At 45.0% G+C, this 288,358-nt stretch overlaps 2 protein-coding genes, 1 long non-coding RNA gene and 1 other non-coding gene across 6 annotated transcripts; 1 reads left to right on the top strand and 3 right to left on the bottom strand.

Annotated features, from left to right (window-relative positions):
• Positions 1 to 41,092: 41,092 nt before the first annotated feature.
• Positions 41,093 to 74,107, bottom strand: SLC29A3 (solute carrier family 29 member 3). Of its 2 annotated transcripts, none has more exons than XM_028729546.2 (6): positions 73,783 to 74,107; positions 71,612 to 71,910; positions 56,142 to 56,224; positions 51,330 to 51,556; positions 49,615 to 49,777; positions 41,093 to 47,798 (listed from the first exon to the last, which is right to left on the bottom strand). In XM_028729546.2, exons 1-6 carry the CDS (start codon positions 74,054 to 74,056, stop codon positions 47,123 to 47,125), a joined length of 1,722 nt encoding a protein of 573 aa, XP_028585379.2. In that variant the 5' UTR covers positions 74,057 to 74,107; the 3' UTR covers positions 41,093 to 47,122. The 2 variants fall into 2 exon arrangements, with proteins under 2 accessions (XP_028585379.2, XP_077786643.1); XM_077930517.1 differs by lacking the exon at positions 73,783 to 74,107 and adding an exon at positions 72,496 to 73,396.
• Positions 74,108 to 80,698: 6,591 nt separating this feature from the next.
• On the bottom strand, positions 80,699 to 243,114 carry UNC5B (unc-5 netrin receptor B). Of its 2 annotated transcripts, XM_028729547.2 has the most exons (17): positions 242,507 to 243,114; positions 131,747 to 131,968; positions 121,756 to 121,899; positions 119,144 to 119,247; positions 113,324 to 113,504; positions 112,289 to 112,456; positions 110,771 to 110,935; positions 106,285 to 106,317; positions 101,693 to 101,887; positions 100,755 to 101,144; positions 99,471 to 99,558; positions 97,989 to 98,157; positions 96,439 to 96,672; positions 92,701 to 92,850; positions 91,564 to 91,728; positions 89,716 to 89,894; positions 80,699 to 87,634 (listed from the first exon to the last, which is right to left on the bottom strand). In XM_028729547.2, exons 1-17 carry the CDS (start codon positions 242,601 to 242,603, stop codon positions 87,469 to 87,471), a joined length of 2,850 nt encoding a protein of 949 aa, XP_028585380.2. In that variant the 5' UTR covers positions 242,604 to 243,114; the 3' UTR covers positions 80,699 to 87,468. The 2 variants fall into 2 exon arrangements, with proteins under 2 accessions (XP_028585380.2, XP_028585381.2); XM_028729548.2 differs by lacking the exon at positions 106,285 to 106,317.
• TRNAT-CGU (transfer RNA threonine (anticodon CGU)) lies at positions 102,516 to 102,588 on the bottom strand. Its single transcript has one exon. It is a non-coding gene; the product is annotated as a tRNA-Thr (tRNA).
• On the top strand, positions 241,910 to 252,271 carry LOC114597228 (uncharacterized). Its single transcript, XR_003706759.2, has 4 exons — positions 241,910 to 242,081; positions 242,235 to 242,323; positions 250,026 to 250,219; positions 251,301 to 252,271. It is a non-coding gene; the product is annotated as an uncharacterized LOC114597228 (long non-coding RNA).
• The last annotated feature ends 36,087 nt before the right edge of the window (positions 252,272 to 288,358 follow it).

The raw sequence follows: 288,358 nt of genomic DNA, 5'->3' as shown, positions 1-288,358 counted from the left end.
CTCTTTCTTTTTCTTTCTTTCTTTCTCCTTTTCTTTCTTCTTGCCTTGGGGAAGATCCACATGACAGGATCTACCTAATGCAACTATCTGCAAAAGCAAAAGTTGAAATCCCTGGTTCTCAGGCTCTCGCGCTCAATAGCCTCCAGCTCAGCAAATGTGAAAGGAGAAGGATTGTTGCCACATTCAGTAATGCTTAGAATCATTGAGCTCACTGGAGGTTGCAGGTGATGAGCCTGTGGATCTGTAACCAGGCCTGTAAGCTTTTGTGATCCTTTGGTTGAGCCAATGACCACAAGGCAGATTTAGGCAGCTGCAATCCAGGGCACTAAACACAATTCCAGTCCCTGGTGACATCATCTGCTTGGACCTATGCCCTGCACCTGGCTAGAAATGAAGAGCCAATTACTTTCCATGTATCTCTCTGCTACTTATGGAATTTTATAATAGCACAATGTACCACAACAGGTACTGCATGGTCAGAAGCAACTCAACTTTTGAGACCATGGTTGTTGTGACCCCATGATAGGAACTTTCCCACATTTCCTGGATATGGGGGCCTCTACAATGCTATTTTCACATATACTGCCAACCTAGCAGTTCAAAAGCATGCTAGTGCAGGTAGATAAATAGGTACCACTGTGGCAGGAAGGTAAACGGTGTTTCCGTGCACTCTGGCTTCTGTCACGGTGTTCCATTGCACCAGAAGCGGTTAAGTCATGCTGGCCACATGACCCAGAAAACTGTCTGTGAACAAATGCTGGCTCCCTTGGCCTGAAAGCGAGATGAGCGCTGCAACCCCATAGTCACCTTTGACTGGACTTAACTGTCCAAGGGTCCTTTACTTCCTTTATCTTTTTACCTATTTTCACATATAATGTGAAACTAGGTTTTGAACATTTTAGTAATTAGAACCCACGTGATGAATTAATGAAAACAGGGAAGGTATTCTGTTACACATGCAGAGATGTGTTGAATAGCGACAGATGTACTTTTCAGCAGAAGAATGCCACAGTCTGTCTAGGGGCTATGATGAATCCTTCACACAGAAACCTGAAAAAACTTACCCAACCTATTCACTAGCAGAAGTTTACACCATAAAGCAGACACCAAGCTATATGTGCCATGAATAGCAGTGCAGCACCTACACTTCTGGAAGAGCCTCACAATTCAAGTGAGTCAAACACATTAGCCAGAGGCTAATGTACCACTGCACTGTAATGTTTACAATCTCATGCTGAATAGATAGATCTGTCCCCATTGCAAATAAACCACTGTGTTCCATAATATGGGGAGATAAGTATACATAGCACAGTTAGCACTCCTAACCTGTATGGCACATGTGTAAGACTAGCCATTTGTGCTATTTTTAGCCACCAGGCCCGTTTTACTCTGAGTAGGCCCATTGAAATAAATCAGGGTTTCCCAAACTTGGGTCTCCAGGTGTTTTTTGGACTACAATACCCATCATCCCTGACCACGGGTCCTGTTAGCTAGGGATAATGGGAGTTGTAGTCCAAAGACAGCTGGAAACCCTGAAATAAATGAGCATGACTAAGTTAGGCCCATTAATTTCAGAGGGTCTACTCTGAGTAAAACTTAGTTGACTACCACCCCATTTTTAAGAGCAATTATGTGGGCTTTCGTGCTTCATATCATACCAAAGTCAGAAATCACTTTCTTTAAAATGTTAATTATAATAATAATGCTATAGCCATTTTTGTCATGTTAACATTGCCATAGCAATAATGATAGGGAAGAAGAAGAAAATGCCACACATTCTTTGTATACACTTTTGCAATATTGTCTTGAACATATTCAAGACCAGACCTTTGAACTTTACTAGAACTCCCTTACCGACCTCTCCAAATGAAATCTGAAATGGTGTCCCTTCCTTAAGTGTAGTGGGGTCAGAAGCACTAAAGATGATCGCCAAATCTCTTCAGTTTTTGGCATTTTAACATGATCTAAATGTACATCTTAACTCTACCTTTTGTGGGCTTTTTGGAATTATTCTACCAATAGAATTTTTTTAAAGGAAGGTGTTTGCTAGCTGTGTCATGCATTGCAGCATCTGCTACCTATGCCTCTCATTGCAGGAGTTTACCTAAGAGGCTTGCTAGAAAACTAGGCATGAGAGAGAGAATGAGAATGCAGGCTATTACACATTCACTGCCCACAAGTCTCTGTTAAGCTTGGATTCTAGTTATCTAGGCCAACCCGGCTGCTGCTTTGCAATGCTATGTAGTTATAGGCAATTTGGCCAACTGGCATACAGGCTCCCCCCTTGTGACAACAGAAACGTCCAAAAAAAAAATACCCAGCTGTCTATATTATATGCAGGTGTGTGCCATTGCTTGAAGGGATGGCTAAGCAAAGGACTTATCACACTTGAACCTTTGGGGATTAAGTAGCAAAATATACTGCATTTGAGTGAAATGTGACCAAAAGAGAGCCTATTGCCCATTCAATTGGATTTGAATGTGCCACTGTCCAAAAACTATGTTCACTGCTTATGCGCATTACCTTGCATGCTACAGATTTTCCAAACTGCTCCCTGGTATCCCTGCTGTCTACAAGTCATAAACCTGTGCGATGCGGGTACATCTTGTCGCAAAATCCTAATACAACTGTCATGCTGGAGTGATTTTACAAAACAACTCACATTCAAAGAAGGAAAGGATAAGATTGCTGTCTAATCATCTCCTTGAGCTAATCTTTACTTCATTTTTCTCTCCAGGAAGATCTCATAGAATGAGCTTATGACACTCAGTGAGAGATCCTGAGAGCCAGGGGAGCATGCTAGGCATGACCAGACCTCATCTTGTTCCACTGAGTCAACATTCCAAGTACCTTTGAGGGGAGAAAAATGGCCTCATGCAATAGTAATAGCAGATTGATTATTCCATTACTGTCAGTGCCTAGGGGAAGAATTCCTCTACATTTTCTACTCTGCACCAGGAAGACTTGAAACATTCAGAGGAAGGGTTTCCTCATAAGGTCTTGGCAATCTCAGAACAGGCAAGGGGGGGACCCTTAAATTGCCTTCTTCCTGAAGGGAGAGAGGGGTGTGTGTGTTTTATGTCAAAACCAGCCTTGAAAATATGTATGCAAGAGTTACTAGTCCACAAGAATTTACATTATTCTCGAAGCTACAAACATGAGTCTGACCAAACTGCGGGAGGCAGTGGAAGACAGAAGTGCCTGGCGTGCTCTGGTCCATGGGGTCACGAAGAGTTGGACACGACTAAATGACTAAACAACAACAACAACAATCTATACATTTGTATGTTAGTAATTTGTGCCACACTGAAAACATTAAAGAAAGAAAAATAGTACACTTCCATTTGCATAGAAAATTCCTTGCCTGGTTACCTAGAGGAAACCCCCTCCAAAGCCACTCCATATTCACTTGATGAAACCAAGCTATTTGTCTGATCAGCTATGTGCACCAGCATAGCTTATCACAAGTCTGGGGCGCTGGGATCTGACATGGTGTTTCAATGTGCACAGCTGGTCCCCACTTAGAAGTCCCTTAGAAGTCTCACCCACCCAGTTCAAAGCCACAAGGTGGTTCTCAGTTCCTTATTCAAATCAGTGGTTCCAATGCATCTCGAACAAGGAATTAAACAGAAAACAGGATTTCAGTCTGGACATCAGCATTTATCAATTGACAAGGTAGCATGGGCAAATGATCTAGGGTGGTCTAAAAATTATGTTAGAATGCAGAGATGTTCTAATCCAAATTCCTAATTCATGCTCCATTCAAGTATCTGAACTGAATGAGAAACTGAAACCAGTAAACCAACTCTAGGATTTGAAATTATATGAAGAAATGATAACCATATACCTGTCTTCTCCCTCTTATCTAGATATGCTGTACCTTCCTAGTGACAGATGTAGCATCCATATTCATGACTGAATTTTTGCACTATCACGCAGACTTTAATCAGGGCCTTTCCCCAACTTTGATGGTCTTAATCCATTGGACTGGCCCTGTGTAAGAGACAGACCCATGTATTGCCTTGTGCAATAGTGCAACCAGGTAATTTTACACCTAGGACTATGGAAACACCATATGATTTTTTTAAAAAGCAGCTCAGGTTTGCAACTATTTGCAGAATCAAGACCCACGGAAGAAGATGCATGCTGCTTTGGGAATGTTTATGCGCTAAGAACCATGAAAATTAGACAAAGATACAACCAAACAGCAAGTATAGCATATAATAAATTCAGACAGGTAAATTAGAAAAGCCAAGCAAAATGGAATTCCAATTCCATATAATAATTTGTACTACTGAGTGAGGGTCAAAGTGCACTGCTTTGCAGAAATTTTACAAAAGTTACACACAGTAACCAATAACACATCACACATTAAGGGGGGGGGGATGTTTTCCTACACCATTCAGGGGATACATCAGAAATCTATGTATCCAGAAAGCTTGCTATTTTCAGCAAAAAGTATCACCCAAGCCATTATGGAACCCATGCCTCTTAACATCAAAATGCACTAACAGCCTCATACTCAACATGTTCATTCAGAAGTACACCCTAATCTTATTTGGACTTGCTTCTTGGAAAGTATGTTTAGGATTACAATCTCAAGAAAGCAACAACATTATTGTTTAAGTGCCTGCTGTGAGACTGGAAGGGTCAAAGCAGATTTGCAGGCAAGCAAAAACATCACCATTAGCATTATACCTTGCCAGGTAACAACCACAGCCCAACCTGGTTGCATATCAAGCTCTTAACTAAAGAAGGTTAAACACAACAGCAAGCAGAGAGATCCAGAACTCCCTCAAAGAAGAGGCTCTCTCTCTTGCCTTGCCCCCTCACCAATCCAACTGATCTTAAGATATCATGCAGCAGAACGGTTCCAAAAATTTTTCATGAGCACCACTTCAGGTCCACTTTCCACCTCTATTTTCTCACCCCCTCCCCCAAAACATAATGAGAACGTGAGAGGGAAACCCTCTTTATCACCCATTCCCAAAGACTATATAACACCCAGGAAAGGTGGCAGGCAAGAAAACATCCTTCCACTTTGTGAAAATCAGGACTTTGTTATCTATGCCAACAAAGCCCATTCCTACCTGCTTAAGAACTTGTTAAAATGTTAAAAGGCTAGTTCACTTCCAGTTCAAACCACCACTTTGCCTGCCATTTGTGGCATCTCTTCAACCATGCAAAGTAAGGCCGCTGGTAGATGTTCTCCTTGAGGGAGATTAAGCTGAAAATCGAGCCTTCAGAGAGATCAAAGCAATGTTTACCTGCTTCTAACCCAAGTCCTCCTTCCCTTCACTGAACCCACTGCAGTTTTCAAGTGAGCAGGTGGAAGAAGAGGCTGGGTAGATACTGTAACTGGGAATGCTCTTTAAACAGGTTTTCCCTGCCCCCTCCACCAGTGTGAAGCTGATTCCTAGTTCTATATTTGCAGTTCCTGGGACCCTATTTGATTCAAAGGTGCAGATGCTGAATGAATAAGTACTTCAGATCTGAATACCACATTCACCAGCCCTTTCATATCCTCCAAGCTTCCTTCATCACAAAGGATATAAGAGGGAGCACTTTGGGGAGCAGAGAGCATCAGCTGGTTGTGGCATGGCCTCCTTTGCTGGGCAGGTTCGTTTGCCTCTTATGCACAACTGAATACTAGCAAAGGCCAGTAAGTCAAAGCTGGTCCTTCTGCATTTTTTTCCTTTGTAAAGAAAAGAAAGCATAGGAGATTTCTTCTGAGGAGAAAGTGTGCCAGTGCCCCCATTTGGCTAACCTATACAACCAAATCCCAGTTGTTCTTTGGGGCTATGTATGCAGCTCAGGATCAAATAAGGATCTAGTAAGGAGCAACATAAGGCTCATGTGGGTAAAACTCTCTCTATGAGCTGGGAAAATGGAGCATGCACACAGGTAGGCATCCTTCTGCCACCTGTCAAGAAGATGCCCTTTTCTTTGCGTTTTATCTCTTTGCTTTGATAACTGCTTGGCTCAATCACTTAGGTTTCAATAAGTAGATGAAGGTGGGCGGGCAAAAGGATGTTGCTGGACATTGTTGGCATCAGTGTGCAAAGCTACTAGCCGTCAGAGATACAATGGTTTTTAATCTAGAAGTATGTTGTGGAATATATAATGTATACTAATTCTGAGTCTAGGTCACCACTCCTGGCTGTGATCCTCTGAAGACAGATTAAAACACCTACCACAGTTGTTCTCCATGCCTAACTTATTTTTATTTCTCTCTAACTATTTTTGGTTCTCTTTATATTCTCTCTAACTCCACCCCCCCCCAATTTCATCCTTGCCTGAATAAAGTCTGTCTTTGGACACCACTAAAACAATAGCATGTGATCAAGAAAGAAGTATATTTGCCCTTCACCTAATCTATTAACATTTAAATCAGATTCTGCAAAAGTGGGCATCTTTAAGTGGGGTATGAGCCATAACTCACATGAACAAGTTACTAAGTTCGTAGTTATGGCTGGTAAAGAAAGCAGAAGGGCAACATAAATTAGTAATTTGTTCCTGCAGACAGTGCTTTTCTTTATAGAATATTAAGATAAGACAATTCTTGAACTATGCCCATCTACAACTCATCCACCTCATTGTGAAAAATACTCAAGCACTGAATACTTGCTGGCTCTCTCTTCTTCTTCCCATCCCTTGGCCAAGATGCCAATAGGTAGCCGGTCAGCTAAAAATAGTACAGGTTGCCTCCAGATCCCATCCCTCCCTGCTTTTAACACCTTTAACCCTGAATATGTGCAGTTAAAGATGCCAAGAGGGGGAAAGGGAGAAGCTATGAATAATAAAAAAAAGTACTTCATGTAGAGTGGAAAGAGAAACAGGAAAGAATAGGAGATCCCTGGAACAATTGCAGCAGGATACATTAAAACTAAAACACAGGGCAACAGTTTTGTGGTGGTGCATTGTTGCTTTTTTGGGTAGGGGTGGGAGCAGATCCACCCAGGGGATTCCCCAGGCTACATTTGAAAATAGACAGTGCCAGAGGGAGAAGGGTCGGAAGGAAACCCCTCCAGGCATAGGATGCCAATACATACTGCGGTTTGTGCCACTTCCCTGCCCACCCTCTCAATTGCTGGACCCCTGTAGTTACTTGAAGGAAAGGCACTTTCCACACACAGATTATAAGTGAATCAAATTGCAAATGAAATTAAGGCTGCAATCCTTGTGTACTCAAAGTTCCATTGGAGTCAATAGGACTTGCTTGGGAGAAAACACATTTAGAATGTGATCATTCATACAAAGCACTGTATAGCATCATTTCTCTTTCATGTAATTTTATCTAACATATGGGGGAAAGCATGTTACTCCCCAGCCCCAGCCCCCCCCCCCCATGAACTATGCTCTTCTTTGGTCATCACACCTGCAGAAAGAGGGTTTTTTTTCCTGGTGCACCTCAGACAAGATTACAGTACTTCACAAAATTACACTGAAGCAATGGGAGATGTGCTTCCAGTAAACTGGGACTCATTCAGAACACAGGGTTTTTAGATGAGACCCATTCAACCAACCCCACCACAGAGGGAGAGCTTGCTCAATCATCTGCCCACCCTTGAGGACACTTGCTGAGTCTTACTCAGACCCTTCAAAAGGCAACACACTGGGTTTTAAGTACAGGGTATCCAAGTGATCCCCGTTGCTTGCAAAGTAACCCTAAGAACAGCTGCATAGGACAACTCTGGAGGGATGGGGCTTTATAGGTGAAGGAATTTGATACGCCAGGAAGTGCTTGCTGGAAGAAAGTTAACATTTAGCTTCGCATTCAAGGGATGGAGGTCCCTGCTTAGTCTTGTCACACAGCTTAGGGTAGCCTGAATGTGCTGCTTTCTAGGACTAGGCTCAACAGCCTCCTTTGTGTTAAGGTTTTCATGCCTTAGCACACTTATCTGGGGCTTTGGGGTATGGCAAGAAAGTGGTTAGAAGAGCTGACTAACACTACTGTACAAAAGCTGCCTTGAACTATATGATGAAAGGCAGGGTATAGATATTCTAAACAGAGAAGTATTTCAGGTGTTGCAGCCCCCATCCCACTCTGATGCATCTGCCGAGTCAAGTCCCATGCTTTTAAAGTAGCTCTACATGTATGTAACAGTCACTGAAATTAAAAGAACTTAATGCCAAATAGGAGCAGTGCAATGTTAGATGCTTACAAGCCCCTGTTTGGGGAGTACGACTGCCATACAGACAAGCACTTTAAAAAGGACTGCAGGCGACCTGATCACATTTAGTAAGGAATAAATCCCGCAGAATTCAATCTGAGTAGTTTCCAAAAATGGGATTGCACTGCCCAGATGCAGTCGTATGGGCAGCCCCCAGACAGTGATTACTGGGTAAAACAACTTGTCAGCAAAATTGCATTCCCATCCAACAAGTGCCTCCAAAGTAGCGATCAGTGCATGTTTGTGTGTCTTCATTACCATGCAACCTGGTCATTCCAAAGGACTAAGAAAGCTTTGCTGGTTTGGAATATCTATATGATTAGGCAGCAGACACCGAGAGCTGCCCCACCTTCCTGCTTGGTGCCCTAGGTGGGCGTCAGGTATCAGACTTCTATTTATTTGCCAAAGAAGCTCTGGGGGCTGCCAGCTCTTAATTGTCCTCCTGCCTGGTGTATTTAACAGCTTAAACTTTTCCCAGCACTGAGCTGGAGTGGTAGGGAAAGCTTTGTTTTTATGTACTTATTTAGCCTTTTGCAAGGTACACACAATTACAGAAGCTCTGCAATAAAGGGAGGGGAGAGAACAGAAGTTGCCAGCCCTATACGCTCTCTATTATACACTTGGAGTCTAACTGATCTTCAAATTTCATCCTCCTTTTCACCGTATTTCCAAGCTCTCAGTGCAATTATACACACACTTACTGGGAGAAAGTCCTGTTTAATTCTAAGTAAATATATGCACAAGGTAATGCTGTCAGTTGCCTTCATTGCAGAAACTACATCAGAACAGGTGGTCAAAGAGAGAAAAGCAACTGCGTCTGGGGAACCCAATCCTATAGATGTTTACTCAGAAGTAAGTCCTGGTGAGTTTAGTGGGGCTTTCTCCTAAGCAAGTATGCATAGGGTTGCAGCACTATCTATCTATCTATCTATCTATCATCTATCTATCATCTATCATCATCATCTATCTATCATCCATAGCTTCTCAGATTGTCATTATTTTATGTTATGGCTTCTTTCACTGTTCATTTTTGCATTATTGGATTCAACACTCTTAGAGGCTGCATTTAAAAAGACACTTGAACCTGCTCCTAGTATTAAAATTACTCTTTAAAAAAAAAAAAGCAAAACCCTATTTTACTTTATTAAGGCTGCTCCTATATTCCAATTTGTTTTAATACACTGCACAGTTGTCATAGGGTTTCCTACTGCATTTTGCCTGGCTGGGGTGGTTAGAAAAGTCAACTCAGAAGTATCATCAATAAAGAAGACCCTGGCAACACAATCCCATGCATGTTGACTCAGAAACAAGTCCCACTGTTTTCAATGGTGCTTATTCCCTTGCAAGAGTGCTCAAGATGAAAACCCAAAGAGGAGGATGCTTCTCTCCCCCCCCCCCATTTTCTATCTGTCATCTGGTGGATAAAAGCGTAGCTAGCAAACCCACTGAAGCCCAGCCAGATCCTATGCATGTTAACTCAGAAGTAAGTCCTCGTGTTCTATGGGGCTTATGCGCAACTGCAAGAATCTTAGCACCATTACAGACTCTCAGTGGTTCTGCACCCTCCCACTCAAGTCAGAAGAAAGACCCATTCATCCAGCTTGCTTCCCAGGTCCGTGGATATAGAATTGCAGCCTCAGAATATTTAAGGCTGAAATCCTAAGCACTCGTATCTTGAGGTGAGAACTTTCTGACAAGAAACACGCAGCGGTAGCAGCGCACCTTCTCCGTCCCCCTTCCGCCTTATCGACACACAAACCCAGAGCGCGTGCGGGAACTGCATTTTACAAAAGGATTTTTCTCCTTCACAAAAAACAAAACAAAACCCTGCTTAGAACTGCAACCTCTCTCTGTTCACCTGAGTTACCGGCTTCTCTCGCTCAGCTGCCACCCGCCGTAAACCTCTGGAACCAGGCAGGCTATATATATATATATATATATAAAAGCCCCGACTAAAACCATCAGGGCGCTCCGAGTTCCGACGTGGCCAAGTTAACTGAAAGCGGGAGCTGGGGCGGCGAAGGACTTTGCCAGCTCGGTCTTCGCTGCTACTCGAGGCGCGCGGAGCGTCCAAGAATCCAAGAAAGGAGAAGAAGCGCCCCTCAAAGTTCCGGCGGAGAGAAAACGCGGGAAAGGGGCGGAGGGGGGGGGGGGCTCGAAACTTCGCCTTACCTGTGGGCGGCGAAGGGGAGCGAGCGGCGCGCTTGCCCAGGCTGGCGTCGGCGAGGGGTGCTGGGCTCTTGGCCAAGGAAGAGCCTGCGAAGGAATTCCTTTGGCCAGCCCAAGCTCGCGGAGGGGAAGAGGTGGAGAGCGCCAAGTCCCGCGAAGCCAAGTCACCTCCTGCCGTCCCTTGCTGGCCGACCTTCCCAGCCCAGCGCCGGCTCTGCCATGGCCCGCCGACCGTAATCCAGTCGCTTTCCTCGGCCGGGAGCCTCCTCCTGTGCCGCAGAGCGCCGCCTTCCCAACCTCGCGCTCCTCGCAGGAGTCCAGCGAAGGAGCGCGGGCGCCGCCTCTTTCTCCGGCTGCTGCTGCTCCTGCTGCTGTCGCTGCCCGGCGGCGCTTCGCTCGCCTGAGGAGCCGAGCAACTTTGGGCGCCTCCCCCTCCTGAGGGATGCGCGTGGTAGTTGGGGGGGGGGGAAGGGGCGCGGCCGCAGCTCCCTCGAGGTTGGTGGCGGCGGGAGAGAAGAGGAGGAGATCTATATCCCAGCGCAAGCAAGCGCGCTTTCTCTTTCTCTCCTCCGCCCGCGGAAGCAGCCCGGAGTCGTCGGAGAAGCAGCAGCAGCAGCGCAGCTGGCGCGCGCGCGCGGACGGAGGAAGGAGCAGCAGCACGAGCAGCAGCGGGCGGGCGGTGAATATTTCAGCTGATGTCACGGGACCCGCTGCTTTGGCGACTCCGACAATCCTCCCCCCCCCCTCCAGGGAGAAGCCGGAGCGCACGAAAGGCACCGCGCGCTCCTCTGTGGCTGCGAAACGTCGCCGAGCACAGCTCAGCACAGTCGGCTCGCTTTCGCGCTTCTGCTTTCAGTTGGGAGACCGGAGAAATTGGAAGGCATCCGCGTGCTTGAACTTCTTTGTAGGCGCGGGCTTTAAGCGCCCCCTTCCTGCTTTGGGGATCAGGGGCGGGACAGAAATCCCCACAAAGGTGGAACCAAGGAATCCATTGCGACCTTGCGAAATCGGCCTCCCTCTTTTTTTCCTGACAAAGGTTGTGCGCTAGAGTTGCCGACTTTTCTTTATACTGGCCCTGCTGAGCCTTCCTTAGCAAAATCACGCCCTGCAGAAATTCACCAGGTGAAGCTCTCTCCGGCATGGAAAGAAAGTGATATGGTGGGGAGGCTCTATGTTCAGTCGGGTCCATGTTAAAAGCATGAGAACAGGGCCAGTAAGAGAGACAGACTGAATGCATCCAAACGGACAGCTTTCCCTACTGCTGCTTTCTTGGCATGGGAATGCAGCACTTGTTGAATTTCAGCCTGCCAAGCACCCCTGATTAAGAAGTGCAGAGCCTCCATCACAAAAAAATATAGCATGTACTCAAAAAACATAGTATGCACTCAAGCCTTCACGTTAGGCAGGTCTTGGACCAAGGATGTGTGAGGTAAAGGAGATAGGATCTCTGACCATGTGCAGAGTCCTTCTTTGCTACCAGGGAGTAACCACAGCTTCAATACACACATCTGGAATGAGGGGGACAAGGCCTGCAAACAAATTTGCACATCTCATTTTATAAATTAAACACAGCTTGATTCTTTTCCTGTGATAATGACTACACTGTGACTACTTGGTTTCTGTTCTTTCCTAATGTAAGAGTCCATTGACCTTTGAAAAACTATTTCTATTTTACCCCCTTTGCCTAAATTGCGCTGCGGAAAGAATCTCGGGTTATCTCCTCTGCTCTCCATTTGAATCTGTTTGAAAAGGATGCTCTGCTTAACTATTTGTCACTTGGGAGAACAGCCATAGCTGTTCAGAATCATGGAACTTTCCCATACCATTACTTAAACAGGCTTTCCCCCTGGGATGCTCAGAAGATGAACTTATTTATTTTGTATGCGGTCTTGAAAAAGCTTACAAAATGTAAAGATTTAACAGCCATCAACAGCACTTTGAAAATTCATTAAATTGCAACCATTAAAACTATAGTAAACAATACAAGTCCGAAGAGCAGAAAATAAAACCTGTTTCACCTTCTGAATGTCCTGGGGGGGGGGGGGGGGGAGATGGGTCCAAATTTCCAAAAAGCAAGGACAGAGCTAATCTGGTGGGCTTCTCTAGGACAAGAAGAGAGGGTGCTTCAGTTGAGAAAGACTTGCTCATGGCCAGCATCCTGAATTCAGTTAAGAAGAAACAGAATAAGGCAGCTTCTTAGTAGCTTTTTGACCTCCTTTAGTGGGTTCTGTGCGTGTTAGTGCTTGTTTTGACCTATAAAGCCTTTGACTTATTGGCTCAGGACCGCAATATGTCAAGGACCGCCCTCTCTCTGAGCCAGACCCTGACCCAGACCCTGCAATCATCATCTGAGACCCTTCTTCATGTGGCTCCTCTGTGAGAGTTTCAGAGGGTGCCAACACAGGAACAGGCCTTTTTGCGGTGGCTCCCCATTTGCGGAATGCTCTCCACAGGGAGGTTTGCCTGTTGCCTTCATTTTGTATCTTAAGGCGCCAGGGGAAACATTCCTCTTCTCCCAGGCACTTCAGCTTATTAAACAATCTATGGCCTTTTAAACTTGGTGTGTGTGTTGTTTTTAATTGTTACAATGGTATATGTGTTTTTATTTTGTAAACTGTCCTGTTATCCTTTCTAGTTTTAATTTTGTTTTGGTTTTTGTATTTACATTGTAAGTTGCTCTGAGTTTACTTTTCATTTGTTTTAAAAAAGTGACCAATGAGTGCAATAAATAATAACATATGGGGATCCTGATAAGGAAACAAAGACCTTCCTTTAAGTTATGTTTTTGCAAGGACTGGAGGCTGGTCCATTAGGCTGGTCCTCAGCCAGACCCTACCTGTCTGTCCTCCCATTTACAACTAGCCCAGGGGATGGTCCTGGCTGTCAGGTTCCTTAGTCTCTCAGCATTGCCCTTGTAGGACTCAACAGGAAGTAGGGTGGAGACAAAACAATAATTCATTGGCTCTGCCTATCATTGGCTCTGGCTATTGTTGTCTCACTAAGTTCCACCCTACCGGTCCTAATGGATAACAGCCACCACTGGCTTCAAGGATATGAAAGGCTAGACTTGGTTTTTAACACCAGTGCCTTATGCTCTTTTCTGAAAATTAGATGGGTGGTGGCTACATGATGAACCAACTGAAGGTTCAGGACAACCTTCAAAGGTAACTCCACTGAATAGCCCAGCCTGAAGGTTACCAAACCATGAAACTCAGTGGCATGCAGCAACACAGTCACTTTAAATGGCTGTAGATGGAGAACCAACCTGCTTGAAGCCACTGCTGGCCACAGCTGCTGTCTGGGAATTCAAGAGCAATACTAAGTCCCACAGCAACTCCAGACTACATACCTGCCTTCAGGCATGATCTAAGGGTAGCCAATGTGGTACCTTTCAGATATAGTTGAATTACAATTCCCATTATCCCTGGCATGTGGTCATGCTGATTAGCGTTGATGGGAACTGCAGTACTTTTGGAGAGTACTGCATTGGCTGCCCCTGGTTTAACACCACCCAAAACAGGGAGACCAGTGACTCCTTGATGGACACACCAGTCAGGCAGTGAGGCAAGAATGTTATTGTCTCTTTCAGAGAACAAGACAGCCACCTAGGTACAACCAAGCCTGGTGCCGTGTCATAACTACACAATCCACACCTGTTTTGTATGTATTGAGCTTCAGCTTATTCACCTTCACCTAGTCCAGCGGTTCTCAACCTGTGGGTCCCCAGATGTTATTGGACTACAACTCCCATCATCCCTGCTCAGCTGGGTTCCGAGACCTCCCTGGAGCAAGGTATCAGCTCAGAGCTGTCCAAGGTGCTGCAACCCCAGCTTGACCTATTACAGACTATATTTAGGTCAGCTCTGGCCTTGCTAGCTAGGGATGATGGGAGTTGTAGTCAACAACATCTGGGGACCCACAGGTTGAGAACCTCTGGCCTAGTCCATCACTGCCTCCTGTCAAGGTTCAGAATTCCTACCACTTCACCTGCTTCTTCATTGACAAGGGTGGAAGGTGGGGGAGTATCAATCAACACACCAACAACGCTTCACCACAAATCTCTAGCCATCATCTACCAGGGTGCTGGTGTTGAAGAAGCAGAGGGGGACAAGATAGAATCTTGCAAAACTTCATAAGACAAGTCCTAACAGGCAGAGCAGCATCTCCAGCGCTATCTTCTGGGACCTACCTTGCAAGTAGGTGTAGAACTGCTGAGCTGCAGTGCCTCCTTTACTCAAACTAGCAAGGTGTCCCAGGAGGATACCCTGGCTGATAGTAATGTAAGCCACCAAGAGGTCCATGAGAACCAAGAAGATACGACTTCATGAGAGCGACCAAGTTTCCATTCGAAAGCCCAGCAGGAGCAGCACTGGTGCCTCCTGGGACGATGCAGGGGCAAGGCAGGGCAGTGTCGAGACTGGGGTGGCATGAAGATGTTGCTGCCAAGAGATCTCAGTTGGATTGTTACAAGCATATTATATGTATACACAAGTTTCAGCAATGCACTTCTGTTGACAGACAGTCTCTCAGTGGTTCTTTTCTTTGCAACACACACATTTGCAGAAGTTCTACAGCCTTTTTGTTTTGTTTTGTTTTGTTTTGTTTTAAAAATGGAGTTATTCACATGTCAAAATATAGTCAAAACCCATCTCCCATTCTCCTGACTCCCCCCTTCCTCGGTTGTGTCTGTCTCCATAAAATTAGCATGTATGTTTAAAAGCTGGTTTTCTCTCTGGTGGAACCTGGCATCCAAAATATTCTTTTAAAACTAATCAGGGCTGCTCGTTCTTTGGCTGATAGCTCCACACATAAAAGCCTTTAGAAAAGAAACAAATTTTCTTATTTTGGCAGCAGCATCAGCTGCTGTGGAAAACAATTGCCTGTTAGCGGAGAATTACCCCCACAATACTTAAACTACCAATTGTGCCTGGGCATAAAGTTCTCTTGGTTTTTATAGCACCGTCCTTTTATAGAACCACTATGATATTAAAAACAAATGAAAATGTTGGCTGAGCAATGTGGACTACATGAATCATACATGAATGTGGAATGGCTGCAACCGGCCAAGGCAGGCAGAGCGCTTGGCCCACCAGCTATGCTGTTAGAGGCACATGATGCGGCGGCACGGGTGCCATCCACTTCTTCCTTGCTCCCATTTGGGCACCTAGTGGCGCAGTTTCCATGGACAACGATTCCCCCCTCCCCTGAAACAGGCCTTTGTTTTGTCCTGCTTATTGCTAGCTGTTAAGAACTTGGCACCTGGCTTCCACTAAGGAAGACAACTATTAAATGTTAGCTGCACCTGTTTTGCTCCATGAATGCCACACACAGTAAAAGTTATTTCCTTCCAGGGGCATGAAAACAGTCGCTTCAGCTGATGCAGGGATCCAAATTTTCCTGTTCCTCATTTAGTGGCCAGTTTGCATCTTGCCGTAACTCAGAACGGCATCCTCTAAATTTTAGGTGTCTAAAACAAAGGCTTATAGGCTTTGGACGTAACCATTTATTGATGGGTATCTTATTACCTGTGCTTCCAGACAGACATGCATGTTAGTTGCACCTTTCAAGACAAGTGTGGCTTGACTGCCATTATGCAGAAGAATAAGAAGAAGAGTTTGGATTTGATATCCCGCTTTATCACTACCCTAAGGAGTCTCAAAGTGGCTAACATTCTCCTTTTCCTTCCTCCCCCACAACAAACACTCTGTGAGGTGAGTGGGGCTGAGAGACTTCAGAGAAGTGTGACTAGCCTAAGGTCACCCAGCAGCTGCATGTGGAGGAGCAGAGATGAGAACCTGGTTCACCAGATTACAAGACTATTGCTCTTAACCACTACACCACACTGGCTCTCCAGTTTAGACTCCTTTGTACCCTTGGTAAGGAGCTGTATTGCCCCTGCCTAGAGTACCCAGAGGAGCCTTGCCTGGTCGCCTAGAGTAATGGAGGAGCAGCCCGGGGAGCAGGCGGGCAGACAGGTTCCTAGCCACTCTGTGGTATAGGTTTTTTGGCATACGCTTCAGGTTACATACGCTTCAGGTTACAGACTCTGCTAACCCAGAAATAGTGCTTCAGGTTAAGAACTTTGCTTCAGGATGAGAACAGAAATCATGCTCCGGTGGCGCAGTGGTGGCAGGAGGCCCCATTAGCTAAAGTGGTGCTTCAGGTTAAGAACAGTTTTCAGGTTAAGAACGGATCTCTGGAATGAATTAAGTACTTAACCTGAGGTACCACTGTACTAGGCTTCTGAGACTCCATTAAATGGTGATAGACCGATCCCCTCCCTGTACGCTAAGTTCTCTGTATAACATGGAGGAAGGGCAGGGTCTGTCACTCCTACCCAGGATAAAGTAAGAGTCCCTTGTCAACTCTGAGTTCTCTGCCAAGCACAGAGAACTTGGGGGAAGCAGGTGAGGTCCTTCAGGTTGTGCCAGGCAATCCAGGAGAGGTGATTGCCATAAAGAGACTGGTGGCAACCTGACAGCTTCTGTGGATTCCCACTTACTCACCCATGTTGATACGATGCAAGCGAGAGCTGCTGTTGTCAGCAAGCCTCAGCTTGCCAGCATTTAAACTGCTAAATACAATTGCTGGGAAATAGCAGTTTCTGCCCCATCAAAAGTGCAGCTACCCATCACATCTTTGTGTATCAGGACCAGTGCACTCACTGAATGGGGTCTGTGGTGTCACAGCCAGGCACATCATAAGATTCTTCCACACTTAGCCATGCCAGTTTACTATTGCACACTCTCCCCCTCTTTCCCATCTACTTATTACCAGAATCTGTGCGACACAGACTCCAGTTCTAGAGTGCACATGCCCAGCTATTACTAGCTGTTCCTCCTTCCAGGCTTGCCCAACAAATTGCGTGAAGCTGTGGATATTGCTTTTGGTTGAGTCTGGTGAGAATAAGGCACCGAGGGAGATAAATGCTTCACACAGTCTGGAAAGGTATATATGCATGCATGCTCTTTGCACGTAAACCAGACATACAAAATGACAGAAAGGTCTGTAGTCCTATTCTTATGTTCATGTGCTGAGCCACGACAAGTCTCCCGAAGCCTGTCATCAGCACACGGGAAGTTGGCCATATTGAGTAAACTACTATATAAAATAAAAAAATTTAAAATGTACAATTTTCCCCATTTGTAGTTGTGGGCACATATGAACAGCAGCTTTGTAAGTTCTGTTCAGTTGGGTATTGGAGTACCCAAGCAGAGGAATGCAGAGATGCCCCAGGGAGAGGCAGGCAGGCACTTTTCTCCTGGCAGCATGGCCATACAGGAAGCCAGCATGTGGACTGCACTGCGTTGCTAGTCCTTGGCAGCCACATGGACGAGGAAGGGGTCAGACTTTGCCAAAGCACGAACGACATAGTTCGAAAGCAGTCAAGGATTGCAGGAGGCCATGTAACAGGGGCAGAGTATCTGCTTTCATGCAGAATGTCCCAGGCATCTCCATAGGGGGCTGGGAGAGACTCCTGCCTGAAATCCTTGGAGAGCCGCTGCCTGTTTGGTGTAGACAATACAGAGCTAGACAGATCAATAATGGTCTGACTCTCTATAATGTAACTTCCTATGTCCCTGCAAGGAGGAGTGCAAGAAACATATACAACCTCCATAGGTAGTGAGTGGGAGCAACAAGGAAGTCGGTTAATAACTTCCTACCTCTAAGTCCTATAAAGTTATACACTTGTATTTTATGCATGCCACTGACAGAGGGGCACACACTTCCCATGTGAACTATAACATTCAGAGCACTCTGGGTACCCCTGAAGTCTGTTTTTACCTGCTAGAAATCTTAGCTAACTTTCCATCTAATTTCAGATTCTGATTGTCTCTTGTCAAAATTTGAACCAGGAAGAAAAAGAAAACAAACCTGCTTCCTCCATTTTGACACAAATCCCAGGGATTTAGAGTAGCCACCAGCTCTGATAAAAGCCATTAATAAGGATGATACTGCCCATTAACAAGTACAGAAAAGTGAGAGAGTCTACATAATGAAGGAACATGCTACCAAAACCTTTGTCAGGGATGCAGTCAGTAGTTGCCTGCTACTTGTTGCAGGGAAAAAAATGGAAGGTGATAAGGTTTGCATGCATCATTGGTATTAAGCAGAGGTGCAAAATCCACCCTCCTTCCTAGGCTCTCAGTAGCAGGAGAACCTTATCACTGGTGCAATTAATGCTGCCTTTGGCTCATTTCTCTCCCTTGATAAAGTTGCTAGGTCCTTCTACACATTTATATTTAAAACAGGCATTGCTGGCTGACAGATCCTCAATTCCCACCCATTAAACTTGAGTGAATTTCAATATTTATGCAATGAGAGTCTAATATGCCCAGCCTAAGGCAAATATAATGAGGGTAGGAAGTGGCCAAGTTCCCTGGTGTGGTCTTAGCAATGTACTTCCATACTAATCCACTATAGCTCTGCTATTTAAGAGACATGTCCCTTTCCATAACTCCGGGCATTTTCTCATGTATGGCTTAAATTGCTTCTGAGCCTCTCTTGCACTATTTATGGGAACATGTGATTGGTAATGCAAAGCGGAATTGAGAAGGGAGGGAGGGGCCATAATAGAGCACATGCTTTGGATACCAAATCTCCAAAGTTCAAATCAATCCCTGGCCTCTCTGGCAAGCAGCCATAGACCCGGGAAATGCCCTAGCCCAAGATGTTGCATAGCTGCCATCAGTCAGCATGGGCAACACTCGGCCAGATACCTCAATGGCAGGGCTGGTCTACCCTTGAGGCAAGTTGAAGTGACTGCCTCAGGCAGCAGACTCCAAAGGGGCAGCAGATCCTGATGTTGATCTTCCTCCTCTCCTTGTCCCTGATGCAAATCTCCCCTCACCACATCTTCCCTGGTGGGGGGGGGGCACAATTTTGGGGTCTGCCTCGGTTGTCAAAATGTCTTTGGCCAGCCTTGATCTATGGTATAAATCAGTATTAAATTATTCACTTTATAAAACACTCCCCCCACAAAAAAGAGCCCAAATGTTCATTTGTTGAGGTATATTCTTGCTTAGAGGAGATTTTATATCAACCATGCAAAGTGCTTTATTCCTTTGTTGTTATTTTTAAATGTTACCCTTCCTCCTTTTTTATGCTACCCTTCTTCCAAAGAATTCAGGGTGGTTTGCAGTTTACCCCTTCCATTTTATCATCACAACAACCCTGCTAGGTAGGAGTGATGGAGGGAGAGAAATAGATAATAGCCAAAGGTTACTCATGGATGGATAAGGATTACAACACGAGTGGGGATCCTGAACTGCATGCTGCCCTTGGTCTAGTTTCATGAAAGGGGGGAGGACCCAAAGGGGGAGAAAGAAGGGAAATACTGGCACGGGGGGGGGGGGAGGCAAAGTGATGGATAGGGTTGCCAAACGTCTGGAATTTCCCAGACATAGCTGGAATACGGCAGTCGGAAGCAGTGTCCAAGTGGAAATCGCTGAAATGTCCGGACATATGTCAGCCCATGTTGGAATTCTAGATTTTGTTGAATTTCCTTAAAAATAGCTCAACAATTTTTTGCCCAGATTTTATGGCAACCCTAGTAATGGAAGGAAGGGGGTGGGAACCCTCTGCAAGTGGGCAGAAATGAAGGAGGGAGAGGGAGAGAGATGTTCCTCACCTGTGGGTTACAAGTTTCACATGTGAAATGCCTTCTGTGTCACACGTGCTATTCCATGCCTGAGTGCCCACGTGGCTTATCTGGAACAATTCAAGGCTCTACAGGACATGATGCTAAATGCACAAAAGATGGCAAGTGCATGTTTAGGTCCCCTACTCCCATAACATCTCCCAGAACATAACCACGTTAATGTCACTATATTCCCTCCCTCTTCCCCCACCACACACAATGGACTGACACTAGTGGAATGAGAGGCAGGAAAACACAGAATATTGTTATATGTTGGGACACCGGTTCTGTTGCTTGAGGAAAGGAATGAAATGCATGGTTGCTATTTTCAGTAACAGTGGCATATTTAGTATAACTCGTTCCCACCAGCCCCAGGCAGCATGGCTAATTGTTGAGAATGATGGGCATGGCAGTACAACAGCTATGGGTTACTCATCTGTGCAGCATAAAGTCTTGTTTGGCCTGTACTTAAGCCATGGGTGCCAATGGTCAGTGTGACACATAAATGAACTGAAATTATTGCACGTTACCACTATGCAAATGCTGACACTATACCAATCTTCTAAAACCAGAGTTTTGATGCTATGATTGACTTCAGATAGGGATTTGTTGCTGCAATTCCACCCCTCCGCTTTCCAGACACTATAATCTAGATTACAAAGTCACCTGCATTTTTAACATGGCAGGTTAAAATCTCTCCAGTAAATGCAGTGAACAAAACAGAGCTGAAAGAATCGATACATCAATTTATCAATTCATCAAGGAATTAATTTATGAGCCAAGATCGATTAGTTACAGTAGCCCATTTATCTCAATAGACGATAACGGAATCCATTGATCTCAAACTGTGCATAAGATGAACTAATTAGAAGCACCTCTGCCTAATCAGGATGCTTCAAGATAGAGGGCTTCCCAAGAGTCAGGTGTGCCAATTCAGTTTGCCCGACACCCACAAGTCACACACTGACAATACCAAATACTCCAAATGAAGAGGTTGCTTTAGTTACACTCTCTCTCTCTCTCTCTCTCTCTCTCTCTCTCTCTCTCTCTGTGTGTGTGTGTGTGTCAAATTGACAAAATAAAATATAAACAGATAAAATCAATTCAAAGCAAATTTAAAACCATATAAAACACAAAATTCCTAAAACGCTCAACCAACAGTACAATAGGACAGACAAGTGCTATCCCACTCCATGGTAGAGCATAACTTCTTAAATCTTGGGTAGATAAAAATGCCTTAGCCTGGTGCTTAAAATCCAACAGTGATGGAGACAGGCATTTCACAGATGAGGACCCATCACTGAAAAAAAGCCTGTTCTTATGCAGTCACTCTCTGCACTTCCCTTCAGTGAGTCACACGGAAAATGGTTTCTGATGAAGACCACAGCATTTGGACTACTAGTAGGATCAGAGCAGGTCGTGACGCTGTCCAGAAGGAGTGACTTGCACAAAAGCTCTGTTCTGCTTAGTGCCTCTTTCTTGAAGCTCCATCCAATGATGAATTGCTGTTAATGCGTTTCCACAAGGAAGGCAGTGTCTGCAAACACAGCTGCCCTCCAGGTGAGCTGCACCCTCCAGATCCCCTGTTTTCACTTGTTTTTTTAAGTACCTTTAGCACTCAAGATATGAAGCACATTTGTTTTGTGAAAAAACGAGCCTGTTCCCGCCTCTCGGTGATTTTAGCCAATGAAAGAAGTCATAGCAATGGCAAGCATTAAGAAAGCAGAGCTAGCCAATTCAACAAAAAGGTGCCTAGAGTGAAAAATCTCTCTACACAAGGAATTGCTTGGTTCGTTTTAAGCCTCCCTACCACCCCCGGTCTACCTTAGCAGATAAGTGACTGCTGCCCTGTAGTGTAGCTGTGGATTTTAGCATAGCTGTGATTGGGAAGCAATGTACCAGCTCAAAAGCAAAAGGTAGCAATGAAGACAGGAGTTTGTGATAGCTCTAACTCAGGTCTTATTTCACATAAGAAAATAAAACAAAAGTTCCCTGAATTACTCTACTAATGAAAGTAGAGCCCACCAGTATTATGCCCATATTGTAGGAGGCAGGTCTCAGAATGAGCAAGACTAGGTTTATACCATTCCTGTAAAGTAACACAGGGTATCTATACTGTTCACACTTTACTGGAGAGAGTGGGGAGTTGGAGTAATGTATGGCATCTCTTTTTTTTTAAAAATACTTTTTATTGAGTTTCTTTTCTTAGAGTCATAAACACAGAATAGAAAGAAGAAGAAAAAAAAGAAAACAGGCAAAGAAAGATAATAAAAAGATTATTACAATCCAACTTTCCATAGTTTTTCCAATATTCCAAATGGACTTCCCCACATCCTCCAGACTCTGCGTTCTTTGCAATAAAAGTCTCAGCAATTTGTTACCTTGTTTCTTAACTTACTGTGTCTTTCAGTTGTTATGTTTCTAAATTCACAGTATTGTATCCCAGTTTTGTACATTTAAAATAAACATAATAAAATTGTTTCATGTTACCACCTCTTTTTTCTTGTCACTTAGTTTTCAATTTACCTAATCAAGTTGCTAAAGCAAAAATTTCCTAGTCGTGCGTATTCTTAACATTCGTACAACTTATAATGTTTTTGCAAATAGTCCTTAAATTTTTTCCAGTCCTCTTCCATTGTTTCCTCGCCCAAATCTCAGATTCTGCCAGTCATTTCAGCCAGTTCCATATAGTCCATCAACTGCGTCTGCCACTCCTCCAGCGTGGGTAAATCTTGAGTCTTCCAGTGCTTTGCAATGAGAATTCTTGCTGCTGTGGTAGCATACATAAACAAAGTTCTGTCCTTCTTTAACACCTTCTGGTCCACCATGCCCAATAGGAAGGCCTCTGGTTTCTTGGGAATGGTATACCTAAATACCTTTTTTAACTCGTTATAAATCATTTCCCAGAAGGCCTTCACTTTTGGGCAGGTCCACCAAAGATGGAAGAATGTCCCTTCTGCCTCCTTACATTTCCAGCATTTATTATCAGACAGGTGATATATCTTGGCTAACTTGACTGGGGTCATGTACCACCGGTATATCATTTTCATAATGTTTTCTTTCAAGGCATTACATGCCGTAAACTTCATTCCGGTGTTCCATAACCTTTCCCAGTCTTCAAACATAATGTTGTGTCCAATATCCTGTGCCCATTTTATCATGGCAGATTTGACTGTCTCATCCTGTGTATTCCATTTAAGCAGCAAGTTATACATTTTCGAAAGTGTCTTAGTTTTTGATTCTAACAATTCCGTCTCTAATTTCGATTTTTCCACCTGGAAACCAGTCCTCTTCCAGTCCTCTTCCATTGTTTCCTCGCCCAAATCTCAGATTCTGCCAGTCATTTCAGCCAGTTCCATATAGTCCATCAACTGCGTCTGCCACTCCTCCAGCGTGGGTAAATCTTGAGTCTTCCAGTGCTTTGCAATGAGAATTCTTGCTGCTGTGGTAGCATACATAAACAAAGTTCTGTCCTTCTTTAACACCTTCTGGTCCACCATGCCCAATAGGAAGGCCTCTGGTTTCTTGGGAATGGTATACCTAAATACCTTTTTTAACTCGTTATAAATCATTTCCCAGAAGGCCTTCACTTTTGGGCAGGTCCACCAAAGATGGAAGAATGTCCCTTCTGCCTCCTTACATTTCCAGCATTTATTATCAGACAGGTGATATATCTTGGCTAACTTGACTGGGGTCATGTACCACCGGTATATCATTTTCATAATGTTTTCTTTCAAGGCATTACATGCCGTAAACTTCATTCCGGTGTTCCATAACCTTTCCCAGTCTTCAAACATAATGTTGTGTCCAATATCCTGTGCCCATTTTATCATGGCAGATTTGACTGTCTCATCCTGTGTATTCCATTTAAGCAGCAAGTTATACATTTTCGAAAGTGTCTTAGTTTTTGATTCTAACAATTCCGTCTCTAATTTCGATTTTTCCACCTGGAAACCAACTTTTTTGTCCATTTTAAAAACCTCTTGGATTTGAGCATAATGTAACCAATCCCGCACCTTATTTTTTAGTTTGTCTTGGCTCTGCAACCTCCAATTGTCTCCAATTTTTTCAATTATTTCCCAATATTTTGGCCAGTAGGCCTCCATGTTGGGTCTTTTCCTAGCCTTGGCCTCCACCGGTGATAGCCACCTCGGGGTCTTGCCCTCCAATAAGTCTTTATATTTCGACCAGACCGCAAAAATTGCTCTTCTGACAATATGGTTTTTAAATAGTTTATGAACTTTGACCTTGTCATACCACAGGTAAGCATGCCAACCAAAAGCATTATCAAACCCTTCCAGAAATGTATGGCATCTCTGAGGTGCAGTCCAATGCTATTATCCTGGCATGTTGTTCTTTTTAGGGGAAAGCCGAGTGGGGGGTGGGGAAGCTGACTGTGAAGCTGATTATAGCAGTGGTGCAAGCAATTATGGGCTGCAGAGGATGACAGGAGCGAAGGAAAGAATCGAAGATTTCAGCAGCAAGTGGGAAGATGTCAGGATGCCAGGCCTACTCACAAGTGAACAGCAGGTCTACCCGCTGAGAACAACTGAGGGGCAGACCCAGAATACAAGTTTCTCAGAGGCAAAGCTCAGTCACCAGACCTACTAGAAATCTACCTGTCCTCTGATGCTGTTTATATATTTGGAGAGTCTCCCCTGCCCCAGAAAAATTCCACAAAGAATGAAGTTCCTATCACTAAAAGCCCTTAAATTTCAAAGAAACGTTTGCTTGTTTCATGACCGCTGGACAGGTTGGGTTGACTTGCTGGCACTATCAGTGGTTTGCAGCACCACATGGACTTGGTGATAGTAAATGTCCCACTTGCCATGCAATGCTCATTCTACTAAAGAAAAATAGTGCAGACTTGCCACTGATCACAGTTCCAGAGCCAATGGATAGCAAGTGATAATTTTACTTACACAGCTGTGCTGTGCCAGGGCAGGGCAGAACAATTGTCACTACAACAGCAGCAGAGACACCCCACTGGTGTCTAACCCCCCCCCCCCCAAATCTGGTGTGGTACATCAGGTCATTGGTACAGCCAGTGTACATGGAAGGTCTTAGTTTCAGTCCCTTATATCTTCAAGGATCCTCTGCAGAGCCATTGCCAGACAGGGCATACAATACTGAGCTAGAAAGACAATACCTCTCTCTAAGCAGCTCCCTGTGGTCCCCATCAGCTCTGAAGATTCAGACCCCAATTTCCTGGTTTCACTAAGAAGGGAGACACTTTAGCGGTGGAAGTTCATGAATTAGGCAAGGATATAGCCGATTGCACAAATCAAGCAAAGTACCGCTGGTCTCATGAACTGGGCAGGAAATAGACTTTGCAAATTACTTAGGCAGCAGTATCTGCAATTTCATGAACCAAGCCATGTTTTAATGAATGAAGCAGTTTCACAAGTTTGTTAACATGCACACAGTTCAAAACACAACCCTCTGACAGATCTGAAGGAGTAAGTTGTGTTTGTGGTCGGTTTCCAATTTCTCAGTGCCAAATGATAGTTATTGTAGGGATGCAGTTAAGTGCATTTTTACTATTATTATTGGTCAAGTAGCCAAGGGGAAGCCTGAGCAACCTCTGAACAATGAGGGTGGGGTAATATTTGTCTACCAGAAGCAGATGAGGAATTTCTCTCTCTTCTCACTTTTTATTTCCACCTACCTGAGTTGTTGAAAGGTATCAGAGCCCCACCTCTTCCTCTGTGTAGTGTTGAACAAGACATGTTACCAAGTGCCAGAACTCTGCAGTGTGTCCAATACCCAGTATTTTTTTTCAGTAAAAAAAAAGTGCTGCATTCATATTGATAAAAGTGCCAGGGGAGCAAGCAGAAAATGACCACTACACCTGAGGATATCAGGCTAGCATAGAAGGCAGAGTATAGGCCGCATGACCCACCCACCTCCGTCCTCCAACACCTTGCCACTGCTCTCCGACTCCCTACAACATCTGCTGCCTGAGGCACTGGCCTTGCTTTGTCTAATGGTAGGGCTGGTCCTGTGTACAGGCTAATATATCAGGATAAATGTGTCAGGTTGGAGTCAAGCAGTTTGACAAGTATCATGCTAGCTATGTTTGCCTGTGAGTAAACTGATTCCAGCGGGACTTAGTTCCAAATAGGTACGCTTAGGAGAATTATAGCTTCTATCAATTGACAGTTCTACAATTTTTCTTTTTAGGGTGAAAAACCACTTTTGAAAATGTAGGCCTATTTATTTATTTTTGATTGCTGTGGAATTCCTCCTGGTGGGTTTTTGAAAACTATTTACTCTCCTTCCTCCTTTAAATGAAAAAGAATAGGATCGCTTTGCACTGAGTATTGAAATGAGAGGTCTGGAGCTATGACTAATTATAGTAGGGTTCTCATAAACAGCACCAGTCAGCTCCAACTGTATTATCAAACTGTGATATCCCTATTGATTTCCACGAGCCAAATATTTGCCATGGCTCATTCCGAGAGGAGATTTGGGTGTGAAGTAAATGGCTAGAACACAGGTTCATTCCTTAAACAAGGGACTATTACTACCTCGCCCATAAGAATGGCCACATATGAACCCATAACCTAGGTCAGATACTTTAACCCTCCACATTGCCCTTGATTCAAGAAAGAAGATCTAACCTAGCATTACCAAAATGCTTTCCAGTGATGACGCCTCATGTGAGCACAGCATCCATCCATTTATCCCATCTGATCTATCTCAAACTGACCAGTTTGCATGCAAATCATTTCCTGAAAGATGTAGATGCTCAGAGGAGAGCATCAACACCCAAACAAACCAGATGGATGTGCAAGATGTATGGGTGTATTTAATGCATCTGATTTTTATTTTTGGTTTTCCTCTTGCTGTGTCTGTGTCTGTGTGAAAAGGTCAAGGGGCCTCAGCAAAGAGGCCTAACACTTCTCTCTGCACCATGATCCTTTCAAAAAAATTTCCTCCCTCCCAAGCTGCTGTTTGCTGGGGGTGGAGGAGTTGCCACTGGCACCACACCCTTCATTCTTACTCTTGCATTCAAGCCCAGATCTGGAATGTTAAGCCCATGCAGGGCGAAATGAAGACACAAAGCATCCTTGCCTGCTGGGTGATGATTAGTGGAAGGTGCCATTTTGTTAGCAATGGAAGCATAAGCAATAAAGACAGGCTCCAATGAAGGAGTGGTACCTAGACAATTAGATGTGATGTGGATGTTGCCTCTATTGGCTTTAAAGGTTTTGCTGGCTTTATCTGTGTTTTAATTACATATTTATAATTTTTGTGGGCTTCAGCTGTTTTATCACGCACACCACTTAGAGAGAGTTCTTTGATTAAGCAGTTTAAATATGCAGGAGTCTGTGTGATTGTGGTTTTAGGTTAAGGGTATCTATCCTGGATTTGAGATGTCTATTTTTGTGTATCCTATCATAAAATATTAACAAGAATATAACATTTTTTAGTGTTCAAAGCACTTTCCATACATTATCTCAGTACGCCTTATGGCAAGTCTGCTGTTCAGTATTCTCATATTCTGTGTGTATGTGTGAGTGAGAGGGAGGGAGGGAGGGAGGGAGATTATTTCTAGTATATTCATAGCTGAAATGTGAACCAGTGACTTCACGGCTCACACACTTACTCAGAACATTATACCAGCTCCAAGATGTAACTACTTTAATAATCTTTAAATATAAAGACAATGTTTTTTTAAAGAGAGTTGGAGGTGATTAGGACAGAGACATCATCCCGTGTGTGGTGCACATTCATTTGGTTGAGTCTTCCTAGCACCACCTCTGGCCCAACAGGCTGTGCAGTTTTTCAAAAATCTGACCAGAGATTGTAGTGGGGCGAATGTTTATATAACCCAGGCAACAGTGCTTCTGTCACAGCATCTTAAACTTGCTAAACTTGTCTCCAGTCTACATGAGTAATCCTCACAAGTAACAGACAAAAACATGAACTTGTCTCTCTATGAGAGAGACAAAAACACAAACTTTCACAGAGTTTTCTGTTAAAGGTTTAGACACCAGGTTTGTGTGCCTGTGTGTGTGTTTGGCAGGGGGAGGGCAACTTTCAGTACTGAAGAGGCGGTTTCACTTTTTTGTCAAGTCCTCTCCCCAATTGTCTCTTTGAGCTGTATTACCTGTACACACTTACCTGGCGAAAAGATCCAACAGAAACCACGGGAGCTGCTTCTAAGGAAACAGGCATGGGATAGGAAATATTATAATAGCCAAAGCCTTCATTCCTCACCCCCTGTAGAATAAAAACACCCCAAACCACCTACTTTATAAACACCACTTTGGCTGTAGAAGAATGAAAATGATGGTGATATGTTTGCACGTGGTTTACTTTTGGGTACCAAGCCTTTTGCTTTGTTCGGTGCTCCAGAGCTAATTCTAGTCGCCCTTCCTATAAGTCTTGCCTAAGCTTCTCCGTTACAAGGCTTATTAGACCTTGAATTATGGAAGTGATGCCATAAAGCATCCCCTCAAGAGCAGCTGTCTGCAACAAGAGAGCTCTTCATTACACACAAGAGAAAGAATGATAAGGTTTGAAATTACTCTCTGGCTCATTCAGCCCACCCCTCACCCACCTCTGACTCTTTCCTTCCATTAATCCTGATGAAGCCATTTGGTGCGTGTGTGTGTGTTTAGCGGTCTCCTTTAAGGAGATGAAAAGCAAGGATGGGGAACAGAAATCTGGCATGGAAGCATCCCTTGAAAACACTGACGAGAACCATTGGCTCACCAAACTTCTCCAGATTCATCAAATGGGATGCCAAAGTTAAACTATGCTAAGTTAATACCAGACTTCAATATTTCACCAACACTAGTTTCAGTTTTACTTGGAAGGGCATGGGAAGCTATATATCCCCAGGCTTTTCAGTGGAGGAAATAGACACAAACTAGATCAGCTCAAATTGTCCTTTGCTGTCAGTTGCCTGTGATGCTGACAGACTCAGTAGCAAAGGGGAAGAGGTTACCCCACCTGCTTCATTCCTAGCAAAAAATAATGCCGGCAAGAGGAAGAGCATTCAGCCACAACTGAAAAGGCCCTGAAAGTAATTAATTTGGAGCAGGATTTTGGGGGAAATTAACTGTGGGCAAATGAATAGAAAAGGAACTGATTTGAGGGGTCTTCCGAGGTGGGGTGCAAAAGCAGTTGAAGAATGTATCTGGGGGTTTGGTTAGGAAATTTGTTGGCTTGCCTTCTAGGTCATTTAAAATCTATTTTTTCCCATCTATACATATAAATTAGGAATTGCAGTTTTAATGTAAAGTTGTGCCCATTGGCCTGTTCCCTGTACTCTGCAACACCCTCAGGTCATAACGTTTAAGTATATACGTAAACAACTGTCCAGCTGACAGTAATGGCACTTTATAAGTAATTAGCTGGGATTGGGAGCTATCAAAAAAGCATGCAGCAAACATTCTAAACTGGTCTAGATTCCATGGTTTGGGGCAAAACATGGCTGGTATGCATTCTGTTTACACTAAGTGGGAATATAAATGTTCCGTTTTATAGATGTTCGCTTTTGGCGATGTAAAAACTGAAGGGGAATATCATTCTCTGTATGCACAGTGAGACTTTATTCTTGCTCTCAGCCTTCTGACAACCTCAGAATTCCAGTAATTGCCAGAGCTAACATCATTCTTCATGCAGTAGAGCTCCAGAGGAGATGTCTAATGTTTCAACCATGAACGTCCTTCTCCTGCCCCAATTCCAGTTTCTCACACCTGGGATAACAGCACCTTTTGCTATCACTGAGGCCAATTTCGATAAATTAATTTGCACTGGACTGGATTGATTGGCTCATGCATGCAAAAATATCCGAATGTTATGGTTGACAGTGATCCTTTCACCCAATGTGAAATTAATTTTTAGGTCTATTACACACAACATTTGGGAGACCAATACTGGGTTTGTGCTCTGTATATGGGAAATTAGAACTGGCTGTGACCAAGACTGAGACATTCCACTTCAGTCATGGAGGGGCATGCTTTTCCTCAATAGTTATGCTATTTGCCTGTGCTGGAGAGCAGTGTGCTTATTTGCTAGTAACAGTGTTAAAAAGCAATAACACTAAATCAACTATTATGGAACGGCAACGGCCTTTTCTATTTTTCCGCCCGAGATTAAGATATAGCATGCAGAGTGTCAAAATGCATTTGGTATCTTGCTATTCCAATCGCTGGGTATATTAACCAATTATCATGTCATACAGTACTGTGACTTAAGACACTTGCACCAAGTCACCTTCAATTCCTTCGCTTTGCAAGAGACGCCTACATGTATTGGCTGCTCAGCATCAGCAGTTGTTAAAAAATTACTAGGACTGAAAATTGCATGGAAGTCTTTCCCCTAAGCAGGAAGCTCTCTTATACCAGGGCATACTATTTGGTCATCTAGCTCAATATTGCCTATGTCTGGCAGCCGATCTTCACAGTCTCAGGCAGAGAGGTCGTTCCCATTGTCTAGAACCTGATCTTTTTACCTGCAGATGCTAGGAATAGAATCTGGGGTGCCAAGCAGATGTTCTGCCCCTGTATCACAGGCACTGGCTATAGTTCTGCACTGATGAATGGTTCTCTTCTTTGAGGAGAGTCATTCAGAAATCCAAACATGAAGATCTGGAAAAGGACCAGCCTTTCTACAAATCAAGGTGCAGCAGATTGCAAAAGGCCACCATGTCCCAGTCTCCAGTTTCTCTTGCAGGAATCTCAGCTAAAGCATCCATGAAAGATGGCCATCCAACCTCTGCTTAAAAATCTCCATGGAAGGAGAGTCCATCACCCTCCATGGGAGTCTGTTCCACTGTCGAACCGCTCTTCCTGTCAGAAAGTTCTTCCTGATTCCATGAACCCATCCCTGTACTTCTTTGCAACATACGCAGTTCAGCAGCTCAGAAGCTTTGGGAGAACTAGGACTAAATCAAGAAGACTGGAGACTGCACTCTCAGTTTCTAAAGAGGCATTTGTCTTATCTGCATGGCAGGGCGTTTTGATTTTTGAGAAATGGAGAAACAGCCTGCTCACCTGGAAATAACCCTCAGCCCAGAATATCTTTTCTCACCCTAGCAGTGAAAAACCCAGCAGGCTTGCTGGGTTCACGCACACCTTTTCAACCACTAAATAGCAAACATGGCAAAAGCAGGTAGAATTGTGGGAAACACTTTCATGCCCTTTAGTTCTTGCACCGTATCTTGTAGTCCTGTTGTTTAGCGTATCTTGGGAAGGTTTGCATCAAGGCAAGCAATTGCTGCAAAGATGATTTCCATTTGGCAACAGCAGTTTGATAGCTAGTGACTCTTCTCATTATACATTTTGTGTGTGTGTGTGTGTGTGTGTGTGTGTGTGTGTGTGTGTGTGTGTTGTGTAAGGAGAATTGTTTGTGCACTTGCCTAAAACAATTCCTAGTGTGGAGAAGAATCTGAATGGAGGTAGGTTGTCTTTTTAGCAACTTTGCAGACACAAATTATGATATGAAAGTGGTTTCCTCCCAACAGGTGCTAGACCAGTCATGTATGCACAAACTTACATGTATAGTTTATAGTCTTTTTGAATTATGGTATACAGCCTTGAGACTGACGCTGGAGGATGCATAGAAACATTTTAATAAATGACACATGAGGACACTTTACCAAATTTTTTTAATTTACCTTGCTTATCTGGACAGAATGGACTGTAAATATTTCTGTTTTTTGCCATCTAGTTTTTGTTGTTGTTGTGAAATATGCACAGAAACAATTCATCTACCTATGCAACCAGAATAGTGATTATGAAGACACTTGCATAATCCTATTCATGCTTACTCAGAAGTAATTCCCATGGCATTCAATGGAGTTTATTCCCAGGCAAATGGCACCTAGGCTTGCTCTTGATGCATTACACCCAAAGGCCACAACCTGCATAGAGTTAGGAACCCTTAAGGTATCTGATTTCAGCAGGCTTAAACATGCTACACTCTGCTTTGGACCATGATCCAGCACAAAACTGCCTCCACCAGCTCCTCTAGAGTAAATGCAACCTGGAAGTGTGTTGGGAAATTATGTGGTCCCTTATTTTTCAGGATCAGTTAGTTCAGCCTCGGGAAAACATGCACACATCCATCTACTGAGCGAACTATAACAGCTATAATGTTCCATGTGAATGTACTCTTGGTCTGTGTCGTTAGCTCTCCCTAATGCAAAACATAAAAATAAAAATAAAATAAAATTTCGCTTTCAGCCACTGTGTTAAGAGCATGAGGAAGAAAAGATGGAAGAGGCTCAGTAAAAAGCGCCACCTGGAGGCTTAATTCAAATTCCACACCTGACAAAGTGGAGTTATGAAAACTTGTTCCATAATTGGTGTGTGGGTCTTTTAAGATGCCATAGGACTCACTGTCATTGTCCTCCCCCCACCCCCAACCACAGAACCTTTAGCACCCCAAAAACAGCACAGTTCAATTGCGTTCAGACCTTTGTAATCTCGTTGCTGCCCTGTTGATTTACACAGGAATGCTGGGCTAAGTCCACAACAAAACATCACAGTATTCATTATAGGAAGTGATATCTATCACACATTATCCATACAATAATAATTACTTTTCAGCGGATCACTAAGAAATTTTACTTTTCTTTTCACAAAACAAATTGTATGGAGACAATCTCTCTTATAGCATACAGTGGTACCTCGGGTTAAGAACTTAATTTGTTCTGGAGGTCTGTTCTTATCCTGAAACTGTTCTTAACCTGAAGCACCACTTTAGCTAATGGGGCCTCCTGCTGCCGCTGCTGCGCGATTTCTGTTCTTATCCTGAAGCAAAGTTCTTAACCTGAGGTACTATTTCTGGGTTAGTGGAGTCTGTAACCTGAAGCGTCTGTAACCTGAAGCGTCTGTAACCTGAGGTACCACTGTATTATGTTTTCTGAAAGATTTCCCCCTCGATGAAGAGCCACAGTTAGAATCATACAATTGTAGAGTTGGAAGAGGCCCCAACGGTAATCTAGTCCAACCCTCTGCAAAGGAGGGATCTCAACTGAAGCCTCCGTGACAGATGGCCATCCAATCTCTGATTAAAATCCTCCAGTGGAGGAGAGTCCACCCCCTGTCAAACAACTCTTGAGTTGTAATCTCCTTTCTTGTAACTTGAAGCCAATTGGTTTGGGTCCTGCCCTCTGTGACAGCCCTAAGATATCTGAAGATGGCTGTCATATCTCTTCTCAGCCTCCTCTTCTCCAGACCAAACATACCCAAATCCCTCAGCTGTTCCAGACCCAGAACCCTTGATCATCTTGGTTGTACTTTGGGCACTCCAAGTGTGGTCTGACCAAGGCAGAATATCGTGCCACTATTACTTCTTTTCATCAGGACACTAGACTTCTATTGATGCAGCCTAGAATTACATTAGCTTTTTGTATTGCTGCTGCATCACACTGTTGACAAGTTAAGCCTGTGGGGTCTGCTAAGACCCCTAGATCCTTTTCACATGTAATACTGGCAACCCATTGTATATTTTTGTAGCTGGTTATTCTTGCCTAAGTGTAGAACCTGGCATTTGTCCCTATTGAAATTCATGTTACTAGTTTTGGCCCAGTTCTCCAGTCTGTTAAGCTTATCTTGAGTCCTGATTCTGCCTTCTCCCAGTTTGGTGTCATCTGCAGATTGGATGAGCATTCCCTCAACTCCTCCTCCGAGGTTCATGCGACACCCACACCCACACACCCACAGATGTCCAAAAAGCGCATGAGGCTTTAAGGCTAAGCCTGGCCTCTGAAGGACATGTGCACCTTCACCAGCAACTTCCTTTGCTAACCTCAACTTACCAAGTTCCACAGATTTCATACATGAATAACCACCAGTTTCCTTGCATGCATCACATTCCCACACATACCTTGTCCAAATCCCATTCACACACAAAGAGCATATGCCAGCTAACATCATCACAACCGCCTCAAGGCCTTGTAATTGTGGGTTCACCTCAGCAGTAATTTGTGTGCTTGTTTAGTGATAAAAGCACTTACAGAGCACCCCTCATGGGTACCAATACCAGGGAGGAGCACACGATAGCACTGCTTTCGGGGGCCACATTCCCTTGTAGAGGTTCCTCCAGGAGCTGCTTACCAGTGGTGGACAGGGGTCAAGAGGCACAGGCTCTGCTGAGTTTCTCCTTTGCACTCATTGTTTTTGTCTATGGCTGCCAAATTCAATCAGTTTGTCTCAGAGGAGCCATCTTCTCAAGATGACTGAGGGGGCCTGACCCGACATCCTGACGTTGCAAGATGTTTTGATGTCACATGTGCAATGTTGGGAGGAGCCGGGGGCAGAGCCAAATGCCCTCTGAACATTGAGGGGGCCTGGCTGAAAGTGCTTTGGCCCCTAGGAGCTGGTGCCTATGGTTTGTTTTTTGATAGGTAGCAAAAAACCCAACTTATATGGGTTGGGTGTTAGCCATCTTGGGGAGCTTTTTTTTTTAAAAAAAATAAAAATAAAAAAGACTGGATGCAAAATCTGAAAATGCATTAGGAAATAAAGAGTTTGCACCCGTCTTGGGAGCATTAGCAAATATGCTTGCCCACCTGCAGACTGAGATGGTACAGTCCCCAGGGGAAAGTGCCACACACAGAGAGAAACCTCTCCTTGAGTTAATTAATTGGTTTAGATTTTTATCCCACTCTCTCCCAGAGGCACAGGGTGTCTTTCAATTTGAAAGCCAATTCTAGAGCGGGAGATAGAAAGAAACAAGCACAATGTTTTCAATTCTTAAAACTTTTTCCGCCCTTAGGAAAAATAAATACAAAACCTAACCACAGAAACAACCCATTGAGAACGTTGAAAAGAGACTGCTGGATCAGGCCAATGGCCCTTTCATTGTCCAGCACCCTGTTCAGAGACCAGCAAGCAGGGCCTGAGAGCCACAGCACTCTCCTCCTATGCAGTTCCCAGAAACTGACACTCAGCAGCATGCTACCTCCAGCAGAGGAAGGAGCACATCCCCACCACAAACAGCAGCCATTGGTTGCCTGATTCTGCAGGCATCAACCTAATCCTCTTTCAAAGCCATCCGAGTTGGAGGCACCACTGCATCTGGCGAGAATGGCCCACATCGTTGTGACTATGTGCTGCATGAAGGAGTACTTTATTTGGTCTGTCCTGAATATCCCGACATCCAGCTTCATCGAATGCCTATGGGTTCTAGCACTGGGGGGGGGGGGGGAGGAAACCTTTCTCTAGCCACTTTCTCCATGTTGCGCATATTATGTACATCTCTATCATTCCCCCTCTTGCTCGTCTTTACTCTAAAGTTCCCAATAGCTCAGTTGGTTAGAGCGCAGTGCTGATAATGCTAAGGTTGCAGGTTGGAACCCCATATGGGGCAGCTGCATATCTTGCATTGCAGGGGGTTGGACTAGACAATCCTCAGGGCCCCTTTGAATGCTACGGTTTTATGAAATGTTGTAAGCTCTCCTCAAAGGAGAGCTGCTCCGGCTGCTTGGTCATTTTGGTTGCCTTTTCCCAAAACTTTTCCAGCTCTGCAGCACCCTTAGTACACCCTTTCTGCTCACTCCCATTCCTTTGCCAACAGCTTTCGGTCCCTCTCTCCAATCATCTGCTTCAACCTGCTCAGGGAAGGAAATCGACACCTCCACATCTCTGTCCCTTCCGCAAGAGTGACACGTGTCCCTTCCCTCCGAGCTCAAGAACTTGATTGACGAGAGCAGCACAGGAGCAGGTGAGAGCACAACAATTAAGCCATCAATCAGCCTGTGACAAGCAGGGAAGGCAACGGCTGCAAACAGTCTGAACACCAGTGTTTTTATTCTATGTCGCCTCGGGCACGTACGCACCGCAGATAGATAGATCATCATTTGTAAGGACAACATCTGGGGTGCCTCCCAGACTGCCAGTGTTTTGCAGGAGGGATTCAAACGCAGGTTGCAGCTTAATGGTTTGAGTATTTCTAAGTGGATTAAAGCACTCTGTCGCCTTCGTGCAGCAAATTCGCTTTTAAAAACCTGCTTTTTGAAAACTGGACTTTTTGCGGTTTGGAAAGTGGTGGAGGAATGCATTGACGGGCAGATGTGTGGCCACTCTTCACGTCAGACAGGCTCGGTGTTCATTATTATGTAGCCTCTCTATAAACAAATCAGAATAAACGGTCGGTGAAGACTAGCCGTAGTCTCACAGTAAAGGTAAAGGGTAAAGGGACCCCTGACCGTTAGGTCCAGTCATGGCCGACTCTGGGGTTGCGGCGCTCATCTCGCTTTACTGACCGAGGGAGCCGGCGTACAGCTTTTGGGTCATGTGGCCAGCATGACTAAGCCGCTTCTGGCGAACCAGGGCAGCGCACGGAAATGCCGTTTACCTTCCCGCCAGAGTGGTACCTATTTATCTACTTGTACTTTGATGTGCTTTTGAACTGCTAGGTTGGCAGGAGCAGGAACCGAGCAATGGGAGCTCACCCCGTTGTGGGGATGTGAACTGCTGACCTTCTGATCAGCAAGTCTTAGGCTCTGTGGTTTAACCCACAGCGCCACCCGCGTCCCAAGTAGTCTCACGGTACCACTGCAAAAGCTTAGTGTAAGCAAATCAAGAGGGATGCCGAACGATCTGGTCCCCCGCAAGAATCCTTGGCCTTTGCACCATTAAAAGGGAGACATTAATGTTTGTCAGTTGCTTAAGCATTATGCAGATTAGTTAACACGCCCTGGCATGCCGGCTTGGCCCACTCTGGCAAAAACACAGTTATATCCTTCTTCGCATAACTGTGTGATAAATTAGGCAACTTCCGAAGAGCTTTGTTCCTTCTTCCAATGTAGTCCAGCAGAGCAAAAGCTTGCCTAATCGGGTGCTACACTCCTTCACCATCTGTTTGGGAGCTAATTACGGATGCAAAAAAGAAACGTGCTTTACAATTGCACCCGTAAAAAAGCTGTAAATGATTTAGGCGCATGCATATGCTCCCTGCAGAATTCAGCATGCATCTGCGGCTCCTTCTCCTCACGTTACAGACACAAATCAAGTGGAAAGTACCCAATGCTGACTAGCAGAATGTCCCTTGGATAGCGATTCCCTCCCCCCCCCCCCCGCAAATCCGCTCCGACTTTCGTCTTCTTGGGAATGGTAAACAGGGCTGCCTTGAAAGGATCCATTTGACTGCATTTTCTTCGCTTTTGCTTTTCAAAACCGTTCACCAGCATCGTGTAAACATTGCCCAAATCATTCCATGGAGCAGACAAAAGGAAACCAGAACCTGGAAGGCTGAAGGTGACTCTGCAGCTGGGCCAGCGAGATTTCAAAGCAGTTCCCTTCACACATCCTTATTCCCAAGGCTGGAGAAGATAAGCAACAACATACCAAGTGCCTGATGCCCAGGGACACCCCCCCCACCTGCCTCTTCATGCTCATGGAAGCAGTTGCAGTATCTGTTTTCTGCTAAAACAGGTGGGAATAACTCACCCTACAGTTACCAGGACAGATCGTGAAGCTGAGGCTCCAATACTTTGGCCACCTCATGAGAAGAGAAGACTCCCTGGAAAAGACCCTGATGTTGGGAAAGATGGAGGGCACAGGGAGAAGGGGTGACAGAGGACGAGATGGTTGGACAGTGTTCTCGAAGCTACAAACATGAGTCTGACCAAACTGCGGGAGGCAGTGGAAGACAGGAGTGCCTGGCGTGCTCTGGTCCATGGGGTCACGAAGAGTCGGACACGACTAAACGACTAAACAACAACAGTTACCAGAGTTAATATCTATAAGGCTTATTGTTTCGGTTGGTCTTGCAAAGCTTCTGAATACCCAGCTGAAGGGAACCCATCAGAAACAGACAATGACCACTAAGAGCTCAAAATCTTTGGTTCTCCCTGGTTGTCTGGGGTTGCTAAGAGAGGACACACCACCAACCACTGTCCCTACCATACTACAGGACAGGACGGTTTAGGCTTGGCTTGGTGGATCTCAAGATGCATCTTTGTGCACCACGTATACACAATGCGATTCCCATCTCCTGGCTAAAGTGTGAGCATCTTTAGCCACAGAAGGACCCTTCATTGCATCTCCTGCAAATGAGTGGATTTGATAATGGTCGAATAGTACACAAATGCTGGCAGGCTCTGCCAAGTAATCGTGCAACTGAGGATGCTCCTGGATGATGTTGCGGGACTCCAACTCCCAACAGACCCAGCCAGCATGGCTAATCATCAGAGACAATGGGAACTGTAGTCCAGCCTTGCCCAAGATGGGAGGGGCTTCCCCTTCCTGTTTATTGTCAGGCATGTTCATTAAGCCAGCACAACAGCAACATCATGCCAATCCTAGGCCACAAACATTTAGAAACCGGAAGGCAGGTGGAGAAAGGCTTCCCCTTCCTGTTTATTGTCAGGCATGTTCATTAAGCCAGCACAACAGCAACATCATGCCAATCCTAGGCCACAAACGTTTAGAAACCGGAAGGCAGGTGGAGAAAGAAAGATAGAGTTAAGCATGATACTCTAGACAAATGTTAAGCACTTCTAAATTCCATTGGTTTCAGTGAGGCTGTTAAACACATGCTTAAAACTCCTTCCATGGAGATTGGTGGGAACTGAAGAGCACGAGACTCTCAATATCAGGGTCATGGGAGGAAAAGTTGGTCAAAAGATTCCTGCATTGCGGGAGGCTGGGCTCAATGACCCTTGTGGTCCCTTCAAACTTTATGGTTCTATGACATTCTGAGATATCCAAAGTGCTTTGAAATGTTGTGATTTTGAGGTCAGGGTCACCAGCTATTATCTACTGGTTTGAAAGTGGCCACCAATAGTCTTCCTTCCACCTTCAAACTGCAGATAGACCTTGGAAGGGTATACAAGCCTGTCGGTCTCACTAACAACCAGCTTGTTGTGAGCGATATCAATAGTAGGTAAAGTTTAGTTCAAAGTCACTATTCTTAAACAGAATAATGTGAGTTAGATGCTGCATCATTAAGCAGCATGAAAAAGAAGGAAGAGGGAGCACTGACAAGGAAATTTATGCTGCCGTTTCAGGATTCTAGCATCACGGATGTGGTCTGAAAGACTCATGTGAAAATAAAATCAGAATATTTAATTTTCTCTCACATCTCAGTGCAGGAAGGAATAAGACTTGAATGTTTTCCTTAAAAAGGTTAGCAGGCTTGAAGCCATCTTGAACTTTTTACCTTGCTCTTCTGAAGGCTAGAAATAAGTACATATTTCAAGTAAATCAAATGTTTGTGTTCATTGCCACTCAGTAATTCATTTCCTCTAACAGCCTGTGGAGCCTCAGAGGCAAGTGTTAACTTCTCCACCCAGCCACCCCGTCTCAGACATTTAGCCTTAAGACCTTTTCACTCTTACACAACACTTTTTCTAAGATGCTCAGTTGGGAAAGGATGGCAGAGCTCCGATACTTTCGACAGAGAGGCATAAGAGTTTTGGCAGCTGCTGTTTTGACCTGCAGAGATGGGAAAAGCTGTGTCAAGATGACTTCCTCATCTCTGCAAAAAGATGCAGGAGCCTTGCCTGTCTTTGCATCAGGTTGCCTCAGCTTGCTTTGTTTCTCTTTCCATTATCTGCCACTTGCATTTTGTATGCAGAAGAATATTTCTGTGGACACTAACATCAACCTCCAATTTTCTAATTACTTGATCTTATTTACAAGATAAGATTCTACCCCAAAAAGTCCACTAAACACTCAAGTCTACCTCTCAATTTCATATTAAGAGCAGTTTCCTATGAGTGAGATTAGACCAGCTGCTAAGGTTAGTTTGGGAAGCGAATTCAATGCCTTGCTGCAAGCACTTTCTACAAAAGTACCTTATTACTGTAAGACCTTCATCTAAGGGGAGATGACCTATCTGACCTTTTGGGGAATCAGGCTTGCTGCAAAAGACCTCTTTCTATCACATATAGTTGCAAAAACTGAATTTGTGACCCAGAAATAGTGACAGGCTGGAAGTGCTCAAAAACAATCCAGAAGTTTGCTGCTGTGTTGGCTCTGGCGCCGACTTATAAAAAATATTGGGGAGGCCCATACCGGGGAGGGTGGAGCCAACTAGGCTGGCGGGGGGCGGGCGCGGCCGGTGCAGAGAAAGCCGGAGCGGCGGCTGCGCTTTGAACCCGCTGTCAGTCAGCCGGGGCTGAAAGGCAGACTTTCTCCCTCGGCTCGTCGTTTGCCCGGCCGCCCGTGCAGGATCCCACCGGGGAGGCGGAGTGCTGAATGCCGTTACAGCTTTATTTTGGGCGCCTCCGGTCTCCTCCTCCTGCTTTTCCCGTGCTCCATCCCCTCGGCGACTTCGCGCTTCCAGCAGAGAAGCTGCGCGCAGCTCCGGGCGGCGGATGGGAAGACCCCCTCGCGGGTTTTTCACGCCTGGAGAGCGCCGGTTCGGAGCAGGTCGCAGTCTCCGCTGTTGCCGGCCGAGCAGGAGCGCTGAAGAACCAAGAGTGGGCGGGGACGAAGGGAGACGAAGCCGGGAAGTGACGGAGGCGACAGAAGGTAGCGGCGCGCGTCACCTTCTATCCGAGGCGCGTGGAAGCGGAATGAAGCGGCTGGCAGAGAATCGCCGGAGGGGGGCGTAATGAGGCCGAACTAATAATTTTCTTAAATTATTGGGGGGGCGGAGCCCCCCAAACGAATTTTTGAGGGGGCTCGGGCCCCCTCAGGCCCCATGGAGTCGGCGCCTATGTGTGTTGGGAACCCCAACATCTAGAAAGCCACAGGTTCATCGCCCCTGGGCAAAGCCTCTTGACAGAATTAGGCCAATGGACCTTCTTTAAAAAGGAGTTTCATGGTTAAGTCTCTACTACAGAAAAGGCCCTGTTCTTAGTAGAGACTGCAGGCAGTGGGGTATAGAAATGGCCCTTGTGGTGGGATGGAGTTGCCCTCCCAACACTTGTATTGACACAGATGACCTTGCTAGTGTGGCAGCAGATTGGAGGCAAGGGTTGGGCTTCCTAGGTACATCAGTGGGAGTGCCAGATAAGAGCTGCACAGCAAACCAATCTCACTGCTGCCCTGCCCTGGTATGCTGCAGGGAGGCTGGCTCGACCTCACCACTTGGGCTGCCCCTGGGGATTCCCCTTGGGTGATGCCACCTGAGTATTCTCACCATCTAAGTTTAACTTTAATGCAGACCAGACACCAGAATACACCACCACTTAAAAAAATAATAATTCTCTTTTATTAGTATTACTAAAACGACAAGGTTGTGTTTCGAAAAAATGCTGTTCATTTAGGTTTGACTAGTTCACAAAGAGTGGCTTGCAGTAGAACCCAAAAGACATGATTTACAAGCATAAAGAAAACCTGGGTGTTTCAAGACAGGAAGTGCAAGAGGAAGAGCTAGTGGATTTGGCCTGTGTTGGAACGGGAGTGCCCATCACCTGCCAGGGATTGGGGGCAGGAGCTAAAAAACCCACCAAACACTTTCAAACACACAGAGACATGTATTGGGCTATCTGTTCCAATTAAACATTGCAAAATGTTTCCAAGGTTGTGCAGATGCCAACGCAATCAGCGTTGGACATAGCTGCCTTCTGTGGCAAACTCACAGGACCAGTTTGTTAAATCCAGGAGAGAAAACGATACACGGTCGACACATTTCCAGGGTAAGCCAACAGCTTAAATGATGGTTAGTTTGCACGTAGTCAAACAGAACTGTAGGTCAACCAACCATTTATCTAGTCTTCACCATCTGGAAAGGAAATATTTCTAGTGTTTTAATTTCCTGAAAGTAGTGCAGTCAAGAAGGAGAGTCAAAGCAGCTCTATTTTCAAGGAGACCGGGCAACCACAAATGCTTGTTGCTGGCACTGTCCTCATACACAGGTCTCAATGCAACAGGTTGTAGAGGCAAGTGGTTTTGGCCACTGCTGCGGGCTCAAGAAGAACATTAAACAGGTTTGCAGGCAGTCACATACTTGACAGCCAGTGATAAACTAAACTGTCTCCAAACAGTTAAGGTTGGTGGCTTTTTTGCCTCTTCCAGACCACAAATAACTAGCAGAGTTACACATGGACTGGTGGACTACTAAGAAGAATAAAAGGCTTATGAGCTTGTGACTTGTAAAACTCTGTAAATATTTGCTAGGCTGACGTTAAGAGTAACATCCTTACTGACGGTTGATGTTAAGAGTAAGTACTAGAGACAGTATCTGCTACCTTATGCCACTGCTGCAGGGATCAGGTGATTCACTGAGCATTCATCCTCATCTGTTTGCAGGGAGATCAGACTGACACTGGCTATTTGATGTGCATTCACCCTAGTTTGTTTGCAGGGAGGTTACACAGCATCATGTCATATCCCAAAATTTCCATTGCTTTTTCCTGTCACTTTCCCTACTGCAAAGGGAAGTGGGTCTGTAGGCAAGACCTCCCAATCAACAACAAATATTGCAACCTCGGCTTGCTGGTATGTTACCGAACCCTACCTGAAAACAGTGACAGTGTGGAAGTGCTCATAAGTTCTTTAGCACAGGCTGAATCTGTCAAGGTGCCACATTCAATGGTCCAATTAGATCTGAGCTATGCTCTCCAGGAATGAATGGATGGTCTAGCATTCTACTGTAGCCACACCAGAAATTTGGGGGAGCTGGGAAGGGCAGAGAGAAACTAATGGAGAAAACACAGCTTTGGTCTTGTTTATATATTTCTCCACACACACAAACACACAGCTCATTCCAAAACGGATGAACGTAAGGGTGCCTCCGAACCTTTTATCTGTGCTATTTTCCAAGTGGAAAAGCCAACGGGAAGTGTGAGACTAATCAAAGCCAGTCAGCCTGTGTCATAAATAGATGCAGCAAAGACCCAAGGATTTCCTAATGGAACAAGTATTCACTTACGATTTCCAGAGTTTACACAATGGCATATCACAAACCATAAAAGCTGCAGCCCCTCCATCACATGCCTAGTAAATTTTCTGCTCACATCTGGTTTCATATTTATTTCTAAATCACCTATAAAGCTATACTCTGCGTGCATTACTAGTGATCCCAAGCTAAACACCGAATGCACACTTAGGGTGCTCCATCCTCAGTTACTGCTGTCCATCATGTCAGTTTACTATCTACGGGCTCTCTTCTTTCTTAGATCCAGTAATAAAAACCATCAGGAGGGTGTTTTTTTTTTTTTTTTTGATTTTTTTGTTTTAAAGAACAGCTATCAGATCTCTTAAAACAACAAGAACAACAACTTTCCTGCTCATAACAGATGCCATCAAGCCCACATTCCCACACATGATGTGCGATATGGTCTTTGGTGACGAGGTCAGATTATTTTCCAATTAGCATTCTGTCAAGTGTTAAATAACGGAGCCACAGAGAGCTGCGCTTTTAAGTCCTTCTCTAATTCATCTCCCAGACAGACCTAGCATTTGACAAATCTGCCACATCTTAAGCTGTGCCAGTGGTTCAGTTAGTTGTACAAACCTTGGAATCACACCCCCCTGGGAATCTCTCCGGCGTGACTGACACCCTGTTGTTCTTGTGCAAGCTGAAAGTAATTCTATGGACCTTGCACAGGGGAGGGTCTCGGGCGTGGGGGTGGGACTCACAGTGCTTTAACTACACATACCCACCAGAAAGAGGATGCTGACTTCATTACCAATGTCCTAACATTTAAAAGTTATGCCTGGCACCCTCCTCAGCCCTCTATTTGCTTCCCAGCTCCCTATAAGGAAATCGCTTGAAGGCATCACAACATCTTTTGAGCAGACACATCTTTGCCCCACCCCCATTGCACGTGCAATGAAACAGATGTGTGTGGATTCCTCACGAGGACCAGTACACACACACACACACACAGGGTTGGGGGGGCATGTAAATGTCATGCATGCAAGAAATTCTAAGATGTGAAGAAGCGCGAGACAGTGAAACCCAAAGCAAGTATTTCCCCTGCTTAATGCTTTCATCGGGTGCTTACGAGTTGCATCTTTGCCTGAAAAAATAACCCTCTACAACGGCACACTGCCTGAGTTCAAATGAGTACATACTTTATGATGTTGAGATATTAGACACAATTTTGAAGCCTACTGAATTGTGCAAAATCTCCTTCTAGTCTTCCCTTTTGGCTTACACATAGATTGGTAACTGTAGTTTTGCTTTCTCCCTCTCACAGCTCAATCCTATACATGTCTACTCAAAAGTAAATCCAGATATTTTCAGCAGAGCTTACTCCCAGCAGGCCTGTGCATTCTAGAGGACCACAGCCTGAAGCTAAACCAACCTATGATGACTGTGATTAAGATAAACTTCAAGACATTGAGCCACGTCTGTTCTATTCTATAATGCCTCCCCCCCCCCAAACATTTCCACAAATTTCAGAAGCCTTATTCTTCAAAAGCATCCAGTCCTCTTAGCTAAAGAAACCACGTTCACCAGCATGGGAACATTATTGTGGTATTTAACCACTGGCACCCTGTTGTGCGCTTTGAAGAAAACTTAATAACCATTTGCATTACTACTTTATACAAGTAAAAGTTAGCACTGAATTCAGTTCCAAAAGGTGTAGATCAGGCTTCCTCAAACTCTGCCCTCCAGATGTTTTTGGCCTATAACTCCCATGATCCCTAGCTAGCAGGAGCAGTGGTCAGGGATGATGGGAATTGTAGTATCAGAACATCTGGAGGGCCAAGTTTGAGGAAACCTGGTGTAGATCAAAGATGGGAAAACCTCCTGATGTTGGACTACAACTCCCATCATCCCTCACCACTGGACATGCTAGCTGTGGCTGATGGTATTTGGAGTCCAATGACATTTGGATGGCTACAGGTTCCCTCCCCATCCCTGGTTTACATGGAGCAGGATTAACCTATCAGTCACTGAGAGATCCTACAGAATTACTCAGAGTTCAATGGGACTTACTCCCAGGTAAGAGGGTACAGGATTGCTCTCTCAAGTCAAAGTAAAGGGATGCTGTCACAGCATAAATGACACAGCCAAGACCTTGCTTCTTCACCAGTTGAAATAAAAGCATGGGCTGTAGCGGCACATCACTTTTGTCAGCTGCCATGCCATCCCTCTGTCAAATTTTGTTTGGAGCAATAAACCTGGCAAGCTGCATCTCAAAGGAAAAGGTGCAATGCAAGTGCTAGGATGCCTTTTCTTGTTGAAAGCATTTACTTGGAAACCCTAGTTAGGCTTTTCTTCCTTATTAACCATATGCCACAAACACCTTTCTGCGAGCCAGCGTTTGCCGAGATAATGTAAAGGAAGAATTGGAGAGTGGGAAAGAGGCTGCAACAATCTCCTGCTTGCTAAATACTTCCTCTACAAATGCCTACAGAGGCCATTCGCCTATTCCCTTCCGAGCTTTCTTCCAGTTTCAAAACCTTTCACATGGGGAAAACGGGTTAAACATGGCAGTGGGTTTTGCTAGGTGGGGACATTAGGAGTTGTCATCCTAAACACCTGTAGGCCACCAGGAATTTTTTTTTTTTTTTTTTTTTTTACAAAAGCCAACCAGCCTGGGTAACAAAGGATTATTATTATTATTATTTTCCATAAGCCAACCAGTCTGGGTGGGTAGAACTGTTAAACACCTCTCCCCTACCAGTTTCCTGCCCTTGCATTTACTTTGCAAAATAAGCCTCTTCCATTTCCATTAAAACGGCTGGTTCTGCCCTCAACAAACAAAGCTCGATGATGCAATGTCATCCCCCATCCTCCTCATGACACAAGGAACAATGGCATCCTGGACTAATTCTGCATACTTCAAAGCTTTTGCTAGTGCTCAGAATGTAAGAAGAGCCTGCTGGATCAGGGCAATAGCCCATCTAGTCTAGCACCCTGTTCTCACTGTGGATAAACAGAAAAACCTATGGCACGCCCACAAACAGGAGCCAAGCACAAGAGCAGCACTCTCCCTTCTCGCAGCTTCCAACAACGGTTGTTCAGAAGCCTACTGCCTTCAGCAATGCAGCTAGAATAGAACATAACCATCGTGGCTATTAGTTGCTGGTGGCCTTAACCCATGAATTTTAAGCTTGATTTCCCTGCTTTAAATGGGGATTTCAATAGCAGCCATGATTTGGGTGCATTTTGAGAAGCTGGGATTGAGAGTGCATAATGGCTCTAAGGCCCCAGGCAATTAATAACCACACCTCTACAAATACACTCCGTGACATGAGCAATTCTTACCCTCATTTTGGCTCTCCTGTGCTTTTTAAAGTTCTGGTCCCAGGATGAGGAGTCCTTGCACTCTCGGTTTCTGGATAATCAAGGTTCCTTGGCATTTGCCCTTCACTCTAGGGAGTTGGCTAGAAGCACATGTTGAATGTTGCTTAATGACACCCTCTTTTCACCTGGCATCATTCCATGATTTCCCCTTATTAAAAGCAGCTGCTGAGAATTCTTCCCACCTGGTATGTATATTTGCTACTTGCTCCCATAGCATGAATACAACAGAACCTGCTCAAAAGGCATATTCCCGCCCCCCCCCCCCCCCAAAGAGGGTTTGCATAAGATGCCTCTCAAGAAACATGCAGCAAGTTAACTGCTCCTTCGGAGAGTTTTTCCATAACAATTGCTATTATTATTATTTTAAAAAAATTGTAGATTTCCTGCAATAAAAAAAGTCAAGAGTCCAGCATTTAATTTCCCAGTATCCTTGGCAAAATGTAAGTGGTTCCTTTTCCCATTGATCCTGTAAGGCAAAATATGTACAAATACCAAAAACATTATGAACAAACACACTGTTAAACACGACACAGGAAATGGGGAAAGTCTCAGCGACGCATCGCAAGTGTGTGAATTTGGCCCCTGTATTTTGTGATATGTTGCTAAGCATCTTCCCTGCTGCTACAGTCAAGAGAGTTCGGATCACCTCCTGAAAAACAATGAAATAGTTGCTTTCTGAACATGATTGAAAAAAAATAAAAATAAAATCCTAGTACAGTTGTACCTTGGAAGTCGAACAGAATCGATTCCGGAAGTCTGTTCGACTTCCAAAATGTTCAAAAATCAAAGAGCGGCTTCTGATTGGCTGCAGGAAGCTTCTGCAGCCAATTGGAAGCCGTGAAAGCCCAATCGGACATTCAGCTTCCAAAAATCATTTGAAAACCGGAACACTCACTTCTGGGTTTGCGGCATTCGGGAGCCAACATGTTCGAGAACTAAGCTGTTTGAAAACCAAGGTACAACTGCACCCCAAAGCTCAGGGGATGGACTTGAATCTTTCCCTTGCTTCCTTCTACATGAGGTGGACAGCAAGAACCGAGAAGACGGATCCCAAAGCCAGCCCCAACTGCAAGAACATCATCATCAATACTCCGGCTGCCTCTGACAGCTCTTTTGGTGTGACTTTGGGGCCATACATCATGGCTAATGTATTCAGGTAGCCGTTGCTGAATCCGAGCAACACCGTGAAGACCACCGGATAGGCATCCTGGGTGAAGAAGACCTTCGCGATGTGTTTCCGAGGTTGGAAGTTGCACAGCATGAAGACTGGCACGAAGAAAGTTCTCAGCAGAACCAGAGCCGGCAGCAACTTGCTCTTTGGTCCAGGAGCCTGGATCCAGACGGTGATCTGCCGTCCGCACCAGTCGGCAAAATTGTACAGAAGGAAACTAGTGAGGGGCGTGAAGTACTTGTCCGTCCACAAGCTCCCTGGGACCTTGTCGACAGACTCTATGCTGGATGAGATTGCAGGGAAGATGATGATAGAGATGAAGAAGACGTAGAAGACGCAGAAGCCCAGCACACCCATCTCCTTTAGGATGGATCCCAAGGGAGGGATTCTTCCTCTCTGGTTTCTGTCTGGGGGAAGCAGGCTGGTGTTGCCTGTGGCTGTATCAACATCCTCCAAATAGTCACTAGGCAAGACACATGGTGGCTGCGTGCTGCCCTGTCGCCTTTCCATATAGTACCTGAAATAAGAGAGGCACAGAAAAAAGGCTAGTGTCAGGAAGCCCAACAAAGATGGCAAAACTAGGGACTGAAACGGAAAGGAGATAATCATCAAAGAGGACAACAGTGCCAGAAGCCACGGTTTGTATATGGTTCGATTCTTTGGCAGCAGCTGAAGGATCTCAGGTGGCACAACAAATCTCTGGCTTGCCACTGCTAGTCAGAGAAGACTAATACTTTGTTTGTGTTGTGAGTCATTTATTCAAGGTCCTGTAGCTTGGGGAGTGTATGAATGAGTCAGGAGTGTCTGAGCAGACGCGACAAGAGAGGAGGAGGCTGGTGGACCGTATTCCAATGATCCCTGTTATGGAGCAGCATGGAGTGCTGAGACGGGAGGGCTGGACGTATGGGAGATCTAGACAGCCACAAACCATCTCTTCTACATCAACCCCTTGCCAGCATGGTCAACGGTAAGGGATGATGGGACCCATAGCAGAGCAACATCTGGAGAGCACAACTTTGGCTGCCCCTGCTTTAAAGGCACATCTGCATTCCTATCCCTATCTTGCAGATTTGCGGTGAAGACTCAAGAGATAGTGGCCTGCCAAGCAAGACTAGAGATCTGACAACTTGTCCTCTTAGCCACTACAACACCAGCTGACAGTGAGTCTCTGGGTGGCAACAGCACTACCTCCCTAGCTGTCAGGCGGCTGCCAGCAATTCCCATGACTGGTTGCCCAGGAACATACAAAGGCAAGGAAATGATTACCATCCACTTTTTATTCAGTATTCACAGAGAGGCTTTGGAACCCAGCCTCTTGGATAATGGTGCTGTCCCGAGTGAATCTCCACCCTGCCCCCATCTCTCCCACTTCCTCATTTGTCATCCCTAGGGGTGCTGACAAGTGCCCTCTACCTTTGAGCTCTTTGCTCTTCTACATTCAAGGCTTGCCGGGTTCGGGAAAGGGGGGTCTGGAATGCTTTCTAAAGACAGTGTGTCTGTCATCTGTCGCCCCCCAGTGTTTCCTCTATCTCTTCCCCCTCTCCCATTATTTCCCAACTTTCCCCCTCATCTGCCTGAGCTGTGACCTCCCATAAACCCCTCTTCCTCTTCTCTGGAAGAGTCAGGCTGGGGAGGCAGTCTCCACCATTCCTTCTCTGCCCAGTCCCTGATAAAAGCAGAGGAAGGGAGGCGATATAGACAGGAGCAATTCTGCACAGGTCAGATAAGAATCCACATAAAGCTCCTCACCAAGTATCTTGCATCATAGGAGACTACCTCTAAGGCAACAGCGGCCTTAATTGGTACCAGGAAATTAGCAGGCAATGGCTCACAAGCTTGTTATTTTCAACCTACAGCTAGAAAACACATTGGGACTGGCCTGCGTCACTTAAGCGAGAGCTACGAACCATAGTGATTTCAAGAAGTCTCGTAGCAACAGCGTGAATGCTAGATTCAGAAGCAGGCTGATACAGCTTGCTGGCCCCCGGGGTTTTAGGGTTAGAAGCCACAGTCACCAGGACTATCTAAGTGGTTCATAGCTTCTCAAGCAACCATGTTTGTGTGTGTGTGTGCGTGTGTGTGTGTGTGCGTGTGTGTGTGTGTGTGTCTGAGTGCACAGTGGTAAATCCCACAGTTCCTGTCTGGTTTTCTCTTTAATCAAATCAGGAAGTTCAGCTGGAGAGAGCAAACAGGGGAAAAGAGTCAGCACATTTTCCACTTAGGGCAGAAGGGGACCTCCACAAAAAGGCAGGAAGCATCGAGAGGAAGCTGTTTTGGAACTCAGCCATTAAGGCACACGCTGCGTGGCAACCTGATGGTCCAAGGGGATTTACCTGGAATACTCCAGCTTGGGAAGGATCAAGTACATCCCAATACAAAGAATAACGAAGAGGTCTGCTGTCAGGAAGTAGGCCAAAGCACTGTCTGTAACATCAGGTGCTGCTGCCAGATCCACCACCAATGCCACGGCGCTCACTGTTCCTCCCATGGCCTGACCTACATGGCGAGGAAAGAGGGCGAGGAAGGAGAACAAAAGTCAACGAACTGTGAAATAAGCCCTGGCCTATCCTGGGTCTGCTAGAGCCAGACACTTGCAGTAGGGAGTGGCTCTGAATCAGACAAGCTGGAAGTGGGGAAAGCGACAAAAGCAGTAATTAGGGAAGTTCGCAGTTCAGCTGCATTTGCTCTGCAGTGTTATCTAGCCAGAGATCCTGCGATTTTGGTTTGTTCTGCTCACAACGGATTCACCTTTGGCCACTTGTGTCCTTGCTCTTGTGGGGTTTTTTTTCTTCATCCCAAGACCCTCTTCTCACATGCATGCCTTGGATTAACAATGGTAACATCCCATTGTGAGGTTTGGGAAGAGTTAGCTTTTGTTTCGCAGCAAAACCACACAGAGAGACACACAAGTGTTGAAGGATTTCTGCATTTGAGCAATGACACTCTTGCAAGAATCGTCAGATTCCCTTCCCCCCACCAAAAAAACCCCCCATTTATGTCAAGATGGCTTCACGTAATTGTTTTTTTCACACACAAAAAAGCAAGTAAACCAACAGGGAAATGTCACCAAGAGACTCTCATCTGGCATGCTTAAAAACTACCCCAGTTTCCAAAAGGGCTAAGCTTAAATTGTTTTGACTGAGACTGGATGAAAAATGTACGGGCACAATTCCACCCCGACTTGCAATTCTGCGAAATAGCGTTTCTGTGGTCTGGTGGGTAAAGCCTTTTGGCCTCCTGGTTTTGTTGCCAAATTGTTTCTTTTATGCAGGCATAGTGTGGCTTTCTTGATCTGCACTAAAAATAAAGATATGCTCCAGTACTCTGCAAATACTGGGAGGTTTCCAACAGGGGGTCTGGTGAAAGTCTGCACAGTGGGTCAACCCCCCTAATAACATTCTTTGCTACGGCCTAGAAAAAAAAAGAAAACCTGAAACCTCTGTATTGATTTTAGCATCTCTCTTCCCACCTCGTCTCTCTCAAAGCACATTTCCAGTGTTATCAACGTCTGCTAAACCTCGAGGGGCCTCATCATTCATAGCTGCAAACTTGGAACTCATCAGTTATGGAAATGAATGCTAATGCTGAATATGAAATGAGACAATGCAAAGTTTCATATTTTTTTCCCTGAGATATAAACAAACACAGAGCTGAATGCAGATGTTTTCTTTTCGTACGAAAAGTTAACTCCGTTTTCCCAAACTGAAATACTGCAAGGCTGGACCTCTGAGGAAGAAATAAAAACCAAGGAAAGCGGGCGGAGGGGTGAAAATCCACATAAACCAGAGAGTCAGCTTGCTTAATCTGCTGAGCTTCCTTCGGAACTTCCGTCCGACAACACTGTGCGGTTCTCTATTTTCGAAAAGTCATCTTCTGTTAACTTCGTTCAGAGTGAATGCATCGTCATGGGACTAGGCGCTGCCAAAACCTCAAGCCTAAAAGACAAGCACATGCATCCTGCCCACAAAGAAAATTAAAAGCAAATGGAGAAGCCCTGTCTCATGAACTACAGTTTGCAGCCAGGGGCATCACAGGGAGGAGACTTAACCTGAAATCAGCGCTTGGGAATTCCGCATGGGAAAGCTTCCCGTCAGGCCGAAGACGCTGCTGCTGAAGATGGTGGCAGCACTGCTGGAGACAACCACGCAGACGATGGTGATGACAAAGAAACCCGAAGTCCAGGTGGAGGTGTCCACTTTCACCAGCACCGTGATCACCACCAAGGCAGCCAGCATGGTGACCAGGGAGGAGAGAATGCGCACGCTGACGGAGACCCTGGAGGAGAAAGGCAAGCGGGGTTATAGCATGCGGCTTCTGTGCAAGAAGAGCCCCCTGCTCTTTTCCTTCTCTCCTCCTGACTGGGTGTTGCACAGCAGCACCAAACAGAAGGACACACGAGGTACAGGAGATGTCCCAAGAAATGAGGAGGTGGGGAAAGGCAGAGGGAAGGGGAGGCACGTTGCACAAATCGAGACAGAATACCAGTGGCAGAGGCAGGAACCGAGGAGCCCCGTTCTGGCTTCTCACAGCTGGGTGTGCAATGGCGCCGTCTCCCCTAAGAGCCAAGTGCTCAGCCTAAACGCATCAATTTGTGCAGAAACCTACATTAAGAGGCAAATATGCCAGTTAGCATTGAGATGTTACAATGAAAGGGCACGTTGAGCAGGTTCACCAAGGGAAAACAGGGCTTTTGAGATCTTTCCTACATCCAAAATCAAAACGAGGCCAAGGTCATACCTGAATAAGACTGCTAATCTGTCCCCCCACATCTATCTGCTATAAACAAATGGGCCCTGTGTTTAACACTAAGCCTTCCAGCTCTTTTCCGGCTGAAAGTGCCACAAGAGGTGACTTGCCTTTGCACCCAAGCCAAGAGAAGCAGCAGGCATGACGCTACCCTTCTCACATCACTGTTGCTGCTGGTGGTGGATGGGGGCAGTGACAGCAGAAGCACAGGACTGGCTCCTCTGTGCCCCAACCTCACCCTGCCCCATTGCCACACCATCCAGGTATGCAGCAAGAACTCTGGTGCTGGGGCCCTCTCCTTAAAAGGGCCATTTTATAGTTCACACAGAGAAAAGCCCAGGTTTGCTAGTAATTGCACACTCATTGGGGGGCTTCAGCCAACCACAATTCCATGGGGAGCATACCTAGACAATGCGCATGTTCACATTTCAAAGAGTACTCTTCAGCATCACCCTTAAAAAGATAATGTGTGATATGCTTCACTCCACCTGTTGCCTATCAGTTTGCATTTTCCCCATGTGAATCTGAAGAGGCTTCTTCGTAGAATTGAGATTCTTCATAGAATTCTTTATAGAACTGTAGAGTTGGAAGGGACCCCATGGATCATCTAGTCAAACCCCCTGCAATGTAGGAGCTTGCAGCTGTCCCATACAGGGATTGAACCGGCAACCCTGGCGTTATCAGCACCACACTCTAACCAAGGTGTGGTGTAAAGTTAGAGTGTAAAGTATTTTTTTAAAAAAAACAGGCAGGGCCTGCCTCTTAAACAGGGCTGCAGCACAGGGTGAAATGGACCAGTAGCTTTGTTTCTGGGATAGACTTTGGCTTTTATTTACCTTAATTATGGAGCATCTTATTATTACAGCGCCTGAATGCAGTCTTTTTGTGCAGGAAATTCAACATTCTGTCTCACGACAAATGGAAACTTCCTTATTTTCCACACTGCTTTGTCGAGTTGAAAAGAGTTGCCTGTATTTCTCTCTGGCTGACTCCAAATCTGATACTCTCTTTAATCGGCGTTTAGTTGCAAAAGGGGGAAAACATGGCATTTCCTCCAAACCTCCCACAATGCTTTGCTACAAGCACTGTCCACCAGCCGCCTAGTTATGCCTCCTGTTCGTAAGGAAGGCTCCTGATACGAGAGCCCTGGGGAATTCTCCAATGACTTTAAGGAAGCCAGGTAACTAGAGAGATGAACCAGAGTATGTGCTGCTGCTCTCAACTAAAGTTGCAGAGATGGCTGAACCACTTACAAAGAACTTAAGGCAAAAATGGGTGGGTGAGGAGGGGCTTGGAACAATAAGCATCCACCCCCCCCCCACCATTTATACCAAAGTTACAGATTCTACTTTTCTCGCATCAGTCTTTTCTTGATCTACTGTCTCTATAAACCCTGCCAAGTTGGAAATGCCCAACAGAAATCACAACAGCAACAGGCAGCAATAACAGGAATGAAGCCTGCCTGGGGAATACTGCAGCCTGGGGAATAGCAATCGCATGCTTATCACTACAAGATAATTAGCTGCCTGAACAGGGAGGTTACTTATTATAGACACTGAAGACTTGACTGGCTCCCTTTCAGCAGAGAGGGCAGGGAAGGAGAAGAAAAAAAAGGCAGAAAATGACCATGATTCTAGCAGCGGATGGGCATTCTATTTCTCTTTTAGGGATAAGAGACTGCAGTTCAAACATCCTCTTGTGATAGACATCCTCCTTTTAAGAGGCTCCAGATGGGATACGCTTCATGCCACGTCACTGAACAAGTTAGAGATGTTGTCTGCCTGGCTCAGGGACTCCCTGAGAAATGCAACCTGTTTGCATGCAACAGTTCCAGAAAGACACAATAAGGAAGCAGAATAGATTGGGCAAACAGAAGCACCACTTCTTGCACACTGAACATGCTAGTTTCTTCCTCGCTCTCTTCTCCCCCCCCCAAAAAAAAATGTCACCTTCACCCACACAGTCAGGAAATCCATTTCAAAAGCATCATCATATTTTAGCCACGAGAGCAGATGCCCTTAACAAGGGTGGAGCACAGAGTAGTCATAAGTTACTCTCTGGAGGCAACTGAACTCCAGGGAACCGATTTGCTCAGGAGTTTCCATAAATGCAAGCCAGCCTCATGTGTATTTATGATGCCGAAAACTTAGCATAATAAAACACTTATTGATTATGGATGTGCCACTCAGCAGAATCAACAATGTGCCAAAGATAAATGAATGCTACATTTAAAATGTAATGCATTAAGCACATAATGGCTTTTGCGAAATGGTTTTCCAACCTGGAGAATATTTAAGAAGAGGAGGAGGAGCAGGCGTTCCTATCTCTGGGTGCCCTTCCTTTTTTGCCTTCTGCTTCTTTCCACTTCCAAGGCATAATTTGGAAAACAACTACCGTCGCCACCCGTGTTTTCTCTATTCTGCAATAAAACAGCAGTAGCAATGCAGAACATTTGGGCATTAACATTCAGAGAGCTCCATTTAAGCAAACGAGGGCTTTCTCCACTGGAAGATTCTGGAGAACAAGTCTCAGACGTACAGCAGGTGCATTGCGCGGCCACCCCTGGGATTTTCAGGTGGCTTTCCACAGTTTCATTGCTGGAGTGCGCAAAGAATAAGGAAGATGAAAAAGCATCGGCATCCCTAGAACATCACAGGCACAGAAACTACAGCTCCTGCTCGGCAGGGAGCTGAGGAGCTCCAGCACTGGAGTCCTAGTGCAAAGATTTTGACCCAGGAGGTGGGGAGAACTACACAGTGTTGTTTCTCCAGTTCTCTTGGCAGGGGGTGGTGGATATGAAAGAGGAATATCCCTCTGTGCCAGACCAAACCCTGGCCTCTGTTTACTAGACACAAGAAAGTCCACATGCAAGAGAAATAGGCCTGATGTAGAAAAAAGGAATCACAGGAAGTGGTCCCTCGAGGGAATGCAATGAGCGAGATGCAAGCTTCTAGGCTATGTGAGAATTTGAGGTTTTAAGTTTGAATAGAAGGGCAAAAGCCTTGAAACTTTATGTGCAAACCTCTGTCTGTCTGTGTGTCTGTCGCTCTAGCTCTCTTCCACACCCACACCTGTGAACAGATGCTGAATAGACTGTACTGCATTGGTGTCCAAACATTTTTCAAAGAGGGCCAGATGTGATGAAGCGAAGGGCTGTGAGGGCAGACCAAGGGGCCGACCAAGGTTGTTAACCTTTTCTTAGGACTGAAGTTGTTGAGCTTTTTTTAGGATTTTACCCCAGGAAAAAAGCTGCCACAGGGGCCAAATGGATGTTGGACATGCCTGCTGTACTGCGATTGTCTCATCCTGGGATAGCTTGGCTGTCTGCAATATCCTGATTTAGTGGCAGGGGGAGCTTTTAATTACTGTATTTTTTGCTCTATAAGACTCACTTTTTCCCTCCTACAAAGTAAGGGGAAATGTGTGTGCGTCTTATGGAGCGAATGCAGGCTGCGCAGCTATCCCAGAAGCCAGAACAGCAAGAGGGATTGCTGCTTTCACTGTGCAGCGATCCCTCTTGCCTTTCTGGCTTCTGAGATTCAGAATATTTTTTTTCTTGTTTTCCTCCTCCAAAAACTAGGTGCGTCTTGTGGTCTGGTGCATCTTATAGAGCGAAAAATACGGTGCCTATCAGTGTGTAGTTAAAGTGTAATACGTGGCAATGGTCAGCTGTACGAGCTCATTGCTTGGATGCTGATCTGCCCATTGAATACAATCTCAAGCTGCTAAACGTTTATCTTCCCTTCCCCTTGAATGCCGCTACCCTGGCTCTTCTTCTCTTCCTACATTAGGCTACAGGCACATCTGTTCAGGATGAAGTGGCAGACTTGGAAGTCTGCTAGCCTCCCGCAACTGGCATCGCCTGAACAATTTCGGATACTGCCTGCCATCGTCATGGGACTAAATTACAAGATGTGACCGCTCTGAGAAGCTTCTCTACTTCTCAGGGTTTTCTGCCTAAACCGATTTGCCCATCAAGCATTTCTTAGCTTGACTTGTAGCCCACTGCTGTGCTAACGCTGCAGCCTCGGGGGTGGGGGGTGGAGGGAGAGGTGGTGTGGCCAGGATTGCACAGAGGGGAGGAAATGGCCATGCCTAATGCAGTTGCACTTACTTGTTGACTAGCAGGAAGTTCCCAATCAAGCACAGCACAGAAGGCACAGTGGAAGCCATGGAAATGTAGCTTTCAAAGAAGTCCTAAGGAAGGGAGGAAAAGTGTGTCAAAGAGGGTTGCAAAAACTATGCTTCAGAAAGAACAAAAAGACATGACACGGCTTGTCCCTGAGTCTCCCTGTCACAAGTCGCAGGCACAGCAGCCCAAGGTCACGGCTTCGCAGCGCCCTGAAGCTTGCAGGGCTGCAGACTTTGCAAAGCGATTAACCCCACACCACTCCATTTGTTTAGCCAAGGAGCATGTCTGCTATTGGGAACCTCAAGACACCCCTTGCTGCATTACTGGCCACTCCACAGTGTGAATCACATTGTGACCTTTTTCTTAGTTCTCATTAAGGAAGGTTAAAAACACAAGAGGAGGGGAGGGGCTCCTCCTCCTTTTTCTTCTATGAATTGTGCCAGCAGTCAAGATACACAATGTGAACCCTTTAATCTCCACATGGGGGAAAATTCTCCGCCACAGAAGGCCTGTAATTTAAGACGAAGCCTTTTGCCTGCAATAAGAAATGGCTGTCCCATGTGAGGGCAAATGTGGCATTTTTTACGCAAGAGATTTCATGGGAGAACAAGAAATGAAATGAGGCAGTGGGGACAGGAGTCAATGTTACTTGGAATCTCTGTGTTCATTCAGAAGATGCAAAGTTTTAGCACTTAGGAAGGTAGGTTGTAAACCATGTGGGCAAATGCCTACAGAAATCCCATAGTATCTTGCCTGCCTGCCCTGCATCCACACTTGTGCCTCTGTTAGTAATTTGTGGCATGCTAAATTGCTGTTTAGGGGATGCGGGTGGCGCTGTGGGTTAAACCACAGAGCCTAGGGCTTGCCGATCAGAAGGTCGGCGGTTCGAATCCCCGCGACGGGGTGAGCTCCCGTTGTTCGGTCCCAGCTCCTGCCAACCTAGCAGTTCGAAATCACATCAAAGTGCAAGTAGATAAATAGGTACCACTCCAGTGGGAAGGTAAACGGCGTTTCCATGCGCTGCTCTGGTTCGCCAGATGTGGCTTAGTCATGCTGGCCACATGACCCGGAAGCTGTACGCTGGCTCCCTTGGCCAATAAAGCGAGATGAGCACCGCAACCCCAGAGTCAGTCACGACTGGACCTAACGGTCAGGGGTCCCTTTACCTTTGAATTGCTGTTTACAAAGACTACCCTGTCTACTCATTTGGAAGTGACCAGGCAAGGAAGCTTTTACAGCCTGGGAAAAAGTTACCTCTCCTCACTTTCTCAGTCTTCCAGTGTCCCACAAATTACTAATGTGGGAATGTGTGGATACAGGCAGGTTGGCAAACACTTTTATAGGCTAGTAACTTGTGTGGACTTATTTATAGGAAGTGATTCAGCTGCCCTGCAAATCAAGACGGTCTTCTATTTTACTGCTGCTTAATTCTCCCAAACTTCTCTTCTCGCATACGAGAGACCAGAGAATCCCGACCAGAGCTCATCACCTCGATGTGAGCTTGTGTGCACAGAATAGGCTCTGGAAAATTCCAGACAAGCTGGGTGCATTGATCTCAATTGCATTTTCAAGATGTATTTTCTTTGATCTCCTGTATCAGCCCAATAAGCCTTCAGTGACCAGTGGTCTAAATCAATGAAAACTGAGGTTCATAATGAGATGGTGGGTGGAGAGAGAATGGCCCAGTATTAGCCACAGCTTCTCCAGCACAATGCAATAATTTCAGGCAAAAATACTGGATACTGAAATATATACGTATTTGTCTTTTTTCTAAAGGGGGAAAAATTGCCCAGTGGTGTTAGCAAAAAGTCTGCCCCGTGCTGCCAAGATGCTTTTGCAAAGTGGCTTTTTATTCAGCTTAAACTCGGCAGCAGAAGCAGCTGGGTTCCTGCTGGGCTAAAAAAGCAGTTCAAGCCCTGGGTGACGGAGCAAGGCACTAGAGCGTTACCTGGATCACAGGGCATGAAATTAGCAGCAGCCAGCAGGTTGGAGCCAAGAATAGCTTGCAGTTGTGAGCTCATCTTCAGATAGCCGAGACCTGCTTCTAACGAGTCTGTGCGGGGCCAACGAACTCTCCCCCCGCTTTGCTGCTCACTCATCACACCCCAACACCGAACGTCCGGACAGAAGCTGACTCCCAAAGCAAGCTGCTCTGCTGGAAATTTCAATAGCTGTGAAAGGGCAACCGCGCCCATCAGTTGCCCAGATTCACAGTTCTGTCGGCTGGATTTTGAATGATGGAACATCCCTATTTTGTTTCATTAGCGCTTTTTAGGAGGTGATTATAGTCAAAGAGGCAGAGCTATGCATGCCAAGGTTTGTTATTGGCTACAGATTGTGGTTAGCAAGGAAAGAGCTAAACCATGAGTCTGGGTTCAGGCAGCACGTGAAGTCAAACCTTGGCTTAGCTCAATCTGGCATGGGAGTAGAAAAGGCCGGGGAGGAGCAAAAGGTATGCGAGCTTCTCTCCAGGAGACTACCCACTCATATGGTCCTGGTTTAAGTCACAGTTTGGCTTACTGTGTCTTGAGACCCTGCTCTCTGGCTGCCAGTTTGTTTCCAGGCAGAATTCAAACAGCAGGTCTGGGTCTCTGGAGCACTGAATGACCTGGGATCAGAGTAACCAAAGGTCTGTCTGCTTCCATACTATGAACCTCCCTAACTGATGAGATCTCCATTCTTCTGTGTGGACCTTGTATAAAAGGTGGGGTATAAAATATTTGTGTTATTAAAAAGTGGGAATCTTATTCTCCAAGGCTTCCAATATTTTATACGTGCACCACCCACATATTTCCTAGCTTATCTTTGCATCCTTGAAAACAAAAGAGCTTAAGATATAGTCAAGACTCCCAGACGGGTGATTTCTGCACACCATGTTCCATATATTTCTGTTCTGGCATGGAATCGGGAAAGACACACAGCCCTGATCACAAGGCAGGCTTAGATAAAGCAGGCCCTTGTGCAGGAGAAGGTTCATGGCTCAGTGAAAAGGACACATGCACTGAATGCAGATGGCCCCAGCTTCAAAACACAGTAACTCCAAGGCTGGAAACGTCCCCTATCGGAAACCCTAAAAAGCCACTAGCAGACAGTGCAGGCAATACTGATGGGCCACTGACCTGATTTAGCAAAACAGCATCTTCCTATGAGACCCCGCTCCTATCAGATGCACCATGCTATACAGATACCCACAGAACATCCAGCTTGCTATGTGCACCTGCCAGCATCACCTTTGCATTTCCTGATTCCAAGGTGTATCCAGCATTAGCCTAAGATGCACCTGTTAAGCACCTGCAGTGTGCAACCACTGGCAGTGAGAAGAAGGGAGGGTAAAAAGAACTGACTCCATCACCCATGGTGACCAATTTAGCTTACTGTACCGGCTGAAGGAAGTTAAGGAAACACTATGCAAGGATGCCATATAGCACTCCAACACCCAAGTCATGGCACTCTCTGCAAAAGGCCAATGGTGATGTGATCTAAAGCTCACCTTGTCTGACACCAGGTTAGGTTGGATGTCCCACCTTGTTTCCTGATCAAACCTTTAATCTCCCTATGCCTTGATTTCTTCCTCTTTGTAGAACTGCGGCATTCGCACCAGTTCCCCACAGTCATTTGTTATTAGGAGAAATTACTGACTGTGCTGCACCCTGAGAAACCACCAGATGGAAGGAACTATAATTAAACAGCAGACTGCAGGAGATTGCTCTGCTTTGCAGGGCCTGGTTCCAACTGGTGCTTAATTTTTAGAAGAGGAGGCAGAGATGCCAGGGCTCCAGCCTCTCCAGAAGCATCAGACTTTTCGATCTGGAAGCCCTCCTTCCTAGCAATGCGCAGCCTGAGGGGGCTCTCTGCACTTTCTGTAGTGCTGAGGTTACTCCATGCCTGCTCAGAGATCTTTTCCATTATTCTTTTGCCACGCGTTTCAGGGCCGAGCAGTTCAGAGGATGGTTAGAGACATGGGAAAGCAAGTCCTCTGAGGAAAAGGTGAAGGAACTGAGGTCGCTTCCACATCATACACCTGGGAGGTGTAGTTTGTTATGGGTGCTGACCTCACAGAGCTACAATTCCCAGTACTAGTAATGAACTACAGACCCCAGGATTCTCCATGAACGTGGTAGAAGAATGCTTTAAATATATGGCATAGGTGTGACCCAGGTATATTTAGCTGGGTCAAGAGAAGACTAAGGGGGAGGGGGATGTGATAGCCCTCTTAAAATCCCCGAAGGACTGCCACACAGAGGGGAAAGCCTTGTCCCCTAGGTACCTCAGAGGATAGAACTAGATTTAACCTGTTCAAGTACGGTAGATTAGGAAAAACCTCTTGAGAGTAAGAGAAGTTGGGCAAGGGAACCAATTCCCTAGAGAGGTGCTGGGCTCTTCCTCATTGCAGGCCTTCTGGCAGAGGCCCGACAGTCATCTCTTGGGCATGTTCTAGCTCTGTATTTCCTGCACCCAGCAGAGGATTGGACTAGATACCTACAAGGCCCTCTCCAACTCTATGATCCCATATGTGAGAGTGGAATGGCTGGTGAGCCATTAAGATCAGGCTCTAGTCTTGGACTCCTGGAAACGGGTTATCCATGGCACCAAATCTGGTCAAATCCATGGCACCAAATATGTCAATACATTAAAAGGCAACAACAAAATATTCTGTGACTTTACTAGGCCATTAGCGCAAGCCAGTGCTTTCTCAAATAATAGGTCAGGCCTCCCCAGCAGGCTGCCAAGGCTTCTTGCTGTGCAATCAACTTGGCATGTTGGACATATATGCACATTAGGCCCCTTTTGCTGGCGTTTCATTTTGCTTGCGCATATCTGGTAATAACACCGGTGTTATTAAAATTCCTGTGCAATGGCAATTCAGCTACAACCATTCTTCAAAGTGTAAGTGCCGAGAAATATTTAAAGCCTCCATTTTCCATTGTTCTTTAGGAAGAGCAGACTCCTTTGGCTTGATCATTCATCCACTTCGAGGCAAATCATGCAAAGCAGAGCAGAGAACAAAGCTATGGGCTCTGGTGCAGGGAGTTACTGAAAGGGCAGGCTTCCAGACCTGAAAAAAATGTATGACGTTAAATGTTCTTAGTGCATTCCACTCAAGAAAGCATAAGAAAATGCAACGACTCAAATGACGTGCAGGTGAGAAAGTGACCCATCCCTAGTACAAAACAGAAGTTCTGCATAAAGAAAAGCCACATTATGCACTATTGCATTTATTTTATTGCTTGTTGCATGCAGTGCATTCTGCTTCTCCTTAGACCAGGGATGCTGTCCAAATGTCTGCCGGCTCCAAACAGCATGGACCCCAATGCTGAGACTTGGAAGGTGCCATGTCAGTCATATTTGTAGGGCACTGAATCCCTCATCCCCAGTGTAGCAGAAAACTTATTCAGGAATAAATTCAGCTTCTGTGATTTACTAGACACTACGCACTTCATTTTCAAGGCTATCTTTATACCTATAAGGTTTAGAAACTTGTTTTTGTCACATACACACCCCTCAAAGGTTTTGGAGATGCTTAACTCTACCTCCAGTGACACAACCTGCACTCAAAAGAGTGTTACCAGCAGTGGCATACATATACATGCGACACCTCCAACAAGTCCCACCAAAGTGCACAGTACACTTCTCTAGGGGGAAACGAGGCAACATGCCTCTTCCTGACTCTGCAAAGCGATCCTGTCTCTTGCATCAGCTAAAAACCTGTTCCTTCCAAATGTCAAAGGGCAGGAGAGGAGAATAAGGGGTTGTGTTACTGCTGACTTAGCTGTTTATGTCGCATGGATAAAGCATTTCGTTTTTCAGGGTTAGCAAGCCAGCACTTTCCATAAGCAATAAAATTCACTTAGTGGTTTCCTTAGCTCATACTTCTCCCAGTCCAGCCCCCTCAATGCCCTTGTTTAAAGTAGGCCGTGTTGCAAGACTGGCTGTATTATGTAAACCTGAGGATGGGGGGTGGGGGTGGATCCATATGTAACTTTCATTAACAGCATTTTAGATACATGACCACACTTACTTCTTCCTGCGTATAGCCATAAAAGCTCCCACACAGAAATAAGTCAATTTTACAAAGATGCCACTTGGGAACATTAAAAACAACCAACCAAGTCCACTTGTGCTACTTTAGCTCATTCTCCAAGGCAAGCGTTATATATTCAAGATTGCACTAAAACCTAAAGACCTTTTCTGCACTGGTAAGAGTTGCCCTAAATGCAATAATAAACTAACAAACCTGACGCCAGCCGTGCTGATTCACGCTAGCCTGCTGATTTCAATGGGACTTTCTAAGCAAGAATAGTTAACATTGCAACCTGGGATGCCTTTAAAAACAAAACAACTTTCCAAACTTAACACCTCAAATTCTAGGGGAATCATTAACCGCCTGACTCACTCATTATTTGCATATCTTAGCATTCTGAGACGGAAAGCATTTAGACACATCTCTGCTTGCAAGACAGTCACGGGTATATGTCACGCAACTCCCAGGCGAAACATATTCCCATCTCTCTCTTCTCAGGCAGCATGCTAAATCCTCCTCACGGTGCCACTTCAGACACTGCGCTCTCCTGACCTGAGAACAATGAAGTGGGTTTCTTAGAAAATACTGAACTGGAACACAAAAGAGGACCATTCTGCTATGTGAGGAATCTGCACAGAGTAATTGTCAGTTTGTGCTGGGAAATTTTTCTGACGTCCCAGCAAGTGATCTAAATCAACAAGCTTATTTTGCTTGCATTTAATAAACAAAGATACAGTGGTACCTCTGGTTACATACTTAATTCATTCTGGAGGTCCGTTCTTAACCTGAAACTGTTCTTAACCTGAAGCACCACTTTAGCTAATGGGGCTTCCTGCTGCCGCCGCACCACTGCTGCATGATTTCTGTTCTCATCCTGAAGCAAAGTTCTTAACCCGAGGTAATATTTCTGGGTTAGTGGAGTCTGTAACCTGAAGCGTATGTAACCTGAAGTGTATGTAACCCGAAGTACCACTGTACAAACTTTGAAACTGTCTGATCTTGCTCAATAGCTATTTGCAGCCGGCATCCATTCATTTTTACTAATGAACTTGTGAAATAGATCCCACCCCCCAGTGGAAAAAAAAATAATAAAGCACTGGAATGTTTTCCAGAAACTGTTCAGTCGCATGTCACTGCTTGAGAAAGTATTGTGGAAAATGATACCACTTAAGTTTCTAATTCTCTCCCTCCCCAAGCCCCCACCCCACCCCATTTGCTGTTTTGTAGAAATGGAGCCTTATCTACTATGAGCCAATCAGTGTTTTCTCAATCTTGCTCCATGCAGCAAACATGGATTAGACTGAATTAGAAACCTCTCATCTTGGATATAATTTACTTGGGGACTCAGATATGTGGTCCTCGCATACAAACAAAATTACGTAAGAAGAATTCTGCTAGATCAGACCAAAAGCCCACAAGTCCAGCATTCTGTTCTCAGCGGCTACCTTATCTTTCTCCTAAACAGCTCAGTCATTCCTCAGCTTATCTTAATGGCCCATCTGAAGTACTAGCCAAGAGATCCTTTTAGGACACCCAAATCAGAATCTAATCTTGTTTGTGGGGAGTTCTGCTGGAAATTAGGTATGGGGCAATGAGCTAAACGTTACATATTAATTGAGCCGAGCTCGAGATAAAGTTAAGTTTATCATCCATCTGAACCTGGGAATCAGGTCAGCTTGCCACAGGAAACCACGAGTGGTGAGGTCACCTGTCTTTTGGAAGACATATAAACATGAAAAATGTTGGGTTTATTTTGATGTGGTGGGAACCGTCTTCTCCTCTCTTTGCTGATGAAAGACTGTCTTCTTGCTGTGAGGTCACAGAATGGGAGAGTCAGAAGGGACCCTGAGGTCTAGGTCCAACCTCCTAAAATTCAGGAATCTCAACTAGATAATACATGGCAGGTGGCCATCCAACCTCTCCTTAAAAACCTCAAATGGTGGCAAGTCCACCACCTTCTGACAGTCCATTTCACTGTCAGACAGCTCTTACAGTCTGAAAGTTCCTTCTGTTTAGTTGGAATCTCCTTTCCTGTAACTTGAAGACATTGGTTCGGGTTCTGCACTCCGGAGCAGGAGAAAAGAAGCTTGCTCCAACTTCCATGTGATAAGTCTTTAGATATTTGAAGATGGCTATCATGTCTCCTCTCAGCCTCTCCTCTTTTCCAGGCTAAGCATACCCAATTCCCTCAACCATTCCTCATAAGGCTTAGCTTCCAGACCTGTTATCATCTGTGTTGCCCTCCTCTGCACAAGGTTCAGCTTGTTGATATCCTTCTTAAATTGTGGTGCCCAGAACTGGACACAGTACTCCAGGTGTGGTCTGACCAAGGCAGAAAAGAGCTTGATCAGCACACCACACTTCTGCTGATGCAACCTAGAATAGCATTAGCCTTTTCTTTTTTGGGCTGCTGTTCCAGACTGTTGACTCATGTGAAGCTTGTGGTGTACTAAGACCACCAGAGGAGGTCAGGCAGCTGGTGGGGTGGGTCTCTGAAAGACAGCATTGCTAGGGGAGCATTTTACCTCAGAGAAGAGGTGTCCAGGGTTTCCAGACATGAAGCGGCTGCGGAAAATAAATGTTCAGCCTCACTATTAAAATAAGTCAAGAGAAACAGGTTCAGAAAAGTGAAACCAGGTCAAAATTCACAGCGCCAAACCCTTCAGTGTCAGATCTTTCCTTGAGGGCACCAGGAGACAGCCTGCTAGTGATCAAATAATTCTCACCTAAAGTGTTACGCGATATCACAGGACTGGCTATATTTGATGGCTCAGTACATTAATCCCTGCATATACCCCCACATCAGCTTGTTAAATCTGCACAGTGCTTTGTGACCCTTCACGACGAAGAACAAATATCCCCAAGTTGCTGTTATGTCATGGAGAGATTGATGCAGTGTCTAGAGTGGGTAAACAGCAGCGTTTCTAGGCTGAATGAGCTGACGTTAGACCACCATTTCTGCACTTTGTTGGACTAATGGCAATATAGCATCACTGCAGGGTTTCCCCGCCCCCCTTTTCTGCGCAAAAGGTGTTTCCCAATTAGGGAAACACTTCCCAATACTGGGATGCATTTATAACTGTGGCCCAGTATATGTCAGGGTTCTATCCCAAACAGCATTACAATGAATACTTTCTCCTCACGCCTAATGGTATGGAGCTTCCAGAAGAGTCACTCTCTGCATCACTTCCACTATTATTGGTAAAGGCGGCAGAGTGGCGTGCTGACATCTTCCTACATGTCCAAGTCAACAGGGTGGCAATGGTGAGAGGTGGTTTTATAGGTGGGCAGCTCAATGGGGCAAGTTGTCTTCGGACATCCATGTCACTACTAGCACCAGGATGACATGTCATAGTTGTTGCTTTGAAGTCAGCTAAGGTTGCAAGCTTTTTAGCTAGGCAATTGGAATAAGATCCACTATTTGACTATTGATTCAAAACCCTAAAATGTATTTTATATAATTGACTTTTGAATTTTTATTCTTTGTATATCGTATTGTTGTTTTATTGCTATGGCCGATGGCTGACGCAAATAAAGATTCATTCATTCATTCATTCCCTCACTCCTGTTTTTGCCTCATATGCTACACCAGCTTTCGTAAATAAGCTCACTAAAGTTACTAGCCTGCAACTGTTTTAACTAGCTTGCTGGTGGTTGGGCAGAAGAAAGGTGGAGAATTCTGTCCCTCCTCTGGCAACCTGTTTGGGTTTCCATGCTGGGCCCACCACTACCAGCAGCCCTCTCACTCACGTACTCCATGCACTTGCCTGAACTCAGGTCCTGGTCACCCGTAGCTAAGAGGCTAGTTCTTAAAATCACGGCTGGGCTCCAGCAATTTACATGGGTGAAGCAAGAGTTGCAAAGCGAGAGCTGCTTGCATTTCTGCAAGTCCTACATCAAATGTAATAATCAAAATTGGTCGTTAGAGTATACCTCTTTAGTTCTTCTGTCTGTGTAAACCACTCCATGCCAGAAGCAGCCATGAAACAGAAGTGGTAGCATTTCTAAAGAGAGGAACTGAAATTATTTCCTAATTTTGCTGGTGGAAATGGTTGAGTTTGTAGGAATAATGGTATCTTTGTTTGTTTTTGTGAATGCATCGGTTGCAATAATTCAAGCCTATGTTCTCCGGGAAGGGGAATCACCAGCAAGAAAAGAAAGTACAACTCAAACTGATCACGCATGAAGTTTGCTGGATTGCCTTAGGCAAATCAAATCAGTCTCAGCTCCCTATTTGAAATACGGAGATAGCAACACCGGCCTTACAGGGCTGTTGCAAAGATTGCAGATAAAAGTACTTAATATTTATATTTCAAACCCTTCTTATTATGGTTTTATAACTGCTTTTAATGGTGGTTTCACTGCCGCTGATTTTTAGGGTTTAATGTCTCCACTGAGTTATCTTAAATGTTTTGAAGGTACAAACTAACAGAGCATTGGTACTCAAGTCTCACTGGTCCAATCTCAGAGCAAGATCTACTAGCTACAGATGCCACATAAGCAGAGATCCACTGGCCACTTCATACTGGAAACTCGGGTGAATCATTTTGTTCTGCAATCCATTTACAGTTGTACCTTGTTTTGCAGCTGGGATACGTATCAGAGCCCCGGACACTAGCTGAAAAGAACGCAGGGCAAAGCACAGTGTCTGCGCACGCGCATGGAGCAGTTTGCACTTCTGTGCATGTGCGAGTGGCAACCCCGGAAGTAACCTGTTCTGGTACTTCCGGGTTTGCCGCGGATGTTCACCGGAATGGACGCTAGACGAGGCGGACGTTCACGGAGGTATTACTGTATATGTAAACTTGGCCAGTGAAGCACTAGGCTTTGTTGAGAAAGTGGGGATTTTCAGTGGAGCTGCAAATCAAGCATGTTAATTTTATTCGTGCCAGAATTTCAGAAGCTTAACACTTCAAAACAGAACCTTGCATTAAAAACAAACAAACAAACAAACAAACAAACAAACAAACATGGGAAGCCCAGTAAAATTTGAAGTTGCCCATCATATGAGATGTGCCAATGTTCTCTTGGGAGAAGTTCCCCACTTTGCTAAAGAGAAATAAAAAATCCAAGGGAAGGAAAGCAACTAGGAATTAAGGAGGAAAACAACAGTGTGGGACCAAGATGCCTAGGAGGCTTCCTCCACTGGAGCGCTCGCATCAAAACGCCAATCCCGTGAATCAAGAAGCAACAAACTTCTAAGCTTGCACGCCAAGACAAGAGGCTCCCTGCTGCAGCCGGCAGCCTGTTCACACCTGCCAGTGTTTTGGAAAAAGCCATAAAGTACAGCAGGCAACTTGCAGAATTCCAAACAGGTGCTAAGAGGGTTTTCACTTTGGAAAAGCTGGACTATAATGGGCACCTGTAGACTCTTACTGCCATGCCTGCGTCTCCACTTTTTAAACACCTGCGTCATTGGGGTTGTGGCAGCACGGAATCCCGAAGTAGGCAGACCTAGGAGGGCCATACATTTCAAATTACTTGTCAGTAATTACTGTTGATTGCCACTGTGCCCTCCCCTTTCCTGAGCCCTCTAAGCACACAACAGCAAAACTAATCTTGCAGATAAGTCTCTCACTTCATGCTGGGCTATGAAGAGGAAATGCAAGCACTGTAGTTCCCACTTTCTCCAAAACCCAAGCCAAACTGAGACAACACACACACAGTCTTCTCCAGAGTTCTCTGCCATGGCAGAAGCACTGGGGACAAGCAGGGCTTCCCCTCCCATTATGCAAAGTGTTGACAAAGGCAAGAAGAAGCAAGAGTGTTTTTCACTGCTTCTTCTAACAATCTCCAATGTCTGGAGTTAAGCAAGGCAGGCCCAGTGATGGGAAGGTGGTGCTAGGCTTTGAGAACAAAACAGAAGTTTGTCTATATTTTGTATGGCTCATTTCAATTCATAGAATCGTAGAGTTGGAAAGGACCCAAGGGTCATCTAGTCCAACCCCCTGCAATGCAGGAATCTTTTGCCCAACGTGAGACTCGAACCCACGACCCCGAGATTAAAGAGACTCAGGCTCTATCGACTGAGCTATCCCAGCAGTCACCATTACCGCATTCATAACAAAATTAATGCAACTGTTGCATGACAGCATGGGGTTGTCATTGTTTTGCATGACAGGCAAAATTCACAAAGAATTAGAACCGATTCTCAAAGCACTAGGGAAAAACCTCTGGCGCTGAAAGAGCATGTATTAGGTTTGCTGCTCACTGTACTTCATTGAACATACCCCTGGGATGTCCTATCGATGAACATTCCCTCCTTCCCCTTTCTCACACTGATCCCTCGTGCAGAAACACCTGCACACAGACTATAAATAGCTAATATTTTCAAGTGACATTTCGATCAGAAAGCGGAGTAGGCCTTCCTGCTTTTGCAATTTAAGGCCCTATGTTTACTCTGTCCCCTCTGGGGTCCCCTTTGCAAGATCAAGGTTTATTTATTTATTTTACACTTTTCTCAATGTAGTGTTTCCAACAGCCAGCCATCATCGCTCAGCCTGCCCTATCAGAACTCTGTTTTAATCCTCACTATAGTACTTTGCAATCTGACAGATAGGCTGGTAAGCCTCTGTTAGAGCTTGATAGCACTTGCGAAAATTGGTTTTCCCAGACAGCTGTTGCAGCCCATTCTGCAGGACCTGGGCCTGTAGCAAATGCTGGAATCATCGTGACATTCAGAAAGGACTGGGGGAGAAGCTGCTGCTATGCAGTGGCAAGGCAACTTTTTCAACTTTGAAGGTTACAAGGGAAACAAGTGATAAGCCCAAAACACACAGCTAATTTGCAGGTGCCTTTTCCCCTTTGCATGCAAAAGATCCATAGTGTGTTGAGAGGCCTGTGATATCTTGTTCTATTTTGCTAATTTTGTCTCTTAAGGTGTGCTTTCTCTTTTATGCAGGCTCCTTTGGTGCAAAAGATCTGTAGATCCACCTCCGGGATCTCCTTTTAGGGCTGGGAAGGACCCCTGTCTGAAACCCTGGAGAGCTTCTACCGCTCAGTGCATATGACAAGAAGCTAGATGGATCAGTATCCTCACACCGAATAGGAAAGCTTCCTATTTTTATGTTACTTACCCTAAAGTGAGAAATGAGACAAGTGTCAGACACGTGTGATTTTGGATGGAAACTGGCATTAAAGCCGAAACTTGCCAGGCAGTTCTAAAGTTAAGGCAAGCGTCTTGGAGGCTATCCCTGTAGCAAAAACAATTATATGGGGAACAGCTCTTGACATTCACTGGAGCTGCAGGAAGCATCCTAGCCTGCAACACCCTAGCAAATGCTCATTGGATCCCGTGAGAGTGCTAAAACATTTAAAAAAATAAATTTTTTCAAAGAAAATGCCTAGAGGTGGGCTGCTACTGTTCGCACTTCACAGGCAAGTATAAACTCCACCCATTTATCCATCCATTTCTCATGTAGTACCAGTGATCCAGTTCTGGTTTTCCCAGATAGGAGACAAGTAAATAGTGAGTCCATGCTAGCCTTTTTTACTTGAAAGTTAATCAAACCTCCAGAATGTCATTCCTTTGTCCTACTACAGTGGTACTTCTGGATGCAAACGGGATCCGTTCCGGAGCCCCATTCGCATCCTGAAGCGAACGCAACCCACGTCTGCATGTGCGCAGGTCACGAATCGCCGCTTCCACGCATGACGTCATTTTGAGCATCTGCGCATGCGCGAGCGGCGGAACCCGGAAGTAACATGCTTCGTTACTTCCGGGTTGCTGCAGACATCACCTGAAAACGCTCAACCTGAAGCACATTTAACCTGAGGTATGACTGTATTTCTGAGTTAGTTTATACAACGCGGCAGAAGTCTTGGGAACAGTATGCACTGGGCTGCAAAGAGCTGCAACCATAATCCCATCTATACCTTTTCAAAAAGGTGAAAAATTCCTAACTTGAGCTGCAATACTGTGATGTGTGTGGAACTTTCATTGGACACTAAACAGCAGCAACAATTATGCAGCTAGACAATTGTCATGCTACGCGCATTACAGCGAAAGTCCCTATACACCTGTGAGATTAATGCCATGAGATGCTGGCAAGTTTCGAAAGCTGTGTATTCTGTGTTATCACACACAGCCAAGCCTCTTATTTAGAGGTTCTGCAATTCATCCCCTTCCTTATTCCTCACATACCTTTACAACTATATGAATTAGAATTCCCTATGCAATGATGGAAAAGTTTATCAAATTTCCAACAAAACTATTTAAAACTTTTAGGAGGCTGCCTAATTTATTTAAGGAATAAATTAAGCTGCCTAATTTATTTTAAGCACTGAATTGAACTGATTGACTCTTAAGTTCCAGCATTAGCTTTTTAAGAGCCCGGAGAAGCAAACTCTCAGGGTTTCCAATCTGCCCTCAGTTATGAAACCAGACTTTGAGTCCATCAGAGCACCTGGATAACAAAGGCCTTGAGAGAAATTGTGGGAAAACATTTGCTGCTCCCCTTGTGAGAGAAATGTGAAACAGTCTCATCTCCCTCCAGCCCCAGCCTAGCCTGAGTGGGGGAGGAGGAGGGAAAACCACACATAAAAGATCAGAGTGGCAGCAAAATCCAAAAATTACTTATGCACTGTGTGATGAGGTACTTTCTTTTGTCTGTCACGAGTCCTGCCAATCATCAGTTTCACTTATCAAACCAAGAGACGGTTGGAAGTACTGGGATCCAAATCAGCTTGCACTGAAGGCTGACATGTGCATGGGAAAGAGGAGAGTGAGAAAAAACCCTTAAAGTTTCCTAGACTGCCCTTTCTGACCTAACCTGTGCCGACCTTCCCTCCGGCACTAGACTGATACCCTTAGGGTTGCTGACCTCATTTCCTACTTCCTTCTCCTTCATCCTCACCTTGGAAAAGGAGACATCTACTTTGGATCTCTCTGCATGCAAGATGCAAGCATAGCTTGAGACCCAACAGCAAGCATAACTCATTGCATCTCTCAAGTTAGGCAGAACCAGGATCTTTCCTATCAAGCACGTATTTCCTGTAATAAACGTAGCTTTCTTGTTTTCCTAAACTCAGAATCTCAGTGTGACTATATCCAGGGTAAAGTGTGCTCTTCCAATTCAGTATTAAGTTTGATTTCTGCTGAGTGTTTTAACTCCAAATGCCAAAATACTTAGAAACCTGATTCCCACTGGACAACCACATGCCTCTGAGAAGCCCACAAACAGGACCAATATAGTGCAAGAGATGTCTGTATCTCTTTTCTTCACTGTCATATTTTCTAACTAAAAAAGCCCCAAATTCTGGATTATGGACACCACATGCACAATGTATTTGCAAAAACAAACCAGAGCTCTTTCCATAAGTGAAAGTCTTGTGCTCCATAAGGATTAAGACATCAAATTCATGCACTAAGCTCACAGAGAAAGAGAAGGGTTAACACAGCAGAGTTAAAACCTGAATTCCCAACACTTACACGAACATCCGAAGTTCCCTGCTCTGCTGGAGAGACTTCTTCTGAGCAGTTCTGAAGTTTGTACATCCAGTAATTCTTTGCAGTGATGATGAAGTTCAAAGGCAAGAGAGAGCTAGTCCCCAGAAGGAAGAAAATAATGTAGGTGCCATTGAAGTGATCTTTAGGCTTGTGAAAACCGTGTCTGTTTCCCTCTGGCTCCTCGAACAGGGGTGTCTCTTCTTGGGTAGTGACATCCACCGGTTTGTACAAAGAGTTCGCACTGTGGTGGTAGTCATCTTGTTCCTCCAAATCAACAGCCACTTTTAGGATAAATTGAAGAGGTGTTAAAGTTATGGCCGCATAGCATGACATTGTCACTAGCCATTTGACCACTATAATACTACTAGTCTCTCTTACAGGGATATGGTACACTGAGAGAATGTGCACCTGAACACTTCAAGCGAGCTATATAAATGCTTATTAGTATTAAGAAATACAACCCATCGGGTTGCCACAGAAAGCTGCAGCAACAGTTGCAAGCATCCCAAATAAATCTGTGTTAAAAGGACAAGAGTTCCTGAATTCAAAGAAACTCCTTTGGTGTTCCAGAAGAGAAGTAGTTAGTGTGTCCTTATGCATAATGGAACACTGAGGCCCGCTGCAGCCTAAACAGGTCTTTAGAAGGGCCTGTGCAAAATGTTCTTACTTAAAATAATGTTAACTATATTCTGAAATATTCACATGGTTTTCAAGCAGTATTCATGGAGTTTGCTTTTGCTTTACTGTATGAAATAGTTGAACTGCTAGCTGCCGCGAGTCTTCAGGGAAGGCAGGGTGAAAGTTTGTTTAAAAGTTTGTAAGAGAGAGAACAAAGTGAAGGGACAGCATCATGTGGAAGTAGTTACCTTAGAATTAAATTTTTGATCAAATGACTCTTATTAAGTTTTTAAACAATCTCCATTCTTCTAAGCCCTCCTGTCCAGGTCATCAAAACAAGAATTAATGGACTAGGGAGAGAGTAGAAGAGGTTCCCTTTTGAAATATGTGGCTGAAGCACGTTATTCCTGGGGGAGCTGGGGAGTATTTTGAGGCCAACCCACAGTGAAGAGAAATGGCAAAATGACATCTTTCATTGGGCCAATCAGTCGCTCACTAAGATGTGGAAGCTTTTTAGTTACACAAAAGCGCTTTGCCGGAAAGCAATCGATGCTTAATGTATGCTCGGTATGATTAAAAGAAAAATAAGATATGCCACATGGGCAAATAAACTTTGGGAGCCAATCCAGGAATTTCCTTTCCTTTCAAGAAAGGTGGGCTCTCACGGAAAGTCCCACCTACAATACAAACCTAGCTTCACTGCCTAAAAAAATGAATTATGGAAGACATCTGTAGGTCATCTCAGGACTTGGGATTTGCAAAACACAGCATTCTTCACATTGGCCTTTTGACACTTGAGAAGCTTATGTTTTTTAGGCCCCACTCTATTCTTGCGACTGCAATTTGCCTTAAAACGTTTTAAATACTGTATTTTTAAATTGCTGTCACCTGCCTTGGGACCTTATGGCAAAGGGTGGATAAGAAATGGAATTAGTATCATTAATACGCTGCCCAAACCCTTTGGGTACTCAGCACCCTTGACCAGCCTAGGATACTGGGCAGCTGAGGAAGAGGCTATTTGCTGTTCTCTCAGAAAACACAATGTTTTGGCCTGGCTTTGAGGGAGACCCACAAAATGCATGCTGGGTCCCCCTGAAGCCTCACAAACCCTGACAGGCAACAATAAGAAAGCCAAAAGTTTTTAAAAAAGTATCTCCGTGGGAAAAATCCTGGTGTGTCCCCCCCCCCCCCCCAGTGGCAAGAGAGAGCGCCTTAGTCTCGACTGAAAAGGTGCATCTTGCGAACGGGAAGCTGCCCGGGCCCTTCATTCCAGCAGTGCGTGGCAGGAAATGCACTCTGCACATGCTCCGTGCTGCCGCCGGCAAACACCCCGACCTCGGATTTCACGGCGAGTTTCCGAGACCGAAACAAAGAGCGGCGGGAGGAGGAGCAAAGGCCGGAGGAAGAGGAGGAGAAGTAGCAGGCGGAAAAGGAGTCGCAGGTAGAGAGCAAAGGCGAAGAGAGGCGCAGCCGCAAACCCCCCGGCGGAAAGGTCCCCGTGACCTGAGAGCCCCGCGGAAGAAGGCGCCACTTACTGTCGCCGGCCCTGCGCGCATCCCCATCTGCTCTGAGCCGGGCCTTCCCCAAGCACAGGCTCCGCCGGCCCTCGCGCCAAAGCCACGCCCGCCGCCGCCGCGCAGCGCCGCCTCCTCCGCTGCTCCCTCCTCCTCCTCCTGCGCGGGGGCTTCTGCGAGGGTCGAGCAAGCGCTGCTCCCTTTCATCCCCCTTTCTTCTCCCCCGGAAGGTGTTCCTTAGCCCTTCTTGGAAATAGGCTAAAAAAATATTTATAATACTACTAATAATAAGCATTCCTTTTGTGCGCAAGGGGCACGGGTCACGACTGCTGCCCTGATTCAGGAATCTCTATCTGGATCTAAGTATATCAGATCAGTTCCCCCTAAAATATTTCAGGCCACCCCAAAATTTGTGGGCATGACATTGCCATTCAAATAGGGTGCGCGCGCGTGTGCACTGTGTCGTGTGATCATACCTACCCCCCCCCCCCGAATATTTTATTCAAGTTGGCACCCCGATTCATTTCCAAAGCCCCTTTCCCACTTCTTGCCTGGCTGTACCTAATACTCAGTTCAGGAATCCCATGTATTTACAGTGAGACATCCGGGTGTACGACGATATAAATAATGATAATAATAATAATAATAGTAGTAGTAGTAATAGTAATACAATAATGGAACGGGTCCCGCAGATGCCTGGTGCCAGACTCCGCCTATAGATTATTGGGTGCTGGGGACGGGGGTTTAATCAGCACTGGCAGGCTGGGCTTGTTTTTCTGCCAGGCAAAAGGGCAGAGGGAGGTGATGGCCCTGCCATTAAGTGACCTACAAGACAAAATGTGATTTGAAACGCAGCAGGGGAAAATAAGCTCCCTGCGCTTTGGGCCACTACTGTGTGGATAGCCTTAGTGTCGCCATTTACTGCAATCAGTGGACTCTTCCAATAGAGGTAATACATGTCCTGCCTTCCCCAACTCCTTCCTCTTTAATCTTTAAGGATCTTAATAATTTCTAGACAACCTGCTGTGTAGGGTAATTCTTTACACATACTCTTACATTGAGCCAAAATGTTGTTATAGATGTTAAGAAGAAATTTTTGTTTTGTTTTAAACCTATTTCTCCAGTCTAGTCCCCTTGGAGGTGGTAAAACTACATCTAGGCCATTATCACTTCAGATTGAATTTTTTTTAAATCACTGCACATAGAAAATTAGCATCTCAAGGGAAAGGTTGGACTAGAACCTTTCTTCCTGAAATCCAATTTTCTGTCTAGAGAGAATTTCTTAAAAATGCCGTGCCTGCAGTCTGATATGGTACAACCCAGACAGGTCTGCTCTGTGATAATTATGCCTCAGTCCACACTTTAAAAAAAATAGCTGTTTCTCTTCCTCTTTAGGATAATTTCCCCTCTGCCGGTCAAATGATCTGAATCAGCACTGTCAGGAGGCATTAATATTTGTTGTAGATGGGTTGTCCAGCTGTGGGTTGATGAGGTTCTCTAATGGTACAAAAAGAGGTTTTGTTCAAATCGTTGGGTGTTGATGGTGTTGGCCGCAGCCAATAAGAGGAAGATTGTGACTTGCGTCTTGTCTACAAACACTCCTAGGCAGTTCACTTGGAAATAAGTTGTTCTGATGTAACGAGACTGACTCCAGATTCTTTACAGACAGAAATTAAGGTTACAAACCTGACATATGCTTAAACCTACTGGTTTAAATGGGCTTGGGCGCCCCCTAATCTTCCATGAGATAGGACTGAAAATGAATGAAATTTCATGGCATAGAGATGCAATGATGGGGAAAATTTCCCGTTTTAAGTTTCAAATACGAAAGCAGACTTAAGGTCGATAAAGGCACACACAAAGTTTGATTGCGATTGACAGCATATTTTTGTATGAGATGATTATACATACAAAACTGCACAGCTTGGAAACCATATAAATGCTCTGTATATATTGTATATAAATGCACTGTTCTTTTGGAATTCCCCGAAGCCAAATATATCTAAATAGGTTCAGATATATCTGTGTCATGGTTATTATTGTTTTTCATTGATAATTAGGTAGGGTGTCACAGTGTCCTTCTAACATCTGGAGCATACATGTTGGGTAGCCAACATGGTGCCCCTCCAGATGTTGTGGACTACAACTCCCATCATGCCTAGTCATTCTACATGCTGGCTGGAGCTAACAGGAGTTGTAGCCCAAAGCAAGGAGTGAGAGCCATAGCTCAGTGGTGGAGCATCTTCTGTGTGCCAAAGGTTCCATGTTCATTCCCTAGCCCTGACAGCGAGTACTGATTAGATGGACTCAGTATAAGGTAGCTTCTTATCTTCTTTTTCCTATCTGCAAGACACCAGGGTAAGAGACTGGGGGGGGGGGGGAAGGAATGCTCCCAGGTGAGAGCTGCGAGGGCCCACCACTTTCTGTGTGAGACCAGGGTTACCTTTAAGAGAGGACTCTGCATTTTCTCTTTCTGTGTTTTGCTTTTATTTAGATTAGTTTCCTTTAATGTACTGCATTTCGAAATAGCTTTAATTAAATCTTATTTTTTAAAAGTCTGTGTGTGTTGGTAGATTCTAACACTGAAAGCATCTGTGAACGACAAATACCAACATCCTCTGCACTGTACGCAAATGCATAGTGGATCAATACCTGTGTAGAAAGGGTATTACTTGCCCTTAGACGCCTCCTTCTTTGTTGAAGAGATATCAGAATGATTGCCCTCCAGAGCTAACAAAAATAACTCAGCAAGGCTGCAAATGGTTTTTGTTTTCCATCAAACAGACAAAAGAGAAACTTCTGCATGCCCCTAAAGCAGGTTACCAAATGGAGACATGCGTAAATTTAGAAGAAATCCATAAGAGCACAGTGGCTTTCTTCAATGGCATGGCCATCCCAGGCCACAAGAGCACCCGAGGAAGAGATTGCTCAGCCTGTCTTGGCCTGTAAGCCATCAGCTCAGAAGGGACAAGCTTGATATTTCCAAGCTGCTGTGGTCGATCATGTCAGAAAAGGCACTGTTGAAAAAGCGCCTCAGATCAGATTAGCACAAGAGACTGTGACAGCCTGCCAGGGTAAACAATACAATTAGGGTGGGTAGCGGGGGAAACCTGCATTTAGCCCAAGCTGTTCTGGTCCATCAAGTAAATATTACCCATTAAAAACTGCTTAGAAAGCCAAAAGCTGGATGTATTCAATCAGTAATACAGATTTGTCTGGTGGCCTGTAACAGCTTTTGCAGGCTTTCATACACTTGTAATATGTATTTTCCCGCTGATAAATTGCTTTGGTTTCCCTCACATTCTTTTCCTTAGCCAGCTATGGCCACTGTTCACAAAGTGTCAGAGTCTTTTCAGTCTTACTACTGATTTTAATTCATTTTGGGCTACTTTGAAAAAACCCCAAAACTTCCTGGTTTCCCTCTCAGCAGATCACACACATTATAAGGCTGAAAGCCCATACAGAGGTTTGATAATCTGTGCTAAGGTTCTGCACACGGAGTAATGTTTGCCTAAGCAAACCCTATTTAGATGAGTGGGACTTACTCCAAATCAGGTAACTTGTGTTTCTCCTGAGAGCTGCATTCCCTTGTGGTGAACAAGGCCAGAGACACTGCAAATTCTACATTTCTACAGTGCATTTCTACACCCTGCCCATTCCTGCCTTTCATTCAGACAAGCAAGAGGTGTTATCAGGTCTTAAAGACACATTCCAGCCAGGCAAAAATTCTTGAGATACATAGCAGGGCCAGTGAGGGGCGTGGCCTAGAGAGAAGGGGTGTAGCCTGGGGAAGAGTGCTGAGGGCCAGATGGAGGTCTGCATTGGTCTCCCAGGGCCTGACGTTTGCCACCTGGTATACAGTGGTACCTTGCTTTACAACCATAATCTGTTCTGGACGTCCGTTTGTAAACCAAAACAGGTTGTAACCCAAGGCGCGCTTTCACCAATGGGGCCTCCAATGTTCGTAATCCCAAAGAAATGGGTTGTAATCCAAAAAAAGGTTGCAAACCGGGACACGCACTTCCGGGTTTGACGTGTTTGTAATCCAAAACGTATGCAAACCAAGATGTATGCAAACCAAGGTACCACTGCATACTATAGGCAGGTTAATAGGATTGCAGCCAAAATGGACAGATGCAGTGGCGGTCTGCACGCCAGTAGTACAAAACCGGCTGCTTCACTTAAATAACAGAAACAGGACGTGTCATGTGTGAATGACCTTGCTGTACCTGCTAGTGTCAAATGCATCAATGAATGCATCAATGAACCCTCTCCCGGAAATCTAAAATGGCACCCCAGCATGCATCAGAGACTTGTTTCCTTCCCTTTTGCCCAAGGACTTTAGTTTACCGCCAAAGCCCCCTATTGCACACCCGGTTCTCTGCCAGAAGAAAACAGGCAAATGCTGTCCATTATTGCAAATGGAATTTGGCTATTTGGTCTAATAGTTCAATCAAGCTTAATTCATTAGGTGCCATTCATCAAAAGCGGACAATCTTCTCTCTTCCTGCTTAGGCCTACATAAGATGTTGTGTCCTCACCATATAGTTCATAGTAAAGGGAAGGAAAAACAAAGATCATAAGGTATTTGAATCAATAGGGCTGATCTTGAGGGCCATAAGGAATGTGAAGTTGTGAAAGAGTCTCTCACCTTTGCATTCTGCTGCAGCCCTTTCCCTAATTTTCCTCACTTTTCTCTTCTGTCCTCCAGACTTGTATTCGTACTCCACAAATTTCACCCTGAAACATTGCTGAAGCACCTGTATACGTGTTCAAACATTGCCTAGCCACAGACCAAACAAGAAGAGGTGGCACAAACTTAGCTTTCCCTTTGTCTATAGTCACTGATTTATCCTTCACTGAAGATGTAGGTAATACTTGCTGAGCAAATGTGCACTGGGGCCTAGTAGTTGTGCAAATTGAACTGCGGCCTAGTAGTTCTGGTCTCAAGGTATCTGTCACACTTTGCCATGTTTGCATCGTATCATTAAATATTGGTGCTTAAGGGACATTTGGGTATTGCTGAAGATTTAGCCACTGACATTTTTAGCCACACTGGTCCGTTGAGATACCAAAATTTATTTGGCAATTTATTGTTCGTGGTCCAGACCCCCACGGAGGCCCAGGGTCTGGGCCTCAGCAATTTTGTAGTCGCCTACATGCAGAAGGCCTCACGTTCAAAAAGGACTGAAACTCCTAAGCTGCAGCCAGTCAGTATAGACAGTACCAGTCTGGATGGACCAATGGTATACTGATGGACTTGATATGCTGTAGCTTGATGCCTCCCCAGTATCTGCCGCCTGAGGCAGCTGCCCCACTCTACTGAATGGCAAGGCAGGTGCTGGGTAATGGTTCAGATAGTCCCCAGGATCCTGCCCTTAGTGCTAGTAGTTAAAAGCAGTGCCTATAGCAACTTGTGGCTCAGAGGTTGTGAACCTGTAGCCTCTACTCCAAATGCAGACTCGGTAACAGAGGCTGCCCCTAAGCTGCCGGTGCAATGGAAAAAAAGAGACTTACATTGTTCTGTAAAACAAAACAGGGTTGCTCAAGAAGACAATAACCTTCTTGAACCACCATTCCCAGGGAGCTAATTTGAGCTTTCCCCAAGAGCTTGCTGTGATATCTTTAACACAAGATCATTGCACTTAATATTGCAATAGTTGTAGCCAACTCTGATACATTAAGGAAGCAAATATGCTTCTCAGCCTCTGTTAAGAAATGTCAGACCGCACCTAATGTTAGCCAAAGTATTAAGCAGCTGGGTAATATAATAAATATTTAGTAGATCTATGGCTGTGACTTCTGATCAAGCAGGAGTGATGGAGTTAGCCCCCTTCACCCTATCCCAGCATAATAAACTCACTGCAACTGATCAGTGGCGGAAGAGCAATGCTGCCACCTTATGGACCACTTGCATAATGGCAAACTGCAAAGTGTTTCAACTGGATCCTCCCTGTTTTATGAATTAGAAGGGGAACACCATAGGAGCTGAAGATGATATAGTCCAGTATTCGTGTCCAACAATACTTATGAGAAAACAGTAAAGGAAATTTTAAATTGCCTTGATTGAAGCATAAGTAAGAATGCCAAAGGAGAGAAAAGAAGGAAAGTTAGTTGGATTTCAATAATTAAGCCGGTTTTATTTATTTAGAGCTAAGCTGAAATTGCTCGGTTTTTTTAAGCAAACAATTTCACCAGTGCTGAAAAACAATGTGTACAAGCAGAGTTTATTAGGAAGTTCCCTATTTGCAAAGTCTAGCTGATTTCAGGAGAGGGAGAGGACTTGCACACTATCAGAATTCATAGTTTGTCTTTCCCTGCCTCCAGGAAAATCAAAATGGAAAAGTACTCAGAACAGTTCTAATAATGCTATTAAAAAACTGCAGCCTTGAGGAAGTACCACTGCAATCCTGAGGTGACTTCATTGGAAACTACCTGTGAGAACGTTGGCTTCTGAATAACTATGGCTTAGCTGATCATTATATTGAACACCAACAATATGATAGATGACCACTGAGGCTATTTAGGTGCTAATATTGCCCTCTACCTAAACATATAGCTCCTGGGCTGGATCCCTCAGCCTACCTGTCAGCACTAAAAGTGCCACCCAAGTCCCAAATCTTACCTGTGTAGCAGAGAGCTTTCTTTTTTCTTTTATTTTGACAAAGTATTAAAAATAAATAAATAAGAATAAAAATGTGCACCCCACCCCCCGAGACCATTCCATTGTAACTATCCAACCTCCCAAAATTTCAACACCTCTTGCGATGGTTTTGACCCCTTTCCATTTTAGCAGAACAAATTCTACAGACACCTTCCATATCTCCTCAAAATAATTTCTCCTGCATATTCCCCATCTTACCTTAATCGCACATGTTAATTTATCAGGGAGCTTTCTGTCCACTGGGAGCTAAACTAATGAGTCACACACAGTTGGTTTTAATTTTAAACTTTTTATTAGACTAGGAAATATAATTTATTGCATAAAAATTAATTTGTTACAATAGGAATGCTAAACCTTATTTACAGTTCTTAGTTTACAGAATAAACAGACACGTGTTTTGAGGATGCTTCCGGACCCCTCCCCCCACCAAAAAAACCCCCACCTGGACGTATAAATATGAAAACAGAATGGAGAGCAAGAGAATGAAGGACACTCTTAAGGGGAGAAAGGAAACCGTGGTTTGCTTTCACCCAAACGATGGCATGGGCTGCCCATGTCACAAAGCTCAGTGTGACCACAGAGAGCACCTTAAGAGACAGCGGGGGAGGGAGAAAGACAGGCACAGCCCTCATTTGTGTGAGCAGAGGGTGCTTTCCAGGCAAAAGGGCTCCCTGCTTGGTCAACATACACTCTTCTGAACAAGAAGCAAAGAGAAAGAGGGTGAACTCTGCACACTTCCTGACGCTGCTCCCTATTGCACACCCATGGATCCCTAATCTGTTATATTGTACTGATCTCTCTCTGTCACCCACCCACACCAGATTTCTAAGTCTGAATTCTCTCTCTCTTACACACCTGAATGCACATATCTGTACACCCAGTATCCAATTCACACAAAAGCAGTGAGTAAAGACTAGAGCAGGTTGGCCTCTTAACAGATCACTCTCTCACCACCAGCTCCCTCAATTTATACGGCAGGCCCACCCATGAGACCATGTGAGGTGACTGCCTCAGGCGGTAAGACCCACAGGGGCAGCAGATCCTGATGTAGATCTTTATTCCTCCCCCTGTTCCTGATGTAGATCTTCATTCACTCCTTCTTCCCTGGCAAAGAGGGGGATAACTTTTTGTGGTTTGTCTCAGGTGCCAAAATGTCTTAGGCCAATATGAATTTACATCACTATGTGTACAAGTGAGTTTCATATATCTTCAACTTCTCCACCCACCCATCCCCCAGCCACACGATCGCATCGGCTTGCGGAAGATACACAGTACGCAGGAGCTAAGCACATTCACCCCAGATTTGCGTTAAAGGTCTTAAGGTACATTCAGACATATAGCGGAAGTGGCCTGCTCGCATGAACTGGTCTCTGGATTACTGAAGGGATATGCTCAGGCGACTGAGAAAATTGTGAATGGGCGGATACCTTCACAGATTCCATGTGGCCACGTGACCAAAGCAAAACAGGGACAACAACAGAACATGAGAAGCAATATTGGGTGGGGGGGTGGAGATGCACAGAGAGAGATGCACGCACTTTTAACACGCTCTGCTCCTGGAATCTAAAGGCAGGTAATTTTAAAACTGATCAGCCTATTTCTACAGAAAGTAGTAACGTTCACTTACTTAGCTAAACATTTCAAAGCCTAAGTGTCTAATTGTGTTTCCAGCCTGAACCTTTAACTTAATTGACTAAAAGCAATTCTTAAACAAATCACTCTGATGTACACCAAGAGATTAGGTTAAAGACTGGAGCCTTCTTTTTAAATTTCTCACAAACTCCTAATACAATCTCCCTTACAGCCTCATCTTTATAAGTGGAATGTGTAGATGAATTTATTCTATTCAATTTATCAGCAAGCAGTTCAGTCATATAATATATAATATTCCAGCTAGCTGAAAATGTTACAAAAAAACTTATTGTGCTCTCATCTGATGCCATGTTGAAGGAAAGCAATCCCTGCAGCTCTCCCCAAATACCTTGTGGTTAAATGATTACAGTATCTATTTTTGATTGAGGATTGATTTTCTTTGCTTTTACTGCCACACAGGAAACAGGCACTAATAACTTCGCTCTAAAAAAACACACACAAAAACCCCAGATGCAATTCTCAGAAAGTTCATCATTTGGTTCCAAAAATCTGGATATTTTTCCAGATTTGTATATTGCATATGAGATCCCTGACAACTATGAAGTGAGAAAGAAGAAAGTATGCCCTACCAATGGGTATATAAACTATACAGACGAGAGAGTTACGGACCCTGCATCAAGCAGGTCTAGTCCTTTAAAAATGTTTGTCAGGTACGGATAAAGATACCCAAGGTCTCCAAATCCATGGTCACTAGAAGCGCCATCAAAACCCGCAAATACTGACATGTTCTATCTTGTATAGATTGCACCATAAAGACCTGAGCTGCAACAGGAACGTTGCTTTGGTGTAAAAGAATTTGAAGAAGCGTATAGTTTGGACTAGGAGGTTCTGTGCACCTGAACCCTACAAATGACACAAATTCACAAAACATCCCAAAAGGTTAGAGAACAGGGCTGCAGAGCTAGCGAAAGTGACTTTTTGCCTGAGGAAGAGAATGAGTGAAGAAAAATTCACACCTTGAAAACAGGCCCTGTGTTTGCAGCGCTTCACAAAACACACACACACACACCACCCTCCCCCATGGATTTGCCTTCTGTGTAAATGTCCAGGCTCCAAGCAACAAAAATGTCTTCTTGAATTAAGAGTCCACGTTTAGCATTCTATTTGTTTTCTCACTGTAAGTGACCTCTAAACAATGGGGCTATATATTCTGGTTAAGCAGGCATTGCCTGCAAACTATTTGCAGTCTCTGGGTTCCTGTATGAAATGTTTACTGTCATTACGGGAACACGAGGCAGCAACTAGCTTTCGGCGCCTTCCTTGGGCACGTAGATAAAAAATTGCATCCTGAGAAACGACTGCAGTGATGGGGAAGCTGCGGCTTCCAGATGCTGTTTGGGCTCTCTGTGCCAAGATAGGCAAAGGTCAGGGACCATGAGAGTCCAGCCACATCTGGAGGGTCACAGCTTCCCCTTCCTTGAACTACTGGTTATCAAGCTGCCACATAAAGACATAACGTTCCAATCACGTTCCCGCTCCCTGAGTAGGTGTGCCATTCAGTTTTTTTTTGTTTGTCTTCAGCCCCTGTCTTTCCCCAAGAGCATGCTACCGTTTAAGGAGAATGAGGTAATTGCGAGGGTCTTCTGGTGCAAGACTTGCTATGTCGTGCCATGTCTTTAAAGTTATTGCCTACGAACGTGTCCTCGTGGGAAGGGAGAAGAGTTAGGAATGAAAGGATCAGCATGATGAGGCAGTACTGCTCTTGGTGCCATGCTACGCTTTATGGAAGAAGACAATCTTTTTAAGAGGTAGTGACTATAAGAAAAATACCCTGCAACTACACAGTGCTTGCAACAACCTGAAGAATAACGGATAACCAAAGGCCAATGCAAATAGAAATATATACATATATAAATATATACGAAAGTAAGGTAATACGGGTGCATTTGCATTAGAATTTTACTGCTGGAACTACCCTTATACTGCAAGGTTTGTATCCCTTAATCTCGGTTCTGTACCAAATCTAATTTTCTCATGGTGGAAAGATCTGGCAAAACAGAATAGGCAGCAATGGCAAAACAGAGACCTACATTCCTACTGCCAACTCAAAAATCTGCTCCCTATTAGTTGTAATTCATATCCAAGTACACTGCAGACATCTAGCAAACACTGCCAGCTGCTTTCTCCTGTGATAATGAGGGCTAGAAACCTCATTGAAAGGAAAGTATGAGGAACTACCTGAAAGTATGAGGAACTACCTGTGCGCAGCAGCTGCAAATCTTTAAAAATATTTCCTGCTAAGAGGAAATGAACTGCTGCTGCATTTCCACCTAAGATCTTGTTGCCATACATTTAACAAGGTTTTTTTTTAATCATTACGCCTGGTGGCTGAGTTTATTAATAACTTATTTCAATCTGGGGCTATTCAAACAATATCCTTTCCTCTTTTCATTAAGCTATCACATACAAGGGAGCCATTTGCATTGCTCACGAATACTCATTTAACATTTTTGTTGTTGTGTAATTTACTTCTCTTCTAATAGAACGCCTGCAATATAGAGAAAAAGGTAAGGCACTGCAAAGCATTACCGAAAGAAACAAAAATTATCACAACGCCACCCATTATTAGCTTTGAGTCCTTGTGGAATTCTGTAGCTAAACTGTCTGGAATGAGAGTCACCTATAACAAGCTCAGAGATTCTAAATCTCCATCCCTCCCTCACACACACACACACACACACACACACACACACACGGATGGGCTATCCACAAACATTATTCCAACATGATCATATGACACTGTGGCTTCTAATCTTCAAGCAAATGTTCCCTCCTTTGATCATGAGCTCTAGGAACAAAAGAGAAAAGTGAAGAACTTAAAACTCGAATGGCCTGGTGTGCATGTCACATCAAACCATAGTTAAAATAAACTATGGTTTAATGTAAATGAGTCAAAGTGTTCTCATGTTGCTGAAATTGCTGGCACTTTGCTCTGGCTGTACTGCCAGCAAGCCACCACTGTCTGGCTTGTCATATCATCCAAAGCTGGGACCACGGTTTGTTTTCCTCCTAGCAAATCACAGGCAGAAACCAAGATTTGTTCTTGGCGTACCTCTTGTGGCTTGTTTGGAGGCAAGCAAACCATTATCCTGGGTTCCTGTGTCAAAATTCAGACTGTGGCTTGTTTCTTGGCTGTGTGGTGGTAGCAGCAGCAGTGGTAGAACCAAGTGCTCACAATTTCAGCAGTGTAGGCTTGTTCACATTCAACTATGGCTGAATGTGGCATGCAAACCAGGTCTTTGAGATACTCCTGTGTAGCGGCTGAAACATTTTTCTCAGATTTTTTTTTTTTTAATGTCACTCGAAACACAGCTCAAAACAACTCAGGTGGGAAGTTTCTGCTCCTCCAGTTTGAACCGTCACCATTAACATTTCTTATTCCTCTCAAAGAACTACACATTAGGGGTATCTTTATTCAGTCCTGGATCCTGTCCTGGTCCTATCACTCAAAAACAGTGGGACTTTTGCTCATGCTTTCAAAAATTCAAAATGGATGTGATGCAGACACTTGCGGATAACTTTACCCATGAGTAGAAGCGGTAGCACACATTCATCTCACCTAGCAGGTGTCATCGGCTTGATGCCTATTCAGACACTGCAGGGAAGTTAGTACTACCTTAAACAGATACTATCTTTCCTATGAAGAAACCTGGAAATAAAGTGCCTCCTATTAGGAACAGGTCTCAGGATGAGGCTCAGAGCGCACAAGTTGTCTGCGGCATGTTCTGGGGCATATGAGAACAATGGCTGACATTCCCCAAGGAAGTGCCCGTGCGCACTAAGAGCTGTTTGACAGTGGAGCAGACTCCCTTGAAAGATGGTGGACTCTCCTTTCTTGGAGGTTATTAAGCAGAGATTGGATGGATATCCATCACGAATGCTTTAGTTGAGATTCCTGCACTGCAGGCTAGATAACCCTTGGGGTCCCAACTCTACGGTTCTATGATTCTATAATTTCATGACCTGGATATGGCATTATGTGGTGGAATCCCACCCAAAATTAGAGACAGATTGGACACACCCTTGATTGCTAAGCCTTCACCATCTCAGTTGGGATTTTTGAACTCCAGCTTCCTGGGCTGCATAGCATAGCAAGAGTCCTTCTCTCAACCCAACCCCCCCTTGGCCAAAAGTCATTCTGAGCACAAGAAAACCTTTTACACATTCCTCAAAGGAGCTATCTTGATTCTGGCCTGAGACTTGTTCCTGTACTAACTGGACTTTGTTCTACTGGAATGGCCCACACAAGGACAAGTAGGTTAAGCAAAGCAAGAGTGGCTCCAAACACAACTGAGACAAGACCAGGAGCAAATACCAGTAGATATTTGGTCAGGCATATCTGGGCACTTCACCAGATTCTGAGGTGGGCCGGAAAGAGTGTGAGGGGTTTGTACTGGTCTGTCAAGAAAGCTCCCCAAGAAATTTCTCTCAGCTTCTTTTCCAGAAACAGGTTCGTTCTCCTGTGAGTGAATTTTCAGACTTATTCCCATTCATTCTGCTATAGTCAGAGAAAGAGATGCAAGCAAAATGTTAAAGAGAAGAAAAAGTTTTCCCTTTAAGACACATATGAGGCTCAGCTCAAATCATCAATCCTACCTGATCAAATTTCATAGGTTACCACATAAATTGATATTGTTTAATTTTCACTAAAACATCATTGCGTTTTCTCTCTCCCTCTCCCTTTCTCCGAGTGTCATGATACTCTTGCTCTCACATACATGAAAGATTCTTATTGAATTTTTAAAAAGGATGCATCCAAAGATCTGGATAATAAATTACTTGCGTTTCCTAAGAAACTGTTTTCCTTTTTTTTCCTTTTCCATTTTTTAAATGTGTCTTAAAGCTGTTTGAAGCTTTTGACAGGAGTAAGCAGTCTTTTCTAGATTGTACTCGACTCTTCAAAGCATAAATTGCCAGCAAAGAAGAAATAAAGGGAGAACAAGGCAGGGAATGGGAAGAGGACAGGAAAAGAAAAACAAAACAAAACAACCCCAACCCAGATTCTTAGCAGCCCTCAGAAGCCACACGAGGCAGCAGAAGCTGAGGAGACCACAACTGCCACAGGCTGCGGTCACGGAGAGCAATGATACATTGCTTTTGTGCCCCGGTTCAAAGGCTTTGAGGAGGAGGAGGAAAGGAGTCTTTAACACTTGGATTGCTTGTAAACTGCGCAATATGGATCTCTAAGGCTGATTGTGATTTGAGGAGGGAGGAGTGCGAGAAGGGAGAAGGAACCCCATTCCAATCTCTTCAGAGTTACGCTACGGCTCTGCTTCTTCCTTGCAGCCCTTTCCCCATCAGTTCCCAAAAGGGCTGCTCCCGCCATTTTCTCTCCCTCTCTCACTCCACCTTCCACTCGGCCATTGCCAGAAGTCTTCTCGAGAGCTGCATCAGCAGTCCCCCTCTGTTGCCATGACAACCAGCATCTCGCTCTTGCCCATCTCTTCCAAGGCACTGGCCAGAGTATTAAGATCCCCATCATCTTGGTGCTGGGCTTCCCATAAGTCCAGGATGACTCCTGTTGGGCTGGCTTTGGTGGCAAAGAAATTCAGATACCTGTGCAGGAAAGAAAACAAATGGGAAAGAGAGGGAGAGAGATGGTTGGCGTCAGTGTTTTCCCATTAGATCTCTGTGATATCACGGGGCTCATAATAAAACTTATGGATGTATTCCCACACGTGAGATTACAGATCCCATGAGAGCACATAAGGCAGGGATGTTGGGATTCCCATTAGCTCCAGCCAGCATGGTCCATCAGCATCTAGAGAGCCACAGGTCCCCACAGGCCTTTAGTGATGACTGCGTATGACCAGTGGAAGGACGACGACACAAATTCAGAACAGGACTTGAGGGGGAAACAGAGATGAAGTGCCTGATTTTGGTGAAGCAGCTCATACCAAACCTAAAACATAACACGTAAACTCACACTTTTAAAAAGCTGTTTGGAGCAAGGTAGAGCACGGCATGATTGTCAGTCACCTAAGGACACTGGCCAGAACACTGCTGAAGGAGGGATATTATGTACTTCTTTCTGAGTGGATAGCTCAGTTGGTAGAGGATGAGACTCTTAGTCTCAGGGTTGTGGATTCAAGCCTCATGTTGGAGGGGAAAAAAATCCTGCACTGCAGGTTGTGATCCCTTCCAACTCTATGATCTGTGATTCTAAAATTAGGCACAACGCTTTTTTAAATAAAAAGAAAACCTTTAGAGATGCCTGGAATATACACGAGGAAACCAGGGGTCAGCAGGGTGGGGGAAAATTGATCTGCTACAAATTTTTACTGACACAGAGGAGCCCAGGGTTTCTGCTGACCTAGTTTCTTTGACCTTTTCTGGGATGGTACCCCAAGGGCCCCTGATATCTTTAAACCAAGGCCAATGACACTGACAAAGTCTCCGCAGGAAAGTCGCTCAGCAAATGAAGGCCGCTGCTTTAACAGAAAATGGATTCTCTAAGCTGCAGCAGTATGGAACTTACTGCTCACAGTGACCAGGGTGAAGCCAAGTGTCTTACCTAGGCTACATGGTATAGAAGCCCTTGGCTTGGCAGCGGCTTCCCAGCTCCTACATCTTATTCTGGGGAACCTCCAACTGGCACCCTTTTCACTGTTTTAATGAAATATACATCCATGACAATGTTTCAGCAACTGCTCAGAACACCAGCAGACACCAGTCATTCAGGGAACTGGCAAGGCACCCAACTGTTTGGGCACATAACAAGTTCTATTTTATTTTATTTCTGTTCTGAGCACCTGGATTGAATACAAATGAATGAATCAACCTAAGTGGCTTTCCTAAGAGAGTGGCTGGGCTCTGCCTTCCCAGCTAGAGACAGCAATGTTTCTGAATACTAGTTGCTGGAAACCACAGCAGGGGAGAGTTGCTTCTGTGCTTGCTGTTTTCTCTCAGGCATCTGGTTGGCCACTGTGAGAACAGGATGCTAGATGGGCCATTGGCCCGATCTAGCAGGCCCTTCTTATGTTCTTCTATCCTGCCTGCTGGAAAACTCTTCTATATTTTTAGTAAAAAGTAAAGGTACCCCTGACTGTTAGGTCCAGTCGCGGACGACTCTGGGGTTGCGTGCTCATTATAGGCCGAGGGAGCCGGCGTTTGTCCGCAGACAGCTTCCGGGTCATGTGGCCAGCATGACTAAGCCACTTCTGGTGAACCAGAGCAATGCACGGAAATGCTGTTTACCTTCCTGCCGGAGCGGTGCCTATTTATCTAGTTGCACTTTGACATGTTTTCGAACTGCTAGGTGGGCAGGAGCTGGGACTGAACAACAGGAGCTCACCCCATTGCGGGGATTCGAACCGCCGACCTTCTGATCGGCAAGCCTGCATCCCCTATATTTTTAGTAGGGCAGTAAAAATGTTCCCTTTCTTACAGATATTTGATACAGGGAGTGTTTGGCTGGTAGTTAATGTTTAATGTTATTTATTGTTTGTTGTTTTATGAGGTTTCCCCCCTCTCTTCTAGTGTATTGCACTATTCATTGTCTTGAGCAAGGATTTTGATCCAAGAGGCAGCCCACAGATACCAGAATAAAGAATTAAATAAGTGCAAACAAGTAGCTCCTTTGGCTCTTGTGTTTCCTGCAAGGATGGCTGATGGCAAAGCGCTGAAACAAAACCCACCGGTCCATGGAAAGTTTCTGAGCAAGGAGCCGCCAGTCATTTCCTCTGGAGTTGGGGGCATCAAGGCTGTTGCAGATTTTCTGTCGTATCGACAGAGGGATCTTGAAGGCATACGGCCCCAGCTGAGTCGTCGGGGCACTGCCAGGATAGGAACGCAAGGCATCAAAGGAGTTGGAGTTCTGGAAAACAAAAAAGGGCGTAGGCTCACTGGCATCTGTCAGATTTAGAGGCAATTTTTTTTTTTTTACTAATTAAGTAAATAAGTTATAAGCTGCCTTTTAGGGCCCAATTCCCCTCCCCAGTGTGTTGTAACAAAATTGTAAATATACAACATACAGATAATCATATTAAGACTACGTTGCACCCCTTTAAAACTGAGCAGTAGTAATTCACTTATCATGGAAAATCAGCAAAATGTGAATTGAAATAAAAAATACTTTAAAGATTTGTTCAGGGGGGCAGTGCTACCACTAAAAAGGCCCTGATCCTGATACAGAGGATATGAGCATGTGATAAAACTCCATCTGATATATCTGATTGATGGATAAAAGTTTACCATGGCCACTCTGTCACATGGTGGGTTTTGCTAGTAGCTAGTACATGAAAAATTAATAGGCTGGCTTATAAAAAAACAACTCAAAAAGTGATTTTTCTCCCTCTGAATCAGGTTTTGAGTGTTTTCACACACAATACTTAACGTAGCTCTTGCTTTAGATCGGTTGTAAGACAACCATAATTCTTACATTGGTGGGAATGCGCGTATTCTTTAATGCTCATATTCACATTACAAATGCCCCTCTCCTGATTTCTGAACAAAGCAACCAACTTCCAGTAAAATACCGGGAGAGAGTTGTAAAAGCAATTTGAGCTCCACGTTTAAAACCTGCCCTAATTTCACCTTTGTGGGTTTGTGTGTGTGTGTTTTAAAAAAACTTTGATGCAATTCACTTTTTTTGTTTATTTCAGTCCCATAACTTTGATAGGATTTCTGCATTTCTTTGCAAAAGCAAGGCACTCTGAGAAAGAGACAATCCGATAGGATGTACTGAAATGCATTAGGCAACCCAGTATGCATGGATGGTCAGAAACAGAAACAATGGGAAAGAGAAGGGCAAATATCCTGCCTTTAAAATATGTATCATTGACTTGCATAGAGGCATCACATTCTCCTGCTTCACTGAACCCAGAGAAAAATCACCCTTCGGATATCAACATGCATGCTTGAACAATAGCGGGTCTTGGAGAGTCAGAGCATGTAACCAGGACAGAAGAATTAGGTTGTTTGCAGACTGTTGTTATTTTGCGGCTGGGATTCAGTGGCAAAATCACACTGTGCAATTAAAATGGTCTCGGCAGTCTTGTGCTCTTGTACAAAACTGAACTTTCTGTAGTAAGGGAAGTGATGGGAAAATGCACTGGAAAATGGAATAACGACTGCTTGATGCAACACTGTATAACCTCCCTGCAAACAAATCAAAATGAATGTTCAATAAGCAGCCGATGCCATATGGCTTCCTCACAAGTGGAAGGAAGGTTGCATTTTCCTGGGTAGGGAACTTAAATGTGTGAGATAATAGGTTCTGCTCTACATATTCCTGCAGACTACAGTGCCACATCCATGTCAGGGAAAGGCACTAACAGGCAAGAAGGAATGTGGCCTTCTTTAGCAAGTTCTAGGAGTGAGCAATGGCTCACAATGTGTGTCAGGGAAGATTTTGCCAGTTAATTCTAGCCAATAGCTCAGAGAGGCCACTGGGATTCCTGTTAAATTTTATTCTGCTCCACTTGTCTTCTACCAACCAACCACACAGCCTGCTTGCTTCTGCAGCCTGGATCCCCTTAGCTCACCTCTCCAAGGGTAATGTGCAGCTGAAATATCTGCCCTTCTCCTTCCACTTGCCGGACACAAATCTTGCAGGTAAGTTCTGTGGAAGCTGGGCTGTGTCTCTCCAGAGTGAAGGTGCAGTGAAGTGCCCGCTGGCTGCCACTCCAGATGTGATAGAAGGGGATTTCCTGCAGCAAATAGTAATAATAATAATAACAATAACAGTAATTAATAATAATAATATGACATGTCAGCACACTGGAAATGTGCCAGTGGGTCACTGTGGCAATGGAACAAGTCTACACAACCAGAACAGGTCTGCATGCCTTTTGGTCCTTCAAGTGAAATGCAGCCCATCAGCCAGCTCCTCAACAAAGCACTGATGCATCAACAAACCAGTTCCAGGCTGGTGGGGAGAAAATGGATTAAGGCGCTCCTGGTGGGCTGTATTTGTTTGGCTTGATGGTTCTTAAGTTACAGCCTTCAAGCCTACTGCTTGTGGGTTTCATGGAAGCATGACTTTTGGTCCAGCACAGCAGGACTCTTCCTATTCTCTTAAGATGTTCAGGCCTGTTCTGGAAAGCATTGTCGCTTAGTTACAATGATGTGTGCGTGTTTATGCAAAGAGGTCTGGCTGAGATGTTTTTGTGTGTGTGTCACAAAGTCACAAAGTCTTTCTAAGGCACTATGGTCTATAGGTGCTATTCAGATCTTCTGTAGGACTCCTAAGCACAGTGCACCCAGGGATGGGCCCATATAGGGTCTTCCATTCGTAGGATAATTTGGGTCTCACACCTGCGTGAGTTGGGTACCACAGGAGACTGGAGAAATGAAAGGACGCCGAAACTTCCGGTGAAAATAATGAAATAAGGATGTGGGAGAGAACAGAGCAGTCACAAAGTCTTTCTAAGGTATATGAAATGTATCTTCCCGAAAAGCCAGTGACATAATTCTCTTGTGGTACCATTTCACCAAGGATAAATCTGCAGAAAATAAAAACTGGGGCTGGCCTTTCAATGAGTGTATGTGTGCATGCAATCTTGTTTTGATGGTGGATGAAATATTCTGGAAGAGAACAGTGATGAACAAAAGCAGTTTTGCTGCTGGTCCCATCGAGGCACTCCCTCTGTTGTTGGTATGCTGGCAACCCACCCACTCACCTGGTACTTAGCCAGGAGTTTGCTCCTCCAAAGTGAATGAGGGATATCATGGATGGAGAGGCGCAAGTTGTGATAGCTGTCCTTAAACAGCAGGGGCTTGGGTTCTTCCAACAGGTAGCCACCAAGAGTCCTTTCTAATTCAAGTACTTCCTGTGAGACAAGAGGGGAGGGGAGGAGAGGAAGGACAGATGTGAGGCCCAAGGACAAATGATGGCAATTTAACCAGTGAGCATCTCCTATGCTCCCAGATTGTCATATGCTGCCAGATGGGGCACTGATAAGTCTCTATTTTGCACAGCAGCTCCTGAAGCAGAATTGCTCCTGGTCAGACATTGTCTCTCTTCCTTTATCACATTTACCTTTACCACCATCACTGCGACCAGGGCTGCTGGTCATGGAGGGGGATAAAACCACAGGCACTTTAAGCTGCAATACTAAATAGCACAGGCAACTCATTCTGAAAGGAAGCTACTAGGCTCTCTGTGTTTTTCCTAGGCTGCTCAAGCACTGGATTCCCTGACACATATAGGTCACTATGACATCTTGGGGGAAAACAGCAACCCTCTACTACCTGAACCACCCTGACAATAAACATGACAATGTGAGAAGCAGAAACGCAGAGTTTTCTTCCCTATGATTCACTGGTCATATCCTAAATCAAAACCTCAAAAAGCTGATTTCTAGAGTCCTCTTCTGGCTCTTTCAGTGTATGAAGAGAAGCTAGACACCAACCATGACATCAAGGTTAAAAACACACAATGCAGCAAGATCGGAAACACCAGCTTGATCACTGGAACTAATCACTCTTGTAGGATGAGGGCAGATGGAGATTTATACTTCATTAAGAATGATGGGTCGCTTTCATTAGTCATGCAAAGCAGCTCTACTATTATTGATAGGCTTTGGAAATAACCTGAAAAATAGATATTTTTCAGATTGAGAGCAAGCAGGCAGTTTTCCAGTGGGTCTTTAATCCCTCATATTTTAACTCTGATTGCAAGACAAGCTTGCATATGAAAAATAATGGGTAAGCCTCTAAGGCCTGCACAATTTCTGACCCACTGTCAGAGCCAGGCAATGCCATGCCTGAACCCAGAGATGCTGTCCTGATGAGCAAGTGAAGGCCAAAGGCCCAGATCCTAGTACCTACACCGGACAGGCCAATCCACAGGCTTTGTACTGCCTGCCAATCATACTGGGGAGCGTGAGCATATTGCACACCCCTGTCTGGTTGTGTGAGTGAGGAGGGCTCTGAATGTGCACAGCATGCTAACAGCACAATTGCACAAAGGCTTCCTTGGAAGTAAGCCCCACTGTGTTCAGTGTCTAAGACTGCAGAGAGATAATTTGCCATAGCAGCAGTAGTAGGGGGTGGGGGGAAGCCCTTGCGTTATATCTTCAAAACAGGGCATAGAATAGTCTCCTTCAGACACCCTTTCTTTCCCTCCGGGGACCTCCATTTAAAGCAAGGAGGCTGGTCTCTGAGGAACGGGTTAAGGGAACCTATTACTGAAACCAAACTACAGGTCACTTTTCATTGCGTTGCATCAGGCAGTTTTGCTCTCCAGAGCAACTCTTTTCCAAGTTGCATCGCACGCTCCTTTGACTGCCAGCATGGCCATTTTGGGCAGCAGCAGTCCAAAGTAACAGCAAATGGGGAAGTCGGACAAGTAGTGCTGAACATGCAACTTCTGCGCACAGAGTTTTTCCTACCCTTTCTGAGGTATGGCCCCAGGCACAGTCCCAGAGCAGGAAAACAAAGAGGCTGACATTTCTGTTAGCTGACGTTTTATTCCTAGACACTTAAAAGGTGCAGATTCCAAAAAGGTAGGTCATGTTAGGTCTGGTTCCTCAATGCCCTAGTGATGACTTGAATGCAAGGATGATACTATAGTACCAAAGCAAAGAATTTTCACACCACCTCAAACGCAATGCTTCTGAGTGGAGACAGTTCACATGTTCAGCTGCATGTCCCCAAGTGTATAGTGAGCACAGAGAAATCAAATGAATAAGGCTTTAGTCTGCCGCAGCAAAGAATCCCGACAAAGAATTAAAGACGAGCACACTTTTATTATGAACTTACTTTCAGAACTGACTGTTGTTAGATCCTTGAAAAGACTAATGCCTATGACAGCTTTTTTTAAAGGTACCGTAGGATGTTCAGAGCAAATCTGGGCGTAAAATATAAAATAGGAAACTGCCGTATATGAATCAGACCACTGATTTAATCTAGCTCAGTACTGTATGCCCTGACTAACAGCAAATCTCTAGGGTTTCAGAGAGTGATCTCTCCAAGCTCTGCCTGGAGACATCTGGGACCTTCTGCTTGAAAAGCATGCACCTACCATTGAGCTACGGCCACTACCATCATTCCAGGGAATTTCAAGAAACAAGCGTGGTTCAGACGTGTATGTATATCACTTAATGGGTTGCAGATGGATGCCTTAACAGCCCTCAGTGAAAAATACTGCTCTCAAAGAGGTATGGAAGCCTGGTCTGCAATACTTATTTGGTGATGGCTATTTCACTTATGCAAGGCGCCACTTAACTGCATTTCTGTCATTGAGTGGTGCTTTCACCCTTAGACGTGCCAAAGGAGAAAAGTGCTTCTAGGAACCCTTTGTTGTTGACAACTCTGGAGCATACTAGAAACATGATGGGTGTAGCAAGAGCAATTGATGCTTAATTAGCCACAGGTCACCTTGTCTTTGCTGAAGCAAAGACTATAAAAAAAAATGGTGCTGATTGCATTGCTGCCTCTTGTCTGACCCTCAGTAGCCTATTCCTATGACTTCAGTTGGTTGTAATTGGTTTTAATTTCTGAAAATTAAATTGTTGTAATCCACCCTGGGACTGGCTGGTGAATGGCAGGTAGTAAATTTAGCAGAAGTAATAATAATAATTAATAATAATAATAATACAAAAAAGAAACACGATTTTTTTTTTTTAGTAAGTCTATGCCAAAGTCTCAGCTAAAGTGGAGTGATCACTGTGAATGTTAGGATGAGTGAATCAACATTCAGTGTCATAAAGGAAAACAGCTGGGGGATTTTCTTATTGAGGCCGTGGAGTGCAATCTAAAGAGTAGGGCTGGGGGAAGAAGTCAGATGCAGTTTGCATTCAAACCTATCAAATTCGCACCTCCCAAAATAATATGTGAACTGAAATGCAGGCTTTCTTCAAGATTTGCACTTAAACGAGTTCTGTGCTGCACTTCTCCAACCAAACAATGTTTACAAAAATGCACATGTTAAGAGAAAGCATGCATAAAAATGAAAATGTTAATGAAAATCGGCGTACAAAGATGCATTACATTAGGGGAAATGGCTTCCCAAAAAAAAGTGTATATAAAAATGTGCTTATAAGGAGAAATTCACAATGCTAGAGAAATGCGGAGAACAGAATTTAAGATCGGTAAAACTGATTTATTTATGAAATTTCTATGTTGCCCTTTGAGGATCACAGGGCAGTTTCCCATTCAAATAAATAAAACTGAAATGAGAAACTGAGAGAACTGAAATGGGCATATTTCATTTCAACCCTACAAGAATCCCGCCGAATTTGTAAGTTAGCTTCCAAATAGCTACTGGGATCAAGGAGACTGTTCAGAATGGAAAGTTTTCCCACCAGAAAAAAAACTTATTTGCCTGATGAATGGTTTAATTAAGTAGCCAGAACGGAGGAGGAGTGCAAGTCAAGTGCAAAGAAATTCCAGAGGGGCAAACTGAGCAATGTTACCTTCAGGGCATCTGGTGTGTCTTCCAGGCAGTATACTTTGACACTGTATTCCAGCGAAGTACAAAGGGTGGGGGCAAAGATGGCGAGCTGGAGTCTCTTGATGGCCGACCGGGAGTAGGACTCTCCCACGAGGACGTATGTCCCAAGCTGGTCCAGCAGAACATGGCAGCACTTAGGTTCCAACTGGCAGTAGCAGGGCGTGTTTAAAGTCTCTTCATCCAGAGTTACAACTTCCTAAAGGAGAAGAAAGGGGTGGGCAGAGCAAAAAACAGAAGTAAATTTCTTCCTGGTGCCTACTTCCATTGGCTGGGGCCAGTTGGTTAGCATGTCAGATTTTTATTGTCTGTATTCAATGTCCATTGCAACGTAACTCAGAAAAGCAAGAACTATCCAAGAGTAAGTTAAACAAAAAAATTCCAGAAATACAAGTTGTCAAAATTTTAAATAGTAAAGGTGCCCAAATCATTTATATAAAAAAGAAAGAAATCCCATTGGGCAGTCAACACTGTTTGGGGTCAAAAGCCAGGGACTTTCTTGCTGCTGGTGCACATGAACCAAGCTGAAATTATTATTCAATAGATTTCTCTCCCTGTTTACTAGCACCAGGGTTGAGGGTGCTCTGTTTAACAAGAAGAAAAACTACACTATGGTCACCTAAATTCTGAAATTCAAGAAAACTGAATCCTGCAGCTTGCATAAACTATGCCATTAAGCAAGATTGTTTATGGCTCTTTGTTTTTGCTTTTTTTTGCACAATCTGTTCTGCAACGTTATTATTTAACATTTTCTGAAATCATTTTGCCCAATTTATTCTGCTTTTGTCACTCATGGCAAAAGTGTTACATAGGGCACTAAAGTCGTGCTCTCTTGACGACTGGAAATCCATTGCTCATGTGAGTTCATCAGGCCCTTTCCCCACATTTTCAAGTATATTTTCACAACCATAAGGGTTAACATATATTTTTATTTTTTGTGTGAATGCTGTGATTCTAAGCTAGTTGAATTCTGTGGCTGGTACAACATTCCAGGCTGCAGCTTTTCAGCAGAACTGCCACCACATACGCACAACCCTGATTTATAATACTTCCAGGAGGGCGGCAATGCAAACCTGCAAGGTCTCACCTGCCTTGCATAAATCTGGTGCTGCACTGGCATATTTTAGCTTTTTATCAACTTTAAAAATGCTGCTATCCTGACTTTTCACTTCTGCATTGTAAACTTCCTAGATCTCATGATTCTAGCAATACGTGTTTAAAAGGGGTTTCTCTATCATGCAATTTTTTAAAGGGAAAGTTCATCATTTTGAGCAATGGGGTTTCTTATCAGCAGAGATTGATTGATTGATAGGAGATGTTACAGAGTTGAGTGGGGAGGGAGGGGTGGACGAGAAAAAACAACAACAGAAACCTATCTATCTCCTTACCTTAAAATGCTTTATAACTGATAAATAACCATACATTTTTAAGTAACTGGCTTGACCCACAGATAGCATGCGGTGCCTTCACCAATGGAACAGCTGATTCCGCTCCCAAATCATTATGATGTCTTACCTCCCAGTTTCCTTGGTGGGACTGGGTTTTCAGTTGCAGCATCCAGTCTGGGGAACTGACTTCTGCACAGTGGGGGACGGTGAGGATGACAGGGCGGCATAAGAGCAGCCCGGTGGGGCCACAGGTCACCATGGGGCTCAGCACCGTCTGCGTACCTTCGGATGGAAAGCTAGAGAGGGCAAGGAGAAGAAAGCTAAGTTGTCTCCAGTGACATGAAGGAAGTCAAAGAACTGGGCTGTGGCATCTGTTATCTGGGCCTCAGAGGAAATGGGATGGCTTGAATGAAATGGGGAATGGCTTGAATCTAACCTGACGAGAGCAATATTTGCTGAATAAAGCCCCTGAATGCAGTCTGGCTAAATATTAAATTAGTTAGAATTATCCACCTGCCTCAATCTCCCCTCCCTTTAACTTCAAGGGGGTTTTAAGCAACCGAATGGTGTCCTGGATTGCTGTCCTTGACTCATATAAAAAATAAATACTAGGAATATTTGGTGTTATATTGGAGGGACATAACCAGAAAACCAGGACTTATGGTTCACATGTGGTGGGGGTGTAATTATGTACTTTTTTTTTGGCAAAGGGTGTTTAAGGAGATAACAGAAATCACTCGGTTCAAGCTGACCAAAAGTCAATTTACAATGGGGTGGAAAGTTCACAGGCTATGAAGGACTTGCTCACAAATTTATTGGCAGCTGCGTGAGTTATGATAGCTAGGAAGTGGAAGGGGCAAGGTGAATATAAAATGGAAGAATGACATAAAGAAGTGTGGGATACAGCTATTAATGATAAATTAACATGTGCTATTAAGGTAAGATGGGGAATGTGCAGTAGAAATGATTTTGAGGAGATATGGAGGGTGTTTGTAGAATTTGTACTGTTAAAACGGAAAAGGGGTCAAACCACAGCAAGAGGTGTTGAAATTTTGGGAGGTTGGATAGTTACAATGGACTGGTCTCAGGGGTGGGGTGCACATTTTTATTCCTATTTATTTATTATTATTATTTTGTCAAAATAAAAAATAAAATAAAAAAGAAGAAATACTAATGGTAAGTTGAGTGCAGGCAGAGGAGAAAATTAAAGGCCTTGGGTAAGATCCAAAGTAATACGTCCAAGGTGGCTTTGGGTTGGATCCTGACTTACAGCAGAATCCTAACTGTGTTTACATTGCTCTCTATGAAATCGATGAAATACTTAAGTTGGTCATGACTATCATGACACAGTGACTTCAATCAGACGTTAAGTGCAATCAATGGAGTCTGGATGCAAGTTTGTAATGTTTCTTGAACGAAACACAGTTTGCTGAAATCAAGCGGACTAACGAAAGCAGATTGTGGAATGAATGGGAGTGGGGTGGGGAGTGGGGAACATCTTACACTGGGCACGCTCAAGCCTTTGACCATGCCTAAAGTAGCTCTCCTGGATAACCTCTGATAATGCAGGCCAGATTGAAAAACACAGCACGTTTTCTGCTTTACTTACAGGGTGTTTTCTGCTTTGTTGATCATCAGGTACATTTCGTAGAATTTCCCTTGAGGAATTGCTCCGTGTGGCACCAGGAGACTCACCCCTATGGACCAGAAAGGGGTGGTGGAGGAGAAGAGAATGAATAGAGGGTTTTACTAGATTTAAAAATGATACAACCCTCAGCTCTGCAGTACACCTTCCTTTCTCTCTGATCTCTCTTCCCCCAAGTCAGTATATTAGGCCGCAGGCACAGAGCTAATGAGAAGATGCAGTGGACTCACTCTGCATCACCAGCAACCCTCTGCAAAGCTCCCAAGCGAGCTCATCACCTGGTTTCTTATCCATTACCTTGAAAGCTGTGCCTAATTATTCCAAAAAGAAAAGATGGCATCTCTGGACATTGTTTTAGTAACTGTCAATACAGTGTATCACTTGACCTTCAGTGCCCGTTATCTGCTTCTGCCCAGACGATCCCTGGGGAAGGTGCCCTTCTCACCCACTCTGGTTTTATTTAGCACCAGAGCTAAACCAAGAAGCTGCTTCTAGCAGTGTGCATTATGCGTTCCTTTTCGCTCCCTCTGCAAGAAAACCCGTGGCGAAGGAAGAGATGAGCCATCACACAGCAGATGAGGCCCACAGTCAGGGATCTTCCCCTCATAATAATTTAAGATGATTGAAAATTCCCAACCATTGCTTCCTGGAAGAACATCTAAGTGAACAGGAAGCCTCATTCCTGAACGACTGCTTGAGGTCAATAATAGCCTGGATGGGGGTGAATAACTTGAAACTCAATATAGGCAAAGATGGAGATGCTTGTGGTATGTGGACTATTGATTGCAATAAATATCTCTGCTCTACATGGAATGACACAAACACCCCTACAGGAGCAGGTTCAGTGTTTAGAGGAGACTAATGGATCTGGGCCTCTTTCTGGAATTCTAGGTGATGGCAATGCTTTTTACCAGTTGTGTCCCTTTCTAAAGTGCCTGGCATGAACAAGTGGAGAGGCGGCAGAGTGTGGTGCTCTAGGACAGATTAATATCCCTTGAAAGTTCTCCAATCACCAGTGAGGGGGAGAAACCTGGAAGAGATGGTCACAACTAGCGAGTACATAGGAGCTCAGCTGGGTTCCGAGACCTCCCTGGAGCAAGGTGTCAGCTCAGAGCTGTCCAAGGTGCTGCAACCCCAGCTTGACCTACTACAGACTATGTTTAGGTCAGCCTGCCCATAACCTCTTGGTTCAATAGACTCTGAGATAAAGTCAGGACAGTAGAAATTTCCCTTCTTGCTGACATTTACCTGTGCCAGGGATGGTGAGCCTTCCTCCCAGGCAGCCGAACGTCCCAGTGGCGCTGTTCCCAGGCTCCCGAGGCAGAGTCAAGAGCTGCTGAGAGCCCATGGTCTTGTTCCTTAGGTTCATGAAGTGATTATCCCTGAGGTTCTCCCCTGGGAAGGTGCCTGAGGGCATGACTCCCAGCAGGTCTGTCCCCTCATGCATCCCTGGCGAGGATGATGTTGTGGAGGAATTGTACACTTTGATCTTAAGGTTAGGGAGCGGGTCAAGCAAGGGAGAGTTGGTCATGGGGATCTTGTCAGAGGAATCTTGCAAGGCATACATGGGGCCGCGGTACACGCCAGCATTGGCTGTCAGGTCGGGCTGCATTGAAGGGTGCAGCAATTGGGGGGTGTCTGCAAAAGAGAAGGTTGAAAATGCTTAATGAAGGAAATAGACACAGACAGCACGGCTACTCCTTGAAAGCTTGCCTGAATGGTTAAAAACAAACATACACCAGAAAACATGCAGGGAGATTTTATTCCAAAGCGTGGGCCTCAACTTGCAATCTGAATGGCTTACAGTTCTACCACCTCCTCCTGTTGGATAATGTGTCAGATTTTGACAAATGTCTGCAGGCTAACTGATGTAGCTTTCTTCTGAATTTAAGCCACTTTCTTGTATTTATTTATTTGAAACTTCTACAGTTTATTTCACACTTTCCATCTTGTTTAGTCTCACAAATGATTTAGTTAATTGAGAAAAAAGAAAGCACCCAGAGAGTTCCAGGCTAGCCTGGATTTGAACCCAGATTGCCCTGGACCAAGTCCACCTCTTTCTCCACAATGGGTTCTAGCGGCCTTCAGTTCAAATGCTTGGTTGTATCTGTTTTCTCCTTTTGCCTTGTGAGGTTCAAGGATGTACGAAAATGGATGTGAACCTTGTGAGTAATCTGGGGTCTTACCATGTCTGGAGGTCTTGAAATTGACTGGGTGGAAGCCTCCTGTCAGAGCAGCGGAAGAGTCTGTTATGTCAGTGTCAAAGTCCCGGCAGCTACGCCTGTACACAACCACCCCGACAGCCATCAGGATAACAATGAACACAAAGATGGCAACCACAACACCAGCGTACAAGGCCACATCACCGGTAGCCTCCAGCACTAGAGAGAAGAGAGAGAAAGATTAAACAGAAATTGAAAAAAGAATGGTCACTTTCTGCTTGCCTCTTTCTTTATTTAAATGATGTTAGGATGCCTTTCAGTAATATTATCATGATGGCACGACTCTTCCATTTGGAATTGAAAACCAAAACATTGTACCACATTTCCGCCAATATTCTGATTCCTCCCCCCTCTGTCTCAGGATTTTTGGAAATGCAAGGAGGAAACAATAGAAAGTCCAGCTGAAGAGAACTTAGAAACAAAAGACAGAGATTGCCTTAATATCTGAAGCACTCTGGCCCTCAGGTTTTCCTTCAGTGAGACTAGTTAGGAAATGTTTGCTCAGGCAAGTCTTTGCTTTGAGGGACTTTGCATGCGACTGCCACTCAGGAATGTTATCTGTTAGTAGCATGTTCCCTACTGTCATTCTTTACAGCAAGGGTTGGACACACACACAAACCACCAAATGCCTTTCTCTTTAGCTTACGGAGATCCAAGCTGGAAGCTTGACTGATTTGTAAATGGAATACAACACTGGGACAAAAGTTATGATGACATCATAGAATTGTAAGGTTGGAAGGGACCCTGAGGGTCATCTAGCCCAACCTCCTGCAATGTAGGAAACTTTTGCCCAATGTGGGGCTCGAACCCACGGCACTGAGATTACGAGCCTCATGCTCTACCAACTGAGCTATACCAGCTACAATAACCACAAGTCCTTTTTTTTCTTTTTGAATTGCTGTGTTGGGCAAGTGGTGGGAAAATTGGGCTCCCTCCCAGACAAAGGCAAGCTTATTTTGGTGGTCTGGAGAGCAGAAGATAGGCAGAAGCCAGAAGGAAAGAAAGGTTAACAGCAAAGAGGGAATGGCAGGAAGCAAGAGCCATGGGCTTGCAAAGCTATAATCTGCTGTTCAGGAAAGAAATTTAGAGAAATTTATGGTATCCAGAGTCAGGAGCCAATGAGGAGAATAATTTTTATTGCATTACTCCTTAGACCATACTAGCACAAAGCAAAACAGGAGCCCCTGAATTAGGATGGGGCAATGGGGTGTGTGCAATAAGGTCTATGGATCTTTGACTCAGTGATAAGGGAAATGATCACCAGCCAAAAGGCTGCTGTTTCAAGATCAGCAAGCCATAATAATAATAATAATAATAATAATAATAATAATAATAATAATAATAATAATAATTTTTATTTATACCCCGCCCTCCCCAGCCAAGGCCAGGCTCAGGGAGGCTATATTAATGCAATATTCTTAATGTACACCTGCCTATGCTTTAAATGACCTAGTCAGAAAACCTTGGACAACCTTGGCACAGTCGCGGACCCCTAATTAACATTGCCTCTGGAGCTATCTATTTATACATGACGCGTGCTGTGACTCCTTGGTCTCCCTTGGTGCGCAGAAAAGAGGACCGTGATAAAAGTCATCTACCTTGAACTTTTATAAATGTGCACACGCCTGAGGAAAAAACACCAACACTGCCGCTCTATGAGACTGGATGCACAGAGATGATCAACAGTCCATGAACCGAGTCAATCTCTCCTGTAGGTTTGTTTTGGTAGCAAACAGGTCCTAGATTGCTCTGGACAACAAGGGACCATCAGCTCCTGAGTGGCTGAGCTCGCAAATGATGTTGCTGCTTAGTGCTTTCCCCCTGCCCCCAAACTCTACTAACTATGTTGAGTTTCATCTTTAAGATCTCCTTGGCTTTATAAAGTTTATTTACGTCAAAAATGCTGGGCCTTGGATTCAACACTTCCAAAGTTCTGCAGATCAATTTGTTCAAACATGCCCAGGAAGACCTTTTTTTTTTGGCGGGGGGGGGGGGGGGGTTGGCCACATAAGACTATAGAAATAACTGAAGCCTCATCCCATCACTGCCTCCAAAAGAAATGCTGTATGGATTTGCTAATAAAAGAGCATGACTTTTTTTCTTTAACATGCAATGTTTAGCTTATTTTTTTTAAGTTGCTGCTTTGTTAAAAGTGTTTTATAGATTGTAATTGTTTCACTAATGCTTTGTTAATTATTCTGTATGATTCATCTTGTATTTCTGATGTTCTATTCTGTTCTATCATGTTACTGATTATAAGCCGCTTTGGGATTCATTTGAATGGAAAGAGCCATAGAAATATATCCAATCCCATCGAGAATTACTCCAGATATGCCAAGAGACTGGCATGTACAATCTCCTCCCTCCACCCCTGTTTTTGATTTAACTGTTTCCCTCTTCTCCCAGCTCCCCCCATTACCATGCCCTGTTGTCACAGGTTCCTTCTTTCTGAAGGGGACTATGTGGAACTGAATCAAGGTGTTTTCCCCCTCTTCAAATATTCTTTATTGGTTTTTCAATTTCATACTCCACATACACATATTGTATTACATTTTACATTTATACTTGCTCTTAAGGTGTTGTTGTTGATTTTTTTTAAAAAAATTGTAATTATATCTGGACTATGGTCAGGGGTCCCTTTACCTTTACATGTACGATTGTGTGTGATCCCCTGGGAATTTCTTTCCTGAGGGTACTACCAGAAAAGGCACAAGGAAGAAATAATGGGGAATTTACAGGCTTTGAAGTATCCAATCAGTGCCATTTCCCAATCTATAGGGATTGCTAGAGTAGACAGAGAAATGTTCCATGCCAAGCTTCCATCATTGCTTGCTACAGAAGTAATTTCCCTCCCTCTGACTAGAAGGTGAAATACAACAGCAAGGAATACTGCTAAAATAGTTCGGGGCTTGGGAGGGTTGACTCCCATGCTAATGTTATTTATTAAGGTGTCACCATCAATATGCATGGCACTTCAGAGCAGGAGCAACAGGGAGCCTCAGGGAGCTTGCAGCCTCAAGTTTGACAATGGAAATAAAACAGAAGGGAGGCAACAGGCAAGGGATTTGCGTGACCAAGGCATGGAGGCTAAGGTGTTGAGATGCATAGGCTTTGCAAGAATAGTTTTGAAATATCTTTAGAATTAAAGGGGGGTGGCGGGGTAGGGTAGGGCATTCTGGGAGGTCATTGTGGGCATAAGGAGAAGCAAGGGAGACTGAGCAAAGGTCCTTGAAAACAGCAACAGGATTTTTAGGTGGCAGAGAACGGCAGAATTGGAAGAGTAGCAATTACTCTGCCACCTTTATCCTCCCTTTATTTGATTTTCAGTCTGCATTACAGAAGATAAGCTATCACTGATGAAGCTAATAAATATTCTGCACTGGATGCTACTCATGCAGAAACAGCTCTGCCTCCTATGCTCCAGGTTCACAGACGTTATCACGTTTTATTGCCACGCAGTGTAGCAACTGATGGCACACTGCCGCAAGGAAAGGGGAGGGATGCGCAACAAGGACACCCCCATCTCTGGCAAAATGAAAACAAAAACAAAACAAAATAACGTCACCACTATAGCCCTATGTCAAGGAGTTACAGAAACGTCAACAAGTTACTTGAGGGTGAGAGAGAAAGAAAGCTGGGAGGGGAAGAACAATGCTTGCACTGAGCAAAAAACGAAAGCAAGGCGTTTCTCTTTCTCGCTCTTGTAGATGGATGAACTATAGCTTTAATTTCCATTGAAACTTTACACTGAATTTAGTAAAGGGAATAACAGGTGTTGGTGGAGTATAGTTTTTGATTTTATACAAAGAACTTTTATACAGAGAACTGATATTTTCATCATCTTCATCATCACCATTATTAATTCATTCCCATGACCCAAAATATTGTGTGTGTATGTGATATCCTAAGGTATACTGGGAGAGCTGTAATAATAGGTCAAGGCAAAACTGAGCAAAACAAAAATAAGAATGGCCTAATATTTATTTTTTTACAGTGGCACGTGGCTGTCAGCCATCCCAGTGCGTTTGCCGCTGCTATCCACAACACTAGAAGCAGGTTTGTTTTACTGGGAGCAATTGGGTAGAAAATGGCCAGCACGTTTTCCATTATATCTCTGTAAACAAAAAGGCTAGAGAGCTTTCTTTAAAAATAGAAAAAAAAGCAAGCAAGCTGAAATGTTCAGGGAAGGAGTCCAGAACATCACATGCATCTCCTTCCTTCTGGAGGCTACAAAGCTTTATTATTTAAACCAGCACTGAACTAAAAACCACCACAGTATCTTTCCTACTGAATTGGAAATAAACCTGGTTTGATTCTAGTTTCTAAAACAAACCCAGTTTGCTTTTCAGGGTCCACCAGGCCTAACAATGTCTACATTCCCCCTCCCACTGGCTTCAGCTCCCTTGAGGCTGTTAGAGTCACACAGAGATGGTCCTCCAGGAATGTTTTAATACTGAGGTACGGCAAATGTTCATGTACAGCAGACAAACCTGAACCAAACCAAAAGCTTAAATGTACAACAAATGAAAGAAAATGGCTATGAAATGGAGACTTACGGTGACTTTTGGGCTCGCTTACAAATCTTTTATCTGTCGGGGAAAACAAAGTTCAAAAACAAAGGTTGAAAAATGAGAATGGCGACAATGAAGATGGTAACAAAAGAAAACAAAGGGCAGTTTAGCAGCTCTGGCAAACTGAGGACTTAAGGGTATGGTGAAAACGTAAGCACAATGGAACAATTTGTACTGAAGTTACATGCAAGACTAAGCTACGTAAACTGCAGTTGGAAGGGAGGAGGAGGAGGCTGGCATATTCACTCCATAAGCAGCACCTTTCAAATATCTGCACTGCTGTATCTGCCCACAGTATCAGGAGAGTGCCTGTGAAATGTAAAACCAACATCATGGTCTGGGATACTGTGCTAACATGCCTAAGAGCAGAGCAAGAGTCCATCTGGTCCAGCGGTCTGTTTCTTAGGATGGCTAGCCAGCTGCCTCTAGCAAGCCCGCAAGCAGGGCATAATGGTGATAGCTGTCTCTTGTGGTTGCTCCCCCCACCACTGGTATTCATTGCCATACTTCCCATGACCATGGAAGCCCCCCACAGCTATGTGGCCAGTTGGTACGAACCACCCAAGTGCACTACTATTGGTTCTTCACAACATGTGACCCACCAGTGGTGGGGGAGCCATGCTGGTCTGTTGCAGTGAAACCCAACAGTGTTGTAGGACGTTAAGGACGAGCACATATATTACGGCGTAAGCCTTGAATGGTGCACTCCAGAGGTCAATGGACTCCAACTCCCATCAGCTCCAACTCCTGACAGCGCCTACTGCCAGGAATTATGGGAGTTGTAATCCACCAACACCTGAAAAGCACCATGTTGACTGGCAGAAGCTTTCATGGGCCTGTGTCCACATCATCAGATGAATGAAGTACAGTGCTTTTTTCTTTTTTCTTTTTTAAAAAAATGATTAGGGGATACTCTCATTTTCCTACTATTGAAACACTGTCCCTCAATGATGTCAAACTTAGAGTCACAAAATGTTTAGGGGTATACGTACCCCTGCGTCCCCCCAGAAAAAAAGCACTGATGAAGTATATGGTGATCCCAAAGTGGCAGGGACACATATATGGTTGGGATGGTGGAGGAGGAGGAAGAGAGGAATCAGGGAGACAAAATGCTAAAGAAGAACAGACTAATTCCAATTCATCTTAAAGTTCTTCAAACTTGCTACATGTTGAAAGTTCCCACACACTGGAAAGGTACTGATGCTTGTTGGGCAATGGGGAGGTGCACAGAGCACAGTGTTCCTTGCCTCTGGTGTGTTGCTGCTTGGTTTTCTTCTCGGTACCATTTGCCTGTTTAAGTGTTAACAGCCAGCAGCAGGCTGCCATGGTGCGCAGTTTGACTGTGCCTGCAAACTGCACCCGACCTCGGCTGTCATGATGCCTTAATTTTCCCCAGCAGTGAGCTTCTCCAGAGCCAGCAGCTACTGGAGGGAGGGGGAGATGCTTTTTCCCTTTTTCAAAAAATAAATTGCGTCTCTGTACAGGACTCCCCCTCATCTCTGCTATCTGCCAACATGGATCAATCCAGTGATTCCATTTAAGATGACACACATACATTCTCATGCAGCAGCGGCATGAGGTTAGAATTATAGCATTGGGGGGGGGGGTGAGCAGATTGCGGTGGGAGGACAGAATTCAGGCAGCAATATAAATCCGGGCAAAATAACGAGCCAGGAAGGTATCACAACGGAAATCAACATGACTACAGCAGGTGGCAGCACTGTCACAATTTTTATTTTATTTTTTAAAAAAGCAGGGCTGCTCTTGTAGCAAAGTTTGCTTTTCTGCTCATTAAGGCAATTTATTATGATGCTCTAAAGCAGGCTTCCTCAACCTCAGCCCTCCAGATGTTTTGAGACTACAACTTCCAGCATCCCTGACCACTGGTCCTGCTAGCTAGGGATCATGGGAATTGTAGGCCGAAAACATCTGGAGGGGCGAGTTTGAGGAAGCCTGCTCTAGAGCAGTGTTTCCCAACCTTGGGCCTCCAGCTGTTTTTGAACTACAATTCCCATCATCCCTGACCACTGGTCTTGCTAGCTAGGGATGATGGGAGTTGTAGTCCAAAAACAGCTGGAGGCCCAAGGTTGGGAAACACTGCTCTAGAGAGATGTAAATACAGTAATTCTCCCCAGCCTTGCCTCAAGTTTAGAGTAGAAGGGTTAAAACCAAACATCTTCTGCCTCCTGCCTTCCTGTGACCACCCAACGAGCTTCAGATAGTGGCTGAGCTACTGTGATGTCATGGAATGTTCATGAATGTACAAGCAGACTGGATTGAAGGTGTCGGCAAGAGAATACTGGCAAAGCAACATGCTTTCCTGAGCTGTCAATTATCCTAAAGGTCCGCAGGACAAGAGCTGTATTCTGTTGGCAAAATGACTCAGGCAAAGGTCCTTTGCAGGCTGCAGGACTGTTGAGCTAGAGAGCAGGTCACGTGGGGGTAGGGAAGAGGCTGATGGTTGTCATGTAGAACCAATGAAAATTCACTCTGCACTTGTCTAAATATATTTTTCTTCATTATTGCTTCTTGGCTTCTGGGGCTTAGTGCTAGCACTGAAAGTAATTTCTGTAGCCTGAGAGATCTGGATCAAGTTTAAGCCAGGTGTTCATGAAAAGCAAAAATCCCACTGAGATACCATCAGGACCCATTTCTTTGGGGGATCACATTGTTGAACAAAATTCACTGGATTGCTTTCCCCAACACTAAGACAACTGATGGATTTCTGAAGGAAATGTCAATGAAATATAAGATTTCTCCCTCATTTCAAAGGGAAACGACACTATCCACAATTGCTTTACCCTGCCCACCGTGTTCTCCTTTCTCATATGAAGAGGAGACCCCATTCCACTTCTCATAGTTTCACTCTTTGAGCTCTACAGGTGGCAGAGGGATCCTGCCATCATGGGTTCTGAATGACAGTCCGTCCACCTTCTTCAGAAGATTCACATTCAAGATTAGGACTCAAACCTCATTAAGGAAAGGCTGGCATTTCACCCACTAACCTTACCATACACTTCTCAAAATAGTTCTCTTGATCTATCTATCTATCTATCTATCTATCTATCTATCTATCTATCATCTATCTATCTATCTATCTATCTATCTATCTATCTATCTATCTACAAAGGCAGCCAGCAGTTCATACAGATAATCCTTCTAACTGAAATATTCTGCTCTTCTGAATGACCTACATATCCTTTGAGTAATACAGGTGTCTACGTCAATCAGCAGTCTCAAGTCGACTGTTGGCTGGGCAGCAGCACAACTGGAACCCATTCAGGTGGGCTGCAAGGATCTGTAGCCCATTCCTAAGCAGGTGGGCTCAGAAGTAGCTTGCACCTCAGTTGGGTTTGCTCGCCACTATGCCCTAGCATGCTATCTCCATGTACCTCCAAGACTTGAAACCATTCACCTAGAAGGCTGATGCCAACCAGAGGCAGAGGCAATGGGATGATCTACACATTACACAGTGTCAAATGCAGGTTTGCTATGGAGTGTGCACTCAACAGGGAGTGAAAAATAATCACAGTTCTGTGACAAGTGTACCCAGTAATTATGTGTGCAACAATATGTTTGATCACATCCATACATCTTCGGTACAGAAGAAATATTTAAGAAATAAAGTTTATGGAAGGGAAGTTTTGTGTCTCTTCCTCCTCTCAGCAGCCCCTCTTGGTACTCCCTTCAACATGGTTCAAAAGGGAGCCCCAAGAGAGGCTTTCTGTGGGTCTCAGGTAACCACATTGGGGCAGAGCAGAGAGGAAACTTCCATTCCTTAAATGACCTTAAGTTAACTTAAGTTTCAAACTTCTGAATTTAGGTGGCCAGAGAACTTCATTGGGACTGGTAACAGATTTGGGTAAGGAGCTGAAAGGATGCAGTCAGTGTTCTCCCCCTGCCATATATAAGTTGGCAAAAACAAACCCCTGTGTTGCAATGAGAACCAATCACAGAAACAAAGACACAACACGTAGGCTAATAACTGTTAGAGTATATGCAATAGAATAGTGATATCATTCAAAAAGTAGGAATAAATCTATTAGAGTTCATATATACAATGCAGCAGACTATTGGCACAGAAGGTCTTCTGTTGAAACCTTTGAATAACCATTGTGAGATTGACCTTTGATGCCTATCTTGAACGCATGGCCTTGACATTCTGCACCACTAGTCTGTTACACCTCTAATAGTAATATATCTAATAGTAATAGTAATAGTAATAGTAATATATCACCTCTAATAGATTTATTCCTACTTTTTGAATGATATCATTACTCTATTATATATGCTCTAACAGTTATTAGCCTATGTGTTGTGTCTTTATTTCTGTGATAACTTGGCAACAGAAGTTTGTCACTGGGTCTTACATGCCCACCTGCAGAGCTTTTTCAGTACAACTGAAAAACCTGCCTCCCTTCTGTCTTCCCTTTCCCCTCTGCTTCTTATTAGGCACAGCAAATCGACTCACTTTGCATACAGAGCCCATCGGTGCAGTTTTTGGAGTCAAGCAGCACTCCGCTGCAGTCTTTGCCTCCGTTCCTGGGCGAAGGGGCTGTGCATTCTCTGCTCCTCCAGTGCGTGCATTCTGTGCTGCAGGCTGACCACTTGCTCCATTCGGTCCAAGCTCCGTCTACTGCATTTCGGGAGGGAAAAGACAGTCAGGGACTAATCCATCACCAGAATCACCACCATAAAGGAAGGAAACTAATTAGAGATGCACAGGCAGAAGGGGTTGGCGGGGGGGGGGGCAGGGAGAGAGGAAACAATTTCTTGTAGGACTAGCTTACTAAATCCTGAAAAAAAGCAGAATGCTGGGATGCCCTTGTGAAATCACCTACTGGCACCACCGGCCCCAAGCCAAAAAGTAAAGTGATACTGGCTGGAAGGCAAGATCTGACTTAAAACACTGCAACCTTCCAACACAGGAAGCTATTCCTCATCGAAAACATGCACTATCTCCCACACGTGTTTTTACACCAAAATGTTGTTGTATTTTAAGTGCGCCTTAATGTGACGCATACTGATACAAGCAACTATTTTCAGGCGTGCATCTACAGTTAGAATTTCTATGCTGTGTTTTAGCAGTCCTCTGAACAAGCCTGCAATGTAGATCAGGATCATTACCCCCATAATGCAGCTGGTGAGCTGAGGCAAAAGACTGTCACCCACCAAAAAAATCAGGTGACATCTTGAAAGCTGTAGGTTCTAACTACTACAGCAGCTTCCTCTTTTTTTAAAGCACCACCTGCTTTCTTGCCACAGCTGTCAGTTGTCATCCCAACCAAGCATAAAATGTAATTAAAAAAACCCTAAACTAAATGGAACAGATTTGACTAGCACATGCATTCCCAAATCTGCCTTTCTTAAGGTTCCAGCCTCCCATCATCACATGTATGATTATTACTTTTCTGCTTCCTTTTGAAGTCTAAAAAGAGCAGCCAGACACAAAAGTACATTGAATTCTCACAAAACAACCCGCTTCTTTATTGTTTATCCTGTTTCGTCCCTCCAGGCCGCAAGTGTTAAGAGCATTGTTATTTTCCTCAATTCCTTGCAATAACACATCTTGCTGCTAGCAGATGCTGTGATGTTAGCAGTTCTTCCTGTAAATTATGAGTCTCACTTCAGTTGTGACTCAACATAAATATCATTGCACTATAATGTACACAGAACTTTCGTACAAAACGGAATATTGGATGCCTTTCCCCAAACCCTTGATATTTAAAGGTAGTTCTAAATAAAGAATGAGCTGTTTTAATAAATGACATTTGGAAACTGGTGGATTGTTTTCTAAAGCAGATATGGCTCCCAAATGCTCTGTTGCCTGGCTCCTGCTGCTTGAGATACTCTTGAGATACTGAGGCTAAGTCAACTGGCTACAGCAAGCTTTGCCACCAGATTCTGTGTTATACAAACAGAAACAGCTCTGTGTGTGAATACAGCTCACTGTGCAGAGTCCAGGAGTGGCTGTCCGAGATGCCCTCACCTGGGCACATAGTGCTGCAGGAGATCTTCTGCAAGGACTGTCCATCGCAAACGGAGCCACCGTTGAGAGGCGCAGGATTGGTGCAGGTCCGGGTGCGCTTTTGCCATCCACGACCACAGCGGTTGCTGCATGGGGACCATTCTGACCAAGTAGACCAGCCGCCATTCACTATGAGCAGGGAAGAGAAGCAAAGGATGTTAAAAACCATGAAAGAGCAGACAAGTGAGGCTATCTCCTCAATACCAACCTAGCTGATTTCTTTCTCCTGTAGCCACTTCTAATGTTACAGCTGCCCACATGAAATATGCTGGGAAACACCCACATTGTGTTGGATTCCTGTGGCAGATGTAACATTCAATAAGTCCTCACCACCATGGCTGTCCCAATCATGCCAGTGTTGCACATTTTTGGTAGAAGCTGGCACCAGACTGGACACTCTCCATGTGCAGTTACCACAAGAGGGAAGCCCAAATGCTACATCTTCTCCATCACCAATCAATAATAATAAAATATACCTTTGTAAGAACACATCTATTAAGGAATATCTGCAAAATTGTAACACCTGTGCATCAGAGACTGCACTGGTTGTCAATTAACTGCTCAAGGTGTTAACTATTGGTACTTAAAGCCCTGAACAGCTTGGGGCCTTACAATGAAGCAACCTATAACTTGTAAAAAATCAATCAATCAATTGATGGGGAAACTGCAGAGGTAGGGACTCTTACAACAATAGCAACTTATTATTTATACCCCGCCCATCTGGCTGGGTTTCCCCAGCCACTCTGGGGGGCTTCCAACAAAATATTAATATACAATTGCAAGTGCTATTAAATTCAGTGGGACTTCCTTTTGAACAAACATGGTTAGAGGATCAGGTTGTTATTTGCATTCAATGCGGATGTTTACATACTGCATGAACCAAGTATTTAATTATACATGCACACATATATATGTTGCAGAAAACTGTGTTCCCATCTTCTCCTTATCCACCATGTGAATAAGCCCCCTAACCTGCCGAAAGCAAAAAGTCTGTACCATAGACAATGACGGTGGCTGTGGTGCTCCTCCGTTTGGCGACAATGTTCTTGGCCACACAGGTGTAGTTGGCAGTGTCAGAAAGTCTGGCTTGCTTGATGATGAGGTTATGGTCAATGGTTATCAAGAAGTTGGTATCTTGGGCAGTGTCAACCACATCATCATTCCTCAGCCACTCCACCTAGAGAGAGCCATGGGGGGAGAAAAACAGGGAGGAAAGGAATAGGGAAAGAAGGTGTTGGGACAGGTAAAAAAAAAAAAATGAAGGAAGGAAGGAAGGAAGGAAGGAAGGAGGAAGAGGGAGCCACTGTTAACTACTGTAACACACACAATACATGCAACATGTGATCTTCATTCCAAAGCCAGATCTATAACATTTTTTAATAAAAAAAGTTATAGGCTTCCCCAGCAAGCCATGGGACTTTGTCATCCAGAGCCTGGAATTCTGTTGGATAACCCTCCAGGGGTGGAGTCAAACTGGAGGAGAATCGCAGCGCCTGCTGTGGCCGCAGAGACTGCTAACTCGTAACTGCTGCCTCCTGTGTTGTTTTTGCTACATTAGCAGCACCAAAGCAACCTCTCCAGGAAGCAAGCCTGGGCAGTGTGTATGGAGGTAGCGGGCTGCCAAGATTACAAGACCCCCCCTCCCACTCAAGGCCTCACTGATGTAGTCCAAAAGAAAGCAGAGCAAAACTTGCCACAGGTACCCATGACAGAAAACTCCATTGGGTTCCTGTGGCATGTATACATTTGCCCACTTGCCTTGCACTGGTACATGCAATATCCTACGTAGAAGTAATACTGAGTAAGCATAAACAGGCCTTATTTATGAAGTATCCTGAATCTTGTGACGTTCAACCCATTTTTTTTTAATAATAAACAACCCTGCCTGTCACCCCAGGAGGCCCTAGTACCATAATGCACCTGGGCTTTGCTCATTGTTCGAGAAAGGACAGACTTTCTTACAGATAACCTTTCTATTTTTAATTTTGTTCCCATCTGCCACACCAGCTGGATGTGGAATGGCCCAGTTCAACCACCTCGCTGTTTTGTTAGCAAAAAACACACACAAGGCCAGACAAATCGCAGATTAATTTCTTACATTTGTATCCTGCCCCAAGTTGCTGAGACCAACAGTTTTAGCCCAACAACTCTGAAAAGTAAGTTACGCTCCGAGACTGTGAGGCTGAAGGCTTCAAGCCTCGTCCACACAGGCAACAAAGTGAAATGGGAACAAGACGGTGGAGTCCTGAAGCGATAGACTAGACTGCACCATTTCGGGCTGAAAGTGGTCTTTTGCCATTTCAGCGAAAAACACAAAACCTTGCACATAGAAAACTAGCTCTGAAGGGGCTAGACTAGGATATGCTAGCATTCCCCCCCCCCCCCCGTTTCTAAAACTTGCCAAACAGGGTTGTTGTTAAAACATATGTGTGCACTCAAAACTAGTACAGTATTTTGCACTTGCAGCCTGAAGCAGAAATATCCATTCTGCCTCCTCATTCACCTGCATGCATGGACCAGGCCTCTTGGTGTTCTAGAGGCAGAAACCAGGTGCTACCCTACAGGACACTATGGTCTACCCAGTGGTGTAGTGTGGGGGGTGCAGGGGGGGCCGGCCGCACCGGGCACAACATCTGGGGTTAGGGCAAATCCACAGGTTAGGGGGCGAAAATCCACGGGTTAGGGGGTGCAAATTACTTGCCTTGCCCCGGGTGCTGACAACCCACGCTACGCCACTGGGTCTACCTGCCCTTAGCTTGGATTGACCTGTCTCTCCATTGGCATTCAGTCGCCAGGTATATGCGTGTGTGTGCTTAACTGCCTGCACTCCATCTAGACTGAGCATCTTTACACCCCAGGCACCTAATGTTAGCTGCACAGCCATATGATGCTATGTTGGCGGCGGCAGCAGCGTTACCCTGCCACTGCAGTCACAAGTCGCTGGAAGCTTCCTGCGGTAGCAGCAACAACAGAAAATTTATGTGCCTGGGATGGTGCCACACACCCAAACAACTGCTCTGGTATGTGTGTTCATAAAGTGCCAGCAGGGAGGTGGCACTGCCCTCTGTTTGAAAGCATGCTTGCAGAACCAGCAGATTTGGGGGCAGCTGTTTGCCACCACTTCTGTGATGCTCCCCATGGGCTGCCTGAAGATGCAGCCTCACTCTGCCTTGTGACAAGGCTGCGACACCCTGAGAGCCTCATGGAAGGGAGCCGGGGGTTGGAGTTTCCCCAAACGCAAGCTAATGTTCCAGCCAGTTGGGCCGTTTACATGGGAAGTACCAGGTCACGGGGTGTCAAAGGCTAAAGATGACCCCTGTGCGAAGCTCTGCCACTGTCAGGGGAATTCCAGGAATGTTGATACGTCCTAATTCTAATTGCTCTCCCCCTCACTGGAAAACAATTCGTTCTGTGTTTTCGTTGCTAAATCCTGCGAGGAGTTAATGGCTGATCAGCCCATGCGGGAGGGAGGGAAGGCTGGGCTGAACAGGTGTTGAGGTTAAGTACATTATTAGGTGTCAGAATAACAGATCCGCTGCCTAAAATAAACACTTCTGCTGAATAATGAAAGCAGACGGCCTTGGTGCGAGGCTATCCATCACGGCCCCGATTCGACTCTGGGAGCCGACTCATTTACCTCATGCACACTTTTTTTCTCCTGGCTGTAAACTGGCAATCTGCTAAGGTGCCAACACTCCCAGCTGGAATTTTAGGGCAGTTGCTTGGAAGAAGCAGGCAGATGTGTGTGTGTGTGTGTGTGTGTGTGTGTTTCTGAGGTATGCATAGTGGGGAGAGGGTGGCTGGGCAGATATCTGAGAGAAGTAACAGCTCCCCGTGATTTATTAATGGGCTGCAATGGGAAAAATTGCATCCTTGCCTACAATTATTCACATTCACGATGTGCCTTTAGGGAAGGCGCAGATGTGCCCAGCTGTAGGAGGAAGGCAGGAAGTTTCTGGTTACCAACTGCCAGCAAATTTGGAGAGTGGTTGGTTGGTGGGTGGGTGGGTGGGGGACAGATATCTCAGCAACCAAAATCTATAAAACAAGTCTGCGTGTCTGAGTTAGAATAACACCCTAAAATTGAAAAAGGAAAAAAAGCAGGAGACAGATATTTCAGGAGGCTTTTAAACATTTATTCCAGCATCTGTCTTATGGAACAGGGGAAAGTAATACATTTAATGGGAGGGCAGCAATCACCATTGGAGGCAATGCTACAGCCCTAGCTCATGAATCTCAAAGCATTCTGCCAGAACAAGCCTGGTAGGAAAAGATATATATCACTGTCAGGGAAAGTGCTCTAAGTCTCCAGGTGCAATCTCAAACCTGGGTCCTTTTGAGAGCTGGTCTTGCTTAGCAGCCATCTCTTTCCCAAGCAGACCATGGACCTCCTGGGCACAAGTATTTATTTGTGACATCTCCCTGTCACTCTTCCTGCCCCCAAGTAACTTCCCCTGCTTTCTTGCCTAAAGGTTTTGGGTGATTTCAGTTGGCCATTCACCACGTGATTTTATGCATGTTAAGTTGCACAGCATCTTCACCACCATCTAAGCAAACTTGGCAAGAAGGGGCAGGGTGAATTTTTGCCACTCCCTTGATTGTGTCTGATCAGGTGCAGAAGTGTGGTAAAGTTTTCCTCACCACCTAATAGGAGGATACAGAGGGATGGCTTATTGAGGGGCTATATCAGGTGTGGGGAACCCATTTGACCCTCCAGATGTTGCTGAACTCCAGCTCCCATTAGGCCCAGCAAGCATGGCCAATGATTATGGAAGTTGTAGTTCGGCGACACCTGGTGGGCCAAAATTTCCCAACACCTGGGTTATGTGTTGATAAATGAACTCACACTTTAGACTCCATTTCAAGATGTACCCACTGTTGTGGCTGCTTCCTCAGTTAGTCTACAGCAACCTTTGTCGACATAGTTCCCCACCCACCCAAATCTTCTGTAGTACAACTCACTGCATCTCTAGATAGCATGGCTGCCCAAACCATCCATGGATCATCAACATCTCTAGATGTTGCCCTTTTGTCTGTTTGAGGGAATATTTGTCCCCATCATTGGTTTGCACCTACAGTTTGTTTGTTTATTTATTGCATTCTTTCCTACCCTTCTTCCAAGGAGCTCAGGTCAGCCTTCATAGTTCTCCCCCATAATTCATCCTCAGAACAACCCTCTGAGATATGTTAGCAGAGACAGTTGTCAAGGGTCACACATTGAGGTTCGTGGCTGTGTAAGGATGCAGGTCTCACCTGCCCTAGTTTGACTGTTTATACAGTCTCTCTCTCTCTCTCTCTCTCTGCTGTGGGCCTGAACTGTAATTGTGTCAGCCAGCTTTCTGCTCTGCTCAGAGAGGCTTGCAGCGTATCTTCTCTCTGCTTGTTGAGCACTGTGATCCGGTTGCGCGTGTTGATGAAGTGGAGGGCCTGATCTGCTGGATGGATGCTTCCACCTTGCAGCGGGAGGTTGGGAACAGGATGATATTTGGGTGCTTTCCAGCTCTGCGTCTATGCCCTAGCCTGATAGCGGTGCTGTAAAATAAAATGAGGCTAAGAAGAGTTATCTTCTGTGGCTTTTTGCATGACCAGCCTTATCCTAATGGGTATTAGCAGCATCACACACTAATCCGTGCACTTCTTGGCAGCTCTGGCTATGTGCCCAGTCCACAGCCAGCACCACCAGTTTCGAAGAGATACATGGTGCCAAGCTGAAGCGACCTCTTCAGAAACAAGATTCGTCTGCCTGCCTCGCCGCAACCCTCACGGAAGAGATCAGAGCTGTCTACAAGGGCAATTCCTGATCAGAAGCCATGATGAGCAGCAGAAATGCCAGGCCATAGTTGTTGTTGTTGCTATTATGTTTTGGTTTATTTTTTACAAAGCGGAATAAACCGCACTCCACCAAGCTTCCTCCCCTTAGGAGAGACAAATATGTCACCAAAGCCTTGAAAACTGTGTGTAGGGAGTGCAAGCGAGAAGAGAATTGCAGCTGCCTGACCTCCATGTGACATGGATAAAACTGTCCAAAGTAACAGGATAGAAGAAATAGGGCCAAAGGCGACGCTGAGGTTGGTGGCGATGGGGGTGGTGGTGGTGTAAAACAAATAAATCCAAGCTCAATGGCAGGAGTGCATTGGAAGGGTAAGATTCCTTTCTGCAGCTCAAAAAACCGGCTGACTAATGGAAACTTAGTATTTTCACAACCAGGCAGTTGAAACAGGTTTGAGAACTCAAGGTTAGGCTTCTTCTGGGGTCTGCGTGGGCCCAACTAAAGAACTACAGAAAGCAAAGAAAAGTTAAAGCACCTGTTTTCCCCCTAAGGGTGTGTGTGTGTGTGTGTGTGTGTGTGTGTCAAAATGGCTAAATTGTGCAGTTCTCTAAATGGGGAACATCCCCCAAAGCCACGTAGCCTGGACAGTGCAATCCTACACAGCCTTACTTGTGTAATGGTACTTTCTTTTGAGTAAACAACGCCTTACGCCTAGGACTGAAGTGTCAGTCTATTTTCTGCTAAGCAGGTACCTACAATGAGCCAAGTGAAGGGAGACAGTTCACATTTATGGGCAGAGGAAGGAATGAAACAAGTATAGAATGTTCTCTTTCTCAGTGATCTGAGATAAGCCCTGCACATCCCTTGGCACATGGGAAAGTGCTGCATGTGCGCTTTAATAACAGTGATGCTAATCACCACGCAGAAACACAGCATGAGCGTGCGTCGCCTTGTGGGAATAATCGCAATTCAGTTCCGCAAGCTCCTCCCAGCTGGCGGCTGCTGCCACCAACGCACCCCCCCCCCCCGTGGCCTGCCTTGCTTACCTCGGCTGTTGGCACTCCTTCAGGAGGGCGGCACTGCAGAAGCACTTCGTGATCCAGAGGAACCTCCTTCCCCAAGGGCTCCTGGTCAAAATTCTTCCTCAGGTCTACGAATGGGAAACAAAACAAGCACCAGGCATCAGTCCAGGAGTCACTTGCAGAGCTCAGTTGCCTTAACATACCAGCTGAGAGAGGGCGGCATGTCAAGAGCTCAGCATGACCTTAGGCTGGGTACGCACCAGAGATTTAAAGCACATTTTTCTCCCCTGCCCACAACCCTAGGAACTGTAGTTTACACTTTAACAGAGCTACAACTGCAAGCGCCCTTAACCAACTATGGTTCCCAGGCTTCTTTGGTGGGAGAAATGTGCTAAATGAGGTTCCTTACTCGGCAAGGCTGCCAATTACTGAAATGAAGATGTGGAGGTTTGTGGGGAAATGCACTGCTTAAAAGTCCTTGTGGTGCCATTCTGTTGGTCTCACGGATTATCTCAATAAGGGTTATCAGAAGCACTCAGATGATCCCATCGAGGTAGTTAAAGGAAGAATGGACATGCAGAGTTTGTATTTTACACCCCACTTAGATATATTTACTTGGGAGTAAGCCACTTCTGCTTCCAAAAATGTATGGGCTTGCAGGTAAATGGAAGTCTCTGCTGCATGTGAATGGACGGACTGTATATCCCACAAATCAAATGCATGAAACAGTTGAGAGAGGACAAGGTTTCAGAGCCCTGCATAGCTGTTCTCCATAAAATGTAGGACATGATATTTTTGTGTGTCTGCTCAGGGCCTGCCCTACCATTAGGTGGTGATGAGCTGCTTCAAGCGGCAGAATCTGGGTGGGTGGGTAGCAGTGGTGAAGTGCTGGACAACAGAGTTATGTCTGCTGTACATCATGCCTTCCAATATCTAACTAATCTAACCCAAATGCTGAAGTAGGAGACAACTACAAGTCCAGCTGGCTTTAGTATACGGTGTGCAAAGAGGAGATCACTTTGTGCTTGCTTCAGATGGCAAAATTTCTTGATCTGCCTCTGCCTCTACTAACTCTACTCCCAAACAAAATATCTCAATTCCCTACTATTCCTTCCCCGTGCATTAAAACCTTTGCTAAAATGTTCTGAATTCTGTACATCAACATTAAAGAAAGATTGTATCGCTTGTAGCCACAGGGAACAGGAATATATTAGCAATATTAAGCGGCTTTTCTTAATACTTGAATATTGCATCAGTTTCAAAGAACTTTGTGTGATTAACTAAACTGTATCACGAGTAAACAAGCCCCAGTATTAACCAGTAGGTGGCACTAAAGCCCACCTAATTTCTCTCAAGCAGTTTTGACAAACTGTTCCAATGAAAATAAATGCTGTCCAAAGTAATTATTTTTGAGGATGATTACGATGATGACAATGATGATAATTTGCTGTCTTGTTTTATGAACAAGACTTGATCGTTGTAGATCTTATCACAGCATGATATGCTGGAACGAGAAAGTTCACTGGCTAGCATCCCTCAAACAACCACTGCTTCTAGAACTGCATATTGCAAGTTTATAGTGCCTGTTCACACAAATTTCTAATCCTTGCATTTCTAATTCTTGAGAATACATTTATTTTTATTTTTTTGTAGCATGGGAAGGGAGCCATGTAGAAAATAAAGCCACATATTTTGAAACTAGTGTGGAGTGCCCGGATATATAAGCACTGCAATTTTTTTAGAAATAAAAATAACATTGTGCCATTTGTGAGACTGGATGTGCCACACCAAAAAATGGGTGGAGTCAACCCAAAGTCATGTTTAGTCCACCATCTTGATGCAAAATGACACCTGGCATCTGAACATTAACAAAAATTGCCACTCCCCACCACGGGTGCCACCATGCCAAAATTGGAGATGATATATTGAAAAGCAGCCAAATCTATTCTGTGCTGAAAAACAGGGGAAGTGATGCCAAAGGGACATTGCAGTCTGCCAGCTTGATTAAAAATGGCAGTGAGTGTCCAAATATCAGTGAAGAGCACTGCTCCCACCTCAAGAACTCTCGTGTCAAGTTTGGCAATATTTTTCCAAGTGGCATCTGAACATAAAGACAACAAACTTCCCCTGACATCGAAATACCTTGCCTCCATCCTCGATTATTAAACACACAGTAAGGCCTAATCTTTGCCATTCTGATCCCATGGCCAAGGGCTCTCATTTTCTTCCATGAGAATGGGGTAATAAATATATGAACATATGTGAAAAGCCCATTGAAATCCTTAAATCAAACAATCCAATAAACTATGATGAAATGAATTCTCTTTTGTCTTGTTCTGCTCATTGAAACAAAAAACAAAAAACCCCACAACCCTCACCAAGGAAAATGTAACTTAAAATTCTCCTTTCCAACAAAGGGTATCCCTTCTTTTTTCTCTTACACACTCTCACACCCCAACGTGCCCAAAATGTATAGAACGGCTCACATTTGAGCAAACATGACCTGCTTACAATGTGGCTCTTGGGGGGTATTCTGTCCATCTCTGTCCCTACATACAAGTAGACTAAGTACCTGGGAGAAATGCACAGTATGAAAAATACCTGTATGAAGGAGGGTTAAACACACTCAAACTTACATGCTATCCTGACGTAAGCTCTTCGGCTTTTGGTGGTCCCAGCAGAGCTCCATGCCACACACTGGCACCAGTAGTCTTCTAAGCCAAAGAGTTCTTCCACTTGCTGTCGAGAGACTTCAATCTGGACTTCTCTTACAAGGAGCCCTGGAAGAGAAAACAAGGAGGAGGGTTACTGATGAGAAGCTAGGACTATGGACTCTCCTTCCTTGGAGGTTTCAAAGCAGAGCTTGGATGGCCATGGGCCATGGATGCTTTAGCTTGAGATTCTTGCATTGCAGAGGGTTGGACTCGATGACCCTTGGGCCCCTTCCAACTCTATGATTCTATGATATGGGAGGATATAGAAAGAAATGCCTGCATGGAAGCGAGAAATGCATACACAGGGTGAAGCAAGCGTAGAAGGGGAAATGGTGACCCTACACACCAGAAAGAAGGCATGGTTGACTATAACATCTATGGTTTCCTCACTACCTATGAAAAGAGCTTCAACTGATTTCATGATAGCACTCGTCAAATATCTGAAGAGCTGTCCTGCAGAAAATGAAGCAGATTTATTCCCTGTTGCTTTCAAGCTCCCCGCCTTGCATGAGACTTGACTTGTGCAATTACATACGGTTGGAATTAGGGTTGAATCACCATCACACAAGTCAAACATGTGTAAGATGAGGGTTTACTGTAACGTAGAAGGCAGCTCCCTGTCTCTCTTTTGGGCTAGGTAGCAGATTTGGCAGGGTTGCCTCATGTGGCACTTCCTTGGGGTTGTAGGGTTGGAAGCAGAAGTAAGGTGTTGGAGGAGAGAGCTGTGTGTGTCGTGTGGCTGGCTCTGTGTCCCCTAAGATGGCCTGTTGCCCTCCAGTGGAGGATGCTGACCCACAGCGAGTGTTGAAGTAAGATTCAACTGTCAGTATGGTGGAATGTGAGTTAGGGCGCCATCTTGTCTTTTGCCTCAGGCAACAAAATGTCTTGAGCTGGTCCTGCCTATTCCAAACGACGACCAAAGATTCAGGAGCCCTTTCTCACTTTTTCATCTTTTACCTCCACAGAGTGCTTCTTAAAATTAAGTTTGGAATACCTGCTTTGCCTGAAGATGGCCCAAGGTTTAATTCCCAGAATCTCTGGTTAGGGGGCTCGGGAAGAGACTTCAATCTCAAACCCTGGAGACCTGCTGCCAGGCCATGTAGACAAGAGTGAGCGAGATGAACCAATGGTCTGACTTCAGTAAAAGCAGATCTCAATGTCCACACATACTTTCTTTAATTGGCTAGGAGGCATGTACAGTCCAGGACAAAAGCCTAATATCTTGATGGGCCGTTGCCCCCCTTTTAAGCTATCTACAGTTGGTACACAGTTTTCTTGGTCCTACTAGGCCACATAAGGGGGGATCTGGTACTTTCATGTTATAGGGAAGATAAACTTCTACCAACCCTAGGGATAAAGTAGGGCAATAATGGTTGCTATGTCTGTCTGTCTGTCTGTCTGTCTCTCTGTGTGTTTGTGCGTGAAAAGAGGCAGTTGCAAAAAGAAAGAAGTGGAAGGAGGCGAGAATTTCAGACGATTAAGAACTGAGTACCAACAGGCTGAGCAAATGAAATATGTTTTGAAAGAAGAAGCTCCTCAAGTCATAAGGGAGGCTGTTTCTGGTCAAATGAACTTCCCATCGAGGGCAGAACTCTAGAGTCACCCAAGGGTGATAACTCTGATAGAGCCATTATCAACATTCAGCTGTTTTACGAAAGAGCCGCTATTACTACTGGCTAAGATATACCCCATTACTCCTCCTGTTTTAGTGCAACCTTAATCGCTTCACCGTCGCATTAAAAATCACAGCCTCAATTCAGCAAGGCACATAAGCATGTGCTTTAATCTTATTGCCTTAATATAGTAAAACCTCGTTGCCAATTGTCTACAAATGAAGAGCAGAGTGGATTCAGCAGCAGTTGAAGCAACTGCTTCTCTTGCCTTTCCCATTATGACAATTGTATTTCATTTGCTTATAAAACACACACACACACACACACACACACACACACGGTGGTACTAAAGATATGCAACACGAACTGAGCATGTTTATGCCCTCAATAAAGATGGCTGCTACTTTAATGAACATGGTAGGTAGAGACAGATAAAGGATTTGAGCCCGTTATGGCTGACATTTCCAACTGCTTTCTGTGGGTCTGGGAAGCTGCCATCTTATTAATAAAAATAAGTCTCAGAAGCCTCTTTCTATATACTTTAAGGCATCTGCTCAAATTCTAAACTACCAGGACTGACCCGTTCTATAAGTAAATGGTATATTTGCTCCATGACCTTCAAATCACTGCTGTTTTTCAAACCCAAACTTAATTACCTGTAGTGTTCATAAGCTGAAGGGTGACCATGCTTCAATTGTTATATCCACAGACAAAGTTTGTTTACCACAAACCCTTTCTGGTGCTCTTCCCTGGTTTTCTCACCAAAGAATATTGCAAATTGTAGCCCGAATGCATTAGTCTGTTCAGAGATCACTGAACACTCCTCACTGAATTCCCCGGGAAGAGGGCATGTCTGTTATAGCCTGGTGCTGCTACTGAGAATCAACTTCTGGAGATCTCGACCCTCTTCACCTTCTCTTGAAAGACAAGATTGCTTGTTAAACCCGTTTAAATCTGCAGGATATATTCATAGTGTTCTCTCATTCTCTTCTTAGACTCAGCAACTAGCCCAAGTCCCAGCTTTTGGAAGAAAGTACTTGGGAAGCCTGGGTTCAAATCCCCATTCAGTCATGAAGTTCACTGGGTGATGTGGGACCAGATACTATAGGGTTGTTGTGAGGATAAAATGGGAGTGGGAAAACCATGTATGCAGGGCCATCTTACCAATAGGTGCTAGGGGTGCGGGGCACCTGGGAGCCGGGCTCTAGGGGGCACCAGGCCGAGAGTCTGGGGCCTGAGAGTTGAGTCCAGGGAAGAGCCCGTCCGTCGGCTGGAGTGCTGTGGAGGGCTTTTCTGCTGCGGGCAGCTCTGCGCTGCAAGTTTGGGGGCAACCGAGCCAGCGAGATGCTGAGGCGGCTGGCCGGCTCTGCCCTCCTGCATGCCTGGGACTGGAGAACTGTATTGCAAAATTTTGAGAAGTGTGCATTTTGAAGAAGGGTGGCGGAATTTCAATCCGAGTAATGCTTAAACCACAGAGGCTAGGACTTGCCGATCAGAAGGTTGGCGGTTCGAAACCCCGCGATGGGGTGAGCTCCCGTTGCTCGGTCCCTGCTCCTGCCAACCTAGCCCTAGCAGTTCGAAAGCACATCAAAGTGCAAGTAGATAAATAGGTACCGCTCCGGCGGGAAGGTAAACAGCGTTTCCGTGCACTGCTCTGGTTCACCAGAAGCGGCTTAGTCATGCTGGCCACATGACCCGGAAGCTGTACGCCAGCTCCCTCGGCCAATAAAGCGAGATGAGCGCCGCAACCCCAGAGTCGGCCACGACTGGACCTAATGGTCAGGGGTCCCTTTACCTTTACTTTTAATGTTTGGGAAACGGAAAGTTTTGCAGGTTCACCTATAAATGCGAACAGAATTTAAATTCCCTTCCTTCCCTACCTGCAACCTGAGGACAAGTCTTACTTATTTTTTTGACAATTAAGTGCTTCTTGAATTCTGAATGTAAAGTAGAAATGGTATGATTGTGTGTGTGTCTCCCTACACCAAGTCCTTTGAGAAGGATGGAATGGTAGCCAGTTAAAATATTTTTAAAATGTTAATTCCTCCAACTTTCTCCTTTGCTGTACAGTGCCTGTGGATCACATCCTAACATGTCTCGCTCCTTTCGCTGGTGTGATGGTAGCGCAGGCGGGATGGCAGGAATGTGTGGCAAGTGGTCTCCTGGGACATTAAAGCCTCTTGCCCGCCTGTTGCAAATCCATTTGCTATTCATGCTGGCAACCTCAATCCTAATTAAATAATTTAGCCCTCGAAGGCATTTAATGTGGACTTTTTGCGTGAGTTCAACAGTGCAGCGCGGACTTGTTTAATGGAAGCTTTAATTACAGTTATATATTCATTTAAAATTGTTTTACAAAGAGAGATTGCACTGAGCAAATGGGAGAGGGAGAGAGAGAGAAAAAGAGAGAAAGGGGAAGAAAAGAAATATTTTCTGCCTGTTAATAATATACATTGCAACCATTTCTCGCTAATGAAAAAGAAGATGATGAGAGCCCAATTTATACCATGGCTTTTTCTTAAAACAAACAAACTAACTAACAAATAAATACCCAATACAGTGGTACCTCAGGTTAAGAACTTAATTCATTCTGAAGGTCCGTTCTTAACCTGAAACTGTTCTTAACCTGAGGTACCACTTTAGCTAATGGGGCTGCTGCCGCCATGATGCCAGAGCACTATTTCTGTTCTCATCCTGAAGCAAAGTTCTTAACCCGAGGTACTATTTCTGGGTTAGCAGAGTCTGTAACCTGAAGCACCTGTAACCTGAAGCCTCTGTAACCCGAAGTACCCCTGTATAGACAACCTCTTGCAAGATCCCTATTAGCACAACTAAGAAGGTGGGGAGTTTGTACAAGACACTGGCCCAGTTCATACATAATACTACGGTTTATTCTTGGCTTACCACTCATGATTTTTGGGGGGTGAGACAAACCATAAACCTGGCTTTATACACAACACTAAGCCAAACCATGACTTTTTGCTCTGGGTAGTATGGCAACAGTAGGACTGAGATGGGTGGGGGGAGGAAAAAAATTCTCATGCGGGGTACCCCATGCTTGCTCATTCATGCAAAACCACTGGGCGTTGGTGGGTTGGAACACACTGCTGTGGCCTGATCTAAGGTGGGTCACAACAGCATCACCACCACCATGCAAACATATGGGAAAGGAAAATCAACAAATGGGTCTCTCAAATGCATTTTTGGGTTGAAGGTGGGCCCTGGCTCTGAAAGGATTGGGACTACTATGCTATGACACTGTTTGGCTTGGCGTTGCATGTGAACCAGGCCATTCTCTTGTGGAGAAATTGCATGGGTTTGAGTTTTGTTTCTGTGGAATGGAGAGAACTTATCAAATATTAAGCACGCGGAAACACGTCTCCTCTAAGAGACAAGTCATGTGTGTGCATGGACTCTTCTCCTGCGATCATTCTTCTTGCATGTGAGTGCATTATACATGCTTATGGTGACCTTTTTTGTCTTCCACACTGCAGGTCTCCAGAACATATTCCACAGTTAACAGGGGGGGGGGGGAGTAGGGTAGGAGTCCTTGCTTGCAGAGAACCAAATCTTTTAAACCTCTGGTCCTACTACCCACTGCTATCCCTGAACCTCTTTCCCCCATGTTGGCCACTGCTGCTAATATACCTGCCACTGCTCTGCTTTTTAAAAATTTCAGCGTGGGTGTACGTACATGCATTTGCAAGGGGTCACTTCAATACACAAAGAGGGCAGAACTCTAACAATTAAAGTACAGCACGCATAGCAGACCATTTTGTTTGATGCTTGCACAAACTTAGAAATAAAAGTGATGGCAGCTGATGTATCAACGAAGGCGGATGCCCGATACTGAGTCTGAATGTTGCTACATCTAGCTCAGTGATGTCCACACTAACCAGCAGGATTCCCTGTTCGGCGACGCCAGAGTCTGAACCTGGGACTGTTTGCATGAAAGGTATGGGCTCCATTGCTGAGCTACAGCACCTCCCAGACAAAAGGGTTGGGGAGCAGGAGTGAGGAAAAACAAGAAGGCACCACAAGGATGAAAGATCATGTAATGGAATTAGCAACACCTCTCTGAAATTACCAAAATGGCCACACCTGTTTAATCAAGCCTGTCCCCGTGCACAGTCCTGGCAAGGGTGCACACTCAGCAGTATCAGACATTTACCAATAAGTGCAACCAGCCACCCTCTCAGTCTCCTCCGCAAGTTGGCTGTTGGTACTTGTTTGCCATTTCCAAAATGGATCTTATCTAGGGCAACAGGGCAGGTTATATTTGCATCTTCAGCACAGCACCCAAGTTCCATTGCTGATAAGTAATGGGGGTGGGGGGTCGGAAGCAGCTAAATGTGAAGCTGACTGTGTAGGTAGGTGATATGTCAAAAGCCGTCCTGCATTTCTAAGGGTGCAGGGATTGCTCATTGCTCACAGCAACTATCCTTTGGCCAGAAAACATAGGCTGCGCAATCAGCCCTCAGAGATGATTTCATGAGATTTGAATTATGGTGGTGCAGGTCACACACTTTTCTGAACTGGTCATAAGTTGACTCTGTTTCTGACATGTGTAAATTCAGTGCTTGGCCGCAACGAACTGATCAGGCCTAGGTTGTCAAAGTGTCATCAGTACCCACACTAAGCACCTCAGAAGATTTACCATGTGCTATTACACTGCTGAAGCAATTAGCATACTAAGGAGCTTTTCTTACATTCTAAAGGAGCAGAAAATGCCCTCAGGTGGAAACCATACAATGAGCGACCTTGTAATGAGTTCTTGGAGTGAAACTGACAAGAGTAGTTTTAATGGGCAGAAGTTATAATGCTATTTATAAGTAGTTGGCACTGTATTAAAATCCATCCCAGATTATGCCACCCATTTAGCTACCTCTGTTGTTTAGAATATTTCCTCACTTAACAAAATGACCCAAACCCTAAAAACCTCATCTGGACAGGTCTGGCCCTTCTACTAGTGACTCCCTTTTCACAATGGCTCTCGAAGACTCTTCATCCATGACTGAGGAAAATCTAGAGAAGTGCTCTAAGCAGAACATGACTTAGGATCAAGCTGGGCTGAATATTCCCCTCTTTTGTGGAACCACTTGTCCTTCACAAGAATGGGGGGGGGGATATTAAGCAACTGTAAGACAGGGTTGGGGAGAGAGAGGCAGGTGAATGTTAAGATATTTTCAGACCTGTTTTTAAAGATGAGATGGCTGAGGGGTTATCAGCTGAAGTGGTGACGTGTTTTTTGTTATAAGAGAAAAGGCGGAGATTTTTGAAAGCTAAGATTAAATATTACTTAACATTTGCTCCATCCCCTGAAGTCAGAGGAAAATAGTACTTCAGCCCTGGATCGGTATGGAACAAGTACTTAAACTGAAGCCTGCCAGAATCTTTCACATCTGCCTAACCATGGCTAGTTTGCCTGTGTGTGTGTGTGTGGGGGGAGAGAGAGAGAGAGAGAGAGAGAGAAAGAAAGAAAGAAAGAAAGAAAGAAAGAAAGAAAGAAAGAAAGAAAGAAAGAAAGAAAGAAAGAAAGAAAGAAAGAAAGAAAGATCTCTCTCTAGATTTTAGTATGCTAGAATTGATCAGAAAAGTTGGTGTGAACATATAGGCAATACAGGATCCCTTACTGTATTTCAAAAAGTATAAGAACATAAGACTGGCAATCCTGGATCAGATCAAAGGCCCACCTCGTCCCATCATGTTCCTGGCAGTGGAAAGTCAGGTCCCTCTGGGAAGCCCACAAGCAAGTTACAGGGACAGTCAGTGCTAGTTTGGGGGTAAGCCAATTCCATGCACACGTAGCCCATTTCCAGGGTTGTGCTAGGACTCCATGACTTAAATCATGAAGCTTGGTACTGGGACATCGCCTGATGAGCTTGTTTCAAACAAGACTAGGATGCAATTTCTCATGGCACTGATCAGGTGTGGGCACAATATCCTTGAACTGAATTTGAACCAGTGTGAGTTATCTGAGGATCTGTCTGTCACAAAGCCAAGGAGACCCGGTTCTATGAAGTTCAATCGCAACAAGGCTTCTAACGTCCTGAGGCAACAATCTATAAATCATTCACTTTGGTGGGCTAGCCCCATTCAAGTTCACAACAGAAGGCTGCTGGAAGATGGCTGTAAAATCCTTGAAAATCCCCAAGAGCATCTCAGCATAAAACTGAACTTTCAGTCTGGATTCTTGTGGGGAACCTACTGCTAACCTCTTGCCACGGTAAAAATTGACTACGCTTCCCTACTGTTGCTTTCTTGTTCTTAGCAAGTTTCTGATCCAAGGCAGAATTTTACCAACCCTTGCTTTTAAGATTATGTGATTTTCTTAAGAACCTCTTGTGAAACACTTTACTGGAAAATCTAATGAAAATATGCCTAAACAGTTGTTATTAAATGCTAGCATGAATTTGCACGTTAAGAGTGGGACTTTGTTTCTTCCACCACAGACATGTTGATACAATTCACCCTAATAGGATGTTGAAATTAATTACACCGTGATTCAGTGTTATCAAGGGCTTATCTAAACAATTGGGTGTAGTACATTACTACTACTCTGGCTTGCAGACATTTTACCTCCAGGAAAATCTTTCTATATCAGTCTGCTTTCAGAGAACCATGTGAACTGCAGATGATTCTGGGGGTTCCCTTTAGAGAGAGAGAGAGCTGGCCAGGCCAGTTCATGAGCTGAGTGTGTCCCCTAGAACAGTATCTCTCAATCTTTTCAGACCTGGGACCCTCCTTTAACCACAACAAACAATTGCAGATCCATCTGTGTCTATGTCTACCTCTATGTCTCACTCCATATATTTCCATGGTGGTAGAGTGCTCTGTGGTTTAACCCACAATGCCACCCGCCACAGAGCCTAGGGCTTGCCAATCAGAAGGTCGGTGGTTCAAATCCCCGAGATGGGGTGAGCTCCCGTTGCTCAGTCCCAGCTCCTGCCAACCTAGCAGTTCGAAAGCATGTCAAGTGCAAGGAGATAAATAGGTATCGCTCCGGCGGGAAGGTAAACGGCATTTCCATGCGCTGCTCTGGTTCGCCAGAAGCGGCTTAATCATGCTGGCCACATGACCCGGAAGCTTTACGCCAGCTCCCTCGGCCAATAAAGTGAGATGAGCGCCGCAACCCTAGAGTCATCCGCGACTGGACCTAATGGTCAGAGGTCCCTTTACCTTTAGAGTTGCTCTGCTTTTGTGCTGTTCTACTTTAGATCAGGCTATGACCCAATGGCAGGTCTTGACCCACCAGCTGAAGACCACTACCCTGAAACACACCCAACATTATCAGGTGGCTGCTCATTTCAGGGGGCAACACTGATGCACAAGCTGATTGTCAGAAAGGCTTGGCCACCATGTCTGGTCTCCTCACTGAAGAACCTCTGCTAAGCTTTCATAGAGACAGAAGTTTGGAGAGAGAGAGAGAGAAATCACTTGCTTTGGCCCAGTGCTCTTCCTCTGAGCAGGCGTCCCAGAACTGCTCTGAATGAGAGACAGGCTAGGAGAACTTTTGTCAGTTTTAATTCTCAGCTATCAAAAGAAGGCAAGTCAAAGTATTTTCAAAAAATATATTATATAACATATGGGGACATGCTCTGCAGCATATGCCTCAATGAAGAAACAAAAATCTAAGATATAAAATATCATGCTCGAAGGGTAGAAAAGAAGAGTGGAGCTGACACATAGAGCCGGCCCAGGATATTTTGGTGTCTGAGGTGAAGGTATCTTTCTTCAGTACTGGCAATGGAACAGTGCTCTCCTCTGCACCTGAAGGCAGCAGGCTAAGCTAGGGAGCTAATTTAGGCTGGTTTATGGTGTAGGCATGGGACATGGGTGGTGCTGTGGGTTAAACCACAGAGCCTAGGACTTGCTGATCAGAAGGTTGGCGGTTCGAATCCCCGCGACGGGGTGAGCTCCTGTTGCTCGGTCCCAGCTCCTGCCCACCTAGCAGTTCAAAAGTACGTCAAAGTGCAAGTAGATAAATAGGTACCACTCCTGCGGGAAGGTAAACGGAGTTTCCGTGCACTGCTCTGGTTCGCCAGAAGCGGCTTAGTCATGCTGGCCACATGACCTGGAAGCTATACGCCGGCTCCCTTGGCCTAAAGAGAGATGAGCGCCGCAACTCCAGAGTCGGCCACGACTGGACCTAATGGCAAATACAGTTCTGTCCTCTAACTTCCTCACTGCCACTCCCTGATCTCCAAAATGTGATGTGAGGCAGCTGCCTAAATCTACCTAGTGGTAGGTCTAGTCCCGGGTGGGCCTGAGAGATGGTTCGATCCTCTAAGCCTTCTCACCTGTGATTTCGTCCAAGCTCTCTGTGGTGATGTGATCGTTCTGGTTCACCCACTCGCCGTTGCACTTGAAGTAAATCTGGGTGGCAGGGTTGGCTCTGCAGATCAGTTCCACTGGCTTGTTCTTCACAATGTAGGCATCTTGTGGCTCCAGTAGGAAATGGGGAAGGGACTCTGCAGGGGCTGATGGGAAGGAATCTGGAAGCACCTCTCCATACTCAATCCCTGCAATGGAAGAGGAGAAATGTGAGAAATTTAGCTCCACGTGCTTCAAGCAGCAATGCAGACCTCATAACCCGACATCAGTTCTTGGCTTTGAAAGAACGGTGTCTGATGGACAACAACCTGAATTTCATAACTTTTTGACTCCTTGTCAGTTGCAGCTTCCTTTATTCTTACCCCCATAGTCATTGGCCCAATTCAGATATATACCCTGTGGTTTACAAGCAAGGACTGTAGTAACTACTGTTTCCTCGTTTGGGATTCTTGCATTAAGGCACTCAAGGGAAAAGAAAGGGAGGACAGAGAGTGCAAACACAACTATTGTTCTCAGTGCAATGCTGCATGGTGTATTGGGTCAAGAATATCATAGCTGAACCAGGTCATTGTCACTTCCTTTCTCTTGGAACACCAAACCTTAACAGAGATGCAAGCAAGGAAGCATACTTCTGAATGGGACAATTCCTACAGAACCAGCAGAGTGTGCTATTTGAAGACCCATTTACATATGCTTGCTCATAACTAAATCCCATGGAATTCAATATAGGTTACACATGGGCAAGTCATGAAAGCTACTATAACACTGTGGGAAAGAGATAGAATCTGGAAGTCTCTGGTTCTGCCATGGACCATATAGATGGCTTCAGACAAGACACTATTGCCACAGCTGTCAACTTTTCCCTTTTCTTGCGAGGAATCCTATTTGGAATAAGGGAATTTCCCTTTAAAAAAAGGGAAATGTTGACAGCTATGACTATTTCTCAGTCACGTTCCTGCTCCAATCAACAGTATGGGGATACTACCCTGCAGGATTAATGAGATATAAAGTATTTGGATGTCCTAAAGCACAGGTGGACAATCCAGAGCTATGGGGGTCAACTTTATTTTAGGTAGCCCCTGATGCCCTTCTGAATCTGCCCCGGTAACTGATTAAAGAACAGAAAACATAAAGTAGGGGTAAATGGACAGTTCTCAAAAAGGACTTGGGTTCCTCCAAAGATCAGTGCTGGGACCTGTGGGGTTTTTTTTTTAAGTTCTTCATAAATGAAGTAGAGTTATGAGTGAGCAGTGATAGGGCAAAGTTTGCTGATGACACCTAATTGTTGAGGGTGGTAAGAACAAAAACAGGTTGTGAAGTGCTCCAAAACGATCTCTCAAAACTGCGTAAACGTGCATTAAAATGGCAACTACAATTCAGTAGAAGCACAGTGCGCACTAGGGCAAAATTAAAATAAAACCCCTATGTCATATATATGTTTATGGGATATGAACTTGTGGTGCCTGACCAAGAAAGGTAGCAGATCAATAGCTTGCTTGAAATGTTGACCCATCGCTGGCATGCGGCCTGTGTCAGATTACCCCTGAGAGAATGAGATCTTCAACAAAAGAAAAAGTTGCCTGCCCCTTTTCTAAAGCATCATACAGATGCTAAACATATTACTGCCAAGTGGAGGTAGGATTGCATCCTTCATGTGTTACAGCCACATGGCAGGGATCTTGACTGCACTCCAGTCACTTAGCAATACAGTGAGAGTTGCATGATAAAACTGGAGCCAGACTGGCAGGCCCTGGGAGACACAGGACACCCAGGTCTGGGTGCTTCGTTCCTGGCTTTGAGCCCTGAGGAGATATATGTACTCAGACTCTTGGGAAAGGGCAGCTGCATACACAGAAGAGAGTACAGTATGTAGGGGGAGATACATAATGTGTTTTCTGTTGGGGGAAATACTCCAGGGGATATTCCTCTGAGATGGGCAGCCCTGAAGGATGAAGAGTGGGGAAAAGCCTCTTAAGTATAGAATATAGGACAGAATATAAGTAATAAGCATTTCATATTCAGAGAACATTCTCCACTAGGCTGTAGCAATTTTGAAAGGGATTACAACACAGATCGACCCTGCCTGCCAACTGCACCATATTTCTCTCTCTCTCTCTCTCTCTCTCTCTCTCTCTCTCTCTCTCTCTCTCACACACACACACACACACACACACACGCACACACACACACACACGGTAGGCACTGTGTGCTGCTATTAAACCCTCTGAGTACTGGCAGAGCTAAGGCAAGCATGGTGTTCCTATGATGTTTCATGGTTCAAGCATGCTTTGCGTCCAGCCTGCTTGGCACTGCCAAGGGTCTTCCTGGGCACTGCAGGATAAAGACCAAAAGTAAACAAACAGTTGCAACGAAGCAAAAATCTAGGATTGAAAGATACCAGGCAAATCTAGGCAGTCTTGGGGATGAGCTTCCAAGTTACACAGAAGAAATGAGGTCTTGGATAATATATTGCCTTCAGCTGCTGGGTCATGCCACACAATTGAGCTGCACAATCATTCACACACACACACACACACACACACACACCTTTTTTAAAGGGGGGGTTATTTATTAAGTAAAGAAAGAAGAGAAAGTCAGAAAGGCAAGAATGGAAGAAAGAGAGCAGGAGAGAAGGAGAAGGAAGATGGGCATATATTGTAATAGCTGAAAAGTGGATCCCATGGTACAGACTGAACTTGTGAGATTGGACTAAAGGGAAATGCATTGGTAGTAGGGCTGCCATATTTTGAAGAGCAAAAAAGAGGACACATTTGCCGACTTCTGCTTTTAACTATGGATCGCTATGACGACTCTCGTTTTACATACCCATGAAAAAGAGGACCTGCCCTGGAAAAGAGGACATATGGCAACCCTACAACCCAAATTAAGTACCAGCCAATCTTGAGGTTGCCCACAAATCACCAGGGCCTGCCATTTTGAGTCCTTTAGAAAACAAACTCCAACGGGAAATAATGATTAGGCCCCAGGAAGCTAGATGCCAGAGATGTATCCTGAGGGGGGGGGGGGATCAGCCTGTGAAAACACACACACACACACACACACACACACACACACACACACACACACACACACGGCTGACCATTTAAAATCCATTTAGGAAAATTGACTTTCCATTTCCATTTTAACACAGCACTAGGGAAAGCAGTAGGACATTTGTCATAATCCATTAACTGCTCTTTTGGAAACAACGAATTAAACTCCAGGCTAATCTCTCTTTCTCTCTCATGCTCCCTGGTTTCTTTGCTGCTGCTGCTGCTGCTGCTGCTGCTGCTGCTAGGCATCCCCTTCCTAATTTCATTTGCAGGTCTGTAATTTTCTCAGCACCCGACCAATTGCACAGGGATGCAGAGTGTAATTAGGGCACACAATGTCCTCCTGGCGAGCCCTTGTGAGCCTTTGCACAGCTGCAGCCCAAAGCAGTTCGCTGGGTACCCAGGAGCACCCCAGAGCGGAACGGAGGAGGCAGGAAGTTGCAGGGCAGGCAAGATGATGGTTTTGTGATGAATGGGCCTTTCTGGAGCTAAAATTGAAAAAGGCTCAAGTCCAAGATGATCATTTGGAATAAAATGCCCTGCAGTGTAGGTCCCATAGCTTAAAGACAGCAGAGTGGTGATTACAGATTGTTCTCTCTGACCGCCTGTTGTTTGAGCTTTGAATAAAAACCATTCACACACACACACACAACAACAACCCCCAAAGCAGAACAGAATGCCCTTAGCAGAGAAAATAACTAGCATTCAAGTTTGACAAAAGCCAGGATCATCAGAATTCTCTGGTCCAATGATAACAAGCATTTGGAGATGGGGAAGACATGTTAAGTTGTGAAGGTTTTGTTATAAATAAGGTGCCCCCCCCCCAAAAAAAATTGCTTGTGAATATTCTGGGCACAATTTGAGCTCAAAGCAGCCTGTACTGCCATATCTCAAATATTTCCCAAGATATCATTTTGTTTAGTCGTTTAGTCGTGACCGACTCTTCGTGAGCCCATGGACTAGAGCACGCCAGGCTCTGCAACCACAACTATCTAATAGCTGTATTTGGCAATTCAGCCTCAGACAATAAAATGGAACCAGATGGTGACGCAAATCCCAGGGTCTGGTCTGAAGGCATGGGAGTCTACCACCTTGCTGAAGCTAAGCAGGTCCAGGTCTGGTTAGGTCCTGGATGGGAGCCACATGTACACCACCTTGGGGACCATGGTGGATGAAAGGCAGGATATAACTGTGATAAAATACAATAATAAATAAACGTCCTCTGGCCCAGGGGAAAAGAGGAAAAAGTGGTTGTGGTCATCAAAGCAAGGGAACTCCATAAGTGACTCTTGGCATATGTGGTTTCAGACACGCCACAGGCACCTATCAGGAAGTGGTGGTTGTGGGAAAAAGTCTCAGGGCCAACCCCAGAGATTGGTAACATACCTAAGCCTATGCGCCATCTCCCTGACTGCACCACGGAAACACAGATAAGGCCCATAAATATTGATTGCTCTCCACTCTGCCTCTCCTTCATCTGCCTGAGGAAAAAGGCATTTATGCTCTATGCCTGAGCTGCAGGCTGTTTTTATGACTTTGTTTTACAGCTATAATGCCACGATCATTTATAAAGCAGGTTTGTATATAAAGAATGTAAACATTAGAAATCCATTAGTCTCTTAAAGTGCGTCTGGCAAAGTTCTTCTCCCCCAAGTCACTCCTCTCCCTCCGCCCCTTTGGTAATCTCCACGTCCTCTCTCAGGCTGGGCTGAGGGGAATTTCAAAAGATTACAAGTACTTAAAGATATATTATCCCTGGCCAGGGTTGTAACACAGGCCTGAAGCTACCAATTAAGTTTTCTCGTTGCTGTTTGCTTGTGCTGATGTGTTTCTGTTGTTGGAATTTTTATGTTGTTGCTGGCATGTGTGTGTGTGCGCGCACACACATTTAAAGCCCAGGATAGAGGACTAACCACACAGCCCTTTGCAAAGGAAAAATGCCAGCACCTCTGCCATGGAAGAGACATCTGGAAGGAGAGCACAATTCATCTTCCAGCTCCTGACATTCCTTCATTGTCAGCCTCTAACTCAGGGCACCTGAGCTCATGCTGAAAGATGCCCCTCAGCTAAAGGGATGTCCCTTATTCCTGAACATGACAGCTCCATCGGACATAATGGATGCCCCGTATTTCAGAAGCGCCTTGCTCAATACGTGGCATTTCGCAGAGCAAACTCTTTGCTGCTTTTCTCGGTGTTAGCTGCTGTATTGGTCCCAGAGAACAAGGCTCACAGAGCCTGGAATGTCAGGATGTGTCAGGATGGTGCTGGGGGCTGCTGTCGAAAACAGTAGCAGCACCTCCCCACCCCATGTTAACATCTGGGTTACTCAATGCATGTTGCAACATCGTTGTGCTGTAAATTTCCCTGAGTCTGTATCAGGCAATCAATGAAGTGCAGACAACGCTTGCAGCATTGCAGTGTCATGACCCTAGATGTTATGGGACTGAGGAGAAGGAACCACAGGGCTGCACCCCCACAACTTCTGTAATCTCTAGATCTTGCCCGAGGTGGCACATTTTCCTTAGAGGGTTCAAAATGTTTGCACAAAACTTTGGAGTTACAATGAATTCACACTTTGTGCCCTCCAGATATTGTGGAACTAAGAATCTCAACAGCCCCAGCAAACAGGACCAGTGGGCAGGGATGACGGAAGTGATCACCTGGCTGAGGTTATCTTAGATGCTCAGATTGTGGGAGGGGAAGAGGGAAAGATTGATACTGCACTGCTAGACAGATGAAATTTGAAAGAGAAGAACCCTACATTTACTACTATTTATAAAACATATAAGGTTAAGCTTTTATTACAACAGGGTGCTACAGAACTGTAAGAACATAGAGCAAGTCAGACACTCCTCACCTTTGCGCTAACTAATATTTAAAATGCAAGGTCTGGAATCATAAAAAGGAGTGCATTTAATTAGTTTGGGTTTCTTGCAGCTTCATAGCACCTCACTATTTTGGGACACTCGATCTGCCAATGCTATCATGAATGTCCACAGGACAACACCTCAGGTTGGTATGCAGCACTCGAAAGCCTGCTTTACCCCAGCAAAATAGTTTAACACTACTGGGTAACTGCCCACACTCTCTGTTTTATAGGTATAATAATGATAGGCTTAATCTGCATTGGCACTGACAAGGTAATTTTTTTAAAATGTATACAAACTCAACTACTCTAGAATTCTGGATGTCTGAATTGTTTTTTTATTAGGGAGCAATCACTTCTCCACTAGGCAGAGCAGCATGAAAGGCTTAAAAATTAACCAAGAAGTTCCTTCTATAGACAATGGATGTTTCACTCTAGGCTTCTCTTTGGCTAATCGGCTTTTCTAAATGTCAGTAATTACTATGAATTCTTTCACTGGCTAAGGAAATCAGCCCTGAGTGCTCACTAGAAGGACAGATCGTGAAGCTGAGGCTCCAGTACTTTGGCCACCTCATGAGAAGAGAAGACTCTCTGGAAAAGACCCTGATGTTGGGAAAGATGGAGGGCACAAGGAGAAGGGGACGACAGAGAACGAGATGGTTGGGCAGTGTTCTCGAAGCTACCAGCATGAGTTTGACCAAACTGTGGGAGGCAGTAGAAGACAGGAGTGTCTGGCGTGCTCTGGTCCATGGGGTCACGAAGAGTCAGACACAACTAAATGACTAAACAACAGCAACACACTGAAAGGAAGGAGCAAGCTGGTTTCTCACAAACAAATGAGCAGAACAGTGCCTCCATATTTTGCCATATATATTGGGTTCTACAAGGGCTAAATGCTTCTGAAAAAAAGAAAGAAAGAAAGAAAGAAAGAAAGAAAGAAAGAAAGAAAATGTAATCTAGAGACTATAGTTTATGGTGTTTGTGTGGGCTGTTCCTTCTTGCACCTATTCCTTGACACTCATGAATACTCTCCTGAGACCTGTGGAAGAGAGGAGGCCTATTTACAAACAAGAGTTTATTCACATAGCTACCAGGAAAAAAATGTAGAATTTTCCTTAAATACTTTTATCTCCAAGCCCTGACGCCTTCAAAATGTGACAGCTTCCTGCATGTTGATGCTACCCCACAAAAGGACTAAAACTAGCACACACTGCCATGTAATATGGCTTTCAGAAAGTCACTTGAAATAGCCTGCTCACTTGTTTCGCCTAGCAGGAAAAGAAAAAAAGAAGTAGGAGACAGACTGCTCCACTTTTGCACAAGGCAATAAGAACAGCCTCCTGCGGGGGTATGTCAAATGCTCACTATTAATCTAAAGGAAATCAAGGCCATTTTCTTTAGCCAACGAGACACTTGCTGCTTCTTTGCTGATTATAATTAAGGCTATCTGGTCATCAGAAGTTGGGGTTCTGTGCTCTCTTTCTTTTTCGAATGGAGAAAATCACAGATGAGTCAGAGCTTAATTTGGATAAAATTGTGGGCTTGTGGGTTCATTCCCAATTATGGTTTTCCTTCCCCCCTGGTGATCTGGATCCTTCTCTTAACATTTCTATCTTTCCAAAACTCCCTTTGGACCACAGGACGGGAGAGCAAGCTCCTGAATAGGGAGTGATAAGAATCTAGAATGGTTCCCCAGAAAGCATGGCATGGCCTCTTAGGATAAGGTATCATTTCTGCTCTGGGATGAGCACCAGACTTCTAAAGTGAGAACATAAAAGAGGATCAGACTCACTTATGGAGGACAAGGCTATCAATGTCTACTAACCATGGCATTTAGGTTCCACTCCACTGTTGGAAATCATATGCTTATGTTACACTAGTTGCTGGAACTCACTAGTAGGGAGAGCGACGTTGCACTGAGGTTGTGCTTCGGGGCTTCCTGTAGGTATCTGTGAGAACGGGAGGCTGTACCAAATGGGTCTCTGGGCTGGCTCAGGAGGGCTCTTTTCATGTGCCAATGCTATTAGCCCTTCATGCCCTTGCTCAATTCAAAGTAAAGCTATTAAAAGTCACTGCCAAACAGGGCAGTCAGCTCCCCAGGCTTTTTCGTTTAAAAACATGCCCCTGTTAAAGCAAAATAATAATTGGCTGCTGCTCAGGACCTTAAGCTGACCAAAGGTTGTCGAGGAGGCAGCAATGGTTGCCTTCTTTCTTCAAAAAAACCCAAACAAACAACTAAAACACTAAATACTGCCTGGTCCAATAATGCTGTATAAAACAGATGAAGCACTAGATGGATAATAGAAGTGACAACGGGGGCAAGGGGAAAAAATTGCCTCTGCCTTGCAGGTTATGCAAGCTGGTGTTCAAGTGAATCACGGGCAGGGGGAGAGAAAGAGATGTTGGGCTGGAGAACGAAGGATGTTTTTTGGGGGGGGAGAGGTGGGGGGAAGTAACACGCAGAGCACATTTATCATAAGTAATCAAAACAGTCTTTCAGACCCCTCGTTCCCAACCCTTGCTCATTCCAGCCAGCCTGACCACCCACCGCATGGGAAACCTCTTGCATTTTCTCCACTCAGCTGATGCTCTCAGTGGGGGGAAAACCCCATTTATTATTTTGGAGTTGGGGGGGTGGAGGGTTGCAATGCACACAAAACAGCCTCTTTCTCTTTCACACAAGTTGCATTGTAGGCAAAGGGATTGATGGTCTTGGCTTTTCTTCATGGGGGCGGGGCGGGGGAGGAAAAGCAAGAAGCAATCTCTGTTAAGGGAGCCTTGCATTAAGGAAAAAATAAAACAAAATCCAGTATCAAACAAAATCTGATGGTATTTTTTTTTTGGGGGGGGAGCAGTTGTCACAGTGGGCGACCCCTTATGAAGAGATGGAATCCGTCTCTCCCACCAACAGCAGATAGTTTATGGGTCCCATTCAACAACCTGTTATTTTCAGCTGGTTTAGCAGGGAACATACCATTGCCCCATGCCTTTTTTAAAATACATTGGAAGTAGCACGGAGGAGAAGAGAGATTGTCAGAAGGGGTGCGGGAAAGGATGGCAAAACATAAACAAAACAAAAAGCAGAGCAGGTGCAGGGCACCCAGACCACACCTGCACAGCTTGCAACCTAACAAGTCAAAGTGAGTCTGTTAGTCACGTTTGCCCATAGCCCTACAAAGCCCTTGCCTGCTACCTGCTGGGAACTACAAAAGCAGGGATGTGGTCAAGTTCCTAGTCCGGCACAAGGCATAGCTGGTGGGTTGTGAGTTGGGTAGGCCTGGTCTGAAAATACTTTAGGAGAAGCTGCACAGAGCAGAATCCGCAGTGCAGTGTTGGGGGAAGCGCAGAAATTTCTCACGAGAAAAAGCTTTAAGGAACGCAGCAACAATGAAAAGATATTGGGGGTGGGGGGAGGAGATGTAGTCTGCACTGTAATCAATTGCAATTTCAACCTGAATTCATCCAAAGGATCGTCCTTTTAATCTTTCCATGAATCTGGCCCCCACATTGTCCCTCGACCAATATGTGCACAGACACACATACATATATGCACTGAGATATACTTTCACACAAACACACAGAGGGCTAGAATGCTGCCCTCCTGCTTGTGTTGCTCTCCTTGTGCTCTATTCCATGGCAATCGAGGTTGCAAAGAACATGCCTGGAGAATGAGAGAGATTCTGATACACACACACACACACACACACACGCCAAGCACTCCCTGTGCTTTTTCAGACGCACACCATAAAACTATTTGAGGCGACACACACTATCAAGTATTGTAGACCACAGAGGGCTGCGCTCATTCAGAGCGCTTCTGTCCTGATCTGAAGAAGTCACCGCAAAATTCTGTAATTTCAGTCAGATAACCAAGAAAGTAATGTCTGCCTTGTCATCGTTCAGCCCTTGGAACTCTCTCTCTCTGTCTCCCCACACCCTCAAAATGGTGTAACTGCATGAACACAAAAATATGTACCGAATCAAAGACACCAAGAGTGAAGGGCAAAGTCCTGCAAGGACACAATCCTGTGGCAGTCAGGGAAGCTGACTGTGGGTCACCTCATGACAGTGCAGTTCTGGGAGAATAAAACCACGTCCTTACCTCTATCAGGGCAATCCTGTGTTCTCAGGCCTAACTTTATGTTTTGTTTATTTACTTTATAAGTCGCTTTGCCTCCAAACATTTTATTTTTTTCCTGTTTCATAAAATTTATACACTACTTGATTGTAAAAAATTTTTCCTCAAAGCAGTTTACAACACCCCCCAATAAAATCAGGGGGGGGGGGGGGAATCACAGCCATACTTTGAAACATGCAAAAGCTAAAATACTAAAACAGATTAAAATTACCTTAACTTTCTAAGCATCTGGGGACAGTTGGTACAGCATGAGACTCTTGTTCTTTGGGTCTTGTGTTTGAGTCCCATGTTGGGCAAAAGATTCCTGCATTGCAGGGGTTGGTCTAGATCAGGCATCCCCAACCTTTGGCCCTCCAGATGTTTTGGACTACAATTCCCATCACCCCTGACCACTGGTCTATTTATCTAGGGATCATGGGAGTTGTAGGCCAAAACATCTGGAGGGCCGCAGGTTGGGGATGCCTGGTTCAGTGTTTCCTAAACTTGGGTCTCCAGCTGTGTTTCGACTAGAACTCCCATCATCCCTAGCTAGCAGGACCAGAGGTCAGGGACGATGGGAACTGTAGTCCAAAAAACCCAGTTTGGGAAACACTGGTCTAGATGGACCTTGGGATATCTTCCAACTCTACAATTCTAAGTTTCTATGGGAAGGCTTGTCTAAACAATAATGTTTTTAGCAGGCACCAAAGAGAGTACTGTGAAGGTGGCCTGCTTGATCTCAATAGGCAGGGGGTTCCAAAGTGTAGGTGCTGCCACACGATGAGACACAGAGCAGGTAGTCTGTGTCACCTGTAGAAGTGCCAATTCCACCAACGTTCATAGTGGACGCATGTGGGTTGAAGCAATCTCATAGGTAAACTGCTTCCAAGTTGTTGAGGGCTTTATATGCTAATAGCAACACCTTTAATTTGACCCAGTAGCCAGGCAGCAACCTGGTGCACAGGTGCTGCATGCTGGCAAGGCTTCACTCCTGTTAGCAATTGTACTGCAGCATTCTTGTGTTCCTATTGGACCTCCTTCCCTCCCCGGGCCACACTACACTGGTACCTCGGGTTAAGTACTTAATTCGTTCTGGAGGTCCGTACTTAACCTGAAACTGTTCTTACCCTGAAGCACCACTTTAGCTAATGGGGCCTCCTCCTGCTGCTGTGCCACCGCCACACGATTTCTCTTCTCATCCTGAAGCAAAGTTCTTAACCCGAGGTACTATTTCTGGGTTAGCGAAGTCTGTAACCTGAAGCGTATGTAACCTGAAGCGTCTGTAACCCGAGGTACCACTGTACTCACTTGCCCTGCTTCAAACCTGTAGTATTTCTGCCTGCCTGGAATGTGTCTTTGAATTCTGACAATGCCTCCTGTTTGCCTGGATGAAAGTTAGAGAGAAGAGTGCATGAGTCTTTATAGTCACCTTTATAGAGACTAAAGGTGACACTTATATTTGTTGCTCATCCCTTTTAGCCTCTAGCCCCACCCAGCCCTCAGAAAGTTGCCCCCAGGTAGCTCTGCTGGCAGCGCTCATCCATTCGCTGGAGAGATAAATGGACTTCCCTAGCAAGAGAACAACTTATAGGGTTAGCTAATGAACGCTAAATGCCGAATAGCGGTCTAAGCAGAAATGAAAGCACCGTGTTTGAACAACCTCTGACTCGAAGCAAATGCAGAGTTTAGAAGGAAAGACAAGTGGCACCAGGTTCCTACCCTATTTGAACTCGGTGGGATTTTCCTACTTAAATCCCGAGTGCAAAAACACAGCAGATCTATTTCTCAGCAACTGTCAGAAAAAAGACCCCTACACCACAGCCATGGGCCCCCTCTTCTCATTGTGCCGAAATAAAGCAACACCATGTGCTAGGGTTAATAACTTGAGTTTCCAAGATAATAAACCGTTCCGCTGAGTCAAAAGAAATTGTTCCCTCTCCTTGTCTTCCTTCAGGACTAGAACAATGACTGCCTAACATGACTAGGGCTTAATAATGTATGGGACTTAATAATGCACGACTCGGCAGACACCCTGCGATCGCGCTATTGAGCTCGTTTTCAGGCATCACCAGAAAGTGGATTCATGTGGCTTCCTATCTCCCAACTTTGAAAAGCCGCGGAAAAAGGGAGAAGTCTTTTTTTTTTTAACCTTTGCTTGAATTTTTGGCGTCATTTCTTTGCAGATTAATAACGGGGTTAGGAGGGGAGAGGTGATAAAATAAGAATAAAAAAGAACAGAAAGTTATCTTCTTCTTCCCCAACTCACCAAATCTTTCCACACTGGCTCGCTCTCATCACACGCACAGCTATTGAGCGAAAGCTAAATGATGACAAAGGCCCTCTGTAGCTGTGAAGTGCTGATTGTTTTGCCCTACACTGTGTTTTTGCATGGCTAGCATCCATGGGTCAGGGCCTCCGTCCCCCTTTCGCCTGGCCCTATTCAGCACACGGGACAATTCCCTCAGCAAGGGGTGTCATAGAAAAGAAAAGAGAGAGATAGAGAAAGCGAGGCATCTCCTTCAGGGCTGCTCTGAGGGGTGGAGAAAGGAAATGAAAGAGAGAGAGACAGAGAGAGACAGAGAGAGAGAGCAACAGATGAGAAGCAGGGAGCCAGGAGTGAGGGAAGGAGAAAGTAGCTCAATACATAACACATATCAAAAGACAACACAGCTCAGAGCTTTCTTCTACTTCTGGTGATTTGGGAGCTTTCTCTATGATGACAAGCCCCTTCTTGCCTCGCCAACATGTTCAGCGACCAGCTCTAAAGGGCAAAAAGTGCAACACTCCCTTCCACCAGGCTGCCTCCTCTGCACACTCCCATGCTTTCCCCTCTTTGCAATGGTTTCGACTTCACCATCACCCTGGTGCCATGAGCTTTCCAGGATGGGATGGAGAAAAGCAACGCCGCCAGACACATGCACTGCAAAACCAATACCAGACTGAGATGGAGCAAGAAGCAGGCTTGAGAAATAGTCCTGTCTCCGGTCTTCCTAGAATCAGTTTCTTAAGGTACCTACCCTTTGCGAAAGAAAGAAACTGGGAGTGCTGGAGGAAGGCTAACAAGTGCTTTTGCCCAGAACTGGGCAATGAGCTTTGCGTATTATGCAAATCACTTGCTAATGATGCAAACTGGGCACATTCATTGTTGCACTGCCTACCAGTTGCTTTGTGTCTGCCCTTGGCAACCACCTCAAAAAGTTGGAGAAGGGTTCAGAGGAGGCGTCTCATTCACCTGCCTATTGGCTCCTGCCAGGATCTGCTTAGGCATTCTTCTCTGACAACAGTGAAGTGTTTGGGGGGGAGATGCAGCCAGACGATGTGTCCCATTGTCTCTGATGCGGTTGCTCCTGTATCACATGGGTATATACCCAATTAATGGGCAACTAGCAGTTACATGCGTGTCTGCTCAGAGGCAGGAGCAGGCTTGTTTTGACACAGCTTTCACATTTTTGCTCCTATCTCCAAATCTGCAAGAGCTTTTATTTTAAGTGCATAAACTGAGACTCTGGGCCAGATAGCGTCCCAGATAGGCGGTACAACGCAAGCAAAATGTGGTGATTTGGGTCACATGGCAACCCTAGACATAGACAAGTATGAACCCCCTTTCAGCAGGTAACAAAGCAGTTAGTAATATAGTCACATAACAAGGAAGTTCGACTTATTTTTTTTGTTGCGGTCAAGTCCACTGTAGAGTTTACTTCTCCTTCACTTGGTCCCCTCTAAGCAGCATGTTATGGAGCTAGTCACTTCTGTGCCATCACTCTCTCAGCAGCTTGTGAAAGATGCCCTAGGTTTCCAGTAATACCTAGGACTCTCAAGACAATATACATCTCAGAGAAAGATTGCAGCTCAGTGGGAGAGCATCTGCTTTGCTTGCAGAAGGACCCAGGTTTGGTCCTCAGCATCTCTAGGCACAGCTGGAAGACACTCCTGAATAAAATTCTGGGAAGTTGCTGCCAGGTACTGTAGACCAGCCTTTCCCAAACTTGGGTCTCCAGCTATCTTTGAACTACAACTCCCATCATCCCTAGCTGGCGGGACAAGTGGTCATGGATGATGGGAATTGTAGTCCAAAAAACAGCTGGAGACCCAAGTTTGGGAAAACTTGGTATAGATTATACTGAGCCAGATGGCCTGACCGCATATAAGGCAAACCCCTTTGTTCCTGTGATCAAGCTGTCATAAATGGGAGGCCGTGTCCTACATTCTCTTTCTGTTAGCTCTTTTCTTTTTGTTACAGCGTCTTGCTAACGAAGGATAGCTACAGAAGACAATGTTGCTAGGTCAGAAAACCATTCCTTAGCAGGATGGGCAGGAGAGAAAGGGAACTAAAAGAAGGGAAAGCCACTCTTCCTCCTCCCCACCCCACCCTCTTTCAGAGAGTCGCTTTTTTTCCTCAGACTTGAAGCAGGAAAATGGTTAGTGCACAGCATATTTGATGGGATGCATTATTACACATTTTAATCTGATGTTCTTGATCCGGATTACCCACAACATCTGTTTCCCAGTGACTTATTTGCAGATGTCTGCAGCTAGCTCTCTCGACTTGTAAAAGACGGAAGACGTAGAATGTAACAATGGGATAGAATTGATTTTTTTAAAAAAAGAAGAACCCGACAACAACAACAACAACAACACTGTTTAAAAATAAAGGCACCGACGTAAAGTATTTCTCCTCACTCAAATCCTTGGCCTATCTGTGGTACTATATTTATAGTAACTGTCACCTAGCCACAAGCCATATATCTGCAGAAGAGGCATTAAAAATCCCCTCTCCTGCAATTGTTTCCCATCAGAATGTCAGAGCATTAGTAACCAAAAGACTGGGAATATTAGTAAGCATTAGAGACCAAGATGGGTGCTGGGGAGAATAAACAACATTCACTCCTCCATTCCTATGTACACAGCTTACATATACAAAGCATCCACAGGTCACATCCGTACCACACATTTAAACACACATTTAAAGCACTAGGCTTTGCTCAAAGAATCCTGAGAACCACAGCCTATTCCTTGCAGAGCTATAGTTCCCAACACCCTTAACAGTTCCCATATTTTCTGGCATGGGGGGGGGGGGCGGAGAGCCAAGTGCTTTAAATGTGTGTTTAAATGTGCTGGAAATGTATTGTGTGGATGTGACCACAGAGAGAGCTGGGGTTCTGAGAATGCACCTAGCAGTCAAGGTAGGATGGAATTGCAAATTATAAACACACACATGTCATTTTCACTGGCAAGTGTAAAAATTCTGTTCAGGTGCCATTATGATTTGCATTTGCTTACTCCTTTCAGTGGCAGCAGAAGCATTCACCAGAATGCTGCTTTTTACAAAGGGGAAGGATTGGCAGAGTAGCTCCTTATTCCATCTAGCAGGCTTCCTGCTAAGGCCTTACATGCACCAAACTTGTAAGTTTGGGTTTGTGTGCCATGCTGGGGTCAGGGCATCATTCCCTCTATACCAGCAACTATAATTTCAGGCTTGGGGGATCTCACCATGTTGACGTTACAGGGAAATGGTGTGGAAAGCAGAAGCTGGAGCTGGGCATTCCAACTGGAACTTGAAACCAGCAAGCAGAAACTGTCATATGGCCCAAGAACAGGAGTGTGAGACCTATTGCTCCCTGGGCATGTTATGTGTGGATGCAACTGATGTCCCAAGGAGGTGCATTGCTTCCAAGAGCCAGGGTTGGCTGCAGCTTCCTGCCATGCTTGCTGCTGTATACTGTGTGAATTGGCCCCATAAGCATCATCCTGGGGTTGGCAGGCACCCCAGAAGGCACCCCCCCCCAGTGCATGCGGAAGGAAAGTCTGCTGCACAACTCTCCCCTGTTCCCCTACGCTTCCTCTAGAAGAAACATATAAACAGGCTCATTTGTGGATTATTGCCTGCTGCCATACGTTTCACAGCTCGAGCAAATTATAGTGGGGAAACCACCCATTTCATGTCCCCTGCCTTCTCCGAGCTAAGCCATGGTCTCCGAGGGAGACAGAGACAGATAGAGCCTTCCTTACGACATCGCCTGGTGTTGCCACCACCATCATAACACAAAGAGACACTTTGCTGTGGAAAATAAAGGCACACTGTTCAGTGGGACTTGGGTTACAGGTCCAGATTAGCAGCATGGACTCAATACCAAAAGGGAAGCCACAGGGAGTCAAAGGAAGCAGGAACTGGAGTCTTTTGCATGCATGTCTTGGGATGTTGCTCCAGACAACAGAGCCAAGGAATCCCATCAGGACCAGACCACACCCACAACTCTGCCAGTGTTCTCCAGGCTCCAGTTGTTCCCCATGGAGTTGCACACAACAAAACCGTGCGGTGGGAAGTGCATGTGTATTGCTAAAGCAAACTGTGCCATATCGAAAAATGGAATTTCCAAGAGCATAAAAGCACAGGCTTGTCATGCAAACTTTCCAAGGGTATCCTGCTTCCACACTGGGATAACGTACACCTGTTTCTTCATGCCAGCATGAACTCTGTCTGCTGACTACTCTGTCTGCTATTACTTTGTGGAGGCTAGGGATTGAGGATAATTTTATGCACTCAAATCCAAATCTATCAAATCTGCAGGTTTCTGAAGCAATATGCAGACGGAAAATGGCTGTCCTTCGAAATTCAAACTGATCTGAATTTAGCAACCGCTTTGGGTTTCTTTCTTTCTTTCCTTTTTACAGGGATGCAGTGTATAACTTTTATGAAATAGATAATAGTTAAATACACAGTGTTTACCAAAAAGAATGTATCAGAGGAAAGTATGCACAAAAACCAAACTGCATGCAAAAATGTGTTTATTAGGCGAAAGTTACGCTAAAATGCTGAGGAATTTTCATGATTTTAAAACAAGCAAATAAACGAACGACTGCAAATTGCTGCAAAATGTAGAGAACTGAATTTATGACTACCTTTTCCCATTTTTGCCCCATTCCATATTACCCCCATAGCTTTCCTTCCTTTGGGGGGTTCCAAATATGTGTGTTTTCTCTGACATTTGAAATTTGAGAGAGGGAGAAAACCCAAGCGGGTGATTTGGAGTATGGGAATAGCAGGGCACCTGTTTCCTCACTACCAACATCCTTTGCTAGAAGCGGCTTTTTCCTCTTTGACAATGGCCATTTAGCTACCAGTAGATGCATTTGTGCAGTGTGGGATTCAGAAACCGAATACAAACCAAAGTGATCCTAACTATGGTTGCCACATGCCGAAGGGAGAGGAACAGCCTGGTGCCTTTAATAGAAGCTTGACGTGCCGGAATTAGTAAGCGCAGCTTTTTTCCCCTCCATGGCACAAACCTGCTGTTTATTGCAGTTACTAAAGCAGGAAGCTGAGAAGTCCCCAGCTTTGACATATTTGCTTTTGGTGCTGCCCACTCCACCCAGTGCTGGAAATCCAGACTGCAAGTTCCCAGCCTCCATGCGGAGCAAGGCTGATATTGCCTACAGGTCTGATTTTAGGACCCCCTCTCTGCATTAAAGCCCCCTGCCTCCCATCATCTTCAGATTGTGTTAGAAACAGTAGCTAATTAATGCAGGCATCCCCATTCATCCCTCACCTTCCTCACAGGGGTGTTTTGAGGCTTAATTAATGTTTGTTCAGTGCTTTGAAATCCTCAGATGAAAGGCCTTATAGAATTGCAAAGTGGTGTTGTTAGACTCTGCTAACCCGCAATGTTCCCTGCCCCGTAGGCAACACCTATTATGATGCCATCCTGCTGAGACATGGCAGCGTGAAGTGGCTCCTGGGAAATTTTCTGAAGCTGAGCCCACAGCTGCTGGGAGATTTTATTTTTCAAACACACACAGAGAGAATGCATGTGTGTATATACATTCCAATAGGCAGCATATATAAAATGTTTATGGACCTTTTCCTTGTTTATCGGTATAAGTTGTTGTTTTTTAATCGTATCCATAGTTTGGAAACCCTGAATGCAAAACTGAGCTGTGTGAAGCTGCCTGCACACCATACAATGGGAGTGTTTGAGAGAGAGAGAGACAGAGAGAGAGAGAGAGAGAGAGAGAGAGAGAGAGAGAGAGAATGTGCGCGCGCAAAAGCAAGGAGGCAATGTGTGTGGCATTTGGAAGATAAAGAAATTATTTCTTTAAGAAGAAATTGGAACTTTTGGGATAGCATGCCTGCTCTACAAACATTTTAAGAGACAGGGTGCCTCAAGAATGTCGCACAGTTATTCGCATCCCCTGCCCTACTAAAGGGGCAACTTGGCTTGGTTGTAAACTAAAGGGTGGAAATCAAAACTCAACATGATGGCATTATTTTTTGTGCTTTTTGGCTGGGCACGGCCTCATCAAACTTTGACCACTGCCGGGCTGCGTCTTTCAGCTTCTATCTTTCTCATGCTGTTGCCTTAAGGGTGACTGCGAACCGTATCTATGCAACTCAAACTCAGAAGATACAGGCAGAGATTTATGTGCTTCTCAAAAGCAACTTGCCAGGAGGCCTTAAGCTGCTGTTGTTGAAACTGAAAGAAGAGAATTGGTCAAGGAATTGAGCTTTGGGAGTTGCAAGCAGACCACTACCTTGCATAGACTTGCAAAGCCCCATGCGTCAGTGTTGCCCAAAGTTGCAAAATCTAAACAAAAAAATTTTTTTTAACCTCTTTTTAAAGGAATTTCACCAAAATACACACTTCCGACATGGGTTGCCATACATCCAGATTTTCCTGGACATTTCAGCATTTTCACCCAGACACTGTTTCTGACCAAATCCTAGGAATGTCCGGAAAATTCTGGATGTATGCCAACCCTACCTGCCATGATGTCTGATTCCTGCAACAACTGTGTACTTCACATTGTCATCTGTAAGGAAACCCCAATGTATAAGCTTTGGGTGACTGGGTCACCCAGTTGTGTGTGCGCCATGATTGCACAGAGCCGCTGCATGCAATCAGGGCCCTTCACATAGCTGCCTTTTTACAGACCACTGCAGAGGAGCAGTTGTGACATTGGGGGGTGAGGCAGTCAGCCCTGCTCCTGCCCTACACATGAGTAACACGTGCCTCAGGCTTGAGAGACTTGAAGCCAGAAAGTGTTTGCCGTTATTGGTAGCATAAACGTGAGCTGAGCATGCTTTAACATCAATCTCTATAAGTTGCATCCTGGCAGAATAAAGGAGGCGCTTACAAAAGTTTATTGCATTTGCAACTCTCCTGTGCCTCATTAGATTTCGTATTATTATACATCCATGATAATGCTTTGTTTGCTTTTAATTACTTTGCCCTTCGTGATTTGCACCAACGCATACATTTAAATGGACAAGAATAAACGCTTTTGGTCAAATGTTGTAACGCACGCTTATTGACCTACTTTTTCATGCACCTCTGGGCGAGAGTCAACTCGGTTTACTCAGAGTAGACCCATTGAAATTAGTGGACTCAACATAAGTCATGTCCATTAATTTCACCGTGTCTCTTCTGAATAAAACTTAAGTTGAATACCACCTTCTGTTTCTGCTTCGTGGTTGGGTCACACATAGAATTTTTGCCTGCAAAAGGTATCCTTGCCTGGCTAGGCTCTGAACTATGCTCTCTGTAGCCTTCAGGGTTCTGTCAGCGTTAGGGTGTGGTTTGGCAAGAATCCTTTTGCTACATGGTCTGGCGCCACTGAAGTGTTGCTAGCAGCGGAGCTCATGGAGCTATTCTTAGTTCTCACAGCCAGGGAGTATAAATAATGAGGGGAAGGTTTATTGATCTTCAGAAGAGCTTTGAGTGTCAAGAGGAACTTGAAGTGTAACTAAGAGTTTCAGTCCCTGATTGGAAAGAGAGTAGACAAGGAGGAGGAGGAGGAATAGGAGTGGCAAGCACTGAGATCCCATCAAGATACTATGCAGGTGTCATGAGGCATGAAATGCAGGAGAGGAAGCGCCATAGCAAAGTTAAACTCTTCATGCAAAGTATAACTGTTTTGCATTGGACTGAATTTCCTTAGATTCTGACCCAATTGACAGGAGATGTGTGAATACAGCCCCTGAATGGTCCCAAATACTTTTGTTGCACTCTGTGGCAACAACAACAAAACCCTCCAGACTTTTCGCAGTTAGGAAAGTGACAGGGAAATGCATTTTTTAAAAAATGGGATAAATGACCGATTAATAGGCAAAAGTACAACTTCTACACAAGTAAATCGAGATGAGCGCTCATTTTCGTATAACCTCCCTGCAAACAAATCAGAACAAATGCTCCCTAAAAACCAGATATCGTACAGCCTCTGCATAAGCAAAACAGGACGAGTGCTCGATAAACATGGCATCTGGAGGAGGTGCCAAGTGGTGTGATGTCATCAGACATTGCCCAGCCCTGCTTCATTGGCTGCCACTTGCAGGTGGATGGAAAATGCTAATGCAGTGACATCATGTAACGTACCTGTTTCAAGCATGCATCAGGAGGGTTCACACAGAGTCATCTATGCACTGAAAAGAGCACAGGGCAGGGCTGCACTATCTAGTATTGCCCACCACGGTTTGCAGTAACTCTGCTCTCTGTTGCATGGCTGCTCCTGGGTTAAACCCTCCTAATGTGAGGAAGTGGGGCTATAACATTAGCACAGCGTTAAGGTATTTAAAGGCAAAAAGGCACTCTTTTGTTAAAGGTGCCACTGGCCCAGAGGAGGAGCTGCTAACAACCTTGGTGCTGTATAAGTAATGGCTTAAAGGTAAAGGTAAAGGTAAAGGTACCCCTGCCCGTACGGGCCAGTCTTGACAGACTCTAGGGTTGTGCGCTCATCTCACTCAAGAGGCCGGGGGCCAGCACTGTCCGCAGACACTTCCGGGTCACGTGGCCAGCGTGACAAAGCTGCATCTGGCGAGCCAGTGCAGCACACGGAACGCCGTTTACCTTCCCGCTGGTAAGCGGTCCCTATTTATCTACTTGCACCCGAAGGTGCTTTCAAACTGCTAGGTTGGCAGGCGTTCGGACCGAACGACGGGAGCGCACCCCGCTGTGGGGATTCGAACTGCCGACCATGCTATCGGCAAGTCCTAGGCGCTGAGGTTTTACCCACAGCGCCACCTGCGTCCCAAGTAATGGCTTACTTCTGGATAAATTCAGAGAAGCCTCTTCTATTTTCAAAAGCAGGGGAAACCTGAAATCAAAGAACTGGCGTTTTACAACTAACTTTAAGAAGATTTTTTTTATTAAAAAAATGCAAAGTATAATATGCATATTTAGTAGAGCAGGTACAGTGTAGTGGTTAAGATGACTGGGGACTGACATGTATCTGATTCAGTCTTACCTCAGCCATAAACTGACCAATTGGTAAGCCTCTCAACTCTCTGGGGATAGTACTAGCATACTACAGGATGCAGGTGGTGCTGTGGTCTAAACCACTGAGCCTCTTGGGCTTGCCGATCAGTAGGTCACCAGTTCGAATCCCTGCAATGGGGGTGAGCTCCTGTTGCTCTGTCTTGAAAGCATGCCAGTGCAAGTAGATAAATAGGTACCATTGCAGTGGGAAGGTAAATGGCGTTTCCGTGTGCTCTGGTTTCCATCACCATGTTCCATTGCGCCAGAAGCGGTTTAGTTATGCTACATGACATGGAAAGCTGTCTGTGGACAAATGCCAGCTCCCTTGGCCTGAAAGTGAGATGAGCACCAAAACCCAATAGTCGTCTTTGACTGGTCTTAACCGTCCAGGGGTCTTTTACCTTTTTTATTTTTAACCTTAGTACTAGCATACCATGCAAGGACATCTGAGAAAATGGATAAGAAGTGCTTTGAACACATGACAAGTGCTATAAAAAATAGATTATTTTTTTAAAAAGTGCTATAAATATGCTAGTGAACAATGAATCATTTCTTGAAGTAGGATGCTGGAATATTTACTTCCTCGGTTCTGCAAGTTCACTTTTTGCAAGAAATGTGCATGACAGCACACCCAGTTGCCAGTTTTAATTTTAACAGCATTTAATATGCACAACCGAGGAGTGAAACAATACCTATTTAAACAATAGGCGCAGAAATGTTATGTTAAGAGACTCGCCGCGGTAAACTGTGAAAATACATAATGAAACAGAGTAAGCCAGAGTTGGCTGTGAAAATACACAAAGTAAACATTCTCAAACCAATGAATCCCACTCACATTTCCTATTCATTCAGTTTTAAACAATGCAGTAATACGTTCCTTGCAGAGGATTAATTACGTTACCTGTCATACATTTCCCTGATTTTCTATAGCCCTTTCCCTTTATGTTTGCCTTTGCAAGCTGATGCAATTGGCGTTTACTGGTAAAAGTAAAAAGTTAGAACTTCTCTTGTTGTTGTTATGGAAGAGGGATATTAGTGTATATATTTTAGTGCTGGCAATTTTCCTCTTCGAAATAAACACCTAGCAGATCTTGGAAATAGAAGGCAGACACGTAAGTACTCTGAAGGTGTGTCCACAACCACCTTATTTGGGGGCGGGGGGCTTTAGAGTTGTAGTGGTGTTTTTAAAACAAACAATGAAAGAGTTTTCATTTACAACACTTTGCACAGAATGAGAGAACCCCCCCACCACCACCACCAAAGAGCCAAAGAGAGTCCAAGTTACTTCCTCCTAGCATAGCATCACTAGTTATACCAGGGGAAAACAACATGTACCCAATTATGCATGAATGGTGGTGAGCCTGTCCTTTTTGGTACACTTCCCAATGCATATATCTGGACAAAAACTAGGCACCCAGGAGTGGCCATTCACAAATCACGAGGCATGTCTTATTGTCGTTTTCTCTGAGGGAGAGGGCAGGGAGAGTGTGAAATTGCCATATGACCATCACAATGGAGAATTTTCCCATTGGCCTGGGAAAGCGTTATCTGCTATGAATCCATGCTCTTATATTCACCATCGTTCAATACTTGTTAAGTATTCATAACTGGCCGACATCGAAACACAGTGCAGGTGCTGTCCTCCCCAGGAAGAGACCACGAGAGTGGAAGAAGGAGCAACGAAGCTCCACTGTGGTTGGTTTCCATCTTGAATGACCCAGAAGCAATCTGGCCAGGGCTGATAGGCTTGCTATAAGAGAGGCACAATGAGATAAACTCCCTGCTTTTTCGTAAGTTGTAGTTGCGAAGAAAAGCTCAAGTGACCTGGCTTACTCTTTCTTTTACTTACAGCATTTCCACACCCCCCCCCACTGGGTGGTATTCAACTAGATTTTACTCAGAGTAAACCCACTGAAATGCATGAACATGGCTAAGTTAGGTCCATTAATTTCAATGGGTCATACCCATTGTTGAATATCACCCACTGGGGAAAATAGATTCCATCTTCCTCCTCCGCTTGCCAAGTCAAAAACATGAAGCTGTGAATATTCCCCCATCAGCAAGTGTTGCAATTTAATACCAACTGGCCTGCTCAGGTGACTCCACCTTTAAACTTTGATCTGGCTGCAAACCTGTTGGCATCTATGGTATGGCTTTAAGCAGCCTTAATGCAGGCAGGATTGCTGCCTTTGTTGAATACCCTTTCAAATCGTTCAGGCCGCCCCTGAGAATGTTGACTCCTAAAAGCCCCATAGATTTCAAGAGGAGTTATTAGGGAGTTATTAGCCAGAGTTTATTTCACCAATGCAGCCTATGAAGCCAATTCCTGGTAGAATTCAGCGATGGTTCTGTGTCTACTTGCACCCCACCCCCCGAGTACGTGTGCCATCTCTCGCACACGAAACAGAAGCCATCCCAGTTCAAGAACGACTTGGCACAACTCTTGTCCTAAGGACTGGGAAGAGAGAACACCTCTCATTAGCAAGGCTGAAGTGGTTATAAAGCCGCCTCGCAACGGTAGATTACAAAGCTACAGAGCAACAAACCAGCCAATTCCTCTCTCTGTCCTGTGACTCCAGCTCTGCGGGAAGGTTTGGAAGCGAAAGATGCTAGGGGTTCGCTTTTCTGCCAGACTTGCATTTGGAAAGTCAAGCAGGGTGAGAAGCGGGTGAGGAGGCACGGTAAAGGAAAGGGCAGCAACCGGCAGGTTTGTTGGTGTGCCTTTCTTATCCTCCTGATAAAAATCAAGTTCTGCCAAAGACATGACAGCAATCTCTGAATGGGCAAAAGGGCCCAGGACGGACCTGTGTGTGTGAGAGAGAGAGGGGGGTGGCGCTCGACCCCGTTCATTGATGACAAGGAGCTGCAAAAGGCTGATGCAAGTTGGAAACAGTCGATGAAACCGAGACACAGAGGATATAATGGGGCCCTGTCAGCGGCCTCCTGGGACGGCTGCTGTTACTTGCTAGCTGCTGTTTGCAGCTTGCTGATGTAATCCCTGGTCCTCATTAACTCAGTGTGCGGAGTACATTAACCTCTTTTTCTAAAGTGAGGAGTGGGAGGGCAGAGAAGGGGGGTGCGCGCGGCAGTGACAACAGTGTCCTACTAGGGTAAACAGACAGGCCTGCATGACAACCGGGGTGGGGGGTTGGGAACAGGAGAGTCACTGGAAGTTTGGCTGCCAGTCAGAACCACATGTGTACTGCAACTGGTAAGTTCTCAATGGAAGAGAATTAACAGGAGGGAAGGATGTGCGGGGGACAGGGGCAGAGGAGAATTGTTGCAAAAATGCTTGCAGAGTCATGGCTGACAGCGCACAAGAAGGTGTGTTTGTGTGTGTTGAAGGAGCTGTGCTTAGATCGCCCTGCATACATATTTATACCACACTTGTCACCATAGCACCTGAAATACCTTGGTGTATATAAATGTGTGCGCACATGTTGCACCAATTCCCAATGCTCACGAGGCCTCCATATTTAACAGGAAGGCAGCAGGGAAGGAGATAAGCTGGAAGCTGGGTTGAGTGTATTTCTGATGGCAGTCATCACCCCTTTTAAGCTTCCGTAAAAGGAAGGTGGAAAAAAACGTTCCAACGAGACGTTGCCCTGCATGAATGTACTTTCGAGACCGCAGCACAAAGAGAACTGTATCGTTTTCTGTGGCATCAACAAATTGAGTTACGCTGGGGTGAATCAGGGATGAATCAAGGCAGAACCACATGTATTTAAAACTGGCCTTCAAAGACTGTGGCCAGAGACTGGTGCCACAGAACAGATCTACAGACATCTAGCAGGCCTAATAAGTAGGCCCTGTATGTCTCTGCATGATCTGACAAATCCAATAAAAAGATGTCACAGCTTCGCTTCACAACTGGCGTGGGGGGCAAGCAGATGCACCTTTTGTTTTCTGGATGCCCTCATCTTCTCTCAGCCATGAAGGTGAATTCCCATAACCACACGGCAACTTTTCTCAGTCGCCCTACAGTGAGATCCAATGGAAACGGGTTGTCTGCAAAGAGCTCAAATGGCTTTCTTTCCACTGCGTAATAAGACTTTTAAACTGGATATCAGAATGCTGTATTAAATTCAAACATGTTGGCCCACAGGCCACAGAGAGCAGGCCAAAATTGCACAGCAAGGGGGTGGAAATGTCATGTGAATCAGCTGCAAAAGTATATAAAATAAAATAGCAACTTCACCAGGCAGTTTTGTTGTTGGAATTGCTACTGTGGGCAGAGTCGTGCAGAGAGAGTGGGGGATTTTTAGTGGACTCCTCTTCCTTCTAGCCCAAGAATCAAAAGAACCCCATTACATCAATTAGTTGCAATGCCTTTGCTTTCAAGGCTTTCCAGAGCTTCAGGGAATATCACTGGAGGTGTTCCATGTCTCAGGGAAGAATGCACAGGCAATCCTTCCCAGTAGACAGGGGTGGGAGCAATGAGAAACTTCAGGTAGTGCTATTTCTTCCTAAAACAATTGCCATTGTTTATGTAGCCTGATCAATGCACACATAATTGACACAACACCATTAGGGTTAGAACAGTCTTCCCCCAACCTGGTGCCCTCCAGATGTTTTGACTACAACTCCCATCAGCCCCAGTATTATAAGTTGTAGTCCAAAAACATACGGAGAGCATCAGGTTGAGACGAAGGCTGCTTTAGAGAGTAACATAAAGCTCCAGTTCTAAGAAGCTTACAACCTAAGTTTCCATTTGTAGTGGGATAAGAGAATCAACCTTGCTCCATACCAACCTGCATAGCTTTTTATAGTGGGTTCATCCAAACAATTTCCCCAAATGGCTTACAAAAATAGGGAGACGCTGAATTAGATCATTGGTCTGTCTAGTTCAGTACAGTCTATACCAAGGGGTGGCCAATACGGAAACCTCCAGATGTTGGATTGCAACTCCCATAAGCCTCAGCAATTGTGGCCAATGGGCAGGGATGATGGGAGTTGTAGTCCAACAACTCCTGAAGAACCACAGGTTCTCCATCACTGTCATAAGCCTGGCCTTATAAGCTGCCCGATGTAGACTTGCATGAATTGAAGTCTGCAGAGCACCTTAAGGATCCTAGATAAAAGGCATTCTACATCTGTGCAACAATAGCTATTTCTTTATTCAGGTTTTCCCCCTTCCTGCAGGCACTTCTGCATCAACAGTATCTACTCAGAAGCGGTAGTTACGGGAAATACAACTGCCAGGTCACACAGCGAAACTAGCAGGTAGGATCTTGCACAATTCAGCCACTCAAAGTAAAATGTTTCAGCTTCGCTGAGATTAAACATTCTGAAATTTCACTCTCTCAAGCACATGTGTTCGTCATTTTGTAAAAGCTAGATAGAGCCACACAGAAGTGACTTTGTTCATAAATGTGGGTTTGCAGATAAATACATGATATCATAAGCCTCAGATACTATTACATACTCTCCAGAAATATCACATTTCCTTATCTTCAAGGCTAACTCACTCAGTACCCTGAATAATGTCCAAGAGGGTTTTGTGTGTTGTTGTTTTTTAAAGAAAACAACACCATATTTGATTTAAGGATGAAACACTACCCCAGAACACCGTTCCTTACACATTGGCTAGTTTTGTGTCCATCAGTTGCCTTTCTCCTGTGTTGCGTTTCTTTTCTTGTCAATGGCCGATTCTTCTAGCTATCTGACAAGCTCCCGGGTATATTAACAACTTGGGTCCAGGATACCTCAAGGACTGCCTAATCCCTTGTATCCTTACCCAATCACTGAGGTCTTTAGGGAGGGGAGACTCAAATGCATGGCTACTAGAAGAAGAAGAGTTTGGATTTGATATCCAGCTTTATCACTACCCTAAGGAGTCTCAAAGCGGCTAACAGTCTCCTTCCCCCTCCTCCCCCAGAACAAACACTCTGTGAGGTGAGTGAGGCTGAGAGACTTCAGACTCTAGCCCAAGGTCACCCAGCAGCTGCATGTGGAGGAGTGGGGAATCAAACCTGGTTCACCAGATTACGAGTCCACCACTCTTAACCACTACACCACATCTGATCCTTCCATGAGAATCTGTGTGGCACCATCCAGTACGACGTCTCATCCTTGGACACCTTCCCTCCAAAGAACGGAGGGAAGTACCCATCAGGAGCCATGTGTGTGCCCCATTTCATGGCAACCCTTCCAGTTGAGGTTAGACAGGCTCTCTTCCCATCCTCAAAGCAGGAATCTCTCCCCCAACCTCTTAGCCATGGCTAGAAGATCAGCAGCATTATAACTGCAATGGGCAACTGCTCAGTGGTAGAACACCAAAGCTCTGCATGCAGAAGGTCCAAGGGTCTGGTCCCTGGTGGCTAACAAGGCTCCTGCCTGAAGCCCTAGGGGGCCATTGCCAATGGCCTGATCTGGTGGAAGGCATCTTCCTGTGATCCTACATTTATATTGGGGTGGGACACAGGGTATTTTGCTTCTTCCTACCTCCTATCTTCTTTCAAATACTTTCCCTAAAATATTTGAGGAAACATTTTGTTCTTCTCCTGTACCTTGCTGACATCAAATAATATGACCGTAATAGCAATGAAATAATCCTGAGCAGCTGTTGCTAGGCTTTCCCCTCTTTGCTCTGGGTCATTTGGGGCCCACCACAGCTACAAGTGTGGGGTGATGTGAACCAACACTCCACTAAGGCAGAGCTTTCCAAACCTTTTGTGTTGGTGACAGACTTTTTGGACATGCATCATTTTGCAACACAGTAATTCAGTTTAACTAGCAAACCGGAGGTTAAGCTAACCCCTTTCCAGCTCCGGGAGGAGCGTGGGGAGCGTTCGCACAACACACCTACACACTGCAGCCAACACACTGACGTGTCGCAACACACAGTTTGGAAAGCTCTGCACTAAGGTTTTCTTGGCAGTCTATTTGGAGCTGATTAGAGCAGCAAAGGGTCCCAAGGACACCTAGTTATTCCATGGCTAAACTGGAATTTGAGTGCACATGAAGGTCAATGCTGGATCTCCATTTCAGGCATTATCCAACTTGTGCAGAAACCTCATTGGCCTTTCGCACCAACTCATTCCACTATGGCACCTTGATAATGCACTAGTGACAATTTGCCCACACTGTAGCTTGAGGAAACTGCAAACGGAGAGCTCCTGTCTGAACCCCATGCTTTTCTTTATTTAGGGTTGCCATATTTCAAACGGTGAAAATCCAGACAGAAAAGTTGTTGGGTGTTGTTTTGGGGGGGGGGGCACTGCCGACATGGGCTGCCATACACCTGGATTTTCATGGATATTTTACTGATTTCCGCCTGGACACCGCTGCCAACTGCAGTATTCCAGATACAGTGGTACCTCGCAAGACGAATGCCTCGCAAGACAAAAAACTCGTTAGACAAAAGGGTTTTTTGTTTTTTGAGCTGCTTCGCAAGACGATTTTCCCTATGGGCTTGCTTCGCAAGACGGAAACGTCTTGCAAGTTTGTTTCCTTTTTCTTAACACTGTTAATACAGTTGTGACTTGACTTCGAGGAGCAACTCATAGAACGCGGTGTGGTAGCCTTTTTTGAGGTTTTTAAAGCTTTTTGAGGTTTTTGAAGCTTTTCCAAAACTTTCCTGACACCGTGCTTCGCAAGACGAAAAAAACGGCAAGACGACAAAACTCGCGGAACGAATTAATTTCGTCTTGCGAGGCACCACTGTATGTCCAGGAAGTTTCAGACATATGGCAACCCTACTTTTATTCCTTTCCTTTCATGCTGGGCTCTAAGAAAACTATGGTTGCTGTTAGTGGCCTTTCTGTTGATGGAGAACTTACTCTGGGATACATTATTTTCACCAGTGTGGAGAGTCATCTCACAGCTGGAAAGTGTATGTTCTCAATAACGTCTGAAAGGCTTCCCCTTTCCTTTAGCCCATGCTTTGGGGACTCTGGGGGCTTTGCTATTTGATACATATTTGCTATTTAACTTCCCATGTTACCGAAGAAGACTCAGGAATAAGAACTCTATGGTACGGTGCTCTGAGAGATCACGGTAAAAGGATCTATTACCATCATAGTATGTTCCAAATTTGCCACATTGCAAGTTCCCTGCTGAAATATGGTCTCAGCAGAAAACATGGGCATGTGTGTAGATAGTTTGCCAGTAATAAATGTGCTCAGGATTTGTTTTTTTCTATGATCCAGTTGGCTGAGAACTGAGGGAATACTCACCTCCTTTTTTTCAGTAGATGATCCTCTGGCTTTTGAGACCCAAGAGCAACAGATCCCTTCCCTTTGCCCTCGCCTGCCTCCCCCCTCCCCGCAGCTCTCCCTCCCTGCAGCAGACAAATGCTGTAATTACACAGCATTCCTTCCAGGCTCCGGTAATGAGGGGGTGCTTTGAGCCAGCAGTAATTATACAGTTTTAAAATAAGCAGATTCTTCTCCAAGCAAAATTAAAAGTCTGCAGACGGACTCCCTTGCTGTGCACCTTTATTAAACAGGGACTGAGATGCAGAGGAGGAAAAAAAATAGAAAAGGGAAGTCTATACAAAGAGTGAGGGGGAGAAGCGGGGGCGGGGGTGGGGGTGGGGGTGGGGGGGAGAAACTTTCATCAGCCAAGCAGGGTGGGATTTGGGGCTTAGCAATGCCGGCTTGTGTGGTGGCCTCTGTTATTTTATTGGGTTGAGCTCTCCCCATCTCACTTACTTTTAAGAGTTTAATGCTGAGCTAAGCGAAGTGTAGATAATAAGAATTGCAGCGGAGCTGGGGCGGTGGGGGGGGGGGCTCGTCTTATCCCCTCCTCACTTGCAACAGGCTTTTGTGCATGTAAACATTGTGCTAACCAAGGAATGCGGTGGAAATGTCTCCCAAGAAAGAGGCTAACACACGCTAAAACACACACACACATACACACACACACAGCCACATAACATGATTCACTCTAAGTACTGCCAAGGACACACTCCCTACTCAATAGAAAGTAAAGGTAAAGGGTACAGGGGACCCCTAAGCATTAGGTCCAGTCGTGGCCAACTCTGGAGTTGCAGCGCTCATCTCGCATTACTGGCCAAGGGAGCCGGCGTACAGCTTCTGGGTCATGTGGCAGCATGACCAAGCTGCTTCTGGCGAACCAGAGCAGCACACGGAAACGCCGTTTACCTTCCCGCCAGAGCGGTACCTATTTATCTACTTGCTCTTTGACGTGCTTTCAAACTGCTAGTTTGGCAGGAGCAGGGACCAAGCAATGGGAGCTCACCCCGTCGCGGGGATTTGAACCGCCGACCTTCTGATCGGCAAGTCCTAGGCTCTGTGGTTTAACCCACAGTGCCACCCACGTCCCAAAGGTAAAAAAGAGAGAGGTTTGATTCTGGGGCATTAGCAGTTCTCCTCCTTTCCCAGCCCTGATGCCTACTCATTTCACATCTCTGCATTAATATCTTTGAGTCCCCCTCCTGCTGTGATTTTCTAAAAACAAACACCTCCTTTAGCAATGGCACCTTCCAATCTCCAGCTGCTCCATTTTCGAGAAACTCTTTCGTCGTCATCCCCCATCATTCTCCTTTCCCACAAGTGGTGTATTAAGTTTCACTGAAGTATGAACCAGCCCAGTAACCAGCTTTCCTCCCACACCCAGCTTCTATATTATCCATTTCCTCAGCTCTCCTCTTTGTACACTTGCCTCCCATCCTTCCCTGCACTGCTTTCTGGATTTCTCAGGTGTGCCTTCAGGTAAATTGTAAGTCAAATGCAACACACAGGGGAGGGAATTCTGCTTCCTGCCAAGACTTCTCCCATGATGCCACTCTTATAGAATCAAGGGAGCGAAAGAGAGAGAGAGCAATAATTACAGGCAGCTGAGAGGAGATGGAAACCATGACTTGCAAAAGGAGGTAGTATTCATATTTACATATGCACAGTAACACAGTTAAAAGCTTTTTCTATGTGATGAGCAAGAACAGCCTCTTCTTACATGAACAGCCCAAACAGTAGTTAAATAAAACACGCCATGGTTTTAATCCCTTTCACTGCAGCATTGTCCTGCTGAATTGTAGGAACTTGGACTGCTCCAGATTAAACAGCGTGGGGGCCGCAGCCAAATATTTCTCTGTAATAGTAGCCATCGTAAGACAGTAGATTAAGCTTGGATTCCAAGCATGTTGTAAAACTCTCCAGCTGCCTTGAATGCCCATACTGAACAAGAGTAATAAACATGGCAGAAATACTACTGCTGTTATTAATCAGCACAGAACATTTGTGCAGTTCTCGGTACACAGTAAAGAAGGCAGACACGAACGCTGCCCAGAGATCTCTCCTCTCTGACTCCCTCTCCTGCTTGACGTTCCAGCTTTTCTAAACAAGTCAGTCTAGCAAGCATCCGTGTCCGAGGTTTTAGGAACAAAATAAAAATAGGGAAACAGGGGAAAAAACAAGGTAGGTTGATGAGATTGATCCCGGCTTTCAAAACCCAGTAGTAACGGGAAATGTGCAAAGGTAGGGAGACAAGTCTTGCAGAGATCATTTATCTAAATTATAAGCTGGGCTGTTCAAGATGGCCCTATGAGTCATCATCCCTGGTCAAGGTGAAATTGGAGTAAGTTGGCACCAGGATTGATTGGTCAAAAACATACAGAAGTTGGGGAGATGATGGAGCTGCAGAATCTTCTTTTCAGAATTCTACAGAGCTAGTCAAAGGAATACCTACAGCTCCCGAACTCTTACAAAGTGTGGTTTTTGACCCAAAATCTAGATCAGTGTTCTTCAGCTTCAATCCCCAGAAGCTGCTGGGACTACAATTCCTATCTTCACTGACAACTAGCTAAGATGGCTGGGGATGATGGGAGTAGTAGCCTAACAACATCTGGATACCCAAGGTTGAAAAACACTGGTCCAGACTATATAAACCAGGAAAAGGTGGACTTTTCTTACAGGATCTACTTTGCTTTTTGCAAAAAAAAAAAAAAAAAAAAAAAAAAACACCCCACAACAAGCAGTTCCTGGTGGAAAAGATGTAAACACAATTAAGGAATTATGAGCCCATAGACTAGGTTTTTTTTGTTTGTTTGTGTGTGTGTTTTGTTTGCTTAACTTTTTCATTTATTTCCCATGTGATGTGTACAAGTAAATCACTGATATCCAGTGCGGGAAAGTTATGCAATGAGCATATAGCTGTAAATGCTTTTATGGAAGCAAACATATACTGTTGATATTTTTTTTTATTAACTCTGTTTTATCTTATGCTCTTCAGCGTTTTATCTTATGCTCTTCAGGCTGGTTTTTCCGGCTGGATTGTTATGGCGGTCTGCTAACATAAAAATAAACTTTCATGTGACGTTGTGGTTTACTTCTCCCACATACAGGGTTTGCCCACAAAGTTTCTCAGCATGGGAAGTTTGAAATGTTGTACATATACAGATAGCTTGGGGCAAAAAAAAGAGAGTTTAATATGAGAATAAACAATTCTTGTTGGTGCAAGTAAGACACATGAGCAGGTGTGTCCAGAAAAAAAAGGCAGATGTAAGAAAGTCTGGCTCGGGAACCAAAAGCGAAGGGATTGCAATATCCAGCTCTCAAACGGTGGAAGGTCTTTCTCCTACATGTGACCAATTTAAGCCTAGAGTCTGACCTTGTTTTGATTTCATCCTGGGCAGGAAGAATAAGCAGTGGCTGTCTGAGAGCCTTTTGTGTTAATGAAAGGGGTATATTGATTACGTATCATCCGCTGTGCCCTTTTATCTCACCTTCCCCCTCCCCGGCAAGCCATTAGCTATTAACCTCTCCAGCAGCAAAGAAGTACCTCTGCATCCCCCCCCCGCCCACCCACCACAACCCAATTGCTGTAGTTCTAGCCAACCTTCCCATGACGCTCTTCTGCAAACATCAACATGAAGTCATGGGGCTTTAAAGATACCGGGATAGGGGGTTGCTCCCAGAAATAACATACGCCTGTACCTTTCACACTCATAATAAAGAATGCAACATGGTCATGAATGGCCAAAGAGGGTAAGGGATAGACATTCTGTTTTATAGGGTATACATCTCTCTTGGTCCTCACCTACAAAGCAATCAAAGTGGACAGAGAGATTAACATTGCAACTCCTAACCATGTCTACTCAGAGGCAAGTCCCCATTGAACTCAAACTGGTTTTACTTCTGAACAGAAAAGCAAAGGATTCCGCTCTGCCAATACTGAGCAGAGCTATATGATAGCACCGCTTCCTTTCATTTGCCTTTGCTTTTGAAGCAGTCTAGGCATAAACATTTACCAATCCGTACCACTGATTAAACAGGAAGCACTGTCCAACTGATGTGATCAACTAAGCATGAGTTGAATATCTGTGGGCAACCAAAACAGGGATCCTACAGCAGGGCATGATTACTGGCGCAATCATCTTATTAGAGTCAGAAAAACTCTATAACGGTATTGACCAAAACCCCAATTGAAACCCTGTACCATGGCAATTAAAATTCCTCCAAGAAACCTGAATTGCAATGACTTTTATATCATCGTGCAAATCTGAAGCAAACTTGGTTTTATTTACATGGTTTATTTTGCAAAAAGCAGTATGGCGACGTGCAAGTGGCCTCACCCCCATTCTCCCATTCACCCAGTTGCTCTGAATTCCTGAAGATTGTGTCTGTGATTGTACTAAGTGAATGTCCTGCAGCAGTATGGACAATTCCCACAAACCTAGAGTGGGTGCTTTTAGAGAAGGGGTGGCTAACCTGTAGCCTTCAAGTTTCAAACTCCCAGCAGCCCCAGCCAGCATGACCAACGATGAGCAGCAACTGTAGCCTAAGATCTGGTCAGCCACCCCTAATTTACTGCCGGGTAAGGTTACCAGATGGGACGCGGGTGGCGCTGTGGGTAAAACCTCAGCGCCTAGGACTTGCCGATCGCATGGTCGGCGGTTCGAATCCCCGCGGCGGGGTGCGCTCCCGTTGCTCGGTCCCAGCGCCTGCCAACCTAGCAGTTCGAAAGCACCCCTGGGTGCAAGTAGATAAATAGGGACCGCTTACTAGCGGGAAGGCAAACGGCGTTTCCATGTGCTGCGCTGGCTCACCAGAGCAGCTTTGTCAAGCTGGCCACGTGACCCGGAAGTGTCTCCGGACAGCGCTGGCTCCCGGCCTATAGAGTGAGATGAGCGCACAACCCTAGAGTCTGTCAAGACTGGCCTGTATGGGCAGGGGTACCTTTACCTTTACCTTTTAAGGTTACCAGATAGGGATGCGGGTGGCGCTGTGGGTTAAACCACAGAGCCTAGGACTTGCCGATCAGAAGGTTGGTGGTTCGAATCCCTGCGACGGGGTGAGCTTCTGTTGCTCAGTCCCTGCTCCTGCCAACCTAGCAGTTTGAAAGCATGTCAAAGTGCAAGTAGATAAATAGGTACCGCGGGAAGGTAAATGGCATTTCCGTGCGCTGCTCTGGTTCGCCAGAAGTGGCTTGGTCATGCTGGCCACATGACCCGGAAGCTGTACGCTGGCTCCCTTGGCAAGTAAAGCGAGATGAGCGCCGCAACCCCAGAGTCAGTCACGACTGGACCTAATGGTCAGGGGTCCCTTTACCTTTAAGGTTACCAGATATAAATGCTCAACTCTACAATGCTGGAATTATTGTTCTGTTTTTAAGGATGGACTGGGGAAGACAAAGGCAAAATATGCACCAAAATCTGAAGCCTTTGGAGCCTCTTGTTATTTCTGGTGCTCAACTTCTCTCTCTTGGGAATGAACCCAATGACCAGCTTGCATTATGCATTCTGTCATTGCAGACGTTTTTGCAGCCCATGCCCACACTACAGCTGCCACATCTTACGGCAGCTGTCAGGGGTGGCCCCAGCTGTTTTGGCACTTGAGGCGAAACACAAAATGGCCCACACGACCCTGCCAGGGAGGAAGGGATGAGTGAAATATACATCATGAACAAGGAGGGGAATGAAATCAACCTTACCTAATGGCTGAAGTGGGAATCAAAGGTTGTTGTGTGCGGAGGAGCCTGTTCTAAATCATGCTAGGTGGGTGCAGAGCCCAGAAGGCAGCCTCCACCATTTCATCCCTAGGGGTGGGAGGAGTCTTGCAATGCCTCCTATTCCCCAAGAGAACCCTATAGAGGTGGCCGTGGGGCTTCTGAGGAGCCAGCAGATCTCACCTTCAAGGAGCATGCGGCAGCAGGCAATGCATTCCTTGGAAGCTGGATCTGCTGCCTCTATGGATCCTGCCACCCAAGGCAGTTGCCTCACCTTGCCTCATGGGCAAGCTAGCCCTGACAGCTGTGGAACTGGATAAAATATGCTGGTCTTATAAACTCTCCAGCCTTGCTGCCATCCATAGGCACCGAAATGCCTCCAAGCATATATTCCCAGTGCCTACTTCTTAACATCCTGAAGTGACATGCTAGGTTCTATGAGACACAAGAATTGGCAAACGGCATCCCTAGCAAGACTCTTGAGAGGAAACTTGGCAGGAATCGGAAGATGACTGCATAGCCGAGAGACCATATAATGGTCTTGCCGCTACTTTAAAAAAACCCTCCCAACTCTTCTTTGGACTGGAATCAACTTCACCTTGCAACTTTGTCCTTCTAAGCTTCTATGTGCCAAGCCAAAATAATATCCAACTGGGGACCCCCCCCCACCTCCTCCTACCTACAGCTTTGACCTTCATTGTTCCAGGGCTTCCAAGCTACATTGAAGGACAACACAATAAACTGAAGAACTCAAATATATGTTTCCCCAAAGATTTGCAGGGGTGGGGTGGGGAGAACGGAAACCAGAAACTTATTCAGCATGTGATTTCTTTTTACCAAGCAAGTAAGATGCTCTCCTGTGATGAGCAAACAAGATACAGCAGTTTTGAGCAATCCCCAAAGGACTTTTTTCTTGGCTGATCCCAGCTTGTTGGTGCATCCATCTGTATAACATACATGTTTAATACCTTGTATTTTCTTGTGCTTTCTTCACGTGTTGAAATTACACAAGCACTTTTTTTTTGGCCACATTAGGAACATGAATCAGATCGCAAATCCATGTAGCTCAGTATCAACTACACCAGATGTAGCAAACCTTGTGTCCTCCATACGTTGTGGCCTACAATTCCCATCAGCCCCAGTTCACATGGCCGGTGGCCAGAGAGGTATAGTTAGATGTGGCTAGTGTGTCCATTAGGACGGCAGGGCAGAAGTCAGGGAGACCAACAGCAGTTGGTCAGAGTCAACAAATGGAAGAACCAACTAATTTAATTTTGTCGCCATCTTCTACCCTGCCGAGTTCTACAAGGGTGACATTGAGACTAAGGAGGGGAAGCTGACAGGCAGTGCCACCCTCTGTGGTTGGTGGGGGGGGGCATGGTCCCCCATTCACCTGTTAGGATCAGTTTATACCAACCTGGATGGTTTAAAGGATGAATTCATGGAAGGTGGGGTTATCAGTGGCTACTAGTCACAATGGCTATGTTCTACCTCCACTTTCTGAGGACCAGCTGCTGAGAATCTTAAGTGAGGAGAGAGCTGTTACTCTCAGGTCCAGCTTGCAAACTTCCCTCAGGCATCTGTGAGAACAGGACATGGGACTAGATGTGCTGATGTCTGATCCAACAGAGCTCTTCTTATGTCTACAGTTCCCTATAGCACCCAAAATGGGGAACGGTGGCTTCATGTTGGGTTTATAAACCAGGATTAAACTGCTTTCGGAGACTGGTTAGTCAACTGACATTAATCTGCAGTTCCCCACTTTGGATGTAATGGGAAGCTGTGGTTTAGACTCCAGAATCACAGGACCAAAGTCAATGTGTGATAGGGAGGAGCAAGAACCCCGGCACCCTCTCTCAGGACTGCGAATGACTCTGTGGGTTAATCTAGTGAAAATATTCCTCTATAGTTCCATATTGACACATTGGGAGCTAATAAATGTGATAAAGGAATGCATTTCATCTCCCATCCTACCTCCAAGGAGCTCACAAAAGTTAACAGATTTTAGCCTAAGTGTTCCACAAGCTAGGTTAGACTCAGAATGTTACTTGTCGTTGTTATTAAATTTATATACTGCTTACACCTCAAAATGGTTTTTTTTAAAAACACCTGAAGTCAGCCCTGAATAGAGAATTTTTTAGTGTTTGATGTTTTATTGTGCTTCATGTTTTTATCTGTTGGAAGCCACCCAGTCAGATGGACGGAATAATAATAATAATAATAATAATAATAATAATAATAGGAAGTGTATGAACCTGCCATTCAATCCTGACTTCATGGTTTTAGAATAAAGTTGCTGTGTTTGGGGGCAGAAGGGAACCCCAGTCTCTTTTCATCTCCTCTTCACTTTCTCTGCTACATCCCTCCCTCGCTCCTACTTTTACTTTTCATGTTTTCTGCTGTCATCCAACACGCCTTGATGGGAATTATCTCCTCATGGCTCTGTGCAGCTTGCCCATTATAACATAAATATACATCTGGATGGCACCAGTGGGGAATAAAAGACATCAATAAATCACAGCAATTCTATATTTCCTCCACCACCACTATTGATAACATGAGCAACTGCACTGATAGCAAAAGAAGGTTTATCCCTGTAGGTGCTCTTCTGCAGCCCGGCTCTCTGGTGTGGAATAAATGGAACACGTGACACTGGGCAGCACGACAGTCTGCTAGCTCTGCTGATTTTAACAGCTACCTCTAACACAGTGTTTCCTAAACCTCTTTCAGCCAAGGCGTACTTCCCCACCCCTTTCCAAAATTAACAACAGAGGCACACTTCACCCTTGCAGGTTTTACTTTTAGGACACATAGGGGAAAGAAATTATCCTCCATCAGAAAAGCAACCCCTTATGTTTATGTACGCATTGCTGTTCTGGAGCTATCTCCTGAATTGAAGGTGTGCAGTCCAGATCAGCAACTCATGCAGAGATGCAGCTCCCCTAGAGGACAGGCGAGTCTGCTCATCTGAAGCGACTGAGTTATTTCATCCCACCTGATGCTGACATGTAACAGAATAATCTGTTTGCATGCACTGTTTGCATGCACAGGATCTGACTTTCAGCACATTTCACCCAGTGCTTGAAAAAAATAATCAATGTTTACCCTGCCAGACGAAACATTCTAGCCTTCATATCATTCTGGGTGGATGAACACGACCAGCTCACCACAGGCTCTTCCAGATTTTATCCTGTGGTTACCATGTGCCTAACTGATGTGTGAACAGGCCCCGAAAGGGGCATAAATGTGACAGTGATGATGCAGCATTCTTTCTACATGTTATTAAACAGAGAAGATTGTCCAGTACATAACAAATGCTTTTGCAGAGTTTCATGCTGCACCTCCCATCCCTCATGGAAGTCCCCTTGTTTCTCAGTCCTTCATAACTGGTCAATGGGATCAATCAGTTTTGATGGATTTACGTGCCAAGAAAGAAAAGAAGGAAGGAAGGAAGGAAGGAAGGAAGGAAGGAAGGAAGGAAGGAAGGAAGGAAGGAAACTGCTTGGCAGGTGCTAAACCTCCTAAGGTGCTGTTCCTAGTGGACATTTTTTCAGGCCTACCTGTAAACATTTACTAACAATCTTTGAGGATGGCTTATGCTGAATGACTTAACCCAGGGGTCGGGTTTTTTCAGCAGGGGCCACCTTGTGGGGGGCTAGACTATATTTTTTGGGGGGGGAATGAACGAGGGACAATGAGCTCCAGAGGGGGACTACTTTAAAAGGGCTCCAGAGAGGGGCTGCTTTAAATGGTGGCCGCATGAGGGGGCTCTCAGCCAACCATGGCTCCTGTGTCTTGCGAGCGGCAGGGGGCTAGTGGCGGCGGTAGGGGGACGATGAGCAGCGTGCAAAGGGGCTCCAGAGAGGGGCTGGCACCAACAAAGCCCAGCCCCCTTCCTCCTCTAGGCAGGGTGGGGAGAATTCAGGAGGAGGGAGGGAGGCGGCGCCACTGCGGTGTATGGGGGGGGGGGAATGGCACAGCCCGAACGATCAGAATCAGATTCACGCCGAAGCACCCGGCAATTCCTGGACTGTCCGTAAGCCAGATCCAGAAGGCAATTGGGCCAGATCCGGCCCCTGGGCCTTAGTTTGCTGACCCATGACTTAACTGGTATTCAGTGCTGGTGAGACTCAAACGAGCTAAGAGGGAAACTCAGCTGAAATTGAAATGGTTCAAATTTCAAGGTTGACTCATGGAGTTCGAATATTAAAAAGACACAGAATTCAGCACAGTTGGCACAGTTCTAGTTTAAATGACAATACAGGCTTCTGAAAACTGAGCATTTAAAAAGAAAGCCCACAATGTCAAGGTGACCCCGCCCTCGTCTTTCCTGATGTAGGTGCAATACTCCCAGGCCATCATTTAGAAATTAAGAACTAGCTGTTACGTTATAATATACGTTTCCGAGCACAATTCAAAGTGTTGGTGCTGACCTTTAAAGCCCTAAACGGCCTCGGTCCAGTATACCTGAAGGAGCGTCTCCACCCCCATCATTCTGCCCGGACGCTGAGATCCAGCGCCGAGGGCCTTCTGGCGGTTCCCTCATTGCGAGAAGCAAAGCTACAGGGAACCAGGCAGAGGGCCTTCTCGGTAGTGGCGCCCACCCTGTGGAACGCCCTTCCAGCAGATGTCAAAGTGATAAATAACTACCTGACATTCAAGAGACATCTTAAGGCAGCCCTGTTCAGGGAAGTTTTTAACATGTGATATTTTATTGTATTTTTGGTTTTTATGGAAGCCGCCCAGAGTGGCTGGGGAGGCCCAGCCAGATGGGCGGGGTATAAATAATAAATTATTATTATTATATTATTATTATAATATGCTGACAATGTTAATATTTAGTCTACATCACATGTACTAGCAGAATATTTTCTTTGGCATATATATATATATATATATATATATATATATATATATATATAACTAAAATGAATCAGGAGGCAGCCACATTAATCCCACGAGTTCCAGGAGACATAATGTAAACCACGGCTAAAATTGGTGCAGATGTAATCTTTAATCACGCTTAAGGCTGCAAGGAAAAGGATGGGGAGGGATTAATATGCGAGAGGGGGAAGAACGTATGACCCCGAGGCCCACCCCCAAGCTGTTGAATCACGACGGGCCCTGGACCACCCTCCGACTGAAACAGGGGTGGTTAATCTGTGGCCTTCTCAATGCTCTTGGTCTCCAACGTCCATCAGCTCCAGCCAGAATACCCAACGGCCAAAAGTGACAGGTGATGGGAGTCCCAAGAACTGTAGAGTTGGAAGGGACTTTGAAGGTCCTCTAGTCTACCCCCCCTGCAATGCAGGAATCTCAACTACATGACAGATGGCCATTCAACCTCTGCTTACAAGCCTCCAAGGAAAGAGAGTCCACCAATCAAGGAGCAATACATTGACCGAATTACTGTGCAGTCTATAAACATGTGCATTACTTTTCCTGGAACTACTGTGTTTCCCATGTTATACCACTGTTCCTTAGAAATTTTCTGAACAGCAGCATATTCTAAATAGCAGAATGCTTATCCTGCTTATCACCCACCTGCCCCTCTGGGCACTCAGAGTTACACACACACACACACACACACACACACACACACACATATCCCTGACTCTGGGGCTGGCTTCATCCCCTTCTCTTGGCTACCCCATACATTATGTCGAAAAAGCTGGTTTCTGAGAGAGCCCAGTTGCACCTGCCGCTGGAAATCTCATGCCTTGCTGTTATTGATGTTTTCTGTTTGTTTGCAAGACAGAGGAAGCGGATGAGAAAACCCAAGCGTTTCAAAAGGAAAGGAAATCGACATTGAAAACCTAACCCTTTGCCTCCCCTTCCATGCCCATTCACTAGGAGCCAGTCACATCCTCTGATTCTCCCCTGTTTGGTGGGAAACCTTGCAGATCTCTCCCCACCATCCCCTCCGCTCCCACTGCTGTCACACTGCGTTGCCTGGATCCTGCTAAGTTTCCTCTGGGAGTTTCCTCAAATTGTTCAGGTTGCGTTCGCGGTAGGCGGCTCTCCCCTCCCCTCTTTCTCGCCCTCCCTGGGAGCAGCTGGGCGATACGTGGCGTCTATGCTTTCACCATGTATTATTAACACTTACAAACAGGATCTGACTCCAGGCAGTGCTTGTGCCACTGGATTACTTCCTAATCCAAGCAGTAAAGGGATACCCCTGTCTGCTTGCCCCATTTTATTATTATTTTAGACAGAGGAAGCTGGTGTGTTTTAATTGGTGATTTTCCAAATGACTGCCTCTATTCCTAGCCTGCAAAAGAAACATGCCTCTTTAACCAGTATCAATAACCCTGGGTCCGGCTGCAATCCTAATCCCAATTTACCTCAGGTTGAACCCAACTGAATTAAACAGGATTTACTTCTGAGTAAAACATGGTTAGGATTGCACTGTTATTGCTCTCTTGAGTTTTCCTTCAGGAAAAAAACAACAACAACACACACCTTTTTTCTTTCAAAATACTCTACCCTTTTCCTCTGTCGATTCTTTTTCAGTATTCCCTAAACTATTTCTGGTATCTGTGAAACTATTTCTTCTTTTAAAGTAGCTTTTTCCCTGAGCTTTTATGAAACACATTTTCACTTGGGCTTTTCGAAAAGAGCTGCAACGGATATTTCCACAATGTGAAATGACAGCAACCACAATGAGGATTGTGATGATGATGATGATAATAATAATAATAATAAATAATCTCCACTGTGGATTGGGAAGGGGAGGGAAGACAGTGATATTCCTGGGAGAAATTAGGCAGTGAGAACCAGGAACCTGCAGACAGCATCCCCAGCTGCAAAAGAGAAGCACGTGCCAACAAGACAAGAGTGTACACACACACACACACACACACACACACACACACACACACACCCTATCACTGCACCATGAAAAATGTCATCTCCATTTGTATATTGCAGCACAGGGTGTTTGGGGTGTCATTCAATATGAGGCAGCACCAGAAGCAGATAACAACCCCCCCCCCAAGCTATTCATTTTATGGGGCAAAGCTACTGTGTAGCCTCAATGTGAAACTATAATCCAGTTCACATAAGATTCTCATGCGTGTTTACGGAGGATAAGGCTATCCCACATGGATTTGCACTGCTTGTGAAACACACACACATACCAATCCATTCTTCAAGGAATTTAAGATGAATTTTGCCCTGAAAGGTATGGCACCGCCGCCACCACAATGTGCAGGAGTTCTAGCAAGTACAGTGGTACCTCGGGTTACAGACACTTCAGGTTACAGACTCTGCTAACCCAGAAATAGTACCTCGGGTTAAGAACTTTGCTTCAGGATGAGAATAGAAATCGTGTGCTGGCAGCGGGAGGCCCCATTAGCTAAAGTGGTACCTCAGGTTAAGAATAGTTTCCGGTTAAGAACGGACCTCCAGAACAAATTTCTTAACCCGAGGTACCACTGTATATGGAAGTGCCATGCATCACCATTGCCACGGACTCCTGTGGAATTATTAAACACACCTGTCCTTGAACCATAGCACCAAATAATCTCCACGTGCAAATACAAGAGCAGCAAGTTCCTGCCGGTACCGATCAGCCATGCCAAATGCATCTTCCACCATCCATCGCCACCACCCCGCCGGGGGCTGTAATAGTGTTCTTTAATAGAGCACTCTGTACATAAAACAGCAGGAGCCCTTTTACTTCCTAGAGGTGCACTGTAGGTAATGAAGCTTTTGGAACCCCATGCCTGCTGGGCTCAAATCTATGCCAGCTCTGTGGAATGACACTCCAGAGAGTGACTGAGGACAGGAAATGCAGGCTCTGGCTTTCATCCATGTCATTGCAAGGAATGAACATGATGGCATGACCATGTTTGCACTTGCGCCCAATAATTCTTCTGCACACCCACCCACCCACCCACCCTTGTTCTCAATCAGGTTTCTACACTCTGATGCTTAAATGCTTCCAAGCTTATAAAACATGAAGTAGCACTGGCTATTGTAATATAACATAATGGCAGCAATCACAGCTTGGGAAACGTGAGTTAAGAGGTTTCTGAAGGGCCCATCAAGCTGGCGAGGTTGCTATTTTCACACTACGCACAAGGTTACCAGGAAAAACAAAAGCAGCCCTGCTCTGGCCTTCTCAGGAGCCTAGCATAACACGAAAGTAACCTTCCTCCAACTCCCTTAGGAGTGCACAGAGAACAGGGGAGATGGGGTGAGATTTCTCCCACTGGGAAACTGGGAGATTGTAGGAGTGTGGTGCAAAGGTGAGGAAGGGTGCTGGGACACCTGGAAGGGATAAATAAATGTCCTCTCTCCCTACTATCTTTCACTGGGTAAGAGACTCACAGATGGATCTTACACGATGCCCCCCACCCCCCAAAAAAGAATCCTGGAACCAGCCTTTCAGTTTCATAAAGGCAGAGCAACATACTCCAAAGCCAAGGACTGAGAAGCCAGCAGATTCCTGGACAGTTTGGGCACAATCAAGGTTTTGCTTTTCCTTGGCAGTTTGAATGTTATTCGGCTTTCCAGCCCATGGTAATAAAGCCAGCATTTGGAAACCTACGTGATCAGGAGATACATAGCCATACCTTCAGCAGAGACTGAAGTAACATAAAATAAAATACACACAGTAAAAGAGGAAGCAAAGCCGCCTGTTTGCTGCAATCGGTCTCATTGGCCAACGCCTGCATTTGGAGCCTTTTACGTTACTGTTGCAGATATTGCCTGCACCAAGGGAAGAAAACCAGGCTGCCAGGCTGGCTTCTGCCCATCGTTACTCCACATTGCATCAGTAGCTACACCTCCCAGAAGGGACCGTTTCACGCTACCAAAACCACACAAGTCTGGTCCAAGGGATTTACTAAAGGGTGCAGATTCCCATTTCAAATATTGCAAATGTATATTGCAAGGATACAGGAGAGAGGTGGCAGAATTGTGGGGGAATAGAATGGATATCTACCTCGTGGCATAAACTGGTGCAGAAACATCCAAGCCTTTTATCTAGGGTTCCATCCCAAGAGCTTCTTAGCATCACAGAGCAATTGCAAGGAATATGGCACATGCCCTTCCCACTAAACACACCAACAGTTTAATTGTGTTCTGCATGAGTTTACTGCTGCTCCATGAAATCTGCATGCTATATGTTATGTACTGAGTTGAATAGGATCCAAAATGCAGCAGTCTGATTGGTCCTAGAACAATAGGCTTCAGAATGCAGCAGTCTGATTGGTCCTAGAAAAATAGGATCCAGAATGCAGCAGTCTGATTGGTCCACAGGAGCCACCCAATCCAGCTCCAGGTGGAAGTGAATCCGCAACCTGATTGGCCTACAGGAGAATCCCAGAATTAGGGATCACGTGGGGCCCATTGTTTTAAATAGTGTATATAAAGCAGACATTCTGGGGAGAAATTCCATTCCTCCTCACCACTGTGAGCTGAATAAAGAGCATGAAATCCACTCTCGACTCTGAGTATATTTCACTATACTAGCAGAGGGTGCACGGGCATCTTAATTTGACATGGCAAGTTAGCAGCTGTCCATGATGGGTGGGGTTGCATCTATGATGCAACATTAGCGAAGAGCAAGGCCGAACATTTTTTCATCTTGGATACAGATAAGGGGGAAGCAGGTATAAACTAATTAGAGAACACTTTGATTAAATGAACACCCCCCATGTTTTGTAATTATTATTTTTAAATGAGAAGGCCAGGCTTCCCATTTGAATCTCGGAGCATTGCTAAGCCATCTGTCTGCATTTATCCAAGGTGCTGCTGACTCAGTGCCTGCCACTCTTGATGCTTCCCGGTTATCTGCCTGCCTACCCAGCTTCACTTACACGAGTCAAAATTAAAACGGGTAAGTGTCCCAGAATGAAGAGGAGGAAAGACAAGCCTGATGACAGACGCATTCTTACATACAAGCCTTATCTGGTGCTTGCATCCTCTCCCCCAGTACGCATGATGTCCTTCCCATCAGCACTTAATAATAATAATAATAATTCAGAGGTGGAAGTGTGGGGTGGAGGAGGAAGGGGTGGAGAATGGGAAGAACAAAATGTAGAGATGCCAGATGTCCCGTAATGCATTGGGCCAGATAACTTGGCAAAAGCAACAAGAAGAAAACAACAAAAAGGGGAGGATGGTAGATCCTAGTCCAAGAGAGAGAATAGCATCCTTGTATTGCAGTCTGTGGGATGCGGGTGGCGCTGTGGGTAAAACCTCAGCGCCTAGGGCTTGCCGATCGCATGGTCGGCGGTTCAAATCCCCGCGGCGGGGTGAGCTCCCGCCATTCGGTCCTAGCTCCTGCCCACCTAGCAGTTCGAAAGCACCCCTAAGTGCAAGTAGATAAATAGGTACCGCTTTCTAGCGGGAAGGTAAACGGCGTTTCCGTGTGCTGCGCTGGTGCCGGCTCGCCAGAGCAGCTTCGTCACGCTGGCCACGTGACCTGGAAGTGTCTCCGGACAGCGCTGGCCCCTGGCCTCTTAAGTGAGATGGGCGCACAACCCTAGAGTCGGACACAACTGGCCCGTACGGTCAGGGGTACCTTTACCTATTGCAGTCTGTGGGTACCTAGCAGTTCGAAAGCACATCAAAAGTGCAAGTAGATAAATAGGTACCACTCTGGCGGGAAGGTAAACGGCGTTTCCGTGCGCTGCTCTGGTTCGCCAGAAGCGGCTTAGTCATGCTGGCCACATGACCCGGAAGCTGTACGCCGGCTCCCTCGGCCAATAAAGCGAAATGAGCGCCGCAACCCCAGAGTCAGCCATGACTGGACCTAATGGTCAGGGGTCCCTTTACCTTTACTTTATTGCAGTCTGTGGGTACATCTCTGCATTACTTGACCATCTGTTCTGATAGGGTGACACAGGGAATCTGTGGCTCTCCAAATGCTACTGGACCACAACGTACCGTCATTCCAGGCAACTGGCCATTTTGGCTAGAGGATGATGAGAGCTGGAGTCCAACAACATCGGGAGGTCCACAGTTTCCCCATCCCTGCAAACTAGATATGAGAAAGTGTTTTTCCAACCTAGCCTTCTCCTTGACATGCTAGTTTTCTGAAAGTGAGGACTGATTTTATTTTATTTTTTGTATGGAGCAGGGATGGCTGGTTCTGGCAATTTCTAGTCCATGTTAATTTTGCATCGTAAGTTCTGTTCCTGCATTAAAATGAATTTTTTTAAAAAAATCCAAACAGAAAATAATATTTAAATACTTGTCTATCTCAATGTATTAGTTTCAAACTTAATTTATCCTAAAATATGCGGGTTAGGATGTTAAACACATGCCTGCATATGTTTTCGAATGGAGAACTGTATTGCAGACAAATGCGAAATCCAAAGGATAATTGTGCTTCAGTCTGCAGATTAGGAGGTGGAGATCATGCCAGTTTGCCTTGGAATTCACAGAAAAGTATTTTCTCAAGCACGCCCAATGTGGAGGAGCATGGGGAAGCATGTGAGCTCCCACCCGCCTGAAGTGACTTACATTTCACACTTGGGCCAAAGGTTTTGCAGAATGTTTAATAGCCACTCAAGCATTATTGATTCAATAGTGGGGGTTGTTGTTTTGTTTGTTACTATGGTATGCATTTATGTGTTTTTATATTGTACGCAACCCCGTGATCCTCAGATGAAGGGCAGTCTAAAAATTTAATAAATAAATAAATTTCAAATGCAACAAAATTGCATACATATCTGATTTGTTTTTTACCACCTTCAGATCAAAGTGATCATGATAAGTTGATCAACGACTTGTTATGATTTTATTTTATTTTCAGAACTATAAACAAACTGGAAAGTGATCACTTTTGCAGTAAAGTATCAGGAAGAGCAGAAATGGGGCTTGTAGAATAGGTTCAGGTATTTATCATTGAAGAGCTAAAATACCTGGGACAACCTTCCCCCACCTTGATATTTTCCAAATCCTTCAGCCTACAATGTCCAGCAGTTCCAGCCAACATGGGCAGGGATGGTGGAGTGTATGCATTTTCAAACATTTTTGGTAACTGCATCTACGCACATCATTTAGCTGAGAACTGAAAACGGTAATACAGTTGTACCTCGGAAGTCGAATGGAATCTGTTCTGGAAGTCTGTTCGACTTTCAAAATGTTTGGAAGCAAAGGTGCGGCTTCTGATTGGCTGCAGGAAGGTCCTGCAGCCAATCAAAACCCATGGAACCTGTGTCGGACGTTCAGGTTCCAAAGAACATTCGCAAACCAGAACACTCACTTCTGGGTTTGTAGTGTTTGGGAGCCAAAACGTTTGACTCGCAAGGCGTTTGACTTCTGTTGTACGACTGTACACTCATTCTCCTAAAATACAGAATGCTGTGATTTAACTTTCTCAGGCTCATGTCTCTGGATTCAGTTTTAGCTCCCACGTGAATTCAGGCCTGTGTGTGCCCCTTCTCTAACAGGAAACCTAATTTGGACCAGTCTGCCTGCTCAGATTACAGCCTGTGCCTGCGAGTACGACAATAATGAAAAGCCAGCAATGGTTGTCATTTTCTAGTGGACATTAGCCATTAAGATCTAATAAAAGGTGATTTGCCAAGCTAAATCTGCCTCCATAGAGACAGAAGTCTCTGTAGCAGTGAAATAATGGGTGACTGGCAAGTCATGAAATTGGGTGTTAGTCCGTGACAGCGAGGAGTCTGTCAAACTAGGACTTCATCTCACAATCATTCATATAGTGAAGAAGTCAGGTTAGGAACTAGATAACATAGATGATTTTTTTAACACAAGTTAGCAAACTCTCTCCAAAGGAAAAGGAAAATTGACCCTGGCACCGCAGAACTCAGGAGAAGCAACATTTTGATTTGGTTTCATTCACAATGGCTGCAATTTCCAGCAAGCTGACATGTCCGCGCAATGCAACAGGATCTAACCAAGGGCAATTTTCTAATGTTCTATTCCATGCCAAACCTCGGTCCAAATCAGTTTTCCAAGCCTGGGCACTTTAAAAAAAGCAGTGGATAAATGGGGACAAATCAACCAAGATGGATGCAGGGATATACAAAGTACCAAAAGAATCAATCTGCTCAAACAATGTTCTGAATCTTTTTTTCTTTTTTTAACTACCTGCTGCCCTAAGAACTAGAAATATATTTTTGGAAGTAAAAATAAAAGCGAAGGTTTTTCCAAAGCCCAACTTTGTGCCAGACACATGAGATGGATGTTTGTGGCCCAGTTCAGAACCTGCAAAGTTATCCCTGCTGAGCATCCCAGTGGAAGTGGTCGCATGGAGGAAGCAATGTCTGACTCAGAATGACCACACTGATGGGTGTTTGGAAGACTCAGTATGGAAAACATTATAGCATCTGAACCAGGCCTATGAGCCAGACAGTTCAACTCCTGCCCCAAGGCAGGATACCCTCTATTTAAAGCAGCCATCTAACATTTATGGCCTCCCCCTGCTAAAGCCCACAATGGCCAATATTTGCTTTCTTCAGCATGGCACCCTTTGAAGCCTATAACTCTGCTGATCTGTTTTGAGACGGAACGCAAATGGCACCACAGAAACCTCATCCTATTTTAGCAGCCTCTCAAGGAATACACAAGGCCCCATTTCCTCTGCTAATGCTATAATCTGGCTGTGGCTGTATGACATCGTATTGATGGCTCCTGATCCAGAATGCTGGGTTTTATTGGAAGCATAAATGCTGATTGGCTGGAGCTGAGGTTTATTTTGTGTGTGTGGTGATGAAACTATTACTGCTGGAGCTGAAAGCAGGGCCAGCACCATGACAAAATGGCCCAAGTCATAGGTTGTATATATACGTATATATTTATTACAGGCACACAAAGCTTCTATCAAAGGCCAACTCAGTGCCAGTTCTGTCTGCATCATCTAAAACTGTTTGCAGCAAGAATATACCTATATATCAGAACACACATGCATAGCACTCTTTGACCCCTTTGAAATATCACAGCCACAATTTTCCAGGCACATAATGCCCTATAGAAAGGAAATTCGGGATGACTGTACACACAGACAAATAAGAAGTAGGAATGAGAATGGTCCTCAGTGTGCATGTGTGATCCCATTGTTTGGTTTATTTCCCCCCCAGTTACAGTATTAGACACCTTTCTGCTAAATAAGCTTTTAAAGGGACTTACAAAAAACAATACAAAATATACAAGCTCCTCCCATGTTAATTAACTTGGGCTCACGCTGCTACTCTTCAGAGGCCTCAGGAGGAGCAACCAGCTGTTCAAGGAGTGCCCTGACTTCCTAGCTCTTTTGGAAGGTGGCAGAACCCAGAGAGTCACTTGCAGTCTCTTCAGCTGCCTGAGGTTGAATGCCTGGCCATTAAACAGTCATGGAAGAGAAGCGCACATCATCCTCAAATAAATAGTTCTCAGCTGCCAATGAGAAGAGACAGACTGGCAACCACTCTGGAATCTAATGAGCACGAACGAAATCACTTCACTGCTGATAACACAAGCAAGCAATTATATTAATGAACAAACCAAAAAGCCAGCCCCGACCTCCTGTGGTTTACACGGCACCGGAATCAGCTGTGTGTCACAAGCTGCATCGAGCAAGTCCCTGTCACACTCACACACACAAAACCATTTCTGTTTATGGTTCCGTTTCCCAGTGTGCACTTCTCCTCTGCTCTGCTGACCTGCTTCTGTTCTATTCCATCTCCAGCTTTTCTTCTTCAGCTGGTCCTCCAATTGTCTTCAACAGACCTCTTCTCCCTTTACGTTTTCATAACACACGTCCTACGATCTCCCATGAACATGCATTGCGTACCTCTTCATGTAAGGACATTCTGGATCCCTCCTAGATCAGACCAAAGGCCTGTTTAGTTCTGCATCTTGTTCTCACAGTGGCCTATAAGATGCCTACGGGAAGCCCAAAATTAGAGCTTGAGTGCAACAGTGCCCAGCAACTGCCTCTAATAACTTCCTTGACCTTGCTTGTTAACCATGCTGCCTTTTTCTTGGCCCTGCAGGGACCTTTCCTGATCAGTGGTATACATTCCAGCTGAGTTTCAATAACTGTGGTTTCGAACAAGCATTCTGGAGATATAATACACGTCATCCTGGTAATTAGTTCTAATGAGACCTTCCCCAATAATTACTCTTGGAGGCGGGACACCTTTACCCCAGTAAAGGTGTTTTCCACATCTCTCAGATGGTCAAAGACTGTGGATTCGTTTGTTGGCCCCATTAGATGTTCCTTCCTAGATGCCTCTTGTTCTATTGGCATTCCATCTTTTCCCTTATTGGCATTCCACCTGAGGTCACCTTCTCCTGCAGGCTTCTCTCACAATCCCTTTTGCAATTCACCAAGCTCCTGCCACGAACATCCATCAGCCGCCTTGCCCCTTTGTAGGCCATTCTGTACCATCTCCAGCTGCCTCTCTGCACTTTCCTCTCTGGTTCTTCTGCACAACTCAGTTTTAATTGTGTCTTATATTAGTTTGCCTGTTTTATTGACCCGTTAGCTGTCCTGGGAACAGCAGTGCTGAAGGGCAGCATGTACATTTAATGCATAAAAAACCCCCTGGCCTCTCCAAACTCTGACTCACCTCTACAGCATCCAGCTGTCAGCGTGGGGATGAAACACCTCAATATGCCACCCACATGTAAAATCTACTGCATATAGGCCAGGAAAAGATCTGGTAATCAGCTCCCTCATTTTGGCCTATACAGATTGGATTTTGCAAGCAAGGCCACATTTGAATGTGCTGTCCCCCTCCATGTTGGTAGCACGGATTGTGGAGGTGGGTCCAGTGTGCTGGTTAGGTGGGGGTGGGGTGCTTGTGATCCCCAACACACGATAGGTCCAATCAGGGTAAAGCATCATCCAATTCATCTGTTATATAAACAGAAGGATATACAGTGGTACCTCGGGTTAAGTACTTAATTCGTTCCAGCAGTCCATTCTTAACCTGAAACTGTTCTTAACCTGAAGCACCACTTTAGCTAACGGGGCTTCCTGCTGCTGCTGTGCCGCCGGAGCACGATTTCTGTTCTCATCCTGAAGCAAAGTTCTTAACCCGAGGTAATATTTCTGGGTTAGCGGAGTCTGTAACCTGAAGCGTATGTAACCCGAGGTACCACTGTACACAAAAGAATGCACAATCAGTTTCCTTGTTGTTAGCATAGAAACGAGGAGCCTGCAACAAGCAAGGACCTCATGTGCCCTGTGGAAACATTAAAGTTCTGAGGCTGAGTTTGCACAAGGCCTGTATATGCGTTCTTCCCAAGCCTGAAAGGGTGCCACTGTTTCCATGCTTAAAAAGTAGAGACCAAGACCCAGCTCTTGGCCAAGATTAGATAACACAAGGGTATCCATTCAACTCATTGTTTTCTGTAAAGCTCACTGCAGAGCAAGGCACTCATATTTACACAGCAAAGGAGGGTGGGGCAAGATTGGGGTCAACAACACAGAACACAATTTTCCCTACCTTATAGAAACAACTTAACATATAGGGATGTCTTTGCTTCCATTGCTAACCAAACTTTAAATCTCCAAATACAATTGGGATAGTATAGGACAAGGTTTGCTAACCTGGTGCCCTCCAGATGTTTTCAACTACAACTCCCATCATCTGGAGGGTGCAAGGCTGCTGAAGGCTGGTATAAAAGAATCAAATCCAGTTCTCCAGTGAGAATTTGGTTGGCTTTCAATCCAGGCCTTTTCCCCAAGTACTTGAAAAGCTGCCATCTTTCTATGTGAAGATGAAGATAAGACTACTAGTCTGTTTTCTCTCCCACTGCCCCAACACACACACTTTTCCACTCCTCCTCTGTCACTGCCACTGCATGGAAAGAGCTGCTACGGGCAATTAGAAGAATCTTAAGTAAGACAGTGTCAAAAGCAGGCAGGCTTCCACTACATTACAGCTATAGAGTCGCTGTGGCAGAGATAGCAGATGACACACAGGCGGACAGGATGTCAAACAAGGACACTGCCCAGAATGAGGCTTCCTAAGAGCTATTTACCAAAAGCACAGGAGCCTCTGGGAGGCATTGGCAAAAGCAGTACCTGGGAGGCAGTTCTTAAAGGAGCGGCTTTAAGATTAGGAGCCTCAGAGTGAAAGAGGCAGGCATCTTCACTAGGGACCTGGAGAAGAGAGGCACTGCTTCTTCAAATCTCACCTTCCCAGGCTAAAGTATCTTCACTGGATAGATTAACCTTATCCTAATCTGTTTAAGGGTCAGACAGGATGATAACACTGGCACAGTATATGTGCCCTCAAGTGCAGGGTTTGGTGGTTGTTGTTCTTTTTTTAAAAAAACCAACAACCTCAAATTGCCAGCACAGTCCCGTGATCTGAATCAGGACCACAGTCCCACTAGGGATCAGCGAATAAGTCCATTTCAGCTTCTGCCCATTTCTCATTTTTCCAGTCTGAAGTTCAGTTCCCCACATTCCCATGCCAATCGGAGAATTTGGTTTTAAAAAAGAAAGAAAGAAAAGAAAAGAAGTCCTTGCGAAAATTCACCATACCTTTTGCAATTTCCCCCAAATAATGTATTTTTGCATGATAGTCAAAACATGATTATTATTTTTTAATGGTCACTTTACCCGATTGACACACATTACTTGGCAATGTAGAATTGCATTGCAAAATTCAGAGAACTGCAAATTTTGAAGGATGGCTGTGTTTTGGTTGTATCGTGTGTGTTTTTAAGGAACTATGAATGAAGTAGGTTGCCTTTAAAGATGAACTGAATTGAATTTCTCACACATCCCTATCTACCCTGCTGAGGCACTGATCTAAATCAGGCCTTTGACAATGGCAAATCAAGAGCGGAAGGGGGTGGATCCCTGAAGAACTTGTGTACCTTTAGCATCTCTTTACTGGTTTTATTTATTTCATTTTACTACCAATAAAACCCGTTACCTGCTTTTCAAAATCCAATATTTTATCCAAGGTGGCTTACAACATCTGATAGCTATTGTTGAAGGGACACTGTAGCATTATGGCAGAAAACCCCCTCATCTCTACACACAAAGGCCAAGGTATCCACCTTCAATATGAAAGTAGACACTTTCCTCTGAAAAACATACCCAGCCCTAGAACTACTTACCGTGAAAATTTAAGCACCAATAAAAAGCTTGCCACATGAAACTTCAGCTATCCTTGTTGGGCTGTCCTGCGAGAAAAGGAACGTGGAGGCGTTCTTCCATAAAGCAGGGGTTGGGGAATCTTTGGCCCTCCAAATGTTGGCCCATCTATCATTCCTGGCTATGAGCCATGATGGCTGGGGCAAGCCACACCTGCTGAAATCTCTTCCACACAACCACACAAATTAAAGGTACAGGAGCCTTGTTCTCTTTTTCACCTGACGACCCTTACCTGCAGTTCAAGCAAAACTAGATTGGACGGGCCTAGCAGACCACTGAAGCCTCCACCCTCACTGCAATTTAGATTCCTTTAAAAAAAAAAAATACTGAAGAGGCAATAAATATCCTCTTCTTTGCTGCCCCTACTGCCAAGAGAATGATCTCAAGGCCTGCGGTGTGCTGATTAACAGGATGGGGTTGTCAGAATTTGCACATGAAATAGGCAGGTCGAGAAAGATGGGCTGCAGGCTTTCTAAAGGAAATGTTGAGAAGGGGCCTTTTCTGTGCAGCACACTTGAAAGAGCAGGCGACTGACGGCACGACACAGAACTTGAGAATATGAGTGTGAGAGAGTCGAGGGCTCTTCTGCGTTTCATTATTCTCCATGCACCCATTCGTGGAAGCAATAAGAATGCAACTGTGCATTTGTGTGGCACTGAAGACACGCAGCCCTGCACATGCTTTTCGACGCACAGGCTGGCGTGCATGTGCATGCGGACGAGTGCCTATCTGTCTCGCTCTCTCTCTGTGTGCTTTAAAAAGCTATGAAGGTGTAAAGAAATGGATCATATTCCAGGAAAATGCACAGCAGTGTGGCTTCTGCCAGTCCACTGGGGCCCATTATACTAACAGCGTGTCCATTCAGTCTGATATATAAATTACTAATGTAAATTAATGGATAATTGAAGCCCTTTAGTCCTAAATATTTAAATAATTTAATGGGCAATTAAGAGAGGGGAGGGCAGGAACAAGGGAGAAAGAGAATCTTTAACTCCATAAGTAGGAGATGCTGTCTTGGGGTTGGAGGAGAGAAAAACAGCTGTCGCATTTCTTGAACTGATCCTGTCTGTTGGCATGCTGATTGCCAGTTCTGGAAAAAGCATCTTGCACCAGGGTTGGAATTTAAAAAAATAAAATGAAAATAAAATACTTAGGAGCTATTCAGTGACACTACACTGAAAATAAAACTGTATGCTTTTCCCAGGCACCAGGAGCAGAGTTTTAGAAGCCTACACAACCAGATAGTCGGGGTTTGTTTCTCTTGTGAATAATATTCAGCTCCCTCTGAATAATAGTAAAGATTCCATCCTGCATACAGAGAGAAGTTTGGCAGGTGCACCTTTCCTCACACCAGCAGCAGGATGCCGTGAGAAGACTCACCTGTGGCATTACCCTCCCTCTTCCTGCTTACGTAGGTACGTAGGAAGGTCTTTAAGAAATGGGAACTCTTTCTGGGATGGATCCAGTCCTCATTACACTTACTGCAGCTCTGTTCGCAGAACACATTTCTCATGTTGTTTGCTCCTTTTTATTATATTTCCCCCCACCTCCCTGTATTCTGCATCTAAATCAAAATAAATAGGCGGCAGATCATATTCAAAGCGCTACTGTGACTTGCAATTCATTTTCTGTATCATCCGCCCCCCTTCTGTTCACCACACACAAAAACGCACACATTCACTACCATGGTATGAGCATACAGCGGTCTGTTTTGAGCACTGTTAACCAAGCCATTCATTCATTCAGAATATTCTGATGTCCTGGGCACATTTTTGTATACATAAGGCAGTGCTAGATACTGTACATGCTCATAACTGCACAACTACATAATTATAAATTATGAGTGTGGGGGGGGGGGGAGGTGTTCGTATAATGTCAATCCACAGACCTCAGAGTGCTCTTTAAAGGGAGGGAGTTTTGGTGAATGTGCATTTGCTTTGCACACACATACACGTGGGCTGGTCACGTACTTTCTAAAACTAAACCTGTCTCTATGATGCTGCCATAATTTCAGAATTTGTTCCCAAAGATACAGCATTGGGAGTGCTCTTAAAACCCTGGGGCACCCAAAAAAGGACAAAAAGAAGCCCTGTGTTACCTTGACACTGAGTGAACAACAAGGCAATGTGTCTCTTTGTGCATTTCATACGCACCTGCACACCAACACAGATTGCTGCGATAGACGTGTCTTTGCTACCTACCTACCTATAGACCATGGGTAGGCCCGTGGGCCAGATCCGGCCCAATCGCCTTCTCATTCCGGCCTGTGGACGGTGCGGGAATCAGCATGTTTTTACATGAGTAGAATGTGCCCTTTTATTTAAAATACATCTCTGGGTTATTTGTGGTGCATAGGAATTCGTTCATCCCCCCCCCCCCCAAAAAAATATATTGTCTGGCCCCCCACAAGGTCTGAGGGACAGTGGACCAGCCCCCTGCTGAAAAAGTTTGCTGACCCCTGCTATAGACAGACACAGGCACGCACACACCCCTCGCCTGTCACTACAAATGGTATTTTCCCAGTAAACAACAACTAAAGCTTTTGTTGACTAACTAACTAGTTAATGCTTACTAATAATAATGCACAGGCATGTGCCATTGGGGGGGGGGTGGCAGTGGTAGGATGTAGCAAAGTTGCTAAAGTTTCTGCAAACTCTGCTGTGGGTTTTTCGTTTGAGAAACGCTGCACTACGCCATTCCCAGCCTTTGACCGATGGCTGGAAGAGATCACAGCAAAGGCCTGGTGACACAATAAGAAAACATGTAATGGTGTTGGGGGGGGGGGGAGAAAGACAACAGAAGACATTTAACAAAAGCAGGGGGGGAAGAAACAATAGTTCTTCAATAGCATACAATAGTGAATAGAGTTCAGATTGCATCCTGAACGATCTCTCTTGGGGAAAGGATTATAAAAGACACCCCCCCTCGCCTTTTGTTTTTGTTGTTATTTTTTCTTTATTTGTAGTCCAAAGCAAACATGTTCATTTTTATATTCTAAAAAGGCTAAATGTGGAGGAGCCAGACAGGAAGCGAAAACCATATGGGAAACATCTGGCGCTGCTTTGCTGCAAGACATACAAGAGCAGTAGTTCTTGAGATACCTGCTGTTGTCTCTACAAATTAGGCAGGGAAACAGTATTGTCAAATGTTTGGTGTCCCTCCTCCCCCTCTGCCCTCCTTACTTTACTTTCTCTGAAAATGCTGCTTTACACAAGGCTTGGGGCTAATTTCCCTTTTTCTTTTTCAGCAGGGACTATCCGTATCCTAAGCTAAAGAGCAGAGCAATTTCCAAGAGAGCCCTGGAAGTGTACAAGGTTTCCCTTCCCATACTCTCCCCCCCCCCAAAAAAAGCTCTCATTTTGCTGCACTAAACTGGAAAGCCTACTGGGCTATAAACACACACTTGCCTGCACCTGCAGGAACATTTTCATGCACAAAACAGCAGCAGAGGTGAATGGCAACATCACTCCCCCCTCCTCGCCATATTGCTGCGGGAGCCAACGACAATGGATCCATTTGCCCCACCTCTAAAATAACTCATCCCAGCAACAGCCCACAGGAGACGAGAATGAAAGGCACAGGGTATATCTGTAGCAACCAGAGGGACCCCTCAGGACGCTTCAGGCAATAGCGACAGCTCTGCGGTGGCCCAGCTGAGAGAGGCAAGCCACATGCATCGCCTTGACAAGCAGCCTTAAAATCATTGCAATGGTGCAGGTAATGGGATACAAGAAACACATGTGCCTCTGCGATAAACCGAGATGGCTCTAACTATGGCTTCTGAAGAACGCAAGGTTTGCACATGGCCTTTGTATTAGCACAATTCGTGCGCACACATGAATGCTGGGCAAAGCACCTCAGTATTCTGTTTCCGTCATCCTCTAATGTGAGGCTACAAGGAACTGAGGAAACAGGAAGAAAGCGAAAGGGCTAGGATGCATTTTGTATCTCCACTTTCATTAATTCCCACCATGGTTCTTCTGTTCACATGCAACTCCAGTTGTGCAGGATTGGTTTTCCCTGGGGTATCACAGAATCATAGAGTTGTACAGTTGGAAGGGACCATGCGGGTTATCCAGTCCAACTCCCTGCAATGCAGGAATCTTTTGCCCAACGTAGGGCTCAAACCCACGACCCGAAGTCTCAGGCTCTACCGACTGAGCTATACAAAGCAAAGCAATACTACAGCAGCTGTGGCTGGAATGAATTGCAAGAATCTTCCCTGCTTGCAGGGCCGTAGCTAGGGGGTGGCGAGGTGGGCCCTGGCCAGGGGTGCAGACAATTGGGGGGTGCAAAATCGGCTTAAAATATGTCAATAAATATAAATATTGATTATTGCCTCACAAGAAATGGTTTTAAATAGAGGGTGAATTGAATGGGTGGATGGGGGTGGGGTGTTGGAGGATAGGCAGAAGGAAAAGCTAATTTGTCTGTGGCTAAGGGGTGCAATCTGCCAGGGGCACAAGATCACCTAGCTACAGTTCTGCCTGCTTGATCGCCACTCAGTCAGGAGGAAGAGTAACAACTGAAGTGAGAGAGATGCAAACAATTGGTTCCCACCAGCATGGTCCCAATATTCACATACATTCTACAGCACTGCAGACCCGTACAACAGGGAAGGCAGAGCCTCTGTGTGTGTTTGTGTCTGAAGGAGGAACAAACTTCAGTTAGCATGTTAGGTAAACACATGGGGGGGCACCCAGGGACAGATGTGCTGGCTCCACTCACACATCACTGTTCTGGTTGTCTCCCATCGTGTGGAGGATAACCACATGCAAGCGGGGACTGCCCTGTAATCACAGAGGTGTCTCACACTTCGCCAGGTCCCCTTCATTGGTTGGAAGGTGTCTGGACTGGGGAGTAGAGCTAGTGCACCGATCCCTGTAACTCCCCATCATGCACTCCCTGAAGATGCCAACAGAATGCCTGAAGCTGCTTTCAATTATGGGCAGAGCTACCACCCTCCTCGAAAACATCTCAGACACCAGACCCTGAAGACACAGGGAAATTGCTGTTGGACGGGAGAGGAAGCGCCACAAGGGGAGCACCAACTTTTTAGGGAACAAGAAGGGACGGGAAATCGGGCCTGCATACCCCCAAACTCCCACCAGAGTAGGATTCCTCTCCAGAGTAAGCCTAATTTGGACAGGCCTTAAGTCTATTAAGTTGCCTCAGAAATCCTCCCTTCCCACGCAGCTACTCTCCTGGAATTTCTCTTTCAAAACTGTCCCCCATATGACCTTAATTTCTTAAACTGTCCCTCAGTATTATCCTCACAGAATCCCATATTCTCCCTGATGAGCAGCCGGTTTGCCTGCAGCTGTGACTAATGGCTAATTGAGATGGTTGTGCGGCCTGCCAAACCAGTAGCAAAGTGGTCTCCAGCCAACTGTTCTCCCCGCAGAGATCCAGGGAAGGGAGCAGCCTGGAAAAGACAGAGAGGAGGGAATCAAAGGGCACCTGTAGCACTGCGGTGGGGGAGGTGGGAAGGATCCAGTACCAGGCAGGTTTAGTCGCCCAGTAGAACAACTGCCTGTGTTTAAGCTCAGAATTGGCCATCTTTCATTCCGTGGCACTGCAGTGACTCCACTTTGGAGCTCTGACGTTGTATACCCTCCACACCCTAGTAGGGCGTGTTGGATTTTTCAACACTCCAGTTCCAAAAAATGAGGGTTGGTAAGGAAAATGTGCGTGGAATTGCATAGACATCACTACAAACGATTGCCAGACTGTAGACAGAATGAGAATTAATTGCCTCTTCCTGCTGTTTGGCTCTGGCTCCAGAGAAACTGCACATACCCTCCAACATTTCTCTGATGAAAATAGGGGTGTCCAGTGCTATTTTTCTAGAAAAAAGAGGTGCTGGAACTCACCATGAACACCTCCCTTGTTCTCTTAGAATGGCAATGCTGCCCACCTGAGATGTGCCGGAACTGAGTTCCAGTGAGTTCCTGCTGAAAAAAGCCCTGCCAATAACTTTTGAAAGGCAAGATGTCCGATTCCACACCCTCCAACATTTCTCTGATGAAAATAGGGACGTCCTAAGGAAAAGCGGGACATTCTGGGATCAAATCAGAAACCGAGACGGCTTCTATAAATGTGGGGCTGTCGCTGGAAAATAGGGACACTTGGAAGGTTTGACTGCACTCCCTTCATGCCTCATAGTATAAAATTTCCATATTTCACACCTTCGTTGTGCTTTCAAAATCTTGAATTGTCAGACACTGTGCCATCAGGTTCCCTTCTATAAAAGTCCTTAGCCCAGAGAAGGTGATGGCCTCTTGGAAAGCTCTCTCCCAGACTGTGAGAACAGCCAGCAAGGGGAAGTCAAGAGTTGGCTTGATGTCCCCTCTACTTTGCCTGCCCCTGACTTCCTTCTTTGGAGGAGAAGATCCTGACCAGAAGGTCCGGGGGCAGAGCTTGAGGGTTTTGTTTGTTTTGCTAATCTCCATTAGCTCTTAACATTTAGACACACCATCAGAAATCTCTGGCTGCTGTGGAGATTAAGGACCTGATTCTTGGGCCTGTTCCCAGCGGACAAAGCATCCAGCAAGCTGGTTTATCCGGCTCGCAGAGGATTCCCTTTCAGTAAGGGGAATCCCCAGGTGGCAGCCAGCCAGCTTACTGTCAGCGTTCAGAACATACGAGCTGCTCCACAGAGAGCGAGAGCTGAGATGGACAAGATGCCTTCAAAACTGGACAAGATGCCTTCAAAACAATCTGTTCTCCTCAAGAGTCAGGTTCTGAGACAAAGTCTACTGAGTTGTCTCACAATTCGAACCATGACATAAAGCCAGGCTTGCCTCGTGTGAAGCCTCACAAATACACTTTATTTCCTACAGGAAGACATAACCCATTTAATCAAGTCAAGTCACACGTCTGAAGTACCGTAGTTCTAAGGACCTGGGTATTAGCAGCAACTGAAATCAACTGAGGCCAGAATCTAGAATGGGGATAGCTGACATGGCATCCTCTCAAAGTTGTTAGACTACAACAACCATCATCCTTGGCCTTTGCCCATGCTGACAGGGGCTGATGGGAGTTTGAGTCCAACAAAATCCGGAAGGCCACAGGTTCCCCATCCCTAATCTAGAGAACCAGGCAATTCATTCCTGCCGCGTAGTCCTATTGACTATGGAAATGTATGTTATTATGTCCATGATGTCACTGACAAAATTACACACACACACACACACACACACACACACACACACACTCTATCCAGTAGAAAGTAATGGGAAAGACCCTGGAGAGCTGCTTTCCGTCAGAACATGACATCCACACCATAGGTTTAAAGCATATGGCTCCCCCCGAAGAACTCTGGGAGTTGTCGTTTACTATTCACAGAGCTACCATTCCCAATACCCTTAAAAAAAACTACAGTTCCCACGATTCTTTTTGGGGAAAAGCTATGCACTTTAAATGCATGGTGTGGATGTGGCCAAAGCCCAGGTGGCCAAAGAGTCTGAACTGGTGGAAAACAGTTTCCGGTATAAACAAGCAGCGTATAGACAACTGAAGCCAAGGACAGTGAGTGCAGCAGAGCAGCACAGAGGAGAATGGCGCTGAAACAAACCTAGGCCTGTTTGCAATGAATGCAGGAGCAAGTTTTTGACAGTTATGAAAGTGAACAACGGGCCAAAGAAAGTGATGGGCCGAATTGCCACCGACGCTCTAACAGTCCTACCCATGTGTTTTCTTTCTTAACGTGTGTGGTGCATGATCACTGCTTGTGGCTTATGAGCACATCCCAATTATACAATCTGAGGCAAAGGAGAAAGTGGGGGATTTGTAATGCACTCTTTGCTTCGTTTAAATTAGAAACCAAATTACAAACAATTCAGCAGATCGAACAAAAGACGATATTATTTCAAATCAGCTGTGTTGGATCAATTCCCTAAAAGCATTTTAGAAATGAACCACCCACCCCCATATCTATTTTCTGAAGTGGGAGAGGTTTTCCACTCCCTCTTAAATCTGGAGATTAGGGCTCTGCATTCCCTAACAGCGAAGGGGTTCTCTCTCTCCAGCTCCTTCAGCCACAGCTCTGCTGGACCCAACAGGTGTCAAACTGATAGCAGCTCGCCCGGACAACGGAACATCTGGTGTCCTGCTGTTCATTTGTTAATGCCTTGCATATGTGTGAGGGCAATGGCTACTTTAGGCTTCTGTTTACAATACTCAGAGTATTAGCACTGCAGGCTAGCTGGCAAGCTCTTCTAAGACAAAAGAGGTTTTATAGCCCTTGACACGGGCTCTCTCCAAATCTTAGCAGCTGGCAAATCTGGGGGGAAATGCACATCATCAGACTCTCTGGCTGTGTACACACCATACATTAAAAGCACCCCTCTCAAAAGAACCCTGGGAACTGTAGTTTGCCCCCTCACAGAGCTACTATTCCCAGCTCTCTTAAGAAACTACAAATCCATGGTTTCTTTTTGGGGGCCCCCTGTGCTTCATTCTGTACACAATGGGAGAGGGGTATATCCCACATCTGACCTATAATGTTGTGAGTATCCCACAAGTACCACTTTGTTGTTCTTCAATCACCTGGGCCATGTAATGGAACAAAAAGGCATGGACAACCTAATCAAGGGGATCATTTTCAAATGCATATGTAGTAACCTCATGCACTAGTTGGGGTGGCAGAACCTAGACTGAAAGAGGAATGTTGAGGGTGAGCATGAAATATTAATAGTAATAGTAATAATAATAATAATAATAATAATAATAATAATAATAATAATAATAATAATTATTATTTATTTATTTTATTTTATTTAATTTAATTTATTTATACCCCGCCCATCTGGCTGGGCTTCCCCAGCCACTCTGGGCAGCTTCCAACAGAATATTAAAATACAATAATTTATTAAACATTAAACGCTTCCCTAAACAGGGCTGCCTTCAGATGTCTTCTAAAAGTCTGGTAGTTGTTGTTCTCTTTGACATCTGGTGGGAGGGCGTTCCACAGGGTGGGTGCCACTACCAAGAAGGCCCTCTGCCTGGTTCCCTGTAACTTGGCTTCTCGCAGTGAGGGAACCGTCAGAAGGCCCTCGGCACTGGACCTCAGTGTCCGGGCAGAACGATGGGGGTAGAGGCGCTCCTTCAGGTATACTGTACTGAGGCCGTTTCTAGCTTTAGAAAAACCACACATTTTCACTACAAATGAGTTAGTGTGTATGTACACAAGAAAGGATTTTTTTTGGGGGGGGGAGGGGCAGAATGAAGAAAAATGCTGCACCAGGCTACATACCAGAGGAGAAGGAGCTTTAGTAAAACACAACAAATTGAAACAGTGACTGCTAACATGCTACCGAGAGAACAGATGGATTACTGATGCTTTTAAAGACTTAAAGATCAGAATTTTCCAGGAGAAACTGAAGGGAGTGGATAGAGCACCATGTGAATGGGATTTCAATGTCTAAAGTCTGCAGGCACTTTGCAAATCCCTGCCTAAATATATGCATTTTATTTTTTTTCTCTAAAATGAAATGCCAAGCTGATTATAAAGAACAATGCAAGCCAGGAGACGGAGGCTGTTTCTTTTTAGCTCCATTGTAGAGAACCTTTCAATTTATTAGGTCACACATGTCTGTCAACGCACAATGAAAACGGCCTCCACAGGAAGTGGTGCGAGCTCCTGGGACATGTAAAGCTAGCTGGGACAAAGCGCTAGAACAAATGTATAATCCCACCAGAGGTAATGGAGACTCTCTAACAGGTCTTTTCTGATCCACCCTTTGCCACCCTTTTTAAAATACAGGCTTGTGGTCAGCGGTCCCTACAAAGTCACTGAAGGAAAAAGTTTGACTCGATTGACAAGTTGGAAGCTTAGTTAGAAGCCGGTTCTGACAAAACATTTCCACGATGGGAGTATTTCTGGGTCGATTCTTTTGGAAGAATTAACATCATGTTGCAAACTGAAAATCCACATGGATTGGGGCGGTGAGAATAGCTGAATACTATGTTTTCCAGCACTTGTTTATGGGATCTTTCCTGGGGTCAGTGTGTGTGTGGAGAAATCTATGTAGCCTGATATATTAAAAATAACTATCTAAATCCCACTGCCTGGGAGTTTTATAACAAAAGGAGTCTTAAGACCCAATCCCCCCACCCCCACCACCTGAAATTATTATTATTATTGTTGTTGTTGTTGTTGTTGTTGTTGTTGTTGTTTTATATACCACCCCATTTATTACACTTATATGCCACCTTTTTCTTCCAAAGATCTCAATGTGGTGTACGTGGTTCTCCTCCTCCCCATTTCATCTTCACGCCAACCCTGTGAGGTAGGTTAGGCTAAGAGATGGTGACTCGCCCAAGGTCACCCAATGAATTTCATGGCTGAGTGGGGATTCAAACCCTGCTCTCCCAGGTCCTAGATCAACACTTTAACCCTTTTGCCACAGTGGCTCTCTCTGTAGCATATTAGCAGTTTGAAAATCTTGTCTTGATTTGGGAGGGTATGCACAAGAAATAGTTTTCAACTATGTGAACAGTTTTAGCAGAACAACCCATGATTCATTATCCCAGGCTTTTTAATGTATTATTTTAACATGCTGTAACCAAATTATGACTTACTTTGATTCCTGAACTTTATCTTAGTTTTGTCAGCTGCCTTGGAAACATGAAGGGCAGAAGAGAAATATTTTAAATAAAGTGTTCTTTCGCTGTGGTTGCAAGATTGCATGGGAAGCTGTTGCAACTACAAAATCCCAACTTTATACAGAAGCCTACAGACCTAGTCCTTATGATCATTTTTGATCACCAGGAAAAAACTTAAGACTTCCAGAGGCCCATTTCTGCATGGGTGCGGAACTATTAAGGAAGCTACACCTCTCCATTTCTTGTCACTGCACACCTGTTGCCATTGCAGAAAGAGAACAAACTAAAGTCCTGAACTCTGTGCAGTTAAGAAACTGGCCCCTCTTTACAGCTGTTTGCCAATTACAGCGCCCCAACTCAACAGTTGCCTTCTGCTTGTACTCCAATGTCCCCTTCTGTGGACCACTCCCGAGTTGTTGTCTTTTGCTTTTTAAAACCTGCTTCTTTTTGTAGGTAACAGCAGAGAGAGGAAGCGCCAGAACAGCTGTGCGAAGCAATCACTGCTGGCCTTCCTGGGGGAAAGTGCGCATGCATACACATGGGAGGAGGGAACCACGCAGCAGAAACCCCATCTCAGAGCACATCATCCTTAATTAAGTCATTTTACCTTCCCATTGCCGTGCATAAAATCTGTCTCCTCTCCCCCTCCTCTTTCAGGTTAATAAAACAAGAGAAGCTTCAACTTATTTAGTTAGTTATTTTAATGTGATGCACATGATGGCCATTATTTTCTTAAGTGCTGCAGAGGACTTAATTGTGGGTACCTGAGCTTCCTGCTGCAGCACTTCTGTCTTGTCACCTCAGGAATACCATTACATCCAAGAAGTCACCCTGGCTTCCTTCACATCATTCTTTCAACATTTTCTAGAGCCCAAATTGGCCTAGGATCTGGCTATGAATGGCCCTGTGGTTGCTCATCTAGCCTTGTTCATTGTCTGCAAGTCAAATCGGTTGCCACCTAGACATTTCCCCCCATTCCATGAAGCCCAGACACGTTACAGATGATTATGGATTCTCTCTTCCATAACACTAGGACTTGGAGATGTCTGATGAACAGTAGAAGATGCGGCACAGGCAAAAAGGATCTACTTCTTCACACAGTGCATATCTAAATCACAGAATTCAGTTCCACAAGAAGTAGTGATGGACACCAACTTTAACAGAGGGCTAGACAATTTTATGGGAATCAAGGCTATCAATGGCTACCAGCCATGAAGGCACTGTTGTACCTCCACTGCTGGAGGCAGCATGCAGTTGCAGGAAATCACAGATGGGGAAGAGTGTTATTGCACTCAGGTCTAACGTTCAGGCTTCCTCTAGGCATCTGGTTGGCCACTGCGAGAGAGCAGGATGCTAGGCTAGATGGATCCTTGGGCTTGGTCCAGCAGGCTCTTATATATTCTGGGGTGCACCCTCAGTTCAGATGGAGCACTCCTTGGGTCTTGTTGAGCCTTGCCTCTGTCTTGCTTGAACTCAAAAGAGCGTGGCTTAGGAAGAATGGGAGTGCTTGGCAAGCTCTCTTCCCAGGAAAACCTGTCCATCATGCCAGCTATTCTCATTCAGCTACCCCCTGCTATAAACCTCCAAGGCTGCCCAGGATTTATCAGAACACAGTTGGCAAATCGTAATTTTGTGGGCAATTACTCAGCAAAACCTGGAGTGATCATCTACACCTGTCCCTCCAGCTGCACATTTATCGCACCCTGCACTGAACACACAACCGCTTGCCAAGGGGCGAGAAGAATTTTAACACTCCACTGGTCCTCAGCATTTCTGCTCTGGAGTGGAAGTCTGGTAAAAATTCTCCTTGTCACTTGGCATTTTTATCTCTTGGCACACAGCTGTCTATATTCATCCATCTTGTTTTGCATTTCTAGCATAGGGCAGATTGCTTTCAATGTCTCTTGAACACTTGGCCTTGCCTACGCCCAAAATCTACCCAAATCACCATCTGGCCACATGTCGTGTGGCTAATTAGTTACACTTTGGTCACATAATTTTGAGTTGTAGCCACTCCATCATGAGCCAATCCAGGATCCAATGGCTATAGCATGGGAGGAGCCTTAAAATCTCTCCACAGGAAGCAGAGGAACTTCACTGCAAGATACCTGTAAATAATTAACCATTAAGTAGACAGGAAGATAATACCGAATGGTTCCCTAATTTCCATAAGTCAGAAAGTTATGAGCGGCAGAGCCAAGTTATTAGTAATAAACTTAATAAAGCGCCGTGATGCCAGGATTCTGTGCCCTTGCTTTTGGTTCCCACCTCTCCTTGCACAGAATAGGTAAGTGAAGGCTGCCTGTGGTAATTACTTACAAGACCGTAAAAACCCTAAACAGATTCGGAAATCAAGTTCCCATTAAATGTTCCATCTTCTCAGCCTCTTCATCCCCCAGCTTCTCCCCCTGCTTGCTTGCATACATATAACCCAGAGCTCCAAATTCACTGTAATTAGGAAGAACTAATCTAATTTCAGTTTCTAGTATCCTTTATCACTCTAACACAGGCACTAAAAACTTTATTAAGAAAGCCAAAGCCATCATTACAGAGTGTAGGGAGGCAACAGCAGCCATAGAAATTTCTGAACCAATCACGAGGAGGAAAGGAACGGCGATAGGAAGGGGATGTTTCAATAGGCATTCTCTCTCACTGCGGCGGCAATCGTTACTTGTGAGTAAAGTCCACAGAAACATGCTCAGCATTGGGCTCCACGGTTGAAACCATATTGATTACATAGACAACTAATGAATCGTTACCCACTGTAGGGCTGCAACCCAATCTAAAATGGGGTCTGGCTGCAATGACACTGCTATTTTTTGTGTTTTAATAAAAAGAGAAAGGAGAGGGAGGGAAAGTGAATGATAGATCCATTATTCCCCCCTATATTTGCAAACATGACAATTTTATGTGCAGACATGTTTGGCAGGAGAACACAGAGCAACCACAAACCAGGAGGGTTTTCCTGCCTGCAAGGCAGGAAAGAATCCCAAGTTGTGCGGGGGGGGGGGGGGAGGAATCAACAATTGCTCCTTATACAAGAGGCCTCGATCTCACAGAGAAAAACATCCTGGAAACAAGTGCCACTCGGTTGCTTAACCTCAAGGACAGCTTGTCCCTTGAGCTAGTTGTTCTCTGCAAAGAAACCTCAGACCTTGCTCCTGCAGAGAGAAACATTAAGTACTATCCCTTAGCAATGCTTCAAGCCTATCTGGATTTCAGTACTCAGTGAAGCTTCAGATCATCGTGACTAAAAGTGTCAGTGCTAGAAGCTGCATCACAGAATCATTACGTGTTACGGGCAAAGCAGTTGTGGCCCTTCATACAGATGGAAGTGGAAATGTAAACTGGAAGGGGGTGTTTGGGTCTTTATTGATAGATACAGCCAGTAACAAATATCCATTTTCCCTTTCTCCATTGGGAAGAGCTGGGCCTTTGAACAGCCTACTTGCCCTACTTATCTGTAAAGTTAGTAACATTCATCTGCGAGCTCTCCTAGGTTCAATGCCTTGTCCATCCCCCACAACATTCCCAAGAGCCAGGTCAGTGTTGCTTCCCATTTTTCAGATGGGGAACTGAAGATTAAGGGTTCAGACACTGATGTAACTCAAAATTAGTTCATAAGATTAATCTACTACACTGTTGCCCAGCTTTGGGTTCCCAGATGTTGTTCAACTACAACTCCCATCATCCATGACCACTGGCTAAACCAGCTGGGTCTGGGGGGAACTGTAGTCCAATAAGATATGGGGACCCAAGGTTGAAGAACACGGATCTAAGTAGGTACATAATTCTCAAATGTATGACTAGCCCTGACTTGGTGCAACAAACTTTTAATATTTTTTTGCAATTCAAACCGAGATTAATTGTGAGTTATATTTCCTGTACTTGTGTGATGTGTATGGTGGGCAGGACTCAGCGGCCAAATTCTACCACCTTTGTGCATGCTTGCCTGTTTTCTGCTGTCTGAACGAAATTCAAAGTGTACCATTTGCAAGGCACGTGGAATGGTTTTACTTTAACCCTTTAGCCTTCTCAACAGCATCAGCAACGTGCAGATTCCTGCAATGAATAAACAGGCATTTTTGTTGCTGACGTTTGGTCTGCTTCAGTAACCACTGTCTCCGCCCATTGCTCCTGCTCCATGCGTATCAACTATTGTAAACAAAGCACATGTGATACCAGCCAGAAAAAGGATGCGCCATGATCGTATTACGACTGCCAAAATATTCTTAACATGCACTTTGGTGATGCTCAAATGCAGAGTTAGTTTGAAATTTCGTAATAAAAAAAGGGAATGAACTTTTTGTCCCAGTTGGACTTGTAACTTGACAAGGAAGTTGCTAATGATGACGGGGTCATCACTCGTCAAGAGAGATATTTTGTGGGGCTTTAGACAAGCAGCAACCCATCCATGGCAGTGGTGGAGCTCAACCCCAGCATCTGCTAGGTCCAAGTACCTCTCTCCACCCACTTGGCCTTGAAGGAAGATGCTACGGTTTTTTCCAGGATGCAGAGGCACCTAAAGCCCAGGGCCAAGGCAAAACTGCTGCTAAGGAGAAACATTTACGATCTTCTGAGCCGGAGCCTGCTGACAGCTTAATGACCATTTTGTTTTTCAAGCAGTGGTTTTATATTTACGACCTAAAAGGGGAGAGATATGTGGAGGCAGGCAATCAGAAGGCCATCAGCCCTTTGCTCCTGACCCACTGCTGTCCAACTGCATCCAACAGCAGCTCCAGGAAGTCATAAAAAACGATTTGGTTTCCATTCCCCCCCCCCAAATTTATTTTTTTGGGGGAGGGGGCAGGAGGAGATGGGGAGGACAGAGGGACTGTATATCTTGAATATTCATCCCAGGAAACAGTATCAAATATTAATGCCAGGAAGCGTCACAAGAAAGCACACCGGAAACCAGAGACCATGTATGTTTGCAGTCTGTCTCAGAGGAAGGTGTCCTGCCATAACACATAAGTTTTCCCCTCCTATTTGGACAGAACGTAAGTTGTTTTCCAGAGGGATAAAAGGAGTAGTCTTTGGCAAGGGATGCAAGATGGGCTTGCAACAATGCTCTGCAGCCTAGGGTTAACTTGAAGGCCTCATTGGTGACTTAGGTGCTAAAAAGAAATATTCTTTCTGGGCAACAAGCAATAACACGGTGGGCAAATCAATAGGATTTAAGCTTTATATATATATAAAAAAACCTTGGCCCCCAAATGAGTGAACTTAATAACTTGGAGGGGTGGGTTTGAGGTGGTTGGTTGCAGAGACTCATTCTGTGGATGCTCATCAAATAACGTTTTATTTAAAATATTCACATGTTGGGACATCTGTGTGAAACAGGCAACATGCGCTACAAACCCTCAAACTCCATAAATGCAATATCCAGTCTTCATAAATGCTTCAGATAGGAAAGAGTTTATTTCAGAGTAGGGCATTATATTATAATTATGATTGATTTATATCAATGCACAAAGTAACATTGTTTATTTATTTCAAATATGCCACTTGATTGTAAAAACAAACACACAAACAAACTCAAAGTGGGTTTACAAAAGGATAAAACAATAAAATGGATGAAAAATTCACAGCCGCACTTGAAAACATACAAAAGTTAAAATAACTAAAAATGGATTAAAAATACCTCAACATAAGCAAAAGAGAAGGGAAAGCCCTGTCCTAAAGGAGCTTACAACCTCAAGTTAAACAATATAGACAACAACAGGAGAGAGGAAGAGGAGATGAGGATAAAGAAGGGATGAAAAAGAACAATTGTGTGCAGACCACATCACTTATCTGAAGCACTTCAACGGCTATGGGCTCCCGCAAAGAATCTTGGGAACTGTCATTTGTTAAGAGCTGCTGACAACTGGGAGGAGATACTTCACAAAGCTACAGTTCCCAGAAGACAATTCCCAGCTCCTAGGACTCCTTGAGGAAAGCCATGGTTGTAAATGTGCTTTAAATGCTTGGTGTGGATGTGACCAAGTTGTGGATGAAGATGACTAAAAGCATGAAGAGTGGTCAAAGAAGTAGGCTTTGGGGATCAAAGGGAAAGAGAAAGAACTGTGTACTGGAAGCAGGTGTTCTAGGCCTAAAGGACAGGGAGGGAGAACGGGTCCAACCATTTAAGACTACCAGAGATTTGTAGCTGACGTTGGTAGGGCGAGTGGGGAGCAACGGTCATGGGGCAAAGATATGACATGAAAAGCTTTGAACTGAATGGCCAAAAGGGCTTTCTGTTGCTTGAAGAGGAATATGTGAGAGTCAGTATAGCAGGGATGGCACACTTACAGCCTTCTGGGTGTTGCTGGGTTCTAGCTTCCATCATCCCTGACCACTGGCTATACTGGTCAGCCCACTGGGGCTGATGGGGAGCTGGAGTGCAAACATTTGTAGGGTCACCAGATCCTCATCCCTGTTAGTACGGGGGGCTTGAGGAGGTGTGGCACCCCCATTGTCTGAGAAGCCCAGAGGTACAAGTGATTGTGGCAAACAGTAAACAATAGGGATACCCTCGAAACCTGCTGCCCCCTCCAAACTTAGGCTACTGCCACACACTTTTGCTAGCAGGTTCTTTTGTGCACCAGCGGAACGGTGGCAATTTAAGCAAAAATATATATTCATCTTCGCTACATAGGTACTTCGCAAAACTGCTTCAAGGCTTCGCTGGATGGAGCTGTATTGCAGGTGGAATAAGAAACTGAAAGAAGCTCAAGGCATTCTTTTTATCAAGGGTTACATAAATATTCATTTAAAGCAAAGAACGCTTAAGAATCAAAAACGAACAAACATTAAAAAGGCATGTCCAGCATTTCTTTACTACGACAACAACAACCTGGCTTCGAGACAATTTCCCAAATGTCACAGAGGTTTTCTCTGGGAAGCAAATTGCAACCATTAGAGGTGGGGTGGGCAGAGGGAAAATATCCTCCTCTCCCTTAGCTTGCGTTGTCGGTAGTCCGGGTGCAGGAGATGAAGACAGATGGCCTTCAAACACCCACGCTTCCCAAGATCCAGTGTGCCTACAAAGTGCTTCCATTGGTCCTCTTACCCGCCCACAAGGATTTGGAAATCTGAGCTGGATTTTGTCCATCTGCCACATCAAGAAGGGGCAAGGCTGAAAAGGGACAACACACGATACCCAACCCACAAAGGCTCTTTCAGGGGAAAGGCAGTACAGCACACCCAGCCTTCACTAGAACATGGGGAGAGCACACCAACCCACGGTTGAAGGGGGAAACTGCATAGAGTTTAGAGCGCAGCTTGATGGCCGAGAGTTAAAATCTGAAAAAGCAAGGTGTGGGAAAAATATTTTTACTGGAGCTTTTAAGGATTCATGCCACCCATTCCCACCTTTTCATCAAGAGATCGACATGCAGAGAGAGACTTAACAATAAATAATTTGACACTATTTCTTAAGCTATGCATGGGGCGGGGGGGGGGTTAGAGATGGGGCTGTGACAACAACGGTTCAGATCATTCCTTGCAAGCTCCAATATTTACCATTGCAATGAAGTACTTGGAGCTGGAAAAGCATTCTGGTTATTAATATGCAAATGAGCAGCGGTGAGCAGTGGGTTGGGGGGGGGAGAGAGAAAGGCTCCCTTTGCTGCAGGGAACAGAACTGTATGGGCTTTAAATAGCACAGCACAGTTAATGGGTCAGGACTCTGCGCACAGCCAGGGCAAGGCCAGGGAAGGGCCTGCCAGCCTGGCTCAGCACTTTGCCCTACAGCAGATGATGCAGTGAAAATATATACAGACTGGCCTGGACTTGCAGCCTCTGTGCCTGGTGTTTATTTACCCAGCATGAAGATGCGATTGCGTTTTACAACTCCTGGAAGCTGAATTACAATGTATTTAAAAACCAGCTCCACCTTGGCTTTGGTTAGAATGGCACTCTCTTCCTTGCCTGCAGTGTTAGCCCTGAATTTGGGGGGGGGGGGACAGGGGTTGGGAAAGAAGCATTTTTAGGTGGTCTTTGAGAGGGAAACCTCTGGCTGCTGCCGGAGTCTAGCACCCATCATCCTGAGCCACTGGTTGTGGCTGATGAGAGCTGGAGCTCAACCTCACTTGGAGAGTAATAGTTTCTGCAGCTCTGACTTCGAAAGAACCACGGACAAGGAGAACAGACAGTATCAGGCTGGACTGACCAACAGTCTGACTCAACAAAAGACTCCTGTGTTCACGCTAGTCTCTCTCGCACACAAAGAGAGAAAGAAAAGCCTCAGAGAAAACCTAAATATTACATTGCTGGCTTCGTTTATTTTGGTCCGACTTCAAGGGAACCAAACCAAACCCACAAAACTGCAAACTGGTTTGAGCAGCTTTCACCACATTGTTGAGATTCGCCATTTGGAAGCCCCATGAGCAAGTGAGCAACTATTGCCTGTACAATCCTCTCTCCCTCTCGACTTCCCTGTGCAACAACCTTGCATTCGCTCGCCAGGCTTTCCTCTCTGAGATTTACACCAAGCAATGGGGTGGGGGTGGGGGTGCCCCAAAGGCCCCTCTCAGCCTGACAGATCTGAAGTCCCTGCACTGACGGCAAGCAGTCCAGCAGCTGTCTCTCATTAGCACGTTGGTTTCCTCAATTCCATTATGGAAGAAACGGCTCAGCAGGAGAAAACTGGACAGTGTTACACTTTTCTTCTGCCTTCATTCCACGACTTAATTTGATGAGGGAGGGGGGATGCTTCAAGGGACGTCTTTTGTGCATTCATCCCACCTAGGCCTTCCCCAGGATTGCTGCCCTCTCATTCCACCCCCTGTTTCGATCACCGCTGGTGAAGCCGGTTAAAACTGCTCCTTCTAACAGAGGTGAACTCCCCGCCCCTCACCACAGTAGCGGCATTAATACATCCCAGTGGGGTTTTGTCCTGCCCCAGCGAGCAGAGCAGACAGGCCATGGGGTGGGGGGGAGACTGGCTATGGCTGTGGGCCTGAAGAATGCCTTCCTTCTCTCTTTATCTGTTGCCTCGGGCTCTTCTACCAGGGCGTCTGCAGATAATCAAGGAGCAGATTTGAAACCCAGGCGCCAGACAGGATCTTTATCTCCCTGTAAAGAGGAATTGGATCAAGGCAACAAGTACAACGTCTCTCTTTTTTTTCAGAAGGAGAAACACACCCTCCAAACAAACAAAATGTAATAGGAGGAGGAGATGGAGGAGGGAAGCTGCTTTCTCAGTGGGTGAACATAGCCAAAGCTGTTCATGCTACTGGATAGGGAAATCAAGGGGGGGGGCACTTAGCAAAGTTACCAGAGGTAGGCCAATATGACAATTGCAGCAGCAAGTCCATTCCCCTTTGAGTAGAATGGCTTCCTTCCATAACTCCAGTAGTGTAGTAGTATGCAGGGTTCTGCTGTAGGAAGCATATTACGACCAAGCAGCCTCCACTCAACACTTCCTCCCAAATCAAATGGATTCGGTTTCCTAATTAGGCATATCCCAATGCAATTGGCTTGTGGTACCGGTTTGATTGAACTGAACGGCAATTTGTTGGCAATATATATTCTGCATATATAACTCCACTCTAACACAAGGTCCTCTGCCATGCCCCTGAGGGTTATCTCTTTATTTCCACCATCTCCTGGTTCTATTATCTGGACGAGATTATCCTTGTGGTCCCTTCCAACTCAACAGTTCTGTGATAGGAACTTTCACTGATCCACCTAGCTCAGTAATGTTTCCACTGACAGACAATGGCTCTCGAGGGCAGCAGTCTCTCCCAGTCCTACCTGGAGATGCTGGGGATTGAACCTGGGATATTCTGCATGCAAAACAGGTGTCCTGCTCTTTTGTTATGGCCCTTCCCCATGGCCTTGATGCACCGTTCAGACACCAAACTCCCGCATTCATGTACCAAGCTTTACTCAAGCTTCTTCCTTTTAAATAGGTAAGTAAATTAAATCATCAAAGGTTGGTGTAGAAATGGGACAGACAGACTTATGGACACATGTGAAACTGGAATGGACTAGAAACAGGTGGAGCCATCCCTACTCCTGCATAAACATGCCCTGGGTGCCCTGTTGGAGATGGAATAAATTAAACAGGTTTGAGGCATTTGAGAGTAGAGAGGGAAGTTAAACAATCTGGGAAACTCAGTAGCTTGATGGAAGAGCACATGCTTTGCTCTTGGAGCATCAGATGAGACTCTTGGTTTGGACAGTAAGCTACATACAGTCGCAGTCTAAAGCACAGAAGAAGAAGAAGAAGAAGAAGAAGAAGAAGAAGAAGAAGAAGAAGAAGGAGAAGAAGAAGAAGAAGAAGAAGAAGAAGAGTTGTTTGGATTTGATATCCCGCTTTATCACTACCCAAAGGAGTCTCAAAGCGGCTAACATTCTCCTTTCCCTTCCTCCCCCACAACAAACACTCTGTGAGGTGAGTGGGGCTGAGAGACTTCAGAGAAGTGTGACTAACCCAAGGTCACCCAGCAGCTGCATGTGGAGGAGTGGGGAATCAAACCTGGTTTCCCAGATTACGAGTCTACCGCTCTTAACCACTACACCACACTGGCACACAGGTGATACTGATAATTAGGTGTGAGATCTGTCACATAGTTGACTTTGACTAGTGGGACCAGGCCAAAGAGTTGGAGGTGGCACTGTAGAGTTTGGCAGCTTTCTTCCCATTCCAAATTGTAAGCACAAGGTGAGGTGGGGAACTTCTGTTCAGGACTGTGGCAGTGGCAAAGGGTTAAACCTCTCCTCCCCACTGTGCCTTGGTCCCCATATGATTCAGGGTACCCTGTGCCAGATATTGATTGAAGAAAACCCCACTACTCAAAGGCAAACTATGACACTCCAGCATAGCACTAGGCTAGATGGACCAGCAGTGTGACAATCTGCAGAAACTTCCCACGATCCTTTTGAGTCCCTGGTTTGGTGTGTTTAATGCAGAGACGGCAGAGGCAGAAATGAAGAGCTGAAAGTATTCTGGCAGAGGAGTACGTGACTAAGTTCAGAGGTAGAAAACCTCATCAACTGGTTCAGAGACTTGCATGCCTGTACATGCCCAATGGGTGTGAATTAGGAAACTGAGCATTTTTGGATGTATGCAAAGTAACGTGAAACGAGGGCAAGGAACTTTCAGAATCTCATATTAATGCTTTATGCAAACACTTTTGCAGAGAGAGTGTAAAGTTCTAAACAATTTCTGCAGCTTAACCTTTTTGGCACCTCAATTCAAACCCAATTTATACATGGAGCGAGAAAAGTCAGAGACACTTTTTTTTTTTAATAACAAACTGGAAAATATGCGATGATTATTACTTTTAATTAGAAACCGAGACCTTTAACCAGCTTTGCAGGAGCCCATCACTCTAACACATACAGAGTGTATTTATGCAGGTGATTCATTCATTTCCAGTGCTATGCAGAGGTATTTAGATACGCTGCTCCCGTTAACAAGTCTATCTGTTGCCTAGTCCCAATTTGTGTTAGCAAATGACTGTGCAACAAATCTATGTGTTGTTGGTTTTTTTAAACACACACACACACACACACACACACACACACACACACACAAGTCAATAGACATGTTAGTGGATTTCATGCAAATCATTCTTTTAAAAAATAATTTAAAAAGGAAAAAAAGGTTCTTATCTGCGCTTTGGGACTCAAAGGGATTTTGCATTCAATTAAAGGGGAATTTGCTGAAATAATGGAAGGATGATGAAATTTGGCAACTTCAGATATACTCAGCATAGCAGGTGCTTCAGTAATGCTTTAGGTATGCAGCTAGTATATATAAATTGGAGAAAAGGGTGGGGGGGAGAAAGTAGCCTGTTTTTGAAAACATTTCCCTTTTTTTGAAACTAAACTCCAGTGAATTAAAGGAAGATGCAATCTTACTGCAGGATAAAAGGAAACTCCAGGGACTGAAAATAAAAAGTTTTCTTAAATGCCCAAAGGTATAATGCTGGAAGGCCACAAAGTCCTTTATATAGGACCATACTCAACTTTCCACAGTGCTAGACAGACAGAAGAAAACAAACAAGATAAAAATGGACCAGTGGGTTCTCAGGCACACCTCAGTGAAATATGCTTTCTTGGCTAAGTTGTGACAACAGGAGTCACAAATTGCACTCAGTTATATCTACAAGCGGTGGGACGTGGGTGGCGCTATGGGTTAAACCACAGAGCCTAGGACTTGCCGATCAGAAGGTCGGCAGTTCGAATCCCCGTGACGGGGTGAGCTCCTGTTGCTCGGTCCCTGCTCTTGCCAACCTAACAGTTCAAAAGCACGTCAAGTGCAAGTAGATAAATAGGTACTGCTCCGGTGGGAAGGTAAACGGCGTTTCTGTGTGCTGCTCTGGTTCGCCAGAAGCGGCTCAGTCATGCTGGCCACATGACCCGGAAGCTGTACACCGGCTCCCTCAGCCAATAAAGCGAGATGAGCGCCGCAACCCCAGAGTCGGTCACGACTGGACCTAATAGTCAGGGGTCCCTTTACCTTTACCTATATCTACAAGCAGGGGCCATTTCTTATTACAGAAAAGCATGGTTGGTGGTATCCCTGCATCTTGTAAGAACATAAGAAGAGCTCGCTGGATCAGGCCAGTAGCCCACCTAGTCCAGCATCCTATTCTCACAGCAGTCAACCAAGATGGCTGTGGGAAACCCTGCAAGCAGGACGTGAGCACAAGAGCACGGTTCCCTCCTTGTTTCCAGCAGCTGCTATTCAGAAGCATCCCTGCCTCCAACTGTGGTCATCACCTTCATGGCCCATGGAGGAAGAGCATAGCCTCCATTGTGGGTAGCAGCCACTGATAGCCTATACACTGTGCAAATTTGTCCAAACCTCTTTTGAAGCCATCCAAGTAGGTGGCCCATCATTGTTCCCTGTGGGAATGAGTTTCACAGATTAACCACACGCTGCATGAAGATGTACTCTCTTTTATCCGTTTGGAATTTCCCAATGTTCAGCTTCTTCAGTTTAGGTATTATGAGAGAGAAGCTTTGGATCTATCCATTCTGTCCAGTCTACTCTCTCAAGAAACTACAAGCATGCAGATTCCCAAACTGTGGGCTGGGGCCCCCAGGAGTGTATTTGTAACTAGGGAGGCTGAAATGCACCATTAAAATTGTATGCCACCCATGTTGAGGTTTAAGTCCACTGGAGTGGAAAGGCCCTGTGCAGAACTGATTCCACCATGCTACTGGCACCCTGCAATGGCATCCCCAATGGAAGAAGGATGCACTAAGAGCCTCTGGCGTGGCCCAGGGTATAGGGGACATGCATGAGCAAATCCCAGAAGCACGGAAGACACACTCAGCTACCGTGAAAGGAGAGGTCAAAATGCTGGATACAGTATTAGCTGGGTTACCCTTTGGTGGCAAAAACAATTGCCATTGTTCTAGGAGATGATCAAGAAAATAGGATTATATTTTCCTGAGTGCAGGAATAAGGTCTGTACCCCAAGTTTTAATCGGGGGGCGGGGGTGCCCTAGGTTTGGGAAATGCTGACCTAGCTTTTTATCAGATGCCGCTGCACCTTCTTAGCTATGTCTTAAGAACATTTAACATCCCCAATTAAACCCGTTTTGCTAATTGCCATTTGTCCCAATTCTCTGCACTAACGTGGGCTAAAATAATGGTGGGGGGGGGGGAGCCAAACAAACAGACAGCAAGTCAGCAGGACACAATGGGCCTGCAGTGATTTTGTTTCTGACTTATTTATTGAAATGCGATTTACAGATTAACTTTCTTTGCTCGGCATTTATTATCTTTCCACCAGCCTTGAAAATGGGAGCTCCAGGCACTTCAGTTAATGAAATAAAAGGCTGCTTTGTTTCTGCAGAAACATTATTTTGTACCAATGCCCAACGAACCGCAATAGCTATCACTCTGGTCTCCCATGGAGAGAGAGTCATGTGTGTGTGCCAAGTCCCTCTGATGCACTGTTTCAGTTACCTCTAAAATAACACCAACAGGTGTTCTTACTTGGGCTTTTCGTGTTAAACAAATAGGCCCAATATGCTTAATTTTCTCTACCGTGTCTTCTTGAATGAACATTTCAAGACTCACTTTCTTGTCACCTTTACTCTGCCCTTCCCATCTTCCACTGCTGCATTTCTAATGTTATTTTTTTAAAAAAATGCCTTGTTTTTAATAAATCTTTGGTAGTAGAGTGGACATTCGGGGGGAAAAACAATGCAAGCATCACTAAAGAGTATGAAAGTTTTCGTCATCATAAGCAATGTAGGTTCTCGACACTATTCCGCATCAGGTGACTTTGCCATCAGCCTGAATAAGAATGCACCTAGCTAGGCTCGAAGAATTTTGTCAATGAAGCACAGCATAGCTACACATGCACATTCTCAACGGGCAGAGTGATCCAAACTGCTGCAGCCTGGCAACTCACGCCAGCTGTGGAAAGGAAGGTGGGGAGGCTGACTGGTTTGATCCCTGTATCAATTTCAGGATGGTGCAGCAATCAGGTCTTCTGCTGGCTGGTACCAGCTGTGAGAACCATGTAGGATTCACTGGCTCCCAGGCTCGCTGGAAGGCCCAATTTGGGACTTTCCACTGGGCTCTGCCAGCAGAGATACCAATGGCAGGCACTTCACTTGCCCATTCCACATGCAGAGGGGGTAGTTCTGCACTGGCAGAGCAACACAAGCCAGCGGAGCTAGAAAAAGCGAGTGGAAGGATGCCTATGCCCAATCCAAACTGTCCACAGCCTGGCATATAAGAGGGGTTTGGATTGCAGCCCAAATTCCCCACCATAGCTGAAACTTACAAAGCAAACTTTTTTTAAAAAATCCACAGCAGGAAACATGGAGGAAGCTGAAACTGGAGACACTACCCCCCCTTTTGCAAGAAGAAGTGTTTTCCAAGTGCATCAGACTCCTTGGGCTGAAGACAATATTGTTTGCCATTTCAAAGAGTTTGAAAAGGAGATGGCACATGATGTTGAACTTTTGAGGACCATGTGTATCTCCCCCAAACTTTAAATTATACCTTTAGGCTTTGGGAAGCTCTGAAATCCCATTTCAGCCCAGAGTATGTGTTTTGGGAGAGCACTTGTTGTTCATTTACTGCACTAGTTTCCCATTAACAATTTCAGAATGCAATTCTATCTTATCACTGGCGTTCCTATAATCAGGCCAGTGAAAAGGCGAGACCGATTTTCTCAGTAATTCCACAATGAACATCCATTCCTACCCTTTCTTCCCCACCATTTCCTGGGCTTTAAGTAACAATTTTGTTTTGTCATTACTTCTCCATTTACCATAACTAGGCAAGCTACAGGGTCTCGGTGCCTTTTGTGTCCTGTCCCTACCAGCCTCTCTGCCTTTTCCATGCAATTTCAGCCAACAGCCATTGTTCTAAACACACACACACACACACACACACACACACACACACACACAAGTCTGAGAGGTTTATATCGTGCTTTTCTTCCTCTGTCTCATTTCTGGAGTTATTTTTGGTCTAAACAAATCAAATCGGATTCTTCGCTGTTGTTTAAGAAATAACAGTGCTGGGTTTTTCTATGTGTTTACCTGCAGTATTAAGCCAAGTGAGAGAGGAAGGTTCAATGTTGGATGGGCCCATTTCTTTTCCCTTTTGAGTTCCTCTCAAGTATTTGTACACTGTGTTCCACGAATGCTTTACCAAGTGTTGCTTCCAAAACTGCTGAAATCAAAAAGTGTGTTGATCATGAATGGTCAAAAAAAAAGGGGGGGGGGAGAGGGAGAATCAATTTTCCATCGCTGTCCTTCCAGTGGCCCCAAGCAACTGAGAGGTTGTTTACAACAAGCCTATACAAGCAACTATTCCATGGAAGCTCAGTGACACTTGCTTCTGAGTTGGAAGCATCACAACTGAAAGGTAGCCGGACTTGCCATTTCATAAGCTGCAGCCAGTTAAGGGCAATTTTGAATTGCTGGTAGGAGACTGCTATTGTTTTTGTAGAATATCTTCAACCACAAGAACAAACAACCTTTTGTACTTATAAATTTGTGCCCCAGAGGGTTTTTGCAAAGAAAGCACAATGTGTTAGCATAGTGAGCAGGGAAGAGCCTTTGGTCCCATAACAGTGAAAGGAGGGAGACTTGGCTCGTGGTCCTTGCTGAGAGAATAGGATTGTCACAAGTTACACACGAGCATCCCTCCAGCTATCCTTGTGCTGGGAGACGATGGAATAGCACAGTTTAAGCTCCAATGAATCTGTTATACAGTCTGCTTTACCAAGAAGCTACATGAAAGGCTCTCTCGTGCCATGGATTCTGGAGACAGCTCTTGCTTCTGCACCTTCAGGTCAACAGCTGTGTGCTCATGACATTTAGAGCAGTTCCGGTCCACAGCACATAGAAATAAGCCACCGGAGGAAATGACAATCTTGACTTGTAGTTGTCTAAAGCAGTCTTCTCCAATCTGGTGCCCTCTGGACATTTTGGACGACAACACCTTTCAGCCTTGTCTGTTGGCCATGCTGATGGAGGCTGATGAGAGTTGGAGTCCAAAGCATCTCAGCTGTACCTGGTTGAGAAAAAGCCTGATCTAGAGGATGAAGCCTCATTTCTGCCTGCAGTGTAGGTGCAGAGGCTGCATTGACCATCTGGGAGAGAACACAAAAGAGCCATGGAAGTTGGGTTAGGAAGCAGAAGGCTGCCTTTGTAAGAGGTTTTGTGTTGAAAAAAGGTACTGCATTTGAGGTGTTTTGAATGTTTGAGAAGGTTCTGCCTCAAGAAGTCCCAGCTATCTCCTAACGAAAACCACCTCCTAACTAATACCACTGGAGAGCAGATGACAGTATTGTTGGAAGCTTTAAAGGGGTGTCGAGGGGGGGGGTCAGGGTCTTCATGGTTGTTGCCTGAAGACAGAAAAAGACTAGAAGAAGTAAAAAAAAACAAAACCCTGAGAAATGTATCCTTCTTCAGAGAAGACTCAGTGTGAGCAAACAATCCATTTTTAAAGAGCCAGCAGAAAAGGTGGACAAATTACCTGCAGTGAGAAGACAGCAGGATCAAGATAACTCATGAGGATCTCTCTCTCTCTCTCTCCGCTAAACAGAGATGGTGAACAGAAAGCTGAGATCCTAACCTTGCAGTGATGGTTTCTAAAATCTCCAGATTGCAATTCTGGGTTGTGCCCTCAAACACATTCCAGACTGCGTGACCAAATATTTATTTGTTTTCTTTATTATAACTGGCATCTTCATACCTGGTGTTGCTCAGAAATTATGAGAGCATCCATACCCCTCCCCCAAAATCTGTGCAGTTATAAAACCAGCAGTGAAAATCAGTGCAGTTATGAAATCAGTCATTAAAACCAGGGTAGCTTTGAAAGGTTTGCAATTCAAAACTGTGTCCAGATGTGTTCAAACGTTGATTAAAGCCTGCTCCTTGGTCTCAGGAACAATCATGCAAAAATTTGGCTCTGATATCGTAAGAGGTGTCCAAATGCATAGTGAACAGCCAAACAAACTTTCCAAAATATACAGCAAATTACATTTATACCCCACATTTCTTCCAAGGAGCTTCTCATGTCATCCTCACAACAACCCTGTGAAGCAAGTTAGGCTGAGAAATGATGATGTTGGGCCCAAGGTCAGCCAGCGGGCCATAGCTAGTGAGCTTAATGACTGATTGGGGATGAAAATCCTTGTCCCCCAGGTCCTAGCCTAACACTCTAGCCCAGGCATAGGCAAACTAGGCCCTCCAGATGTTTTTGGGACTACAACTCCCATCATCCCTGGCTAACAGGACCGGTGGTCAGGGATGATGGGAATTGTAGTCTCAAAAACATATGGAGGGCCGAGTTTGCCTATGCCTGCTACAGCACACTTGGAGGAGGAGAACACCCAGGTTGCTGTGCTACCACCTGGGTTGCTGGAGCAGCTCGCGTGAAAGAAACACAGCAGACCCTGAGACACCCTGGGGAAAAATAAATAGCTCTTATACTGTAGTAATCTAGTTTCCTCTTTAACAGGCAGAAGAAGTAAAGACATGGTTGATGTTATACACCCTTGGTTTGAAAGCGGTGCGGCAAGTTGTCCAATCATAATTGGTTTCTTGTTTTTCAGGGGGCGATTAGGTCAGTGAGATGGGGGTGCAGGAAATCCTCACTCTCAATGAGCCTAGACCCTGGGTGGCCCAAGAGTTACATTCAGTGCAATATGAAACAGCGCACAATTAACTGAATCAGATTCTCCCTTAAGAACCATTGTTTACTTTGCGGCGGCAATAGGAAGATCCTCTAAGGAAGAGGTCATATACAACAAGATTCTGTTTCTTGCGATGTTTCCGTTTTCGGCAGTAATCGCAGCAGCGAGAGGCACTAAAGCTTTTTTATGTACTGAAAGATTTCTTCGCTCGCCCCATCCTGAAGTCTTTGGGAAAGTAACAAGTGGAACAAATTTAACAGCCACCAACCAGTATTATCACCGTTATTCTCAAAATGCAAAGAAAGCATACCTCTGTGGAAAGCAAAAGGGAATAAGACAGGACTTGGTTTCATTTGCCAGCGGTTTTATGTTCATGCTGATTTCTTTCTAAACAGGCGTCCATGAAATTTAACTGCACCCCAAATGACATCAAATGTTTCTGGCAACACAAGCATAATTCTTTCCAACCTTACCTAATGTTTTTCAGCTTGCAAGTTGCTGGTTTTTGTGTGTGTGTGTGTTTTTTGTGTTCCCATTTCCTTGTCCAAGGGTAGTGCTGGGGAGGCAGAACAGGGGACTACAATTCTTGCTTCTACGCAAAAGGCACCGACCAACACAAAAATGAATGTTTCTTATGTTAGCTATCCTACTTCAAAGCTCTACAGGTTTTGTCGTGGCTCACAACACCCCAGAATTATTCCATTCTATTTTGTTAACTGTTCCCCACCCTCTTTAAATTTGGGTCCAAATTCACTCTTGGTTTTCTCACTGCCTGAAGTGGGAAGAATCAGAACAAGCTCTTTACAGAAATCAACACAGCCAGAAATCTCAGCTTTAAAACACCTTGAGGTCGGCTCTCAAGAGTTACTGGCTCTCTCCCCTCCTCGTGGCTACACGCCATGCACTAAATAAATAGCATTTTAGCATTCTTTCCTTTAGACTTCATAACCTGGCATCCTTCTTAAAGAAAGTTTCTCAAAGAGTTGTAGAGCACGACCATTAACATGTCATCTGAACCAGACGATAAGCTTACAATTTAAAAGAATCTGATATACTCAGTTTTATGCTATAAGCAAGGACACTAAGTACTCTGCAGGAGAAATTTCGCTATCTCAGCACACAAACTCTTAAATTGTTTCTCCTTTCTCATATACGTATTAGGTATAAGCATTATTTAAAGGGCTGGTTTTCTGCAAGTGCACACTCCAGTACATTTGAGACAGGTTAGTTTTTTGTGATCTTCACCAGTCTCCCAAACTGGTAGTGCTGAAAGGTCTACCAAAGGTCCGAGACACCTGTGCCCACCTACTTTCTGTGCTCTCTGCTCTGTCATAAGGCTATGATACAAGTAATCCTAGAAATCAAAAGGACCAAGGACCCATCCATTTTCCTAGAGTAAAATGGGAATTAGGTCAGTTGAGAGCTGTGTCTTCAATCACACCTATAAGAGCGATGGATCTGAAAAATGTGGTTGCCTTATACAGTGGTACCTTGGGTTAAGTACTTAATTTGTTCTGGAGGTCCGTTCTTAACCTGAAACTGTTCTTAACCTGAAGCACCACTTTAGCTAATGGGGCCTCCTGCTGCCGCCGCACTGCCGCCACATGATTTCTCTTCTCATCCTGAAGCGAAATTCTTAACCCGAGGTACTATTTCTGGGTTAGCGGAGTCTGTAATCTGAAGTGTATGTAACCTGAAGAGTATGTAACCCAAGGTACCACTGTACTCAAGCCAGACCACTGACGCATCTAGCCCAATTGCTTTGCAAAAATATATATAGGGGGGGAATCATACTAAAATGCTGGTGAATTTTCATGAGAACTCTAACTTTAATTCCCCCCCCCCCCAAACTGATATGGGAATGTGGAGAATTGAATTTAAGACTGGAAAAACCAGAAATGGAAAGGGTCAGATTCATCCATCCTTATCCAGGATCCTTTTAACAATGGGAAGGAATCATACCTGGAGCTTTCAGAATACAGGCATGTGCTCCACATCCCTGAACTATGACCCTTCCCATTTTGGGGGATGTGTGTGTGTGTGTGTGTGTGTGTGAGAGAGAGAGAGAGAGAGAGAGAGAGAGAGAGAGAGAGAGAGCGAGCGCTTTGGTGTCCAAAGCTAGAAGACTGGAACCAGTCCATTGAAAAAATGCTGAAAATTACCTAGAGAGGTGGAGGACTGGATGACAATGCCGTAGTTGAAAACTAAATTCTATAGAGGTTGACAACACCCAGGTAGGTGTGTACAAGATTGCAGCCTAAATGTGGCAGCTTTGGTTTAAATATAGAATGAGATCATGAAAGGCAAGACAAGTTAGACAAAAGAATAATTTCCTAGAATTATCAGAACAGAGTGAAAAATTAGTCAAGCCTAGAAAAACATTTATGGATTTCTGTGACAAATACATGAGGGAATGGAAGAGACGCTATGAATGCCTGGTGTTGAAACATGGGTGGCATCCTTATTTGAACTACAGGAGAGACACACTGCAGCAGGTGCAACTTCTCGACACAAACTGTGATTTTCTGGATCAAATGAATGGCCCTGAATAATTCTGACGGAAGTTTACATGACAAAAGCCTAATTCAAGAGACCCTCTGGCAGAACACTACTCTGATGATCCATTAACCACTCGTACTTCCACAGAGACGCTAAAAAGAGATCATTTCATTGTGTTACTTTTCCTTTCTTCGGTAGTAAGCCACTGAATATTGCTGAGTGTCAGGAGCAAGCCAGCAGTAAATCACACTGTTCATGCTGGAGATAACTCTTTATTAGCAAAAACACAATATGCACAGAGTAGGCGGAATGTCAGGCCTAATGCGCACAGCAGCTCATCCTCAGTAGGTCAGTTGCTGAGACCTCACCTCTCCACAGCCATCAAAGTTCCCTCCTCTCCAGGGCTTTTTTCCAAGCAATCAGAGATTCTGCATGCATGAACCTCCCCTCTGCCCTTTTCATGCCTCTTCTGGTTCTGGGAGACCAGAACGGAGAGGAGCTCATCACAGCAGGAAAGGGAGACACCCTTGACTCTTCACCAGCCTGACTCATCTCTGCCTCTTGACCTACCTCCTTCTTTACTCCTCTTCAGCTTCTGCCTCTGATTCTAGACTTCTCTCTGCCACAGACTCTCCCAGCTCACTAAGCCCCATTACCTCCTCAGCTTCCAATACCACCTCTTCTCAATCTTTTCCCTGTGACCAGTCATCATTGTCCCACCACCACTCCCCAGGCTTCTTCCCTTGGGGGTTCCCCAGCTGGTTCCTCCCACCATTCCTCTGCATCCAGCCAGTCCATGACACCAAGGCGCTTCAGGGTGTGTGGGCTCCCCAGTTCAGCTCAACTCCTACCCTGCTTCACCTAAGACAAATCCAAAACCCCTCCAGGCAACATCCTCCACTTCTTCTTCATGGGATTCATACAAACCCCTGAACACTCTTGACTTATTAGGTCATATTTTGTCCCACCAAGCGCCAGTCCTGTTCTGCTGAGACTGTTCTGCTCCTGGCTACCTGCATCCCCTGTACTGATAAATGCAAAACCTGCATCAACTGATGTGTTAACACTTGATAACCAATGGGGATTCCTGCTACAGGTTTGAATCTAAGTCATAGTGCACTTGTGAATGCATGCTGGAAAATGTATTTACCGTATTTTTCGCTCTATAAGATGCACCAGACCACAAGATGCACCTAGTTTTTGGAGGAGGAAAACAAGAAAAAATATATTCTGAATCTCAGAAGCCAGAACAGCAAGAGGGATCGCTGCGCAGTGAAAGCAACAATCCCTCTTGCTGTTCTGGCTTCTGGGATAGCTGCACAGCCTGCATTCGCTCCATAAGACGCACACACATTTCCCCTTACTTTTTAGGAGGGAAAAAGTGAGTCTTATAGAGCAAAAAATAGGGTACCTCCTTTTTTAAAAAAGGTATGATATGCAGGCTGTAGTCTGATTCATATTAACAGCTGGAACAGTATACGCAGCAGAGTGGTTATTCTGTATTAAAATTAACCTAATAACTTTCTCAGCATTTTTTTTTTCCAGTTTCCCTCCACTTAGTATCGACAACACATTATTTTTTGTTGTACTTAGTATTGGCAATATTTTGATTGCACATGCCTTCAGAAATGACAGGGGCTGCAGCACATCCATCAATATTTATGGTTACTTTTACAATAACCCAACATAAAGCAATGGAGCGCCATTGATCTTTTACCTATAAGTGGGTCTAAGAAGTGTATGTTGTACGGCTTCCAAGGATGGAAGATTCTTTCCACCACACCCACATGATCCACGTCGTAAGTGGCAGTGTTTACTAAAAAATAAAAAATTCTTGCATGATTCAAACGTTTTCTTTCCTTCAATATTACTACTGTTTTTGAACATTTTGAACTCTAGTTTCGAGCAGAGTGCCTTCGCCTCATCCTGAGTTTCCTTTCTAGAGCCAGAAAGCAAAGCTTCAAAACCTGGTGTGGCTTCCAGGTATGTTGACAACCCCAGTATCTTACACATTACAGAGCAATTCTAAACAGGTTTACTCAGAAGCAAGCTCCTTGGTGCATTAAAAAAATATTATGAACAATGGAGAGACTGTCTGCTTTTGCACATAACGATAAGCCAGACTTTGTGGCTTACTGTGGTTTACTGTGAATGAGCTGTGTGTGCTTGAGTGCATGCTGCTTGAGTGCTACAGCTTCACTCTTCCTCTGGTGCAAGCAGGAGAAACAAGCCAGGAATCCTTGGATTCCCCTTTACACCTGAACTAACAATCATGGTTGTTGCCACAACCAGCAAACCAACAACAAAGCATGGCCAAGGTTGGCTAACCACCATGCTTCATTAAGGGTAAACAAATTCATGGCACCTAGCTTGGAAGCAACAGAACTCAAATTGCCCTGGTTTGTTTATCCTGATTATACCAGGGGCATGAAGTGGGAGCAATGGGTCAGCATACACCAGCATGCTGTTTCTTTAAAGTAAAGTCTAGCTTACCATCAAGAGCTGCTAATAAAGAGAATACCTCTGATGCACGTGGAACGCTTTCACCAAACGCGCCAGCCACTCTTGAAAACCAGTGGTGGGCAAGGAGGGAGCTGCTCACAAAGAAGCTGTCGAGATTATTCAAGCGTCCTTTATTCACCTATCCAGATCATGGCTGACCCTGTGCCTCTTTCACTTGCCGCTTACAGGAGGAGCTTTCTTGAACAGAACAGCATGTTCCTTGCTTCAGTGGCTCTCAAGTGGAGACTTTAGTCTTGCCATTATGAGAGCTTTGGCAGTGGGTCACTAGGTTGCCAACAAAGGTTGCAGAGATGAGAGAGACTTACGTCTCTTCAACTAGGACAGACTCCCTCCCTCTTCCTTTGGGGCTGGAGTATGTAATGGCAGAGGATGGGGGTGAGGAGGAAGAGAATCAGAGTGATTCTGACTAGGAGCCCTGTTCCAAAATAATTTAATAGCTGTGCCAAGAATGCACGACTATTTAGTGGGATCCAGCATGGCAAGGCAAATGCAATAAGCAGTTATGCAACAAAGGAGGCAGGCAGGGCTGACAGGCTATGAGGGGCTTCCTTCGGTAACCTATTGCTCAGAATAAAAAGCAGCAGGGATGCCTGGCATTTAAAGAGGGAGAATGGGAGGTGGCCGCTGCTTTAGAACGCTGGGCTCTCTGGCTGCAAAAGGTTCTGGCCAGAAATTTGCGTCCGCTGGCTTGAAGGCCTCTATCTCTCCACCCTGGCTCCATCCAGCTGTCCTGTGGCCAGCTGGAGCCAGCACCTGTCTCCATAGTACCTAACAAGCCATCCCAGTTTGCTCGAGTCCCAAGTTTCTCCAAAGATACCAGTATTTCCGCGTGACATACTTAACAACTGCAACACGTTGGAATATAAAAATGCATACATTGCTAAATATATCATGGCTCAGGGTAGCCTGGGCATGCAAGTCTAGCTAAGCAGCAGGAAGTGTCTCATTTTCTTTCCCTCTTTTAAACTGTGCAAGCAGAGCCTTGTGGGAGCCCACTTTGCATCCCATCTTCGAGTCTATGTACACACCGATATATTTCTTCCCCGCGAAAATCATACACTCATCTCTTTATATCACTCTCCAAAGGCATAAGACAGACTGAGGCAGAATTAGATGGAGAGGCTGGCAGTAAAACTCCTCAGCTGAGACTACTAAGTGGTCTTGGCTATTGCATGGAGGGGTCATTAACAGCCAAGCTGGAAAGACTGCATTCCCTTACAGCTAGTACATAAATACTAATGAAAACAGACCCAATATGTCATTTGTATATACAGAAACAAGGACAGGCTAAGTGAATACCAGATGAAATACCTGACAGGCCAACATCTGCCCTGAACACTGAACTCCAGCTATTTACAAGTTCGCTAATATATTACTTTTAAAAAAATGTATGTGTACTTGTAGTTCTTGGGGGGAGGGAATAAAAGGCCCTGACCAATACCAATCTAGGACACAGATCGATCTCCCGAACTACCACCTGTAGAAGTTATATAACGATAGGAGGTTAAAGACTACTATCTGCAATATTTGGACATTCAAGATATACAGAAGTGTAGGTTTTCATTTATTTACAGACTCACTTTCACCAGGAGGGGCACGCTGACAAGCTCAAAACATATGTCCCTTGATAAGACATAACAAACAGACATTGCTGTGTAACACTCATCAACAACACCCAGACTACTTTGCCATGCTATGGCTTTGGTCCTTTATCATTTAGAATGAGACAGAGATCAATTCTGGGATGCCAAAAGGAAGCCCATGAGGGGCCAACACAGAGGAGGACCCAGGAACCAAAAGCTGCCAGGGTAAATGAATTACCCGGGTACCATAGCTGCTTGCTGGGGATAGGGAAGAAAACTGGTACCTAATTTACACTTGCTCCAAAAAAATGCAACCCATGACCTATTAAATCCATACTTCACTGAATGTTGTGACAGGAGTTTTCCAACTGAAAAATGTGTATTAGAGGAATTTGTATTAGAGGGAATTGTGTATAAAATTGCATACAGAAACGCATTAGAGAAAACTGCTTGCAAAAATGTATATATAAGGGGGGGAGGAATACTAACTAAAATGTTTATAAATTTCAATGAGGACTTTTTAAAAAAGCAAGCAAGCAAGCAAGCAAACAAACAAACAAATAGCAAGCTGAAGTGAAAAGATGATAAATTGATGAAGAGAAAAAATGAGAAGCTGGACATGACAGATTTTTCTAGCCTTAATAGCTATAGTTCCAGACTGTTCTGAAGTCACTACAGAATTTCATATGACTGTCTAAATTCTCTCATTTAAGAATATCCCGAAGTCTCATGGCATTAATAGTTAGGTTAGAATAAACTGATCACCCAGAAAGGTTATATTTTTAGTGTGCACTACATGTATATTAGAGACAGTGTGGTATAGCGAGTAGAGCAAATTACAGTGTCTGCTTAACTGAGAAGTTGCCTTGGGCAAGCCAAAGCGTTACTGGGAGGAAAAAATTAAACAACCTCAGGCATGATGGCATGGAAGAAAGGTGGGATATAAATGCGACAGGATGAATGATTTATTCAAGAGTGAATGAGGAGAGTAACCCAAAAATGCCAAGTGGTGAACAGGTTGAAATCAGCAACTACCTTCAGACCAGCTCCCAATAGTAGATCATATGCCCACATTAGTGAACCCACCATCCAAATAGGAGTTAATTAGCACGCTAATTGGGAGCTTTAGCAAAGCGTGGTCCACCTCCTAACCCTACAGGTTGTCCCTTTGGGAAGTTTGCACAAAGGCTTGCTTGTGTTACAATCCCCCCCCCAAAACAGCTTGAGGGACACAATCTGCTACTTTCACAGGGCAAGGTATGCGCTGTCCAGTTGTTTGCCTGAAGCACACATTCTGGTTTGTCACTGCTATTAACATCACCAAGTAACCAATATTTTACAGCGAGCAGATTGCCATAGCCAACACTTGAGCAATATTGCATCCCAGAGTATGTGTTGGCGGACTGGCTGGTATTCTCTCTACACACCTCTTCAAGGCTGTTTGTACGAAAACAAGCCGCCACATCTGCTGCCTAAGCCAATATTGTCTCCCCTGTTTTGTCAGTGTATGCTGTAGCCTAGTCAGGTTTAAAGTGCAATGGCCATGTGGATTTTGATTACGTTTGAACCCTACATGCCTCTAAAAAGTGCAAAGTTGTACGCATGGGATTATCCCTTTGCATTCACACACTGGGCCTGTTAACTGTGTTACCAGCTTGTGACCTGGAGAAACAGCTTTCTTCTTCTTCTTCTTCTTCTTCTTCTTCTTCTTCTTCTTCTTCTTCTTCTTCTTTACAGTTTGCAACTGCAGTGGGAGACAGTGCAGTGAGAGTGCCTCCTACCTAGTGCTTACTCCCTGGTTCTTCTCCCCACCTTTTTCCTTTGACTTCCCAGCAAGTGAGACACTCAAAAATGCCCTAGAGCAGGTAGCATGGTGAGTGGCGGAACTGGTTCTCCAAGCTGCAACATGGCAGCCATACCTGTGAAGTGGATTAGGCACAGCGAGCAATGGCGACTTGCCCAAGGCCACCTGGTGAGCTTCGTAGAGGAGCAGGTAACTCAGCTTTAGAGCTGGCTCACATATAGTTTCAAAATCCCACACCTGAAACTGAATTTAAGAGCACATGCACAGGTTCCACCTCATACCCAGTTGAATGGACTGAACCAGGGTATCCCAAACTTGGGTCTCCAGATGTTTTTGGACTACAATTCCCATCATCCCTAGCCACTGGTCCTGCTAGCTAGGGATGATGGGAGTTGTAGTCCAACAGCAGCTGGAGACCCAAGTTTGCGAAACCCTGGACTAAATCCTTAGAGTGATCAGGTGAGAATACAAATGCCCCATAGGTTTGCTTATTTACAAGGTGGCACCAAATTCCATTCGCAGGTCATCTTTCTTGATCTAGTCTTTCCACAGCAGTTGCAACATCTTGGCTTATCTTGCCGACACCGGTGGCTGCCATTCGACACAATGGAATGACTGTCTTGGTACAGAACAAAGTCGCAGGATCTCTGTCTCCCGCTTTGATAACAAAACAAAAAATCCTTGGCTCGACCAAGTGTTTATTTGCCCACCCATCCCAATCACCTGCACCCTGAAGTTTAGTACAATACTGCATTGAAGTCAGCAGTAGGTGGGAGAGGCAAACATTTTTATGACATCAGCGCCTTTTGTTTTCTGTATTGTTTGGAGACAATAATGTTCACCAAACATGGCCGTGTTCAGTTATTCCTCGGGAATGGTGAAATCATGAGAAAAAAGCTCTCTCCCTGATCCCACCACCACCGCTACCTCATTTGGTTCCAAGAAGTGTCAAATGGAAGACCAAAAGGAAGAAAAAAGATGGAACTGAACTAGGTCAAATCAAATGAGAGGATAATTGGGGACAAGTGGAAAGGTGAACAATTGTTGCAAAGCTGAGTCAGTCACAAGCCCAGCACAGGGCAGGCAGGCAAGCTCAATATCGAGAGAGGGGGAGAAAGGGAGGGAGGGAATGCATACAGCTACAAAGTTTAAGCATGCTTATAGAGTCATAGAATTGGAAGAGATTCTGAGGGTCCAACCCCTACAATGCAGGAATCTCAACAGAGGGCCATCCAATGGAAGAGAGTCCAACACCTCATATCCACTGATCCATGGCTCTTACTATCAGAAAGTCCTTTCTGATGTTTAGTCGGAATCTCCCTTCTTGTAACTTGAAGTTGTTGGCTTGGGTCTCAGCCTCCGAAGCATTAGAAAACAAGCTTGCTATAAATCCAGGAGACTTGCAACCAACCAAAAAGCAACAACCATGTTTGGAATATAAAACAAAGTTTGATGTTGCTTGAAATATTCAGATGACAAGGGGTGTGGGGGTGTAGGTGGTGACCAAGTGAGAGAAATTAACAGGACTCAACGTTTGGCACCTGACGTCCTAGGTGTGAAAGCATGTTGCTTGGGACCTGAACACTGAGCCCAAATGCTTTATTTATTTTCACTTCACGAACAATTATCTTGTGAACATCTTTAGCTCCTGTCATTGGGTGCTGGTTATGGAACGCTGCAGCCCCTATGCCCAAGGAGTAAGCCCAATTGAACATATGGATTGTTTACTGTCAAGTACAAGAGTGGGCTGACAATCTTTTAATATATATATATTTAGATTCAGTCTAACGTACCCCTTTTGTATACCTAGCTTTCTTCTGGAGTGACAACCACCTCCTAATCTATTAAGTATTCCACCTGCCAGTTTCTGTTCTCAGATACAGAGTTCTACTTGTGCTCATGTGTTAACTGGCAACAAGCAGAAAATGTTTGTGCTTTGATCACACCTTTCACCATACTTCTCATTAAATTATGGTGCAATATAATAGGTCTATTCTTGAGTAAGACCAAAACCTATGTATAATCCCGCCCCTTATGTGCAATAAGTATCAATTGATTATTATATAAAATTACCTTTCTGGACAAATTGCTAATCTTATTATTTATAACTTCCTGATCAAATTATATAAAACATCTCACTATAGTAAACTCCAATGTGGACTATTCTTCAGATTTTTCCTGAATATCACTTTACGGGAGGGATCGGGATCATTTTTTAAAAAATATGTCATTCTTAAATGATTTCGTAAAATATTTAACTTCCTTTAATGAATAACCAAGCTAATAAAGGAAATCAACTAACTATAATTGATTATCACCAGTAAATACTAGAAAGTTTTTGAATCAACATCTCTCTTGTATGAGAAAGTTCTTAATCTTAAAGACAGATTAAGGGAATCCTTTGGGATAGCTCAGTCGGTAGAGCATGAGTCTCTTAATCTAAGGGATGTGGGTTCAAGCCCCACATTGGGCAAAAAGATTCCTGCAAAAGGTCCTCTCCAACTCTACAGCTCTATGATACTCATCTATTACAATGTAAATGCATTGTTCCTTGCACACACACATCATTAAAGAGAGATGAATAGCACAATCCTAACCATGCCTACTCATAAGTAAATTCCACTGAATTCAACTCTCAAGCAAGTGGGACTAGGATTGCAGCCTCAGTTAATGAAACAATACTTTCCTACCCATAAATGGCATATATCTTTGTCTAAATACCTGCTGTAGGGTTATGCTTTGAAAGACTTGTGGCAAATGAGGAGGCCTCCTTCTCAGGAACTACAATTCACTCAAACTGTTGTGAGATCTTTTGCCCACATTACCTCTCACTGAAGAGTGGTGTGTGTGTGTGTGTGTGTGTGTGTGTGTGTGTGTGTGTACATTTCCCCTGTCTCCATCTCAGCCCTGTGCCTGTGTCGGCTTTTTGTTATTGTTATTATTATTATTGTGCTGGATTCCGGAGGTCTCTCCTTCTCCTCTTTTAGTGGCCTCAGCACCAAAGAAAAAGAGAACTCGCCCTGGAGGCAGATGGGTCTAATAAGCATTAAACTTCTCCAAATGAGATTTTTCACGCTCTTTCACAAGGAAACAATCCCCTCAGTTTTGGTATTCATCAAATGCATGTGAGAAGAGGAACAGGGAACAAAAGGATCCTTGACACATACATGCGCGCAAACACACTAAGAAAATAAAAATAAAAAACCATACACCCCCCCACCTCACCGCCCTGGAACACCTTCTGCCCTGGAAACCTGGCTCTTTGTTCCTGGAAGGATGGGGTTTTTTGTAACGGCCTTCCCTTCTGTGGGGGCTGATTTTTCTCTCCCAGCTCCTCCGGAGGGCTTGCTCTCATTGACATGCACACTCTGCTTTTAAGAACCGAACAACTAGCGTGAAAGTCAGCAGAGGAATCTTCCTGCAAGGGAGCCTTTGGAGAATAGAGTGGGGTGTTACCATCTGCAGAAGACAACCGATCACTTCCCACAGCGGGTTTTGCTCTGGATGGAAATGCCACCATTCATCCCACAACAATGCATTCCCCCCCCAAAAAAAAACCACTCAACAACAGCAGGCCTGTTGGGTCAAACTCAAGCCTTCCCCAATCATGGATAATACAAAGGACAGGAGCACGGTGGCCCGGTTTTAAGAACAAAAAATACTTAGTTGGTGAGGAGAATGAACCCTCCCCTTCTCCACAGCTTGCCTTCCCCACAGTCCATTGTCTCTGGTCTCTGCCAGGCTCTTTTCCAGCATCAGAGGCAAGATCAGAAACGGGTGGTGATGAATGGCGTTCTAGTGATGGGACTCTGAAAAAAGAAAGCTGCACTACAGGGGAGATTTTAGATAAACTCTTGTCTGCACATCCTTTCTACTCTTAAAGGCATTCCCACCTGTTATTTTATATGGAAACTGGCAAGCCTAGTTTGATACCAGGTGTGGTGAACCTGAGACCTTCCAGATGTTGTTGGATTCCAGTTTCCACCATGGCCAAAGGCCAGACATGTTGGGGTTATCATATTGCATTTTGATGTTGTGAACCGCCCTGAGAGGGCCACAGAGTTCTCCACCATTTCCAACCAGTAAGTACTTAATGTCTCACTCTGTACCTTTGGGAAACCAATGGAAACACTTCCTGTTTCATTGATTATATATAGTTTTTCTTTCGCTTGGCCTGCATCAGAGATCAGGCTCTAAGCAGCAGAGATGGGGGAAGAACTTCTTCCTTTCTTTTATACCTCTGCAGGTTTGATATTTGCTGACAAAAGAAGCAGAACTTGTCCTGGAAGAGACAGGGACAGCGCAGATGTGCTGTCAAACTTATTTCACAGCTTACAGAGTCATACATGCCAGAGGCATTTCAGAGTTTTATAGCTAATATGCAGCTCGTTGTGCTACTTTTAAATGTGTTTCAATCCACAAATCCTGCTGCCATCCAAAGTTTGAGCCCACCCACCTTACTAAAAAAAAACACAAGGGTTTAACTCTACTGTTCCAGTGGGTGGAATAAATTCAGTTGCCTGTCGGAGGGAGGAGAGGAGTGGGTTCAAAGTTCTGGTCTTTCTACAAATGCATACATAAGTTAAATATATTACCCCAACTGAGCTCACTGCATTTAACTAGCTGTCCCAGTGGTTTCCCGTGATATTAGCTGATGATGCAGCAATATGGCAATCTGTCTTTGCGGTCTCCTCCTCTTCCAAGTATTCTGTTCACCCTGCTTCTCAATGTACATCTGGCCAATTGGCCCGGACTTGGGGGACAGGCTACGTCACAAGCTCCCTGGCTTCCAGTGGCTTAACTGCTGTGATGTCATGAAAGGACCAACCAGGTTGGAGATTGAGGACTGTGAACATTCAATGAATTAACATGAGAATTTTAAAAATCTGGATTTCAATATTCAGAACCAAAGGTCTTATAATACATGCCTTCAGGGATCTGCAGATTCCTTTATAACAAAAACCCATCTCAAACTTATGAGTTTCTCAGAGTAGTTTTCCATGTTCTTTGTGAACCAATGATGTTTGCATTTTGCGTTCTGGCTTTCCAAAATGCACTTTAATAGTTCCTCCAATATTGAGAAGGTAGCATAAGAAGAGGAACAATAATTCCCATAGCTTAAGTAGGTTCACTGCAGGCCTATCAGAACATGATTTGGCAAAAGGTGATTGACCTCTATTTAGAAAAGGGTCAGGGAGTGATTTTTGTTTTTTCAAAAGCCTGCCAGTGATAAATAAAATAGGCTTCCCCAAACAAAGAACACCCAGGAAACTAAAGTGACCCAACAGGATAGGATAGTGTGGATTCCCAGACTATAATATCAGTCTCGCAGGACATTTGTCACAGTTAATGAGAGGGTGTGGATTTCCGAGGGTCAAAAATAATGGGATACTAAAATGGATGAGCTTGTGCAAGGAAACATTTTAATACTCACATAAAACTTACCCTTTCTTCCTAGTTCTTTGTTATTGAACTTGTCCAAACCCTGATTCTCTTTTGCCTAGATTACAGACTTTCCCCCCATTCTGCTGGGGGGGCGGGGCGGAAATCCCACTAAGGATCTCAGCCACTTTTTTCAATCCTGCAGTCGGGATACCAAGTCATGTCTTTGGTAAAGGATGCAAAATCTCACCCAACCCGGCCTCCCTGTACACCTAAACACACCTTTCCCCCCTAAGAGTGACTCTGTACAAGGTGGTAGTGTTGGCAGCAGAAGGGCTGGAGGTGAGCATGCAATAAAAATGCCTTTGGACACCTTTGTAATGAATGATGCTAATCATAGGGAGGGGAGGTGACCTCACAGGAGGGGGCGTGTACCCTGAAACACCTGTTGGGGCAAGAAGCCGATCTGTCACACAGGAAACTCGCCTGGCCTAACAGCACAGGGCGTGGGGTTCCGGAGGAGAGAAGCGAAGGCAGAAGAGAACAAGGGAAGGAATTTTAAAAGGCTTGCCGTGGCAGACGACGAAAAAAAGCACAGAGGATTAAAGTGACTCAGTAACATAGGGCGATATGGGACAGCCTGCAACAAACCCAGAATTAAAGGCTTAGTTTTATTCCTCCTCCCCCTGCTTCTTCCTCCACTGCACTTATACCACCCACCCCCGAGTTTAATCTTTTAGCTTCACACTAGATCTTTAGGCCATAACATTAAGTGCTAGTGCACTAGTCCTCTTCAGCGGCAGGTCTCTGCCCGGCACCCGTGCCCACGCATGCCCGGAATCCCCAAATGGAAGGGAAGGAGCCGCAACATATGGCTGGGGGAGAAGAGGTGGGAGACTTGTGTGTCGGCTGCTACTGTGACCTATATCACAGCCAAGCAAGCTTCCCCTGTGGCTGGGTTAGCCAAGTCCTGCAAGAGCCGCAGAGGCAGGAGCAGTGCCAAAGGGAACCCGGATATTCCAGCAGCACCAGAGGTTGGCAGCAGTCCCTGGGTCAAGTGTGCTTTGTGCCCAGCCTCGCCAGAACCAGTTGGGAAAACAGCGAGTCCTACAAAGCCCAAACTCCCTGCACCCAAAGCGATGATGGGTACTGTCATATTATATTTTATCATCTCAGGTAAGCAGCATCCCTAGCAGTTCTGCGTATTCCAGAGGCTAAAATATAAGGTCACTTCACTTCCTTCCCTTCCAAGTTATGGTCCATGGATATGTTTTACCCCTAAGGCATCTTTGATGGTTGTGGGCATCTTTAATCCCAAAAAGCGAAGAGAAAGGTGGGGGAGAAATACTAGAGGGGAAATGTCCAAATTAATGTATTTTGCCTTACCTTTTTTAAATATTTAAATTTTCTCTCCCCCCCCCCTCAAGTTCTGTTAAAGACCAGACAAGCCACCAGTCAGCAGAAGCCTAGTTCCGGCCATGTCAATGCAAATTACATTATTCATATGAAAATATTGCAGGTGAGATATGCAGGTGAAAGCTAGGGCTGCAACTTTGGCTAGTTGGCCTCTGGTGCCTTTGGCATGTTGATTTCTCAATTTCTGCATCTCAGTGCCCTTAAAAGCCTGCATCTGCTGAACCTCTGCCATTCAAACAGCTGCTACAAAGCATAGGAGATCCAGGAGCAGCGGAGGGGATACAATAAAGGCAGCACCCTAAGTAGGAAACAGTGCTTGAAACAGTAGGAAACAGTGCTTATCTTCCCATATTATGAATAGGAGAGCCCCTCCTAAATTTCTACAGCGCAAAGTAAAAAAAGCAAGGCCTCATGGAGTTCATTGCAGGTGAGGGAATTTACAGAAGTCAGCAAGAATCACAAAGGGTGGGGAACTGCTTGGGAAACTTTATAATGATACTGAATTTTAAAAGCCAAAACTGCAAAGGGGACCTTTGGTCCCATTCCATCCACCTTCCTTTACTGCTGCATGTTCTCCTCCTCTGCTTTTATTTTATGGTTGTGGTGGGAATTTCCTGTTTCCTCTTTTTGCAGAAACTCAAGTGTGTGTGTGTGTGTGTGTGTGTGTGTGTGTGTGTGTGTTCTCCCTTGCGAGGCAGCCAGCGGAGGGGTGTCAGTTTAATCACGGTGGAACCTAGAAAAGCCCTTGGGGGAAACAACCTTTTTTGGGGACACAAAACACAGGTTTTCATTAGCAATCAAATCAATGAGATAGCTCGGCCTTAAACTGGCAGAGTGAACAGAAATCAGGGTCTAGCAAGGAGGGTAGGGGCGAAGGGGAGAAGGAGAGAGAGAGAGAGAGAGAGAGAGAGAGAGAGAGAGAGACTCCTGCTCGCTCAATATCAATACTTCATTTCTGAAAGAAATGCCACTTTCGAAGTGCAACCCTCAACCTAAAAAGAAGCTGCCATCCCCTGGGGCTATACAAGTTCATTATTTTTTGTTTATGTTCATGTGTAATAAAACAGTTGTTGCCATAATGGTCAAAGCAAATGAGACACGTGAAACAGAGAAGGTGACATCTTTGAATGGGCTAACTTCTGTTGGCGGTTGCAGCATCCATGCTGCTGTGTTCCTCAATGGCCCTTTGTTTAATGAAGAGTTCTATTGAACTAGAAAGCTTGCATACTCCTGCACACAGAAACACACACAAAACCAGCCCAACAAAAACTTGGCCTTAACAGTCTTATGCTGCCTGTTTTATGTGTGTGTGCGTTTGTCTTTTAGATTATGCGGTAGAAAATGATACAAGGTAATCTTATAATTGAAGATCAGAGCATAACATACTGTTAACACTAAATAATTAGTGAGGAGGAGCAGATTATAAAGAGGTGTGGTCATATGTAGGGAGGGGGTGGTGGCAAGACTATCTTTTCACACTAACATTTTACAACTTGTTTATGTAAGCACCCCACTCCCTTTGGATTTACATTTCTTGAAAGCAAGATTGGCATCAAATCAAGTGGTGAAAGATATTTCCATACCAGGAGAGCTAACAGGAATAGAGAGCAGGAATGGTTCTGCAACAATTTTTGCAGTTGCCTGGAGCACTACTAATCTAACCCAGCATCCTTTAATACCAAGATGAAACAGTAATTCACTATTTTTTTAAAAAAAATCACCAGGCAGCGCATCATCATCATCATCCCACACTACTCCAAAGTTACAAGGATTGCACCACCAGATCTTAGAGGAAACAGAAGTCTGCAAGCCTGCAATTCTGTGTGGTGCAAAGGAGTCTGCTTGGGAAGATGGGGCAGTGAGTGTCAAGAGGCAGAAAAAGCCTTGCGGAGTGTAACAAACTAGTGTTTGCTGATCCTCACTGAATTAAATCCACAGTGCTAAAGAGATGCTAATGAAGTCTCTTTTGTTTCAAGGAGGTTGAGGGGGGGGGGGAGAGGAATGTGCTGGGTTGCCAGTGATTCCCAAATGCTGTTCTATGGGAGTGAATAAAATAGGCAAACAAAGTGAAAGATAGATAAGAGAAGGCAGACAAGGCATGTGGGGGAGGGGGGGGGAGACAAGAGGGAAAGAGGACTGTGATTTATGTCTCCACTTCAGCAAATGTTTTCACTAACATTAGCATTGCTAAAGCCTAAAGGATGTAAGTGAATAAGAAACAGCAGGAACCTGTGGCTTTATGGCACTAACATCTGCTCTAATGAACTCCTTGCAGACTATGTGCAGCCCTCTCCATCAGTGCCTCCATGCTCAGGGCTTCCTGCCAGTTCTCCAGACAGACTTCCAGCAAATCATGGAACCCAAATAATAGCAGTGTAGAAGGACCCTCCTGCTTAAAGGCATCAGCCCACCCAGTAAGCCAGGGAGACATTAAAATACAGAAGTGCTTGTGCCATATTGTTTCTAAAAACTACATGGGAACGACTGTTGGGTTGAAATAAACAAACTCTCAACTCCCCCCCTCTCATTTTTAAACCATATTTCTAGCCATCCTTGCTGTGGTCAGGCGAATCGGAACTGCAATGTTTGAGCCTGTGTCCTTCAAGTATCTGCTTCTCTCAACACCTCCAGTCTTTATTCTTTACCAACTCAGCCCATGCAATCCATTTATCCTTTTGCAGCAAGCGGCATCGTTCCTTTCCTCCACCACCCACCCACCCACCCCAAAAGGGACCAAGAATCAGCACCTACTCAAATGTCAGGTTCAAAATAAAGCTCTGACACTGAGTAGCAAGTTTATCCATGTCCATTGAATCGAGTGCAAAATCATCATTAGTAGGACCCTACTGATATGGAATCAGATCTCAATAATCTCCTCTGGATATGCTGAGACAAACCACTGCTAAGCTAGCGTCCTTCATAAAGCATTGTTCTAATAAAAAACGAATGTTGGGGTTCGTCCATTAAAGGAGTCACCATCTGCAAGAATGCCTGACCTATTACAGTCTAACAGAATGATTCCTGTGAGCCACTGGCTGCTTGTTCTGTAATACTGAAGAGAGTAGGTCTCCATCCAGTCAACCCTTGACAAACAAATTAATAAGACCATCTCTGAGGATTCATCTGCCGAAGCAATGTCATCTGATGGACCAGGTATACTCAAAATTACTTAAGAGCTGATCTATATATAGATCAGCTGTAAGTAGTCTTGAGTATACCTAGTCCACATACACATAGGGATTAGCATCCTTGTGTTTCATTTCACACACATACATAGCTATATTGTTTGGCACAAATCACTACATATATGGGAGCTACCATAGCACAGTGAATTTCCTGGTACATGACATGCTCCATGGCAACATTATTTGCTAGTAGAGATAGGGAAACTCATTATGAGCAAGCTGCCCTAAATACTGTCAGGAGATACCAATTCCCAGGGTATGTGTTCAAGAGCTAGAGAAGCTCCTCCCCACCCTTGCTTTTCTCTAGTCTTAAAATGATTACATTGATTAGCTTTGCCAACTATGTCATGGACACAATAATGTGTGTCTCTGCAGCCAACAGGGTGAAGTGGCAGGAATGAATTGCTTCATTCCCTTGACCAGGGATGGGGAACTTGTGGTCCTCCAGATGTTGTTGGACTCCAGCTCATATCGTTTACTAGACAGCATTGTGAATGGCCAGGGATGATGGGAGTTGGAAGTCCAACAGACTCTCTGGAGGGCAAACCATATTGGCACAAAGTACAAGAATAAAAACACAAGATAATGCATAAAATGTATAAGTTGATGGAATGAATGCCCTTAATAAAGGCTCATTAAGTCAGAGGTAATTCAAGTTACAATGTTTAAGACAGCATACTGTTTGTCTAAAAGGATACAAGCATGGAAAAATACAATCAAAATGATATCAAAAGTTAGCTTTCCAACAAGAACACCCCACATTTTTAACCTTATGAAAATAAGAGTGAGTTCCATGTCTACAACCGGTTGTATTTTGTCTTGAAAATTAGTATTCCAGGAATTTATAAACAAGGCCCCTTTTCAACAAAACAGTTAATCTGTTTCTTTGGACAGCATTCTGAGAAGTCAATTTTCTTGATAATGCCATTCCCCAATTTCTTTTTATCCAGTCTGAAAGTGTTGGAACTGTGTAGATTTCCAGTATGTCACTACATAGCTTTTATCAGTGGTTAATTCCAGATCCACTGTCTCCATTATATTAAGATCAGCTCTTGGTGCAGATAGATAACCACCCTAAGCTGTGCTTGTAGCAAGACTTACAAAAGGCTGATTTATGATGGATTTTACCCACCCTTTGCAGGTATGGTAATGAATACTCCAGGATTCTTGAGAGTCTGATGTTCAAGTCACACCTCAGCCATATTTTGAGAGTCATCAACCACCATCCTTGGTTCCCAGCTTGTAAAATGGGAGTAATAATGATTTCCTGCATAGGTTTATGGTGAGGGAAAAGCATAATAACGTGCATAAAGAACTCACCAAACTGAAACAAGTACCAGTAATTCCAAATATGGAACTATAGGGCATGAACAAATGAATCATGGAAGTCTCAAGGATGGTAAAAAGAGGCTTTGGCGCCTCAGATACAAAACCCTGCAAGCCAGGGCTGTCTGGGGATGTGTTGGCCATCCATCTTCAAATGCCAGTGAAGGATCCTGGGGCAAACATTTCTGATTCCACGCTGCTTTACCAGTGTCCCAGATATTGCTGTCACAGCTCCCAAGCAACTAGTTGAGTTTCGTGTGAATTCACCAAGTCAGCCCTACTGCCAAAGCCACCTAGTGCAAGGGTGGAGAACTCTTGGCCCTCGAAGATGTTAATGAACTACAGTTCCCATCAGCCCCAGCCAGCATGGTCGAACACCAGGGATGATATGAGTTGTAGTTTAGCAACATCTGGAGGGCCAAAGATTCCTCACATCTGATCCAGCCAGATGCAAGTTTCGCCTTTCAAAATAATCTATAGCTGGTGGCACAAAGACAAGCAGAATCTGTGCATCATTATTAATTAGTAGCAATGTATTATTATTACCGTTGTTGTGGTTAGAGCACGTGCCCAGAAGTGGTAAACAAGGAGAAAGTGGGCACATCTCCAGCAGCAACACATACCAGTGTGCAAGGAGTACTTAAAATTCTGACAATTATGGTATATAAGAAACTGCTTTATACTAAGTCAGACCCATTGCTCCATCTAGCTCAGCAGTCTGCCCTGATGGACAGCAGCTCTCAAAGGTTTCAGGCAGTGGACATTCCCAGCTTCACCTGGAGACACTGGTGATCAGACCTTGGACTTCTCTGAAGGCAAAGCATATGCTTCAGCACAAAGTTGCAGCCTTTGCCTAAGAAGTTCCCTTCTTGGGCTGTTTCTGACCACGCAGGTCATTCTGGTTTCCTTTGCTGACATGACGGCAACGTGAAGGGAGAGGCATCCCTGTTGGATTCACATGGATGGACCTAGGGTGCACTAATAGGAGATTCCCTCAGCAGGTTAGTTAGAAATGAAGCTGGCAGTAGACCGTGGTAGGTTCCTTCCCCAGCCACTTGCCCACATGCTGATCTCTTTGCCCTGGGTTGCAGCACACTGCACCAACTTTCAAAACAAGCTGGTGATGTAGGGTGAAAAACAGCAAGTTCCTAAAAAGAAAGCTGTATCTGAAGTCACAAAAACAAGTTACCTCTTGCTGCCATTTCAGCCCCAGCTCCCCTCTCCACACACCCAATTCCTCCTCAAGCAGGCCTTTTTTTCCATTTTATTTTTAAGCCCACTGCACCAGCCCATATGTTCATCAAACACAAACAAGAGTACTGCTTTGTAATCAGCCATCGCAGGTTCACACTTCCTCTGGCAAGAGCATGTGCACTGCTAGTCACATTCACAGCAGCATCCCATCCCAGATTTTAACAGCTGCTCAGGCAGCTCACATGGCAGTTGCCAAGGTGGGGAGGGTGTGATGGGAGGGGAAGGCAAGAGAAGGCAAAAACATACCCAAGAGAGGCTGTGATCCTTGCACTGGGCTGCTTCGCATGCCACTCTTAATAAGAAACAAACATGTAATCTAATCAAACATGCAATCAAATCAGCAGCATGGCAGAATGGCCAGGGACTCAACTCAAGCACAAATCTTATCCCAGGAGGTGAACCCCAAAGACTTCCCTGCTTCTAAGCAGCATCCTGCCACACTACAGGCAAGATGAAGCTTAGGAGCCACCAAGCTTGGAAATCTGAAGGTTAAACACAGTGTTACATAAACATGTTTCCAAGGGATCAGACGACTTGACTACATCCCTGGAGTTTGTAGGTATGAATCTCAAAGGGGAAGGGTCATATCACACAGGAGCCCAGCTGTTTGTTAATGGAAGTTGAGACCCCTTGTGTCAATATGTTAATGAGACCCTTAGGTGGTAATTATTATTATGCTTTCTTGTTTGGCCTGATTTGTCTTCATGATTTATTTCATCTTTTTGTGGTTTTATAAATTGATATGTTGCCCAAGAGCCAAAGTATCTCACACTAGTTACAAAGTTGCTATGATAAGTTATCAGTCTTCCTAGACTAGCTTTCCTTTCCAACTATCCTCTGCTGATATTGCTCCTAGCTATTCCTTATACAGTACCAGGCATGGAGAATCCATGAACCTCCATCTGACAATAGGTGGGGATGAAGGAATTTAGAGTCCAACATCACCTGTAAGGCCACAGGTGCGTCATTCCTGCTATATAACTTTCAAATCCACATCTCAAATCAAAAGAAGGTTACCATCTTTCCCATCTTCTAACAGCTGTGTAACAGGTAAAAATGCAGTTGGCACAGCTTACTCCATCCTGATATTTCCATGGCAGGGAAAACATACCTGTTGGACTTTTGCTTGTCTCATAATTTCTAGAGGCATATAACCTGTGCCAAGAGAAAGGTGGTCACCCAAATTTCACATCAGAAAAATCCTATGCATTATTATTATTAAGAAAGTGTCATTGGCTTTGGCAACTTTAAGTACCGTACTCCCAAAGAAAGTCATTAACTTTTAAAACAGTCCCCTCCAGTTACTTGTCTCTCCAATTTCTTCCTACACAGAGAGAAGGATACCAATACTTCAATAACAGGCTCCTCACATGGAAAAATTATTTTCTGGTATCATCCTTAATAACAATTTATGGAGTGGATTCAGTTGTCAGCAAGTAAGGTAGCAATTTGGATGGACCGCCATGTTTGCAAGCTTAAAGCTACAGGAAACCAAGGAACTTCTTGCACACACAAAAACAGCATCCGAGGGGCAGACCAAACTAGGATCCCTTCGGTGTTCAGTCATTAAATGCTCAGCTTGTACACTGAAGTAGTACATGATTCCCCGGCATGTGTAAACCAGCCTCAAGACCACGAACCTTATCCTTTTCGTACTCTGCACAGTACCTATCCCTATACTGACAAGCAGACGAAAGTAAAAACAATAGAACCGGCAGCATAGTGCCCCCAATGAGTGCTACAGACGCATACAAAAGTGAACAGTCCAGACCTATTAGCTCTTTTAAGTTCAACCAGCCAAGAAAGCAATTATCTCTTTGGTATCTCTACTGTCCCCTGCTTTCCTTACTAGGAAATGGCAGGAAGGAAGATAATTTTAGGATTAATCATTTCAGTAGCAACGGACTGCAAACTACAGGAGCTGAATTGGTAGCCGTGAACATTAAACATGGGAGGGAAAGATTCAGCAGTTGTCAGTTACTATTTCCACACTCTGGTGCACACCCAGTTTTGGGATAATACCTGTGCTGAAAGCATTTCCTAAGCAAAGCATGATATATAGCTAAAAATAAAATAAAACCATCCTTCCCATTACAACAAGAAGACAGACGATAGGAAGCTAGGAATGTGGAGTGGGGGGGGGGGTGCTACTGATTGAGGCATGTCCTATAAGCTTTTCCTGAACTTTTAATTGCACTGTAAAAAAAAAATGAATGCCTCCCTTCAACATGCTTGCAAGGCATGCTTGCCGCAAGACGCTTTTGGCATTGATCAAACAAACGCCACAGGCATGCCTGGTGACACATCCCCACACCTAGTGCATTACCCAAGCCCCCTCCAGCTTTACAAGGTGGAAAGAAAATGACCAGTTAAGTTAAAGAGGCTTCAAAGTCTTTTCAAAAGGAAAGCTTACAAGCAGACTTGCCTGTCACTGCCTGCCGGGGCACTCCAAGCCCCTAACAGTTTATAGGGATGATCTTTCCCAAACTCTGCAGCCATCAAACTTTATGGTTTCCTGAGATGCGCAGCTAAAGACATCTCTTTATAACTGCACTTAAAAGGGGGGGAATGTCTCACCGGCATCTCCATGTCTCCCCTGCTGGAGCTTGACAATGGATATATGGGACAGTATCCTGGATAAGAAGAAGGGAATTGGTCTGAAGCCATGAAAGAGTGCTTTATCTCCAGTGCTCTGCTTATTAATCCCAGACATGCATAAAGGTAAAGGGACCCCTGACCATTAGGTCCAGTCGTGGCCGACTCTGGGGTTGCGGCACTCATCTTGCTTTATTGGCCAAGGGAGCGAGTGTACAGCTTCCGGGTCATGTGGCCAGCATGACTAAGCCGTTTCTGGTGAACCAGAGCAGCGTACGGAAATGCCGTTTACCTTCCCGCCACCGGAGCAGTACCTATTTATCTACTTGCACTTTGATGTGCTTTCCAACTGCTAGGTTGGCAAGTACTAGGCTCTGTGGGTTAACCCACAGTGCAAGCAGCAAGAGAGAGAGAGAGAGAGAGAGAGAGAGAGAGAGAGAGAGAGAGAGAGCATTCTGCATGTGCTTCAGGAGCTCTGTTAGTAAAGTCACAGGGCTCAGCTGTGACACTGAAACTAGGTTCTCAGGTCATGTCTCGGCTGAAATAATACCTCTCCCCAACAGTGAGAAAGCTGGTGACGTTAGGAAAAAAGGTGTATGTGTCACCCCACCCCAATGCATGAATTTATGTGGGTGAGGCATGCTCTTTGGTTACAGCATGGAGTCACAATTGCACACCAGTTTGGAGTAGTGGAACCTCGAGTCCAGAGGTCAAATGTGGCCCCAAGTCTCTCTCTATAGAACAGGCATCCCCAAACTTGGCCCTCCAGCTGTTTTGGGACTACAACTCCCAACATCCCTAGCTAACAGGACCAGTGGCCAGAGGTGATGGGAGTTGTAGTCCCAAAACAGCTGGAGGGCTAAGTTTGGGGATGCCTGCTATAGAATCTTCCCGAGGTGGGATAGCTCAGTCTGTAGAACGTGACACTCTTAATCTTAGGGCAAAAGATTCCTGCGGTGCAGGGAATTGGGAATAGATGAGTCTCATGGTCCCTTTCTAACTCTTCAACTCTATGATTCTTTTCTCCCCACTCCTAACCCATCACCAGTCCTTCCTTATGCCCTGAGTGCCTTTGCCTGGCTGGAATGTATCCTTGAACCGTGATGATGCCTCCTGCCTGCCTGGACAGAGGACAGACAGTGGTGTATGTGTTTCTGTGGAGAAAATAATGCACCCTACCCTGCTCTGCCCACTTTTGCTCCTGGTCCCACCCTCCACTGTTCATTTATAGACCACCTTTTTCTTCCAAGGAGCTAGAGGCCGTGTACATGGTTGTCCTCCTCCCTATTTCATCCCCACGACAACCCTGTGAGGTAGGTTAGGCTAAGAGGTAGTGACTGGCCCAAGGTCACCCAGTGAGCTTCATGGCTGAGTTGGGATTCAAACCCTGGTCTCACAGGTCGTAGTTCAACACTCTAAGCATTAAGCCACCACTATGCATGCAGCCTTCTGAAGTTTGCCCAGAAGGGAATACAGTATGGCTCTCGGATTGGAAAAGGCTGCCCCACCCCTGGTGTAAAGGGTTTAAGCTTCCATATCACATGCTCACCATTACAGTTTCTCTTGGCTGCACAAGGAAAACTGCTGGAAAAGGCTAAGGAGACCTACAAGCCTGTCCCTACATATTAGTTCACAAACTTGGAGGGAGAGCAGCATGGGGCGGATATAATTCAAGTCAGTGTTTGACGCAATGGCAGGGAACCAAAAGGTCTGCAATTAAAAGGTAATTCTCTGAGTTGAGATGATTATTACCTTCACTCATCCCATCATTCCCACAGTACGGAGCCCCCGTGCCTGAACTTTTAAGCCGCACTTCCAGCTATCATGGTTATTAAATGAAAGAATGGAATCCTCAACAGGGTTATCATTTGCTCAGCTAGCAAAAGAGAACATCAATAAGATTCAAATGCAGCGCAAAGCTGGAAGTAACAGCGGGGCCAGCTAACAGCTTCACTCCTATCCTCAGCTGGCTACCAAACTACACACACACACACACACACACACACCACCCTCCCTCCCCGCTGCTGCCTATCTCTAAACCATCGCATTCAATGCAATACAAATTTGCTATAAATATTATTATTTTTGCAAGATGACAGTTCCTACTTCAAACCAGGGTCTCAACATATTTTCATTGCACTCTCAAACCTTCCTTTATTCCAGCAGATGTTCGGAATGCTTAAGGAATGCAAAACAGTGCCCCTGCTTTGGAAAATTCTGCTCCTTTGGTTGAGTCCTCTTTAATTTTGTAGCAAAGCATATCTATAAATGTACTCTCTGAGAAGCCCTTCAAGCAGCGCTCCTATTTCACATTCCAGAATCCCTTTAAACAATGTCCTCTGTTCACTATAGGCTCTTTCTCCCCTATCATTAACTGCAACTTCAAAATACATCTTTAAAGCACCAGACTCTGAGCAAATTATAATTTGATTCTGGTTAATTACAAGCAAGCTCTTTGGAATGAGAGCATACTGCACCCTAAAAACAATGCACTCAGTGTACTTATTAGTAGCTGCGCAACATACAGAGTTGCTATTAGCAATTATGAGCATTCTGATCCATCATCAGCTTTCACCCAAATCATCGGATACCAGGTTCTAAGGTTTTGGTTTTGCATTGAAAGGGCCACCCAAAATAAATCTTTGGTTTTATTGTTTTAAAAAACTCTTAGTTCAAATAGCACTGTCCTTTACAAATCTACACAGCCCCTGCTGAGTTTTAGGAGGACTTGCGGCAAGCAAGGATTACAGATCTCTGTCAAAACAGCCAGAGATAAACAGGAAAACATAAAGGTGCGTGGATCAGTTCACCCTGTCAGGCCTGGAATGCAGCAGGGGTCTGCTATGACAGACCCTAAAGCAAAAGGATATTAAAAGAGGATGGAGTACATGAAAACAAGTATCAGTCCAACAGAATATATTTAGGCCACAACTCTCCAGCCAAACCAACTGAACAGGAGACTCTTCCCAGGGAAGGCGGTGAGTGTGTTTTTCCAAGCAGAAATCTCTCCCTAATAAACACATGATTACGGCTGCACAGACCACAGAAATACTTAACAATCCTGAAGAAAGACAGAAGCCCACATTACCCTCCTCAAACCAGCTCAGATATCTTAAAACTTCAAGGGTGAGCCCCAAACACACATGCAGACCCCCTTGCAGTTTCCTGTTAGAGCCTATTTTGACAATTAGAAAGATTCTTCTTTGACCTTTCAGCTTTATCCTGGAGAGAGAGAGAAAACCAGCCCGATAATCACTCTACACTTGATTCCCCCTTCCTAAATGCGCTACATAGATGTCCTGTTGAACTCTGTGGAACTTGTCTCCAAATAAGCTGGTCAGGAAGATAACCAACACCTCGCTCTGGCTTCCTCCTGCTGCAACAGATTACTACGACGTAATACGTGGAAACAGACAATCAACAGGACTTACTCCCCAATATAACCTATTTCAGATAGCAGCTTAACAGCACAAACACTATGGTGTTAAATTGGAAGCAAGCCCCACTGAGTTCAAAAAGACTTCCTGCTCAAGCGAAAGGGTGCATTAGGGATGGAGTCTAAAACAGTAAGGCTGTGGAAGAGAGTTCATGCAGGAGTCGCCTCAAATTAGCAACCTGGTTTGAAGTAGGTGATTTACTTTGAATTGCAGTCTCTCAGGCCAGCAACTTACTCAGATGCCACTCAGGGAGGGGCGGTTACATCCCAGTCAGTTAGTTCCTGTCGCAGGAGAGAATCCAGATTGCTTTTGCACAGATTTGATTTTTTTAAAGCATTGCTTTCCAAGGGGTAATTCATGCACAGTGACTATTCAATACAGATAGTCTCTGAAAGAGTCAGGCACATTGCTTCAGGGCTCTGACAATTTACTTTTTTTAAAACGTTCAGATTTCCACCATGGGCACTCATGACAAAGATTCAGAGCAGCATCACCCACTTCTGCTTGAATTAGGAGTGGAGTCAGTCAACCCCCATCACCTGACGAAAAGTACAGTATAAGAGTTATTGCTGTCAATTAACCAGGAACCTGGATTTCAGGGGAATCGTGTGCAGTTACTTGCATATATATATAACAGATAAGTGCATTTACTCAGGTGCAAGTGTAGGTTCCATGGGGTTTACTCCCAGGTAAGTGCACACTGGCTGCCAACCTAACGCCACAAACCTATGCACACATGCATCACGACCCTGCAGAACTCACTCCTCCGAAGTGTGAATCCCAACGCTGCCTTCCTCGGAGTAAGTGAAGCGAGTAGGCTTTATTCCCGAGTTAACCGTACACAGAGGACGAGCATCCTTCACATGCACCTGCCCCGAGAGCGGGGATCCTGCGTCCCCCTTCCGAAGCAAACCCTTTTTTTGCAAGGTGAGCTGGGTTATATATTCACTTTTCCGGGAGGCAAGAAGAAGAAAGAAAAATCTTTCCTAAGGAAGGTTGGAAAACGCTCCTCCGAGCTGCACTCAGTGGAAAAGCTGCGCCCTGAGCACCACGGCAGCTACTTCCGAGCATGGGGGGGGGGGGCTGTGTTTGGGAACTATTCCCGATGCACTTGTGGAAAACTCTCCTCTTTGGGTGCCCCTGACTCAGGCAGCACCACGACGACTTCTTTCCTCTGACCTTCCCCGCCCCTCAGACCGAGGCAACCGCGCCTCTCCGCCACCCTCTCTTCAAAACCGCGACGTCTGAGGAGAACAGCGGGGGGAATCGTCCCGTCGTCCCACCAGCGCGGGGTAAACTCGGCCCGCCGAGGCCCCCGCCCTCCCCCGCTTACTAGCAACGTTGTTTGGGGTGTTCGATTACCAAAAGAGGGGTGGGGGAGAGCGAGAGAGGGCGAGAGCGCAAAGCAATTATTTTCGTTTCTTTACTCCCCCCCCCCCCCCAAGTAATCCAGCTCCCCTTCTCGACGACGCCGGAATAAGCGCGGGCAGAAGAATGCATACGCACAAGCGGCAAAGTGGGAAACGGGCTCGAGGTAGGTGTGGGGGGTGTTTGAAAGTCTGAGGTAACTTTTAGGAAGCGGGTGGGAAACCAGGAGAGGGTACAAGTCTCTCTCCACCTCAGCAAAGTCCTGAAGAGACGAAGCAGCGCTACCCGCCTCCCCCCCCCCCCCACCCTCAGCCCCGCTCGCGTTCCCACGAGCCGCGCCGAGTCTTACCTGCGTGGCAAAGCCTCAGGTTGCAGATGCCCCCCAGCAGCAGGAGCAGGACGATCCCGCCGGGGCCAGAAACTCCCCGGCTCCAGGCAAGAGCCATCGCTGGGCGCGGACGAGGCTGCCGCGTCTGCCGCTCTCCTGCGCCTCCTCCTGCGCCGCCGCCTCCTCGCCCTCTCCAGAGGCGCCCTCCTCTTCTGCTTCTTCCCTCGGCAGCCCTTCCAAAGCTCCAGCCTCCCCGCCCGGCGCCCCAAGACTGCCCTGCTCCCGCCGCCTCTCGCAGCCACGCTGTGGGGACGACGGGGGTCCGCGCAACTCTTCCTCTGCCCACAGCGGGGAAAGGGGAGACCCGCCGCCGCCGCCGCCGCCGCGCGAGGAAGAGGGTCGCCGGTGCCGCCGAGCCGCTCCTGCCGTGCCAGGCTGGGCAGCTCCTCCCCGCTCTCCAAGTTGGTAGGAGCGGCGCTCAGAGGGGCAGCCACGGCTGCTGCTGCTGCTGCGGGGCTCTCATCGCCGGAGGCTCCTGTCGCTGCTGCTGCTGCTGCTGCCGGCGCGGCGCTGCTCCTCGCATCCTCCCCGCGTCCAGCCTCCTCCGACAGTGCCAAGGTGTCCCGCGCGCAGGGGAGCCCAGCCGCGAGAAGGGGACGGGCTGGCGGGAGGAGGAGGAGGAGGGAGAGGAGGAGGGCTCCGCGGGAGGGGGCGGGCGACAGCCGCAGCGACAGCCGGAGCCGGGCGAACGAAGGGGGGCGCCAGGGAGCGAGCGACGGCCCACAGGCCGCGCAGAAAACACGGAGCTGGAGCCTCTCCAGACGAGTTGGCGGAAGCCCGGAAGACGGACGAGCAGCAGCCCGATCTCGTGCACGTGTGTACCCAGAAGTTTCAGGCTGCTTTTCTCTCTTTGTAAACCGCTGGGGGGTTTATAAGGTGCATAAATGTTATGAAATGGACGGATACGCGCTGCCTTGGTTGAAGAGCATTTCCCTCAACGCACGACATTCTTGCAATCCCCACTTTTGCCCACTTTTAAGTTGTTTCTGCAGCAAAAGCTGCGGCGCCGTGGACCATAAACGCGCGCTCTTAACCACCGGTTCAGAGTCACTCGGGACACGGGTAATGTTTGGATTTGGCGCGTCAAAAGTGGTTCTCCGAAGGGTGGCGATTGGCGAGCCTGTCCACTGCGCCTGGGAAGCAATAGGTCCCATTGGTATAAGGAATGGCTCCGTGTGCCAGGCTTCCATCCCCTTCACCTACATGCCCGTGTTCCGTGCGTGATGCTCTGCTTCCTAACTTGATTGAACGTGGCCTCCTCACGGGTAAGAGATCCCATTGAAAGTCAATTTCACTTCCAAGTATAGGTTGAGGATTTTGGTACTGCTAGTTTGGCCACTATCCCGCTGCACCTTCACTTGACTAGCTTTTCCTATTATCAACTCTGGTGCTAAGGTAAAAGAGAACATTCCCAGGTAAATTTAAGATGAGGGCTGTGAAGGTGATAACATGGAGATGGAGTTATGATTTTTACCTTTGCTTTCCTCCTCCCTAACTGAAACCACTGATTAAAAAAAATAATTAAGGAAGCAGTGCTTATAATTCAGAGCTATGCCCGTCCTGTGTAATATGAGGCAATGGTTTCCAAAAATGTGATCCCTGGGCCAAATAGCTCAGTTGGTAGAGCATGGGAGTCTTAATCTAAAGGTCATGGGTTCGAGCCCCATACTGGGCAAAAGATTGCTGCATTGCAGAGGGTTGGACTAGATGACCCTCACGATCCCTTCCAACTCTACAATTCTATGAATTCAATGATATACAAGTGTCTGGTACAGTTTCAAGGGGACCTTGAAACTATGCTGCAAACAAATGTTTCTTTGAATTTTCCACCACATGCTGAAGAGGCAAGCCACTTTCCAATTCCAACTTTATAGAGTGGTTTGTCTCTTCAGCTGTGCAAGTGACTGTGTAGCGATGCAGCCTTAAACTTCATTGATGCAACTCAATAACCCTGTGATGATAAACGCACTGAAAACTCTCCCTGATGTCAGCAATCCTTATTTCTAAGCAAACATAGGATTTCATTGCACATGGGTGCTATTGTCATTTGCCGCACACTTTATGGGCGGGTGGGTCATAGAATCATAGAATTGTAGGGTTGGAAGGGACCACAAGGGTCTTCTAGTCCAACCCTCTGCAATGCCGGGATATTTTGCCTAACTTGGGGGTCAAACCCACAACCCTGAGATTAAGAGTATTGTGCTCTTCTAATTGAGCTATCCCAGCTGCTGTCACTTCTGTTCTATGTACAGCACCTAACACAAGGATGGGGACAGGGCCGTCTTAAGCATATCCGGTACCATGGTGCAAAGCTCCCTCCAGCGCCCCCCCCCCCCCCCGTTTCCCAGAGTTTTTTTTAGGGAGGACGACACTGCCAGTGGGGTTGGAGGAGGCGGGCAGCAGCTGGAGGGCGGTTCCTCCAGCGGGGAAGAGGTGGAGGCTGGACGCAGCACCTCCCGGCACAGCTGGCTGCTTCATGCCACAGTGGCCACGGCAGACGGAGGCTCCAGGCATGGTGCTGCTTCGATGTGGCATGGAGAGGGCAGTGAGCTGGGAGGTGCCGCATCCAGCCTCCCCCTCTTCCCTGGGGCCCTCCAGAACTTGGTGCCCTGGCGCCCCGCTCCACTAGGCTCTATGGGTAAGATGCCCATGGATGGGGAACCTGCCCCCTGGCCATGCTGACTGGAGCAGATAGGAGTTGGACTGCAACAGCAACAGAGGACCACAGCCCTCCATCCCTGATCTAGTATGTAGATGCTAAAACAAACATGAAATACTAGTCATTGTTCTTCGGCTTCACTGTATCAGTCTGCTTGAGGGCTGATCTATACATAACCTGAGCAACTGCTTCCACATGTGGCAATTTTCGACTATCTATTTCTATAACATGTAATAGGAACTACTACCTAAATTTAAAAAACAACAACAAACAAACAAACCGTGCAAGAAGTTTCTGCGTCACTGCTGGGTGTACCGAGAAGAGTATGTCACTGGTGTGGAAACTTCTCTGGGTCATCGGGAGTTGTTGCCATGCGAGGAATGCTGTTGAACCACAGGGAAAATAGCTACTGCACAGATCAGGTACTATGTAGATCCGCCCTGCGATAATGACACAATCCTTAAATCAGTGAGACTTGTTTTTAAATGAAGTTGTACTGTAATCTTAAGCAAGTTAAGAAGGAAGTCACACCAACAGACCTAGCTGTGCTTAGAAGGGCAGCTTTTTTGTGCCTTTTGCTGCTGGAAACTGATAGGGTCAGAACAGAACTCTGTGTAACCTGGGAGCCTGCATGGTTTTCCTAGCGGCAGAAGTGGATGTACCATACTACCTCTTCTGTATGAAAGGACTGGTTTTTATTAAAGAAGGGCAGGCCTACAAAATTAACTGCCTGCAGGGGACTGCTAACAGGGCTGCCTCACACAGGGCACATTTCCTTCAGCAATCTTAACGGCTGCATGCAGAAAAGCACCAGAAAATGTTCTTTGTTTGTCATATGTGGAAAAGGAGACAAGAGGACTATCTCAACCCATTAATGTTCAATATCCCTAAATAAACATTCCCCTCCTTCCCCTTCCTTTCTCAAAGATGAATTATAAGTAAAGGGCTGAAAGTGTACACTTCGCTGGCTGCCCCCCCCCATTCCCTGCTCCTTTTCTGGATGCTGGGCACCCCTCCCCCCCCCCCATCCCAAGCAAGTGTGCGTGTTAAGGGGGGATGCAGAGACCACAGAGGTCTCAAATGTCCAGGAAGCATCGCTGGTCGTTCTGATTTTTGTTTTGTCTGTGACAGATGAAAGCAGGCAAGATTAGCCTTAGAGGGTTGAATAAAGAAATAACCCCCTTCCTACCTCTCCACAGCACTGTTAACCCCCCCCCCAAAAAAAACAGCAGCACCTGATAATCTCAAAGAGATAAGGAGAAAAGATGGACTGTTTGCACTCTGCTGACAGTTTTTAATGCGTCTTTCCTCCTGTCTAGAAAAACGGAATTATTGCATTTTTACAAAATGGGATTTGGACAGTGGAAGAGGCAACTCCACAGCTCTGCGCACACTTTTCCCACCTACTTCTGATGGTGGGTGGGTCAGAAAAGCATACAGCCTGCTCCATAATGTCCATTTGTTTCACCTATATATAACCCACTCTGCCTCCAAGAAGCTAAGGGCCAATCTATGTGGAAGATCCACAAGAATGGTCTGTCTTGAAATGCAGCTATGTGAGGGAGAGAGTGCGAGCAATTTTGGTCACAGTCATGGCAGTGGTGTTTGTGTGTGTGTGATTTTATCCTTCCACTATGGCGCTTTCTCAAACACCTCCTCCCCAGCCCTCAAGCTGCAGTTAGCTTGCTGTTTATTTATTTATTTGTTTGTTTGTTGCTTTCCTAGTCCACCTTTTTCTCCAAGGAGCTCATGGTGGTGGTATACATGGTTCTCCCCATTTAATCTCCCCAAGAACCTTGTGAAGTAAAGTAGGCCGAGTAGCAGTGACTAGGCCAAGGCTTCATGGCCATCTGGAGATTGGAACCCTGGTCTCCCAGGTCTTAGTCTGACACTTTAACCACTACACCACACTGGCTCTGTGGGCTGCAGATTCCGCTCTTTTATTACCTCAGTCACATTGGCAGCCCTCCCAGCTGCATTTCAGTAAGATAGACTGAGAGGTCCAATCATGGATTTACTGCATGAAGTTTACTTTGGCTCACACAAGGCTCCCGTGGTCTCTCACTTGGGCAATGACCATGGCCACCATTTGCTTAAGAACAGCATGCACCAGTGCATTCTGGGTTGGCATTTGGGGCAAGAGTCTGTGGCCCTGTGCAGTAGAATGAACAGGAGGACCCCCAAACACAGCTTACCATTGAAAAGAGTGAAACAATATACATCCCTATCTAAACAAGTGGAGTCCTTCAGATCATCAAGTCCAGAGGCTTAAATTACCTTTATGCACCTTTCATGGAATGGTTGGATGCAGAGGAATGGTGGGGGGAACTAGCTGGGGAACCCCCAAGGGAAGAAGGCTCAGAGCCCAGGGATTGGGGGTGGGACAACAGTGAGAGGCCAGAGGGAGAAGACTGGAAGAAGGAGGTGTTGGAAGCTGAAGAGGTAACAGAGCTTAGTGATCTGGGAGAGTTTGTGGCAGATTGGAATCCAGCTGCCATTACCCCTGGCTATTGACCATGCTGGCTGAGGCTGATGGGAACTTGAGTCCAATAACATCTGGGGGGCACTGTGTTGCCTATCCCTGCTTGACTATAGCTGACAATGAAATGTTTAGCCAGAAATTCACTCCCAAGGAGGGAGGGAGGGAGGGGGGAGAGAAACACACAACTCTATCAGCATAAAGTATGCAAGCTACCAACTCTCTTTTACTGCCCTGTCCTGAGATTTAGTAGTGACCAACTGGACTAGAGGCTTGCACTTCGTTGGGAGGCAAGGGGGTCTTCAGATATGAGTTCCACCATCAAGTTCTCAACTCGCACCACAAGCACATTTCTCTCATGTGATCAATGAGAAGTTATTCAGTGGCTGAGTCCTTGTTGCCCAATGAGTTTTGGACTAGTATTCAGCCATGAACAGCAGCAGCTAGAAGTCTGTCCTCCCCACCAAAAAGAGGGAGTCAATAATGAGCAACTTCACAGGGTTGTTTTCCGTTGACCAATCAGGGGTGGGAATCTCAGCCCAAGGGAAACTTCGAGGGCAAACTTCAGCCACATGACAGTGGTGGGCGGGGTCAGAAGCAAAAGTGGGCGGAGCCCTGGATGAGCCACGTTGGACATTCCAGCCATGCAAAAGGGCAGAGGTTGCTGCCCCCAGCCTCCATCTCCCTACCCTCCTCCAAAGCAAACGAGGCACTATCACAGTTCAAGAATACGCAGTCCAAGAGCAGAGGAAGACGAGCAGGTGCAGTCTGGAAGCACATGGGCTGGGAGAGCCCTGAGGGGCAGACAGAGAGGCCCGGAGGTCTGTATTCGGTCTCCAGGTTTCTCACCCCTGCAATAAGGCAAGCGTAGCACTGCGCAACATTGAAGGTCCATGCAACCATATGAGTGAAGATAACCATATAATAATCATCTGGCAGGTGCAGCAACCACACCTGCCAGACGTCTCTGTTTTAATAGCCCCGCGACGATTAAAGAGGCCCTGGAATGCTTCAGGCCAGGAGAGCAGAGTTATCAGATCTCCACCGCCTAGGCCTCCTCCTCCAGGCACCAAAGATTGCACCGAAGCACCTTTCTTCCTGGGTGGCTGTATGACTTTAGTGGCTGGCAAGGGGATCACAACCATCCAGCTCTTTTGTTATGTGCAATCTGAAGCCTTTCCTTGATATCCCTTCAGGCTTGACTATGGCTGCTTTTGAGCTGCCACCAATGGGGCAAGCGGAAAGGGAAGCAGACAGGCAGTCACTTGGCGATGTTGCTTTTTGACAGTCCCATTCATAGAGTGCTTCCACTGCCCACTCCTCTGTGCAGTCTTTGTGGATGGGGGGGGGGGGAGACACCTTTCATTGTGTTGCTCAGGAAAACAACACCCTGCACCGACCTTGTGAAATTGAATCACCATCACCAGCATTATTTGTATACCTTTATGCACGCAAATGGGACGCGGGTGGCGCTGTGGGTAAAACCACAGAGCCTAGGACTTGCCGATCAGAAGGTGAGCTCCTGTTGCTCAGTCCCAGCTCCTGCCAACCTAGCAGTTTGAAAGCACCTCAAAGTACAAGTAGATAAATATGTACCGCTTCAGCAGGAAGGTAAACGCTGTTTCCGTGCACTGCTCTGGTTCGCCAGTCATGCTGGCCACATGACCCGGAAGCTGTACACCGGCTCCCTCGGCCAATAAAGTGAGATGAGTGCCGCAACCCCAGAGTCGGCCACGACTGGACCTAATGGCCAGGGGCCCTTTACCATGCGCGCAAATGTCATAGCAAGTTACAGTCGGGATGGGGAACCTGTGGCCCTTCAGAGGTTGCTGGACTACAGTGTCCCTGACCATTGGTCATGCTGGCTGGGGCTGATGGGAGTTGGAGTCCAGCAACATTTGAAGGATTCCTCAACCCAGCCTTACAACAAGGTATATTTTCACTTGGAAAACCATGTCAGAAAACATCTGACAAAAGAGTCCCATGGCACCTTAAACACTAACTAATTTTATTATGGTGTAAGCTTTAATGGACTAAACCCCACTTCACAGATACAAGATGGTGTGGCTGCTGTTACATGCTGACAGCTTGTAGGAGCCACAGGTGAGAGCTGAGGGCGGGGACCAAAGGTGGATCAACTACCCCAGAAGGAGCATAATGTGTTCCCCACCAGAGGTACTACCCCTCCCCTAACACCCCTAACATTATAAAGTTCCAGTAAAATCTTTCCACAACTTCAATACCAGTCTAACACCTGGAAAAGATGTAAACTGTCTTCATGCTGGCCCATACAAGGAAAAGAGCAACGTTAGCATCTAAGGCTCAGATTGCTTTTTTCTCAGGTGCTGTTTCTCGAACGTCTGAGCTATACCCTAGGGACGAGAAAAGAAGGCACCTTCCACTGCTCCAAGGCTTTCCACTTGACTCCAGCACTGATCCTTCACATACTGTATATGAAGAATGGCAACAGAGCACATTCTGAAGCTTGAGGGAGACTGGTATGGTTCGGGCTCTGAAGTAACAACTATACGTTATGGTAGGTACATACCTAATCTGACCACCTTTATTCTTTTATGTGTGGGGAAATGCAGCCATGGGCCCCATAGCAGGAATATGCTCCTGATACAGCACTAGTTTCCTGCAGAAAGTCCTCCACCTGTCCCCAGATGTGCTGGTTATTGCAAACAGCACATTGAGGTGCAAGAAGCAGCCAGGCAGGGGGCAATTTGCACCAGGAAACTGGTGTGAGTTTCTCCATTCTAGATCAGGAGCACATTCTGGAGCAGGGGCCCACAGCTTTTTTTTTTCATGAAATGAAAAATGCCATTTTAAAAAAAAATCATTATGAAATCTAAACCTAAATTGCTTCTATAAAAAAGGCACACCCACCATCATCCTGAAATGGAGCATCCTCTTAATCAAATTTATTCAAAATCTCCTTCGTACACCAGATTTGTTTCTTTGCTTAATGTCTGAGATCAAGGCTGTTGTGAGCAACAGACCAGGCTTTAAAATTGAATGTACGTATTATTTTGGCCCTCTTTTTTCAATCATGTCATGGGTTCACCTAAAATACTTTAATAATGCAAATAGAATTCCAAGCAGAAAGACAGCATGAGGCCAGCATTATGAGCCTGGCACCAAAGATGGCCAAGCATTAGCCACCAAAAGCCTGTCTGAATGTAAAGGCAAGGGGGTGGGCTTATTTCTGGTTCTGTCACACAGAGCTAAGAAGCAAATAGAGACGTTCAGGGGCCAGCACTGAAAAGGCCAGTTCAGTTGTAGCCACTACTTAATAGAACACCTTCCTAATCAGAAGCCTCTTATCCTTATATCTTGGTCTTCCTGAAAGTTCATCTGGAGCAGGGTTTCCCAACCTTGGGTTGCTAGCTGTTGTCAGACTACAACTCCCATCATCCCTAGCTAGCAGGATCAGTGGTCAGGGATGATGAGAATTGTAGTCCCAAAACAGCTGTAGACCAAAGTTTGGGAAACCCTGATGACTTAAAAAGCAGGAAATTCACTGCTAGACTACATTCCTGACTGCTGGGCCATGCTGACTGGGGCTGAGGAGAGTTGGAAACCAACAACTTCTGTTTCTTGCCCCTGCTTTACAGGAAAACGTAACTAATCGCTGTGACAATGGCTGACTGGACAAACGTCACTCTGAAATGCTGAAAGCTATCATAATGCTCGAAACAAATGCTGAAGGTTCTACGATTCCAATTTTTAAACAAAACCCTTGGCTACTTTACAGATTGAAAGATACTACTGCCGTGAGCACCCACAGGAGTTTTTCTAGGGGGTGGGGAGAGTAAAACACTGAAAATGGGAAGCAGGCTAATCTCTCAGGGGAAAAAAATGAGAATAGTGCCTGTACATTTTGTCTCATATTTTAGGTTCCACAAACGACAGAAATAAACTCTTTTTAAAAAAAGCTTCCTGCCCTCCCCCCATGGGTGCCCATGATTCTCCCTAAATCTTGTTCAGATTCATTTTTTTTAAAAATCCTATATACTATTAACAATCTCATTCTGCAAGTGTGGATCTTTACGTAGCCCAAACAGCACCACTTATGTATAAGAAGGAGGGATCAGGAGGTGGAATGCCAAGGTCTGCAGAAGTAAAAATAAAATAAAATAAACCAGCTCAGTTGGTTAGAGTGTGGTGCTGACAACAGCAAGGTTGCAGGTTTGATCCCCATATGGGACACCTGCATATTCCTGCATTGCAGGGGATTGGACGATCCTCAGAAAACCTGTGGGGAGGGGAAGACCTCAAAACATGCCAGCGAGGACTGAGCAGGCTCATTGGCCATAGAATGCTGAGTGATGAGGCCAAGGAAGAACACTGGGAGGGATGGAATGGAATGGAGTATTGGAGTGGGGGGAGAGACATGGCAGACTTCCTGGAACTACAGAGCAACATGTTGTTGCAGATTCTGCTTTCTTGTTAAAATCCCTTTTCTGCATTCTTAACAGCAAAACCCTCTTTCTATCCTCTGCCCAGTGTTTCATGCTGCTGCAACGTTATGCAACGTACAGATTTTCCAGCGCTTTAGAAATAAACATCTTCCCTCCTGTTTAAATTCTAGCTCCGTAACATTTTGTTCTGATTGCAAATGGGGTGGAAGTCGTTAGATTAGTTAACTGCCTAGAAACTCCCGGTGTCGATGGCTAGTTTGGCATCGCCGTTTCTCATTCATTGCTGTGTTGCAACGGGGGTGGGTGGGGCGGAATTCCAGCTCCCTTTTAAGCTTCTTGCTTTCCTCCGGGTTCTTTCCTGACACAGTTATTAACGAAACACAGAAAACAATGATGGACCTGAATGATCAATGGAGCGTGCAGGGCCAGCAGGTCCCCCCCCCGTTCCACACACACACACACACACACACACACACACACACACACACACCGTGCTTTCTGTACTGTGCTACTTCAGTTTAGGCTGGCCTCAACTGCAGGAACAACGGAATTTACTGCTCAGTTAAAAATAAAGGGGATGGGATGGGGAATTCGATGGAGGAAATAAATGCCGCTTTAAAGCTCCAGTTTCTCCTACGGCAGTAAAACAAGTGAGCACAAGGGGGCGCTGTGCAACCTTAGCCTCAGCCGGGCTAGGGACACAGCAGCAGCTGCAGCAGCACCCACAACCACCGTCTAATTAAGATCTCTTGTTACAAAACGCACACTTGCTTCCTGGTGACCTCGGAGGAAAGTCAGGGGGTGGCTTGGCCGCGTAACCCTCAGATGCCCAGCAACGAAAGTCTTAATCAGCAGCAAGGCCAAGGCTTGGGATGAGGCTGCGGTCAAGCAGCGGCTCACGCTGTCAAGCTCCTAGGACGTGCGAGGAACACCAGCAGCCCGGAAGCAAAGGGTGTGAATGAGAGCCTGGGACTTGGGCAACGGGGAATCGGCCCATCAGCAGGAGACATGGAAAAGCACTCCTAACGCCCTACAGGTTTGCTTCAAGTTCCTCTTTTAAGAGCCTCGGTTTGGCTAGGACATGCCCTGGGGAGATGGCAGAATGATGGTGCTCCCCCCACTACAGAACATTAATTTATTGCTTCATCCTCATGTATGCCTGGCAAAGTGCTTATGAAAGGGAAACACGACTGGTGGTGTGGTTTTTTTGGTTGTTGTTTTTTAAACACATTAGACCACGTCTATCTCTCTCTCTCCTCCCCCCCCCTTCCTATCATTAGTTGATGTTAGCACCAATGGATTAGGGAACGGGCCATTAATTCTCTCAAGTTTTGAACATCCTGGCAGTTAAGCAAACAGAGGAGCCAAATCAGATGCACGAGGATGTCAGCAAGCCCAGTCTGTTTGCTCAGAAGGAAGCCCTTCCAAGTTCACTGGGACTCAACTCTCCAGTTGGTTTGCTAGGACTGCACTTTGTATTTTCAGGTGCAATCACAGTACACAACTGCAACTCTTCCACAGTTACCCCAAGGCCTTTTCTGAGACAGATCTCTCATGCCAAGAGACTGGGTAGCACAGACTGTAGGGCAGGGCTGCCAAATTACTGCTCCCTTTTTTCCTGCACCGGAGGATAAGTCTCTTCAGACCTGGATGGCTCCTTTTTAGAATGCAATAAATACAGAGAAGATTTCTTTCAAGGTTTCCTTTTAGGCCGCCCGGAATAAATGTCTCTGGTTGCTTCCATTCTCACAACCATGTGCGATGGATAATAAACACAAATCTGTAGCCTGCTTTCAAGCCCACTCTCCAGAAGTTAGTGTCCCTCAACACACTTGAACCATGCACTTGTCCTTTGGTAAAGACGAGAGTTTTGCACTCTCCCGATGAATATATAAATGGGGAGAGGCTTCACAATCCAGTTATGCTCTGTGTCATTTATTCTGAGCATATTAATTGTTCACATTCATAAAAGCCCAACAGAGAATTAGACTCTTTTTAATGGCTCTCTGAAAGACTGGGAAAAAAAGCCAGTTCTTTAATTGCTCTCTAGCAACACCAGCCCTGTTATTAGGCAGAGGAAGGCAGCTGCCTCACGCATCAGGTGTTGAGGGTGGGAAGTGTCAACAGGTGTTGAAGGTCAGAGCTGTGTGTACCATTGGGTCTGCTCTGCATTGCCCAGGTTAGCCCTGCCAGCCTCAGGTGAGCCTTGAGATGCTGCCCTGTCACCAGCTTCTATATGTGAACTGGATGGGGGAATGCAATCTTGTCCTTCATCTTAGGCAGCAAAAGGACTTGGACTGGCTTTGTTCTTTAGCCATCATGAATGGATGGATATTTTTGTTTATTTATTTAGCAACAATATTTACCACACACACACACACACACACACACACACAACTTGTTATAGAATAATATATGCTGTTAGATATATAGATGATAATGATCTATTATTATTCTATTATGAATTATAGGTAATTTCTGCATCACCTTTTACACGTGTGCCAAGGCAACTTGCAAGCATATCAGAAACACAGCTAAAGTAGTTCTAAAAACAGTACAGAAATAACCTTATGTTCATTCTGTGTTGTTTTTTAAAAGCTAAGGCAGAGATATTTTCTTCCAGCTGCTCTTATTTCTGGAAAGTAGAGATAGTGGGAACCTGCTGTTCCATAGAACCCCACTGAAGGAAAGCCCTGTTCTGAGTGACTGGGGAACGGCCTTCTGATATTTTGGGCGCTTGCTGAATAAACCACTTGCAGAATGCAGTGGTTCATGTGGCATGTGAAGGATAAGGTGGTCCCCCAAGCAACCTGACCTTGAGCTGTATAGGGCCTTAAATGTTAGTGAGAAAAACCTTGAACTTGGCCTAGTAGCGGATCGGCAGCCTCAGCGAATGCTGCAAACAAGGTGTTATATGCAACCTAGCAGTTGCGTTTTGCAGCCTCTGAACCACCCTCAAGGGTAACCCTAGATAGAGTGCATTGCGATGATCCAAGTTTGAGATTACCAGTGCATGGACAACTGTGGCGAAGCTAACCCAATCCAGGAACAACCATGTATTAAAAAGGAAGGGAGAAATAGTTTTCCAAGTGCTTCTTCAAGGCTAATTCTCATACATACACACACACACACACACACACACACACACACACGTCCTTTCTTGTCTTTTGTAAGATGGGAATGGCTGTGCTATTGCCCCTCCATCTTTTTGTATGTTTTGGATGCATAGATTGGATCCCCCAATATGTTTATCAGAGGATAAATAAAACAAATTAGCACAGCCGTTCCCTTGTTACTGTATATTATATTATTATACTATACTATACTGTATTGGATTGGATTGGATTTCCATACTGAATATTTGGTCTGTATGTGCAGTGGGGGTTGGTCAGCAGTTACCTGTTTAAAGAAACCTGAGGCACCTTGAAAGGATTCATATTATCATTGGGAATGATGGGAATTGTAGTCTAACAACTTATGAAGGGCCGAAGGCTCCCCAGCCCTGGTATAAAATATTGCAAGTAGCGAAGTAGTTTCGTGCGTATAAAACGCTACAATAATGAATAGCGAAGATGAAGTACAATGCAATTAATAAAATGATACCCAAATTACCCAGTTATAATGTCCTTAGCTATAATAAATTTGTTGTCAATAAAGTGGCCTTTAAGGCTGTAGTTGCCTTGAAATTAGATGGGCTTTGCTAAACTAAATGCAATAAACTGTAATGGCGATTCTCTGATATCATCAACTGTAATGGTTATTCTCCCATATAACATGCAATAAGTAAAAAAGATCCATTCGCTTTGATACAGGCCAGGGTATTTGTCTAGATATATTTTAGCTTTGTTCCTTTCCGTGTTCCTGTTGTGATGACCTCCAGTCTGAACAATTTATGACTGACAATAATACTCAGCTTAAAAATCTGCTGTGAGACTGAAGTCCAACTGTGATGAAATCCACCTCAACAGGAAGTCTCTGCAATTGCCTGTTTCAGCTGATATTATAAGCATTCAAGTGGAGGGGAGGGGAGAGGAATAATGGACACTCCAGACAAAAATATCCATAGTGCAATCACAGATTGTCTTTATATAACATTGGTAAATCTCAATACATTGGCATGTGCAGCAACCCTCAGCCAGTTTCTTAAAAAAACCAAAAACCACCAACCAACAATTTTGTCATGTTTCATTGCTTTTCTTTTAAGTGGAATGGTATGTTCCACTCCTCATTTTTTAAAGTGAATCTGAATAGGAAGGCAGATCAGGAGAAATCTCTACTGTTGGCATGTTTCAGATCTTGAAAAGTTCAGTTTAAAAAAGGAACTAGTTCAAGTTCAACACGTCTCAACAGCAAGTAATTCCAATTCACATTCATCCCTTTACAAAATGAATGAGTTCAATTCATGTTCAGTTCACAGTTCTATTCAGTTCATCCAAACGATCCTTGGCCATCCTCACCCCCAAGTTTTCAGGGATTTTATGTGCTTCAAAATCTTAGTCCAGAGATGAAAGTTGGACCATTGAAATGAGTGCACAGACTCTTAAGAAACATTAATACCTACTCTCTGGAAAACAACAACAATCTATTGTCTAATTCAAGACTGGGTATGCACAGCACCTTGTGGTCCTTCTGTAACATGCTTTGGTTCACCCAAGCTTCTCATTATGAAGCTTTTAAATCAATGGGTTATCTTTTAAAAAATGGCTGTTTCCTCATTTTCTATGATTAACTCAATTTAATGCACCTGCTTGGTCTGCTTTCTGATGCTCTAAGACAGTGTTTCTCAAACTTGGGTCACTAGCAGTTGATGGACCATCATCCCTAGCTAGCAGGACCAGTAGTCAGGGATGATCAGATTTGCAGTCCAGCAACAACTGGAGAACCAAGTCTGAGAAACACTGCATCTAAGAGCATTACAAAAAAAGGAAAATGGCACTATGCCTATTTATCTTTCTGCAAGAGATGCATCTTGCTTTCTGTGCAAGCCATTGCTCTACTAGACATCTCTTAGCCTGCTCACTCTCTGCATGAGTCTTTTTATGTCTCTCCCCACACTTTATGCAATGCTGCATAAACCAACAATGCTCTGAAATCCACAACAAAATTAGACCAGAATAAATCTATATTTAAAAAAAATAATATCATGAGAATAAAAAGCAGCTGCAAGGTTTCAAGGACATCCGTTGTTTGATTCAAAGCTGGGGCAATGAGTTCTTCATCACTGTTGAATGGAATACTTGGCTTCTTTGGAATTAAGGAAAGTATACTTAGCCTGGAGACAGAAGATAGTTTCTGAGAGAACCGCTTCCCATGAAGCAAAAGCAGGATGCGTATGGACACCACTGGCAATGATTCCTCTTTCAACCCAGCTCTGTGAAGGAAGGAGGGGGAAGCAATCGTCTTCAGCTATAGTTGTGTAGAATCACAGTCTGCTTGAGTGAGACATACAAAAACCAGCCCCCAGCAGGAAAGAGCGATCCTTCACATTTCAACTGCTGAATCATATTACCCATATCTTGTGTCGCAAGCAACACCACACTGCACCACGCCAAAGGTGCCTGCAATGCAATGTTTCATGTTGAGGGTTAGAAAGCGTAAACAAGGCAAGGAGGGCTGTGAAACAACCGAATATATGACAACAAGACTCTCGGACTTGCTCCGGCTGCACAGAGCTCCCTCCCAGCTTCTAACCATGAAACCTTTTGCCCTTCAGATCCTTGAAAATAAGAATGGTGACCAAAGAGATTGACTGAAAGATAATCATGAGGAAAACATCTTCCCAACGAAGCTATAACAAGTAGATAAACACAACATTTGGGGGTCAGAGAGCTGCATTCCCATTGGCCATGAAGAATCGCCCATCCTATCTAATCCTCTCTCAATGGTGCAGCAGAAAAAGGGAGGTTTTTTGGGGAAATCTGCATGCATGATAGCACCACAGCACATTTTAATCTGCCCATGACAAGTCTGTTTTCTTGTCAGCTACAGTGTCATGATACCACTCCTGCAGCACTGCTTTGCTGGTAGGCTAGGGTGAGCTTGGTGACTCACAAGGCTATGACTGACAGTTTCATTAAGCAATTCCATTGAATTTAGGGCCATTCACGTAGCCACTTTCGGGTGCAGTGACCCATTTGTCAACTTGCAATGGCAAGTTCAGCCCTCCCTGTGTAACATTCCGAACTGAATGGTGTGGTTGGTCCAGCATGTTCCACCCAAACTGTGCTGAATGACAACCTTGTTGTCTCTGTGTTGGGCATTATTCTCTGCATTCCAGTAAGCACCAAGGTAGCTCCATCAGATCAGCATTGCTCGAGGCTGAAACGTGCTCCTTTTTTAAGCAACAGAGGCTGGTCCGTGGGTGCAAATGGGACAAATGGCCCTCACAGCCTCAACCAGCTCTTGGCTGCCTGTCTTCTTACTTGTGATGAGCAAAGGGATGAGTGTACCTGTCACTGACTCTGACTTCACCTCTTGGTTTCTCTGTCTTCTCCACTTCCAGTCCCTACAGGCACAATGATACCGTACCATACCTCAAATACATTGCTCTGCAATAGCTTTGTGCTACCATTTCTGGAGTATACAGAACCGTGCATGTGATGTCCTAAACATCAATATATTCTTTATGAATTCGCTTAAAGCTTTTAAAAAGCAAAGTAGATGTTGGCTGTCTACCATTTTCAGCAATGATGCTGGATCCCCCTCCCGCCATGTAAGATCTTGCCAAAATTACCCATGTCTCAAAACTACATTCTGCATTTGTCTCCTCCATATCATTGGCTGTGTGAATGGGGCAGAAATGTGGGACGAAGGGGCACAGAGTCAGTTCTACTAGACATTACTGCTGCTGCTACTGGACAGTATTGTAATGCTGTGGAATGGACATGTGGCTGTCATTTTAGGGTTGTTCAGTCGTAATCCCCTAGTTGTCATTATTAGGGCTGGTTCGGTCCTTAGATGTCTTAAAAAAGAATTAGACAACATTATGGAGTATTAATCTATGACATGCAATATATTTCTGACTACCAGAAACTGAGGTCAAGTTATCTATCTTATCTATCTATCTAATTTATATTTCCACCTCATCTTCGGGGAGCTCAAGAAGGTTTGTACATGTTCTCTTCCTCTACATTTTAACTTCACAATAACCCTGTGAAGTAGGTTAGGCTGAGCGATTGTGACTGTGAAACCCAGTGAGTTTCTTAGCCGAGCAGCAATTTGAACCCTGGTCTCTCAGGTCCTAACCCAGCACTCTATAACCACTAGGCCACACTCCTCTGTTTGTGGGCTTCCCAAATGTATAAAGGTGGGGTATAAATAAATATATATAAAATAATAATGTATGTGGCCGGCTGCTGTTAGACTGAAAGAAGTGGACTCAGCAGACTAAGTTGGTTTGATTCGTCATCGACGGTTCTTACGGATCAGATTTTTCCTTTGATTCAACGGGGTCATGGAATGCAATGATACAGTACTAATGGGCATCACCAGGACCAGTGGAGCAGTAGTACAACTGAAAACTGCAGTGCAAGAGAGAGCTGGAGTTGGATTTAATAGTCATATAGTGCACTAGCCTATTATATGCAAGGACAGTTAGAATGAATCCAGCCTCACCTGCCTAAATCTGGGATGGGGAAAGGATCATGGTGTTGTTTCCTGCACATCATAGAGACCCTGCTTCGCAGGGCAAGCACAATGAAGATTGCAGAGCGCTTTGCGAATCAAAATACAGTATAAATTACAAGAATCAGCAGCAGCTTAAATTGCACCAAGTGCCCTGGCTAGACTAGTCTGGCCGGTAGGTTGCAAGAGAGAAGCTGAGCCCTGCTGCTTGAAAATGATGAAGGTTGCACTAGACTAAAGCATTTTAAAAGCCTGATACTGTGTTTTCTGCTTCTTCAAACAACCACTGCTCCCCCCCCCCCCCCCGGCAGCCTCCGGTCTTAATCCAGTTTATCACTTCAAGATGCGGCTGATGGTTCTCAGGGAGATTAGCACACTCTGGATTGTTATTTTCAGCCCTGGTCAACATGGAAGGAGCCTTCGGTAGGGACACACTAGGTTAGCTAGAGGCCCTTGTCCATTCTATTCCGAGACTGCTTTGGTCTTCAAGGCAATCTGCATAAATTACGCATAACTACACTATCGTGTCTGACAGTCACTCCAACCTAATTAGGAATTTGCGAGGTGAAGGAAGAAAAGGAACATGCGCTGAGAGAGTAAAATGGAAAGGCTAAGTAAAGATATTGATACGTTCTATGGCAGCTACATTTGGAATGGATTGGATAAGGAAAATGACTCCCCAAGAGCGTGTAAAAGTGGTACAATGTAGGCATAGGCAAACTGGCTTCAAAACCTCCCTTAGCTTTGAAGCCTAGGACGAGTCACGCTGCCTCTCTCAAGTTTGCTGTGTGAGGCTAGACCATTGCTTTGAGGTCCTTGGGTTGTGTGTGTGTGTGTGTGTGTGTGTGTGTGTAGGGGAAAGGTGTGATACAATTGAAAGAAGCCAATTCCATAACTCTTGTAACCAGAGCAACTTCCTCCACAGCTAACCTAGTGTGTTCCTACCGAAGGCTCCTTCCATGTTGACCAGGGCTGAAAAGAACAATCCAGAGTTACAAAGCAGTCGCTTGGTTCACTGCCCCTTCCCCACCAGATCAGTACTGAGGTATGGCATTGACTTATGGGCAGACCTACCAACCTAAAAAAGCCATCTGCTCACATAAATGAAGACTGGAACACCAGTAGGGCGGTAGCTCAATGGTAGAGCATCTGCTTTGCATGTAGGGGGTCCTTGGTTCAATCTCCAGCATCTCTTGGTAGGACTCAGAATTTCTCTTGCCTGAAATCCTGGAGAGATGCTGCTTAGACAATACTGATCTGGGTGGACCAATGGTCTGAGTCAGTATAAGGCAGCTTCCTGTGTTCCTGTTATACTGCTTAGTAGAGTTAACCTCAGAGATACCAATCCCAGACATGACCGTTCTTCAACCTACCAAGTACTTATTTGAGTCCCATTGAGTCTCATTCAACCAGCTGGTCTGTCAGTCCCACCATCTCTGTTGCTGGGGCCTTCAAACAAGGGTTGAATCACACAGAACTGAGAGCAGTCTTGTGAAGGTTCTGACACCACTCAAGATGTCAGCCTTGGGAAATCTTTAAAATATGAATGGGGTGGATGGAGATCTGTGACTTTCCAGACAGACTTCAGCTCCCAACAGACCCAGCCACAGACTTGTGGTCCAGCCACATCTAGAGGACCATAGTTTCCTCATCTCTGCTTCAAAGCATAGTTTGGGCCAGAGGGTCACCAACAGTGCAATCCTGCGCAGGTTGACTCGGAAGTGGAGTTCACTCCCAAGGAAAAGGGTAACAGATTGTAGCTAAAGCCATCGCTGAGGAACATTCTCACCAGTCATCCCAATTCCACTCCTCCCCCATAACGTCAGCTTGTGATGACTTCATGCAATTGCCCTGCGAAAGATGATCATCCAAACTGTCTCTGTGTCATAGAACCCACATGGACAACCCACATCTTCCTGGGAGGAGGAGAAAGAGGTGGAGTCATATAAGGCCTTGGCACACACCATGATTGCTAGAATAGGTATGCGACCAGCAGGGTGAGTGTCAGAAGAAAGACTTTGCAAATGCAAATGTTTCGGAGTCATAGGAAACCCTAAGCTGACGCTGTACTCTTGCCAGAGGGTGCCACCTACTGGGATGAAAAGGGAGGGCATGCACATCTCCACCATAGATTTCCTGTAGTTCTGCATTCTGCACTTCATGTCTGCAGCATGGGACTGTCGTTCCAAGGAACGTTTTGTATGGTCAATACATTTCTATCCCATTCTTCATCAAGGATTTTCAAGGGGTTCATGACACATTTTAAAATACAAATAATATGCATTAAAAATTGATATCAATAAAACAAGCAGATTCTCTAAAATTAAACAGAATATTGTAATGACCTAGCTACGTTTAACTCAGCATTTCATGGCTGGTTGTCCCCCCCGCCCCATCCCTGTGGTTGTAAAGGGTCACTGTGTTTATTTTGCAAGCATTCTGGCGCTAATTGAATTGTCACTATCTGCATTTTGTTGCATTTCCTTTCCTTTGGACCTCCCCCAAGGTGTGTGCGCGCGTCTATCTATCTATTTATCTACCTATTTATCTACCAAATCCCCTGTAACTGTGGATTACACTTCTGCCAACTGATGGATTGTAGTCCATGAAAGCTTGTCACAATAAAGCCTTTAAGGTGCCACAAGCCTCCTTATTGGTTTTGCTGCAACAGAATAACAGAATGCCCATTGGGAAATGTTCACCCAAGTAATAGTGGCTTGACCTGGTGCCTAAAAACAGGAAAGGAGGGAGTCAGGTGTGTCTCATGGAGAAGCCAGTTCCAAAATTTTGTGCCGCTACCAAGAAAGACTCTTCATATGTACCCACCCAATGCACTTCAGATTGCGGTATGACACTAAGCAAGGTCTTATCTGAGAATCACAACACATGGGTTGCTTATAGGCAAAGGTAGTCCCTTAAACTTTTGTGATAAGGATACATGACCACTTAACAGAAGGCACTGCAGATCAATGCACAGTTACTAGTAATGAAGCCCCAGTGAACACAGTGGACTTTCATCCAAGTAAACACACACAGGTTCAGGCTGCAAGCCTAGCAGTTTTCACTTTATTGCATCCACAAATTTACAAGGAGATGGAGGGGGGAAGAAACTTTTAACATCTGTAAATGATTACCGCCAGACACAAAGCAAGTCATTAGATCTGCAAAGTTCCATCCTATTCTAACTCTAAGGCAAACCCTCTCCAAAGGAACAAAACATCAAGGAAATAATTTTCACTGTGTTTTATCTGTCGTTGGATGACATAAAAGACAGTGGTTTAGCCAGCTGAAAGCAGGAGAGACTGCATTTAACACACTTCTCCTTGGAAAAGGGCATGACAATAAATTCTGGGGCTCATAACTTGACCCAGAGGAAAATTCTCGGAGTCAAACTCTCCCTTAGTTCAACCATCGAGGCTCTCCAAAGTACTCTGGGAACCTTCAAATGCCTTGTGCCTAAAGGCATCTCTTCCAGCCCCCCTCTTTTTTTGTAATGGCACAATATTTGATGAGAATCTAGAGCTTATAAGCTTCAGCACAGCTGAAATTCTATGACCAGATCGAGCAACAGATACTCTGTGCGCATTTGAAAACACTCTCTTGAAATAACCAGACCCACAGTCCCAGTATCTGACATTATGACTTCCTCTTCTCTGCATTACAAAATTTAATTTGACGCAATTACCCAAGTTTTAATTTGGAAGAAAATGTGATGCTTCCGAGATAAAACTCCTTATCTCATTCACCTGTGCAGTCATTGTCTTTCACCATCCCTATCCACTGTTTTTATTCACTCACTTTGGCTTCCTTTTCTCTGCTCGTTCCTTCAAATGAATTCTATCATCTTCAGATAAATGCAAACCTGGGTATTAATATTTTAGGTTCCCCCTGACTGGCAGATCGAGACCCTGGAATGTTAAACCCAAATGACTGGTTTATAAAAGCACAGTAAAGAGTCATGGGAATTAATGGAATTTCTAAGCTTTCTCCTTCCTTGAGACTATCATTAAGTAGACAGCAAGAACACTAGAGTTAAAAAAAAAGTTTGAAAATTGACACCCCACCCCTTTCTGTAATCCCTCCCCTTTCATTCAACCATTCTTCACCTTCTGCAAACATGGCTGTAAATTTATTAAGTCCCTCATTCTTCCTTTCCCCTTCCCACCATCTAATGTCATCTGTGTGCTTGCTTAAAGCACATTCAGTGAACATTGAAAGCACACGGATTCCCCCAAAGAATCATGGGAATTGTAGTTTGTTAAGGATGCTGAGAATTGCAGCTCCATGATAGGGGTAAGAACCATTCTCAGGTTTCTTTGGGGAAATCTATGTGTTTTCAATGTTTCTTAAATGGTCCTGGCATTGGGACACATGATGGATTCTGCAGGTATTTTGCCCACTTCACTACCCAGCAGTCTTCCTCCCTGAGCCGGTCTCAGAGGCAGGGTTGAGAACTTGCATGCACACAACATGCAAACTGAAACACAGTCATCCTTCAAAGTTCGCATTTCTACGAATTTTGCAATACAGTTTTCAGCCGAGTTTTGTGGACAAGAATGCATCTATTATGTGTCTACATACTTGCATCTATCAGTCGGGAAAATATTTTAAAAACTCATTGTGTTGTGCAAAAATGCTTTGCAAAAATGTGTATTTTAGCCACAACTGTGTAGACTAGAAGAAATTCGCACCGAAATGCTGGTGAATTTTCACGAGGACCTTTTAAAAAATAAATTGCAAACCAATGTGGAAATGCTGGTTCAGAACCATGGTTAGTGGCTGAGCAGCTGAAAGAAGAAGGACAAGCCAGGTTTATCATTTCAACTAGGTAGTAAAAATGGAAGCCCTGTGCCCAGACTGACTAGTGAAAAGTTTGGAGCCTTTTTCTGCAGCCACCTGGTTTTAAGTGGGGTTTTAAGCTGTGGAGAGAAAGCTGCTCAAGGCTTTTCTGATCCTCCAAGGAACCCGTGGTCCAGTTTTCAAGAGGCTTTCAGAAGCATCCCTCAGGGTTCAGGGGACAAGTCACAAGCTCTGATGCCTGTGGATTCACATGGGTAAGGCCAGGGCATTGACCAGCTTCTCATTTGTAAGACTTTGCACTGGCAGATTCATAGTCTGGGGCCATGACACCAACATATTGAAACTTGTGCAGAAAAATAAAATATCAAATATTTCCTTTACGCTCTTGTTTTCCTTCTTTTCTCCTTAGGTTGCTATGCTATCCCGGGTGTCAGTTCTGTGGCCCCAAACATTTTGAACAGAATAGACTCCCAGCCCCCACTGTCCTCCCAGGAGCAGCACCAATAATTGCCTCCTGGCTCTCAGCACACCAGATTCTCCCAGTGTGTTTGTCCAGGGGATTTGAGACCCCATTCCTTTGGCCAGTGCGGCATTTCCAGATTTCTATTTACCATGAGATTTGGCTGCCAAATTGCAGGAAGCTGAGCTGCAGAGATCAAGGCGAGGGTAACGTAAGGCAGAGAATGAGCAGCAAATGCGTATGACTGGCTGCTTTTCCTTCTCTCAAAGCTTGTTCATGGTGGGAAACAAAATCAGAAAAGAAAGGGGGAAATTATATATATTTTTAAAGAACCCAGGAAAGGGTAGGAGGGAGTGGTTTGCGGTTCAGTAACTTCAGAGTTCTTTCTGCTTTGCAGAGCTTCACAAGTGACACTAGCGTGTGATTCGATTAGGGAAAGCACTTCACTTTCTACTGATTCCAAAAATCTATTTGGCTTTCATTTGAGATGATGATATAAATCCAGTTCAACAGCCGGCGAGAAGCAGAGGCTCTTCCTCCCTAGATCATTCCTGTAAATCCAAGATCTGTGCACTTTACTTTCCTAAGATAGCTGACCCCGTGGAAGGGTGACCGGTTGACAGGGAAACATACATCAGAGGGCACTGGGATCTCCCAGCATCACAAGAAGAGCCATAACTCAGCATCCATAAGGGCAGGAGAGGCATCCTTCTCTTGTGATACTTGCAGTTCTACGCAGGTACGTGTGTCTGGAATGAGATAAAGTCACGCGAAAAAGAAGAGTTGTAGGCCAGGCCTGAAATATATTGGTACCTGAGATGGAAAATCCAAATGGTGCTCTCTACCAACTTCAGGAATTATACTGCTACACAGTGAATGAGAATATATTTTCTTTGAATGGCTGCCCCTTTTCATAGTGCCTGTTTCACTCTGCCTAATGGTAGTCATGGTAATGGCCTGATTGTCTTCTTGACTCCACCCCTGAGATCATTCAACACAATCCTCAAATTATTATGCTCAGATCTGTTCTCCCCACCCTTTGACATCCCACTCACCCCCCCCCCCAATTTTGGGCTTCTGAAAACAGCAGCTAAGGGGGCTGTCAACCAATAGTATCCCACCCCCTTGTAATTTGACGACCGATTCAGTGGGCTTCTTTGGAAAACAGATGCCTTGAAGAGAGAAGCTGAGGAAGTAGGCCATGAAAGACATAGATGGCCTGGGTTCAGGAAGGCAATGTCTAGGACTCCTTCAGTTGATCCCCTTTGGGGCAAAACCTTCTGAAACCCAGCCAAACGGCATTCTCTTTCACAGAAAATGTCTCTTAAGATGACAAGGATCCAGCCTTGACGTCCAGGGAGATGTGCCATCCTATCAGTAGCTTGATGTGCTGTAGCTGCTGCTGCTGCAGGGTAACACTTCAGGCTGCAGGTACAAGATGGAAGGTTTAAACGCCTCCTTGCAAAGAGCAAATAAACCCCAAATGTCCTACAAAAACAACATGTCAGGGAGAAGGGTTTAATGCTGACTATTCACTTCAGAGCCAGCAGATCTAAGTAGCCATTTCATTACACACACATACACACTCCAAAGAAAAAAGCAGAATTTGGAGAAAATGAAGAATGTGGGGGGAAGCATCCTCTTTTGTATAGGGCCAGGTGAACAGAGGCATAGGACAGTGGGAAACTGTATGCATTGTCGTAAAGGGACAATAGTACAGAGACTATAAAGTGACTTATATAACTGTGTGCAGAGAGCTGAACTCCATGCTTTGGGCAATAAGCAATCAGCACTAGTTACCTGTTCCCTTTTGATTCTGATGTGAAGAAATGGGCTGGAACAAAACCGCATAGAAATAAGATTGTGCTTTGATTGCAGTTGAAGAACCTTGTGGCCCAGATCTGGCAAGGGGAGTCCCCATGCACAGCTGATGAGCATTCGAACATCCTTCTGCACTGAATGCTCATAATGGTCCCCACTGGATTTAATGGATGAGTCTGATGAGGATGAGGTTGGCACCTCCATTTGGAGTCACTGGTGACATGCAATGAAACATGTCTCGAGCTAGATTAAGACCAATATCCTTGCCACTGTTTTGAGAAGAGGTATCTTATACCAGGGATAGGCAAACTTTTTATGTTGTGGGCCACATGCTGGCAGTGATTGGAGACCGAGTCAATGATGGACAGAGCCTTGGTCAAGCACTATTTTGGATTAACTCATCCTGAATAAAAAAACCTACCCTGCTTCATGAGAGGGGAAAGGTATAACGAAAATAAATAGAACAAATGCAAGCTCTTGCTGACTGCAGGATGCAGAGATCCCTACTGAGAAGTGGAAGGCTGGGAAATAATAAAAAAGACTTTAAGAAATGTCATTTAGAAGAGGGGAATATGCCAATTTATAAGGGAACCAAAGAACATAAGAATCAAGTCAGACCAATAGTCCACATGGACTTATTTGGGGCCTGAGTTGCTTAGGCTTTAAACACTATTGTGAATTTGTCTGGAACTGAACTGGCAGCCACTACAACTGTTTTGAAAAGGAGATCTGTGTGATCTGATTGGAACCCCAGCCAGTAAGCTGGCTGCTGTGCTTTGGACCAATAAAAGTTTCCGAGTCATCTTCAAGGGCAGTCCCACGGAGAGCACATTGCAGGAATCAAACCCTTACTCTAACTGAATGACATAGTAGTCTATCAGTTAGCACAATGAGTGCTAAGTAGTGTGAAGGTTGTATCCACACCACATATTTAAGGCACATGGCTTCCCCCAAAGAATCCTGGGAACTGTAGGTTGTTAAGGGTGCTGGGAATTGTATCCCTCTGAGGGCCAGAGTGCAGTTTCCAGGATGCTTTGGGTGGAAAGCCTTGCACGGTGTGGATGTGACCTTAGCACTACTTTGGATCCAAGCCTTTGTGCTTCGTTCCGTGGTTGTGAGCACTGGAGAAAATCTCAAGTTTCTCCACTTCCTGGCTAGTGTTCTGCCCTTCATCTTCCACTAATAAACACAAATAACCAGATCCCTGAACCGGAATTCTGTTGGACGCTGTCTAGACTCAAAGCTGGTTGCCTGGGACAATGGCGTAAACCAAGGCACTGCAATCAAAGGTGATGTTTTAGGCACTATCAACACAGCCCTATAGGTGCCAGCTCTGAACCAAGTTCAGTGGGGCTTACTCACACAGGTAAGTGCACTTATCATTGCAGCCTATATACATCTGCATTTGACCTGGGAATGGAGTCTCATGTCCTGGGGAGGTGGGGAGGAGAAAACAATAACCTGGATCTGCAAGCTGTAAACAGAGGCCACAAATCCCTGTCAGTATGTTACCTAAATTATTTATTGTCCAGAGGGTACAATAACTATCAAAAATTCATCGGCAATAATGTTCTACAACCTCAAACTGACAGTTTTGCTATTTTGAGTGTGTGCAGCCTTCCTGGGGTGTCAGCTCTCAAAAGTTTGCTTCACAAAAAACACGCACAAGGCATAAGCACGACGACATGGAGACTTGAGGCCCTGCTTTCGTGTAAGAAACGTGACACCAAATTATTGCTTGGAAGGGAGCGATTCATTTATTTACAGCCCTCCTGACTTATGGCGTTTCTATGTGACCTCTTTATTTGGCATTCCTCCTCTGCAGGGAGATGAGAGGCTGTCTTTAATTCTGACCTGTTTGCGAGGATGTTAGATGACGTTATGTCAAAGCAGGCATTACCAACACGATTTCCAGAACATTTCTCCCTGTCACTTCCCTTAACACAAAAGTCCCGTCTTTGGGGAGGTGGGTTTGTTGCTCAAGAGCTTCCTAATCAGCTATGATTGTAAACCTGAGTTTGGTAGTAGGAGACTGAATCCTGCCCCCCAAACAGTGGCAGTCTGGAAGTCCCCCGACGGTAAGGTTCTAACAATGACGGCTTATTGTATTTCACCAGGTCTGCCGAAATTTCAGAACTTCAGTAAACACTGCAAAGATGTCCAGCTTTGACCTGGAATGCAGTGTGCACACATGCAGGCAAATGGATGAGGCATACTCCAGTTGAGGGAGCACCCTAATGAGAAAACGCTCCATGCCTCACCTTTGTTCCACGTTGGGTTTTTATCCCTACCCTTCAGTTAAAGGAAGATCACTCTGGGTCTTCTCTCTTCACATATGCAGTATAATGCCTGAACAACAGCCATCTGCAGCTCCTCCAGAGCCATTAAGATTTAACACGTAATCTGACAATCAACGCCATTTTGCAAACACTTCATGGGCTGGCCTCATGAATGGAGGACTGAGTGGCAAAATCGACTGCAGCACTTCAGAGTATGGGTGAGAAGATGCTTAAAAAAATAAACACCTCCCTTCATTAAAAACGACAACAACTCAACAACACAGCAGATAAAGGACTGAACTGGAGCTTTCCCCCATAATGTGGAAGTTTCCAATTTGTAGGCTTTCTTTTAATGCAGAAGGACATTAAAAAGAAGATCCCCTCTACTTATGTTTATTTGTTTAACGAGATTGTCGTGCCGATTAAATCAGCAAAACCTCTCTAAATGGTTTTACATAAAGCGATAAGAAATATTCAATAAGATTACAAATAAAAATCAAACCTGGGAAACAAGTTGATCAAAATGTACGGTAAGCAGTTTTAAAACAAGCATATGTCCTAAAAGTACATGTGGAAAAGTACATGGCTGGGTAGGCTTTGCCAAACAATTCTCTCTCTCTCTCTCTCTCTCTCTCTCTCTCTCTCTCTCTCTCTCTCTCTCTCTCTCTGGCATCAAAAACAATGCAGTTTCTAGGGCCTTGTCTAATATTAGTGGGCAGGGATTTCCAAAGTGTAGGTGATACCAAACTGAAGGTTTGATTCCTTGCAAGCATAAAATGAACATGACATGGCACTTGTAAAAGGAACACCTGTATACTCCACCCAGGCAGAGGGCAGAGGGCCTTTGTGGTAGTGGTGCCCACCCTGTGGAAGGCCCTCCCACCAAATGTTAAGGAGATGAGTAATTATATAACATTTAGGAAACATCTGAAGGCAGACCTGTATAGGGAAACTTTTGAAGGTTTAATGTTTTGCTATGTTTTTATATATGCTGGAAGCTGCCCAGAGTGGCTGGGGCAACCAAGTCAGATGGGTGGGGTACAAAAAATAAATTATTATTGCTATTTCTGCTGCCTCAGTCTGCTTTAGGTATAGACCAATGCCTTCTTCAGATATTCATTGTGGACATGAGAAGGTAAAAATGTGCAGAAGGAAACCCTCAATATTGTGGGGCTCAGCTCTTCTACTTGCAAGTTTTGCATGTTTAGTACATAGGTCTGAAGGGGGCCTTGTAAACAAATGTGCTTATAAGCATCTTTGTGATCATGTGCTAAGGATGCGTGGAACTGTCCATTTCAGTTCTCTCAAGTTCCCATTTCCCAGTGTTAAATCTAGTTCTCTGCATTTTTGCAGTGATTTTTGGGGTGTGTGTGTAGCGCATCTTCATCAAAACTTCCTTGCCTTTTAGTGAGAATTTATCTTAATAAAGACATTTTGTATGGTAATATACGGATTTTTGTAAAGACACTTTCGTTAATGCAATACACTTTTTGATTATTTTCCCCTATATATTTTATGCACAATTTCCTCTCCTAGACACACCTTTGCACACGTTATGTGGCTGGAAATATGCACTGCAAAATTCAGAGAAGTGCAAATTTCATGTATGGTTTCAGGCAGTGTGAGTTTGGCAGGTGCCCCTTTCAGTGTGAGCTGAATCAAATTTCTCCCCCACCAGGAACCTTGCTTTACCAGGATTCTCAACCAAAAGGAGACTTGTAAATCCATTCAGGCTAACCTCAGAAACCCCTACCAGACCTTTGTGCTAAATATACAAAGGTTAGGGACTGAATAGATACACTGGGGTGTGTGCTTGATGCATGTGTCCACATCCTTCTACACATGTTTGCCCCCCCCATGTGCCCATGCCAAATGCCTGAAAAGGGTGCACGCTTTGTGGAGTGGAAGAGAGATGCTACATGCGTGTGTGTGTGTGTGTGTGTGTGAGAGAGAGAGAGAGAGATGAAGATTGGGTGAGAAGAATGGCACATCGGGATTAGGAGAAGCAATGCAGACCAGCCTTTGCCGGCCTGGTGCCCTCTGGAGACTTTGGACTACAACTCTCATCAGCCCATGCCAGCTGTGGGCTGGGGCTGATGGGAGTTGTAGCCCAAAGCATCTAGAGGGCACCAGGTTGGCAAAGGCTGCTGTAGCCAAAGATGGAAAGGCAATAATCCGAGCCATGCACTCTGTGTGACTACAGTAAGGCAAATCTGCCTGTGCCTACAGTTTGTTGCAGGAAATGCCCTTTACGAATTCATTGCATTCTTTCCGAGTGGCTGTTCGCACAACCAGCACTTAAATCATTTTTGCCGTTTTCCACATTGGCACATCCCTTTATTCTAGAGCAGCGAAATAAATCAGCAGTTGATTAATCACCGAGAGCCAATGCTAATTGGGGAGGACAAATTTTAATTGGTGGATCTGTGAGTTAAGGGCACAATTGAATTTTGCTTCTGGGGCTTTATTATCAAGCGGGAATAAAAAAGCCTTTTAGTAAGACACAAAACTGGTAGGTTTTGTTTATTTGTAAGTTAACACACCTCTTTTAGTATCTGTAAAGCTACTTGGCTTAAGGTTTTGGTAATATATGCAGATTTATTTTTTTCAGTTAACCGTTTGATTAATTAGTGAAGGCGGCAGTCCTATACACAAGTAGGAATAAGTCCCATTGAATATAGTGGGACTTATTTCTGAGCAGGCAAGCATAGGATGACACTGTATACATCTCCAGTTAGCCGACAGCCTCACTTTATTCTTAAATCAACACTAACATCCAACTCAGAAATGCTCTACCTTGAATTAAAGACATTTAATGACTGAAAACCTACCACTTCCCATCTAGAAACAGGGATGGAGAGCGTGCAGGCAGGAACAGCATAAACAGGGTTTTTCTACATGGTCAGGGGCACATGCATGGTCTCCAAGAGATTTTGAAGGAAGTGTGCAAATGGTCAATGGCAGTTGGGTACTCAAGAAGAGCCTGCTGGATCAGACCAATGGCCCATCTTGTCTACCAGCCTGTTCTCACAGTGGCCCACCAGATGCCTGCAGGAAACTCATGAGCAGGATCCAAGCACAAGGGCAACCCTGCCTCTCCGTAGTTTCCAGCAGCTGGTATTCAGAAGCATTTACTGCCTCCAACTTTGGAGGCAGAGCTTAGTTATGATGGCAGGTAGCCATTGGTAGCCTTATCCTCCATAACTTTGTCCAATCCTCTTTTAAAGCCGTCCAAGTTGATGGCCATCACTACCTCCTGTGAAAGGAAGTTCCATAGTTTAACTGCACTGCATGAAAAGGTACATTCTTTTATCTGTGTAGTAGATTCTCCTTCTCCTCCTTCTCCTTCTCCTTCTCCTTCTCCTTCTCCTTCTCCTCCTCTCTTCACCCTAAGGTCCCTGGGTTACAAAAGCAATTTAAAATACTATGCACTGCATAACAAGGTACATTCATTTATCTGTGTAGTAGATTCTCCTTCTCCTTCTCCTTCTTCTTCTTCTTCTTCTCCTCCTCCTCCTCCTCCTCCTCCTCCTCCTCCTCCTCCTCCTCCTCCTCTGTTCACCCTAAGGTCCCTGGGTGAGTTACAACAGCAATTCAAAATACAACATGAAAAGCAATGGGAAATCTTACAATTAACAAATACAATCGCAAAAAATAGGATGGTTCCTGAAAATATACATGTCAGGTATGAAAGGCTGGGATAAAGAGATATACAGTTGCCAGTCAATATACATATCCTCCACTCAGGGGCAAGGCAAATTGCCCAGGTAGCGTACAAAATTGACTTGGAAGCTACACATATTAACTAGTCCGTGTACAAAAGGTATCCTGCAATCACTTAGTTGGCTTTCTCTGTCATATTTTGGTGATTAACAATCTTGACTGGGCAACATGTGCAACCCCCTACTGAGGCTATCTGTCTCTGTTCACGTTCTCCATACCTTCATACCTCGTGAATCTTTGTGTGCTGAATCTTTGTTTGGATTCTGTTCTAAACTGACCGAGCTTAGACTTCTGTCTTCCAGATCTTGCCCTGCCTTTGTTCAGCGGATCAAGCACTCTCAGCTCAGGTTTTGATTCAGGCTGTGCGCTTGGGCTCTGCGACAAGGCATCCCTTTGCTCTTTCAGAAATTGCCCTCTCTCTTTCCACAACCCCCCCCCCCCGGCCAAGCAGCTTGAAGAACGCTGAACTGCAGTTCAGGGCATCATCACTCAATCACGGCCGAACAGCTTTTGATCATTTCCAAAACAGACAGGCTAGGGAGCGCATTTGACCACAGGTGTGACATCACTGATAGGCAGCCAGGAGGTTTCGCGGGTGCAAAGCCCATCTGCCAACCGTGATGGCTAGTATGTCAGCACAGGATGTCTGCAGATATGAAATACATCACACAGCTGGGTGTAAATCAGCACTGATTGTGTGCAGCTGAGATAGGTCCTATGCATGGCGCACAGCAGGAGTTCTTCATCAGGAAGAGATATTATGTGGCCCATCTAATGGCAAACTTTACAGGAGTGCAGGATGCATGACAGATGGTTCAGGTGGGAGTTGGCAAGTTCTGGGAAATATATGAAGGAGCAAGGGAGGGCTCAAGCAGTTAGGAAAATGGAAACGACAACGAAGGGCACGTCCAGGTGGTATCGTGTTACGCTGGTGGTTTGTACCTTTAGCACAAAACCACAGAGATGGGAAGCCAGACCAACAACAACAAAAAGAAGGACAAAATTGCAGGATACTCTTGAACTGTGCCACCTCCACTAACCCTATTAGCATCCAGTCTAGTAGGTATCAGATAGTAAGTATCACCATTGCAATCTCCACATCCCTCTTACGGCTTGTGGCAATGGAGATGTGTTGGTCTTCAATTCCCTTAAGCCTGAACAAGCATGGTCAGTGGTCAAGGATGGTGGAAACCCAGTCCACCCATCCCTGATCTAAGTTATTCCTTCTTTACCACCAAATTTTCTACCCCACTTCAATATAGAACCATCAGTTATCACATAAATTATTTTGTTGCACCCTCCCTGCAGAGTACCTACTACCTGCCCTCATATTGCTGTAATTATTGCCCCCATATTGCACATAAGGAGCTGAGAACATAGCAGCTTGCCAAAAGCTACCAAGTGAGTTGATGTCTTAGGCAATATTTGCACCACACTCTTTGCTCACACTCTTAGCTGCTCTGCCACCGAAGCACAGAGCAAGAGAGCAGTCAGGAGATAAATCAGTGGTAGTGGTAGTGGATGGTGCTGTGGTCTAGACCACTGAGCCTCTTGGGCTTGCTGATCGGAAAGTCAGTGGTTCGAATCCCCGCAATGGAGTGAGCTCCTGTTGCTCGGTTCCAGCTCCTGCCAACCTAGCAGTTTGAAAGCATGGCAGTGCAAGTAGATAAATAGGTACCGCTGTGGCGGGAAGGTAAATGGCATTTCCATGTGCTCTGGCTTACATCATGGTGTTCTGTTGCACCAGAAGTGGTTTAGTCATGCTGGCCACATGACCCAGAAATCTGTCTGTGGACAAACGCCAGCTCCCTTGGCCTGAAAGCAAGATGAGCGATGCAACCCCATAGTCACCTTTGACTGGACTTAACTGTCCTGGGGTCCTTTACCTTTACCTTTTTATTCAGAATGTCCAGGACCAGCCAACCACACCCACACAATACATTTAAAATACATGGCATCCCCACAGATTCCTCAGAAGGGTAGTTCACCCCTCACAGAGCTACCATTCCCAGCATCCTTAAACCATAGTTCCCAGGATTCTTTGGGAGAAGTTGTGTGCTTTAAAACTGTGGTGTGGACATGACCACAGAGTAGGATTCAATCTACACCAGTTCTATTCTGTTTTCTTGCTTAAAGACAGACGGGGAGGAGGTTTTCTGAGGAAATGTGAGGACAGCTGCTGCATCAGTTCCCCAGCACCCTTCCAGACTGATTTTCCTAAAGGGAGTTGGGATTAGTGACAGGATGATAATTGGCAACAATTCCAGAATGAGCAGGTATTTCCCTTTGTGCGCAGAGGAGAGAGTGTATGTGGAGTTCATAGATGTTCTTTCCCCCCCTGGACTTTTTCTCTCCTGTCTCTCTAGAGCTCATCCTGTTTTTGAATTGACACAAACCTATTAATTAGATTTGAGGGGCTAAAAAAAGAAAGCATTTAAAGTTACTGGGCTCTAATGCCAAACCGGCATTCTCATGTCATAATAAATCACGGCTACAAAGATGTCACTTGACGGAGCTGTGTGAAATTCCCCGGGCAGATAAAGCCTTTTTCCCTATGAACGTTATTATAAATAAGAATCGCTCCCTCTGTTCCAGAAGGAATCCATTTGAGGGAAGCGCTTTTCAAAAGTTGCATTCAAAATAAAGTTCAAGCAATGCAGATTTCTCAAATAAACAATCAAAACATGCAGAGCAGACAATCCAGAGGGCAACCTTGGGCTATCTCTAAATGTCACTGAAGAGCATTAGGCCTATTGCCTGCACAGATACATCAGCCTGGCCTCTCTGCCACTTCCCCTCTGGTTCCTTGCTTTATTTCGGAAATGAATTACAGAGGTGGGTCAGACCAAAAAGGCCAGTTAGCCCAACACGGGACTATGAGGCAGAACTATTCACCAGTCATTCAACCTGCACAATCTAGATCAGGGATGTCCAACCGGTCAACTGCGACCGACCACTCGATCCCCAGGAGCTAGTGGTCGATCGTGGGCTCTTCTCCCTTCACGGGGGGAAAAGGAACTTCTGGCCCCGCCCCCTCACTTTGTCCTTCATTCGTACATAATCAGAAAAACAGAAGACGGAGTTATCGCTGCGAGGTTTCTTGTTTCCTGAGCGATGGATCGGTGAGCGACTTTTCCCTGGCTCCATATAAAAAGCTCCACAACTCTCACCAGGCCCCCTAAAAAAAGCTTAAAAACTGCAATCTTTGCCCCCCCCCCTTAAAAAAGCTCAACCACTTTGCCCCCCCCCCCAAAGCGTAGATCACTGCCAGTTTTTTATTCTGGGAGTAGATCGCAGTCTCTTGGGAGTTGGACGTCGCTGATCTATATCACAGAATTTCACCAGTCAAAAAAATAAGGCTATCAAATGAGGGGTACCTACTGAACAAAGAAGACTCAAGCAAGATAACTGAACCATGTGTTAAAACAGTGGAGGGTAAACTCTTCCTGGTCTCAACAAGCTACTACAAGCAACTTACGTCTGACACATCATAGTCTTTCCAAGGACTACAATACATGGAGAGAATGATGGTTTGAAAGTACCTCCAAGTCGAGAACTACCTGGCAAATTGAAAGCTAACTCATCAGAGGCATGGCTTCTTTCCCTGGGTGTATAATACTCTTTCATGTTTGTTCTGAGGTGATACCATCCCACACGAAAGAGTTGTGCCATGGATACAGCTTCCCATTGGGACCAGCTCTCAGATCCTGAGTGTGAGCAAATTAGGGCAGTTTCTGGGAAATGGGGGGCTGATCCAAAATAAAAAGTGGAGGAGTGGGACTTTTTAAAAAAAACAACAACTGGAAGTATCGGGAAAATCAAAATCAAGTACCAAGTGAATTGGAATTGAGTGAGCGAATGAAGAATTAAAGAATGAATGCAAATTTAGCTTGTCCATATTCCTCTGGGGTGATCAAAGCCAAACTGGGATGTGAACAAAGGTAGTTCCTTGTCAATTACATTTCTTCCATGATGATCACCATTATCAACCAAAGGATCTGATAAATGTTGCAAGCTTGAAATACGTAAAGCACTGTATTTTTCACCCTATAGGACGCACTTTTTCCCCTCCAAAAATGAAGGGGAAATGTGTGTCCGTCCTTTGGGGCAAATGCAGGCTTTCGCTGAAGCCTGGAGAGTGAGAGGGGTCGGTGCGCACCGACCCCTCTCGCTCACCAGGCTTCAGGAAGCTCTCTGCGAAGTCGCACAGCTCTCCCACGGCTAGCGGAGAGCTTGCCTGCACCCAGAAGCTTGGGGCGCGCTGAGCTCAGCATGCCCCAAGCTTCGGGCTTCGCGCAGCTCTCCCACGGCTAGCGGATAGCAGCCTGTTCTGGGGGCTGGGGTCGGGGGAAGCTCAGGCTTCCCCCGCCCCAGCCCCGCACCTGGGGGGGAAATAATTTTTTTTCTTTATTTCCCCCCCCAAAAAACTAGGTGCGTCCTATGGGCCGGTGTGCCCTATGGGGCGAAAAATACAGTAACTAAGTGATCCAATACCCAATATTATCCAAATTTCATATCTTATCTCTAGGGTCTGATATATTGATATCAAAAGGGATTGGCTCAGGGTAGCTATAGAGCCATAGTTCTCAGTTTTCTTGTACCTCTGTTTACATTCAGTTATGACCAATAGAAAGAAACACAAATACACACACACACACACACACACACACACACACACACAGGCTTTTTTCCTGATTCCTCTCCAAAATCAAGCGTTTGTCATGACAAATATATAGTTCAGGGAAACATGCATTTTAGCAGCTCTGAGACAAAACCATTTGTGTGTGTGTGAACAAAATGTATCAGCAGAGACATCTGCAAATGTTTATTAAATATCACATGAGATTATAATTCAATTCCACCTTCACCAATAGGAATTTGTTTTTTGGTTTGTTTTTTGGTGAAGATAAATATAATGTAGAAACTAAACCACCCCTAAACTCTCTTTCGTACAACACTTACTGCCTGCCTTACAAACAAATTAATAATTATGTGTAAACACACCTTTCAAGGTTATCCAACACCACTTAAAGATTTAACAGAGATGCCACAAAACATGTATGGCCTCCCCTGAAATATTAATACACCACCATCAATGTTTCATCAGTTTGCTATCATATATCACCCTTGACAAACTTCAATCATTTTCAACCAGTTCATGAAAAATAGATATGTTTTCTCGCACACCATACCAAGAATTTCTATACACTGCTACCTTAATTAATATCAATTATCCCACCCAAATAGAACGTTCTTTATGATTCCAAATCCAAAAGCATCCCTATGCTAGAAACATTTATAACAATTGTGGCTGGAATATGAATGTCAATTTGAAACATGTCAAATACTGAAAGATTAAATGGGCTCAGGATATTGAGGAAACAGAAATCCCTGTGGAAAATATATCTGGGTCCCTTACATTCAGCGAGTTAACAACTCCATTTTGTTGTCTGAAGAAAAAGAAAAGTCTGGAAAGGCCTTTGGGCCCAGTTCCGTTTACAAAGACAACAGGGGAGAGAAAAGCTCTTTAATGAAAAAGTAGTTTTGAACTGTAAAGTTTCTGCAGCTCATATGGCTAATTGGGGTTTAAGAGGCTTCCTTCCCTTTTAAAAAGAAGGATCCAAGGTATTTTAAACTCTCTCAGACTGCAGCCTTGGTGCAATTCCATATTATGTACCACTGCCAGACAGAGAGGGAGATGGAGGGAGGGAAAAACAAAGTGCCTTTTTACTTTTAATTGAGTCCTATAAATGTCAATCTTGTTTCTGAACTCTCTGAAATTCCTTCTTTTAGTGTGGAACTCCCTCTGGTTCAGGATGGGAATTGACTTCTTGTCACGAATAAGGTAATTAGTTCCTCCTTATCAGCGAATATGGCATTTTTATCTTATTTTTGGCTTGTTGAGAAACAAATACTTGAGGCCAAATTAAGCAGGATGGCAAAGCGACAGCTGCTACTGGGGAGAAAGGAAAAAACCCACAAAATAGTCAGGCAGCTAGCTCTCCCCACACTGTTCTGGAACGCCCAGTAGAGTTTACCTCCATCATCTCATTGACTGTCTCCATTTGCAAAATGTGTGCAGGTCACAAAATTCTGATCTCCTCCCCCTTCCCAGCCTGGGATTCCCCTCTGATTTGGAGATTCCAACCTGTGTTCTACTGGCAACATAGATAAGGGGCTTGTTCACACTTCCGCTTGCCCCTAGAAAGCATGGTTCGGAGAGGTTTTCTGCTTGATCTGTGCTTTCGAGGCATGCATCTGAGCGGTTTTGACCTTGCCCTGCTCTTTTCCCAGGGAAAACCTGCTCTTTAGTTCTAAATCAGAGAAATCGTCAATCCAGAGAAAACCTGAATTGCCATTCACTCCGATTGAGCACTAAAGAGTGTCTTTCCCAGCGGGAAAACAGTAAGAGATGAGAAAATGTGGATAAGCTCCTGGTCTATTTATGTGGCAGAATGAAGTGGTAGAATCCTGAGATAGCTGAATGGACTGTACCACTGTGGGATGCATGGGGGTATTAAAAAAACCAAATCTAGCTATTTATATTGTAAAGGATCACTGCAATAAAGGGTACTGGCTCCATAACGGGGCACATGATTTGAACAGTTTCGGGGTGCTCCTGGATCCAGCTCTGAAGGTGCAGGTGCCTTTGGGGGCTAGGAATGCCCTTTCACCAACTTCAATTGGTAATGCAGTTATGGCTGTTCCTAGATTAGGATAGCTTGACTGCAGTTATCCATGCCTTGGTAGGATTACTACAATGCAATCTATATGGGGTTACACTTAGAGTTGGTCTGGCGCCAAATGCAGGACCTAGGTTGCTTGGAAGGGTGAGCTACGGCCAGCATATAACACACCGCTTGTCGGATTGGCACTGGCTGACAATCTGCTGCTAGGTCAAGTTCAAGGTGTTGGCACGAATATACAAGGCCATATACAGCTTAGGACCAGGTTACTTGAGAGACCACCTTATCCCTTACACACCCAGGAGATCGCTGTGGTCTCTGGGAGAACTTCTCCTGCAAGTTCCAAAGATCTCAAAAGCTTGCTGCACTGTAACTCAGAGAGCAGGGCTTTTGATATGGCTACCCCCATTCTGTAGAATAGCATCTGTGTGGAGATACGACTGGTGCACACTCTCTGCACTTTCCAGAAACAACCAAATATATTTTTGTTCTGACGGGCTTTCCCCAGCTTGATGAATGGGCCTTTGGCATGAGTGTCTATCTTGTAGGGTTTCCATTTTGTTTTAAAATGTATTTGTCGTTGGTTTGTATCCCATACACCTGGCCTACCTGGTGGCAAGTCAGTATGTCGACTCCCTAGTCCAGGGTTAATCTATGTTGTCCAAAGCACAGTCCCACAGAGATCCCGGCACACCCAAGCTGAGGTTCATCAATGTGGGCAGTTGAGCAGACACAGCACCTCAGCTCTGCTTCCCTTTTGTTCTTTGCCTGCTGATTGCAGCATCTGGGCTTGAAGAGGCAGGTGACCCTCACCTGTTCTGGCCAGGTGGGGCTCACTAGCTCTGGGAGGAAGTGTGTGATTCCTCAGCTGAAGAAGGCTCAGAACAGTACATTATACTGTATCTATACACCATAATATCTTCTCATAAGGTTGCAATTAATCCCCCCCCCCCTGCTTAATATTCCAAAGTTCTGTAAACATTGCTCAATCTTGTTCAGATTTATTTTTCTCCATGTTAGAACCAAAGGATCCAGGTGATCTTACTCAAAGTTGCTAGTACCCATAATTTAACATACCATTCCCTTCAATGGTGAAGTCCCTATCTGTATACAACAACTGGACTAAACAATTAGAATTAAAACCATATAAAATCTGTTTTAAATGCTTCCCCAATGGTATTTCTAGATATTTATTGGAATGGATATCTCAATAATTTCCTCTCATTCTGGAACATAATTCTTTGGGTGATTGCCACCCAAAGTAGCAATTTCTTATATTTTGAATATATATTTTTGTGTGGCAAAGCCACTTATCCCCTTAATCCTTCTCTATGGCTCCTGAGCCAGTAGTTTAAGAAATCTCTAATTTGAAAATATTGATCTAAATTGAGCTGTATATTCCTCAAACCTCCCCTCATTTGATCAAGGGTCTTTACTTGATTGTTAGTAATCCAATCAGTGAATTTCTCGATTCCTGCTTCCTGCCAGTTAGAAAATTGACTTATAGTGCCAATTAAAAAAAAAAGTAAACTGTGGATGAAACAAGACTGGGGCAATGAAATCAGTTGGTCCACACAAATTTGTCCCATATTTTCTAGAAAATATACAGCTAGACCCTTTATCTAATATTCTGTTTCCATCCATAGCAATGCATTTGGTGGAATCTTCACAAAGCATTGTTCCAGTTCTCTTATATAATCTTGACTCAACTCATGATACCAGTTGGCAACGAGGAAGAAATTAATTTAGTTTGCATAGGAAGCTACCAAAGTCACACTTCCCCAACTAATACATAACGTACCTTCAAAATTCATAACGTTATGGTGTCGTTCTCTAACCAAGGAATGCACAAGGAAATGTGCATATTGGTGTAACCTGCACAGAAAAGAGCATATATTAGCAAAAAATTGTAAAATAAAATGCCTTCTTTTAGTGGAAGGTTGTTTGCAAATATGTGTAAACTAGTGGAAACTGTATAGAGAAGTGTATGTGTTCCTGAAAATGTATATCACTTTCCATGAGTTCTTTTTAAAAAGTTTGCAGAAGTATGTGGAAATGTAGCAAACTGAATTGAAGATTGGGAGAATGAAAAACTGAGACAAACCAGAATTGGCAGATTTTCCATTGCTATTCGTGACAGTTTTACCTGTCTCAGGAGGAACAGCCAATGCTGCTGACCCTTTAGGCCTTCCTTAATCCAAAATAAGTGCTGGTTTTGACCTTTAAAGCCTTAAATGGCTCAGGACCACAATACCTCAAGGACTGCCTCTCCCCATATGGGCTGACCTGGACTCTGCAATCACCACCTGAGGCCCTTCTTCATGTTCCTCCTTCATGAGAGGTTTGGAGGGTGGCAACATTTTCTGTGGTGGCGCCCTGGTTGTGGAATGCTTTCCCCAGGGAGACTCACCTGGTGCCTTCATTACATCTCTTTAGTTGCCAGGGGAAAACATTAAAGTTTACAAGGCTTTAACTTTGACTTTAGCTGGTTCACATTCTATATCTTTCTAAATGTTTTTTTTTTTGGGGGGGGGGAGTTGTCGGTTTCATTCATGTTTTTGTTTGGTCAGTGCTTTTGTTGTGTTCACGTTTTTTGTTCATGTTTCTGTTCTCATTTTGTATTTTTGTCTTGTGAACCGCCCTGTTATCTCTGGAGGAAAGGCAGTATACACATTTGAAAAACAAAACAAAACCAAATTTTTGTTCCTTAGCATGCTCCTTGACTTCCAGGAAAATAATAAGACCCTCTCAACCATGGTCATAGTGAAAATGGCTGTTGCAGCTAATCCACTACACCAGCAAGCGTTGTCAGTGCAACGGTGCAAATTACATTTGGGTCCGTTGTCTTCCACCATCCCTGCCTGGGGCCTCTGCAGAAGCTAGCCAATTCTTCTCAGCCCTGATATGTTATATCCATGCTATTATATTCCAACAGACCTCCTAGGAGGAAAGCAATATAACTGAGCTTATTTAGTTGTGGGTTTTTTTACACTGGGAGCCTCACTAGCCTCCACAAGGAATTAAGTTGAGAAACTAAACTCATTTTCATTTGTAACCAGACAAAATTGGAAGCCCATTCTCCAGGGTGATGAAATAAGTACATTAACCCTCCCCGCCATTCACCCCCAAGTCGTATCATTTAATGTGAAATCTACGTTGGGCCTCTGTCCGCGGACTTTCTCCATCCTGCTCCCTCTGGTCCTTTAGCTAGTGTTGTTGATCACATACTCTGCGCAATGCATATACGCCACTGAATTGCATCCAGCCTCTTACACAGAAAAGGAAGCTGGTGCCCAGAGTAATGAAGTTATTGCCTTTTGTGTGGTTAATTTGCCTTCCGTTGTAATGAATGCTGAATAGGGTAGCTCATCAGTAATTAAGCTTTCTATTATTTTGTTTGTAAAAGTGTTTGGAGAAGAAATCGAGCAATTTAAATTAATATTGAGGTTTTTTTTAAAAAGAAAACCCTGGGATAAGGGAGAGAGAGAGAAAAAACACATTTATGGTTGCTGCATTCTTTGGTAAACAGTGAGCAAGAAAATATTTCCTTATTCTTCAGCTAGGAGAAGAAATAAATTTGTTCCGTTTGCAGTCTGATGTACACCAACACAGGTGACCGTCAAGAATAAACAGTAACACAGAGTCAGGCACAGAGTTATGGATTTAAAATTGGCCATAACTTTATTGAATAAGGCTAAGCTATAACTCAGGGCTTGCCAGCCAAGTGCCCACAGGTTCCAGTGTACCCATGGGTTCTCCTGGGCCATGCTTCCATGCTCTGAGCTTTGTGCTATGCCACAATTCCCTTCCAGATCAACCTCTGGGAGGAGGTTGTCCTTAAATGCCATCTAAACCCTTTGAATTGTGTCCAGAAACAGACAAGCAGACAGTGTAGCTGTTTAAAGAACTGGCGAGGTGTGTTCCTTTCAGCTGTGTCCACCTAGCAACTTAAACTGAAGTTTCTGATAAACCTGCAAAGGGAGCTCCACATACAACATGTTGAAGTAGTCAAGTCTAGAGGTAACCAGACACCGCAGAGCAGCCTTTGCCTATGAAATGATGCCACTTGGGTCTCTAGTGACATAGCTGAATTAACCAGAACCTTCAGACTGCAAAAGGACGCAGGTGGCACTGTGGGTAAAAGCCTCAGCGCCTAGGACTTGCCGATCAAAAGGTCGGCGGTTCGAATCCCCGCGGCGGGGTGCGCTCCCGTTGCTCGGTCCCAGCACCTGCCAACCTAGCAGTTCGAAAGCACCCCCGGGTGCAAGTAGATAAATAGGGACCGCTTACTAGTGGGAAGGTAAACGACATTCCGTGTGCTGCGCTGGCTCGCCAGATGCAGCTTGTCACGCTGGCCACGTGACCCGGAAGTGTCTGCGGACAGCGCTGGCCCCCGGCCTATAGAGTGAGATGGGCGCACAACCCTAGAGTCTGGCAAGACTGGCCCGTACAGGCAGGGGTACCTTTACCCTTTACTCAGACTGCAAACGTATTTCAGGAGGTGCACACTTATATCCATAGCAGGTTGAATGTCACTTCTTCAGTGAGACCAACCACACTCCAACAGGAGATCTGTGATGCTTGCATTGAGCTGACATTTGTTGGCGCTCCTCCATTACTGATCCCAGACACTGAATAATCAGACATGATATATAGGCCCTATTGGCAAGTCAGTCATTAGCTTTGCCTCATTTATGAACTTGACTCTACTCCTCCTGAACCACTGGTGAGTTTGTGGTGCTCACAAGAGAACATAGTTTTCTCCTTGGTACCAGCTTCAATAGAGTTTTGAATAGGAGTGCTATCAAAACATGAGTGTGACCCAAGCACACTCTGCAGCTCATACCAGTCTGACTGAAGCCTGAGTCATGTAGCAAGGATCTGGTATGGAAGCAGTGCTGGTAGAAAACATGGAGTAGCAAGTTTCAGAGATGGAGATGAGGTATGCAGAGTCTTGGAATAAGAGGGGGACATGGCAGAGGTGCATAAGATTTATGCATGGTGTAGATATGGAAAAGATCTCCCTTCCTCACACCTCTAGAACTCAAGGCAATCCAAAGAAGCTAAATGTCGGACGATTCAGAAAAACCAAAGGAAGTTCTTCTTCCCACAGTGTGTAGTTCAGCTATGGAATTCACTCCAACCCAAAGTAGAGATGGCAGCCAACTTAGATGGCTTTGAAGGAGTATTAGACAGATTCATGAGTTGAAGATAGTCAATGACTATTAGCCATGATGCCAAAAGCTGGGAATCAGAATGGGGAGAGCTCTGTTGTGCTCAGGTCCTGACTTAAGGCTTCCTGTAAGTTGGCCACTGGGAGAACAGGATACTGGAGTAGATGGGCCTTTTATGTAGCCTGCTGCTTGCCCTTCAATGGCTTGATCCCCTGGTTCTTGTTTGAGTTCTTTACCACAGTGTGGAAAGTGCAAAACTCTTTCTTTCCCCTCTAGCTGGCTGGTAAAAAAGGGGGGGAAATCCACATGGCCTTTGTTCTCTTCCATCAGAAAACAAAAATAAAGCATCCACTATTGATCTGAGTACTACTCAGGGAAATGGAAAAAGTATTCCATTCCCTTTTTGTGTTTATTATTTTGCTAAAGGGGGACATGAGTATGCTCCTTTCCTTGATTAACTGTCAACGTATCTGCAGCAAACAGCCATCAATATTCCTCTTACCAGGAGATCTGAATTCTGCAAAGCAGTGTTATCACCATCAAGTAAGCCCAAATTTCCAGATTAAATTATTGCATGGTTTTCCACAAATAGTTATATATTATAATATCCCGAATGAGGCCTGACTCCCTTTCTCTGTCTACCATCTGAGGCCCAAGTAAGTTCATTACCTAAGAGCATTTCAAGTTCACAAGCAAAACTTGCCCACTTCTTAGAAATTTTAATGCTTCTCTCCATTTCTCTTGATTCAGGGCTCTCTTGGTTTATTGAATTTTCAGCATTTATGAACTGACCAGTAACAAAAATTCTCTAGGAGAATATTTATTTTTCTTTTTTTTAAAAAAATATCAATAAAATACAAAAATACAACATGAGGGCAAAATCTAAAGCAGAATAAAACCAGCTGCTGATTAAAACAAGAATAGAAGAATGAGTACAACAGGTCTAAAAAGTGTTTAAAAGCTATTTAAGAATGAAAAGCCTAGGGATTTTTTTAAAAAAGGTCTAGCTTTTATTTTTAAGAGTTTGCAAGAAACACTGGCTCTACTTTTCATTCTAACTCCTCAGGTACTGCAAGGGTTAAGACAAGCCTATCCTGTTTCCTTGTTACTTTGTCACAGATCTAATGGCCATCGATAATAGTTGAATAAGAATTGATGGAGAGATAGATTTAATTAACCCTGGTGTCAGCAGCCGGCATTGCCGCCTGTTTGTCTGTTAATGGAGAGATGCGGAAAAAAGTCCTCCTGAGCTTTGCAAACGGCTCAGCCGGAGGCGAATCAAAAACAGTTCTCTTCATCAGCATCGCCTCCCTGGTACACCCGGGTACCACTGTGTACAAACCGCCAACCTCCCCCCCCCCCCAAGGTACAAAGCAATCACCTAACTGCTTGCAATCACATGCCGCTCTTTGCGCCGTCTACAAACTAGCTGGGGGGAAAGAAAAAGGAAAAGAAAACAGACCGCGGCGGCACCTTGGAGGCTGAGTGTTAGCAAAATGACAGGGAAAATGAAGGCAGCTGCCAGATGCAGAGAAGAAGCCTGGGGAAGGTGGCAGAATGGGTCAACGTGAAGAAACTGGATGTGGAGGGGGGGGAATTTCTTTATTTTTATTTTTATTTTAGTTTTTTGCTCATAATATCTATGCCAGTCATGGAGACTAAAGGCCTGCATATATATATATACACACACACACACACACACACACACACACACACACACACCATGGAAGTGATATTTGTGTAGAGAAATTGACTCACGCAGAGCAACCCAGAGTATTCCGAAGAACCCGTCCATTTGGGACTCACTGTGACTTCATTCTGAACACATGGAGGCAGGCAGGGCGGCTTAACAATCTGCTTTATTGCATTTGGATAACGAGTTCGGTTTTATTTTTCATCTTACTGGCTTGTGCCTGTTTCCCATCCCTTTTGAGAACTCGGAAGTAAGGCAAAACGATTCAGCAGGAAGGGGCAGAGCTCAGCGGAAGAGTCCCTGCATTCCCCTCTCTTGCCAGCCCTTCTTAGGCTTAGCAAGCCAAAGTCAATATAGAACACAACCAAAATGACATCTTGGCCCTTTGTGGGCTGCATCTTAGCACAACTGCAGAGTGGATGCCGTTTGTGGCTGTGAAGGATCGTGGCTGGCCCAAGATATTTTGCTGCCTGAGGCAGAGCAGTAAATGCCCCCACTCTAGCAAGGTGCATAATACCCAAAGCTAGTCAGTATGTTTTGGCACCTGAGCAGAAAACCCCACAAGTGCCTCCCTATCAGTAAATGTACTTTCACGACACCCAAGGCACCCACCCCTCTCTGCCTAATGGTAGGGCTGGCCCTGTAAAGGATTGCCAGTCTCAGCTTGGCCAATAGCAGCTGCACAGCTACAGCTTTCTTCAGCTGGCTGGTTAGCTGAGGAAATATTAGGCTTTCCCGGGGAAACAAAAATAAACTGGAACATTTCTGCTATGGATTTCATCAGGACATGCACTGGTTGGAAACGAAGTAGTATGGCCACCCCAAATCTTTTGCAGACACCAACAGTATCAGAAGCAAGATCGTGTGTGACTGCTTGGACACTTGGAGGAGCTCTGTGCTCCAGGGCAACAGAACAGAGGCACTATGGAAGGGCCCTGAGGGACTGCAGAGGGAAGGGAGGTCCTCTGTATATAGCCTTTGAAATCCTGCTTATATCGGGGCCTCCCCAAAACAGAGCACATTCAGAAGAGGCCTCCTTATGCTCAAAAGAGTTTAGTGGAACACCATGTCCAAGCTGTGCTCTCTTGCCAAAGTGGAATATGGTTCTAATGAGTTAACACAAGATATCCTTAGTGCTGCTACAAGCCCTGTTTTAAATTTAATAAGACAGGTGCGAACAGGCTTACACAGGAATGGAAATGTGCAATGCCTAATAGATCGTGAGCCCCCTGCCTGCTCAGTTCTTATGGGGTAATAATAATCACTCCTCCTGATCAAGAAAGGAGATCTGGAGATTCAGTGGCAGGAGAATAACCACAGAAGAACACAACGCAGGACTATCATGGTGGGGACAAACCGACACCATCCAGTCCTTCTTCACACCTCATCTTCTTTTCATTTGCAGCTGTGATTGGTTTTCTTGTTTAAACACATGCCCCATTCTTTTGTCCTTGACCAGAGTGATGGATTCCCTGCCACTCAAGGTAGTTCTGCCTGGCATGCAAGTTCAGATCTGTCCTCTGCATTGTTAGCTGCAGAGGGAAGAATGGATGTTCCTGGGTGCATTTTTGTCCCTTATAAAGATGGGTAGATTTCCTTCATCTTCATTACAGAAAGAGCAGTGGGAAAGAGGATCGTGAAAGGCCTACAGGACTTGCACCAAAGCTTGTGATCTCTGAACACTGCACCGGCAGGCAAGTGCTTATGTTTGCATTGTGGAAGCCAAGTTCAGGTCCACAAGAACTGGGGGCCATTTTCACTTACATTCAAAGGTCATATTGATACAAATACCGTATTGGCCTGAAAATAAGCCATACTCCCCCCCCCCCCAAATTCCAACAGTGAAAAATTAAAGTGTGGCTTAAATTCTCGACCTTTTGCTGCCGGCAAAGTGGTGTGGCTCCCCCTCAGAGAGCAGCCCAGGAGCATGGGGCAATGGCAAGCAGCCCACCAGCCGTTCCCAAGCCTCCTTCGAACTGCCTAAGCAAGGGG

This window comes from Podarcis muralis, chromosome 6 (genome assembly GCF_964188315.1).
Source record: "Podarcis muralis chromosome 6, rPodMur119.hap1.1, whole genome shotgun sequence".
Lineage (NCBI taxonomy): Eukaryota > Metazoa > Chordata > Lepidosauria > Squamata > Lacertidae > Podarcis > Podarcis muralis.
This window is presented reverse-complemented; position numbering and strand designations above follow the sequence as displayed.

Coding starts and splice junctions, on each gene's coding strand:
- SLC29A3 (XM_028729546.2), bottom strand. CDS start 74,056: ATGCTTATTATTAGTAGTATTATAAATATTTTTTTAGCCTATTTCCAA. Junction 56,225..71,611: donor AGGGAACTTCGGATGTTCGT/GTAAGTGTTGGG, acceptor TCCCTTCCTTAG/GACTTCTTTGAAAGCTACAT. Junction 49,778..51,329: donor TTCCCAAGCGCTGATTTCAG/GTTAAGTCTCCT, acceptor CTCGCCATGTAG/GTCAGGCCATGGGAGGAACA.
- UNC5B (XM_028729547.2), bottom strand. CDS start 242,603: ATGGCTCTTGCCTGGAGCCGGGGAGTTTCTGGCCCCGGCGGGATCGTC. Junction 110,936..112,288: donor CTGCAGCACTATGTGCCCAG/GTGAGGGCATCT, acceptor CCCGAAATGCAG/TAGACGGAGCTTGGACCGAA. Junction 91,729..92,700: donor AACTCCTGGCTAAGTACCAG/GTGAGTGGGTGG, acceptor TATTTGCTGCAG/GAAATCCCCTTCTATCACAT.